Source organism: Accipiter gentilis, chromosome 14 (genome assembly GCF_929443795.1).
Source record: "Accipiter gentilis chromosome 14, bAccGen1.1, whole genome shotgun sequence".
NCBI classification, from domain to species: Eukaryota; Metazoa; Chordata; class Aves; order Accipitriformes; family Accipitridae; genus Astur; species Astur gentilis.
Window position 1 is genome coordinate 28,861,653 of NC_064893.1, and position 288,358 is coordinate 29,150,010.

The following is a 288,358-nucleotide window of genomic DNA, read 5'->3' on the forward strand; positions in this document are numbered from 1 at the left end:
GCATGAAATTGTAACTGCTTTCTGTACTATAGAATATAAAACATATTCAAGAGTGGAAAAAATAATGCTGTTACTGTATTTATAATTTTTTTTTTTTTTTAACCAAAGATTTTAGATTATTTTCCACAGTATCACTAAGCTAGCAAAGCAAATAGCACCAGTTCTTTGCCATGTTTTCTACACTGTCTGGGGCTGAAATTTGCTAACATAAGCTTCAGCCATCTGTATAACCAGCAGATATCTAGTGTTCAGACCTTTATCTCCTCCTGAAAGTTCTTGATTCAGTTGCAAGGACTGGATGGAAGATAAGTCTTAGTCTTCCAAGGTCAAATGAACACATCACCTCAGTTAACAACCTGCATGTACTTTGGCTGTACCTTGCTTGAAAACTATACTAACATGATAAAATACATTCTTAAGCTTCTTTCCAAATAGATGGAAGTTAATCTCCTCCTTAAAAAATGAAATAAGTCTATGCACATACATTATAAAGCCACATGTTAAATAGTGGGTTGTTATGATCCGTAGAAATACTGGTGCTTGGTTTCCTAAGGATTTGTGTCTTACTGGGGTGCAGCAGTACTCACGGGCAGCTTTTAAATTTCACAGAGAAATCCCCACTGCATCAATGTCAGCTCCCTTACCTTGTCTTCTACAGCTCTTGTCCTACTGCAGTTGCTTCAGCTTCTCACCACACGTCAGCAAGTAGCACTAGGTAAGTAAGGTATTAGCTAGGCTTCTGAACCATGGTTCAAACACCAAACAGTAGAGCCAAGCAGTGCAAAAATTGAGGGAGGCAAAAGATTTATCAAAATTTACACAAATGCAGTGGCACAGTCCACAATAGGACCCACATGTCCCGATTCCCAGTCCAGAGCATGAACTGAATATTACATTTACCTTGGTAAGAAATAAATCGTGAGAGTTCAGAAAGTGATTAAAATAGAATATAAACAAGTGAATATTAAGGAAGTGACATAGCTCTATTACTGCTATATGTGTATTATAGTTTGTTTCAGTAAGTTAATATTACATAGAAGATAAAGGTTACTGTCACTACCAAAGAGAGTAGTTAGGTGGATGAGTTTAAATAAATGATAAATAACATTAGAATTGTTTGTGAGCAGTTCAACGAGAAACGTATTTCTTCCCCAAATACCAAGGTTACAAGAGTAAAGTATGTCAACATGCATCAAGCAGTGTTTCTTAGACAGTAATTGAAGGACCAAGTGACTGAAACCACAGGGCTCACCACCAACTCGGCAAGACACTTCCTAAATATGAAATTTCCATTGTGTTCTTGGGCTGCTTTTATATTACCTAGTAAATGTCCTCATCTGAAAATCATTGCATTTCTTTCTCATCCCTGTGAAAGTGAAATCCTTAATATTTACAGTCTACTTTCAAAGGACCAACCTAAAATGATGACACTGAAGTATAATGGTAAATTATATAATTTCATCCAGAGATTAATACAACTTTAACTTCTTTCCACCTATACACTCAACATTTTCCTAGACTTTCTCCAGAATACATATGGTAATGAAGATAAGGAAGAAGATAGATTTGTCTACAAAATTCTGTATGTTTCTTCTGAAAAAACATGCACGTTACTCAAAGCCCTTCTTATCTCTTGGTCTAAAAGAAATTCCATTATTACTAGAACCATACTCCATTTTCACTGTCACCTTCTTCTACTCAAGGCAAAAGGACAGAACTATTACTATTTATCATGTCCCTCCACGTCTCTCAAAGAGAAAAGTAATTTTTCTCTCCTAAAAGGTAAGGAACAATTATTTTTCTTTATTCCACATGCTGGTCATTCTCTTTTAAGTGATTGCAACCTTATGTCACTCCCCTTGAGAGCCGATAATGAAATGACAAGAGATAAAGTTTTACTTTATGGAAGAGTATGTGCAATAGTTTACATTTTGTCAAAAAATGATTTAAAAAAAAGAACGAAAAGGAAGTCCATGTTCTTAAGAGGAGACTATATTCTTAAAACAATTTCACACAGCACCACTCTTGGCAAATAGCTAAACGTTTAAGTATTACAAGACATGTATTATACGTATACAGTATACACACTCAAGGCTAACTTTTAAGCTCAGCTGCCTAGATTTCCTAGATTACTTTAATTAGGGACAGTCAACACATCCAGGCTCAGCTACAAAGAAAGAACCTTGCAGAACATGTACCAGCATGTAACATGCAAGGTGTTCCCTCAAGACATGGGGAAATCCTTGCCATACTGAAATCAGGATGAACTTTATTTATTGACTCCAGCAGGGTCAGGATTTCAGTGCTCTATTTTCAGCAGCTCAATCTCTACTTCCTTCTCATTTGTGTAGAGGAGATAATGGAAGTATGATTCATTCCAGCATCATACCAAGTTATGGTACTATACAACTATATAGTTACTATAGGGAAGAAAACCCCCAAACTTGTGCCTGTAATATTCCCTCTCCCCCTGACTTGCCTGTTCAGTGGAAGGAGTAAGAAAGTACAAACTGTCTGAATATTTCTGCTCTCTGTGCAGCATCTGCTGGGCTAGTCTTTACAAAAAATCTAAGCCTCAGTGATTCATGGGAAGAATTTCAAAAAGTAATTAAGACCAATCAATACTGTAAATAAAGAGATCTCTACTTAAGGATGAAGAGTGAACATTCTTTTAGAAAAATGAAGTACTGGTATCATGAAAAATAAATACTTGCCAGTGCACTGATACATATGTGCATTTAAATAAGAAGAATATGCATCAATTACCCCAAAATAAAGCGAGTTTAATATTCCGAGATTCAATGGGAAAGGGCAGATTCATACAACACATTTGAAAACAGATCATTAGCCAATATAGATTACTGTAGTTTCACAACTGAAAAGTTATTTGATTTTTTTTTTTTTTTTTTTTTTTTTTTAATCCTTCAAGGCATTTATTTCTATGATAAAGCAGATGAACCAGTGACAGGCATACCTAGGAGGAAGCATCTGGAATATTTTCCTTTTCCTTTTGGGTTAAGATCCAACCTATAAGGCTTTCATAGCCAGAAAAAAAAAACCAAACCCCAAACAAAAAACCAACCACAAAAAAGAAGTAGTGTTTCTCAACTAAATAGAAAAAGTTATACTGCAGACATGAAAAATTATATGCTTTGAAAAAAGATGCAACAAAATAGGCTTAGACTCAGTTGGAAGGAACTAAGTAGAATAACATTGCAAGTATATAACTAGATAATAAATGAAAAAAAGGGTTAGGTAACCAGACCACGGTTAAATAACCCGTGTGGATTAATTCTTTAGTACTTGCTATAATTTTGCTAAATTTAAAGTACTACACAAAACAGTACTGACTTTGCTCATCTCTCTTTTCCAAGTGGGTGGAAAATAATCCTACTACTAATTCCAATACTATGCAAAAAAATCTTGTTTCATTCAAAAATAATTATGAACTTCACTGTTAATCTTGATATGGATTTTTATTTGTAGTTTTTTCCTATAAGAGTCAAAAACAAAAATATTTTCTTTCAAGAAAAGAATTTAAATTTGGAAGGGGTAGACTCATTTTGGAACAATATCAGTTTAAAAGACTTAAAACCTTTGAAAAACAGAATTTCCATTCTCTTCCAAAGTGGATTACTAATATCCCTGGAGACATGCAAGAACTCCAGCCAGAGGCAAGCCATGTCGGGACAGAGAGAACAGATATTAAAAAGGAATGCTGCCATCCCACTTCAAATAGAAAATTTTTTACAGTGAGAATTTTGTTTTAAGAAGAATAGACACAGACAGATCAGAACTGTGAACAACTAGACCACCAGTCAAGTAAGGAAATCTTATGGAGCAAGCCAGAAGACATGACTCAATGAAAAAATACAGAGAAGGAAAAATTCCACATGTATTGGAGGATAGAATCAGTTACAGACACCAAGGGAAGAAAGAACACTGAAAAACATTTCTTCTGAAAATATTTTCACTTTAGATAAGGGTGGTAACCAAGTTCATAACCTTGCCAATAGCAATTTACAAAACACAATCTAAAATGCCAGCTTTGTTTCACGGTAAAATCAAATTAAAAAGTGATGAACAGAAGCCTTCCTCATACAGTAATCTAAAGAGCTTGTGAAATAAACTGAAATGCCATGGCTATGTTAACTAGAACAATAGTCCCTTGCTGGCTTATATATCAATTATATTTGAGACATTTTCAAACACTTAAATTTCTTTCAAACCTAGTAATTACTTCCAATGCCTGTGAACAACACAGGCTGCAATTTAATTCTCTGATAGCATACCAAAAAAGTGCTCTCCTCCTCCCCACCCCCCAAACAGTGAAGTTGTCCACAAAGGAAACAAGAAATTATGTTACTGTCTCAGGATTTCTCTGAACATTTTTGAGTGAAATCTATTCCTCTGCAGTCAGGTTGACAGTCTTTCTTATCTAAATCTCTTGACTGTAAAGCAGAAGGAAACAAAAATGTGAAATTCTATAGATATTAGCTTAAAATGCTGAGACTATACTAGCATAATTGAGCGTGCAAAAAGCAGGAAAGCCAAGTTCTGAAAAACAATGAGCACAAAATTAAAATAAATAAACTAACACGTGGACATTAAGTTTCCATAAGATGCTATTCTCATTTGCAAAACAATTAATAGCACTTGCTTTAGATTCTGAAGAAATAAAGAACTTTTTAGAGGTCAGCCTATAACGAACAGCTTGTAACATTCCTTAAACCAATGGATATCTAAGCAATACCCGATTTCCAGAGTATTATGGTAATCTTTTAAATCCCTTTTTGATCTCAGCAATTGCTATATGCAGCTGCCTACAAAACCAATACTTAAGAAGCTCACATAAGTGTCAAGATATGTCAAAATAAAAACAGTTTTGGTAAAACTATATGACAGGACAAGGCCCTGAGGTACCCAAGCTAAATCTGAAGTTGAATATAACTTCCAAAGAGCTTTGAGCAGGGCTTTGGACCAGATGACCTCCAGAGGTCCCTTCCAACCTAAATTATTCTAAGATTCTATGTAAACTCAAAAATTATTCCCAGAAATTGTTTTTAAAGGATTACATTTCTGTATGGTGCCTACAGTGTTCAGAATATTTGAAAACCAGGCCACTTATTTAGTTGACTAAAGATGGTGTCAGAAATCTAGCTCCTCACATAATTATCTTGAAATATTGAGATAGCATGTATTTTTTCTATTTTGCTTCTGCCAGCCATTTACCAAGAACTGTTTCTTCACCAAAATAAACCAAGGTCTTAGGGAGTTCTTCTCATACAAACTACATGTCATTATTGGGTCATCTTCATATAAAAGCCACCAAATACAAAAAACTCTGAAGGAACTATCACTGGATTTCATAAACTTTCCCTAGTCAACAAGCAGCAAAGTAGAATATGGGCAACTTGTTTAATGTAGTTGAAGTAAATTCAGTTTTCACTACCATCAAGTGTACATTCAAATTCCTCATTTCATGTCGCAGTCCCTCTCACAACAAACAGTTCAAGACACTACATAGTTGGAAAAAAAAAAAAAAAGAGAAATAGCTTAACTTTGGACACTAACAGAGCACATTTTAAAGTATTTATAAATAGGAAGACTACATAACAGTAACAAATTTATTCTTTTAAGACTCCCAATCTGAAAAATATAAAAATATAGTAAGAAAGACTAACGGTCAGTAGTTACTCAACTGCACAATCTTTCCAGGAGAAATTTCAATACAATACATGCAAATGGACCTGAAGCATGAAATCTGCAATCTCATGCAGTCATTGGCTTATCCCACATCTCTAGGTACAAAAAAGCACAACTAATTGTGAAATTCAAAAGATTCATCCCCTAATTCCTAGGTTAAGGTTTTTCCTTATTTTAGTCCTAAAACTCAATTATCTAATCTGTTTTCTAGTACCACTGAATCATCACATTGATCCCAGGTACTGCCCCTTTCAAAAGGTCAGTGGATGCATTAAAGGGTAAAGAAGTTTGGCAGAAAATAAACCCCCTTGTGTTCCAGCTTATCTTCAGATGGATGCACTAATAGCCAGACTTAAGGATTTTGGTTGTTCTAGTAAAAAGTACAGTGTGCTATTAGTGCATTTGTAACTGTGATAGTTCAATATATTGAATGTGACCAGATTTACAGTGATGAATTGGGCATCACCCAGAATCTAAGCCTAGCTGCCCCCAGCCCCTCTGATATCCAAGGACAAGCTGGAATGCAAGGGACTTTATTTTCTGCCAAACTTCTTTATACTTTAACGCAACAGCTGGGGAGCAGGCTCACCTTGTGGCGTGCTTACAGAAGGGAAGCAATCTTGGTGTGCATGAACCATGCAAATGACAATTTTTCAGTCTCCCAGAAAAACAATAATAGTTCCAAAACAGTCACTTCCATGAAACTTCTCTTCAAAGATGCCAAATATAAAAAAAAAACCAAAACCACAAACCCTTGAGATTTGATTAAAACTAAAAGTCATTCCTGTCCTTTAGTAGGTAATATTAAAAATATAGCTTGAAAAATACAAACATAATCCTACAAATTTTAAATAGCCTTTCATCTTACATCTTTAGAAAGTCCAGCTAAACAGAATGACCTCTATTCTTGTGAGGATGATTCTGAAGAATCAGGAACAGAACAGAATGGCTTGAATAATTCTAAACTGTCAACAGTGTTTAGCTGCAACCAGCCACTTTAAAAAGACCCAGCAGCAGATGTAATTATTAGTTGCCTTAGAAAGACAATCTGATTTAGGCATGACTTCTGCTCCCTTTACTCTTTCAGTCATAGCAATGAAGACTTGAAAACGTAGACAGGAACAAATATAATAAGGCTAGATTAAAACAAACAACCTCCACAGTTCCTCCCATTTTTCTTCTAAATTTAACAGAATTTTCCACTATTCTACAAAGATGCACCTTTTAACAATAACTGGAAAAGACTGATTCTGTCAAATTGTGCTTCTGCATAGGTAGGTTGGTTTCTGGGCAGTCAACTTTACTATATTGAAGCTTCAAGATTACAATAAAGTGCTGAGAATTTATAATACAAAAAAATAAGGTTTCTTAAAGGAGCTGGATACATAGAAACAAAAAGAAAAACCCTGCTTTTTTCATTTTAAATCTTAACCAAGTTATTTACAATCATATAATTATTAATTTTCATTTGGTTCAAATAGAAACCAAACCCAGACAAACATAAAATAAACTTAAAGTGGAACAAAAAACCCACAAAGGCAGCAAACATTTAGATGCTTAATCATGCACATAATCAAAGGATGAGAGCAGAAACATCAAGCATGTTGAAGTCAAAACGTATTAAAAAAACATTACCATACCTCAAATTATTTTCCAGGCTTTGTATGCAGCTTAGTTGGCCCTCACATAAACTCACCCTGAAGCTTAGCTTTAAGAAAAAATACTTGATGGCAAGCACCAGGCCATCCCAAGAAGAGCCCTACTCTATGCAGGCTCTCTTGTCAGCAGAGCCATTGCACTTTCTCAGTTAGCATACTTATCTTACGTTTTTCACTAGCTCTTTCCAGAGTTCCTTTTCAACATACTTTCAAGTTCACTTTGCAGGACACTCTTTTAATTTCCTCCTCCTGTTTTTTCTCTACACATGTATCATATGCCCAGGAGCACAGTATGAAGACTTAATTGCTGGATCCAGGTGCCACTTGAACCAAATCAGAGAGCTGCTTACAGGAAGAAATACAGCTGGTCACATTCACAATGGAGTTAAAAACCAGTGAGATCCTCATTTAAAATCACACTGACAAATAATTCCAGCCCTATCTTAAATTTAATATTTCAAAATTTTTAGCATTTGGTGAAGCATTTAGATGAAATGATGGCATTCATACTTCTGTTTTCACAAAAATCACCCTAAACCCTTTATATTGTGAAAACAGTTTCGAGCTTGGCATGGAATCACTGCTGTAACACTGTATTATGAAGAAACTGCTTGTTCTCCCCCTCCCTGCCTTAAGAATTAGAAGCAGCCTTGCCATGGCAGGCTCAAACAAAACCTCTCCCTGCCAACTTGTTTTTCTGCCATAAGTTTGCCAGCTCCTCACCTTTTACAGCATGCATATAATCCTCTTGCCAGGAATGGCTGGGAGTATAGGAACAGTATCTCCTGTCTAAGACAGCAGACTGCTGACAACAAAACAGGTCTTGGAAGGGACTGTGTCGTACTTCACTTGTACTAGATTCCTGCAGAACCTGGATGTCATCTTTTGCCACTAAGGAAGGGGTCAGATCGTACTAGGTGGCAGTGACTGGGGATGGGGGGAAGAAAGAGAAGTAGCCCCCCCCCCCCCCCCCCCCTTTTTTTTTTTTCATTTTCACAATTTAGTCATGCTACCCAAGCAAGCCCCACCCTCCAGGGGTAATTAGTTATGCCCTCAGGCTTTGGATTGCAAAATTCACTTTTGCCTGCACAGCTGAAATTGTTTCCCTGCTACTATGCTAGAATGGGCACAAACAATAAAGGCCCTCTTTGTCCATAATACTCTTGAGGGATATTACTAAATCTACTTTGTACATAGGATGTGGATGGAAAAACTGGGAGAGAAAGGAAACTTCAGGAACTAGGTTTTCTGTAAGATCCGTGGATATGTTACATCAGTCTACACCAGTGAAAATTTACATTTCTTTAAAAGCAAGCCAGGCAATCAAGGAAGATTTATCCTTTTAGCACTTAGAAGTTTCCACTGACTGATTATCTGCTTTGTGCCTTCGCTCTTTTGCAAAAAAATAACCAATTGGGATCAGTGCAGAATGCTGACCAGGCTCTTCCACTGGTCTCCTCAGGAACATAATCCTCTTCTCCCTGGAAAACGTAGGGAAGAGGGAGAAATCTGAAAAGGCCCAGCCAGCTAAGACATGTTATGCATGCCCCTTTTGTCAGGCTGTCAGTGGTCAGGTGTAACATGAAATCTGAGCTGGTTAATAGCTCTAACCCACTGAAAACATGTTTTCCTGCCTTACTATGCAGACTCTGAAAGGATAAAAAATGACTAGCTAGAAGCTTAAATGCATTATCTCACCCAGGGAGGAAAAGATAACATGGTTCTGGTGGGACTATGCAGCCCATAAATTTCAGTGGTATCCAACATTACCAAGTTATTTTACTTTACATTTTAACTTACATTTACGTATATGCAAAATGTGTACTCAGTGCAGAAGCCTATTTTAATGCAGCAGCAAATTTTGAAAGTGCCAGGCATGGAATTTGTGCTCAAAAGATGTACTCATTTCCATGGATCAGACATGTGACTGGTCCTACTGCGTAGTAATACGCAGACCTAAAGGCTGTAGAGCTATACCAGGTTCAAGGCTAGTGACACTGAAGGGCAATGAATTCTAGCTGTTCTTTCCCCTTGATATAAATAGCGATGACTTCTTCTAATATCTTTCATTAAAATTTTCTCTAGAATTCAACCAAATGGCAGCATCAAACCAAGAAAGGCTCTGGGAGAACATAAATAAAGCAAATATCAATAAAGACACAGAAGGAGCTAGCTAGTTGGATGTATGTGGCTATACAAATTGCCTATGCCATTCTGTTTCGCACACAGAGTTTTGAAAGCCAGGCTGGCATTTTAGCAGTTGGAGAACTAGGCACCAAATAATATACAAAGCCTTTAATATTCAGCTTTCATACAGAATTAGAAGCCCAAATGCTTAGGTCATAATTTACATCTGTACTCTCTACTTTGTAAATAGTGTCTATGCTTGGGTTTGAATGTGCAAAAAGTATTTAGTCAACAAATATACTTCATAAAAGAAATCTCAAATTTTAAATAATGCATTTTTGCTCTCAAATGGAGAAACTGAAGGTGCAGTTCCATGATACCGCTGTGTCAACTGAACACCTAGTCTCAGCCAAAAGAACTAATCTTCACCTTCACGCCATCTGCACTCTAGCCATTTCTCTTGTATAAGATATGACTCTTATACTACAACAAGATAGTGTAGGGAGCTAAACCAGAAAAATAATCCTGCAACCCCCGCTGCTTTCATCTGAATTCCCTGAACTGGATAAGCATACAAACCAACACCTTCACCTGTTCAAGGAAAAGGGCAAGAGCAGAATCAGGATCACTTCAGATTGCTGGTTATTAAAATGGCTTAAGTTTATCAAAAAGGCTGAAGTGCAACCACTTTGGGGATGAAATTTTTCATCCAAAACATCTTTTCGTATGCAGGGTGCACACTCACAAATGAAATTAAATAGAATAGAATGAAATAAAATAAAGTCAGGTTCACTAAATTGTTGAAGAATCTCCATTCATTTGAGGAAATTGTGTAAGGGAAAAAATATTTTTAAAAGTGTTGCTGAAATATTTTTTTTTTAATTACCTTCAGAAGTTAATTAGCATAGCAACTTATGGGAAAAAATATAAGAGCCTTTAATGTGAGCAAACTGGAAACAAGGTACTTTTAATTTCTCATCTTTAAATTCAACTGTTGAACCAGAAAAAAAGGTTACTCCCACAGCTTTAGTTATAACAAACCAAGACTAGAAACAGGCCAACATAGTATGCTGTTCTGATTCCAAATCCATTGTCATATAATTTATATCTTATATGTAAAAAAGGAATTATTGCACCTATTCCACTTTTATCTGGAGATCTTATACTATTCTAACAGAACTATGAAAAACATTATTTCTTTATGCACACAAAGAAAGATGCAGAGAATAGGAATACACAAAGAAGTTTCTGGAGGGCAAGCAAGGGTATAAACTTGAAGAGCTCCAGTTATTTCATGAAAAATAGATACAGGCGCATCCTTATCCGAAAAAGTAATTATTTCAAAAGGGAATAAATTCTTGTCTTACCTCAAGAGGTAAATCTGAGGTGGTTTATCTTCTTGTCCTGGGGTAAGAACGTCTGTTTGGCAATACTGGCGAGAAGCTGATGTATTTCAAGTTCACACAGCAGTTTGCCCTGAAGTAACTTATTTACGTGTCCCTAATCAGAGAGACTTGCCCAAGATCAGTGACAAAGCCAAGACAGAATGGTGCATGCGACCTGTGCCCTGCAGCTAGCTGAATGTTTCTTCACTACATTGGGCCAAATTTTACAGTATTAAAAGCATTTTACACAGTTCATCAGTATTACCTGACCATTTATTTTTTAACAGCTTTCCCCCCCAAATAATGATGTAACTAACACTGGTTATTTTCAATTTGCTTTTAAGAAATTTTACAAAGTCAGTTCAGGACATTTCAGGAGTCCTCGTCATCACACTGGAGACCATTTTGCTATGGCATTATCTAGGGGTGTTGTTACAGCTTCATTAACAGATGCATCTCTTTATGCACACTGAAATGTTGCCAGAGGCTGTAAAACTTCCATCACTTTAGTCTTGGTCAATATATCTCAAACACATATGACCAAGAATTTTTGTGATATAAATCTTAATGCAATCAGAAATAATTATTTTTAGAACATGCCTGATTATCCTTAATTGATATTCCTAATTAATACATAATTAAAAAAAATATATTCTGCATATAAACCTACAAACTGAAATGCCAAAGATACTTTATGGGACAGACCAGCAGCACAGATGCGTAGTTAATGCAGCATCTGCCTTACTTAACATTTGTTATGGATAGAAAATTTTTGTAGGCCTTCAGTTTGGTTGCTATCAGATGCTTCCCATCTCTATTATTTTCTGTCTGCCATAAAAGATTATTAAGTAGGGTTCTTACAGAAAGGAACTAATATAGATGATATAAAAACTTCTGCTCTTGAGGTATTTGATCTCTTTTCCAATAGTTTCAACAGCTGGATGGAGAAAAGAACAAGGAAATATATAAAATGAGGGTGATGAGTATTATTAAAGTAAACAATTCAGCTTTGTGAAAAATAGGTTTAAATGACTTTGCTTCATCATCAAGTCTTACAAAAGGCCAAGTGAGTAATTGTCTATACTACTTATCATACAGATAAGTACTATAGACTATTTTGGCCCAAAGTCGTGTTAAGTTGTCTTAGGTCATAAGAAAAGTGTAAACTTTAATGTATTTCCCCTTACAAGACAAAAACTTCTGCTGCAGAATTTGGGCCCTGGCTACCATATTTGAAACAAAATGCAATACTGAAGTCACAGCTACCTGTTCGTTTGGAATTTTTTTCACAAGCTGTTTAAACCTCCATGTTTTACATCTTACTTCAGAGAGGACTGGAAAAGACCTAGTCATAGTTTGTCACCTTTTACTGAAGCAACCAAATCATATACTAGTATTAAAAAAGAAATAAAGTTTCTGCTCAGTTTTGTGTTTAAACTTGATATTTTCAGTGTCATTATAACCCCTCTTTTGTATGTATTCCTTGTGTTTCTACAGACACCATCATATCCTCTGACAGTTTCAGTTCAGTACACTAAGCACAAGACAAGGTCCTTTAAACCCTTACTGGAAAATGCTCCTTGATTCCTTCCTCATTGCAGTAAAACCACTGTAAAACCTTGCCAGCTACAAAGGTCACATGGTCCACACACTTTACATGCTAAAAAACTGTGAACAAACCAACTCTCAAACAGTAACTATATTAAATGCTTACAAATTACTTCAGTGCATCCAAAGGTAAATCCAAGCAAATGTAAACCAATCCAGCTTATTCAAGCTGGGTATCTGGACTTTTCCCTTCCAAGAAAAGAAGCTGTGAGCTCAGGTAGCACCATCAGTTCACCCAAAACCATAGCAATAATAGGACAATTTACATTGGATTATCCAAATATTTTCAAATTAATCAATTTGTGAATTAAAAATAAAAATCTTGAAGATGGCATCTTTTAACTTGAATCAGATGTGTGCTAAGAGATGGACATAAAACAGTCTTTCTCAAAACTAAAATGAGAAGAATGAGAGGATCATATTTTTTTAATCCATGATAAACCAAGTGTTTCCTTACATCAGTCAACTAAATATTTCTCTGACACAGAAATCATGATCCAGTTTCCAAATCACTCATTTCATATTTTGGGACAAGTTTTGGCATGCTTACAGGAAATTTGGAGCTCTTTTCTAGAAGATGTTCTGTTTGGCTACTGTACAGAAGAAATAATTGAAGATTCTATCAAGATTTTTCACTACCACGTTGCATAGCTTTAAAAATGTAATTTCCCTCCTTTATAATGAAAACTATTTTAAAAATACAGAGTTTGATATAATTTGAATTCTTAACTGTGTGTAACCTTTTCTCATTTCTGACTAAACGTTGTACTCAGTGTCATGAATTCAAAGACTGATAAATACTCTTTCAACACTGGCTCCAGGCAATAACAGGCCTTTAGTCCAATACCAGCAGGCCTACAGGAATCGCATTCTTCATTTTTCAGATGCATTTTGAAAGAGCATGATGTAGTCAGATGCAGGCAGATGATGAGAATACACTAAAAAATTCTTTCTTCAGTTACAGACAGAAGAAACTACTAGGTAGTTCTCATGAGACAGACTACAGTCCAGGTATGAAACTACTGAGCCACAAAGTTCTAAGCACAGTTTTTATTCCTTCTGTGTTCACAACCACCTCATGCAGTTTCCTCTGCCTGACAGCATACAAAAGTCCAACTCACAGCACAAAGCCCCCTTATTCCAGGTAATGGGCAAATGTAAACTTAGCCACTAGTCACTTATAAGTGACAAATTCCGTCCCAAAGAGTATTTTCCCAAGTGCATTATGAAAATCATCTGTGTTAGCTTTGAAGATGAAAAGTGTTCAACACTTATAAGGAAAGTGATGTTACAACAGATACTACAGAGCTCAGTCTAACAGCTGGACTGATCAGCAGCATGTTAATTGCAACATGAAATTCCCAGCACCATTAGTGTTTGGTTAAAAATTCCACATCAAAAAGAGTAGAGGACTATCCAATTTTAATATTCCCCCCTTTATAATATGTAGGCAGATATTTTTCTGTATTGTTTCTTGTAGAGGTTTTGCTTGGCCTTTTAGTTTAACTTGTTTATTTCAGGACATGTCCAACCAGCTCATACAAAGCAATGAATGAGAGTTCTAGAATCTTAATTTCCAGTTTGCTGCTAGATATTGCCTGGTTGCAGCAAGTAAAAGAGAAAACACTAGATGACAAAACAGGAAAAAAAGAACTAATTTTTAAATATTGTAACTTAGATCTTAACCTACCCAAATTTAGTTGCAAAAAGTTCAGTGAGATGAAACACCTGTTTGAAACATCTACTTCAGCAAACATGTGCTTTTCTGGGGAAAAAAAAAAATAATTATAAAAAAATTAAGATACCTGAGCTACGGGAAATGGATTGCTTTCACATGTCTTGTCTGAAGGTTTGTTTTTTCTGTCAGTAAAGATGTTATTTTAAGGTTATAATTGGAGCTGGCTCAAAAGAAGCTGTGAAAAGAAATGTGTTGACCAAATGAACTACAGTTTTTATGAAAGCCAGCCAGTTTGAGTAACATCATTTACAAGGATTATAAAGCCAGTATGATTTAGTTCTTATTTTTAAATCCTTCATGTTTCGGATTGTAGTCATTCCCTTGATGTAACACCCATTCAATGTAACATTACAACAGGAAGCACAGAGCGGTGGCTTCCTCTAAGTTGTCACACCAGTTTTGCAGTTCAAGCTCTTCTCAAATGCTGCTTGTTGCCTATTAATCTTATGTAACAATCATGAAAGAGGCATTTTGTAGTTTCCAAAGGATATGCTACACAGGCAGTTAAGCTGACTCCTTCATTCCCACAGTGCCTCAGTGATTATTTCTCCTCCTACAGGGCTTCTAATATGCAATTTTATTATCAGAATTAATCAAGAACAATGACTCATGCTTCGTGGGAAGTAAGGTAAGTCAACACGAGACTATGAACCAAAGATGCACAAGTCTTAAATTGAACTCACATTATGAAGCTTTAACATGGCTCACGTAGACTGTTCTCTCTGCTATCACTTTTGAAAATACAGTTCTATTCCAAGAGTCACAAAATAACAAATGGTTCCACACCTGCTTAGTTTGAATGATGGTATAGCAATGGGTGCTTTAGCTAGTCTCCTTAAACTTACGTAAAACATAGTGATGTGAAATGGAAGGAAGGAAAAGAGGAAACTGTAACCTTCTAATTTTGTTACTGAATCCTATATGTTCAAGCTACAGACCTACTAAATTATCTAATTCTTCATTTGCTGAGTATTTTTTATAGCATTTTATCTTGCAGTTCCATTTTAACTTTCTGTAGTGATTAATGCTAGTTACTTCACTTGCAGTTATACAGCATGACACATCTCAATGTCAGGAAACTTCTGCCCAAGATTGAGTTAAACAGTGGCTTTGAGAAATATCTGGTGTGTTGAACATGGCCAGCTGGTGTTAAAGTAGCACTAGCTGAGTTGTTTCACTGCCAGAGTCCCAAAGACAGGTGATGTCATTATTCTGTTCAGCATGGTGTCCCATGTGTATCAATTTTTTTCCTTCAAAGACTGGGAAGTGGCATAAGTCGGGGTTAGCCTTTGGTCTGTTCTGAGCAATAAGAGAAAAGGTATCTTATCTCAATAGATGATAATCTACTGATTATTATACTGGTAGTAGGTGCAAAGTATATTTATTGAATGCTAAGCTAAAAGCCAACAGTCTCATTCCATTAGGTATACGAGACATTTAAGTGCACTAACATTTCTCAAGCAGCAAAGGTATGGATGTGGGAGCCTTTATGATTATGGTCCACATAGTTTCAAACCCCAGTTCATATCCCACTTGGGAGGTAGATTTTTCCAGTTTTCAGCTGAGCTGTAGGAAGGACACATATGTAGTCATCCCGATTGGAAGACAATTGTACATCGAGGAGCTAGAGACCCACAGAACAGTTAGCTTCAGTAGGACCAGGCCTGTGCTGTGCTGTGCTATGCTGCATGTACAGTGTGGCTTTCAGGCATGTGCTGTGCTGCACAAATTCTCTGGCCACAGGATAAACTTAGTCAGCTGATGGTAACAGCAGAGCCTGCAGGCAGCTCCCGCTTAGCACTGGTGATTACACCACATGCATGGCCTTGCCTTTAACTAAAAGTGCAGCAAGAAGGTCTCATCCAAATAGCCTTTTGGTTTGACAGTAGAAATGATGAATAGAGTTGTTTTCTTGTAAGAAAATTCTGTAATAGCTTCAATGATCAAAATGGGAGAGCTTCTTCTATGGATGGTTTCTGCACAGCATGCAGTGGCTACAACACTCAGGATTCCTAGCATCTAAAGGGACCTAAGATTATCTGTACTACTCTTTCCTTATAGTGTTAGCTCTAATACCATTTTAAGTGATAGAGCAGCTGAGTGCCTTTCTTACTGGGATCATAAGGGAACAGCACCTCCTGGTGCAAACCACATGTATCTGTAGATTACACCTTGCTTAGTAAGAGACCTATGCAGAAGTCTGCGCATATTTATGAATTACATGGACAAACTCATTTTCCCTTATTTTTTGAGCTAAAAGAAAGCTATTATGATTAGAAATTTTCAGGTAGCTCTGACATATTCCATTGGTCAGATAAGACCACGCTGTCCCTGTGTCCTCTATGTCTTGAGCATTGTCCTTTTTCTCAGAAAAATGTAATCACTTCTACAACAGAACATTCTGGGAATGCCTTTCTCTCAACATGAATTTAGACCACAGAAGTTAACTCAGTATTGAGGAGAATAGCCATATGTCTTATACCAGTTTAAAACTCCAGTGCCCTAAATAAACATATTTCTTAAGTCCAGTTAAGGTTTTGGCTCCAAGTGTTTGGCAGAAGGAGAAAAGTAAGCATTTTATAACTTGCCTTTGCACGTATTACACAATATGAAGGACTTAATATATTAACTAATCAGGTCCACAGGAATTATTTCTCTAGTCCATAAATTTGGCATGCTGATACTTTCCTAATCCTGACACTTGACCTTAAAGGATGTATTACATGCCATATTATTATGCATTAACACTTAACAATGTTACTTTCTTCTTCCTGTCACTTACCTTGAAATATCTGCTCCTCTTTTCTCTGTGGCAAAACTGTCTCTCACTGGCAGAAGGACAGACTCACAAGGTCCTAAAGTCATTGTCTGTTATGTCACTGTATACAGTCTAACTCACTGCTGTGATCCTCCTCAGATGTGACTGCATTGCAGTAAGTAGAGTATTTCTATTAGTGTGAAGAGCGCTAACATTCACTGAAGTCAGTGGAAACTTACAGTCCCTTATGGGATGACTCTTCAGGAAGCTTTATACTTCCTTGCATCACTGGAAATCCCTGTGTATCTAGATCACTCTGGACAGATTCAAGAATTAGCAGTGATGTTCATTTCTCAGAACTTGTGTAGTTCTCTGAACAACAGGAAGAGCATCCTGCAGTTAACTCGTATCTTTCTTTCCTTGTCTGCTCATGTCCCTTTTTAGAAACTTCAAGCCCTTCAGACTCTGGCCCAGAGGAAAACCCTGTCCTGCTGTACCCTATGAATAGGCACAACACATTTTCTGATGTCTTATGTCCCACATTGATGAAAGGTGCTCTGTATTTATAGATGTTCTTTATGCAGGAATGGATAGCTCTTCAGTGGAGGGGGTGGCTCTTTGGTGGAAGAAGGTGGTGCTGCAGGGTTTACAGTTGAGTAAATTGATGGCTTTTTCCCCATCTAGTCACTCTTCTTTGTGGTTCAAGCAGTGAAAGAAGGTGCCAGGAGAATGAAATATTTTTCAGAGACTAGATTGATGTGCTTGTTTATGGAGGAGAGGGGAATGCTAACAGTGTGCAGCTTTAAAGGGGTGACAGCTACAATCAAATGCTTTCCAAATTCTATTAAAAATGCTGCTCTGAAGAGGATGTGGGGAAGAAGGCTTTGTGAGAGGGACACAAGAGTCAGAGAAAGGAAGGAACGCCAATTGCACTCAGGAAGGTTTTTTATTATCACTCCTGGGAGCAAGGTATAATGTAGTGAATTTTAAGAGAGAAAAACAAATAATTTTTGTGGTAACTGATTTTAAAACAGGAATTCAAGCACTTTGGGCAGAACGGGGTTTTTTGCAGAATGCCTACAGCTACTCAATTATGCACATGACGATGCTTATCTCTGATAGGAAAAAAAAAGTTAAAATCTATTTCTAGGCCTTGAAGCAAAATCAGGGCATATGGGACATGAGGAATTACTGCAGTTCCTGTAAGAATTTTTGCAGGCAATTCCTAGAAGGAGTCTAGATCCAAGATTTCCTTGAAAACCTGCAAAAATTCCTAGGAAGGTTCTAAATCTAGGAAGGGAAATTCCTAGAACAGAACAGGAAGTACCCCATGCTCTAGATCCAGGAATACCCATAAGAAGTGAGAAAATTCCAAGAAGGGTTGTAGGTCCAGTAAACCCTAGAAAAGGTCTCTGTCTAGGAATTCCTAGAAAGGTTATACATTCAGGAATACCTACAAAGGCCAGGGAAACTCCTATAAAAGATCTAGATCAATTAATTCCAGGAAAGTGCTAGGAAATTCTTTGAAAATTTCTCAATAAAGTAAATCATAGCATAGGTCTCGATCTAGGTATTCCTAGGAAGGTTCTTGATCCAGGATGTCCTAGAGAGGCCAGGAAAACTCCCAGAAAGCCCCAAATATTCCTAAAAATTTTGTAGGTCCCAGAATTTAAAAAAATACTTGGAGAATTCCTATAAAGCTTCAAAAACTCCTAGAAAAAAACTATGAAGATTCTTACAAAACCCCCAGAATTTCTAACAAGGCGTTTCAGACTGAGAAAACCCCTAGCAAGCTGCAGGAGTTCTTAGCAAAATTCTAGACATTCCCTTCCTCCAAATTCCTAGAATGTCCTAGAGAAGTCTACTATGTGACAGGAATTCATAGGAATGCTCTACATGCAGTAGGGCAGTTGCAGGAATTCCTAGAAATATATTGAACACTGGAGTATTTGGAACACCCCAGGGAATTCCCATAAAACTCCAGAATTTCCTCAAAATTTCAAAAGAGTGCAGGGAAACTTCCTAGAAAGTACATGAAAAATGCCTAGAGAGCATCAGAACATGCCCAGTCAACACCCCAAAAAAATACTAGAAAGCTCTGGGAAAATTTCTGGAACCTTCCTCAGGGGAATTCCTAGAAGGCACTTGGGGACATTTCTAAAACGCATAAGAGAAATTCCCAGAAAACATCATGGAAAATTCTCAGAGAGCCATCAGAAAAATTCATAGAAAGTACCTATGCTAAGTCCTGGAAAGCAGGTAGGAAAATTCATAGAAAGCAATCTAAATGCAATAAAAAATATTGCAGTTGACCATCCTTTCTTCCCCTAAGTCCACACCACAAAAATTTTAAAGATTTGGAGATAATTTAGGTTGAGAAAAGAAAACTCCAGAGTCCTCAGCAATTTTCAGAGGATGGGAAACTCTTTTCTGGCCCTATGAGTGGTAGAGCATCACCTATAAAGTCCATTAGACATCATTTTGGTAGCTACTTCCTCGCAAAATGAAGGGCAGCTTTTAATTTTCTTTTAAAGTTTTCTATATTAATGACTTTTCACATATTCGCTTGCACAGCTTAAAACATAAAAATCTCCATTAATTTCATTTATGTATTTTAAGATTCATAAAGATTCGTTAATTATAAATTCTGAAACAGATCACAATTTCAGCATTTTCAGCTCCTTCTGAGCATAAAAATGGTCCAACCCAAAAGCAGTAATGTGAAGTGTATAGGGACTGACTTTTTCCTACTGAAGCTAAGCCAGAAGAAAAAGAATGAATAGTTAAATACAAACTTTGGTTAATTTGCATGCAAGTCAATGCAAATGTACAAATCAATCACCTAAGTATACACTCTAATCACTAGGGAATATATAAATGCTCTCTTCTGAAGGTGTGACCCTCAAATCTTTGCAGATTTATTAGCTTCTATGAGACGTCATGGATTTTAATAAGTTGTTCACACTTCTTCAGTCATTTAGACTGTAACCTGAATGCTGTTTATTCTAAGTTGCTAAACAAATTGTTTGAGTAATTTTACATTTCATCACTTGATTTAAAGCCAGTAACACCTTCCATATGGTCAAATGAATTCCCAGCTAAGCAGTCTGGTACTGTAAAAGTAAATAGAAATATAGTCTCTCTTATGAATTTTCTTCATAACTGGTGAAGAACTACAAAAAAGAACAAATATACAGGGATACCTGTGATTTTCTTTTTTTTTTAATAGTTTGGTTCAACTGTCATAGAAATAATGAGGGCTTTGTCACCAAGGTCTTCAAACCAAACCTGCTAGTTAAGTTTTCAAGTTTAACACTGGCATAAACAGGCTGGCAAACTAAGTTGGGAATCTGCAACTCAAGGGAAGGTTTTGGTTTTTTTTTTAGTCTGGTCTATTTAAGTTCTTATGTGATGAATATCATTGTCATGGGTATGATCTTCCACATCACCATGTGTTCCATTTACACAGCTGGCCCTAACATTTAATCTCTTCAAAATTCAGTTTACTCCTCTGCAGCTGCTCTGACTCAATAATGCTGACAGAAGTAGTAAAATTTCACTTCAGTATAATAAGTGGCTCTGCCTCTCAGCACCAATTTATTAAGTAAGGAAACACCATTCTGCAACGATCCCTTTGCTGACCACAAGTGCACTAATCACTTGCTGTAAATAGAACTGCAGACCTGATGATAAGAACTTGGGACTTCTGGGCGGCTCTTTATCTTCTGAGAATATGTTTTCTTCTACAACTACTGCCAAGTTTTAAGCTACAGCCTTTCCACCTTCTGCTCATACAATAAGCCAAAAGATACCAATGACTTCAATGAGAAAGTCTTCCCCCAAAACACAGAAAAGCTTTAAAAGGACAATGTATAAACATATCAAGGTCTCTGACAGCTGGTTTTAGAAGGGAGTATGAAAAGAGAGGAAAAAAAACCACCTCAAGGCACAGGTACTTCAAAAGAAAAGAATAATGCAATTTTCTTTTCTGGGGGAATATGGGAAACGGGCCATATGAGATCTACAAAAAACCAGCATCGATCAGATAAGGAAGCATCAAATACTAGGATTGGGAAGAAAGGAGCAGATTCATTCATGCAGCATTTTCCCTTTGAATCACCACTTCTAAGAGTTTGCTTATGTATTTTACATAGATCCACCCCATTCATGGCTTGCTGAATCATAATGATTTGAAGGAAAAGTTTTTCCAAGAACTAAGCTAAAATGGAACTAGATTCACTAAAGGTTACCTATACAGCATACATCAAAGCTACATCATTCAGTCTTATGGTAAAAACAGCCCATACATTAATTACTATAGCGGACTTTTCCTGGCTACATTACAGATCCCTGTGAAAATCTACTGAACAAGAATTAAATGTTGATGAAATAAATCCTCACCAAGAGTAATAATTGTGTAAAATGAAATGCTAAAGGTGCTAAAAATCCTTGCTTAATATACTCTCTTTTGTGCAAAACACAAGGGGATTCTTTAAGAATGTAATGAAAAAAAGTCTTAATCATATTTAACTTCACATTGTAGTTCTCCATTTGGCTACCACGCCCTATTTTGGAAAAGCTACAATCGCATAGTGCCCTCTAGTGGCTATCAGTCAAAAAAACCTCTGCCGGCTGCAATCCCAGGTTTAAAAACACACAGAATAATCAAAATATTCAGCTGCCCATGTAGTCAGCCACAAGTCACTGAAAGAACAGCGCTTCTGACAAAGAGGATCAAACCTAGAACACACATATCCCTGCCTGTTTGCAACAGCTTGTAGAAATGGGCTTGAAACGCCTTTAGTTACAATTTTTACAATGTAGTTAATAGCTCACATTTTGAATGTGAATGAGAGAGTAAAAAATTTTCTGTTTAAATGAGAATAAATTCAGCATTTTAGTATGTCTCCAGACTCATTGATCTTACGTCTTTAACAACTCACTAAGGAGTAGATAGTGACTTAAGGCACAGATCCAGGTAACGCATGATGCAGAGAAAAAGGTAAGTAACAGTTACATTCCTTTTCTTCCCTTGCTGAGTGTGATCACATTCCTGCATGTTTAATAAATTGTTGTGAAGCTGTTTCAACAACAAACTTTATCACCTTGTTCAGATACACGAGCTGGTCTGTGGACCTGAAGAGAGTTGGGGTCAGAGTTTGTAAAATTATCTGTTAAGAAATGAATGTCTTGGGAGGGCGAAAGCACTTGTGTTTGCTTCAGCCTTCTGCACTGACCCAAGTGTTGTTCTTTCTTAAGGACTGAATTCTGTAACATATGTGCAAAAACATTGATGTGTTTGGAACTATACAGAAGAAAATTAACACATTTGGTGATGCTTTATTATACTAGGTGTCTCACTGGTTGGTATCAAAGCAGGGGACCTTCTGACTCTTTTAACAAACTCCAGTTGTGCCAGATTTCTTCCTCATTCTACAAATGGCAGTGTGAGGGGAAAACCATTCCCTTCTGCTCCACCTAGCCTTTCCAACTGAGACAACTGCATTGCAAAATAGGTGCCTATTTTGGGCTATTAAAACTGTACTATCTTACACAACTAATAAAACAGGCCTGGGACCATCAGTTTTCTCCCTCTCCTTGAGTTTCCACATAGGAGCTTCATGTGAAGACAGTTTAGAGCCCAGGGAAAATCCTGAGTTCTGTGAGGCTGAAGACAGAGGTGACGCATATGGACAGTTTTGGTTCACTGGGCTGACCCTCTTCAGGAAGTTCAGCTCAGCATACAGCCAGCAAATGCAGCTGTCTGGAACCTGCACATACCACACCCCAGCCAAAAACAAGACAAAAAGTAACTGTTAAAATTGCTTACTTGAATTTTTGTTTTATGTAGGGATTCCTTAAGAAAAATACATTTAGGTACATTTTCAAAACTGAATGGCCAAATATTTGTCTCTAAGAATTTCACAGTACATTTCTTGAGTGCAAAAAGTACAACAGGTCAGAATAACATAAGTGAAAGGCAAATTCTGGGAGCATCCAAGTCAACCATAATTTGCCTTAGTTTTGAAATATGAAGCATCCCAGACAACTAACCCACATTCCATTTCAGTGCCAAGTCAGAGTGGGAGTTCAGGGAAATGTACTCTGAAAAAAAATACCCTGAATTATTTTCAGAGTAGTGCAACACTAAAATATAAAAACACAGGACTTCTGCTGCTACCAGTGTTGAACTTAGCATTGTGACCAAGAAGAAAATAAAATTAAGGAGCACTTCAGTGTGATTTCTTTTTAATATATATAACTTTATTTTCTTAACCTTTCAGAAAGTTTCCTCTACAGCTTTTAAAAAATATGCTTTATTTCTACTTTTCCACCCACACTGTAGGATTTGTAACATAATTAAAAGATGTGAAAAATCCAATATGAATAGATATTCTTTAAATATTTTAAAGATTTAACTGAAAATTAGTTCTGGTTGTTGACTCACAAGTGTCTGTAGGAATAAAAAATTTATCCAACAAGCAGCTCTAGGAATAATAGCCCCACATCATGAACCTGATGAGAAAAAAAATCTGAAATGGATCATTCTAATAAAGATGAATGATGTATTTTAAAAAATATAAATGGGACAAATGGAAGAAAACTGTAGGAAACCACTTTAGTGATTAAAGTGTTAGTAAATGCAGATAAGATACTTGATTTGATATTATTTTCATGTTGATACTATTTAGAAAAATGGCTTCAGAGTATGCTCTCTTATAATCGTTACATATAATTATATATGTTCAAAACAACACTGAACATCTGATTTCTATAGGACTAAAAGTTGCAGTTCTTCCTGTGAGCTGTGCTGTAAAATTCCAGGAGTGGAAAGGATGGGGACAGCTACACGAATGTTTCAAAGTTGCTAAGCAAGACAGAGAGGAAAAAAAAATTCCACCCAAACCTACTTTGAAACTACAAACCACAGAGTTTTCTGTAATATGTTGCAAGATTTGCATCCTTGGCTGGAATAGCACCAAAGGATCCTGAAGAAAACCCCCACAAATTCCAACATAGCACACAAGCTGCAGTGGGAAGAACTATTCACATTATGTTAAGCACAGTATTTCCGTACGATCAAGGCCTAAAAACTTAGTCTGATAACTGCTAGTGATCCAGAATTAAAACAAAAAACCCAACCCAAACCAAAACAAAAAAAAACCCCCGGGGTTCTTTTGTACTCCCTTAAAGAGTAAAATAACCAAAACTGGTTAAGCTCTATCTTCCTTTGTTTCTTTTGCAGTAATAGGACATATGAACCACTGACACAGGCATGAATACACCCCCCCTTTATGGACTAATATATGAAGTATAAGTATATAGCAGCTGTTATTATTTAGTTTTTAGGAAAAGTGGGCAAGGAACGTAATTATCTGTCTCACTGAAGGTACACAAGTCAACATGGAGACAGTAATTTAAGAGCGTCTGTTCATTAAATAAAAGCAATGTGGTCAGAGTGGCATGAGTTGACCCTAGTAAAGGAATTAGGTTTTGAAGCAGAATCTACACATGGACAGCACAAATTTCTGAAAAACAGGACACAAAAGCTTTTATAAGCACAGCAAGAAGTTCATCAGTACGGTATGGATTTCAGTATAGATGGCATTGCTATGTATGGAAAAGCTTGAGACCGCAGTTGGAATGACAGAGTCTCAGGATGCACATTTAGCTTAGTTTCTGTACATTCTTCCTGTATCTCTATCCTTTACCTGCTACTTAAGTAAATCTGCATGCACCACACCTCTCCTACCTCTTCCAGACATAGCATTCACAGTTATCACCCCTTTTTCATTTTGGTGCCTTTTCCTTTTTGTTGGAATTGTTCAGTTCACTGGCCTCCAAGACCCAAACCACCTGTAATGCTTCCAGCATTTAAAACAAACTTTTCCAACCTCACAGCAGGAAGCCAAAAGATAAAAACTGAATCTATAGTGCTTGGAGTATCCAAAAATCTATGAAACTGGGGTCTTTAATATCTCACAAGACTGAGCCTGTAGTACAACTATTTGACTTATCTGTTCAGTTGGATAAGGACCAACTATGACTTACAAGAGCGGTTTAAAGCAGAAAGCTCCTTTATAGTACTTTCAGACCTAGATTTTCTTTTTAAGGTACTGATCAATGAAAGGAAAACACTGTATGATGGCTGCAGAGAACACTGAACTAATAACACACAACAAAGAAAGTCTATCAATATATCCATGGATTACATCATATAATTGCAGATACCTCTTCTCCTGGTAGCACTACTTCATTTCTTGCTGTCACCTTCAACATCCTTCACTTACTACTAAGTACTACTGATTACTCTTCCTAGCCTTCAACATCCTTCTTAGAACCAGAATATTTGATGAAATTATTATTTTGTCTAGTAACAGCTGTGCAGCTGCCAGGTATCAAGAGGTAATAGATCAATTGCTATCAGTGGGATGGTAAGTGGGTGTTTAAGTGCTTTTGTTGAACCCAGAAAATAATAGCTCTTTCACAATGGGTAGTGGGAAGATGGGTACATCTCTGAGAAGAATTCTCTAGATGGATCCCAAGGAAATAGTGCTCTTGAAAGAAAAAAACAAAACTTGCCCAATATCCCACAATATTGAAAGAAAACAAAAGGTTGTCTCTACAATATTTTATTCTACCCCTCATTTCTTATAATGCCTTTCTATTTGATTCCTATTGAACTCAACCTTAATTTAGCATAAACATAGAAATTTGCATTTAAATCTAGTTCTCAAGAAGGCAGGCTGGTGGTTATGATATTAGTCTGAAAAGGGGGCTCATTCCCCTGCTCACATGTTCCCAAATTGGGTACACATTCCTACAGAATGATGTAAAGAATCTCAAAATAATGAAATGGGATCTGTGTTGTCCCATATGCTCATAAATAACCTGGAAAAGTGAGTGAAGAAAGATGGGAGAAAATTTACAAATTATATACTAAATGATGCAGGATAACAAAAACAAGGACCAGTTGTGAAAAGTTTCAGAGAAACCGTTTGCAAGAGTTGACTGCACAATAACACGGCAGATGAAATTCAATGAAGATAAATGTCAAGCAACATATCTAGGAAAAAAAACAATTCTGATGGCACTCAGCAATCATTACCACTATAGAAACATGTGTTGTGACTGAGATGTAACTAGGAAAATGACAGCTCAGTGGCGAATAGTGGTTAAAAAACCAAACCATGAATTACTAAGAAAGGTACAGACATATTGTCATTCCATATACTCATGATTCACCGTCACCCTGAATATTGCGTGCAGCCGGACCTCCTCCTCTCAAAACAGAATGGAAAAAGGTGGAGAAAAAAAAAAGCAAAAGAGTAACACAGATGAACAAACCCAAAGTGTCTTCAAACAAAAGAAGTGTTAGAAGACAGTAAAGCTAGCGAAAACCGGGTTCAAAGCAAACATAAGGTGGTGGTCCTTCATGTAACAGGTGGCAAACCAACAGAACTCCTTGTCAGAGCATGTTGTGGATGCAGGAAATTCACAAGGGTTTAGCAGGAGGCCAGGCAAGAATTTGGGACAGATATACGACAAGATGTACACTGCCAGCACGGGAAGATTAAAATAGTTGGAGAAACATTAGGTAGAAATATCATATATGCCCATCCTTGGTATCTGCTTAATTTGCTAATGGCAGGACACTTAGGCTAGGAGGGTCTTTGTTCTGACTCAGCAGGGCTGTTCTTATAAATAGCCCAGTGCAAAAACAGGTGCTTCCACTCACTATTGCACTACAGAGGAAGAATATCATCTTTGGAAATTTCTGTTGCACTTCACTGCAGTCTTCTTGCATAATCTGCAACAGGAGCAGAAGGTTTCTAAACTCATTGGAATGCCTACAGATGAAGGCAGATTGCTATCTGGCTTTTAAAAATTACTATTCTAATCCAAAACATACTGTATAGGTAATTTAGGGTGTTCTGGTGGAGAAAACATCTATGTCTTTAGAATCTTACATAAAGCAAAAATTTGCTAAGTCTGCCAGTGCTTTTCAAACTCCATCATCACAATAATATAACCCCATAATAGTTTGGGAAATTCCTGGATACTAATGCAATGAAGAATTGCTTGTCATAGATGACTTTCTCAAGACCTCTGAAGTCCTGGTATATAACAGTCTGACAGGAGACTATTATCCTCTGCCCAGAGTAACTGACACACTTTTTTAACTATTGGCACGTTAACGCTGCTGTTGTAAAATGTCTTACTAAGTATAAATTATACTTTGATATTTGTTACTTCAGATCCACAAATAAAGGGTAGATGGCAAAATTACCCTTTAAAATAATTACATAAATCCCATGGCTCCCTGGTAGGCACACCAATAATTTCCTCTGTACAATAATGTTTCATCAATGTATTCTCTCAGCTCCATCAGATATTTATTCAGCCAAATAGAGCACAAATCGCTGAGCATAAAACCACTACCGAGTGCTTGCAGTATCATCCATTAGCTCCATGATTTCCTTGACAGCTCAAAGGATTGCAGACTGCCAATTATAATTAAATAGAGCTCCCTATGGTCTTAAGCAGAGCTTCTCATTGCACTGGATAGGAAAATGCAGGTTAAAACCCAAGAATAACCTAAAATGGACACAAACCTGGTCCTAGCAACTCTGTTTTACAGAACTGGAAATATCTCTGTAAACAATATTTATATGACATTTGCATTGGGCAGAATACACAAGCTGTGACATTCTTACGGTCAGCTGGTCTTCTATTCAGGAAATCCAGTAGGAGGCTCACATGAAAATTTAAGAAGTACATACTGTATCATTCAGATGCACATATATAACATCTTTACAAATGGAGAAAAAGATTAATTTTGACAGCTTCAGTTCATAATGCATTAAACAACAGAATTTTTGTAACAGCCACAAAGCCAATGGAGAAAGAATACAAAATGTTAAAGTAACTCATGACTTCTGAATGACTTTTGAAGGAGCAAACCTACTGGCATCTTACCTGACTGATCTAATGAGACTTATTTCCAACTTAATCTTTTTTGGGGGAGGGGTGGAGGATGGACACACACCAACACCAGCAAAAACCTCCTCTTTGCTAGTTCACTAAGCAAGGGTATAATTACCTAATTATAAATACCATGGGTCATACAGTCCTTAATTATATGGACATCTACCTCCAATACCTGTCCCTACAAATGACTAGCAAGATTTCCAAGAAGCCATGCATGTACATAATTATTTGCAAATTAAGCAAAAATTTGCATTCCAGATCTCTGTATTTCACATTGGGTCAGAATAAAATATTTTTAGAGTGCATGTTAATAATAAAAATCTAGTTCTGCAACCGGACCTTAAAAGTGGAAGGACATGGCCTTGCAGCAGTAATTCACAGGAGAGGCACCTAAAATATCGAGATGGTTCACAGATGATATTAAATTGATCTTGGGAATTCCTTTCCAATGCATTTATTTTATATCTAGCCCTAGAACTATACATTTGTATAACAATTAGAGGCACATATTAGGGACAACCTCTAAGTGAAAACAATGGGACTCTTTCTATTGACTTCAGAGGGGTTTGATCAAGCTTTAAAGCCCATTCCATACTCCAGCTTGCCCATGTCTCTGTTTTTAGTACCATTCCTGGTGTTGTTTCCTGTATAAATTGGCATGCTTTCCTATTTACCTAACACTGCACTTGCACTGTACTCAAATGGCTAAAACCTTCCAGTGCTTACAAACACATGACTGTCAGACAAGTGTCCGATAGTACATGGATTTTCCTTGTTGCTCTGGCTTCACATTAGATTATGCTAATAGCTTTGAAACATTGGAAGCAGCTGGGGCTGTTGACCTTGCAGTGTACAAGTTCAGAGCCACATCCAATGTCCTTCAAATACATGCAATACTTCCTTAAATCCACTCCTTGCTACAGCATTTCAGAGCGTTTCCCGAATTCGTTGGCGAGTGATGAGACTGCTTTGTTACAATGTTAGTTTTGGTGTAGTTATATGAGAAGAGGACTTTGCCAACAAAATCCCCGTAAATCATCCTTGCACAACACACCCTACTGAGCTCATAATTCGCAACCCTGTCAGTTGTGCTGATGCACCTCTTCATTTGACCATACAGAAAGTCTGATCACTGATTTAAGCCAGGTTAGAAGCAGCACTAACGGAGGGGGATAGGTTTTCAACCTTTATCTTTTTATTGATTCAGTTTATACCACAATCCCACAACTATGTTGGCACAACTGAAGGAGACAGCAAATGACAATGCACTGAACAAGCAGGTCAAAGCAGAACCTCTGAAACCAAATTACTGTTGAAGTCACCGTGTCATGTAACTGTACTCTGAGAGTCTTGTGTTTTAACAGATGCAGTAATCCTAGTGAAAAAAGACTCCTGCCTTTGAAATACTAATTAACTAACTCTTACATGCTCATAAATTCTATTTCAGAATTTGGCTCATTAATAAGTTTATCAGAAATAGCGTTTGTAAAATCCTACTTATTCCAGTGTGGCACTTGACCTAGAAAGGGGCTTTGTAACAACCATCTGAATTTTGACCTCACTGAAAGAGTATGACAGGTAAGATCTGCATTTTACTTGTTGGATAAAGATGTTAAAGGATTTGTTTCCAAAATACATGAAATCAAAGCTGCATAGTCTGAAGGTGTTCACCTGATTACAGTCTACTGCTGTTTGGAAGCAAGGCTGGCAAAGAGTGTATTGTACAACAGAACTGCAGTGCAGAAATTTCCATGATTAAATTGTTCTGACTTTGCTTATGATAATGCCATAGTCTCCAGCTTTGAAGTCATGGAACAGAAAATCTGTCTAATTCTGTCTTGGGCTAACTTTTCAGGTTAAAAGTTTACTGTTAAGACTTATCCTAGAAAAACAACCACCACCTCTGTCCATCAAATATGTTATGTTCAAATTGCTAAGAAGCCTGCCCTTCCAAAATTTGCAGCAAGATGGCATCTGCACCATTAAGAAACAGCATAGACTAGATGAGCAGATTGTTTTAAGCTTGCTTGCTGTCATGGCAACATACACAACTGTCAAAAAAATGATACTTAAAAAGTAAAAAAAGTTACCTCAGTTTTTGCTGAAGAATGGTTTCTCAAGAAGACTTACTACATCTGCAAAAGAGCAGAAGCACAACCTCTGCAGCAATAATCTTGCTGCACATCCATATTTTGCCTAAATAAGGATGCAAAACACTACATAAATCCTTACTTCATCTCTCTGAAAGCAGTAACTTTACTATGTAGGAACGTTATTCAGTCCTAGTTTTCTGTAAAATTAAACTAAAATTTCCTGGAATTTATTTATAGCTGTTCTGCTTCCCTTCTCAAGTCTTGTTTCAGGAACTGGTGAGCAGGAAATTGAATGCATGGAACCATCCCAAGGTTTACTCTATCCTAGACACATATAAACCTAGGTAACACACAGAAGCACTCAGAGAAGTAGGAACACGTACCATGGAGTGATCAATGCATTCCTCCCTGGGCAAGCTCAAACAGCAAGCTTAATTCCCTTAAATCAGTTCTGCACACTGCAGGTCCACTGACTCTTCTGTTACACTATGTAGCACATGAGTATGACAACTGGAACCAGTGGCTATGACTTCTGGGGAGCCATGCAAAGCACAACTTCAATCTCAAAACAGATACTCTTCTGCTATCCTGGACCTTGCTTGTCATGAGTTCTAATCAATTTGATCTTTCAGCCTCTTGCCTTCAGCTGCTGATCGACTCTAGACTTCCTGTATTTCCTCCCATGAAGACAAGCCCAATTTAGCTCCGAGTTATACGAGATTGTGTCTTCTGTGAGATGCTCATAAATCCTGATTATTATGGTCTTCAGTAGATTTCGGGTCACCAAGAACTGCAAACTGTGATCTACTGAAGGCAGCTCTGTCACTAGTTTCATGTGTCACTGGCCCCAAAAGTATTTTAACTCTCCAGCTGCCAAATTTCTTGTGTGTCATGGTCAGTGTGTGAAATACCAGCCAAAGTCCTGTGTTACACAAGAAATGAAACTGATATACAGATGACACCAAAATGCCATTGAAGTAAATGTTGAAACTTAGACTAACAAGAGTGGAATTAGAATTTTGTCCCGCAACTCTACAGCAAAGATTCCTCAGCTGTCATCTAATTAGCACGGAACACCAATTTTCCCTTTCTGCTTCTGCTGACAACTGAATGATCTTCACTATTTGAATTAATTTGAAAAAGTTATACATCAAAATTATTTCAGATTGGGTAACAGCAAGATGAGATCTGAATCAGAAGGTACTGTCTGAATACAATACATAATAAAAAGAAAGGACATCTCTGATAAGGGTACAAGTTATCCAAAAGTCATCCCTGAAAAAGTGAGCTATGTTGCTTCTAAAATACAAACACTTCCAACAGCAAAGTGTAAGCAAAACAAAGGTTTTTCTTTTCATATATATTTTATTTCCTAATGGAATTTAAGTGCTCAAAATAGTTATTAAAAAAGTCTACTTATTTTCTAAGCAATTTACTACTTTCAAGGAGAAAGAAAACGTACAATAATTACAATAAAAATACAATAAAACTACAATAATTACAATGTATTTGTCTCCCTTGCACTGTGGTCATGTATTGCTTACCCTCTGCGAGATGGAACCCATGATCCAATGATGTGAGTGAGATATACGGAAAGCATAGGAGCTGCAGCCACCTGCAAACTGTATATATTCTAGTAATACTGCATATGTTGATCTCATTGAAGCAAGCTGATAAAAAAAAAAAAAAAAAAAATCACATAATGTACTAAAAGTAGGGGTCTTATGGTGGTTATTAGTACTTGAAATACATGTGTACAAATACAATTTACTCAGCCGTTCATTGTTCCATACATCCTAAGGAGCCTCTGTTTCATAATAGAGAAAAGACAGAGTATTTTCTCTGGCCTAGACTGCAACTATGGATAAACCTAAGTGATGTGTTAATTTCTAGCACTAATGTAAACATGGTTTCATGCTTTCTCCAGTAGTACAGGGGATCACATTGCAGTTTAGAACAAAGCCTTCCACCTTCCTTCCAAACCACAATTCCTTCCCAGGCATGTGCCCACCTGTTCTTGGGACAAAATGATCACAATCTCTTAAATTGGACTTTCATAAGCAAGTGGCAAGCAGTCTTTTTTTTTATTTATTTATTTTTTATAATCCAAAAATCAATTAGTAGTAGATGCCAAGTTTTAGCCATTTGTGAACTTCCCCCACTTAGTATACTAAGTCAAGTAGCTTCCATCATTTTTTCTCTTCAATACATCCAAGTGATTTTGAAACCTAAATAATGGAAAGAAAATAATTTATATAAGAAAAGCTGACAGACATAATTGCTCAATGAAAGGGTTGTGTTAGTGAAGAGCTCACGTACTTCAGGCCTGGCATGCAAGATGACAACCGGTGAAGGAAAAAGCTTCTGAACATACTGCAGCCAGGCAGAATGAGGAAAGGAGTTAAAGAGAACAGCCTGATAGCAGCAAATCTGCCACAGCGCCTATTAATGCCCATAACACTTTCAGGATCACAGCCCTAGAAGCATGAAATAGAGCACAGTGATTTTCCTAACGAAGTCTCAATTGAATGCAAATTATTCCTCCTGTATTTCTTCTTTGCTGGACACATGAAGTGAGGAAGGTGACTAGCAAGCTTTCCACAACACTTTCTGACACTCGTTTCACGAATACTGCCGAGCCTGGACTTAAGAGTACTCAGGCAAGTTAAGACTGCCAGAAACCCTTCACTAGCATGTCTTGGCTATTTTTAGTGTGAAGAAAAGTCCTAGATTTTTACAAATTTCAGTTATGACAGAAATCAAACATTCACCTCTGGATTGTTAGCAAGCAAGGGTCTAAACATAAGCCACTGTTTCCAGCTGCTTGGAAATCATTGGGAAAGCAGCCATCCCTCCTTCCCTTAGTAAATCGGGGGGGGAAGTCTTTAAACAGTTGATATGATCAAACTATTAACCCACGATATTTATACAGTGTTATATGGGCCTAAAATGTTTTCATAAAGTGAGGTTCCCGATTCTACGCAGCCCAAGTTAAACTCCAGGGTCAAGTACCTGCCAAGTTGGGATAAACCCTGGTGAAACCCGTCAGCGTTTACACACGGGGCAGGACCGGGATTGTTGGGTAGAGGCTTTCCTCGGCCTCCGCCTAACAGGATGGACGGGGCAAAGCCCCGGCGAAGCGCCGGCCCTTGAGCAGGTTGTGTTAAACCCCGTTGAAAGCCTGACGGGAAAGCAGGGAAGAAATCCCACCCGTGGGGCGCGTACCTCTGGCGGAGCTTTCCCCTCAGCGCCAACCGTCCCCAGCTCCAGGAATGGTGCCGGGGGGGGGAGGGGGGGGCCCGCCGCTGTGAGGGGAGACGGCTCCTCGCGCGCGGGCGGCCGTTACCCGCTGTGACGTCTCCGCGGGCCGCGCGCCGCCTGCCGCGCGCGCCGCCACCTGCCGCTCGCGCCGCGCAGACGGGGCGGGCGCCGCTGGCGGGCCCCGCCGGGGAACCGGGGGTCGGTCCTCAGGCGAAAAGCGTTTTAACGGGGGAGGTCACACGCGTAGGGACAAGGTACCCCGCGGGGAAAGCGACGCTGAGGGTCAAGTGAAGTCAGCGGAAAGGATTGAGCCGTGACCTCGCACCTGTGAGGACGCCTCCAGGCCTAGAGGTTCGGGCCAGATCACACCATTAAAATGCAGATCAGGCGTCTTTTCTCGCCCTTGAATGTGAGAAAGGACAATTTAATGATTCCAGGTGCAATTTCCTAACTCCAGCGGCAAACTTGCTCTGGGATCTTAGGTTGCGCTTTTTGTATTTACAAACACGCACCAATTTCTTTAAGCTACTGCTATTATCCTGAGGTCTGGAACCTGTACCACTTATGTTACAATGTAACAAGAAATACTTCGCTGGGGTTTCCCATACTAATTAGTAGCGCTTGCAGGGTCTTGGCGACACGGGACATGGCTTTCAGACCTCCCATGTACACAGTTTTTCGTAGTTTTGGATACCTGAGACCATGGAATGCTTTCAGGATGAAAGTGAGAATAATAAGGACCTTCCAGCCGTATGTCTTCATAAGAACACTGTGCCTGTAAAAAAGAGAAAGATCTGTATACAAGAATGTTCATTCCCCAAAAGGCAATGCAGAAAGGAGGAAGATTGGACCTGCTATGGAAGTTGGATGTTATGCCCCTTTCCCTCAGACATATTGAAGTCTAAGGGGAACAAAAAAATGGAGAGGAAAATCAGATTCATCCCTTCAGGGTTCAAACCGGCACAAACAATACTTACACGGCACATCGCCTCTAGCCTCGTTGGCTTTGACAGCGCCGCAGGAGTCCTCTACTGTCTTCCACACACAGTTGCCTTTTCCTTGCTTCTTACACACGATTACTATGCACAGTAATCACATCCCTGTAACTCTCTGTTGGCCTTGGCATGTCACAGATACGAGTTCCCTCCCCATAAGCTGATATGTTGCTGTTACTAGTATAAGCTGCATAATTTGGAATAACTGACATAAGAGTAGATGTTCCTCTTCTCATTGTCATTGCACTGCTACCTAGAGGGACTTAAGTGAGTAGAGCTGTTTTGTCAAGAAGGCGGGCCGCTGAGCTGACTGTCTTCCTTTACATTTTTCCCTGCCTCTTCCTTTCCTGTTCCTTCACTTATGACCGAGCGCGCACCAGAGCTGTGCAAGAAAGCAAACATGAAAATCAGACGGGTGATTCCTAGAATAGCTCTTGAGTATCAGAGATGTTGAATGTGAATGTGTACATGAAGCCACCAATAAACAAGTCCCTGATCCTTTTTCACTTTTTATTTGCCTTCCATAGTAGCAACTACATCAGCATGCCTTGGAGAAGACATCTTTCAAGTCTTTGTACTTACAGAGTTGTGACTGCTGGATGATACTTACATCTCTTCTCAGTGACATGCATTTATCTTCTTGACAAATAAAGGCTCAAAATAGGCCCTATGTCCTCCTTACCGAGAAAGCATCTGAGGGGAAAAAAAACCAGCCACAAAATAAATAGAGACAAGAGCCTTTTAAGCATGGCAATGCTCATCTTTATCGTTACTGTGAGCATACTGAACTACAACAAGCTGGCATAAGATCTAAAAAACTAGGTTAAGAATCGTGAGCCACAGAACAAATGCTTTCTGTTGCTGTATCTAAGAAAACTGCTCTGAGCAAGGCTATTTGTCCCTTGGTCATCAAAACAATTTTAACATGAAAGCTGATACTGTCAATCCAAATATATCCTGAACTTATTTTTCTAAATAACAGCGCAGGAACATCAGAGTTATGCTCACAGATCACATGCAGGCTTCAGATTAATGAAAATGAGATTGTTTAATATTCTGCTGATTCAAGAAAAACAGCACTGACATGACTCACCTCTTTTCTTTCTCCTCAGAGAATCATTCCTTTCTAACACAAGTTAGAATTTCTCTTTATGTAACTAGGCCATGAAACAAGAGTTCAGCTGTCGATCAAACAGAAACCAAATTAATCAAATAATGCATACCATTTATATAATCGCATTTTAAATTTTTTTATCAAGGGAAGGCATATCAAATGGACATGTATTGGTTTGGTTGTGGAACATGCACCAAGCTAAATAAATTTTATTTTTTCTTTTGTGTCCTTGTGCGAATGTTTCATTTTAAGAAGTATTTTTCTGCAACTGAATGGATGCCAATTGCAGAAATATCTGCCACTTAGCTAGAAAAATCTCATCATAACTATTCATCATAAATATCAAAGGCTAGAAATCCTCTGAGAGAGAAATAAACATATCAGATCATTGTACTTTCTGGGAAAATGTTGCAAACTTGTTTACCGCAAGTCTGCTATAGTGAGAAAATAAACCAAATAAAAGGAGAATCATGTTTCTACTAATAGTCATTATGATCCTGCAAACATTTTTGTTTGTGACATTTATAGAATTGTATCAAGTAGTAAAAGGGAACTTAAGGACAATTTTTCAGGTGCTTAGTACCCACAGCTAGAACCAGGCTTAGTTTCATTCCGACTTCAGAGGTGTTTACAAATCAATATACTTACAATATATTGGTTGGTGCACGCCTCCATCGACTTCTGTTTACTTCTGTGAAAATGCTCCATTCCTTTTGGCATTGGTCCTTCAACGTGAAGAAAAGACTTTGCTTCACATTTATTTTTCCTCTCAAAATCCTTGCCCCCCAGAAGGAATGCAGAGCCTGCTTTAAGGTAAGGAAATGAAAAGCACAGATACGTCGTCATCATTATATGTGAAACTTCAAAGTAAAAGACATGCAGATAATCACACTTTTTACAGGAGACACATTATTCAGCAACACAGGTTTAAAGAATTTAATACAATTTTTTTTTTTTCTTGTACCCCCTCCCCCAAACATGATGATGGTTCATTTGGAAATAGCAAGGTGGCCTAGGGGCAGCTCCATCAGCTGGCACGCACAGCACCTAGGATTTATTCCGAGACTGAGTCTCTCGAAGCTTGGTTTGGCAGGAATGAGAGAAAATGAAATGTTTTAACCGAGTCAAAACAGCAAGGCAGATTCCAGCCTTGTTTGACTGATTTCTATCAGACAATATTTTAGGATCCAAAGGAACCCTATAAAGTGTTCTCTATGGAGGCAATCCATATGCGAGTTGGTTAAAAATACATCAGTCTTATCTTGTGTGCTTCTATAGGGTACTAAAGCTGTCTTGGAGATATTTTCTTGGGTTGAAAATACTTTCAATCTTGTATGAATGCTGAAATCTGATATGGAACTTTTCAACTATATATTTTATACAAGATATCAGTACCATTCTTCATTGCAGAAGGCAGGTATATCAATTAGTACAAACAGACTTTCACAGAATTCACTAGAAACCATCAGCATTTTCTAGCATGACCTAAAAGCTATATAGAGAAAAACCTCTCTTTTTAGGACTAAAACCAGATTTGGCTTATTATTTCATTATGAAGGGGAGATTTCTTGCTTGAAAACTGGGCCCAGTACCCATGTCAGACTGCGCTGTCTGTTCGCACAGAAAAATAAACTACCATAAGTAATTTTTAGAGTTCATGACTCCCTTTCAAAGTTGAGTCATGGCAACTCAAAAGCTTAGCTTGAGGGGGAAAGGAGTACAAAATTTATCCTGATCTCTTTAAAGCATCCCTTAAACACGTGTTTTGGATTTATTTGTTTGTTTGTTTCCTTGGGAATGTTTTATAGCATGATAGAAATGGTTCATTTAGCTGTCTTTTTGGAATTATGATGAGCTGTTTGACTTGCAAAGCTTAGAAGAAATTACAAAAACTGACACTGAAAATGTGTCAAGATAGCAATGTTAAGCTCTCAAAAACCCCCAACTTACAGAATGCCCTTGCTACCTTAATTTATTCCTTTGTATTATGATACAGCTTAGATTACACTACCACATGCTACTTTTTCCTTAGGATCTACCTTATACACAGCAAGAAGGGAGAGTACTCATTGAATGAGAAACTCTTTGATATTTTGCTTTAAACCCTTTGTTCAATTTCTGTTCTCGTGACAATGTTCAAACTCGCCGTTAGATGCAGCAGCTTACCCCAGCCATGGGCAGACATTACCGAACAGCCACACTCAGGCCTTGTTCAAATGGACTCTTTGAAGAATTTTCTTATCAAGCTCTACGGTAAATGCAGGCCCACAGACTTCTCTTTTTCAAAAGGCGACAAAGTTGACCAAACCTCGGGGAACACATAGCCCAAAGGTGACTCCCAGATGAGATGTGTGCAGGCGGTTAACGCTGAAACTCCTGCTTGAAGAAAAAAGACAAATACACCTCTCAGTGTGATGGATGTGATAAACCCCCCCAAAATGCAACAAAGACACAACCCCACAGAACTGGGTGGTTTGCCCATGCTTTCAGAAATGGCTAAAACACATTTGCTTTATATAAGATATGCAAAAGGTTTTTCATATATTTCTGTAAAAACAACCATGTACATGAACAAATGACTGCATTAATTGAAAGTTTTCTGACACAAAGTTTCTTCCCTAAAATCTGGCAAACTTACACCTGCCTTACGACAGGAACTCGGTCAGCTTCATGTATAACCATTGCTCCTGAGTCAGCCTAAGAAATCTGCTTGTAGGTACGTGCTAATTCCATACAAAGACAAAAGCCATGTTTAACACAGGCTCCTCATCAACGCCCCGCTATAACAAACGAGGAGAGAACCCACGCGATCCCAGCAACCGCTGGCTGAGCGTTCTGTGGGACTTTACTAGGAGAGCGATTAAAAAGCGTCCCTGGTTTTTACAGGTCAAAACTCCAAGAGGATACTACCCGGACCACCGGGTCCACACAAGCAGCCCCTCTGCTGACACCCACCGCAAGATGAGGAGGGGTCACCTTTCGTTTCAGGAAAAATTCCATGAGACTAGTTATTCCCTTTAAACGAACTCCCAAACCCAACTATTCGGCCCGCCTCGAAACGCCCTATTTCCCCGGGCTCACCGTGAGACACCTCCCTTCCCACACGACCACCCCCAGCCCAAAGGGCGGCACAGGCAGCGGACAGCCGCGACCCCCGCGCGTCCCGCCGCGGAGGAACCGGCACTTTCTGACGCGAGGGGACCCCCCCGCCCCCTCCCGCACAGGACACCCGCCCCCAGCCCCAGGCGGAGACACCCCACGGACACCGAGCCCCGCGGCGGCCGCGCCCCCCCACCCCATGCCGGAGGGTCGCGCCGCTTCCTCCCGCCGGGTGAAGCGCCCCGAATGCTGCGAGGGACGGGACCGGGACCGGGACCGGGACCGGGGAGGGGGGTCCCGTCCTCGCCCCGCATCCCGGGGGCGGGGCGGCCCCTCCCCACGCCCCCAGTCACGTGCTCCCGATGGGGGCGGAACCCCGAAGCCGCGCGCACCTGCGGCGGCCCCCGCCTTTGTGCAGTGCAGGTGCAGCGCCCGTCCTCCCCCCCCCCCCCCCCCCCTCCACCCTTCCCCGGCCCCCCCCCGCCGTGACGTCACACGGCCGCTCGCGGGGCACCATGGGAGAATCCCAATGTTTTCCAACGGATGCGCTCAGCACCGCGGCGGCTTGAGGCGACTCCGGGAGCGACGCTCGGGGGTGCGTCCCGGGAGGGGACGTCCCGGGAGGGGGCGGCGGGGGGCCGGGCCGGCGGTCCGCGCCCCGGCTCTTCCCCACCCCGCCAGGCAGCATGGCCCACCCTCCCTGAGGCGCCCGAAGCTGCCCGCTGAGTGCCCGGTGCCGGCGGAGCGCCCCGCCGCAGCCTGCCCACGGCGCCGGGGAAGATGCTGCCGCGGCTGGTCTTGCCCGGCTGACGCCCCTCCGCCGCCGCCGCCGCCGCCGCACCCCCGTCCCCATTGTCCCCCGGCCGCCTCCGGCTCCATGAGCGCCTCCTCCTCCCCCCGCCTCTGAGCTTCCCGCCCTCCACCTCATGGCTGCGTCGGAAGAAGGGACCGGCTGCTTTCTCCCCCGAGGCAGGTCGCAGAGTGACCCCAGCATCCTCACCGACCCCGCGGGCCCCGGCGCCGGGGAGCACCCAGGTAACGGCCCCGGCTCTCTCCCCGGCAGCTCCCGGGGCGGGGGGGCGGGCAGGGGCGCGCCGGGACCGTCGGCCGGTTTGTGTAGCCCGGCCGGGCGGGGAACCGGGATCGTGTTTTCCGCAGCCGGCGCTGAAACGATGCAGAGGTTTAGCATCCGACGAGGATGAAGAGCGGAGCTCTTCCCGCGGCTTCGCGATCGCAAACGTTCCTCCGCAAAGTGAGCGTGCGGGGGGCGCGGCTGGCGCCGGGCAACCGGCGGGGTCCCCGGGGCCGCCCGCGGGCGGGCGCTGCGCTCCGGCGGGGCAGCCGGTAACACGGCGGCCGAGGTTCGCTGCCGGCTAATGGGTGACTTTCCTGGGGTGGGGGGAAAGGAGGTCTGGTAAAGCAGGCTGTTTGCAGGGGATCACCATGGAGACAAGGGGAAGCAGAGTCGTAATTAAACGCTTTCTCCCCACAAGAAGGTAATTTTCACTTCGTAGGGAGAAGCGTAATCTTCTTATGAAGTGTAGGCACAGGGGGTGGTGCTGGGGGGACGCAGCCGAATCGCTAGTATATAAATAGAATATTGTGATTAGATTTTTTTTTTTTTCTTCTCCCCTTGAACAATGGCTAATGGTGTTTTCAGCTTAACTTCACTTTGAGGAATAATCCTAAACGTCTGTTGGTGGTGACTCAGTAATTTCAGATTGTCAGAATCTAAGCAATCGTGACCCCTGTAGAAAAAAAAAAAAAAAAAAAAAAAAAAAGGAAACAAATAACCACATCACTTTGATGTGATGTGATTGCACAGAAAGGCACAACAACAAGCTGGAAGCAAAGGCTAGGAGCCAGTTTACTCTCAGTTTATCTGAATAGATGGTCATACAAGAACTGGAACGTTTCTTTATGAGGAGTAATCAAAACAGCCTAAGACAATGAATGGGGTGTTGATCATCACTGCCCATTACACTGAATTCTAAACCTAGAAATGGGTTTGGGTTTTGGGTCAGGCACTATCCGCCTGAAAGAGACAGTCCCTGGACGCAATTTTGGATTGAACTTCAGTTCCAGCCTTTTTCAGATTACTGAGTGAATAAAATATTCCAGGCTATTTTCCTACACCTGCTATACTGCTTCCTTCTGCGCCAAGGAGGATATTAGTATTTGTAACTATTTCAAGTTCTTCTATTTATTTGTCTTATCAAGCAATTCTGAGCACCTTGCTCTGGAGTGAAATACAAATTAAATTAAGGCAAACAGTAGATGATTTATCTCTGATGCCCAAGTGTTCCGATACCCTAAGTGAAGGGAACAAAGGACGCTTCTAACATGAACTGCTCGACTCACTCCCAGAGGGGCAATCTTGACTGAAAAAGGAATGTATGTTTCTGCCATTTGATTTCTGGAAGCAGAAGTGACTAATGAAAGGAAGGCATATGCAATCTCAATTTTAATTCCTCTATATTATTTTCTGCTAATTAATTATTTCGGCCTTTGTGAAATGTACAACAAAGAAAGCACACAACGTGTCCGACAAATAGACAAAGATATAAACATTATTATGCTTTTTGTAAGGGGAAAGAACTATCAATACTAAGTAGCATTTTTTCCCCCCTAATACAGACTTCATCAGATAGGACAGTGTCCCACTGCATGGCAGAAGCTATACTAATATGCAAGAAAAGATGTCTTTTACCATACTGTGTTATACATACAATATGTGGAGAGAAACAAAAGGTGATAAATACATATGGTTTTTGTCCAGGTAGGTATAAATAGTTAGTAGTAGGGTTAGCACGTTTGGTAAGCTTTTCAGGTTTTAAATTTGTTTATCAAGTAGTATTGAACATCTGTATGCTGCAAAATGATAATAAAATAAACATAAATGACTTAATTTAAATAATATTTTACCCAACAGTGTTGTAAGCAATCACTTGCTATGAGCAATTTCATACAATCGGCTACTCAAAACCCTGAAATACAGTTTATATATTGTAAGAATTATGTATGCTAGATGACATAACTGTAATTTACCTTATTTTATTATTCTGGAAAATAACTTTATCATTATAATACCAACATAACTATCTATGGACTCTAAGTCAAAAGAAAGTCTTAGGAATGCTAAATGATATATACAAAGTTTGTGTTTACATCCCAACCCTGCTTGCAGACAAACCATGTAGAGAAGTAAGTTTGAACATGTAGGCATCTTTGTTAATTTAATAACTAAATTAATATTCATTAACATTTAAGTCATGCATTTAAATTATACAGACAAATAAGTCAATAACAAATATGGATATAACTGATCACTACAAAAACATTCCTGCTTTTATACGGCATTTGAATGATACTATATTCCTACTGGAGATGCACTCTTGTTTTGCAACATTTTCTTGAATGCATGATGTGGTCAAGGATTATTATGCACCAATTCATTTGGCTATGTCTAGTGTAGGGAAGTATCTCGAGGTAGAAAATGTGGTAAGAGATGAAGCCAGCCTATACTCTAAAGGTTTTTCTGGTGTTCATGTGGGTTTGTTTAAAGACATAATTTATATTCCTCTTCTTGACCTATACAATTACGGTATTTTTTTTTTTTTTAGCTCAGATTTACACAGGAAATTTCAGTGACATAGCTGAGAATGTAGAGGTGGCAGCATACAGCTTTTCATGTATTTACCTAAGAAAATTCTCTGATGCAGTGCTTCATTTTCCTCTCTCTCTTGAAACGCCAGCTTGACAGTAGTATTAACTGTACACAGCATGGTTACAAGACTTGCTGGCTGTCTTGCAGAAGTTCAGAATCTTCTATCACTGGACCATATAATCCCTTTTTAGCTGATACTAAGTAATGTAAACATCAGGTTCAAGGAACTCAGGATGAATAGACTGCAGATGGCGAGTGTTAGTTCACCTTCCTATTGCTTTCATTTGCAATTTTTTTGATGAACTATTGCTTGAAGTCAAATCTCAAAGGGAGTTTCCCACATGAGAACAAAGCTGAAGTTTGTTTTTTGGGTTTTTGTTTGTTTGTGGGTTTCTTGTTTGTTTGGCTTTTTTGTTTGTTTTTTAGAGAGGACTCCCTCTTCTTCCAGCAAGAGCACAGAATAACTAAGTAACTGGCTGATTCAAATAGCATTAGATGTTGATTTTTGAGAAGTTCTGGACACTCACAATCCTGACTGATGCCAGCAGAAGCTGCAATTACTCCAAGCCTTGAACAATCGGGGCTTCACGATAAAACTTCTTCTCTAGTGTGCTTTTCTTCACAAAGCATTCACTGTAGAAATGAAAAGATCTTTTATAACCTTGATTTACTAGAACAGATGTATTCTTTACAGACTACAGTGAATTTTATCACATGTAAAAAACTTAAAAAATAACACACGCCACTATGATCTTATTAAATGTTCCTGTAGTAAACAAGATAAACAAGGTGTTCAGTAAACTCGACTAGAGGCAGTTAATAGCTATTTATTCTAAAACAGGGATACAAATTCACTGATTTAGATCCTTCACATGCAACTTTAATTAAATAGCATCTCCTCACAGTGATCAATTAAGACGCCACAGTCATGGTCTGAGAAGAAAATATGGACTTCAGTTTTCTGTGCAGGCTCTACTGACAAATAGATAATTTCCCCCAGCATATAAATGGTCCATATAATTCCTAATGGTAATGTAGAGAATACTGGAAATAGTATAAGAAAGATAAGAAGGAATGAATGTTTCTCTATTTTAATTGAATCAGTTATTTTCTCTTTTTAGACAAAATAATGCATTTCAGCCTGTGATTTAAGTGAACTATTTTATGGCCACTGAGCAATATTTTATGAGGATTACTATAGTACAGCGAACACTGGACTTCGTATTTCAGTCTTTATTTAAGCACACTGTCACACTGAGTGAGCAAGCCTCAAAAAGAAATGCGTCCTGAATTTGAGAAACACATATCAAAATACTTAAGTCTTGCTTAACTATAGACTGTCTCTAGACTGTGTTGTTATTAAGAAATTGAATTTAATTATTATTGTGCTATGACTTCATGCCGGATTCACAGGAGAAGAATCACAATTAACAAAACTTTCATTTGGAAATCCTCATAGGAAAGAGTTCTAAAACCAGCAGTATCCTTCCCTGCTACCATTAATACGGCTGTTCAAAGTCCCATTGTTTTCACTGAGCTTGGGAGAAGGCCAGAATATCCAGTTGTATCAAATTTTGTATAAAACGAAACAAGTTAATCGATTGTAGATCTGGGGTTAGCTCTGAGCTGAAAAACTACTCTAAAAAGTACCACATTCTGCCATGACATCAAGGGGGATTTTTTGAGGCAGTTAAGAAAGTTTAAAAATTATAAAATGCTAGTTAAGTTCTAATTTAAAGAATTAAAAGGTGATGGAAGATGATTTAGATGGTAAAAGACAGCAGTCACTTAAGAAAACGTAATGCAAAGAGGGATTTCATTAGTTCCAAAGATCGTAGTTTTTTCCTTTCCCCTTTCTCTTTCCCTTCCTCCATTCTTCCAGGTAAGGATCAAGAGAGAAAGCAGAGTCTAAAGAGGGCAGGGGTATGAAATTCAGAACAGATTTCTGTATCACCATCTATTTGAGAGACAGTTGAAGGAAGCCAAAATATTGCTCTCATTATATCCTTCCAGCAGTCACAGGGCATAGAAAAGATTGACAATCTCATTTGATTTGTAGTCATAAAAGACAGGGCTCCACAGACTGAAGAAGAGCGCACCATGTCAAAACTCTGTATTACTTGAGGAGATACAGACAACCATGACAATGTGTGAAAATGTCACACACACACCCCCCTACCCCCCCTTAATTTTGGGATAATCCAGTTTGATTTGTGTAAGTATTCATCGGTGCCATCACGCTTTGCTCTCCATGCTGCTACTTTTCCTCCCTGGCACTGTGCAATTAAAGAATGCTTTTTCAAGATTGGTATTACTGAGTTCTTCAGCTGGACCTTGACAGAGGTCCACCATGTCTTCCTTCTCCTCCAATGTAGGATCTGCACCAAGGCGAGGAGCTGTTGTGGTGCAAGCAGTAGCGTTAGATGTTGTTAACAGCTATACTAACATAATTTCTTAGCATTCTCATTGGAAAAGACTGATGAAGGGGGCTTCTCAGCCTCTATGCTATTTGCTGTGGTGTGCTTCAAGATCTGACAAGTTAAAGCTACTTCAGAATAGTTGTTCCAGAGATGTACAACTATGTCGCTGCCAGACATTAATTCCCTTTTTATTTCTATTGATAACATGTGTAATCAGCAGCACTGTGCACTGAATTAACTCAAGGAGAGAACAACTGCATAAAATGTAAAGCTCCTTCATTATGTTTCTAGTTATCATAATTCAAAAGTTTTATAGCAGGAAACATTCTTGTAAGTGTTCTTCTAGGATGCTAAGAAGAGAATTGAAGTGTTACGTTCCTTTTATATTGTCTCTCTTTGGGCTGAAGGATGACCTGTAACCCAGCAGGGCCTCACAGGCAATATGAGGACATCAGCCATCTAAGTAATGCCTAGGGAAAGTTGTAATGCAATAAAACATCAAGTATAGGAATACTCTATACTAGGGCTTCCCCCCCTCCCCGCCCCCATTTTAAAGCTGTAACCTAGCCTGAATAGACTGTGCCACTCCCTTCATATGCCTATCATTGTTTTCTCATAATGTTTTAGGGTTGATTTATGCTGCTAAAGATTTTAATTAACACTTGTTGCTGACATATTTGTTCCTTCAACAAGTTTGCTCAGTTTGAGTCTTGTGCATAGTGTTAAGCTGCTTGTTAGCAATTGGAAAGCTATGCTTTTCCTCCTTAACCATCAGGACAATGGTAAACTGCATGATGTTGGAAGCTACTGGCAGGGGAGGTTTGAAAACTCAAAAGCATATTAAAAGTAAAGTATAGCAGGTTTGGGCTGCAAATGCTTGAATGGAACAAAGGGAAGGCAAAGAGAAACAGGGGTACAAGTGGAGCGCAGATAGATTGGTGCCACCTTTTGAATCTGCTCTAGTCACTTCTGCTGCAAATCTATTCATTCCAGGCCCATAATTCAGAAAATCTTGTAACCACGTGCTTAACTTAAAACAATGGCTTAAGACACAAGGAAATTGATAGCGGAGTGAGCACCAGAACAGAAAATGATGCTGTTGATGCCCTGCCTGTCAGTTGGCTGGTGCTCTCATCCCTTTGTGGCCATTTAGATCACTGCAACTTGCATCAGGGACTTGTAAGCTCATCTGTGATGTCTTTAGTTGCTGCATAAATTTTCAAATTTGATGCTAACACTTGAGCCAGGCCACGTGTTAAATGTTTTTTTTTTTTTTCCACCAGAAAGATTTTGGTTTCCATTTCATTTTCCCATATCAACAAGTCCGTTCTGTTAACAGAGTTTGTTTAGCCTGCATCGTATTTCTTTTGAAACAAGACGTATACGAGGTCTCCTACGTCCTTTCCCAACATTATTAATTTACGACCAAAATTAAATAAGCTATTCAGTGCTTTTGCTCCAGTTTATGGCTTAACCCTATGTTTCATATATATGAAGCTTTGTGATATTTTAAGTTCTCTCATTCAAAGTCAGAATGCTTCTGTTCAAATCCAATCAAAGGGCTCCCAGCAGAAACTTACTGTTCCACACATAATGGGGAATATACTCAGGAATACTCAGTAGGGACTAGAAACATGCAGGATGTTAATTTACTTAATATCCCATTTCCTTTTACATTGAAATCCAAATTTCATTCCTATAAGGCTCCCCAGAACATTTGCTATTTGTGGGAATGTAGAGCTAGAGGATTTTTGTGACACAGCATCAGAAAAATGATCACTGTATTACCAAGTACTGCAATGCGAGTTATACTTTAACAAATGGTCCATTGTGCTTTTGGGAAGGGCTTTTTCTTTCTCATCAAATCCCCAGTCCCTCACTGGTCTGATCTAATGGAACCCCAAGTCCCTGTGATACAGAGAAACTTTACTGGAAGCACAGAATTCCTTTTTTTCCCCTCTGTCCCTCAGTAGAGAATCTCCTCCTACCCCAGCAGCCTTGCTCCCTGGTGCGTGACTCATCTCATATGCATGGCAGTTCTTCAGCATTCTCCAGGAGGGGAGAGTAATCTCTCCATTTCTGGAGAGGAGAATGGGCACAGTGCACTTGGGCAAGCTGCATAGGTGGGACTTACTAGATTCTATTGCTCTGAATGTGTAATTTTGGTACTGCATATATTTAGATTTGTGACAATGGTGTGGTATCATCATGTTGCATATTACTCAACAAGATGCATGCTTAACACAAACTGCTTTATGCTGGTTGCCTGGGTATTTTACTTACTGAAACTCTAACTACTTCGTTTATTTTTGGGGATTCCAGAGAGAGCTTGGTGAAGTTACATTTTAATGCTACTTTTGCAGCAGTTAAATAAGATCAGTTAGTTAAGTATGCTATTAATGTTGAACATTGTTTTTAGGCTTTTCCAAGGTTAGACTGTTCCCAGTGTTTGGAGATTTGTATTTAGCCAAATATTAGAGTTCTGTAAATGAAATAGAGACCTTTAAAGGCGGGGGGGGGGGGGGGGGGGGGGGGGGGGAAGTGTTTTACAGTTCTCTTTTCTTCTAAATCCCAAGTTGGCAAGTAGTCTGAATGTTGCTGAAAAGATACTTAAAACATTTAAACATCTTAATCCAGGAAGTGGAAATACTGATTATACACCATCATAACCTAGACCAGATTTATGAGAGTGAGGTCATCATATCGGAAATACTTTACTTCTGCATCCTTGAGTAATAACTGAGGGTCCTGTTTTCCTCCCAGCTTTGCATTCATTGTGTTCTGAGCAGAAAGATTGGGGTTCTGAGCAGAAAGATTGGGCAGAATCTCACTTTGAAATGGAGAAGCCTAAGGGACCATCACACAGTGCAAATGTGCACTCTGCTCCCACATTAAAGAGACCCAATGCACTGCTATTCTGATATTCCAGATGCTTGTTGGTTCTCTTATTCTCAGTACTACTAGCAAAACCCTTGGGACGCATAAAGGATTAGGTCTAAAAACATCAGAGTTAGACTAGGTAGTCTATCACATGTCAGTGAAAAGCTTTTTCACTAGTTATCTGATCTAACAGTTTCTATTATCCCTTGTTGAATCAGAATTAATTTGTTAGTTCTAGAATGTCTTAAATACTATAGCTCCTCTAGTTCCTGGGAATCCTTTCTCATGCACCAGAAGGAACCTAGTTATGTACACACAAGTTCTTTCTTCACACTTACGTTTAGTTGCAGCAACTATACTCTGGCATAAAAAGCAGCAGGGGTGACATTGCACACTGACATCCTCCAAACAATGGAGGATTGATTTTTTAATTATTTTTATATTGATATCTAAATGCATTTGCATCTTATTGAAGAAATTTTTAGGTCTTAAGTATACAACCATCAAAGCAAGCTGTATGAGTGAAAAAGGGCTTTTTCAGAGTTACAGTATCTCATACATCACACAGAGAAGTATTACAGGTCTCTTGTATACTCTCTACAAAGGGCATTTCTATTTCCCTCCTTAACTCTTCAGATGTTTTCATGCATCACAAAAGAACTATCACAGATTACAAAAAAGGTTCAGGCTCAGATTCTCCAAACACAGATGTCTCATTTGAGAAATACCTATGGGCTATATTTGAAATAATGCATTATTTTTCCAGTTGCTGTGCAGCATATAAAGAGAAACTGTTCCTACTTAAAGTAGTTTGCAATGTAATTTGAAAAAGACAGAAAACATTGAAAAAACCCAAGTGTTTCTTATATTTTTTCATATGGGGAATTGAGCTATAATTAATTGCCTTCTCTGAGCTTCTGTAGGAAGCCATTGGCACAACTGGAAGTTGAGTCCAGATTTTGTAATGCTCAGTCTCATATCTTAACCACAGAAATCATACACAGCAGTACTACTGTTGTGATACATGCTGCTTATGTACCTAGGTGTTTCAGAGTCTGCTAGTCAACTCATTAAAAAAATTGGAAGGGAGAAGAAAAAATATTTTGTATGGAAGAGGAAATCCATTCATATTGTAAGGTTAGAGAACTATGGTTTTTTATTGTTTTATTTTTTTAAAATGTAGCTGCAGTTTCTTGTTCTATGGCTTCCAGTGTTTCATATTACTAATAATGGAGAAAACAGTTTAGGTAAGTACATGTAGGAAATTTGGTGAATTAAGGAAAAAAAAATTCTGAAACTCTGCTTTTCCCATAATGTTACACTGGGAAGGTTTATTTAAAATCACAGGCAAGTCTGGTCTCTCACTTGGAGATTTAGGACAAGAATTTTTCTGTGTTAAAAGTCTTCAGAGATTCAGTCTTTGTGCTGAATATTGTTTCACCTAGTAGGAAAAGAAGGGAAAGCATGGGCTTTTTGAAGAAATATGGACAGGGATTTATAATTACCTTTTAGTACTTCTCCTTCCTCTTTGCAATGAATTTACCTTCTAATGACTTTTTTGATATGAAGTAGAAGTAGTTGGGAACTTGACAGAGAAATGTTAAATCAGAAAATGTGTATTTGTCCACACTTTGCCACCCAGCTTTGGGCAGGTATACGTATACCAGTTTCAGTAAGGACAGAATTTCAAGTGAAAAAAAAAAAAAGAAAGAAGAGATCAGTAAACAAGCATCCATCTCCAAAGTTAGGCAGAATGGGCACTTGAACAGAATGTAAATGGTTCAGCCAATCAGCTAGTCTATGGACTACTGAAACCCTCTCTTATCTTTCTCTCTTTAATATTACAGGCTTTATTTTAAAACCAAAGTAAACTCCAAATATGATTGCATACATTAAGTACAAGTACTCAGACTTAATTTGCACACGTAATAAATTGTGCACACAATTATTTGCTTCTCTGTGCAAATGAGGTAAACTCATATGTCTGTGTCCTGGTTTCAGCTGGGATAGAGTTAGCTCTCTTCCTGGTAGCTGGTACAGTGCGATGTTTTGAGTTCAGTATGCGAAGAATGTTGATAACACACTGATGTTTTCAGTTGTTGTTAAGTAGCGTTTAGTCTAAAGTCAAAGATTTTTCAGCTTCTCATGCCCAGCCAGTAAGAAAGCTGGAGGGGCACAAGAAGTTGGCACAGGAAACAGCCAGGGCAGCTGACCCAAACTGGCCAACGGTGTATTCCATACCATGGGATGTCCCATATAGTATAGGAACTGGGAAGTGGGGATGGGGAATCGCGGCTTGGGGACTAGCGGGGTGTCGGTCGGCGGGTGGTGAGCAATTGCCCTGCACGTCATTTGTACATTCCAATCCTTTTCTTATTACTGTTGTCATTTTATTAGTGTTATCATTATCATTGTTAGTTTCTTCTTTTCTGTTCTATTAAACCATTCTTATCTCAACCCACAAGTTTTACTTCTTTTCCCGATTTTCTCCCCCATCCCATTGGGGGGTGGGGGAGGAGTGAGCGAGCGAGCGGCTGCATGGTGCTTAGTTGCTGGCTGGGGTTAAACCACGACAGTCTGTCAAATAATAAAAAACCTTCACACTTTAGCTATGAATAAAGATAGTTTAAGATTAGTCAGTCAATTAATGTCTGCACCACACTTTGAAAATGTAGTGAGTTATATAATGCTTGGGAGTCATGTTTATCCAGAAACTTAACTGTTTATTTTAGTGAGCAGTTAAGTAACAGTATTAATATTTCACAATCTTTAGTTTTGGAACTCTGTTTCAAGACTGCCCAATTCATGCTGTAATAAATGGGCTACACCATTTATTTATTTATAACATTATGGCATTTTTCAACCAAATTTGTGGCTTTGTATTTTTAAAATTTAATATGTAGAATTAATTACCCTGGCTTCTCTAAGCAGGTCAGATCTATAAATACTGAAGAGTAAGTAAAGCTAAATATGATACCTTCATTTTGCCTCTAAATGTAGCTAGAGTTTGTATGGTAATACAACGGTTTCTTTGTGCCCATTAAATCCCATGCTTTTGTTTGAAATTCAAGCTGATTTATGTTCGAATGTATACACAATTTATACATGCCCTAGAGAGCACATCATATAACTACTTGATGCAAGTCAATAGCTTTATGCTCGAGTCTGCATAAATATTTCAGTAAGATGATCTTAATCAAAGCGTATCTTAAGTTGCTCTCTGTAGTACAGTAACATCCTGTTATCATACATGGTTCATGCATGCAGACCTGTGATTATGACTAAAGGCATGTTCTTATGCATAAGCTCTTCATGATTGTTGTATACAATGAAGAGACAGTTCATGTGTTAACTTCCTTATTCTATATATTAATTTTTTTTAACATCCTCAAACTGTTCTGTTGCTGCATAACCAGCAACTGGACATAGATCACTGCATTACATCAAACCAGTGAAGCCTTCAGCCTTTTCTGAGGGGTGCTACATCCCTCAGGCCATGCAGTCTTCCCTATGCCTTGCCCATATTGATCTGTTGGGAATGTCGGTCACATTTCATTCCGTTGCTCACAGAAGTCTGCATCTTACCTCTTAACTAAACAGCCTGCACCAAGACTTGGTTTTTTTTATCCTTATAAGAACATAAGAAATGCTCTACTGGGTCAGAACTGTGGTCCACCCAGTCTAGGACCAATGTTCTTGACAGGGGCAGTAGAAGATGCTATTTAGGGAGACCATACATGCCTAGCCTTGAGACAGGCTGGAACAAAGCAAAGGTGGCTGAATGAACACATGTGAACACCAAATGAAATATTCAGGGTCAATCTTCTGTGTCTGACTTGAAATAACATATACAAGTGTTGATGCTTTAGGCAAGTTTGCTCAGCATCTAGAACCAGCCCTGCTTTCTCGGGGAGCTCGGACAAAACATTAGTAGAAATCAGTTTCCAAGAGAGTTTCTTGCCTCCTGCAAGTACTTTTTAATTCTTTCATCATGAATGATATGAATCTGTGTAGAATATTTAGATAGAGCAAACATTCTCAATAGAAAGGTTAGCCACTATTCCACAAAAGAATTATAGACTCTTCTCTATTTCCAGGTCTTGCCATGTAAGAGATGTGATGAGATTGCTTTGCAAGAAGTAACTGTCTAAGCCAGAACACCTCACCCTCCAGAGTTAAAATGCTTTCAGTTACGTATGATGGGCAGAATGGAGAAGATGACAGCGAGTTTAGCACTGGAGCCTGGAAAGTTTCCCACACAATACTTAAGTGTCATAACATTATTTCAGCTGGACTTGAGAAACTGTGGCGAGGGAACAGAGAAAGGAAATAGTTAAAAGGTTCTTCTTACCCAGCGCACATTATGGTCTGCTATATAACGGCCACTGCTGAACATCCACTTGAGGGATCACTGAGTTACTGTAAGCATTGCAATGATTTGTTCCCTGCATTTTGAATGAGCATGGCAGAGTGAGACAGGTGGACTGAGAACCTGAAATCTTGACCATCCCAAATTGTTTCAGCAGCAGAGAGGAAATGACAGTACAAGTGAAAAACACTCAACAGTGTGCCAGTCACCTCTAACAATGGCTCAGAGCAAGGGAGGATTTCACGAACTACTGCAGAAAAGGGGAGAAAAGTTGTACAGACTTTCACTGGCAGACCTTGGATATCACAGTTGTTGAGACTGTTTGGTAAATTCAGTTCTGTACGCTTGCCTTCTCTCCAGCTGCCTAAATCCTCAGCCCCTTTTGGGTTGCTCACAATGCATGATAGTGTATGTAACACTGACTTAACTGGATTTCTCTAAAGTTCATGCTTTGCAGATGGGACTTCTATAATTTTATAAGCTCTGCATTTATGATAGAAGAATTTTATTTATTTATTTATTTATTTATAATTATAGCAGCTATACGGACTGGGTAGCAGCTTTCTGGGATTGCAGAAGTTTCAAGGAGAAAAGCATCCTATTTTCAGATACAGCAGTTCAGCTTAGCTTCAGCTAAAATGTTTACTTCTGTAACAGTTGCTCATTTGGCTTTTCTCTATGTTACAATGCCTAGAAGCAGAGAATAAGTACTCATCTTAGAATACTAACTATGCGGAGAAAGCTCCAGAAAAAAGAAAATGGAGCTAATCCATCACTCATACAAGTTCTCCACTTGTTCACCATGAGTTTTAAGTGCCTAATTTCTTGTTTAACTCAAGAAAATTAATGGAAAAATCAGAACTGAGATAAACTACGTATATCACTTCAGATTTCACATATGAGATACTTAACCTAGCAATTTGTAACACTTCTTCCTGCAAGTGAGGAACATAAATGAACTTACAGTCATCTGGGAATCCCCTACATTTTGGAACATAACAGAGGTCCTGAAGAACATACTATTTTACTGTAAACTCCTGATACTAATTCAGAATTGAGTGGCGTGATACAAAAAAATTACATCCTCACTAAAACCATGACTCTGCTAGATCTGTAACAGGAGCAAATATCAGCCATTGCCTGAGGCTAGTTTACCTGAACCCTTGCAACGGTGGTTACCTTAACAGATGACATGATCAGATACGTATTTTCTTAAGGCAGACATAGGGTATGTGAACAACAGCTGTCAAGATAGATAGCAAATAGACTTCTTAGTGTTATGGTGTACACTTTCTGCTATAATTCAACCAGAAGTATAAACTGAAAGGAAGCCAAGTAAAAGAGATCATTTTAACACGTAAAAGTACAAAGAAGTATCCTTCAAAACTCCAGAATATAGTGCGTGAATGAAAACATTATAAGAAGGGGCCCTAACTTATAATAGAAATGTATCCTGTATCGCTTTTCTTTAGTCCAAGAAAGTATCTTTGAAAACAACACAGGCTGATCTGGAAAACTGGCTTTCCTCCTAACTCACTGGGTTGGTGCTTTCCTGCATTCTCTTGTTCTCTTGTGAAAGATTAGAGCTTGTTGCAACTTTTTTTTACTTTTCAGTCTGTTTTCTCTACAGTTTTTTCACTTTTCTGCCATCTAGTCTGAGTTCATTATGTTAGCTAGCACTTTTCTTCTGCCTTAGCAAATGCAGGAGCCCCCTGCTCCAGATGCCTTTCTCCCAAATTATTCTTCTGGAAATAGAATGGGTGTTACTACTGTAACAACAGAGAAGCCAACAAAGCTTGCTTTCCCATAGTTTCAGCATTTTCAGTCTTCAGTGTGATCTTAAACTGTCAAAAATCTCATTTATGACTTAAGACTGGATCCTCTGTTGTCTAATGAAGTGTCAGTCTGACTGAAAACTACTCTCTTAGGGCACTTACAGCATCTCCCCTGTGTGGATGCTTTGGTGCGTAAGCAAAACTGACCTCACACTGAGGCTTTCCCTACAGATAATACTCAATAGGGTCACTAATGTCTTCTTTTCATTAACTATATCCTTTGTTGAAAGTTGCAAGTAAGCTCCAGAGTTATTGTGGGTGACGAGATAAAAAATGATTAAATAATCCTTGTTTCTGAAAGAAGAACCTGGGAGCAAAAAATAAGAAGCTTTTTTCAGTAACTTTCTGTTCCATTTATATTTTTCTCACTCTTGCTCTCATAACACTACTTCTAGGATGTGTTTAGGCTTTATTCCAACACATCAAAGGTCTCTAGTTCTACCAACCTCTTCGAAAAAACCTGCTCTATGACCTGGGGTATTACTCATCTACTTTATTTGGGAGATGATGTTTTATGTAATCAGCTCTTTTGTGTCATGCACCTGCAGAAAATTCATTCCACTTCCCATCCTGGAATTTAATATTTATCTATTCCTCTATTTCATTGCCTGTTGAGCATTTTAGACATATTTTGCAGTAACTTATTAAAAAAAAAACCAACAAAAAACCTCCAACACCACCACCTCCCACCTGCCCAACCCAAACAAAAAACACACTGTCAAGAGCTTGTACATTGTGAGATCATGGTTTGTTTGGCCGCTCTAATGAAGTGATTTTAAAAGACTTAAGTTACTGAATATGCTCTTAGCAGCTTAGACATCATGAAAATATCAGCAGAGAAATACACCCTAAGTTTTTGAATAGGTATGTATGGGATGATGTTTTCACTCTATCCCAAAGGACAGATCTCTCAGAAGGAGAATACACCTTTATTTTCTTTTCCTTATCCTCTTAAAACAAATGGAAGGCTACTTCTGGTGGGTTTAATTAATTAATTTTTAATTCAAATTCCCCTCCCACCCTCCCTCAAGAAATTCCCCTGTGATTTGCCATCACAGCCTTGCAGAAATCTTTTTTAGATCTTGGTAGGTGATGTAAAGTTGTCTTAGAACAAAAACTACTTTTGAACAGATGAATCTAAATATATGCATCCAAGTAGGAAAAAATCGGCAGTATATACCCTAGATCTTCAAAACTGACTTTCATTTTAAGTATTCTTGAAGAAAGAGGAGAACCTCATGTAGGTCTTTTCAGAAATACTAATTTTTAAATACCAGAAAAATTTTTTTTCCTGCTTTATGTTAATGATCTGATTTTTAGCCTGATATTGTCTGTTAAAATGAAATCATACAGACTTAGGAGTATCTTTTCTGACAGAAAGAGACAAGTCTAAGCATAGGAGAGCCAATGGGAATGCGTGCGGTTTAGGAATTTTGTTGTTGTTATAGACCATAATATTCTCATAATACAAGGGAGATTACGGAAATATGGCATAGTCTTATTTTGTCTGACATTGTAAAGAAAGAAAGACTTAAAGGATTAGTCTTGGTAACTTAGCTGTTCCTTTGCAAAGTATTGTGATATAATAGAAAATAATGCAGTGCATATCCTGAACATGAAAGAGAGCCTCTGGTCAGAATCTCGTTAATGCCAGAAATGATTTAAAGCTAGCTAACAGTCTCAGTTTTCTGTCCCAGAAATGACAACACAAGATGTGACACCTCTTATTCTAATGCTATATAGGAGCATATCATGCATATGATTAAGATACCATTCAACATGACTAATTCCTCAAGATTCATTTCTTTTCATTGTTAGAAACCTGAGGACAGCACAAGAAAGCAGGATTAGGTTTTAGATGGAAGCTGCTACTTTGACAGGGAATGAAACTACCTAACTACTTTCTTTTCCAATGTCTGTTGAGAGGGATAGGCTAAGGAGTGAACTGTTTTCCACTGAAGTACGCTAAGCACCTGATTTACAAATTCATTGGGCACAAAGCTTCACTCACTGTACAAACAAATCACCATAATGAAGCATTTGCACACCCACACACATTTATACACATGCTGTTGCTCAGCTTGCACCTGCAATGGTGAATAGATGTGTAATTGCATATATAAGTTGTTGAAAGAACAGCTACTAGGCAAGGTCTATATAGCTATAGTAAGTGGCTGCTTTTTTTCTGCACATTGCTGTGGTTGGCAACTTTTTGGAAGATGTTTTACCACATAAATCTTGCTCTTCCATTATACAACTCTCAAAGACTTTTCCAAGAAGCCTGTATCAGCTTCACAGGTGTTGGTATTGAGTCATGAAAATGTTGGGTAACTGCTCCATGGGTTTGTGTCTCTTGCAGTCAGAGAGCTGTGAGTCTCCCAGATCCTGACTCTGATAAGCTCAGAGCAAGGGCAAGCGCTAGAAGACCAAAGATCAGGCATGCTCAGATCTTACTGCTAAAGGAAGTTGTGTAGAAGAAGTCAAAAACTGGTACCAGAAGATTCCCCTGAGAATAACAAATACTATGTTCTGAAATCTGCAAAAATTGTCTTGCATGTGTTGCTAATGGCAGTTTTGTATTTCCTGGTTTACAGCTTCCAAGGCAGATCTTATGGTCACTTGCTACCACAAATCAGTAATCCCATTTTCAGAGGGGCCACTAAAATGCTGAAGTCATACCACTTCATTAAACATCCAAGTCATGTTCCACACTTTAAAATATTTCCACACTTTAAAAATATTACTGTTATTGTCAAATTTTTAATTATACCTTCTCAAAATCAATTTTTTGTTCCCTTATTTCCCATGTAACATACATCTTGTGCACAAAACACAATCATTGATAACTCGGATGTTTTGTATCCTCCAGAAATAGCACTGAGATTCCTTTGTAGGCATTTTACCATTGCAACAAGCCTGACTGACCCAGTGCTCCTGCTCTCATCTTGTCATTTGAATAGCTTTCAGAAGGTATGACTTCAAAGCAACTGTTCCAAAATAGTGTGTCTGGAGTGGTTTTAAGTAGCTGCTTTATTTCATTGTTGTTCTGCCCATAACACACTCTGCCTTCTGAGATGTGAAGAAGGCTTCATCTATTCCACTACCATCTAAATCTACTTGAGGTGGCAACCTTGTTATTTAGGATTACTTCTCATGACAGGTGGGTTGTTTACAGCAATTGTTTCCCAAAGATGTACACAGTATCATTTTCAGAAATTGTCGGCAGCTTTGGGATCGCAAGTATCACAGTGTATTTGTTTAGTCTTATTCATTTATCTGCAAATTGGCGAATTCAAAGTTGCTCCAACATCAGATTCCAATAACAATGATGTTTGAATAGTAATTATATTATTCTTTTTAGAAATTTGTCTGAAATTTAACAGTTCTAACTACATCTTGTTAATGGACATTTCATGTCTGTGTGTGCTACCACTGTCCGTCAGTTTGACTGAGGATAATGGAAACTCACAGTTGCACATCTAAACTGGTGTGTCACTGCAAAACTATTTGCACTATTTAAATGCATGGACACTAAACTGTGATTCTCTCTCAGGTCTTGTGCTATCATATAAACCATATCCATCGAAAATTGATTTGTCGTGCATAATCACTGCTTAATTGTAATATCTCCTAAGAAGGCTATTTTATATAAGTGAAAATAATAGCATAGGACAAGTATATGGTTTTCTCTAATAAGCAAAGCTATTCTGATTACCCTGTCGTAATAGCATAATTGCATTCTGTATGGTCTCTCCACAGCAATAACTCTGGTAATTACAGTCTACATGTGGTCCAGGTCCTGATGGGAAAGGAAGGGGTTTGGGTTTGGGGTTTTGTTGTTGTTGATGTTGTTGCTTGAATCTGAATTTTAAAAGTATGTAGCTAGATTTTTTTGCACTGCAGCTATGGTCAAGGTCTAGGATAAACTCTAGGATAAGGGAAGGTAGCCCTTAGGTTTTATTAATTTTTCAGGTTTTACCACTGTTGCTGAAAAAATAATAATTGCAGCCCTTATTGGGGTGGGGGTGGGAAAAGGAGAGGTAAGGAGGTGGTGGGAGCTGTCATCTGTTTACCTTTATATTTTGGTGTGTTTTCCTGTCAACATATTAGGCGAAAAGCACAACCAAAAGGGTAGTCTGGATTTCCCACATTTCCTTTCTTCGTGGCTCTTGTTACTATAAATCCGTCAAGCCTGCAGTCACATTCTCAAACTAGCTCTAAGTGAGCTTTGGAGAGGCCAACTTAGAGTACCAATTTTGGCCCTAATATCCATACATAAGAGGTTGTGCAAACTTCAGCTATATTTAGAAATGAATTTCAGCTGACGAAGTACTACTATAAGAGCTGTTTCTCTAAAAAAATTCAGAATGCAGAGCCAAGGATGTTGCCATTTGGCCATTGTAAGAGCTGAGAACAAAGCTTTTAGATTCAAGAGCATTTAACTGTGGAACAGTCTTGCAGAAGTGCTTGGGCAAATCTAGTCTGATAGTCCTTGAGAAATATTACATAACCATCCTCATTTTCCTATTTTTCCAACAAAAACTACATTTACAGTTGTAACACCCATTCTGTTTCCAGAATATTCTTATCCTCCCCTCCCTGAAGACTTCAGAAAACCCAACCCCAACCAAAGTTTGGCCCTTCAAAAAAGAGAAGAGCCAGGCAATTATGTCTGTAAGTAACTAAGTTATTGCTAACAGTTTTATGCACAAAGTCCTCAAATACTCGGATCACAGACAGCATAAAAAAAAGGATATAACAGCCCTAACAGAACACCCAAGGTCTGAAGGGGCCCAGCTAACCCATCCTGATGATGTGACTAAGCCCTGATGGGAAAGACTGGAAGGACAATTACACTGCTATTGCGTGTGGAATTCTTGTTCTGTAAACAACAGAACCTCAGTTCTTCTGGGAATACTACAGTTACTTCAAGAAAAAGTATAGTTTGCAATTTGTTAGTCATGATATGCACGTTGTTTACGATACAATAAGAGATTTAATGAAATGGCTTGGGGACTGAAACAGAATTTTTCAGCTATTCCTAATTTTGTAGCTGATTTAACCATTCACATAGAATTGTGATGCAGAGCAAGTAACTGCACATATTAATGGCAATTACAATAACTAACAGGCATAATTAAGTGGTTTCCATATGCACTCATGGGATTTTTGTGCATACAAATCATTTGTGCATTTCGGCATCTGATTTTACAAATTTTATTCATTGTATGTAAAAGAACTCTCTTTTATATGTTGTTGCCATGCCTATTTCATTTTACACAATATATTATACTAAACGTTCAAAGCATTTAAGCACACAAGTATGACTGATACATATTTCAACCAAATGATTGTAACTGACTGACTGCTTAACTAGATTGGATGAATAATGCTTTTTTTTTTAATCAAAGACTGATTCTTATGTTTGTCTAGTTCTCTCACAGATCAAGGACTGTGTTATTTACTAGAAATACACAAATTTTAGAAACACGGGTTTGTAACTGAACTTTGAAAAATCCCTTTATGTGTCTTTGGGGCCTTTCTGGAGAGTCTACCTGTGGAAGAACCTACTTACTAAAGAATTGATAGCACAGAGGCCAGAATTTTCCAGACTGCTTTTCTTCCTTTGGTTTTATTTTATTACTTCAATGTTCCTTTTTTATATTATTTTTTTTTAAGACTGAATAAGTCATGCTTATGATTACTCCATCCCTTTTTAAGTTCTGTTTTCAGTTTCTCAACAGTCACTTTATTTAATCTTGCCACAATGGTTTTAAATTGTATTGGGTTTGCGTGGCAAGGTTTTGGTAGCAGGGAGGGCTACAGGGGTGGCTTCTGTGAGAAGCTGCTGGAAGCTTCCCCTGTGTCTGACAGAGACAATGCCAGCTGGCTCCAAGTTAGACCTGCCGCCGGCCAAGGCCGAGCCCATTAGCGATGGTGGTAGCACCTCTGGGATAACAGCTTTAAGAGGGGAAACCTGCAGTGGAGAGGGGAGTGTAATGTGAGAGAAACCCCTCTGCAGATACCGAGGTCAGTGAAGAAGGAGGGGAGGAGATGCTCCAGGCGCTGGAGCAGAGATTCCCCTGCAGCCCGTGGGGAAGACCACGGTGAGGCAGACTGTTCCTCTGCAGCCCAGGGGGGTCCACGGGGGAGCAGATCTCCACCTGCAGCCCGGGGAGGACCCCATGCCGGAGCAGGGGATGCCCGAAGGCAGCTGTGAGCCCGTGGGGGACCCACGCTGGAGCAGTCTGTTCCTGAAGGACTGCATGCTGTGGAAGGGATCCATGCTGGAGCAGTTCATGAAGAACTGCAGCCTGTGGGAAGGACTCAGACTGGAGAAGTTAATGGAGAACTGTCTCCTGTGGGAGGGACCCCATGCCAGAGCAGGGGGAGAGTGTAAGGAGTCCTTCCCTGAGGAGGAAGGAGCAGCAGAGACAACGTGTGATGAACTGACTGTAATCCCCATTCCCCATCCCTCTGCACTGCTGGGGGAGGAGGTAGAGAATCCAGGAGTGAAGTTGTGCCCGGGAAGAAAGGAGGGGTGGAGGGAAGGTGTTCTGAGATTTGGTTTTATTTCTCATTACCCTATTCTAGTTTGATTGGTAATAAATTACATTAATTTTCCCCAAGTCAAGTCTGTTTTGCCCATGACAGTAATTGGTGAATGATTTCTCCCTGTCTTTATCTCAACCATGAGCCTTTTGTTGTATTCTCTCCCTTGTCCAGTTGAGGAGGGGAGTGATAGAGGGGCTTTGGTGGGCACCTGGTCTCCAGCCTGGGTCAACCCACCACATAAATGTGGCAAATGCACTGGTTCTGAATTGGTAAATTGGTTAAGACAGGGAGTGCTTATTCTGGAGCTGCATACCTCTAGGGTGTGATCATCTCAGAAGCAGAAGAGAACAAAGTCTTCTTGTTCCCATTTACCAAGGGCCAAATTTTAGTTTGAGTGGCACCCAGGTTGTCTGATGAACCAGAAACACAGGAGCTGTCATTAAGCTTATCCGCTTTAACTTACTCCTGGTTTCTCCACGCCTAAGATGTGCCAGTTCCTTTCCAGAGTAAGCCTGGTAGAGTCCTCCAAGAGACCATAGCTGATGTGACTGTTTGGTAGGGTAAGGGTTTTTTCCTCTGTATACCTTTACTTTTGGAAAATTATGCTGAGATTAGCCTCGAGGTATCAAAACCTGTTTCATCATGAAATGGAAAAAAAAGAAATGGTAGAGTCCCCTGAATTCAGAGAACCAGCTTTTATAGAAGGACAATCCAGAAAGTTTTAGCTGTATCATTTATATGGTTTGGCAGGTTTAGAATGCAGCTAGACTTTTTTCAGGGAGTAGAATGACTCACTGCAGAAGAGACAGAGCTAATGATTGTTGAATAGTTCTAATGATGCCTTTTGTGTACAAACAAAGTACAAATCCATTATATTCTGCTTTCATTTTATTAATTAGTCATTCATTACCCAATGCACTATCAATTAAGCCTCTGTGAAGAAATTCTTAGTATCCTCCTGTTCCTTTTATTCATAATAAATATATTGGTCTCTGATTAAACTGAACAGGTTTAGAGGATACAACATAGCCTACCTCTGTACAGTATGACCCAAGGCTCCGATGACATAATTAAAGCATGCTCTGGTGGACAGACCAGCTAGCTACCCACAGTGTGCATCCTCAGTGGCCTTGTCCAAAGTCATAATGGTTATGGTTCAATCTAAAATCAATCTCCAGGAGTGTCTCAATATGCATATGTCTCAGAACACACTGACTCAGCCTGTGCTGGAATGAAGCATGCAGTAAAACCAGTAACAATCCATGTTTATTAAGATCACAAATTCCTATTTCTAAGCATTTGCAAATAGATACAATATTTAAATTCTCCCAAGCAAGGTACCAAATGGTCGTGTTCGTCTGGGAACACACTCAAACGGTTCAATCTATTCTAATTTGGCTAATTTCTACTAAAAGTTATAGTGGTCTTTCCCATTTAACAAAATTAGGCAACATCTGTACAAAGCAAGGTTTGAATAACCAAGCATATGTTTTGCACACATGCAAATAAACTTAATTAAGAGTCGCACTCAGTCATAGAGTGAACTGACATAAGGTATTGGACTAGAACTAAGCAATGCCACTTGTATTTGGCTGCTGAGCTCATACAATACATGTTTTGAAAACTGCAGAAATAATCTAGCAAGTACAAGTTGATGATAGTGTCAGGAAAACTGTAATACAATTAAAGGGAATATGCAGATAGAAAATAAGAAGGTGCAAATATACTACTCATCGGGAATTATTTGCTCAGCTATAGTGGATATCATTGCATCTAGCTAAAAGAGTAAGGGCTGTAAAACCAAATTTGGGGCACTCTGTAACCTTAATTAGGAACTACCAATCTTTCTAAACTTACTGCCTTCTCAACCAGTCAAAAACCCCCAGACTTTTGCCTCCAGTTCCCCAGATGACCTTCAATAACTTTCAGATTGCATTTTATTTAACTGATGCTGACTTGAAACATGAACAAGTTCTATCTTTCTCAAAAAATACAGAAATAGCTAAAAATTAGAATTGGAGAGAAAGCCCTCCTTATTTCTTTTTATAGTCACAGTTTGAATTTCATGCATGGCAGTAGCTCTAAGGCATTGAAGCTATTAGATCATTTTTAGCTCTACCTATTATGTGAGCTGGTCTAGAAGAGAGAAAAACCTACTCAAATATATTTAAAGATAAAAGCAAAACATGAAACACAGCATTTTGAACGTATGCCAGCATCTGCATCAATGACATTCATGAGCCAACTGCATTCTAAAACAATCACACAGAGCCTGAATTCACAGCCTGAACCATTACAGTAAAACCTGCCAGATTCAACGTATGCAGTTGTTTAATCTCCGTTGTAGTATTGAAAGATGGCAATCATACATCCCAGCCACAGTGCTTCATTTTGTCATTGGTTTACACCAGTTTTTACCAGTCACAACAGTCCAGTGCAAAGGGTGGCTTTATACTGAAATGAGGGAAAAGTTGTTGTGAGGGGAAGCCACTTAGTTACACGCAGTATGACTGGTACCAAACATACTTGACCACCTGTGATTTCTAATGGGCTGGATTTTCAGCTGGTGGAAAAATGGCTGTTTTCAGTGGAATGGGGATAGTTAACTCAAGCTGAGGAACTGGTATGTGCTCTTTTCTTATCTTTCACTTTCTCCCACATACACCCCCATTATCTTTAAAATGTTTTAACTGCATCTACTGGGCAGAGGAGGAGAAGAGAAGCAAGGTAGCTTCTTGTCAGGGTAATTGCCTTATTCTCTGTTTTAACTGAGATGATAGGCTTATGTACCCTCACATTTAGGAAAGCAATCTTGAATGGCTGTTGAAGAACCAGCCTGGAAAAGTCATCCAAATATAATGAAACGTAAACTGAATGGGGTGCATAAAAACTTCTCATCTATTGCCTTTGCAGAGGGCCATTAATTCTTAGAATGCAATCATGAATATTGTGTCCGCACCTTAGTTCGCAAGCATTGCAGTGCCTGCTGCACTTTCTGTGGAGGTCTGGGGTAATAGGACATCCTCCTGCACATAATGCTTGTTAGTATAAGCTCCTGGGCAGTGAGGAATATCCACATCAAATGAAAAAGTTGTCTAGCTGTTTCTTTTCTTCCCATATGCTAGAGGCAAATGTTTACCTAATGAAGAGGTAAAGAGACAGCCTGGGTTTTTTTCTGAAGTCTAACAGTATTTGAACCAGTTGTGTACCTTCTTCTATTCTATTTGTGCTTCCATTTATTTCAAATGGATTTGGGGGTGCTTAGTGCTTCACAATGGTTCAAACACAGTGTATAAGAGGAATGTGGAATTCAGACTTTGGAAACCACTCCTGCATAGAGTCTTGTGAAACTCAACCGGAGATGGTCTTAGTAATAACCACTGCGTATTAACATTCTACTAGAAGGACTGCTGGTGATCCAATATGCTATTTAGTTTTTTCTTATGCTTTCATAATCTGTGGGTATATGGGTTGTACGTATTTTATATACACTGACTACTATTTATAGCCAAAGGTATTTTTGTTTCAAGAAGCTCCCATAGCATTCTGATTGACCTTTTCCTCTGATCTGTTACAACCTCTGGGTTGACTTAGTGCACTGATGATGTCTTCCTGAGACACTTCCTTTATCTAAGTTACACAGTTGTGAAACAAGAAATTGAAATGTACAGGGACTCTAGTGAAGATCAAAAGAATCCATATCTTAAATTTCATCTTTCATTACTGCTATGCAAATGGGAATAGAAAAATATTTTTGCCTATCCTCTGCATCACGTGATTTTAGACACAAAGACCTTCATTCTGTAAATGTAGTAGAAAGATGCTAAATCAGATTTCTTGTTAAAAACTACCATTCGCTCTATTTTTCTAATACAAGAACATCTGTGTTTTCATGAACAGAAGTCACATGTTGCTAAAGTAAAAGCTGAAAAGATCTTTTAGTTTCCATTGAAGAAAACAGCTGAACTTCCATCTACTTCAGAGAATCTCTACATGTACTCCTGGCCATTTTAATGGTTTTCTCTAGTAAATCTGAAGGCTAGAAGATCAGTTGTCATGGGAACTGGCAACAGACGACTCAAGAAAACAAAATTAAATGTTGGCTTGATATCAACAGCTAATCTAGTGCCCTGCCAGCTGAAATCACAGTTAACACGAACCATGCCCAACAAGCTGTGATTTGAACAGAGTTGCAGCCAAAGATAGAGTTTCTCACCCCATGAACAGGAGAACATTTAAAAAATTGAAAGTAATGAGGGGACCCAACAAGTTTGGGAACAGTGAAACTTAAAAAAACATTGTTTATAATTGTTGAATTAGAGCCTTAACAGCTATATATCAGAGTTTCTTCTTTGACATCAAAATCATATCAAATTAATTACCATTTCAAGATCTGTCTTAGTGTTTTCAGAATCCATAAGATTGATTTGTGCTGGGACATAGTCCAAAAATTGTTTCAAATTGTAGTTTTAGCGCATCTGTTATCTAGAAAATCCAATTCTTATGCTATAAGGTATTTTGCAAAGGAACATCTTTAAGCATATAATTTTTAGACTTGGAATTTAAATAAATACTCTTTTTTCCCTAAAGAATCATATCTAGCTTCTTTTGTTCATCATTAGTAGACCTTAAGACCTGAAGGGCTATATTAAAGACTGTAATTCAGAGAATATATATAAAAATTGTCTTTTATATACAGTGATGGAAAATACAGTCTCAGTTAAGAACAATCTGCTAATACTTGGCTCCTCCTAGTGACTGTTAAATTAGCCCATATGGAGTGTAATAGAAAATAGAACAGTCTTGAAATAACATAAGAGTGTGTTTAGAGCTTGTTTACATAAACACGGACTATGAAAATCCATGCAGTTTAATTTATGAGAGTACAGTGGATTAACTAACTATTAAAATCTATGTGGACACTCATGTCGAGAATTAAAGTGAGGTCAATTTAATTTGGCTTTATTCTTTTCCAAAGTAAATGAACCTAAATTGAATTAAGATTACTTTAATTCTAAGAGAGAATATTCATGCAAATTTAGTGTGGTTTAATTAAACTACTCCAAGCACACACAGTTAGATAATTTGGATTAGATTTTGTTAGCATTGCCATGTAAAAAAGCCCCTTAGATTCACGTAAAGGATGACTTTTAGGCTGAAATGTCTTTGTGTGCAGTACTGTATCATCTGGTTACTTAAGTAAATGTACAGTGATTGACTTTCCTCTTTGTTTTGGGATTTCCCATATGCATTATTGCCATGTTCTCTCTAGTGATACTACATATTCCAGGCTACTGCATTGGGAACATTTTCTAACCTTACTGCTGTTTTAGTTTTTTGGACTATGTACCAGAATTGTCTACTACCACAACACATAATCTACACAACCACTTTGAATTTTTAGAAGTTTTATACTGTCAGTGTAGCTTTGTTGTCACTGGTGGATTGCCAAAGTCTTGTTCAGAACCTACGACAATTCATTCTCTAAAAATTAAAGCGCACTCTGGTTTGATTCATAATAAACCCTGTAGGACCTCATTTGCCCTTTTACATGTGTAAAATACCTAGAGGCCTTCTGAGTTAGCATTTCACATGCACATAGATCAGTTTAAGGTCAGGAATAGATTAATCTCAATCTATGCAATGCATCTCCATGTTGGAAGTCCACACTCAAAGGAAATATAAGTCAGCTAAACCTACACAAAAAGAATCTCTAGGTTTGTGAAAGACTACATACATCTGTTTAAGGGAGTGAAAATGTATGTCTGTCTCATGACAGTCTGGATATAAGGGGACATACATGCAGTCTGTTACCTATGACATTTTTCTTATCTGGAAGATGAAGTTGAGGAGTAGACAAGGAGAAGTGGGAAGAGAAGTAGACTTTTGTTGTAACAATGCAATGCCCTGGTTAGTGAGTGCATCTGAGACATTGCAGACATGCTGTAGACTGCTTCTGAAAAAGTTAATTTGTGCCTGGCCTATCATGAAGCAGAGAGGGAGTTGTGCTACATTATCTTGTCTTCTGAGATTGTGCAATTTATGATCTTTGTTCAAGACTGTGCCTAAAGGCACAATTTAGCCCATATTTTGTATATAGGCAATTCAAAGAAAAATAGATGCAAGTGCAATGCACAATTCATCTGGCTTTTCTTCCACCACACATACAGGCAGCTGCATTGTGCATTACTAAGAGTAAAGTTACAAACTGTATCTCACATCTAACCATTTACATTATATTCCACATAGAATGTACTATAAAGAATATAGTTAATGAGTAAAATTTAAGGTTTAGATTTTTTCCTATAAAATCTTCTCTATCAGGATTGCTTATTTCCAACAAGTGTTTTATTAATTCAAGAGTGCTCTATATTTTTGATGGGAGTTTTGACTTTCTAATGAATCAAGGTCCTTTTCCATTGGTTGTGTGTAGTCCTGAGCTGACCTTGGTGCTGAATGTTGGAATGGCTTTCTCTGGTACACATTAATGTATCGCTGGTACACCCAGTGCTAGAGATAGACGTATCTGTATGAGGATATATGTCATGTTGGTATATCTTACTCTTATTAGCTGATTAATGTAAAGCCAGTCTCAAATTCTTATAGCAATTTTTGAGGGAGGCTGATGAAGCAAGGCCCAAAACAGCAGTCCATGAAAGCATTATTAGACAAAAATTCAACAATTCATGACATGCCAATTTGGATCTACGTATATGCATAAAAACAATAGCCAGTTTTAGTCCTCAGAGCAATGAAAATACGGTTTCAAGGCTCTATGGCCTGTGCAATGGACAGTATGCTTATATTCAGTTGTTTAATGATTTATCGTGGATAGGGAGGACAGAAGTCTGTGTTTTCAGAACTGACTGCAAACAAAATACATACTTTTAGACAGTGTGCAAATTGCCTTCTCATTATTATACTCTAGAAAGTTCGTCACAATTTCAAATGAAAAGGCAAGAGAAATTGTGAAGTAAGGCTCATATAATGTGAGAAGCAATAGGAGAAATTCTTAAAGGGAATTGCAGTTCAGTGCTACTGCTTTTTGACATTGCTGTTTTCACTTTTTTTTAATGTTGGCTGGTGAAAAAATGGTCATCCATATTTCAAGTGATATGCTCTGCAGTGATGAATGTTAGAAGTTATTTTAACAGGTGAGAAGAGAAATACATATTGTGTGTGATATTAGGTAACATCTGTAAAGCTTGCCTCAAAAATCTATTTGGACCTCAAACCAGCAAGTTGTATTGCAAATACAAAAATTCATACCAAGAAGTTAAACAATACTAGCTGTTGGTTATCAACACTTGTTCCAGTTCCGCTGGTTGCATTTTTTATACTGAGCCAAAATGAACCTGACTTGCTATTTCTTGTTTTACAAAAGTTACTCTAGCAGTCTAGAGTAGTGGATAATTTATAGGCTTCTAAGCTTTTCCATCTTTGGTCAAGTGGAATTTTCTATTGTGCTTCAGCGTTTCTGCCTGAAGGTCAAAAACATACATTTAGGACATCTGTAAAAATATAGGTAAATAATTGATGGATGTGGACATGGATTTTATTTGTAAGGGTTACGTAAACAGATCATAGGACCATAGGGTAATTCAGGTTGGAAGTGATAACAGAAGATCACCTAGTCCAATATAAAGGTTCTTTGCAAGAAAGAGTTTCTAGTTTCTCAGAGGATGCTATGGTTGGAAAATAAACTGAATTATGAAGTTATATCTTGTGATTGCAGAAACAAGTGTATAGCATGATTACATTTCTTTATTCTGCAAATACCTTAAGATCAGCTCTTATTCCTGTGGAAATCAGTGCCAGTGAAATAAAAAATGCAATGTTAGGTCTTCCACTTCTTTTAGAGTAGTACTTACGTATAATCAGTTTAGAGTCAAATTATCCAGCTTTCATTCATAGAGTAATGCTTTGCTGTGTAGATAATCACAACAATGGTCAACAGAAATATGTATGATTTAGTGACGTGAGTGAGTAATACTGGCAGAATCTTCCCTTTGCATTAATTGCATCCTGATCCACACAGTCAGAATAGCTGTATATACTGTCACAGTAGCTAATAAGCTCTATCAATGACAGCTTTACCAATTGAAAATATTTCTTGTCCACTGTATTAATTTACAGGATTGTAATGAGTATTGATAGAAAGCCCTTGAGTTCTGACATTAGTGCAGTTGGAATACTGCATTTATCATTCTTCACCTACAATGTTAAGTCCAGGCTTAATTATTTTAATAATAGCTCAGCATTACACTGAATGGCTTCTGTTTGAAAAACTAACAATGAAATGGAGCTAGCAATGGCATACTCTTGAAATAATCATTTCAGACCTATGTAAAACAGATATGGTATTACACGTTCCCCATTGGTTAAATTATGACTCTAGAGCCTTGACTGTGCTAGGAATAGGCAGCAGCTATCTTATTCCTGATCTCTCAACATGAGGTACCTAATCCTCTTTTCCCTCTTACACTCACGGGGTAACAAAGAGAGTAGCTATACAAAATCACATATAAAAGTAATAAATACAAACAGAAAACATATTTAAATTCTGAGCCTTTCACCATTTCGCTGTTTCCCTCTTACAGTAATTTCTGGGCTGGGGCAGGATTTTATACAATTCAGTTGCATAACAACTTTTCAGTGAACCATTAAATTGCTTACACATACAACAAATTTTTATGACAGATGATAAAAATAAAAAATGACAAAAGGCCTTATTGAGAAAACAAAAGGAACTTATTGCCACATTTATAAAAAATAAAAAATATCCTAATTAGAGCTGATCAAGAGACAAAGGGAGAGTGGTATATTAATTTTGTAGCTTTTGGAAATACTTTTTAGGACATTTTAAAGCCACTTCCAGGAATATATTGGAATATCTGGTCTCTCTTTTTCTACTATAACATCAATTCCAAATCAGAAAAGGTTACAAATGTTGATTACTGAAGTAGTAACAAAAGCAATCCAAGCATATTAAGGGTATTCAAATGAAACAAGCTTTAAAATAAGAGGAATTTCGTCAGGCTCATGACAATAGAACAAATGTTTCATTCTACAGTCTTTCTAAATCTAATCTCAAAGTTTCTGGTTTAAAGACTAGTTTCCAATGTTTATGAATATGCCTCTTCTATAGGTATGCATTAAATCTGATAGAAGAAAGTCTCAAAATTGAGTCCAAACAAAATTTATGGGTATTTAAGAAATACTGAGTAAGTTATAGTCCTAATTTCACCTAATTTAAAACCTGTTTAAGAGGGGTTCCTAAATGCCAATTTTCTTCTTCAGTGTGTTTCAAAGAGTCTGCTGATTCTATCTGAAGAGTTCTAAAATTAGCACTCAGCATTCTGATACATAGACAAATTTTCACATGATCATCTTTTCTTGAAAAACAAGAATCAGAAGCAAACTACCTTGGATATTCAAGAGGTAACCTAGCCAATTCCGCTCCCCCCCTTCCTCAATGGGGAAATAAGCTTTTCAGTATCCATATAGGGTTTTGTATGCCAAGTTTGTGCTACATCAATTATTCAAGTCATTACCTGGTAACTTTGACTGGTAACTTAGTCTCTTTTTATTGAAAGACTTTTAAACAAACTGCACAATAAAACATTGGAAGATGGAATGTTGCCCAGCTTTAATGAAAGGGGTCACCATTTGATACTAGCAAAGAATATCTTATATTTTAGCTGTAATCCAAAGAAGATCTATGATCTCATAAATAAATGAATGTGCATTTTACTGACAGCTGAAAGGTAGAATATTATATCTAAGACTATTACCACATGCACACAATTTTACATGAAACTTTTAGGATGCTTTACAAAATTCACATACTTGAAGTATGTTTGCTAAGAAAAGCTTAACAAAAATTTAGTTCTCCAGTATATAGGGAACACCAAAGTGTATGAAGGGAGTTCAGATTCTTAAAGAGATACTTTAAAAAGGCATAAATTCACTGTAGATATTATTCATTCCTGCAGTGTATGTTGCCAGAGGCACTTCATATATGCAAGCGTAAAAATGAGACTTCTGAGTCTCATGCAAAAAGGTAAGATTAAAGTCTGGGTCCTGTTAAGGAGGAAAAGTTCTATTTTATTTATAGCAATGGAAAATCTGAATCTGAAGTTAAGTCATTCCAAGCTTTTGGGGAATTCTGCCCATCAGCAAGAGTACGAAACATCAACTTTCTCAGTACATTCATTCATTTGTAAGCTCAGTCCTGTATCAAAAGTTTCAACTTCCCTTGGTCGCTGGAGTCAGCCTCAGAAGCCCTCCAACATTTACCTGCTTGGCCATGACACAACTCCTCCATTGCTGATCAACCAGTTTGGTTGGCCTAAAGAGGAATGATTCATAGAAACTTCTAAACCTGACAAGATCTGTTTTATTTTCCAGCAAAACATTTAAGAAGCTTTTCCCAGATTTTCAAACTTGTGTGCCTAAATTTCAAGTATTTAGAAGCTTAGCAAACTTGGTTTTAAAACTCAAAGAAGCATGTTTGCGCATAAGGCATCTCACTGACAGAGGAATCCTATTAACCCTGTTAAGACTATGTGCTTAAATTTAAGCACATGTTTGGGAACTTTGCTGGGTTAGTCTCTTTAATTTTTGTCAGAGAATTTGCTTAATATTTTTTATATACATTTGAAAGTTAGGCCTTTGGTTGTCATAGCTTTTTCCAGAACTTCAGTAAGTAGAAGGCATGAATTCTGTACACAGAATGGTGAGATAGTAATTGCCTTTTTTTATTTTTTTAAATTAACTAAGGACTTCAATGCAAGCAAGGAAATATGCTTTTAGATATGGGGATGTTTGTCATTTTCCTTGTTTGAATTTATCTTACACTTTTCCCTACTTTACCCAGCTGTCTAGTATTCTGATCAGAGCCTTATTTACCTGCCCAATTTTAGCATTCCTCCATTCAGGAATCATTCAGAAAAGGCTAGTCTTGCCAGCAACAAGGTAAGAAGACTTACAAGATGACTCAACATCCTTCTTTCTCTTATGATACAACACAGAAAGATCATTAGACTTTAAAGCACATGCCTGAGAGATTATAATAGGAAGAACTTACTGAATAACAGTTAGATTAACGGCCAGGCACTGATTGATGGGTCAGGATAATGCTCACTAGCAAACTTCTACTAAATACTAAAAGAAAAAATGGGAATTTTTTTTTTTTTCATCTTGTCATTGCATTTAGTTCTCTAAGATATTTAATCTCTTGTCACATTACAGATATAATTACATAAAAACAATCAAGAAACCCAGATTTATCAAAACCCAAAGTTCCCAAATTTTTGGGCTGGCTCCCCTTCTAGAGAGAATCAGAAACTTATGAAATGCAAAAATTATACTCAGAAAATGTAAGGAAGTCCTTAGGTAGAACATATATATATATTTTATATATATATGTATACAAAATTTTTTACCTAAGTTATGCCACTGACATTACTGAAAAGACTCCCAGTGATGTTAATAGTCATTGAAACAGTACTTCATTCAACTTGTTCCTTAAAGTATCCCTCAGGGAATAAGTAACAGGCTGTCCATTGAAGTCTTGTTTATGATTGAAAGTCTGTCTCTGTTTTACATGTATTCATTGAATTAAAATGAATCAATCTTTATCCATATGATTAGTGCACTTTTTTCAGAACGAGCAATTTACCTGAGTTGCAATGGATTATCCAGTCACCAGCTAAACTGCTCTGGAAAATAAATGGGGGTGGTTGTAGAAGATGCATAAGAAGACTTAATTAGAGAAAGAAACTGTTAATATATATTTCACTGGGAAAAAAAGCCCTGTGATTTAGTTTAAATTCATAAGATTTTTTAAAAAATTGTTTAAATTTTCTCCCTGGATTTTGAAAGTTCACTAGCCATTTTAAGAGCAAGAGGTATGCTCAGAGCTCTGAAGTGCAATTGTTTGCCAGAACACAATTTCAAGAATTATATGACCTAATATCTACAGAAGCAGATAGTGCTTTGTTTATTTTAAAAATATTTTCCTTTAGAACTGAAAAATTATAACTTTGGAACATGGGTTTAATGTCCAACATTTCAATCTACTAGCAGATGTAAAATAATACTGCTCAATAGTAGGGACAAGATATTTCTGAGCAGTCAACAAAGAGCTGAAGCAGCTGCAGAATGAGATTTCAGCACAGAACTGTGGATAGTGATTGTATTTGAAAGTGTAGAAGAATTCCTATACCTGTGGTTTTGGCCAGTTCTGTACAGACACCTTGCAAGCAAAGATCTTCTCAGACAAGAACTGGTTTTCACTTTGATCTTATTTTCTGCATCATTGGCATAGAATACTTGAACAGAACATTCATTGTGGTTTTAAGTCTGCTTTTGCCTTCATGCAAGAAAGTCAGTGTTTTTAAATTTAGATGGTAATAATATGTTCCCAGTGACAAAATAATGTACAAAACCATTCTGAGATATAGCTCGCTTGAAGCTGAGAGCAATGCAGCTGTTCACTGAGAGTCCTCTCTTGTTTCTTTTAAATCTGGAGCATCTGCCTTTCCAAAACACTTCAATGTTAAGTCTCCCTAATGAAGGCATTTAGGATTGCAGGAAGGAAAGACTTTTCCTGAATTCTGGGAAGTATGGTTAAGACTGGGTGGGAAATAATATGAAATTTAAACATTCTAGAAAAAATAGTAAGGGAAAAGCCCAGAACAAGCTTTCACTACTATAATTTAAGCTGGAATCTTTTCAAACAGTGCCGAAGCAGTTTGCTGACAGTGCTATAAGTCAAAATTGCCTTGGGAGAAAGGAATCACAGGTTTGATGTGGTAGCAGACCGAAAGTTACAGTGGGGTTAGAGGCACTTTAATGACCAAAACATCTCCAATGTGTTTTTTTTCTGGTGTTAAACCAAGTCTAGAGGTCTCCTCCAGCATTTCTAATGAAAAATCTGTATTGGTTAAACAGTGACTTCTGGCTTCTTCTACAGGAGACAAAAAGAGAAACTTTTGCAACAAAGAGAAGTTGATTTGCAGATTTTCATCTGGTTCTTCATTTAGAAAACTGAGCCGAATTCTGAGCATTACGTGGGTTTTCACAGTTGCATACAGTATACTATTAATGATCCAGGCGCCTGTCAGTGAAGACATGATTTTCATGGTTAAAATAGGAAATGCATTCATCTGTTTTACATAATATAAACAGACCTGGATAGAGCCCAAAGGGTCTATCCTTGTATTCCTATGCAACTTGAAGAGAAAAAGTGAAGGAGTTTCAAGAGAGATCAGTAACAGAAGGTGAAAGGAAATAACCGTTTTCTTCCTCGGATTGAGCTGCTGTATTCTGTGTGCTCCAAGCAACAGCAGCACTCAGGGGTAAGTAGCAAGGAATAGAAGAAATAAATAGAAAAATTGATACTTACTTCTTGCTACTGATGCCTTATATTGTTAAACTGATCTATCATATTTACTTGGAGTTTTAACTGAGCTGAGTGGACACTATGTACCCTAAAGATTTGGGCATTTTTTAAATATTGCTGAGATCCTGTGTTGAGGATATGCAGCTAGCTTTTAACATTAAGGAATTGGGACTCCTATGATATTTTTCTTGTGATACAATATGCAAGAATGTGTTATCTCTGTGATCATTAGGAATATAGGAAAAAAAAATCCATTGGCTATCTTTTAGCTGAAAAAGTAGGATTGTTCTTTCATACTTTGTGCTCCAAAAATCATACATTTCATAACCATGAATATATTCCTCCAAAACTAGGAATAAGTGATGGTGCTGGCAGATTAATTGCATAACTATTACACGTGCTTCATTTCAATATTGATATATACAATTTTTCAGCAGAGAGAGGGATTTATGTCTACAGTTATGTTGCGGGGGGGGGGGGGGGGGGCAAGGAATGGGGAATTTTTCCTACTGCATGTCACAATGCTTTTCAGTTTAGACATGTATTGGATAGTTGGTCTCTTTCCTCCTGGCACTGATGAGAAAAAGAGTTTCTCTAAAAAGTCCAACAGTGTAAGAAAGTTTATTTCTGTGAAACCTTTAAATCTGCTCAGGTAATCTAACAGTTGTCCAGCATGTATATGATTGCATTTTGCTGTATAATTTGAAGCTGCAGAATGTTTTTATGCTACCTAGTATTTAAGACGCTGATGTATATTCATTTTCAACCTACAACTTAAAAAATCAGTTGAAAAGAAATGTATTTTTTTGTAAAATATGAACTTTTTCAATAATGTATAAAACAACATATTGAAGCATTCAGAAGGAGATCCTTTTTTTTTTTTATAATAAATTTGGATGTGCATTATGATTAAAATAAAGTGCCTGGTGAAACTAAATTCACATACTTAAAAAAAAAAAGCCATCAATTCCCTTCCTCTCTCACTCTTCCTACACATTATTCATCTGGTATGTGAAAAGCTGTTCAGTGGCTTCCACACAAAAGCAACATGAAAAGAAAGCCAAAGATGTTTTAGTTAAATAATGATTATTCTTCAGGAGCCTTTTAAAGCACAAACTAAAATGTTCTCCGGATACTGAGAAAACATCACATACGTAGTTTCAGATAATTACATGTTATATACCAGAAAGCCACTATATTAAGAGCACATTATTAAGATTTTAAAGGCAAGCACAAAAACTTAGGAAATGCCAGAATCATGGTTGCCTACGCAACCTTCATTTGGTTCCTTGTGCATATGCATTATGATGCAGCCTTTAAGTGCATGATCACACACATTTTTCTCCTGTAAACTATGAAGGCAGAAGTATTAATATATTCGGAAGTTTTTCTGTAGCGCCTATCACTACAGTACCTGCTCCACAAAAGCCCTAAGTAGTGTGGAGCTGGTGTGTCCACCTTACATAGTTGATGAGTGTGCAGAGCATCAGAGAGAGATTTAAAAATACTAATTTTGACTGCCTCACTTGAGACATGTATACTATGATTTTCCAGAACCGTTAGATAAAGCAGCATTTTATATGCTTAGAGAATAATGTCTACTAAATTCTGTTGTGGATTCTTACCTACCTGAAGTTTTGCATGTCAACTGTAGTTTCAAGATGAGCACCCTGTTTAAATAACTTATTCCTTTCCCCCTTGAGCAGTCCGGCAGGTGTAGGAGTGAGAACCTAGCTCTCCAAGGCCTTCTCCATCTACGTTTTCCCACAGTTCCCTGACCCATTCACAACTTTTGCAGCAAAGCCACCATACAGTGGTGATAATATTTCTCAGTGAATGACTACAGAATATTGCATTAAGATTATGTAACTAACAGCATGCATGTACGAGTTCTAGTAAAGACTTCAGGATCTAAATTAAAAGAGCCCCAGACCTTCTGCCACACAGATCAACATCACTGTTTCATCAGCAGTATTTCAGCCAGTAGATCTACTGCACAGAGTAACAGGGTAACTGAACTGAACCAGCAGATTGGAATGAGGATGAAACCTTTATCAGAACCCATCAGGTATTTTCCAATAGAGAAACAGTGGTCCAAAATCTTGGAATCTATTTGATGCTGTTGATGGTAGTATGCTTTGACTTTAACTTTTCTTTTTCCCTTTAAATCTCTCCAGCTGAGTTTTTTCTCTATTGAAATTTTGACTCCAGATCTTTCTTTCTTTCATATTGTAATCCTACACTTCACCATTCCCAGGCACAATTTTTCTTCTCTGAAATCTAAGCCTGGGACAAAATTTTAGGACATGTGCTTTGAACGTAAAGCCAATTAAGAAGTTGTTCTGCTTTTAGCTATTTATTTCCATTCCCACATGTAGTTCATCACCCTGCACTCAACTGCTTGTCCTTCATTTTTGCCCACTGAATGGTTTCTGAGGCAATGTTGTGAAGTGTAGCACTGAAATAACCCAGGTTAAGAGCTCCCTTTAAAAAAGAAGTGAAATTATACACATTAAAGGGCTAAGGAGACTTTCAGTGGCTCTTGGAGGTAACATCTTTTAAAGTAAACCTAGATAAAGTATTTTAATCTCCCTTTAAAAGATCAATATGGGTTTTGCCATTGGATTTATAGTGTTAGTCAATAGACTGAATCTATAATGTGTAATTCCTAGTAGCGCCAGTCCTCATACCTGTAATAATCTGTAGTGGCTATGTTGTAAGCATTAAATGTTATACACAAGAGCATGCCATGAATGCTATATTATTATTGATATTACAAGTTGATAAATTATACTTGATTAATTTATGGATCTCAAATGTGTGGAAATATTTTGTCCACCACCAATCCCTTGTTTCTGCTTGAAATCTGGCACTATTTTGCAATTATAAAGCAACCCTGAGTTGACAGAATTTGATTTGTGGAGTTTTTGGTGGATTGAAAAGGAGTTGATTTATAGTAGACCTCATATGGGTAGCGTCATGGGTAGCATTTACTTCAGCATGGCCTTGTCACAGTGAAAACTGCCCAGTACAACTTCAGATTTGTGTGACTGGAATACTTTTCCTTACTCTCCTTGTGGTGTTAGAGGTGTACAAATCTCCACTGAGAGTGGTTTAAAGATTTCCAATTTTGTGTTAGTGTTTTCCTGTTCTGTGGTTTTGACCTAAACACTTAACAGGCTCTTGTGATAGAGAACGGATTACAAAGCTGTTTGGAGGAAGAAATCTGCTAACCTGGGGAAATAGAAATGTTTTTCTTAGAGAATGGACATCATCTGAAATGTGATTAAGCACATAAGGTATGAAAATCCCAAAGGCCCATGTGGTGAACTGAATTAGATTGCTGTTTGCTTTGTAGCAGTCACTTTACCTTATTATTGCAGTTTGTTTTTTCTATTTCTAATCTCTGAAAGTGACATCTATGAGAGGTAACTTTGCAATGGTATGACATTTTCCATCCTTTTTTCCACTTCAGAATAAAGACTCAGTTTTCACTAAAGCAGCTGGTAAGTAACCTAATAGTGAAAATGCTTTAACTGAATTAGTCGAATGACTGCTCTGATTTAGACAACAGTTCCTACTGTGACCTGGGAAAATTTTCTCATTGTTTCCAAGAATTGAAAAATAAGGTTCTATTTTAACATAAAAATTTTGAAAATTATGGAATTTTTTATAGCACAAGAAATCCCTTTACTATCTATCTCTAATGTTTATGATAGTGCTTTCATTTGATGTATATTTTTTTACTTACTTATTTTTTAATGGACAGTCCTGTAGCAGATCCTCAGTTGATATATGCAGTTTTAGATCAACTGATTTCATAAGAGCTGTAATAATTTATAACACTGATTGTGAATCTGTCCTTGAAAAATTATTTTTGAGAGGACTTAGCTCTCTGTGGTAGGAAAAAGTTTTGTGGTTAGAATACTGGACTAAGGAAAGGATCTGTTCTATATCCAGTTGGTCAAAACTTTGGAAAAGTCTGTGGCACAGTCTGTCTTGTAAAGTTTGACTAACCTTTTTTTTTTGAATATTTAAATTGCAGTCTCTTCAGAAAGACACTTTTATTTATCAATTATTTTCTTGGTTGTTTTTACAGCTTGTATCTTGGAGTTGTTATATGGCTCCAAGAAAAAAAAAAAAAAATCTGCCTTGCAACTTTTACAACAATAATTTTTGAAATCTAAGAGGTAAGTTGCAAAAAAACCTGAACAACCAAAACCTCCTTATTTGGCATGATTAGAGCCAAACCTGAACCCTATACAACAGGGGCTGGTTTGCTGCAAGTAGTGATCACACAATAATCATGTTATGACAGAGATCTAGAACAAGAATGAAGATGTCAGAGCTACCTAGCAGCAAATGTAAATTTCATCTTAAGATAAAAGCATATCAAATATACCCAAGTGGCTTGTTGCCAGAGATGCTAATTAGAAAAAACTGTATTATGCACACAGGCATTTGTTCCAAATGGCTCTTCAGGGACCAGGTTAAGGAGGCGTTTCTCCTGTGTGGTTTGTTCTTGTTTACAGAGGTTATTAATATTTGCATAACCATCTCAGTGAAAAAATATGTTGAGCGAATAAAATACACTTAAATGTGACTCCGGAAATTTCAGTTTTCAGTGAAAAAGACTTCAGGAGCTGAAATGTTAAGGAAAAGATGTAAATTACAGACAAGTATCAATAGTAGAAGATTTCAACTCCCCTCATATAGCCTAGGTCACTGCCTCTTCAGGACATGATGTAGGGTTGAATAATTTTGGACACAGTAAATGACTGCTTCATCAAATGGCTAATCTTAGAACCCACAAGAAGAGGTACCATTCTGAATTTGATCTTGAGTGGTGCTCAGGACTCAGTTCATAAGGGTTTAAGTGGGTAACAGCCAAAATACAATTGTGGGGGGATAGGAGGCCCAGGGCATCCAGCATACAGATACTTAATTTCTAGAAAAGGTACTACATAAGAATGAGGTGATTAGGTAAAAAAGAAAACCCTGAAATAGTCCAAAAAGCAAGATGCCTACAGGATGCTTTTAAGTTGTTAAAAGCATACTATGTTTGAAACCCAGGTGAAATATATGCCCATAACTCCAGATAAAGCTGTCCTAAAATACCATGAATAGCAATGGGAAAGTTAAGGAGATACTGTAGGGAAAAGGTTGGCATTCAAAAATTAAAGTTTGCCCAAATGAGGAGAACAGGACCATCTCAGAAACTCTGTGCATCTTTCTCATTTCCCCCTCACTAGCACTGCATGATTCTAAAGCCATCAGTTTTCTCTTTGCCTAAAATGGCACTGAATAGCTCTTGTCACGGGGAAGGCACCCTCCTGCCAAAGCAACTGCCAGGAATGTCCTCTCTATTAAACAGACATCCATCTATTATCTTAAGAATCCAATGGACATTGCAAATGATAGTCATTCCTTCCACAGTAAATGAAATTACTTGTATCCTTTTTACTCAAAGTGGATAAATGAAGCCCAGAGGGAGGAAAGAGATTGCTCAAGGCCACCAGACAAGTCAGTGGCAGGACTGCACTAAGAAAAAAAAATCAACAGTACTCCCAGGTTTGGGATACCTTGGCCCATGCACATAGACAGTCTTTATGAAAAGTGAGTCAAGAAACGTAAATAGTGACCAATGTATGGATAATTGTCTGAAAAAATAACTACACTGAAGCACAAATACTGTAAACTTGGGGTAGAATCCTGAGCTGGCAACACTGGGTGTGTTAGAAGAATAATTAATCTTTCCTGATAAGGATTTACTGAAAAACAAGTGAGCTGCCCCTTAGCAACATTTTTTCCTGATATATCCACCAAAGCTAGTTCTGCTATGAACCACTCTCAGTCATAGCAACACCATAATTATTTTGCTAAGCATTTAGCAACTGTGTTGCCACATGTCATTACAAACAAATAATGCATCTTTGAAGTGACAAGTAAGAGAAGTGTGAATGAGGAGTTGTTAGAAGCATTTCACCTGGTCAGCAGGAGACCTAACCAGCACAAGGGTGCCGCAAGCTGTCATTGGGGACTGTCATAAACAGAGCAGCTTCCAGCCCAGAATGTGCCGAAAAGATTATTAACTTTGTCAGAGAGCTTTTGCTTATCAAAAGCCAAAGGAACAACACAAACCCGATAGTGTAACAGCAGCCAGCAAAGAAAAAAACTGTTAATTCCCCAATAAAATCATGAACCATAAATGTTAGTGGACCAAAAGCCCAAGGGAAGGCTCTGCACATCAGCAGAGAAAAACCTGACATTACCCAGCAGGAGAAGTGGGCAGGGCAGTACAGCCTACACAGGTCCCTGCCACACACTTACGATATCGGCTGCCTGCATTACAGATTTGTCTTCCCACAAGATCTCTCTGGCTTGCAACACTGCCCATTGGATAGCCGTGCTGCTTGGAGAGAAGCACGCTGTTTGTGAAAACTTCACCATAGCCATTCCCCACCCTAACTAGCTATTTCCCCACCAGCCACCGCCAAGCCATGTAGGTCATGGGAGCTATACTGCTGGCATTTGCTAGGATGAGAAGTTGCTGAAAGGTCAGGCGCAGTTTTACCACATCCTTTCTGCCTCTTATGCAGTGCAAAACCACTAAGCTCTGTGAAAGGGAATCCATGTGCCTTGTGTCATAGCAGCTCCTGGAAGCACCTCTTTGCTTTTGCCCTGTCGCTTGTGTTCTCCTGCTCAGTGTCACTCCGCTCCTAATGCGGCCAGAGCAGAGGAATTCTTGCTCTCCATTCTGCAATGTAGGTGCACGCGATGCTTCCTTATACCTATCATGGCTGCCTGTAATGTACTTGCTTTTACATATCCAGCTCCAGATTTACAGAGAAGCTGTGCAAGCAGATGCCTCAGTCCAGTTTACATATACAGCTGTGTATCTACCCCATGGGCACAGTTATTACAATTATACATGCAAGCTGGATAATGAAAAAACAAAAATATCTAATTAAACACGAATTTGCTATTATGCAGCAAGTAGAACTTTATGAGTTTGTAAGTAGTGTACATAGATCTCCCTTGCTGGATGACACGTGGGTTACTGCTGTGAAATTTTTGCAAACCTTTGAAATCCCTGCAAAATGAGGCATCATCAGGCAAGTACAGAAATAGATGAAAAAGAGAGGAGGAGCCTGAGTAGAGACAGTTGTGATAGAAATACGAGACTGGCCTTATTAACAGAAAGCTGAACTTTAACCTGCAAATACAGAAGAACTGCAAATGTTATCTCCCATTATTTAAATACATTGTATCACAATCCCTTCTCCAGCCGCACTACCTTCAAAGATGTTTCAATTGTCATAGATTATCTCACATTTAAAAATACAGGTGTGGAGAGAGTCGCTAATATATTTAGTCTGGGGAGCTTCATTTTGGTCATCTCTGTCACTAGCTTCCTCTTAAAACATTTAATAGCAGCTTCATTCCTCTTGGCTTCTATGAAGTGGGGATTTTAATTTATTTATGCTGATGAGGAACTTTTTGATATCCTCTTCCCTTCTTGTTGCCATTATAGAGAAGAGGGCAATGATTTTTTAAGGAAACTTTTTTACCTAGAACATGCAAAATTAAAAAGATACTGGTAAATGCAGCATAATTCAGGCTTGCAGAACTCTGGAGACCTAGTTAGAGAATACCTGTTAATGGAATTAATTTTTCATGCTCCATATATGCAGAGGAATGTATTTCAGGGAATATAACTGCCTACAGTATAAAATCAGGGTCAGTTTCAAAAGTAATGTAATGAAAAGCTAGAAACATGACCTGATGAAAGTACCGGTTTGTTTAAATATCCCATGACTTGTTAACTGTACAACAAACGCTCAACTTCACCCGTTGCGCAGTGGTTGAAGAGGAAAATGCCACATGTCACTAATCTGACAGTTACTTGTAATATTTAATGCAGCCAACCCCCTCTCAACCTTCTGCTTCTGGCTAATCTATTTATTTATAACTTTGCTGCCAAGTATTACTTAAAAACTAAAACAAAGGACAGGATTCAAATATGAAGCATGGGTTACTGCCATCCCATCTTCCCTTGAGGCTGCTTGTGATGGCTTTCTCAGACTTACTTCCCCAGTCCTTCCCTGTTCTTTAATTCTTTCTACAGCAAGTTCACCTCCCTCCCCAGAAAATCTTGAGATTTTCTTAGAAGTCAGGTAACTTAAATTAAACCATAGGTTATTGAGCCTTTATGACTCACTTTATCAAGCTCTTCTGAATAACCATGTGGGCCAGAAAATTAATTAATTTCTATTGTGTATTTGCAAAATCTATTAATGTTCTTCAAGAAGAAATAAGCTCTGTCACTCACAGAAAATTGAACTATCAGACCCTAACGTTATTTTTGCAGCACTATATTTTTCTCCAAAAGTAGATCTCAGCCTCTTGCAAGATTATCCAGGCATGATCACCAAGCACCATACTACCTAGGCAGTACTTTGGAAGATGAACAAATACATTCAAGTATCAGAAACTGATTTTCACTTTTGGAGAATAAGCCTTGAAAATTTCATCCACATGCGCCCTAATGGTTCAAAAATCAGACAGCCAAGGAAATCCCAGAATTTTCTTCCTTTCCCTTGTCCCTCTCCCACTGAAAAAAAAAAAAAAAAAAAAAAAAAAGGCGGGGGGGGGGGGGGTGGAATGCAATTTTCAAGGCAATGTTACAATTCAGACACCTAGCAACAGTAATACAGGCAAAGGACTCTTTCCCTCCCTATGTCAGCAAGCCGAAAGTCTTCTCCCTCATTTTCAGTGCCAGAGAAATAGGATGGGGCCTGTTCGTGTGGCACAGGCACAGTGCCCTTTGTTGACTGTAACTGTCATGTTACACCTGCGCTGCCACTGGAAGTCAGCTACAAACAGCTGCACAAAGTAGAGAAAAACATCGGGATCCTTTTGGTTCTCCCGTTATTCCCAGTTTTTCTTATTTCTCTCAGGAAGATGGAAGATAGGTGATAATTCCCTTTCAATACAGCATATAACAATCATCTGGAAGGTGATAAATGCTATACTCCAGAGAGACTGGCACAGTGAAACCCAATTGTATTAATAAAATGAGACAGCAACTGCAACAATCTGCAAATCCAGAGATCCTTGGAACTATGTGAATAACTGATATTTTACTATGCTGGCAGTTCTGAAAAAGTATTTTTAAAATTTCAGTTTGAAGGAAATGTTCAGCATTTCAACTTTTGATAAATTGAAGGAAGTTGAAAAAAATACCTTCATAACAAAAATATTAATAAGAGCATTTCTGGTGGTGAGAGGGTAAGGATACTCTTCCACTCAAAGGTGTCACTGAAAAATGTTATCCAGAATATATTCTCCAGCTCTAGCCTTTGCTGTCTCAAATGAACTGATGGCATAGTTCATAGCCTTTGGATCTGCAGAGCTGTCAACTAGTGTAATTTTATAGTGCGTATCGCATTTGGGATTTGGGATTATAAAATTCTGGAGCCAGGAAGTTGCAAAGAATCTTCAGTTTTCATGTAAAAAGCTGAACATTTTTTAATCTTCCTGGCTGCAGACAAGAAATGAGGAGGCAGCCATTAGGCTAGAACATCCTTGAAGGGAAAATAAAATCCAAAGTCAATCCATCAGTCAATCAATCTTGTGATTCTGGATCTCTGACTCATGATTTTAAATAGTTTGAGTCGAAGAAACTGGTTTTGGCCTTCGTTAATACAGACGTTTACTGTGGATACGCACTTCTGTGATTATTTGGAAGGCAATTTATGCCAAAAGACACACCATATGATTTTCTTCCAAGCATACAATAGCATGGCAACTAACCAAATGCCATTATGAATGCCAGTTACTGTTATGCGCACACATATCAAGATGCAAACATGTATCTGTCATTCCATAACTACTAAAACACAGTTTGATGTTCTTCCCACTGGGCTACTTTTTTTTGGAGTAGTTCATTATTCAGTATTCAGAATTCATAATAGAAGGCAACACATCCCTGAATAACATTTAGATTTTAGGGACCACCTGTAAACGAGGGGCCAATAAACATATATATTACCCACAGTGCAACTGTATTCTGGTCTATGTAGCTTTCACTTCTCTCTCAGTTAGGAATGGAGCTGGATTCATAAGCAAACCAAGAAACAACCCTTGTCCTTGTCCTGAAAGACAGAGGTCTGGTTGGGAGAGGAGAAAATCCCAGGAAAATTGCATTGCTTATCAATAAACAAATGAACATTGCTGAAGCTTCAAAATAGCATTTGGAAGATGCTTGTGAAGTTCTTTGAATGAAATACCGAACAGGAGTCTAAAAATGAACTCTTGTTATTCAAAGTAAACGGTGTAGAAAGAAAATTAGCATTACTGTAGAGGAGAAAGGAACTGTTTGTGTTTCTGGTCATTAAAAGTGTGATTAAATTGAAGAAGTCGAGATGAGACAGACCATGTGCCATGCATTTCCACTGAAGACAGCCAGGCAGCATCATATGTGACTTCAGAATAAATTCTCCTGTAGCTGTGTATCCTAGTAGGGCTTGATTTTATTAAATGTCATGCTAGAAACTATTACTTTGCTGTGTTTATATGAAGTAGCTACTGGTGCCATCCCATCTGTGCCTCAACCCTCATTAGCCTCTGCTCTCATTTTCTACAAAGATTAATCTATTTTGAGAAAAATCATGGCAAGAAATTATGCTTGTATAGCAAGGTCTCATTCTGCAAATTGTGAGAACTGTGAAGTTGTCCTTCTGTTTGCACTGAATCTAAGGCCACAATGTCAAAGACAGATGATTAAATGAGTCTGCAGAAAGGCGTATATTGGCAATCCTTGGTTTTGCTTGTGTAACTGAGCAGTTACATGTACATAGTCAGAACTGGCCAAGAACACAGCTATTATATGATTCATACATACAGCTGTGGCAACTATATATCAAATTAGGTCTAAATATGCACATACTACATGTAGAGCTGCACACTACAGTAATTGAAAATATTTTTCTGTGACTGTCAGTGCAGTCATTCTACACACCATTCACGTCTGTTTAAGAAAAACAGGTACATTATCCATTTGTGTACCTTCAGTTTGAACTCACTCCACATAGTGCTGACCACACAACTTCTGTATTCTTTCATGTTCATAGCAAGATAAGATATATCATGCCACCGGGCAACTCAGTGGAACTTCCTCGGCCTGTGGCTGCATTCAGAATTTGCTGGGCTGCAGAATTTAGCTAAAGAAGCTAAAAAGTAGAGTGCTGGACCAATCTTCAGAGGTGAAGGTTCTCTTTCCAGCACTGGTTCAACCTGAGACAGGTCACACTAGATTGTGTTTTAGCTTTCCTCCTTTGTAAAGCACTTGGGTATATACTTACAAAAAAGTATTATGTAAGACTCAGCTATTATATTAACATAACAATTGGAAAACATGATACAAATACATGATATTAGGTTATTTCTTGTGGGTTTTTAATAACTTTTAATGACCACAGATTATCCAGGTTAGTTTGTAGAGCAAAATACCAAGGACCACTTTACTGAAGAGTTTGTATGTCTCAAGTGGCTTTACAGTTGCCATGGTAAAATTTATTTGCTGAGTGCCAGAGTGCATTGTGGAGGAATAGAGTTGTTTTCCTTCTTAAATGGTCAAAACATAAGTTAAACCTGACTTTAGGCAGGCTCAGTGTACCCTGCAGCCACCCTGGAACATTTTCAACAAATAAAAGTTTGAAATTTGAAACAGGAACATTTTTTTTTTTTTCAGCCGGCTTTGCCAGTTTTGGCTAGGGAGATGCTTAACTGTCAAAGCTTTTCACATTTAATGTTGACTAAATACTAAGTAGCACTGCCCTTCTCCCTTTGCCCTTCTGCCAACTCCGGGGGGGGGGATGATGGGGGGGGGGGGGGGGTTAGAAAAAGAAAAAAAAGAGGAAAGACAAAAATCAGAGGAAAAAAAATCAAGGGAAAAAATACCAGGAGAGGTGAGGAAGGCTAAAGAAGCCTTTAATGGGAACTGCAGTTCAACTCTGTTCACAATCCTTTCACCGTGCATTTAGGCACTGGAGCGTTATAAATATGAACATTCAAGACAGCACTGTAATAGATGCCGAAATTTAACTTCTAACTTGTGCCTTACCTTGTTTTATTTCAAAGTCATCATACATGCTACTAGGATGAATTAGGTGCATTACTGAGAATGGGTTAGAAACAGCATGGCTGAGCTAGTCAAACTTTGCACTGGGTTCTGCTAGGGCACATTTGCTACGTAGCTTAGTTGGATTTACAAGATCTCTGATGCTGAGTATGCCACCCTAAAATCAAGCTCCCAAACCCTCTCTCACTCTGACCTAGATGAGAAATAGCTATTTTATAATCAAATCCATATTACCAGCAGACTCCTTGATTTTTTTATAGATTTTTTAATAAGTAGTTATGTAATATAATGTATTATATTGCATGCATACATATATACCATACAGATATACTATGTAGATACAGACACACTATAGAATATCTACCGAATTTGGAGAGGTTGGAACATGCATGCATTTGTAGTGCGTAAGCAAAAAGCCCAAAGCCAAAACCAAAGAAAAGCAAACATGAGGAAAAGAGTGGTCTATTTTGCTCTGAAAATGGAGCTTTTTCTGCTTCACCCTGCTGCATTGCTGGATGCAGCTGCACAGCATAGACTCATGCCCTGCGAAAATACTCTCCTTGCTGTTTGTGTAGCACGTAGCTGCTGTCGAAAGTTGAGGTCACTGAGCAGAAGTGATCTATACAGAGGCTAGAGCCACCATGTGATGTCTCATTTTGCTTCTTGCCACCCAGACCTCTGCGCTAGGGCGGCAGGCAGAGACATTCCATTAGTTTCACATCACCTTCTGGCACCGACAGGCTCTGCCATCGTACGAGAGGCTGATGTTAACACCAGATCTGTGCACGATTGTTTTTAACAGCAGTACAGCTTTCATTGAGATCAGGCATGGGCAAATGATCATATTTCTGTCAAATCAGCCAGAGCTGCGATACAGTGTTTATGCCAGCTCTGTGCTTTTATGCCAGATTGATGCCAACTGTGGGAAGACAGACAATGCTTGGTATGGTATAAAGTGCAAGTGGTGCAGACAAATGATACCTGATCCAGCAAAAAGCTTGCAGGAACAAAGTTGACTGATCAGCAATTTTTTAACACATTTGAGAGGGCAGAATGAATTTCTACCGGATCTGCGCTTTGTATCATTGTGACCATGATAGTTTTGATCTGATACTAAATGCCCTAAAACTAGATTTATTGGATACCAGCCCAAGACTTTGTAAACCAAGGCCTACTTGTTCGTGTCTGTGTCTTCTAAAGGTTTATCTACCTTGTGAGAAAAGTTGTGTTACAGAATCTGAGCTGCTGCATCTAATTCAATGCCATGCATAGATCATGGAAATATATAACTCCTCCCATTCAGCACCCTGCTAACTGGCAGTGCTTCTTAGCTTTCCATTTTAGAGCTCATAGCTATACAAATGCTGCAGTGGTATTTAGGCACCCTGGCTTGTTTGGGTTACTCAGAGATCCCTAGCACAATGCTTCACAGTACATTTTACAAACGTCTCTTGTTTCCATTTCCTTATTAAACAAAGAAAGAACAAAATCATAAGATGTATTTCATTTTCAGCTTTAAGCATTCTGTTCTGGTTTTGGTGGTTTTATTGTGAATCACATGTTTTAGGTAACATACCCATGTGCTTTTGCAAATATGATCTCTGAGTGATCCCACCAGGAATGCACAAGACACAAAACTCTCATAACTCGAGAGTAAATTGCTAGAACGGCACCTGGGCCGTGTGGTCAGCATGTGCACAAAACCACTGAGCACCAGCACATGTCAAAGAAGTAAAGCCTAATGGATCAGGTGCCTGGAAGCAGGATATGAGCTATTCTGTATAAAATGTCCTCTTTAAACTCCTGGGGAGGTATTCTGTTTGCTGATTTATTGTGACAGGAATTCTTAGTCCTGTGCCCACACGAAATGTCATCACAGCTAGTATCAATTTCATACCTCTGCAGGAAGATCATGGGGACAGACAAACACCTGCTCTGCTAATCACGGACCATTTAGGTCAGGGTCAGGCTTCGCTGATCAGCAGCATGGGGAAGTTATGCTGCTTCATTAGCTGTGCCTATTTCTGTGCATGAAGAAAAATCTGTGTTTTTCAGTGTTATCAATCTGGTATCCTCAGGTTTGCTTCCCTCAGCACTAAGGGACAAGCTGGGTGGGCTTCTAGCAAGCATGCAGCCACTGCATGCTACTGTGTGGAGAAAGGATGTCTTGTCGATCATCCTGCCTTATTTCCACATAAATGTACTTATTTTAGAGCCACTAGCTGAACTCATCATCCAAAGGCTATACCGATAGCCAGATGTCAGAATAATAATTTTTTGTTCTTTCAAGCTTTTCCCCAGTAGCTTTAAATAGAATAAATTTTCCACAGAGAAAGAATCTTCTATTAATAGCATTAGATCATTTCAGCACTTGAAAGGAAGAAATTAGTTGAGGTTTTTATGTTGGTTTTTTTTTTTTGATACTTTTAAAAATATTGTAAGTTCTTCTATTGTGCAGGCAAGAGTGTCCGCCTTCAGAGTTTTAATTACTGAAGAAAAAAAATTCTCTCTCTTTCTCTGACTTCAAAAAACAAAAATAGTGAATGAGACTATGTGAAATGGCTTAAAATAAACATCTTCAAACAATCTGGTCCTATGTGTCAGTTTTTTCTCATGCTTTGATAATCCCATCTTAGTTGTTGAAACAGACTTACACAGATTGCATAGGAAGCCTGAAGATGATTGAAGGGACTTCTGCTTATCTGGTGCAGTGAATTGTCAGCAAGAGGTGATGTTCTGAAGGGCAGTCTCAACAAATTTCCTACTATATTTTCTCAAAACGGAGCAAATTTGGCCAGTTACACTTCCATGATCTCACATTCTAAGATGTCTCCTCATTCATTTAAGAAAATGAGAGGAAAACAAGCCGTAGGCTTCTCTGCCTTTTCCAAATAAACTTTGTTATCCTCTTATGTAAAACAGCAAGTGGATATTCCAAGTGGCAAAGAGCTTTATACACAGCTTCACTTAAAAGCAAAAACATAAAACATGTTTTGTTCCGCAGTCACAGAGATTTCAGTCATTTATTGTAATGAATGGGCAATGTCAAAGGAACATATGGTATTTTTAGCTCTGCTTCATTACCCAATGTGGTAAACGAATCCTTGATACTTGTAACACATCTAGAAGCTTTCTCTGAGAAGGAAGGCTTTTCCTGCACAGTCTTGAGTAAAGTCAGACTCTTATTGTCCAGAGAATCAGTAAACTGTACTGAGCAGGAAGAGAAGGCTGCCTGCAGGATAAGTAGTCAGGTCTGTACAAATGGTGAAATGATAGCAAAAACCAGAATTAGGTGTAAAAGCAGCATGTGTACAGAGAAGAGGAAGGGTAGCCCAGTGAGGAAAGGGAATAGTCTCTGGTGGGGAAATGTAATTTTAGTGTGACAAACTCCTTGTCTGACCTTATGTTCAGGAATTTAGGACTGAAGCTCTCTGTTAGAGGCAGATAAGCTCAAGCTAACATGACTGAAACAGGGCAGTATAAGGCATAATAATATATGCCTATAAAGGCAATAGAGCTGACCGGCACATTTGATACCAATATCCTCTGTTAATGTGTTTCACAACATTTTTTTTACTGTTATGTTTGCCATATGAATCTATTTGACCTGCCAATGAATTTGGCTTATGCTTGAGTAAGATGACCTTTCTTTCTTTTTCCTCTCTTACTGCACAAGATCCTTGACTTGGTTTGATATGCTCTGCTCAGTCTAGACATGAGCCAAAGTATGAGGAATCTGGCTTATTCTAAACAAAGTTACGGGATTTCAGAATGAAGAATGGTTTTTTGCCATGAACTTCCCCTGTTGTTTTTAAATAGTTGTTTCTAAAGGTAGCTTCAAACAGAGATAGTTTGGATATAACTTATACTGTATAGGAAGGAACATGTTAGTTTGGAATAGCATGGATCAGTGCGGCAAGCACTGAACACCCTTCCAGTTCTCATAAAAGCCTGTGGATTTCAGGGTTTCTTGGAACATCACAAGGATCAAATCCAAATTATGCCTAGCCGAGTGAAATTCAATACCATCATTACACAAAACAATCCACAAAGTTAACGGCAGTCTGAAATCTCTGCAAATGCTGAAGAACAATGGCATAAATTTCAAGGCAGAGTGATATGGAAATCTTTAAATATCTTAGTTTTCATTACACTCATAAGTAATCAGTTTTCGCAGCTATGATATTGTCACTTCCTTTATTAGTTCTCATGTAGGTTTCTGGCACAAAGAAGCTTTCAGGAGATTTTTGTGGCTTTTTAGTGGTTCCTAAAGCAGGAAGCACATAGGCTTCCTCATGAGGAAGCAGTTATTATAATATTGTGGGGGGGGTCTTGTTTCCAGCTCTCCATGACTCATGCAAGCAGCTGAGAACACAGTTAAAATATGAAAGCTGAAAAGAAACTGAGAAGAGGGAGTAGTTATTCCACTTCTTCTCTTGGAAGAACTGAAAAATACATAAATTTAGGTCAGACAGGGTAAAAATATTCCATGCTGTTTTTCCTTCCATGCTATTTGGGCTTTGTGAGACTTAGAAAAACAGGCCTAGGATATGGTTGAAACGAACAAGACTATCATTTACTTGTTTAATAAAAACCTCATGCATTGAAACAGAAATTCAGTTCATATTCTATGGTGGTTTTAAAATTAAAGTTTTGTCACAGATTGGGTTATCCCCTTTGCATAAAAAAAATAATAAATAAAAATAATAATAAAAAAAAGAGATATAAACAAGAGGGAAAAGTCCAAATATTCTTGGTGATGAAAGGCAAATGCTCGAAAAACATTCATTAGGTGTTTCCTTCTCAAAAACCTGACCCAAATGAAAATCAAGAGCTGGAGACCAAAGAAATACCTGGGATTGTTAATCATAAAAAAAAAATATGTGAATTTAAAACCTGTTGCCAGTAAAATTAACAAAACTTGTCTATACAAAGACAGAGCCTCCTGACATGCTTTTAATTTTGAAAATGGTAGTTATTTTTTGTTCTTTTGCATAAGCACTGACCAGCAGCATAGAAGTGTAATCATGTGCTCCCTAGACACTTTGCAATATTGTAAAATCTTGGGGTTTTGTTTGTTGGGGTATTTTGTTTTGTTTTGTTTTTTAACAACATTACATCATAAACCAAGTCTGTAAATGTAGAACCGGAGCAATCTTACCTGTTCAGACAAAATGTGCAGAACTGGATTTTGATCAGCAATTTCTGTGTGTATGTGAAACACTGTGCAGAGAGGGTTTGTTATACCAAGGCAGATTTAAGCTGTTCCACATCCACCATGCTGGCCTCGACCACTAAGTTGCCTTAACAAAGCCATGGGAAAACTGATTAGTAGGAAAATCTTGTGCAACTCAGAGTTGCTACAGCCTCTTCTGCTTCACCTGCAGGCTGATCTAGGATGAGGAGGACAATGCCTGATGCATTAGCCACATGGTGACACTTACAGAATCCATCCAGGCACTTAAAGGCAGATGTGGGGAAACTTTACCAATGCTGCTATAGACTTTTAAATGCAGATGCTGCTAGTAGACTTTTAAAATATCAAAGAAACCATTTCTCAGCAGTTATCATTTACATTTTAGTTTAGCTCATGGCATTCTTTGTACCTACTTTGCATATGTTTGTATGCTACCTCCTTCCTCCTCTGTTTATTTCAGTTTAAGGTAGTTCTTTCCAAGCTGGTGTAAGCACTATAGTCATTAAACATCACACTTGTACCTATTATTGCCTAATATTCCTAGAGTTAGTAACCATCTGCAAACATATTGTTGAGGTTTACTATATGACCTTTGCAGTTGTTGTAAGCAGTACAACCTAACTAGCCCACAAAGTTTCTCCTTGAAAATAACATGAATATTAAAATGGTATTTTCTCCCCTTCTTTCAAACGTAACCATTTGAAGAAATTATTATGATGCATTTTCTGACTTGTTTTTAGCAACAATTGCCTAGTTTGTGTGGAAAGAATGTTTTATGAAGTCAAAAATCAATACAAAACTCAGTTCTTGCACTGAACTGCTTAAAGACTCACTCCAATTAATGAAATCAGTAGAACTTGGGTTAAATGCAAAGCCCTTTCTCCACTAAATTGAGTGCACTATAAACCTTAGAAAAGAACAAGCGAAAAGAAACTTGTCCATCTGTACATTAGAGTAAATTTGCTTTTTCTGTCACAACCATAGCATCATTCTAGCAAGTCTGAAATTGTCATTATATCCATTTTGTTAATTTATGCATAGCAATTTAATTGATGCTAAAATGTCTTGCTGAAGGGCTCTAGGAAGATATATGCCATTCTGGACATAGGGATATATAACAGACCAGTGTAGTATATGGACATTTCAGATCAGCTGTAATATAGGCTAAAACACAATACAAAGTAATTTTTACTTTACCAAAAATATAAGAGCTAAAGTCTTGATGAAAGTTAGTGACTTTCAGTACCAACAACTCATACAAATTTGCGTGTGTGTTTAGGGACTTCTGAATCTCGTAATTTAGTAAGAGAAATAATGATCTTTATCCTTCCTCTGGAAAGAAAATATCGGAATTCTTAGTTCATTTTTGGAAGGATGGTTGTTTAGTTTGGTTGGCATTTTTGTTTCAAAGAAGAATCTTGTTTTCTTTGCACTTTGTAAGGAAAGAGCTCGTTCTCTGTCAAGTTAGAGTCACAAGATCACACTACTTAAATACATGCCAGAATATGTTGAGTCCTCAGTGCCAGCTGTTCATAGACCACTTCTAATGGGCTGCATTACTTGCTAACGTAGACACAACCAATATATTACATTAGCAAAAGGAACAGCAGTTGTTTTCATAGTTGTTCTCCCTGCTTGGCTGCTGGGTGACATAGAGATTTAATGGACAGAGATCACTGTTCTCCTGCCAAATTCTCATTTTGTTGTTGCCATGTGGGACATTGTCTCTCTATTCTATTTCTTACACAGGGCAAGGATTACAACTCAGTAGTTTATTTTTCCTAGCTCCTACAATACAAGAAGAAAACAACCTGGAATGGAGTAATTCCAAGACCTGCAGAGGAGACAGTTTTATATATTTTGAGTAATTTCCATGTTCATTCCTCGCCCTGAAGATCCTGCCATTCCCATTAGGAATAGATTGTGGTCTTGTTTCAGACAAACAGGGATAATCACTGCAGTAAATCTGATATGCAATTATTTCTCTTGGCCCTCAACCAGTAAAGAATTTCATTTCAGAAGGCATATTGCTCTATTAGCACTTTAAAGACTGTTAACCAGAGCCCATCAATGTGGAAGCAGAATCTCAAATTTTAGCGTATGGACCTCCCAGAAACTCATTAATTTTTAAAGATACTCAGATCTCTACAGTTAAGCATGTTGGACTTTTGTTAGATCAGTGCTTTAAAGCCCTTCTCTGAGCCTTGAGATAGAGCCATGGTAAGGAGCAGACAATGTTAGCTTTAACACAAGATTTAACAGGTGAGAAGTGCTATTGCCCATGGGGACTTCGTACTGTCGGACTCTCCACTTTGTGTGTATGCACATACACGTGTGCCTTTTCAAGGATGCTGAGGACAACAGAGTATTTATGGTACCTTGTTGTCTTTTGAAGACTGCTGAGTATTTAGCATAACCGCCTCTTTGGAAAATGCTAGTAGACAGTGGGATACATGGATCTTTAAAAACAATGGTCCCCTCAACGTATTTCCTACATGACTCCTGTTTACAGAATGTTATGTGGAGCAGACCAAGCCATCTCTATAAAGTATTTAACCATACATTCAGGTGATAAGACGTCCTAAGAAGGGTTTCATCACAATTTACATACCAACTTAATGTAGAAATCACTAGTGGCTTTGTAACAGATTTACAAGGAGACAGATTGGATGCATAACCTTTACACAAAAGTTGAATTCAGTCACTGTGCCTGTTTTCTATCTACCTTTCTTTGTAGCTGTTCTGGTTTATGTCATATTTTTGTTGTCCAAGTATTTCTTCTTCCGCATCTTTGTCCTATTCTGTATAGCAGGCCTGGAGTATGCACCAGAGACTGTTCACTAATGTGTATTTGTTGCCAATGGCTGTAAGGAAAGTGAAAGTGCAAAGCAGCAGTAGTGATAAGGGGGGGGGGGAGGGGGGAAGGCAGATGCTCTTGCATTTCACAAAGCAGAACAAATGTTTTCTGTCTGCAGTAGTGTTATTGAACAGTGACAGAGCACCAACAGAGAGCTGTGATGCGTTCAAAGGAAGAAGGAAATTATGCATTAAATTACAAGGGCATAAAAGTGCATAGGACATGAGGATTTGATTATTTCTCTAATATACAAGTTTGGGATGGATATAAAGTGAGAGCTGACTATATGTCTGACAGACATAGACTCCCGTAGATGGGAGAAACTCTAAACAGGTCAATTCTGGGGCAGGAATCCCGAAAAAAAGTAATGCATAGTTCCCTGTTAGCAAGTACAGTGCTCTTACACCCATGACTTCCCTGGGTGTTACGTGTCCCTCTAAATGTGACTGCTATCAGGGATAAGGTGCAGTGAAATGGATTTGAAGGTGCCTCTTGGAGACAGCACAGGGTGTGTTTCAGTCTGCAGACTCCCTGAAGAAGCTATGAAAAACATCCTTTCAACAGGTTTGCAGCAAGGCTACAGCTAATTAAACAACTGCAGGTGATGAAACACTGGTCCTGCAGTGCAGACAACAGCTTTACTACTACAAGTGCATGGAAAGCCTAATTCAAGTCATTGCTGTGCTTCCTGGGGTTGGCCTCCTTGGGTCCTGCAGAACAGCATCTCTCCAAAGAGGCCTGGGGAAACTGTACAGTCCTGGGAATTTGTAACATGTCTGTGGTACACAACCCTTTGCAGATGCAGGATGGACAAGGCTTGGTGCACAGTCTGGCTCTTGGCCCTCCTCAGAGGCAGTGCTCATTTGACTTTATCTGAACAGATTTTTTGTGAATCTCAGGAGATGCTGCTCTGTCTGCTGCCTGAACAAGCTCTCACTGGGTGAGAGGCATGCAAATGTCAAGTTTCCCCTCTCAAAAGAAGATCTTGTACAGGCTCGGGTAACTGAATTAACTGTGATTCTACAACAATCCTTCATTAGTCTCATTTTCTTACTGTTATTTAGTTCTTCCTTATCCAGGTAAAACATGTTGTGAGTTCCTTTACGCAAACACTGAAAAACTTATTTTGTTAATGAATTGCTAATGTCACACTGTGCATTGTAAATCACAGGAAGTGCTATTGGGACTTGACACAATGATCCAAAAGCATGAAGCGTTCCTGATTAATTTCTTTGCACCTTGGCTCATATGGCGGTAATGCTGTTAGGTGATACGTCAACTTCCCGAAGGAACATTTTCTGGAAGAAATCACAAATCTCAAGCATATAAAGTGCATATTTATCTAAGAGATTTAGCTGGAGTTGCCACTTCCCTGCTCTCTTTCCTTTGATAAGTATAATCTGATTCCCCGTTCATTTTAGCTAAAGCTGGTTTTAAAATCCAAATACTTTGAAGGGAGGCTCAGCATGACAGAATGGAAAAAAACTTCCCTGGCAAGCACAGCCCCCTCCTACCACCCACAAATTATGGTGTTTTGGGGTTTTGTTTCCTCCTTCAATTAAAAAAAAAAAGTTAAATCATAATTTAACATAATAAAGAGCAGTCAAAATTATAGAACAAGGATAGGTGGCAAACATCTGAGTATGAAGTGAAAACGGAAGCTCAGACTCTGGAGACCACACGAAAGGTAGAAAGAAAGCACAGTAACTTGCATTTTCATGCAGGGAAGTATAAAAACCTAATCAAGATTCATACCACCTGGCTAAAAGAAAGGTGATACAGCCCAAGACCAGCCTGTACTCAGTGGAAACTAAACCCAGCTATGTTTTGGGTATGGTGCTCATAGAGGACTCTATTCCCCTTTGTCATTCTGCCACTTATCTTAGTATTTTCACCCTGCCTTCATGTATCTCCATGAGTCTGAATTTTGCACAAATTTACTGTGCCAGATTTTTCCCCCAAGGTAACTCGATGAATGACGTAGTTATGTGGATGAACCTGGCCCACTATCCATCTGCGTCCTTATGAGATTAAACTATTGGGTGAGATGAAATCCAAGGCAGGAAGTCATAAACATAAAGGGTTACAATTTTGAGAACAGAGATTAGAATTCGAGCCATTTATAGCTACACTGTTGGCTATACAAAACTTAAAAATTTGGATAGGTAAATGACTGAATTTGCACCTCAATCCTGTAATTTTCCCAAGTTTGTTTCAATATTTTTCTTGTGTAACAAATATGATATATCAGAGCAACAATCTGTGTCATGTCAGCATCTGTGCATCCAAAATTAGCTTATGATTATATTCAATAATGTACTACAGGTATCTTGCCTTTTCTAAATAACTAACCTGTTAGTAACTAGGTTTTCTGTTTTAAAAAGGATTCTGTGTAAATTTTTTCAAACCAAACCAAACCAATATTGAAACATTCACAGCTTCAAATACAAAGTCCTTCAAAATTTAAATAAATTTCAGGTTCATCAAAAGCTTTTTTCTCATTTCTAATTTTAATTTCTAATTGCTAATAGTCATTCAAAATTGGAAAAGTCAAAATACTATATGTTTAAAAAACTGAAATGGAAACTTCAAACTGGAACATTCCACTGCAGTTTTCTTTCAAAGACAGTCAAGAAAGAGAGCATGTCTGCAGAAATGCAGGTGACAGAAAACATTTTTAGAACAGGGAAGAGCTCCATCACAGGAAATATCTAACTAATGCAATAAAAAAGCTCTTCAGTTTGAATTCTGCTTCTCTGGAACATAACAAAAGTGTTCAAAGGCTCCTAGATGCAAACAATTTACCCTTATCCTGCAGATTCAATCAATGTGATCAGTTCTTCCTCTTTTAGGATGCTAAGCTAAGGAAAAAGGGGTCTGTTCCTGCCGCTAATTCTCTTTCCCAAAGCTCAGGATAGTCCTTACTCTAAAACCAAGACAACGTTTCTGCCTTATTTCCTCTGCAGGTTTCTCTCACTAGATAAAAAGTACCCTCTGTATAGAGCACCCTCTGTAGAGAAGTACTGTTTCTTGGCTAACCTCACAAACATCTGGCTTGCATGATTCGGGACCAACCAGTTGTAGACCTGAACCCTTTAAAAGCTCATCTCTCCCTGTGACGTTCTCCTTAACATCCTTTTTAGAGGTAGACACTAATTCTAGGCAGCACTGAAAGTTAGTACTGGTAAAGGCACCTCTATCCCAAAAGCTAAAAAGGTCATTTTGTTTCCATTCACTGTCTCTACCCTCTGGAGTGGACAAAAGGGAACCTTTTTTCCTTTTTTAACTCTGTATCTGAGTTGCAAAGACAGATGCAATGACAATAAAGGGGAAAACATGCAGAGCTGCATTACAAACAGATTCATCAGAAAACAGAGCACGCCTGCCTTACAAATTTGCCTGCAGCTCTTGTCTGCTGTGTTATTTTTAAACTGCCTGCAGGTTGCAGATTTTTCAGTGGTCCTTCTCCTACCACTGTACACAGAGGATTTAGCAAGGCACAACTTCCATTACCATGAATTTAAGTTACCAAAATTCCCAGCACATTAAAATTCAGCATCCTTCATCTTCCCATAAACTTCTTGCTGCAATCTGCGTATTCACAAGAGGGCATCCTACGTCTCTTACAGCCTCTCTCTTGTGGCAAGGTCAGTATAACTTGGCTCTGCATTCCTGATGTTCCCAACTCCCATACATCAGCCTGCAGAGTGCAGCCTGCAGTTGCTACAATCAGCCACCCAGGCATCAAGCTAGATTTGGCTCATCATGAAAAACCCAAAAAGGTAGACCCAACTGACTGAACCCAATGCTCAATTTCGCAACACTGTTATCACTCAAGACATGATCGTCTCAGCACCAAAACCATCTGCTGTACAAATGACGGCTAGGTGCAGGCATAGGGCGCTCTTCCATCACACACCCAGGACACAAACTTCACAGTGCTCCCAGCAAACCTGCCCCACTTCTGTGGGAAGCTGGATGGGATAGAGTCAAGACTTGACATCTGTAAATGGGAGAGCTTCTGTCCGCAGAAAAACTTCACGATCCATGCACAATTCCTACAGAGAATGGACTAACAGGAAGAACAGTCTATTTATGTCACCACAGTATTTTAAAGAAGAAAGCAATGGGGCATTTTTCAGAAACACTGATCATCACAACTGCTACTGATGTAAACAGAAGCTGTAGATGCTCAGACTTTCTGAGGGGTCAGACCCTGCAGCCAAATGTAATGAATATTATGGTTGGTTTCCTTCTTTGCTGCCTGGTTTATTCCGCAGCCCAGAGCAATATTGCAGAGCAATACTTGTCAGGTTAGAACCTCTCCCCTCATCTGATTTTGGATGTTTCAGACATCAAACCATTCACACTCTTGACCACTGTTAGGAGCTCTAGAAATTACCCCAGCTAGCACTGTAAGAAGCACTTGCCCAGTTTCATCAGCAGAGGCACAGCCACATTCATTTCCACCCCTTTGACACACACAGAGCAGATGACAACTGTGTGATATATGCAAAGTTTGTTTTGGATCTGGAGCTCCAGCACAGAAGCCTTTGCCCTCTGAGAGTACAGGAGGGACTTGAAAGTAATTTCAATATAAACAGAATCCTCTGGCCCCACAGGGCTGACGACTGTCTCCTTGTGGGACAGCGTGGGACCAATCAGTCTGTCTCAGCAGTGATGGCCAAGCAGAGCCTGGCCTCCCTGTGTCGGGTAGCGTTAGGTTCCCATGCTGTGGGTTAGGCTTGTGCTTGCTTCACCCTGTATAAAGACTGTCCCTCATCCTTCTGCATTACACAGCTAGTTAAGCTGTTGCTCATTTCTCCCTGCTGATTGGAGAGTCTTGATTTGGCTCTCGGCTGTTTATATTTTCCAGACATCCTCTATGTAATTGCATGGCCTGGCCCCAGGCTATCAGGCTCTGGGAGAAATAACCGCATTATTCCACAGAACAGTTAGCATAATTAAAATATTGACTGCAGATTAAAAAAAAGTGCTGAATATTTCACGGAGTGGTTGGAGGGTTGGCAAGTCTTGGCAGCATGTTGGCTGCAGGAACTGGCTGATATTTAGGCGCGCCTTCTCCTTCAGTATTCATTGCTGTACGTGGGAACTGCTTTTTGTGCTGTCAACTTCTTATCTCCCAAGCAGCCAACCCACAACCAAGAAAAAATGAACTGACTGGAAATGAGGAGCTCCAAGGGCTTTCTTGTGATTCTTATTGCCAGTGAGACCATTTCCTTGTTATTTATGACTTCAGGACATCTGCCTTGCTGTGTCTCCATCTATTTTTATTTGTGTCCATCTCTCCAAATACACAGTGTAGGAACTGCATATGGTGAAAATATACCAGGTGATAAAACCATTTGCTTAAGAACTGTCTGTACCATATGAGAAGCATTAATAAAGTTTAAAAGCCCACGAAAACCTCCACTGGAACATTTGTTTTAGCTACTATTCCTTCTTTGACATTTGATTTCTGTCTGTATTTTATCTGTAACCAAAGTCTAAGGCATAAAATAGTTACATTTCCACAACCAAGAGGGCAGAAGGGAATGGAAGAAACCCAGTTGACAGGGCGGCTGGTAGAAACTACAGAAGCACTGATCACTATAGGAAACTTGGGGAATTCTTAGTGCTTTTGCAATATCTCCCCATTCTCTTTCTTAGGGGAAATTCTGGAATAATAAGCATTTCTAGAGACACACAGGTTTGGGTTTGAATGACCTCCTGGTTCTGTCTACATCTACTGCTATCTAGCAAAAAAAGGTAAAATGATCTTATGCTACCAGTGTTAAACAAAAAATGGATGATGCCTAAACCACTTTGCAGACACCTACATCCTGAATGAAATGCAGTAGGTTAAGTAACTTGCCAAGGTATTGCTTTAAATCAGCTTCTTATTTAATCTTCACTTAATGCTTGAGAAATTCCTGGGATGGTAGGAAGTGTTTGAGCAGCAGTGCAGTCTTACAAGCAAGGACCAGGGACCGCTGAGCTGAGGCTGTCCTACTCCACTGTAGCTTCCAGGGACAAGGGTCTGATTTACAGTCTAATCTACAGCTCTTTTGAGATAAGCTAATTTTGTGAACATTTCCATTCCCACTCAAGGGATGTCACAAGAAATGGCCAAATGCTAATTTCTGAGGCTTCTATTACAGCTTTGAAGTAATCATACTAGCAAATTAATAGCAGATCTACCCTGCCATTTTCCATTGTCATTGCCATCTCTGTAATCAAGAGTAAGTCTGCTTCTTCAAAGCTTATTTCTGCGATACTCCCCATTTTTGAATATGCAGTTAGGAAAGGAGCATGATATTTTGGTGCTCTGGCTGTGGTCTATAGGCTACTGCTCTCCTTCTGTGCTAGGCTCATTGCTAGTTTCTGCTCTCAACTTAATATTGACCTCCAAACTGTAAATCATAAATATCACCTTGGGTAGTCACCATTCTTTCAAAAGCAAAAATACATTTTTACATACATTTTAAATCTCTTCTAAATTAAACTCCAAGATAAACTCTGGAATGAGACAAAAGATGCTCTAAATTCAGAACATAGAAAGAGAAATTCACTGGGCATGGACAATGGGGCGGGGGGGAAGGGGAACTGTTACAGCCTTTTCTCTGTTCTGATAGTTCATGTGGCCAAGTTTTTAGTTTGTCTCCACTGAATGATTCATCTCAATTACCAGTATTTTCAAAATTAAATGGAAGAGGAGAAATGTGTTCATTCGCCTGCTGTGTTTAATATTCTTCCAAAAACTGTTTCCTGTTTACTTGGAAATCCCCACCTCCATGCTGTGATTTAAGCATTTTCACCCTGTTAACTTAAAAACAAAGCCTAGAAGATGCTATATAGTTTTTATCTTGCAGTCATAAAGCAATTTATGATAAATGTTTTTGTTCCAGAGCGAAATTACCTGGAAATGTACATATGTTCATAGCTCCACATTGCTCATTGAAATCATAACCGATGGTTGAAAGAATAATACAAATTGTCATTTAGTTTTTATTCATGTAACATGTCTGATGACTGATGGCAGCTTCTCTTTTAACAATCACTGTATTGGGGCTCAAACACAAATCTCAGTAAAGACATCAATAACCCCATTTATGGAACTGTGCTACTTTCTTTCATGGTACGGGCTAGCACACAACTGTGAATAGTCAGTATGTATTGTTTCATGCAAGACTTGCCTATAAGCAAAACTTACAGTGTATTTTCAAGACAAAATTTTAAAAATACCTAAATTGCTTTTCCAGCTGAAGCATTATCTCTGAATTTCTGTGGCTTGGCTGGACAAAAGGGAAAGAATTTTCCCCTTAGCTTCCAAGGAATAAATTTGCACCATAGTTCTAAGATTTTACTTACGTAGCACGTATCAAACAAATTATTCTTATATAAAAGATTTGCATTAGCTCACACAAGTCAGTGTGTTCTGTGTTAGCTTACATGAAAAGAGTTCATTTAAAAGGCAGCAATATCCTGTGGTCTGAAAACAGAACTGGAAGCTGGAAATTCAGAAGGGACCTCAGCTTTCTCAGACTTCCTCTCAGCTTTTCATAAAGGTCTGAATTTTTCTAAATGAACATTACATTTACATGATTAACTGGAGGCCGCATGGACCTGATTTACAGACGTGTTAAATTTCTACTGCTCCTATTAAAGCTATTGGGAGGTCTCAGCTCTCCATGTTTCAGAAGGCTGCAATGCAGTTACACACAGCCCTTGGGAGGGAGAGTAACACCATTAGGCATGGGCAAAGGTAGGAAAGCCATGGAATAAAGCATAGAGTGTACAAATTCAGCACACACCCCTCTCTATGGGCCTAATAGCCCTGATAAATCCATGAGGGATGGCAGCAGTGGAGATACTGAAATATTTGGAATCCAGACAGGTACTGTGCAAGACCAGATTCAAGAGAGCAGCTGGTAGGAAGCACTGGGCTGGCACAGTGAGGTTGAATGCCTCTCTGGCTGGCGTCCCTCAGCCTGGCTGCCGGCTCCAGCAATGCAGAGACTTTCTTTCAAAGTCTTGCACTGCTTATCTTGGTGACTAGACTGAATGCTTGTTAGCTGGTGAGCCTCCATTTGCCTCCCCTTTTCATGTCTATGCTGAAGCTTTTTGTTTAACAGCTGGCTTTCCTCTTTTCCCCTCTCAGATGAGATGGAGCAGTCCCCTGCAATGCGTTCTGACTACTTGGTCTCAGGGATTCGAACTCCGCCAGTGAGGAGGAACAGCAAACTGGCAACACTGGGCAGGATCTTCAAACCATGGAAGTGGCGGAAAAAGAAAAACGAGAAGCTAAAGCAGACATCTGCAGGTAGGACGAGAACAAGAGAGTGATGCTGCACAGAGCAAAGTTTAGCCTGGGTGAAATTTGCTTACACAGAAAATGTTAATGGTGACCTGATCTAAACCTAATTCAAAGATTTCAGCATATTACACGTTAATAATGTTTAACGCTAGTCAGCCCATATAGGCTGACTTCCTATGTAATACAATATAGTACATTTAGAAGAAAAGGTCAAAATACGAGAGTGAAGGACAAGCCTCAACACAGACTGCTTTTCATGGGCTGTCCCTTCTCCAAAGTAGGCTACATTTATGGCCCCAAGTATCATCACCCCTTCTATTAGGGGTGAAGATTATATAGGTCACAGTAACATTATGAAAAGTGACAGGAGGGAGATACAGCCTGTAAAATGCCTTCCCTCAAGCAGCTGTCTCTGTGGTGAAGGAGCCCAGCACACAGTGCTGCACGCTCTCTCTAGTCTCCAGGGATGTCCCAGGAGATCAGTAAGGAGAAAAACTCACTTGCCTTTTCCTAGGATAGGATGGTGCAATTCCCTTCACTTGCCCCGATATCCTGTGGAGTGTCACAGTAAAGGACACTGCTTCCTAAGGCAGCTCCAACATGCTGCATAAAACAGCGTGAAGGCTTTAATATTCCCGTTACTCTGCACTCAGTGTGATCAGACAGTAGGTTAGATCATAAATCTCAGTTTTACCTGTAGGTGATTTTACAGCCATTTTAACAAAGGAAAAGGCACAAACAGGCTGACCAGTCCACGCTCCCCAAAACAAAATCTTTGCAGTTCTTTCCAAGCACAGAGCAGTTCAGACTAGAGGGAATTTCCACATTGCATCTTTCTTACTCCATTATATGAATACTCTGTTGTTAACTGGTGCTGTGTTATGCTACTACTTTGTCCAGTGCTGGAGAAGAAGATGACAGCACGGCAAGGTCGGGATGAACTCATTAAGAAAGGCCTTCTGGAGATGATGGAACAAGGTAAGTAAATATTCTTCACCTTTTTTATCAGAGCCTTTTTCAGGACAATAGGAAACACATAATTGGAAAAGAAGAAACCTAACAATCAAATGAATGAAAAAGAAAACCTTCAATTCTGAGAGGAAAATTCAGTATCTGAATTAAGCACGTCTTTCATCAAATTCCTCCCTGCTGCAATCAATCCATGCAGTTTCATTTTTGATGTTTTACTATCTTGAATGCAAGTCCATCTTCACTTGATTTATACATGGTGCAATCTGAGCTGGTACGTATGTTTTATGCAATTGCTCTAAACCTAGCTAAATCCTACCACCAAGAAAGTCAGCTAAAGCCCATATAAATATAAACTTAGACATACAGATGCATTCAGCTAACATGTACAACCCATGAATCCAAATCTCATAAAATGATACTAATCTGATGTTTTCAGCTGTCTTTCCGGTAAACCAAGTTTGTGACAAAACATATTACCATTCTGCCTGTTTTTCATTCACATGGAAAAGTGAAGCATTTGGTAGTGTCATTTTAAAGCTTTCCTGAGTACAAACCAGGTTCAGCAGAAGTCATTGACTGAAAGATGATAAAGTGTCACACACATGCACAAAGGACTGTGGTTCTGTATATCCCTGCTTTAAAGCCCTGACAGATGCTCAGGGGAGACAGAGATCTAGGTGACTATTCTGTGAGGTCAAGTGAGCTCCCAATGTTATGGACAACATCCCAATTGCCATTCCCACCTAAACAGAGATAAAAAAGGTAAATCCATCTTTACGTTGAAAACTTTACAGCAGAAAGTACTGTCATGAAGAACGACTGGCCTTTTGAGTTTGACCAATCTGATAGATAAAAATTATGTTCTTTGAAACTAATAATTGAGTTTCTTTGTGTAAAACAAATGCCATGCCTATAAATAGCCTGTGGGACAATACTCAGTGATGCTATGCTGGCGTGTAACTGAGCAACTGAAGAGTCAGAAAAAGAGCATTTTAAACAGGATTTTTTTTTTTTTTTCATTGCAATAAAGCAATTTTCATATTATTTTACTGGATTTATTTGAATATGAGTTTTATATTCAAGTTAAAAAAATAATCTATCAAACCATCAGCTTATTCTAAAATGGAGTTTTTAGAAAGCTCATTTTTAATTCCTGCCCATTGAACTCTTTGTGTCTCTCATAATTCTAGATGATTAATTGCCCTATTAGCATATTAGCACTATTGGCTAGAAAAATACACGCCATTTCTGCTAGCAGTATGAAAGTTGCCCATAATCCGTGAATTTGAAGACATATATATCTAAAGCTTTGCAAAAGAACAGTAAAATAAAACTTCTGTAGAGCACATTAAAAGGTAATAATAATAATGAATCAATAAACTTCTTGCATGTATAAAGAACTGGTTGGGAGGAAAACAGATGATGCTGAGTTGCAAGATCATTTTAACAAAATTAAAATAGTTTAAATAAATACATATAATCCGGTGAGGAGTGATGACAAGCTGTGCTTTTAAAAAGGCAGCTGCAGACTGCTTACCTGTCTGCAATAAAGTTGCATAGAGCTCCTATAAATATCAAACAAATTTTCAGTACCACCCTGCTGCCCAGAAAGGAAGGAACGGCTAACAGTCAGTTGAAGGACATTGCAGCCGCCTGCAAGTTATTTGTCTTTACAGAGTGTTGTGAATCTCCAGGGTTATTTTATTATATTATTAGTAGAAGCAGCTTATTAACTGGAATAAAAAATTGACCCAAATAATTCTCAGTAAATGATTAGTGCCCTACTTGGACTGAGCTGCAGTGGCAGCAGTTTCAAGGCTAAGTCCTCGTTTATGCAATAAGTTGCAACTGTCAAAGCAGCAATACTACGCTAAAAGAGTACAGTAAATCCTAAAATCCTTCTATTTCATCAGGCTCTACTCCACTTCCACAGACCTGATTCCTGCTCACTTTCATAAATAGCTCAAACTGGGATGAAGCTGTAGTCTGAGAAACCTCCAGATCCGCTTCATGCTTTTACAATAGCCCTGCCACACTCCAGTTTATAGCACAAGGTCTGTCAAGCAGCATTCTGAACTTGACTGTTTGGCTCTGAGCAAACCACAAAGCTAGCACAGAATCTGCATCAATCTGTGAGCAGCCCAGGGTGAAACTGCACTGTCCTTGCTTTTTGGTGATGAGTCATCCTAACAGGTTATGTCACCCTTTCTCCTCACACAACCCCAAAACCCAGCTGCCCAGACACACTGCACAGTTGCACAGCCTGGGCCCCCTTCTGTCCTTCCCTCCTCTCCAGGTCTGCTCGCACGGGGCAGATGCCAAACTGCTCCTTGAAAACTGAACCCAAAATACAGCTTCACTCCAGAGAACCAACTTGCACTCTGTAAGAAGTTACAGGGTGCAGGGTCTGGCATACAGTGGGATTCATTCCCAACAAAATTATAGCCCTACTTCATGTGATTACTTTGCAATACTCAAGACTCTGCTGCTTTCCTTACCAGTGGATCTAAGCTCTGCGCTTTCTCCTGTCCCCGGATGATCTCTAAAATACGGTGTTGTGACCCATTGCCAATCAAAGCAGCACACCCACTTTGATCTAAGCATGAGCGGATCATTTCTGACCAGGAGCATCACTGTTGTGTGTCTCAGACGCTCCTCAACAGAAATTCTTCAACAGGGCTGTCTTCTGGTTGTCATTACTTCATTACTCATTACACTTTCCATCGGCCGGGATCTGAAGGAACTCGTGTCTCTGACTGCAGTTGCATTGTGGCACAGCTGTCAGCAGTTTCCCTTTCCAAAGGATGTGAGGAACGTGCAACACAGAGTTACCTTGAAAACACTTAGGGAGCTTCCCCCAGTATTTCTCCCCACTGTGAGCACGGAATTGATCAGATGTAGCTGTACTTACAGCACTGAGAGTTAAGGGCTGCCTGTCAAGTAATGCAGGCAGTTGTTAATACACCGATGATTATGTATAGGCTGCCTTCACAATGAGCTGAAATGTAGGCAATGAACTTTTTCCCCCTCCCCTTCCCTGTATCATAGCAACTGTGCTACTGCAAGGGCTATTTTAAGAACAGTAACTTTTCACCAAACGTGATTATGAGGCAGACTGCGTGAGCTCAGCGTACAAAAATACTGCATCCCTTCTGCAGCATCTCTGGGCCAAAATCTGATACCCTTACCCAAAAGCACAATAAATTACTCTGCAGATTGTCCAAATAGTATTAAAAAGGGGTAGCTGTGGATGCTAGCTATTTTAAATCAATGTTCAAGAAACTTGTCATGATATCATTGCAAGAAAACATAGCCCTGTCAGGAGCTTCCAGAAAGGAGTGTCTAGGGCTGAGAAATACAAGTTAGGAGGTCAGGGGTGGACAGCAGACATGTCCGTCAGCATGGAGCGCTGGCTAGAGCAGGAAGTAATTGCTTTCCTTGGTTTGCAACAGCGATGTAGATCTTGTAAATTCTGAGAGAGTCGTGAAGTAAAAGGATAGTTTGTATTCTGAGGACTCTTGCCTGAATAGGAGAGTACTAGAAAAGCTTCAGTCATCAAGATGCGTACAGCTGCAGGGATCACTGGCACAAAAATCTTTCAGAGTAAGCAAAGGGAGCAGTTTCTAGGTCTGCATGAAGAGGGATTTGAATTTCTGATCAGCTCAATCACACAGAACACGCTTTTCAAAGCTGAGTAACTAAAACTATGCTCAAAACCTACAGCTCGGTAGGGAATATTAGCAGCCTTGTCTTCGGTAAGGCTCCGACATTACTGCTGGGGCAGCTGGATGGCAGTGTGTCATGCACGGAGCCTGACACAACTCAGACATGTCAGACCAACCCGTAAACACGCTGTACCATGATCTCTGCTTGTGCAAGGAATTCCCTTCACCCAGAGACCTCTGATTTCCCATGCTTGTGCTCATCTCCCACATAGCAGATGCTTCCAGGGTACAGGGGCCTTCCTGGACATGCACGATGGCCATTTGCCCAGGCTGCTGGATGCCCATGGGAAAAGGTGCCCCACTGAGAAGACTGGGTGGATATTAGTATCCAGATGGGCTGGTCTCCACAAGTTTTGCATTACAGATGCTTAACACTGTTAGAGATCAGGTGCTGCTCGAAGACAAATCTCAGTCCCATGAGGACTAGCAGCTATGAGACTCACTCTTCTCAAGAGGATAGCAGGGAGTGTCAGCTTTCGCTGCTCACGGTTTAGTTAAGTTTAAATGATTTGGTGTTCTAGATACCGAAGGCAAAGCCTGCACTGGTGACGATGCCACGAGAGCAACGCAGAGTGACCCTCCACCTCCTGTGTGCCAGGCACTTGCCTCAGAAGACGTGCAGCAAGAGAGTATAATAGCAGCCACAACGAATGTGACCTCGTTTGGTGAGGAGCTGCATTTGGAGGAGCTGAAAGAAGATGCAGGTATTGGATCTAAAATGTTTTCAAGAAATTAAAAAATGCTAAAAAAATATTTCTGCTAAGCTGCTTTATGAGGAGTGAAATATGTCAGTGCATTAAAGGGTCAGAGCACCTTGTTCAGGTCAGCCCGTACTAAGTTAGCAATCAGTACTTAAAAACAGTGATTTTTTGAGACTGCTACTGAACTGAGGGACCACACAAAGCTTGGCATAATGGGATTAGTTGGATTATGAGATGATCCAGTCTTGGCATGGTGCCCCTTTGGTATTAGCAGTGACTGCTGTGAAGATGAAACAAGTGTCTCCTAAAAACATTTCTTAAACTTCTGTGCCAAGCCTGAAATTGTTTGTCCTGGCTCTGGAGAGCAATGTCAATACACAGCCCACACTGTCCATATCACAACCCTGTCTACAACACGCTGCAAATACAAGTGAAGTTCAATACCAGGAGCACAGATAAGCTAAACCAAGCTCCTTTATGCAACTGTGCTCCAGCAGAGCTCATCCGGGAGAGCAGTTCCTTGGGACCAGAGCAGCCAGGCACAACCCAGGAGCTGAAGGGTTTCCATTCACTTCCTGACAACCAAGAAACGCAAAGCTGCAGAGATAATGCTTTATCTTAGTTCATGAGGACTGCCATGTAGTGATTACAGATCTTCCTGCCCTCTGGTCAATCTTTACCCCTTCTCCATCTGCCCTGGTTGCCTTTTGTTCTCCATCCCACCCCCCCATGCCCTGCTTTCTCTGGGGTTCCAGCTCCTGGCCACTTTCACCAAGCCCACCCCTACCTGCTGTGGTTTGCTGAGCAATGCTGCCTGCTTATGCCCTCAACCTGTTTTAGCAGGTTAGATGGAATGGAAATCATTCTCTGCAGTGTTTTCTGTTTCTTTGCTTTATCCTTTCCCACTTCCTTTTCCTCTGGTCCTTTCCATCCCCATGATTCATGTAATTTTGTTCCCCTTTTGCTGTTTTGCTTGTATATAATATTGTTTTTCTGGCCTATTTGTAGCTCCACTTCACTCTTAATTGCTTTGACAACAGAAACCTTTCTGTTTTCCAAAGAGTATCTCTCCTCATGTTTGCGCATCACAAGGATTTTTTTGTAAGCTTAACAACACCTTTCCATCACCCATCACCTTCTTCATTTCAAGTACATGTGTTATTTCATCAAGAAATATCCCAAAGCATTGTACGTAGGCTTCTAAAGATTTATCCTCTCTCTTTTTTGTCTCTATTTTGAGAGACGTAGTGGACACAAAGAGCCTCTATTAATACATGCCCTTAATGCTGTTTTCCTTTCTCTTCAAACTCTATCATTTATGGCTGTGTTTGGTTTTGTATCACCCTAAAAATTAATTGAGGCAAAACCCATTCATCTCCCTGTTCTTAGAACAACCAGATCAAGATCTTGACCAGAATCCTTCAGGTCTTTTTTTTACTCTTTTCTAGATTGTTTTATTCCATACCACTAAGGAAATTTCTCTCTGAACTTCTAATTCTTATCATTGGGAAAGGCTATCCTGGAAAGATGGCACTAATAATGTATCATGTATTTAACCTCATGGCTCCGCAAAACCTAGTACGATGATTTAAAAGTTACCTTACACTGTTTTCAAAATTGTGTATTGAGGCTTTCAAAATCATCCCAATTTCTTATGTCTCTTTCTCTAATCCTAGTTCCTTTTATTGTCTCCCTAGCACAACCTTTCTTCTCTTCTGTATTTCTTTTCCTTCATTTTTTGAGGTGTCATTTCTCCAGGTTCCAAAAACTAACAGTGGGATTACCTTCTCCTGTCTCCCTGGTCTGCGAGACTCCACTCCTATTTGTTGGAAATCTTCCCACCTCTTTCATCAGTGGCCTTTGGCTTTTAAAGTAATTATTGTCGATCTAGTCTTTATGTGCTAATTTATCCCTGTCTGTGCATTCTAGCATTCCCATCTCTACTGAGTTCACCTTAATGAATTCATGGGGTAAGAAAGCTCTTCAAAATTGTCAGACTGTATTGCTAAGTTTGTTATAATGTCGAGTTTATTACAATGTTTGTCCTTGGGCTCAATCCAGGCCCAGTGCAGTAGGTGTCTTTCCACAAATTCATATGAATATTTGACCAGCTAGAAACAAAATTAATATATTTGCTTTATAGCCAATATGTCTTATTTCATCCTGGGAATGTGGGATGAAGGCCAGGGAGGGAAAGAGAAGGAAGCAAAAGGAAATACACGTAGACTTCAAGTCTGGTTAATAGACAGAAAAAGAACAGCCTAAGCAGAAAAAGGGCAGTTTCTCCCACCTAAGCTAGCCAATGGGCTTAGGGGCAGTCCCAAGGGGAGGATTTCTACCTAGTAGTGAGATGGCATTTTGACAAGTGGCACTCCATGAATAATTAGCTACTCTGGCAAGGAGTCTAGTGTTGAGCGCTTGGAATATTTTCAGCAGGATAATATTCACTCTGCAGTATGAAATCTGTTAATAGGTTTGTGTACTCCAGACTCAGGTCTGCCTTCAGACTGAGTCAAACATGTGCTGTTGTTACCAGAAACAACCACAGAAAAAAACAGAAGCAAGCCATTCCTTGCAGGGAATGTAAAATGGATATTCTTTAGACAACACTGCACAATGCCAGTTTGTTTTCATGATACCACTCTCAGAACAGGGTGGAGTTCAGAAACAAAAAAGATATGTTTGAGGCCGAGTGTGGTTTGGATTCACCTTCTCTATAGGAAAGGTCCCATTCTGACTGCTCCTCTGCATTCGTGTCAAACAGCACTTTATGTCACAGGGAGGTCTACTGATTTCAGTGAAGTTACTGCCAGAAGAAAGTATCGCTCCACTCAGGGGAATGCACTCAAATCTGACTAATTTTCCTATCAAGCTACTAACATCTACTGGAGCTCTTGATCCTTCTGTAATGTAACCCATTAGTGACTTTATTTTTCTCTTTCTCTACTCCACATTTTGTTTTCTATGCAGTAGGGACAAAAATACAATGCATTTCCCTAGAAATATATTTAAAAGAAAATTATTTTCTTCTGTAATTCAGGCAACTACCACATATGGCAGCTTTCCTATCAAGCCAAATTTCACAAGAATTCCTGTTAACGATGCATATTTATTTGACTTTCCTGTCTTTTTTGAATGATAAATACTCATTCCTCCTCTTCTAGGCATACTTATTAATCTGTTTGTCAACAAATTAAATGCTATTATCTTGCCAATGCTATTGTTTCCAACTGCCTAAGTGCTCTGGTGCCTCCTCACACACTCTGAACATGAGGATGCTGAATGTTCATTAATACCGAGAGCTTGTATTCCAAACAAGACATAAAACTGAGCCAAGAAAAGATTTGTGACATGGCAGCTGTGGGTGCCCACTGCTGTGAGTTTTTAGGAGATGCCCTAGAATGGTTTGGAGGGAAATGTACTTTGTTTAGACAATCCAAAATGCTAAAAGGAGTGGGATTTGCCATTTATCCAGCCCAAGCAGCTTGGACCTCTCTCATGTTCTGCTCTGGTGAGACTCCACCTGGAGTACTGCATCCAGCTCTGGTCCTCAGCACAGCAAAGACATGGACCTGTTAGAGCGGGTCCAGAGGAGGGCCACAAAAATGATCAGAGGGCTGGAACAGCTCCCTGTGAAGACAGGGTGAGAGAGCTGGGGTTGTTCAGCATGGAGAAGAGAAGGCTCCGGGGAGACCTTACAGCAGCCTTTCAGTACTTAAAAGGGCCTTATAAGAAAGATGGGGACAAACTTTTTAGCAGGGCCTGTTGCAATAGGACAAAGGTTTTAAACTAAAAGAGGGTAGATTTAGACTAGATAAAAGGAAGAAACTTTTTACAATGAGGGTGGTGAAACACCGGAACAGGTTGGCCATGGTCCATCTCTGGAAATATTCAAGGTTGGACGGGGCTCTCAGCAACCTGATCTCATTGAAGATGTCCCTGCTCATTGCACAGGAGGTTGGGCTAGATGACTTTTAAAGGTCCCTTCCAACCCTAACTATTCTATGATTCTGTGCTGAGGAGATACTTAAACACTGATCTCCCCATTTGGATGAGTGCTTCACCTGCTAGGGTAGGAAAAATAACCCTCATGGCTACTACTGAGCCCATAGTGGCTGGAAAGGCAGTTTGGAGAGAGCCTGGCCGTGGCTGGGGTCCTGGATCAGAGTCAGCCTCAAGCCTCTCTGTGGGTCCCCACATATGCCAAGGCAGAGAGCAGGACATGTAACAGGGTGTGAAAGTCAAACAGTAAGGCACTGTGAGAGTTTAAACACTGCCAGAGTCAGCTGGTATCTGAGCAGGATTCAAGGATGTTAATTTTGGACTTCACCACTGAAATTTCACCTATGTCCTGCTTCATCTTTGTGCCTTTCTGGATCTATTCCCCTGTGCCCTCATCACAGCCAGGTCAATTTGATGAAATGCTCAGTGATTCAGCCTGCACTAACTTTAAGAGCTAAGTGCTTTTGCCATCTTTCATGAGATACTCCTGAAATGAGCACTGCTTCACCATCTCAAATTAAGGCTTTGGTGATTGGAGTTTTTCTTAAGTACTTCACTGATTCTCTGTTTTGCATGAGCTGCTGAGATCCAATGGCAAATCTTTTTTATGGCAGGCTTTTCCTGGTTATCAACTTTAACCTCAGGAAAGACTCAGCAGTTCTGGAGTCAGGCACAGGAACAGAAGACTTGGGATGCAAGTTGAAGTCATGTATTAAATAAGATAAAAATAAAATTGTGAAAATAAATGTGTACAACAAACAACTGGAAAGTCAGCTTTCATGTAATATTACTGGTTTGATACTCTTTGCCCTTTGGCTGTGTGTTCCTAGTACAGAAGAGTACTCACTCAGTAACTGTGCCACTGCAGGTGCATGCTGTAAGAAAATTCATTGCAGTTCTCAAAAGTTGCTTTGCCTTGCTGTATTCATTATTAATAAAGGAAAGGGGAAAAGGCTTTAGGGAAGTAAAGGATGCTCAGCAGTTTTCTCAGGAACATCAAAACTAACATTTCTTCAATATCGTCATACATTTTATTCTTTACCTGCCTTGGCTTGTTGGCTATTTCACACAACAATTATATTCACTATGGAAAAGAAGTGCTTCTAGCTGTGTGCCATGTGTTCTGTATTTCTGAATGTTCCTGGCATTGTCCCCTGGCCTATCATTATTATTAACTTCATGTTCCATTGATTTTACTCATCTTCCTACTAGCCAAGAAACCTTCAGCACCCACGGAAGAATTAGAAGATGCCAGCCTGCCAGCATCTGAAGACAGTCCACAAGCCTTACTTGTATGTGAATCCACAGATTCCCCCCAGAAACAGACAGAAAGAAACCCAGCACAGCTTCCCAGCCCTCCGTTGCTCCCAGCTCCACCACCTAAGGCAATCTCCAAAATCACAAAAAGTGTAACAGGTCAGTCATTACTGGTCAGTAAAGACTTTCCCATCTCTTATGTGTCGTTCGCCTATACAGCATAGTATATAATTTTTTTCTTACATCCTTTTTTAAGCCTATTGCTGCAAACTGCTGTGAGTCAGGCGAGTTATATTGAGTGAACAGAATGCTAATGATTTCCATGTGAACTGAGCGGTCCAGTTCCCTGATAACAATGCACTAATCATTGTACTTCACATTTTTATCTGAATCTCTCAGGGGATTATTTGTTGCAAGTCTGTTGCACTAAACACATGTAAAAAAAAAAAATCAAACCAACTGCAAACATCTGCCGAATCAAATGTTCATATCGATATGCCATAAAGCACAAGGAAGATTTAAATGTTTTCATTACCTAGACTGCCGCTGGATAACGGTACAACAGCCAAAATCAAGTTCAAGTCAATAGGTTCTGTAGAGGTTTCTGTCTGAAGGGTTTGCTCTCTAGGGTAGGTCTAAACTAGAGCTATGAAATCTGGTCTCGTTACACAGAACGCACAGAAGTGATACACCTGGCTCCCACAAAGCAATCCTCTGTGCCAGACTTCACTGAATGTTTCAAGAGCAATTCATCTGGACCTGGTTTTCTAATGTATTGCCAATGTTGTTACATTTTCCTACATTCTGGCACTGCAGAAAGGGTGTTAAAGTGAATATGATTTTAGTTTGTTCCAATTTAGGGCCCCTACATATGGTAAAAGCAGTTAAAAGGGCCTTATTGCAAATTAGAACCAAGTCCTGACATCTAAATGTCAGACCTGTTGGATATTTAGACTTTTAAATGACAGCCATTATCTCAGCCCAGATTTGCATCCACACTGATCTACTGGCACAATGAATAGGGTTTTCAAAGTCACCAGAAAACAAAATCTCAGAGGGGCATTGTGATGTGGCCACTGGGGTTCATAGAAAATATTGAGGTTTTCAGTCTTTTTGAGGAAAATTACAAGTATTTGTTTCCCATGGAAAATATCCATATTTTGTCCATGCTTAAAAGCCATAAGAGTTTAAGTGGGAGCTGGATTCAAAATGGTATCATAATGCTCCTTGGGAGCTGCTGTTCAGATTGCTTCAACATTCTGTGCTATGGGTCCAGCTCTAGCCTGCCCCTTCCACCTTGCAACATGAACAGGCACGACCAGGACACCCCTTTGACTTTGCTCAACTGATGATAAGGCCATGCTCTGCACGAGATGTAGGCTGTTTGGAAAACCTGACCCATAGAGGGTAACGACATCACAGCTCCACCAGGCACTTCACAGTATTTTGAGTCTAGATATTTTGGTGCTTAACCAAAGTATTTCCTGTAACATCTAAGATATTCTGAGTTTTGGTATTTCGTTCTCATCTAAATTATCCGCAAAGAACAACTCTTGGTTTTCTCAATTACTGCAATAACTATAGACCCTTTTTCAATAGTGATTATACATTTGTTTATTTTTGTGTGGACATGGAGGCAGTGGTAAGTTAAGACTAAACAAACACTATCAATGAGTGAAAGGGAATACAAACGTATGGGGAGAGAGAAAGAACGATTATGAAAGAAAAGGAAGATTAAGAAGTTGAAAAGCTCTTTTGTGTTTAGTTTCCCCCCCCTTAAAGATGTCAGAGATGCTGTTAGCAGAGGAGTGAGGAATAAGCCAAGCACAAATTAATCACAGAGAGGGGGAACAAGGCAAGGTGCCAAGACATCACTTTGCAAGATTATTCACTGAACAGCTGTCAATAGGACAAATAAGGTGTGATCTAAGGAAACTGTCAACTCTCAATATTGGCCCAAGCTGCAATGAGGACAAAATTGGCTCTTGACCTGTTCCAGGAATAAACAGGTATAAAGATGAAACAAAGCCTCCTCCCTTCCTGCTTTAGGGTTGAGCTGAACCCAGGGTTCTTGCTCTCAGAAAACACAGACACTCTCTCTCACTGTGCAGTGGCATGTAGTTGATAACCATTATGCAGGATGCTGGGTCTGAGAGGAAATATTTAATAACTGAAGTTAATATTCAAACCTACTTTTGTCCTCTCCAATTTTCCAATAAATTACCGTGCTAATAGGAACCAAGCGCTTTTTACATGGGTATTTCAGGATAATCCTGGCCTGAGCAGAAATTTTTCTCTGCTATGAACTGAGGGATTCATCTCACAAGTGAAAAAAAAGTAAAAATTATCTCTGAAAACAAGTTTGTTCAAAAGCCTTACAAGCTGTGTCAGTTTAAATTCCTGTTTAAAACACTAGGTGGCAACAAGAGAAAATAAATATTCTCTTGTATGAGGAACTCGTATTGCCTTTTTACACACAGACTGAGCTATTGGTGTAAACCACGCCATATGCCAGAGGCTTGGGACAGAGATATAGGGGAAAGGGGAAAGGCAAAGAGAACTGCAGAACAGAAAAACTAATCAGTATCTTTTTCAGGCCAGATGTTCAGTTATCTTAAGAGTGTGAAACTACCGAATTTCCAATCAGGGAAATGTCCACTGCGTTTTGGACTCAGGTGCTAGAGAAATGTATATATCAAAGTCTAATTTCCAACCAAATGCTTACAATGCATAAAAAATATCTGAATCCAGGGGTAAAAAAAGATTAGATTGTCCCAACCTTCTTGTTTCTTCTTAGTGTTCAATACCACATCTTTCATTTGGATTTGGCAAGTTTTGTTATGCAAACTTTATCCTCATATTATAATGATTTTGGCATTTCCTCAACTGGCATATGAAAGACAGAGGTCTAAGCTGTGAAGCAATCACAGAAGAGCAGATAATAGACACTGGTACATTTTGTCCAGACTGAGAACCACGGTGCATAAATTTTAATACAGCCTGCCAGAGTCCAGCAGAGAAAGCGCCAGATTGGAAAGCCACCACAGTGTAAGCCATTGGTGGTTAAGAGGATCAGTACTGGCAATCAAGAATGCATTGGTGGGCTGGGAAAAAGGAGAATCTGATACTGTGGGAAAGAGGGGAAACGGGGGAGGCATCTATTTTGCTAGATCAAGGATCTGGATCTGTGTAGCATGAGCCTTTTGAATTCAGACACTCAGCTTAACTAGTTACCTTCCAGCAAGAACAAAACATCACCATTTTCCTCTGTTCAACACAACAAATCAACTTCAGTGCAGACTCTGAGTGCAAAAAAATAAGACGCATTGCACAACCTCTTACCCTCTTGTGTTTTGACAGCAGGAAGTGAAATAGATGACCCAGCCATGAAATCTCCTCCTTCCACCATCCTGAAGAATTATGTCATTGTTGGTTCCTCTCAAATCTCAGGACAAGCTGCCCTCTTCCATCCCTCTGGCCAGAAAAGTTCAGATCCCCATGTCAGAGGACAGGTAACAACACCAACCGGTTCCCCTCACTTGGCTGCCGTCCACCTGCCTTTACCTCCCAGCAGAGTCATTGAAGAACTCCACAGGGCTCTGGCCACCAAACACCGGCAGGACAGGTACCTACAGCCTCTTGGCTATATGGGTGCATGAGAAGAGTCATTCCACTAAACCATTTCTCTTGGTAAATGTTCCTACCCTGTTATTAGCATTTTATTTATTCCTACAGCTTGGGTTTGCCTTCCTCTTGATGTCACTACTTTGAACATTCACCTCTGGTTAAGGTGCTTAAATCTGGCAGTTACTCCAAAGTATTTCTTCCTTTATAAGGAGGCTATTGTGACATGGAAGTAGGTTTTCAAACAGGTAGAATCATTTGATAATTGTTCACCTAGTGCAAAAGAAAATCCCCCCACAAGATGCCAAGTTAGAGTAGCTAAGGCATATCCTGCTCTAAATATCAGTACTCTACATATAAGAAATGCTACTATTTCAGTATATGTCTCTTGGCTTATACATGAGCATATACGGTATCCAGTTTTAATACAAATGTTTGTGTGGGAGTACATTGGGTGCTTTGTCTGGTTTTCATTATAAGCCATCCTGTGTTTTGGAGGAGGGCAGAGATAACCTTTTCCATCATACAGCTTTGGAGTTAAGTTGGTAACATTTCTCAATTCCATAACAGCTATTGTCATGGGGAATAGATTCATACGATATTATTTCCAGGCCCTGTTAAACCTTTGTCATGATCATAAAATATCAGAATGGTAATATTTCATGCCATGTATGTTTTACATTAGAAGGACGTGCTGTGTGTTTTTTTTTAATCAGTACAGTACAGCATGTGGCTATATATCAAAGAAACACATTCGTCACCACTCTTCCATACCTTATTTTTATGACGGAGATAGGAAAGTAGATCCACGTTAGTCATTCTCAACACAGTCTTGAGAATGCCATCCTGTGTTGTGCCATGTTGAACTCTCTGCCCTGGCCTTTATGAGCTACAAGACATTCTGCTCATTCTCATATAAAGATAAGCTCCTACTGTGGCAATAAAACAGTCTTTTGTAAAAACTGGGCTGTGCACCTTCCACCCACAGCTTCCATGGAAGAGAAAGCAAAGGCTCTCCAAAAAAAAGAGTGGATGTCCGTCCATCCAGAACATCTAGCATTGAGCGCAACAAAGAAAAGGAGAACTCACTGAGTTACAGCAGTGATTCAGAAAATAAGCGGAACTCAGTTAAAGAGTCGGATGAGAACAAAGAAAACATGATCATGAACTCAGAGCTCAAGGAAGACTCTGTTTTTTATCAGGATGAGGAAGTTTTGAATGACTCCGTTATTTCTGGTAAGGAAAGTCACTTACTATATTATAAACATATAATAGCCTAAAGGAATGCTCTAAACAAGGCAGCATGCAACAGAAAATATTGAGCAGTATGAATTCCTGTATTGTCACACCAACTTTTTCAAGGAATCCTGGTGAAAACCTAAAGTTCAATTTCAGTCATAGTGATTGTGATCATGTTTGTCTTGGTAGTTACTGCATACTAAGATGACGTTGAGAGTTATGTTGATAAGTCAATGTATCAGTATGCTTTACCCTTTCAGTTACTTATGTACCCTTTGCACTACTACATATGAATGGCAGCACTTGCAGACACATCTCAGTGTCAGTAGGCAAGGCTTTCTGTATACCTGGTGCCAATGCTGTGGATGTTTTGGAAGCATGCTATTTTAGGACTATTATTCCCGTGCAGTGATGGTACAGTGAAAAGTGGAAGAGACCAATGAATCTAGGAAGGACAAACATCCAGAGAAATTATCTTAAAGAAGAAAGTTGCTCTCCATTTGGTTTGTTTCCCCTTTCTTGACACACATGGGGAATGCATTGTATAATCCTGAGCAATTAAGTGGGCTTTGGCAAAATAATCAGCTCTCATTAGAAAATTTATTTTTCATTCAAGCTTTTAATGTTTTCCATGTTAGCAAGACAAAGACTCAGTCCGAAATGAATCTTTCAATCTCTTCATCAATACATTAAAAAAAGGGAGGCAGAGAAAAATTAATCAAAAATAATTGTTATAGCAGATCAAGGATTAATTTTAAAAGGTGCCTATTAGAAAGCATGAGCCAGCAGACAGGACACATGAGTTCTGTTCCTGTGTCTTAAGATGCCTAGTAACAGAATAGACTACTGAGATAAGGCAAAAGAAAAGAGAATCCCTTACATAATTGCCATGCATTTAAAAAATAAAAATCACCTTATAAGTTCTACCTATTTTTTTCTGACTATGTGTTGTTTCTGATTATAAAAGTGATGTCCTTTGTTATAAATTATAAGAGCTAGAGGCAGCCAGGCAAAAAATATGTTATCCCCTACTAGTAAAAACAAATCTGAATATTTTACTGTTGAAGATGAATACTCTATATATTTAACAAACAATTATTCACTGTCTATGAAGACAGAAATTATGATGATAGAAGGACATTGGTTATTGTACAAATTTCAGTGGTATGTAGAAGCAGCTCTTGGCTTTCCACAGTAAGTGTTAAAGTTCTGAAAAAATTCTGCTTAGTACAGTTGAATACTACAGTTGTATTGGTGATGACTTAAGAACAGTTTAAACACAGTAAGTTTTATAGGGCAATATTAGACCAACTGAGATGGTGAGAAAAACAGACCTCTTTCAAAGCTATTTTGGCTTTATTGTAACTGCAACAATACTGCTGCTCAGCATAGAAGATATTGAAATCTGCCATTTGAAATATTGGCTACACAACATGAAATAAAAAGAAATCAGACTAAACAGAAACCTTTTTCCCCTTAACTATATAATTTAAGAAAACATTATGTGTATGTATAAATCTTAGTTCACACAATGGCTTATGTATTGGGCATGACTGGTCATGTATTATGACTGGGTAGGGCATGCCTGCTATAAATTTTAAAAAATAATATCTGATAGTAGAAAAATTAATAAATACATTTTTTAATAATATGTGAGTACTACAAAGATGTAAAAGATGGATGGAAAAGCTTATAGGACTAATCGGTGAATATAATGAGGTGGGGCTGATACATTCTTGAATGTTTTAGTGAATAAGATTAACGGCCCAAATTTAAAATGTCAAGGCCCAGAACGACATACAGACTTGCTTCCCCAGTCCTCATGATGGTGTGCTAATAATAGAAGTGCATATCTAGATATGTCGACAGCCAGTTAGATCCCTTATCTGAAAGGCTGAAAACTCAAAGGTTTGTTATGAAATTAGGTAGTGGGGTGATTATATACAGATTAGTATTTACCTGCAGATGTACACCAAGGGCAAAAAGAGCAAACAAAGATTATTTATCATTTGATAAAGAGGACCCAGATAGGAATACAACCCGTTTTCCCATGCAAAACACCTTCCAACGTCAACAAAAATAATTTTTAGGAAAAATTTTCTCTCATTTCTTTCTTTGTAGCTACACAGCCTTCTTCCTCATAATTAAATTACCTCACTCTTTGGCATTCGAGTCTCTTCACACCTAATCTTCAGTCTCTGCATCAAGAAGCCCATTCCATATATGCCTAAAACTTACCCAAATCATCATAAGACTTGAGCTTTATGCATAAGATAATTTTATTTCAAATGGCTGAAGATCGTTGTTGATTGCCTTGTCCTTGCACGTTGTAAACATGCATTTACAAAAGACCTAACTTCTTGTACAACCTTGGTGCTTGCTCTGCTGGTGTTCAAGTTCAGGTACATTTTAGGGGCACAACAAAAGCCCAGGCCATGCAAAGTTTCAGCTGTTTGATGTCTAAGGAGGCTGCCATGGACAGGTACCAGGCAAGCTGGGCAACAGAGCAGCTTAAGCCACAGAAGTCCTGGTGTGGCGTGGTATAACCTCAGCCCCGAGGAGACAACAGCTTTGAGGATGTGAACACTGCCCATTCACTCAGTGCAAGCTGGGACAGAAGCAAAGCATTTCTGGTCTTGACACTGGGTGGCACTGCTTGTGCCAGGATTCATTCAAATGCACCCGTTTGCATTTCAGAGAGGAACAAGAGATGCAGTAATGCCAGGGATACCATCAGAATAATTCCCTGAAAAGCTCCAGAGTCTTTCTAGCTTAAAAAAGTCTGGGCTGGTTTGCAAGCCAGTAGTTAAAACTATCCATTAATCCAAAGTTGCTTTACAATTAGTGTACTGCCTTAGTACATCACCAACTTTGCCATTGCCACTGTGATGCAGAACAGTGCATCAGTGCAACAGCCCCATGATTACAGCGAGACTGGAACAGGTTACAGCCAACTCTGGAAGAAGTGAGGAATTGTACCTTGGCTTTCCATGAGCACTCTACTCAATAAATCATTCTCCAGAACCTCTAAAAACACAAGGCAAGACGATAGTCTTGTGCACGAGCTTAAAAAATAACATAACTAGCACACAGCCCACAACTAATAACTACTGCAAGCAAAGTCTTTCCATCAGCATGCGGTATTAGGATTTGCCTGTTGCTAGATAGAAAGAACAGTAAACATACAGGAAATTAAATGTCACGATTCAGCTGAATTAAAACAAGAACTTTTGTCAGAAATCTGCAGACCAAGCATGAAAAGGGTGTGAATTTTCAAAGCATTTATTGTTGACCCAGCTGAGCTGCCATAAATCATGAAACAAGCCACAGCCAAGATCCTGCCTACGATAGCTTGGTCATGGGGCAGACTAGCATTGAACATGCCTTATTGACCAGGAAAAATAACCTTTAGGAAGAAAATACTTAAAGAAGGGTATTAGAAGGTTCACTTTCTACTGAGATAGTGATCAGGAAGGAATTTACCTCAGGGTGCTGAAAATGGGTGTGGGGAAAACTAGTTTGGGGCTTTATTTCCTCTTTGTTCTCTGGGTTTGTTTCATTCATTTGTTTATGAATTCTGAAACATCAGATATGGGTTTCTGCAGCAGGGGGAATAACAGAACTGGCCGTCAGTGGGCTGGTCAAGGTGAAAACAGAAGAATTACACAGTGTTTTCTGGCATGTCTTCCTGAAGGGGGTAACATCATCTCCCTCTTTTCCCTTTGTTGGGCAGGTATTATTTTTCAGGAATTAACTCAATTGGTCAGGCATGGGGAACAGCTCCTTACACTCGCAGATCGGCTTAATCCAGATCTCTTGCGTTTTTATTTGGTGAAAGACCCTAAAGATTAATCAATGCCCAGTGCATATGGACCATGGGAGTGGCTATAGCATAAGCCTTTTAGAAATCCAGACATCTGGATGAAGTGAGTACAGATTATCCTGAGTGGGTTATAGGCTCTCCACTCCTCTAATACAACAGCAGGATTTGGGTTAAAGTTGAGATTTTCTAGATATGATTTGTGTTTTTAATTTCACAAAGTAGTAGACTCTTCCTCAGTGTGCAGCAGAGCAGCCTGGGAGCAGTCAAGGCCCTGAAGAACAGCTTCATTTTACTTTGTTTCAAGCAAAATATTGCATTGTTCTGTCTCACTTTGAAATACAAGCCTCTAGGGCATACACTGAGCTAGTTTAAGCCAATGTCTCCACATCAGCTTCAAAACCTGACTTCTTGAAAAAAAGTTCAGTCTTTTCACTGCAGAGCATTGGTTTCAGCTGTCCTTCAATGAGATGAGGGACAGCAGAAAATGAGCTCTGACCTCATCTGAGCTAGTTCTGTGATTCTAGTCCTTGTCCTCCCACAATTCAAAGATTAGGTAGAGTAGTTTTAGATTAGGCAAGCAGTTTTATAACAGCCTGAAGGGAGTAGGGATAGTCCTGCATGCTCTTACCTTAATTGTCACCAGTGAACAGGAGAATAACTGTTTACAGTGCATCTCCCCCCCCAAAAGTGTTTACTACACATGAGATCCCTTGTTTCCTTCTAAGCAGTTCTGGACAGAGACGTATGCATGTGCTGTATAGCATATACATATATTGCTTTCAGTGCACCCAAGATGCACTGAACTGCCTGCAAATGCACTACGCAGATGGCCAGCACATGGGCGGTACGTCTATCATGTTCTGGAGACACTGGGCTTAATGTGCATGTGCAGTCTCTCTGCAGCAATCTCCTGACATGACCAAATTCCTCTTACCACCTGTTTAAAATTTCCAGGTGAAAATGAGAACATATTCAGGGATACCTGGGAGTTTGCTAGCCCCAAATGTGCTTCACATTGTTTCCAGAAGGAATTCTGTTGGTTCCTGTGCTGTACGGATCAAGCACTGCAAACGCCCACTCTACACCCACTCCCAGGGTGGTGGAGGCTTGAAAAACCTTGACAGAGTCCCAAGTCTGTGGTTTTGTGAGCCAAATGTTTCTGATGGAGTCATATATTCAGTTAGCAGAAGGCTCTGCGTGGCATCAGCCAAATCATTTAACTTCTTTACCCATCTGTTAAATGTATACCTACTACATCACAGAGGGCTGTATGGTTTAATTTAATTAATGTTTGCAACAGACTTTGAAAGCATTAGGATGAAGGTGCTAAACAAGGGCACAGCTTTTAGGCTCTAAGTGAGTTTTTGAGCTGATTATGGTTTCTATAAAGTTTAATTTTAGACAACTGTAACTATCAAGAGACTTGTCCCTGCTCACACAGGGAGGCCATAACTACTCTCTGCCCCAATCTTCCCAACATGTATGTGTGGATGTGGTATAGACTCCTCCCCTCTGCATAAAGAAATTTTAGATCAATAGTGATAATAATAACTTGTTCCAGAGATCCTTAGCAAATAAAACCCCGATATTTGGGAACAAGAATCTATTTAGGATTTAGAATCTCGCCAACCCCCAGAGCATTCTTTAAAAAATAGACTATAATCCTATCTCAAATGCCAAACAAAAATACCAATTAAATGTCATTTTCTTTAAAAATGAGGTGACCTTTTCTAGAAAAGGTGAAGCACTAAATTAAAAAAACCACCTTTAAAATAAAAAGGAACCAAAACAAAATAACCTCCTCTTACACACCACACTCCCAAGATGAAACAAATGCAAAGATTTAACTGTAGTTTCTGCATGCTCTGACAATACTCTAAACCCCATCTGACTGGTGCTACTCTCTAATGATAATTTTTAGACTCCGCTGAAGCCCTGGACTGGACACCAGAAAAGCCAGTACAGCACAGCAGAGGCATGCAGGGATCTGGTGTAAATTTACTTACTTAAAACCCACCTGTGGCATCATTGCTGAAGACTGCAGTCCAACCAGTATAACTCACTGGTTTTAATAGCACTTCCCTCTTCTTTTCCCCCATCATAAGCAAGCTACCCCTCATTAGATATGGAGATCACCTCAGACTTTCAGTCTGCATTTGAAAATAAAGATGGCTTTCTACTTTACAGCCATTTTATTATGTACCTTTCCAAACACACGGCAAAATGGTTTTATAAGCTCAGGAGTCCAATTTTCATTTGTTTAGCCGGCTGAATTCTAAAAGATACAGAAACACCTAAGCTCAAACACAGTTCGCTCTAGTAAGAGTGAAAGGATGTTTCTAATGTCATCAGAGGGGCAGCATCAAGGACTCAACATCCAGCACACTGAAGAGCAGTAGACTCCCACTCAAAACAGTTGCTGCATGTTCTCCCATGAACAGTTCTTTTGTAATGGCAATGTTTTACATTGTCTGGTTTGATGGAAAACATGTGTTATCATGTTATTACAATAAGCACAACAGGTCACGCAGTCACAGTAAGTATTTGTGCCTCTTATTCCCTGAATGCCCAATTCAGTTGCAAGCATTCCGCAAATCATTATAAAACCTGGCCTTTTCTTTCATTCTTTGGAATATTTTCCCCCGCTCTCTTCAGAGGGAGAGACCTAATGTCAGCAGTATAGTATTGCTTGCTAAATGAAAGAAGTTATGACACACTGTCACACTGGACAGGATGTAGACATACTTAATGGCTTACATTTAGCTTTAGAGTTACATGTGGTGTCTGATCACAATTCTGATGTTCTAATTTCTAATGCCAGAAAACCAGAATGACATTTTATATATACATGTGTTTTTATATATATGTTTGGAGGGGTGTGTGCATATATACACACATGCCAAGCAACAGCTTCGATTGTTTCAGTTACCATTATCTATTCCTGGTTATACATGGTGACCCAGAGAAGAAGGTGTACATGTCCCTGCCACTCCTGCCACTGAGAGATCCAGCCTTCTGCAAAGGAACCACTAAACGGTTCAGGAAATAGGGATTGCTCTGGGTTATAGGGATGCTCAGAGGACTGAGGCAAGATGCACAGCCTTTGACTTCTAAATTAGTGACGTGAATCATGTCTCAGCTGCAAATAATTTTCACCTGAGACCACTGCTTACTTAACAAAGATAACAGAGGAATATAATCCTTCTGCATTTGTAAGCAATTTTGTGTCTGAGCCCTGCACAACTGTAGTGCTACTTACTTCTATTAATGTGTAATGCTCATTGCACACTAACATACAGACTGCTGTCACTCTGTAGGTTTCCCGCTCTTCATATGTTCATGTTTCATCTCCAGGAGCTGTCTTTCTAATAACTTTCTTTTCAATGCATGCCCCAGGTACTTTGCCAAGAAAATGCAAGAAAGAACTGCTGGCAGTAAAACTACGAAACAGACCAAGTAAGCAGGAGCTGGAAGACAGGAATATTTTCCCAAGGAGGACAGATGAGGAAAGACAGGAAATCCGGCAGCAAATTGAAATGAAACTCTCAAAGTAAGTCTATCTAAGAACAGGGAGGAACCTCCATTTACAATTAAGCGTCCTCTGAGTGCTGTCAGATGAGACAGTCACCCACCCCCAAGTCCATTTCCTGCAGTGAATCACACACAGACTAATACAGCACATTTTTAACTGTCAATCAGCCACATGAAAAAAAACTTAAACCCCTCTTCAGTCAAGATTCTCTTGATTTCAATAGAAAACGAGACAGAAGTCAATGTGGGAGACAAAATTCTGCCAAATCTACCTGCATCTCCACTGACGTAATCAAGATTTTTATGTCCTCCAGAAAGGATAGTGCTTTAAAAAAAAAAATCATATAATTATTTATTACCCTGATTTTATTTTGTCAGCACTAGCTGAATGTGAGGATAAAGGCAACTGTTATAGCCACATATTTACTCGAACAAGGGAAAGCTGCTGTATGCACTGGTGGCTGTATTTCTGCTTTAAGGAAGAAGGAAGCAAGTTCAGCAGCATTGCCCTCACATGGGTAAGGTGTTTGTGTAAGTCCAGCTGCAGGGAAGCAGGGATGGTCTGGTTTTGATCAGTAACCAGGGCAACAGGATAGAGCTATGAAAGAAATAGCATTACTGTGGTGTGTAGCCTAAAGCAAAGATTTAAGGTAACTGTGAGGCTCAGACTGCATCATTTGGTTTTTGTGTGTGTTTTTTTTAAGAGCTACATTTGGATATCTGCAAACATGAATATTTTAGATGAGACAAAGTGGATTGTTAAATAATCTGTGCTGCGCCTGCCCACACTGGGACAGTAAGCACTGCTTGCCGCCAAAATGCTTGGAATTAAATTGAGAAACATGAATAGAAGTTCATTTTCAAGGCTTATTAAATATTAAATATCTCAAGCCTCTCCTGAAAGAAACATTTATTGATATTTAGACTAGCTCATTCATGTGTGTGCATTTGATTAAACTTTACCTCAGGGGACAGGGAATGAGAAGCACGCATATGGATCAGAGCACAAGTCTTAATGGACCAGAGTTTATGGAGGAAAACATCACTGCCATCACCACACTTGCCCTCAGCTAAGAAATGAGCTGCTGAGTGAACATAGATGAGATTTTGGGTGCACTTCATGATGCCCCTGCAACGTTGAGGATGGAATAATCACCTTCCTTCAGTCTCAGTGATTGCTGTTTATTCTTTGTAGCATGGTAGCACTTAACACCCAAAGGAGAACAGTGCATTGTGCCAGTGGCTGCACAAGACAGATCAGATGACAGTCCCTGTCACAAAAAACAAGTACAAGCCATACAAGTAGAAAAAATTACATTACAATTTACATTAAGTTCCAAGGGTTACAAGCAGAGCAAATCATAGATGTGCCACATTAATACCCATCGTCTTAGGAAGGAAAGTGCCATGGACCTTGAGCATGGCCTTGATCATCTTGACCTTGCAAGCTGTGTATTAATTTCAGGGAAATATTTCAAGCTGCACTCTGATATTGTTAATTCCAGTATTTTGGTCAGTCAATTGCTCGTGAAATGTCTTCATAGGTCAGGAGCCTAATTCTATGGCTCTAAAATACACAAAAAATGCTTTCCATCCCACTGCATCCCTAAAACCAAGATCAACCATCACAGAGTATTCACTGAGTGAGATTATCTCATATCCAGCCACATCTCATGTTGCTGAAATGGGCAGCAATAGAGAAGGTCACATCTTTTTTCAATACAACCTGACTTCTCTTAATGTGAAAGGTCTAATGGAATTGAAGCTTCAGGTGGTGTAACTACAGGCTTTATCCCCTTCTTTTCATTTACTATTTAGCTTGCTTAATAATGAGCCTAAAGAATTATTTTAAAGGAGTCATACCTAAAGTGAAGTGCTAGCACAAGGACTTAAAAAGGAAACTGCTGTATTGGTGAAGAAAAGGGCTGGAAAGGGTGAAGAAAAGCTACTAGAAGCTGGAAAACGTCCTGTCTATAGCTAAATGCAGTGAAGGAAGCCTCCATACTGTCTGCTGTGGTCTTATGGAGCAAACTGTAGTGCAGGCCGTTAGTCTCATTGGTAATGTCTAAAGCATGGCTAAAAGCCATCTTTGTTCCAAGTGCTAGAAGACAGGCTTTCATTTAGCTCCTTCCTCCTGGAACGTGGAAGATTCAGCGCATCTCAGGGAACAGATGGTGCAGAGATTGCTGGAATAGCCAGGAATGGCAAAACAGATTCGAAGCAATCTCCCACACAACTTCCAGCACATATGTGCACTGGCAGAGCTCAGCTCAGCTCTTAACTCATCCACCAGAATAGAACATGACCATGCAAACAAACTCAGGTGATGGATGCATGCAGGAAAATATTTACACCAGAAAAAGCAAGTACATGTCCCCAAAAAATATACCTAATAAAAATGGGTCCTGGTAAAGGCCAAAGAGTCAAAGCCCTAGAGATACCCCTCTGTAGTTTCTAACTAGGTCTCACCCCACAAAACCCAGACCACCCCAGAGTCACTGCTCAGAGCACAACCTGGCAGTACTGTGGAAACATGACCACACTGGGAAGAGTGAAATTCTTAGATAAGATTTTGAGGTCTTTACGTTCATTCATTTTACTGGTACTTGTGCAGCACAGTCTCTTTGTGACAACTTGGAAGTATATAGCTAAGGAACATACTGCTAAGCGTTCAGGTATGAAGTACTGACTGGGAAATGGGATCCAATAGAAATGTCTGTTCTCTGTATGATTTTGCTACTGCCTATGCAGGTAAGAGCATATTGCTGCTGCTGCTGTACTAGTAACACACTGATAACAGCAACGGGACTTGCTAGCTCAGTTATAAATCCACATATACCATCAGGCTATAGACCTGTACTTTAGCACAAAAGAATAATGTATGGGCAGATTAGTGAGTAGTTATTCGATGGCTGGCTGCATAAGAATGGCAGGTAAAAGGCAGTTGTTTTCAAGATCAATATTTTTCAGCACATTTGTAGGGGTTTGAAACTCTATAGCTGGCTAGCAAATTGCCTCAGTCCCACAGCTAACACAGCCTGGCTCTGTACTCTGGAGGGAAAGCTGTGCTGACATACATAATATGCAAAATATACCAAATAATAGCGTCTATGTAACTTCAAAAACGGGGAGACAAAAGAATAACAGTTTCTCAAAACCACTTTATTTTTTAAATGGTTCTGGTTGTCATACGTTTCAACAGTAGCTGTGAACTTGCTGAGAAAACCAACTCTCTACTACCACGCTGATGAGTGTTTATTCAGTCAAAGCCAAAATCCCTATTTTTCTTCACTTTCCCACTCATTCCATCTTAAAAGAGAGATTGAGGAATTCTGTTATACCTTTTGGGCCAGATTCTACTTTTACAGCAGTGCAGGTACACTGACTTCAGCTTTATTATTGACTGACAGCAGAGTCAGTAGAGATTCAAATATTCATTTATGTGCATTGTTGCTTTTGAAAAGCCTATTTCCCATATTTCGTGCTCCCAGCCAATTTAGTCTACCACTTGTTGCCGTGGAAACATGCACTTCTCCCTCCTCCTCCATCCAAAATGGCAGTATTCCATTTTCCCCAGATTTCCCTTTACAATAGCGTTTCTCTTACTCATTCATGCATCCCCAGTGCCCCAGGCCATGGTGCGCACTTGCAATATTCTACTGTGCATTAGGCAGCAGGGCTCCCAACAGGTCTTGGTTCCTCCTTATTATGTGTTCGGAGTGCAGATAATAAGGCCTCAATGGAATTCAGTGAATTGAGAGCTCTTTGTGTCAAGAGGCAGAAAAGACATTTGCAAGTACGATTATTTGCAATAACTGCTTTCTGCCTTACAGACTCACTTTGTTCTAGACAGGGTTTAAGCTGAAACCTGGGGGAGTGAAATAGTTGCTAGACTGAAGAGTGATGCAGGAAAAGGTTGTTTAATTAAATTTGGTATATGACTGTTTAGAAAGTTAATGTTTGAACTGCCTGGGTGGCTGGTACTTCTCAAGTATGCCTTGTATAACCACAGTTAAAGACATTCCATTATTACTTAATGTTTCAATGAAAACATGAATTCCTGGAAAGATTATACTTGTAATTTTCACTTCATGTTCTGTTTCACCTCCGTGGATATTTGCATAAGTAGACGTGATGCATTAAGCAGCACTTAAAAGATTATGGAGACAGCAATTCAGATATAGAAATGTGGGCATCAAAGGAGTCAGGAAGAATAACTTTTTGTGGACACAGAGCGGAACCAAAAACTCGAGCACCTAAAACTGATCTTCACCACATTGAAAATCTTGGCATGTGGATCATGCTGAGGCAAGGTTTCTTGGCAATGTAAAGTGAAAAGGAGGTAGCTTTATTCAGTACTTCACCACATCTGGAAATCTGTAGTTCTAGTGCTGCCCTGAGGTTCTTGGAAAGGCATTTTCAAGTTGACTTGCCCAGAAACTGCAGACGTAGCTAAATGCACACCCAGATTAGACCCTGGTTTGTACCTCAGCCTCATGTAACAGAGCGTGAAGTTCACAGTGCTGCTGGAGACAGAACAATACCAAGCAAACAGCACTTCAGATTTTCAGCCTAAAAGCATAAAGCGTGACAGTTCAACACAGAGCAATCACAAAGGAAAATTTTATCTATTGATGAAAGAAAAGCTGTGCCCTGTTTCCCAAGAACAGCATGTGCAGTACCACTTCCTTGCAGAAATGTCTCAGTGCGGTTTTGCTCACTGAAAAGGCATTGGCAGTCCAGACCGAGAGATACAGTGGGAAACTGGGCAGAATCCACAGAACTTTGGGGAACATCTTATTTGAATTTGAAACAAAAAGGGGATGTGGGTGTGTGTGTACAAACTACTAGTAGCCCTAATGCAGAAATTAACTAGATAATGAACTGAGCCCAGTTAAGACACTAGCCTAAATTCACCTGGAGATTATCAAGGTTTTTTGATGAACCGTGCTCAAGCTCCCACTCCCTGAACTAGAAATCAGGTAACTGCCCTAATTTCAGAAGGCTGGGAAGACTTGACACAGATTTATTCCAGAGACAGAAAGGCAGTGGCAGGCACAAAGAAAAGATCAGCTGTCACTGCTAATTAGCTGTGTAAAATTTAATGCCTTTCATTCTTATTTGGCAAGAATCATCCAGGTAACCTTGTCACTGATGCTAAAAATAACCCCAGTGAGTGCAGCGTGGGCGTCTGTGAAAGCCTCAGCTCCTCACATGAGACAGGAGCTATATATAGAGCTACAATTTAAATCTGTGGGCGTGTGTGTAAGGCAAGGGAGTTTCTCCTTCTCCTTGCTCTGCACTAGACAGCAAGATAAGATGCTGGCAGCAGGGACCAGCTGGGGGGTTGCTGTTGGAGATTTGCACATGGCTGCAGTATTTTATTAACAGCTTGCACAGTGCCCGAGTGCTTTTTAAACCTGGTGCTGTGTGAGGATTTGGGATTTTTTTAATGTTTTGTCCCTTTTCCATTACAGGCTCAGCTTTTCAGGCCACAGAAAAGAAAAATATTGTGGGAGATAGAGGGGAAGGATTGCAAGAATGGGGGAGGTGCAAGTGATAGCTGAGATTTTTTGGAGCCGACTCCAGGATTTAGATGTCCGGATCCCATAGGCATTAATATTCCCTATGCCCTTCCTTGGTGTCAGGCAGTGACACACAGTTGGAAACCCTGTTATGTACCCACTGACAGACAGCACTGGCCTTACAGTCAAGGGGGCTAAGGTTTAGTGTCTGCTGCCAGAGTTACTCTGAGAGTCTTCAAGGATAAAAATCAGGAGGAAAGGGAGAAAGCTAAAGTTTTGTTAACGTCTCCAAGCAGTAGTCAGTTTAGCCTCCTGTTTACAGAGCTTTTCAGGTCCAAGGCAGCTGCAGTGCAGCACAAATATATGTATTAGAAGAGGTTCAAGTACATCTGTACATACCATACCTTGACTACCCTGTCCCTTTCTCTTAAGGACTGAAGAGCTCTTGAGAAAGGTAGCCTTTGCTCCCTTTCAGGTATTACTCTTGCAAAAAGAGAATGAACTTCACTAACATGAAACCCTGGTCAGCAAGTAACAAACCAAACTGCCCTGGGTGTGTGATCATAACAGACCTGCTGGGCTGAAGCTCTTTAACCAGAGGTACTTGCTTGCTTCAGGAATGAAGCACAGTGCATGCACAATTAATTATGGAGCACCCTATCAGCTCTGGGCAAGAGCCATGATCTGCAGCTGAACCAGAAAGAGCAATTTGCTGTCTCAGACGAGCCCACAGCATGTTTGGCAAGAATTTTTGCACACACTAATTCATTTATAAAGGGTTGCAACACAGAGGACTTAGTCCTGTGTATTAGTTTTTGATTTGAACAACATGCACATGACTCAAAGCTGCTCTCAGTGCAGGTTTGTATCACTAAGGTTTCAGCATGCACCTCCTGTTGAAAACGTTGGGTATTACTTTGTGCAAACATGGGGAAGTGTCATTGCAGAGGGCAGTTACTTTTGACCAGGGACAAGAAGTTTTCACAGGTCTGGGGCACAGCTGATGAGAGATTGTCTTCTGGGAAGACACTAATTCCTCACACTGCTCTATTCTACTTCCCTGGCTCCAGTGCTGGGAATTCATAATCAAACATGTTTTCCACAGCACAGTGAATGCAAGGGCAGCAGGTCACTGCACAGCAGGGAAGGGAAGAGCAGAGCAGCAGGTGTGAACACAGAGAGGAATATCCAGGACCTTTTCTGGGACACAGAGTCAATTCCTGGAATAGGTCTTCTGGCATAACTGGCACATGTGAAACTAGAAATAAAAAAAAATAAAATAAAAAAAAAATAAAAAAAAAATCAAGGTTCAGAAAGCTATAATGTATCATAAGGGAGCTTAATTATGTAAATAAACTTGCAGGAAAACTGCTAAAGCAAGTGTAATTAAATAAGGAAAAAACATTTTAAAGAAGAAAATAGTGCATTTGTTTTGCCCTGCCAAACTGCCTACAAATAGCATTGTGTGTTCAGGCTCAGATCCTCTCTTGGAAATTAGGCATCTACACACGCCTGAAGATCTGGGCCCTAGGCCTGTAAAGTGACAAGCAGTCATAAACCAAAATGGAAATCCGCAGAAAGCCAATAACGCTCTGTAATGCCTTACCTTACATTGGATTATGATTCAGGTCCTTAAGCTAGTTTGGCTCTGCAGCACAAGTAATTACAGAAAGAAATTACTTTAATTTAATTTGCAGAGCTTAATCGATACGGACCAAAGTAAGCTGCTCTGGTTGTCACAGCCATTTGTGCTGTTTTATGACAAAACCCTGACCAGAACAAGGTGCTGTAGCAGTTGCAAGCTACTGATAACTCAAGGGTTGAGCATGGATTCAGGCATGCGAGCTACTGATAACTCAAGAGTTGAGCATGGATTCAGGCATTCATGGTGGCAGCCCTCACCGTTTGTGGGGATGGTCGCTGTGTTACTGAGATTATTTAGGATTAGTTTTTTTGGTTTAGACCTGTTAATTAAATTCAGGAAAAAAGTTTTATGCACTTAAAGCCAAGCACTTACACACTGTCCATCCTATCTTGCTTCTGTTTCAACTACAGTGAAGTATCTGGAAGACTATGAACTGGTATAAGCAAAATCTCAGCCAGAAAGGGGTTTGGCTACATGTTTTTCCGTTTCAATGTACCAGTTTCAAACTTGCCATTGAAAGCATGTAAGAACCAAGGAGAGAGAGGGGTAGTTCTGGTGTTGTGTTGGTTCTCCTCCTCGTCCTCCTTTTAAACCTAACCAAATCTATATGCAGACTGGCTATAAATAAGTTTCACCATAACTGTTGCTGTGAATTGCCTGCAGAATACTTAAGTGGATAGAATTCACTTCTCCCACAAAATTTGTAGTGTGGCTTTTAGTTTGGGGAAGGGAAGAGACAAAGCTTTCCTACTGGTGGTGTCACATTTGCACACACCATACCTGGAGGGCATGTGGCTAGTACCACAGCAGTACATTATCACTGATTTATGGGGCAGTGTTGTCAGATGAGTCATCTGCACCTTTTAAACATGTTTTTGGACTCTCCTAAAAACTGGCTCACCACATGTGATCCAAGGAAACTGCAATTCATACAGTTACTACAGTTTCCTCCTCCTGCGGCTCTGAGCACAACTTCTATAACCTGGTTCATTCAAGATCTTAATTCCTCTCAGGAATCAGAAGCTTGGGCTTGCTGCTTTCATATAGAAAAACTGTCAGTCTAGCACAGTTTCCACCTTTTTGAAATAACCTTAGAGAAGATGAGAGGGGTGAAAAATGAAGGAAATAAATATTTAGAAACTTGGGGGGGGGGGGATGACACAGGTCAGAACAGAAGGTCATTGTTTTTAATCAAACACTATTTAATAAATATTGTACAGTCATATCATATCAATTATTAAAATCTAGTTCTAGCTAAATCTTTTTGATTCCATTGCCTGTGCCCACCTTGCAAGCTGCAGCTGTATAATCAGGTCTTGTGGGGGTTTTCCTGTTTGTTTGTGTAGCTTGGGAGTTACTTGGGTCAAACAGAGCACCACAAGTTTCCGCCAGTATCTGTTTTTCAGGATAATTAACTCATCCAAGTGGCCAGCACACTTCCTTGACCTCTCCAGACTCTGGAGAGGTTTTTTTTCCCCTGGAAAGCACTCTCATTTTCTATCTTTTTCTTTAGCTGTCACATGTAACATGCTAAAAGACAAAAAAGGAGCCCCAGATTTATCAATCCGTGCTCAAGTATTTGTCCTGTGATATGAAAAAGAAACAGATAACACCTTTGGAGGTTGAGGACCTTCTTCTCTTGAAAAGTCTACTTATGCAGAGAACTGTATCAAGGCAACTAGGAAACACACCTGCTCGAGGAACTGGCATGTTGGTAAAAATCTGATTCTTAAATCACATAAGAAACAGGTTACTTCAATCTAGTTAGTCCATTGCTGTACAAAAATGTGACAGTTATTTTGTTTTATTAAAATTACACAAAATACTACTTGGCCAAGAGACAAACACCAGAATAAAAACATGAGTGCCTCACTGTTGAAAAAAAAAGCCCTCAAAATCAGGACTACATGACTCACAGATGAACAACCATTGTCATTTGCTTGAGATGATCATATTCATTAAGCAAATTAAATTCTGAATGAATTAATACTTCATTAGTTTTTCAGAAAGCATGTAAAAAAATAAAAAGCCAGGATCTCACAACAGTCTCTCCAGATAGCAGCTGGTGTATTGCAAAGAGATCAGGCTAATTTGAGGGTTTCTGCAAAAGCCATATTCTGGCCAGGCTACACTGCAGCCTTATTATTATAATTATCACAGGGAGTGGCTACAGTACTTCCAAATACCACCCAATAGGGGAAAAACCCTCCTTCTCAAGAAAAGGTTAAACAAACCAGTACTAATGTGGTAAGGAAAGTTGTATTTATAGGCATCATGCAATTAAGTTTAAAGAAGTCTTTCTGCAGCCTGTTTACAACATAAAACTAAAAGGTAACAGAGAATGATAGGTATGGGGAAATACCAAGCTTAGATCTACAAGGACGATCGGAGCAGGAAGCTGAGGCTTAGCAGGGACTTTCTGGTGGACTAGAGGGCCAGCACTCAAGTGCAGCATTACCCGTGACTTGCTGTGCATCAGCTGCAAAGGAAAAAAAAACATACTACAAAAGCCTAGAAAACCAGTGTATGATGGCGGTCATTTGCTGAGAGTCAAGGCCTGTTCTAGCTTTGATGAAGTCACTGCCACCCTACATTGCTCTGCTTAGCTAACCCGTATCCTAGCAGTCCCTCAGACAGAAAGCAACTCTAAGGAGACAAAGACGTGGTAAAATTGAATCCTTTCCCAAGAACATGGAGACCTCGTAAAGGTTTGCTGTTACAGCCTTGCACTTTGACAGTAAAAGACAGTGTATGTTGTACCAGAACAAATCATAGCAGTAATGTCAAAACTTAAATGCTCAGGTCAATAGGAAATGTTACATAATTAAATTCTTACATTTTGTTCAATCAAGGAACCCAGATTTCCAAAGCCCAGAACTTTCTGTCCTGCCTGAAATTTGCCAGCAAACTCTATTTGGCTATACACCACCATAGCTAAACACAGGATCCTAAACAGAACTAAAAAGGGTCCCAAAAAGCTTTGGGGGATAGCAGACAGAATATGAGGATGACATTTTAAAATTCATATCCTCTCTGCATTTTCATGTTGGTTAGCCTGTCTGTAATGCTCAGTGTCACGCTTTGTGGCATCAAGTGACAAGTCATACTGCTCACACAGCCCAATTTAAAAACAAAGAAAAACAGAATCACTAAAATACCATTTCCAGTGGGAAGTGAATAAATCCCTGGAGGGTCTGCAAGTCTGGTTTTCCAGACAACACACTTTGGCACATTTTCCTATTCTATACAATAGAGATACCCATATAGACCAGCTTTGCAGAGCACTGCGAGATCTGCTGGTGAAATAACTACAAAATAGAAGATTATTCCTGTCCTCATGACCAGGGGACTCACACTCTGTAATTTACAGAGTGCTCAGGCCACATCTTTGAGTTTGCAGTGGAATTTCTCATTTCACTCTGCATGCTGGTAGCAGGAACACTCTGCACTGAAAATCAACAGCTAACCTCAAGAGAAATTTTGAAAAAAGCAAAAGATTAAAATAAAATAAATGGGAATGCAGTAAAGAGGCAGGAGTCAGAGCATGCTGTGGGCAAAGGCTGCGTGGCTCTGGCCAGCCTTGGTTAATAACAACACGAGGGCAAGCTGTTGGTCTAGCTCTGTGCTGAAAAATGCTGGGCTAACAATAGCGTGCACGAGAGAAACAGAAAATAGCACAACAGATGGTGATACGCTATCTGAAGGCAGGGATATCCCATCCTTTTGGAGATGCTGTGTGGGTGAGTGACAGGCGAGAATTAGAAAGTACTTGCATTGCCAGGGAGAGCGTTCCCAGAGAGATTCCTGCAATTTGATAGCAGGTGTGCAGTCATACATATGGTCCCAGCAGGGACTGTCTATCCCAGAAGCATTTGCAACTTTAGGAATCACTATCATTTAGGTTTTTTCTTTAGGGCAAAGCCAAGAGAGCACTGCATTTTCCTTGATTTACTTCAGTAATTAAGAAAGCTGTCCCTTGGCATAAAGCCTGACATTACCACCAGTTTGCAGAATGCAACAGCATGCCCTTTCCTGCTAGGGTTTGAAGCTGCTGGGTTAGTACGCTCACACAGCTTGATACCACCAGCTCTGGGGTAAATCTAAATCCTTGCTGTTGCTTTATGCAACACCTTGCAACGGCGAATATGCCTGCAGATGTTTATTGTCACTTCAGAGACTTTGCAGGTTGCCACCAAAGGGTCCTTCATATACAAATACAGGTTACAGGGAACAGAAACGTATATTCTCCAGAGCTCACATTGCATGAGGAAATTCTCAGCAGCTTGTATCCATGGCAAGAATGGCCATTCGCAAATCATTTTGCATTAAATGAGGGGGTGGAGGAGAATTTACATACAGTCAGCAGAGGCAGGCTGACAAGCTATGCATACCAATATTTCTTTGTCTGCTCTCTGCAAATCCAGCTGTGGTTTCTTCCAGTGACCCAAATCCCACAGTTGTACATTGCAGTGGCATCTGTTGGTAGGGGCAACTGTTTATAGGTTAAGCGGACAGTATTGCAGGATCTTAATGCTAGCTGTGCAACAGTGAGCATCCTAGCTGAATTCAGGACATTTTGGGACACTTCCATCCATGTACAATATTTCTACTTGATGGACTCTGAAACGTAGCTAGTGCAACAGTCCAGACTGACATGTCTTTCTGTCCTCCTGTCCCTGTTCCCTCTGACTGCAGTGGGCTGAAATTGCGTTCCTGGCTGCCCAGCAAGTTGAGTCATGAGCCTACAGACACTTCATATCTTGCAGGGCTCAGGGGTGGCCCAACCTTAGTCTCCCTGGAGGAGATTGATCACAAGCATTATATTAGGCATTGTTTATACAGTGAAGTTAAAACCTAACTTATTTTTTTCTTTTTGTACATATCATTACCTAGTAAGCACCCAATATGCAACTGTTTTACTAGGAGTATTGGGAAGTCTCTGTAAAGTGGCAGTCCCCACCACTGGAATAAGATTTGCTTCTGGTCTACTAGTGACTGACTTTCAGACTCCCTACTGTTGCTCAAGCAGTGGCAGATGTCTTTATTTAAATAATATAATGGTAATACACACATAATGGGATAGAACTAAAACCCTGGGATTTGTACGATTCCTTTTGTTTGCTTGTCCTGAAACATCAAACCCACAATGTTCTCAATTTGCCCAAATCTGAGATATAACATTGCTTTTTTTTTTTAATTCTGTGGGAACACAGGGCTCCAGGGTTTTACTCCTGCATTAAAAAAAAAATAAATCTATTGCTTTGCAATGAAACATTTTTCACCATTTTCAGTGACCTGCACAGTGTGACCCAGATCATAACCAGCATGTGGTTTCAGTTGGAAGACCCTTCAACATACATTTTAATACACAGCCTTGAGCCCTCATCAGCCTTCAGCAGAAGAGTTGCACTAGGAGTCTGCACCACTTGCACTGTTACTTGAAGAGCATGTTCTTTCAGCAGTTTTTCTTGCTGAGCTATTTTTAGCTTGAATGTATTCCCCAAACCAGTTCTTTGCCCAGCTGCGAGGCAAAGCAGAAGCAAGAGCAAGCAGTAGTGCTGCTCACGCTGACATCGCTACCAAAAGAAACACTCATCAAACTACAGACTCAGAGCATGTCTTTGGCTGAATAATCAGTTGTACTTTTGACACCCTAATGACTAAATACTGTAATTCTATTACAAACAGGACAGATCCACTATCTAGCAGTTCTGTTAAACCACAGAGTGGGGGAGCAGATGGAAGGGAGAGGAGAATGCTCCTGTTCCAAAATAAGCAGCTATTACATTTACACCCTAATGTAGGCACGTTAGTTCTTGTATATTAACTAATAGCTCACGTGAAAATGAAAACCTTATGTCATGTCAGTCCTGGAACGTGCCACAACATCCTTCAAGAGTCCTTAACTGCATGTTGAGAGAGGTATGAAAGCAAAAGCCTTCTGAAAGTGGTGGAAGGATACTCAGTATCTTCACTGAACTTTGCAGCAGGCCCTTGAACTGAGAGACAGGCTCTGGTTTCCAGCTGTGTCTGGCCTGTCTTCCTCACACATTGAGAAAACTATGAAACCAAAGGTCAAATGCAGTGAGGCTTTCACAGGTGGTGAAAGCAGTGATTACAGTAAAGCCTTCTCCATCTGAATCCTGTCACGTAATTAGATTCTGGCTCTGTTGGTCTATTTCAGCTCACATGGTGCTTATCACTAAGTGACACTATGCAATAGCAAACCTGTCACAAGGATGTAGGTTGTTCAGGGACAGTGGGTTATGACACAAGGGTCACGCTGGGCAAGTATGTAGTTTTTATTCCAATTGAAATCTGAACTCCTCATTGCAGGGCTTATATCATAGAAGTTATAATGATGGACAACTGTAATTGCCTGGGAGATGAGTGACAACACAATTAACTGAACTCTTGCTGATTTGCAGCCTTGAAAATCCAGACTGAACTGAAGGCCAAACAAATGAATAAGATATGCAATTAAGGCAACATATACAGCCTCTGCATTTATCCAGTATCATCTACTGGACACCCAAGGCAGTTTTCTTATTTGCATGCAAAAAGTAGTTTATGAAGGAACATAGACACAAATATTGGGCAATTTTAAAGCAGTAAAGTTTTTGCATGCAACTTGCAGAATCTGCCATACCAACTCACTGTTTTTGTACTACTCTTTAGCCTCCTAGTATCAGAGAAAAACAGCAGCTACTCTTACCCTGTTATGGGAAATGCTGGCATGTCACTCAGCCACCACTTTTTACATGCTCCAGAATTACCTTGGGGTAAAAACAAGTTTGTGTCTCAGTGTCTGCCTTCTAATTTTGTACAGACAGTAACAGGCAAGTCCCTCCTACCAAGGATTTACTACTACCCATAATTGTACATTGTAAGCGGTACTGCACTGCCACAGTGAAGTGCGTGGGCGACTCAAAGCCCTGGCACACATCTTCTTCACAGCTACTTATAGGAAGGATGAAAATAAACTTCTTCTTGAATTGAACATGATGTTCTGGGAATAGAGATGCCAATTTAAAAGGCAGAGCCTTTGCCTCCTGATGGGCAGCAGACACAAGCTGCTTTACGAGGACCAAGCACAGGGCACTCCCCTTTCTCCTCCCTTTGCCTGGACCTCTTCTCTGAGAGGGATCCTCCCCACCAACCCCCTTCCCAATTCTGTCTGCAAAACTACCTGTCACAAGAGACAATCAATACAATTGCTGCTGGCTACAGCTCACTTACTGAAGGCTGGATTGATTGCTTACTTGTCAGTACAGACTCCACAGGCACATGCACGTGTCCAATTCTACCCAGCCTACCCCTCCCTTTATAGAAGATTATCAGAATCACATGGATCTAACTAAGAGCAGAAACAGGATTCCAAAGTATGTCTTTTGGCTTGAGCTACAAATTCGAGAGAAATCCAGTTTTATGACAATCATACATGCAGATACTGTGCAACAGACTCTATGCAAAAATATATTTGGGAAACAAAGAAACACATTTTTGGGACAGATAAGAAACCCCATGAACCCAGAACGTGAGCTTTTTTGCATTGGACTCTGCTGAACACTTGCTAGGGTCTGCCAGGCAGGTGAGACTGCAGGCTAGTAAGAAGAGCTAGAAAGCAAGGACTGTCTGGGCTGTGGGAAGTCAGCATAGCCCCATACACATACAGATGGGTTGCACCTGCTCCAAATTTGTCTCTCATCAGCTATTCTGTGCCCCTACCTGCAAGCCTGTAGCTTGCTGTGGCTTTGCTGAGATGCAGTTCCCACAACGGACAAAGCAGACACTGCTAAGGTTAACTATGAGGACAGAGAACTTGGCAGCATCTCCTGCTTGTAGGACGTATTGATGCATTGCCATCTGACAGCAGACCCTGAGATCTTAGTGACACGCAAATCCTCAGACTGCTGAGGATTCAGTCACCTGTAACAGTCCAATACTGTCAACCTTGGTGTAATGCTGGTCCCAAGACATTAATTCCCATGAATGTGAAGGAGACAATCTGATTGTGTGAAGTAAATATCGATCTGTTGAACAGCAGTCACAGGCACATGTGAGAGTTGTTGGGCTCATGAACATGTGAGTTTGCTCCAGAGGGGACAAGCAATTAGTGGTTTTCCCCTTGAAGCCAACTCCAGCATCTGCACTTGTGCATGCATCGAACACATTAGTTAGCAGGACCTCAAACTGGACTCTCGTGGTGGAGAGCTGCAACCCACTCCACCAGACCAGCCAACAGAGACTTCCTCACCCACTGGGTGGGTAGGGGCAGTACTCATTATCTCCCTGGGCAGCCTGTTTTGCTACAATTATACAGTGCACATGTACATTAAGGGAAACAGCCAGACACGCACAGATTTATTGCCCCTCTCACAGCCAGCATGGAGCACTCATGACCATCACAGGATTCCCATGTGCACATTGCACAGAGAAAACAACTATCTTGAGGCCACGTGCAGACTCTCGGCACCCGAGGTACTTGGAGACCAAGAGCACACATGGCCATAACTGCAGGGTGTTCTTGGGGCATACCATTGGTGACTGGGCTAACCTGCAATGACCTGGTCCTCTCACCCTCAGGAGTAACACTGCAGAGGACATGGGAGCAGGCACAGTCTTTGGCTTCTAAGAGATGGCAATATATAAATTTATCCAAGTATCTTCCTGAGCCTAAATTACTGGAGAAAACATTCTAAAGGCAATCTGAAAACACCCCCAGAACACTCCCCAAACTTCAAACAGCTGAAGAACACCTGGTGCTTGAAGGTTTATGCTTGCTTTGAACAACAATAACACAAAAACTTTGGTATGTTTCTGAACTTAAGAAATAGTTCTCCATGTAGTGTTGTGTTATTCCCCCCTCCCCCCAACTTATGGTGACTGCTTTAGCATTATAAGAAAACAATCAGATTTTGGTCTCTATCTAAACTTGGAGCATCACTGACACATACACAGCAAACTCTATCTGAAATGCACCCAAACGTCATTTACAGAGAAGAAACACGGTGCCTCCAGGTCTGCTCAGTTTTCCTGAGGCAGCTGCAGTTGCCTCAACTGAGGCACTGCCAGTTCAGCTCCGCTTACTTCTGCTCTGGGCATCCTTTGGTTTAAGCTAATGAGGAAGCAAATACCTGGAGTAGATAGATGCTCTTAACATGAGACCATGGCAATATCAATGACAGTCAATGCATCTACATCACAGGGGATCTGGACAGAGATAAGACTTGCCTGCGAGTTACTTGAGAGATTTCAAGAAAGTTTCAAGACCCTTCCAAAAATGGCTGGCTTTGCAGAGCACTCCTGCCTGAGCAGACAATACAAAATTACCCAAACCTAGATTTTAATACCACCCAAGAACACAACAGCATTAATTGGATGCTTTTCCCCAAAGCAAGAAATAGATATCTAACTTTAAATCAACCAAAAAGAAACCATTACTGTGACAGAAATGGTGCACTATGTTAGTGCTTGCAGTAGAGCTTACAGTCATCTCACTGAGGTGAGTCCTATGTGGGGGCTGTAAGTCCCCAGGTGAAAAAAAACAACAGAAACAAAAAGCACAGGACTCACCCAGCCACATCCACGTCTGCATTGCAGCAATGCTGGAGCCTCATGCCCACCTCAGACTTTCAAATGGCTCCTACAACCAGAGCTACAGAGCAGCATGGCACCCAGGCTGGGTGCAGGCTGGCCCCAGGGTGGGGCCTGCAACCGCCCACACTCAGGTGCAGGAACTTTACTGAACCCACGGGAAACAAGCCAGGACTCGGCTTTGCTTCAAAATGGCCTGCAGCTCTGTAATACAAAATCCTCTCTGTGCAAAGCTTGTGGAGATCATCCACAGTCCACTGAGAGTTCAGTTTTTAGCCTTCACAAAGGCTCCTTCATGGCAAGCGCCTGCTTCATCCTCTGGGATCTCACACCAGCTCCCCTGCTGTGATGCAGTCTGCTGATAATCATAATTCAGCTGGAGTTTGTTTCCTTTAAACATAGGATATTTGAGCATCCCCTCTCTAGAATCTTAGTCTCTCAGTCCCTGCTTCCTGGCCTGCCCTCCCCAACAACAGTGTGAGGGGAGCCGGCCGCCATTTCCCCAGGCCAGGTTTCCCTGAGGCGTGGCGGCATTTCCGAGGCCATGGCGCTACCTCTCCACAGGGCCAGACAGCTGCCTTCTGAGGAAACACACCGAGCTCAATGCACAGGAGGTGTTTTCTGGCTCTGTCTGAGGCAGGATTTTGTATTTTAACAGCTTCAGAGGAAAACATGAAAAAATATCCAAAAATAGACCACTTGTTGCTCAGGAGAGCACACGGAGCCCCACAGTGCCCAGAGAACAGCTCACCCAAGCAGAGGCACAAGCTCATCTGAAACAGTTTCTTATTTAAAAACTCCCTTCAAGAGGGGACGTGCGTTTTTGACAGGGGTAACCTGCCGCTTCCCCTGCGCTATGCCGAGCCGCTGGCCTGACAGGAGCCCTCGGAATCGTGTGTGTCCGTATCTTGCTCTGAGCCCAGCTGCAGGCGAGTTTTGAGGGAAGTCGGCCCTATCAAGGGGGACTGCGAGTCTCCTTCTGAGGAAACAAAGTGCGTCTGGGGCTGTTTAGACCCTTATGGGGGCATGAAGCGTCCTCCCGAAGCAGCTGAGCAACTCAGGCGGGACGGGGCTCCACTCCGATGGGGCTCTGCTCCCGCAGTAAATACAGGCACAGCAGCAACTACTTTCCTGCAGCGAGGGATGATCAGGCAAGGCAGTGTGCTCTGCAAGCAGGCGTGCTCCTCTCCGGGCGTAGAAAAGACCCTCCTGCAGAAAGGGCCTCTCACATCCTGATTGACTCCAGCGCGGCTCAGCGGAGACGCGTGGCCCCCCCGGCTCTTGCTCGCGTGGCTTGGCCGTGCTCACAGCTGCTTCCCCTCATTACAATCAGCAGCCCTCGGTGGAGGCATCTGGAGTCCTTCACCTTCACCGACATGTGCCGTTTCCCCTTTGCCCGGAGTCCAGCCACCGTGCAGCGCAGCTCTCACAGCGGAGAAAGAAAACGGAAGGGGTTTCTGGGCAGAGAGAGGCTTCTCTGAACAGAAAAAAATAATAGATAGAAACAAAATGTCCCTACGCCTTGGTAGCAATGATGTCAGTAGTGTTGCCACTTGTTTGATCGTGACTCTTGCCGTATTGGGTGTTTTCACTCTATTCCCAGCTTCCCGAAATCCTGTTAGAATTTTATTTTGAACAAAAGTCCGCATCTAGTTTCGCGACTATGACAAAAAGCTTGGAAGTGCGGTCCATATCTCTGAAAAACTCAGGGGAAAAAATGCAATGCCCTCTCATGCGTATATACACGCCTGTGTATATCTGCACATTTTCCTTCTGTTGTGGGTAAAGCTGAGGGTGTGTACAGAAATATGTTGTTGTTTCTGGGCACCTACCATGTATTTATGAAAGCCAAAAGGGAAACAGGGTTTTAAATAATTAACCATCACACATAGTATAACTATGTATATATAAAAAATATACAGAGCATTCATATACATATGCATTCTCATACTGCTTTAATAATTTCTGTTATACTTTTAATCCCCCAGTTTAAAAGGGGCCTCTGGAATCTAATGTACAGATTCTGGGAGAATCTATAAATCTCGCTTGGAAGGGCTGTAATTAAGAATGGCTTGAGAGAGAGGCACGTGAGCAGCAGGTCGGGTGGACCTTTCATTTGCAGATAAGCTCTCTGAGTAAGTCATTCTTCCCTGATTTATATTATAAAATGCACATTAATCTCTTTCACACAAAACCTAGCCAGGGTTGTATCATTTCTGAGACCTATAGGGGAATGAGTGAGGAGGGAGTAGTCCAAGGGTAACAGGAATTAAAAGTACATGTTTAAAGCCTTTAGTAGGGCATTTCAGCATCATTCCTGTTTCAGTCTGGATTATTGCAACTTCCACTGCTGGAGTATCTAACTCATTACTCCAAAGAGAAATCCAGAGACCAGGAAAAAAAACCTTAGGTGACACAAAATGTTAGGTAGGAAGAACGAGAGTTAGGCTGTAGGTGTTTCTAAGCACAGGCGCTCATCATATAAGTTTTCTGTTGGTGTGGATCTGGTATAGTAGTTGGGATGCCTTTCTGTTGCCAAAGATGAGGGCTTTCCCAATGATCGCAGGGAGATTAATTAAAAAAGGATAAGGGGTTGCATTCATATTTTGGGCTGTTGGTTTGATAACATATCAATATGGAGTTGATTTTGAAGGTATTGTTGGTAAGGCTTACAAAACAAAGAGAAATTAGAATCAGGTACTTTTACCGGTTCTTTTACAGTCTGTTAACAGTTACTCCATTTTTTTTAATCTCTTGTGTATTTGATAAAATGTAGATCTTGTTATAGCATCACATTATAATCATTCCTTTATTTCCTATACACAGCAGAGGGATAACTACTGCAGCAGTGGTTTGCAGTGTGGTCCCTGCTCTCAGTATTTCTTTGTCTCTGTAACTTCATCTCTGGCTTGGCAACATCTGCTGGAGAGGAGACGATGAGAATCCTTAACGTTGCCAGAACACAGGCCAGAAAGCATCATAAACTCTTTCCGATCTGCTTGCTGGATTATTACTTGAAAGCTAGCAAATGCAGCATGTGTGTGTGTCTGCCTAGGGGAGGGGTTCAATTACCTGAGATTCTCTGCAGATATAAGCAGTGTCTCGTGGGGAAGTCTCATTTAGTATGCAGAATAAAATCACTATGGCACCGATCATATGATTTGAAGACTCAATCCTGAAGCAGCACTACTGAAAAGGGGAGGTGAAACTGCATAAGACACTCTGTTCAGACAGCATGAGGCTGTGAGCAGCACACGAATTTTATTCAGCAGGCAGGAGGAGAGCTGCTGGATTGGTCTGTTAGATGTGTAGTCGGGAAACCACAGGAAAGCTTTATTTCTGGCAAGTCTGCATTTTGTCAGGATGCACCACTGGTGTTACTAGAAAAAAGGAAGCCCGCTGCTATGTGAGATTAAAAGGTAGAGGCAGTGATAGCTACAGAAGATCACTGTGAAACTCATTTGATAACCACCTTAAATACCTCCTCAAGAGTGAATTTAACCGTTGGAGAGCACTGGTTCCAACTGACTGTCTGGAAAGTATGGTGAAAAGGATGTATGTTCTGAGGAAGCGTTTCACTGACAGCAGAGCAAACTAGAGGAGAACTTCTACCTGCATTGCTGACATTTGGGAAAAATAATACAAGAAAGCATTCTGGTGCCAGCGTTCTTGTATTTTTTTCTTCCTGAAGCCTGGAGAGGGATTGTGTAGTCCCTTCCCTGAGGAAAACACCAACCAGAACTCAGTATACTGCAGACTTTCCAAAGAACAGGCATGGTACAAAATGTGATTTTGGTGTTTTTCCGCAGGCGACTCAGCCAAAGACCTGCCGTTGAGGAGCTAGAAAGAAGAAATATACTTAAACGTGAGTATTTTTTTCTTAAGTATTTTATATGTGTTTGTTGAAACCAGTGATTGAATTTCTAGAGCATATTATTTTTAAATAGACAAAGTCATTCACAGGGATTATTTTCTGTACCTAAAAGTTTTAATTTTTCACATGTCCTGAGTTTCAAATACTGCAGGAATCACAATTTACAACTTGATAAAGGCATGCAATTTAGTACAGAAAAGAATGATTTGTTCCAATTTAGGCTTTCAAATAATTTTCATTCTGATTACACTGTTACGGATGTCTAAGAGGGGAATACAATCTTGGTGTCACACAGTGCAATGAGAATTGGACTGACATTTTTCAAAACATGGACTGTCATGGCAAACTGTGCACTGAATACCACCCAAGGCTAAAGTGGAAGGGAGAAAGCATCCTTGCAGAGGTGCGATTCTCATAGCAAGTATATTTGTTCATATCATTAGAGACCTTCCCAAAGACGAGCCAAAGAAAGATCATTCTGAGATACCAGAATTACTAGAGGGACAGTTCCAGCCCTGTTATAGGTGCTGCCACAGGGGAACGTTCTCAATATCTCTCAAATAAACACAAGGCATAAACTTGCAAGTCTTTTCCTAAAGATTGGTGTTCTGACCTGGGGATCAAACAAGTGATGAACATAAGCCCTTTCCTTACAAGTGATGGGAATCCTCTAAGTTAGGGGAAGGTGAGATAGAGCTTAGGAATTGTCTCCATTATGGGTCTCAGACAGGAGAGAGGGGGAGGCCATCTGCTTGAAGGAAAAGTATATTGCTTCTGTTATTTTCATGGTCTATTTAGTGTTGAAAGACAAAACCCAGAATTATGTGAACAATAGTGTGTTTCTCATTAAACAACCATAAAACAAAGCCACATAAGTTTATGTCATACAAGCAGTGCTGCCTATACTATTTAATTCACATTTAATTATTAATGTGATTGTAATTTGCTAGGGAAAAAAGTTATCTAGATTTTGTAACCTAAAACTTAATGTCTCAGAACTTTCTTAGTAGTTCATAGAAAAAACCTTATGCTTCTTCCATCGAAATTAGTGGGGATTTCATTTCAGTTTTAACAGAAAGGAATTCCACAATTGAGTTATATTTATCAGTATTTTCAGTATTGTTCCAATGCATACATCACACATGGTAAAGTTAGATGTATCTAAACACATAGCTAAATGAGAAAGAGGATGTATTCTTTGCAAATTTGAATGGATGAATTTGGCCTAACTTCACCTGTCATCTAGCACAAGAGACAAGAAAAAGCAGTAACCCAAGATTCTGAAATAAGTGGGGCCAGATTTTCAAGAGTCAGTACCTAAGATTTCTGAAAATCTGCTTCTTTTGGTTTTTTTCCTGGCTAAGAAAGAGCCTGTCTCTACTGAAAAAATCCATTCCTTTATGTTTACTTTTTGAAGTGTGCTGGTTACATCCTTAATCTGGGTTAAACTGACCAGCTTTAATAATAAAAAAAGTTTGAATACATTCAAATAATGAGCTTAGAGAGAGATAAAGCAGAAAGAAGATAAAGCAGAATTAAAGATATTTCCTGAATGCCAGCTAAACATACTGCTCTAGATTTGTATCTCATTTAAAGAGCTCCCAGCATGGAGCAAATTTATTGACTTCAGTTCAGTTGCTCAGGCTTTATACAGGTTCAGCGGAGATCAGAACCACTTCTATTTTATTTACGTCTTCCATTATATAAAAAGCTAGGTATCTTGTAAGGAGCTAAGGTCATCTCTTAGCTGTGTCAGTTGTTATCTTAAAAGGCTGGACAGATGCAACAACTCCAGTCTCAGTTTTGAGTGAATTTGGAAATTAGTTAAGTCTCCTTTTATTAATAGAGATACTGACATTCTTGTTATGGACTTTTAAAACACCTGGATTGAATCTGACATGCAAAACTGTAGCAGTATAAATGCCTTCAGTGAAATGACTGCAACCGCCTCCAGGTTGTAAGGGTTTGTACAGTTGCATTGCAAGTTTCCTAACTTCTTTGATGTTCATAATACATACTGCTAACGGAAGCAATGCTACCCCCAAAGCTGTTTTAAGGACTAGTAATTCACATTTGTACAACTCCGTCGAAATGAGAAGCATATTGCAAGTGCCTAAGTGCAACTACTATGTTATTTTAAAACAAATCTCAGTCAGATTAAAAAAAAGGGACTTCTTATCTCCCTTAGGGAGATGTTTCCAAGATAAAAATAATACTTAAAAAGCAAACTTAAAGCCAACACTTTCTTACAATTTTGTTGATCTTCTAAGTCCTTTATTTTATAGAAACATTGCTGGTTTACTATAAAGCATGAAAAGCATATGAACTAAAATCATGACCCATGTGTTCCAACTTGTTTTTTTCTGTAATCAACAGAAAGCTGACATTCACATTCAAGAAGGCAACATCTCTTAAATCACACTGTACAATCCCTGGTTCATTCTAACACCAGGAATTGTTTCAGTGTCACGCACAGCTAAGAGTTCCCTGGATAACTCACAGAGAAGCAACATGAATTACAGTACTGCACATGCCACTTCATAATTGGGAGCATCTCTCTACTGAGATTTATAAAACCAGCCCTCACTAATGAATGGATCTAAGTGTAGGCAGAATGATGCTGATGGAAAAAACCTCTCTGGTTTGTCTCTGTAATAACGCCTGAGTTTTATAATGCCTTTGCTAGCGTTTCCTATTAAATCTTGTTTTATTTTTTCTGAAAGAACTATTTATTTTATTTGTTGAAGCTGGGAATAAGCACTGAACCTGAGTAACTGTCTCACAGAAATGGGTTGCTATACTTTTACTATATTTGGAAAAGCATTTTTTGATCAGAAATGTGTATTTGTGGTTTTTCTTCAGGAATTCTCAGTGCATATCACAGTCATATCTTAAAAAGGCACTACGCCACAGAAAATTCTCTTTTAATAAAAATATACAGATAGGAGTATCTAGTCTAAAAGGGGTGAATTAAAACTGAATGAAGCATATTAGTAACTTCTTGCAGGTACCTGTACATCTTAGAATACGCTCTACTTTTTAAAGCTTGTTCTCTTTTTAAACATTCCAGACTTAAATAGCTGCTCACCCCTGACAAAGCACTAATTTTAGCTGTCCTATTCTCTTTTAAATTTGTGTGCCTTGCCACCAAATTGTAATGTAGTGCATTACAGCATTTTAGATTAATTTGATTTACATTTCTACTATAGCCAGTTGTAGCTATGCAGTACTATGTTATTTTAAATAGATACTTACAATTGCATTTCAGTGTAATCTAATGAGTGTAAAAATAAGGGAGAAGAATACTTCATTACTAGAAATATAATTTCAGAAACTCATCTGCAGGTCTAGTGTTTTTTGGAGGCATATTAAAAAAATCACGTGTGTGCTTTAACACTGGAAATACCTAATGCAAGTGGTATAATAAACTTAGTAGTATCTAGAGAATCTCTGAATGGTTAAACATTTTTCTCTAGGTCTTCAGCTTTGTTCAGGTCATAGGCTCACGCCTTAATTTAGTAACAGATAGTACTAGAAATAGAAAGGCCATTAACTTGTTTCCCAAGGCAAAGGATATATTTCACAGTGTGTTACAGCACTCTAGTCTATTTTTAGACCCAGTGTGTAGGAGTTATCACGGCTTGAATGTTAATAGGCACAACACACAAAAGCAAGCTGGCTTAGGTTAGAATGGAACACTACAAAAGAAAACCCCGTGAGGATAAAGAGGTTCTGTCAGTGGCATATCCTGAATAGCAGAGAAAAAAAGCAAGCAAGTCAAAGATAACTGCTGTGGCAGTGTGACCATCTAAAGATGTAGCCCAAGAATAAGGTTACACAGGAAAGAACGTACTTTCCCTGGAGCTGCTGCAGTCTTTTCGGCAGCTAACAGCAATGAATGGCTCCAGCAATATGGAGAATAAAAAATTATGATTAACTATGGACTATTTTGATTTTCCTTCTAAAGTTTATACAATTGGAGAGTTGGTGTGGCTGCTGTTGTTTTAAATCTCCTTGGAGGTCAGACCACAGGAGGAGCTGACATTGGCACCAGTATGTTGTCCTTACAGAGAACTAACTATATGTTCTAATAGAGAACCAGAGAGAGGCACTGAACTACAAAACACACAACTAAGAACCAGCTACTAGTTTTTCTGTGCTCTGCTTTTTATTGGCTGGAACTTTGGAAAACACCAATCCTCCTCATGAGGAAAATCATCTTTTTTTTTATATTCTCTGCAGAACGAAATGATCAAACAGAACAGGAAGAAAGAAGGGAAATCAAACAGAGACTGACAAGAAAGGTAAAATCTTGCAATACCTTCTATTAGTTTTTAGAAATTTAGCAAAGCTAATATAACATCAACCAGTCATAGAGGTCATTAGTACACAAAACCTCCCTTAATATACACCCTTCTCAGCAGTGTCTGAGATAGTGGTATCTCATAATACAAATTATAAAAATATCTACCTTATCTCAGCTACATGAAACTTAGTAGAATATTTATATATAAACTTTAAATCAGAACATGGATAGTTGCTTGCACGCTGCGTATTTTGCAACTGTATTGCTAGAAAAGGACTGCTTCATTCTTTGTAGCAAGCAGGAACAGAGCTGACTCCCAGCTGAGTACCAGGTGTACTCCCACAATAAATTTCTCTTTGCATTTAAGGCATTCTCAGAATCAGAACTAGATCTTGTTATTGTTCTGTTCCTAGGAATCCATACTGGAATTATAAGCCAAATATGTTGATAACTTGTTAAAACCAAATTGAAATTCTTATAATGTTTCCAGTCCTGAAAGCCTTACACAGGCAATTTGCCACTGACTTTCTACTTAAAGTAGAAAACCCCTACAGCATGTGATATTATACATTGATCATAATAAATTTGTTACAATTTCTTTATCTATTGTAAATGCATTTTATCAATATCCAGGTTAAAATATTTTCCTCTTTTGTCCATTAGAAAGCCACTGTGCTGTAGCGCAAAACTCCATTTAAACCATTATTACTCTTCTAACAATCCTCTGAAGGATTGAGTGTTTCCCTGGAATTTCCAAGGGTGGGGTTTTTTTTCCCATACACATACATGCAGACTGAGCTAAGATGGAAAGCAGAAAATGTTGCACATTTTACTGATATGTTTGTTATTAAAACTGGTTTTATTTCACAAAACTATTTAATACAGCTTAACCAGAGACCTACAGTTGATGAACTAAGAGACAGAAAAATCCTGATTCGATTCAGTGATTATGTGGAGGTGGCAAAAGCACAGGACTACGACAGGCGAGCAGATAAACCGTGGACAAGACTATCAGCAGCAGATAAGGTACTGCCCATAATGAAAATGACATATTACTACTTCCTACTTGCTTTGTCTATAGTGATACATAAGAGTCTGCAAAGACATTTAACCTCTGGGACACTTAATCTCTGTAAATGTTACCATTAATTTTTATGCTGAAACCACATTGACCAATGCATACTGTCATAAAAAAATGCTATTTCTAAAAATACCTCATTAGTACTATAAAGGCTTCTACTCAGCCCATCACCTAGGAGGAGGGGAAGAAAAAAAAAAAAAAAAAAAGTGGATAGAATCTTTCTTAATACTTTAGGGCTGCAACTCAAAACCATGACCAGCCAATGCAGTATTAACATTTATCCTCAGACTGGAAGTTTTGTCCCAAACATACAAATATTTCCTTTCCTGTTTCCTATTGAATGTTCAAGGAATCATTTGATCCTACATTTTCACAAGCATAAACAAACACTTGTTTTTGTTCCGTCACATACCTGCCACATTGCTGATTTACATCCTAATTTAACTTTCACATTTAGGTGCTTAAGTAGTAAGAAAACTAGTTCAGCATGATTCTAGACAGAACAGTTGCTGAGTAAGTTTTTTAAGTTTCAGGGCTACTGCAAGCAGAACGAGCAGGGATGCTGAGATATTACTGGGTAAAATGGCAAATACAGGACTGTTACTTACTGCTTTGTTCTGAGATGTGCAGATCAAACGCTTCATTCTCCATTCCAGTGTCTCCCCAGTAAAAAGTGTAGCAAATGGTTTTAGAGGACTCCTATAGAAAAGGAACAATGTATTTCTACTACAGTAGCTGTTTTCCTGAGCTCACTAAAATGGTGAATAAGCTGTTATACATTAATCAATGGAATAATGATTCTGTATTTTCCATGTATGTACTGGGTGTGTATTAAAATAAGGCCTTTCTTACTTTTACTGTTTTTATATTGCTAACTAGACAGGTTTATAAGCTAAAAAGGAAGTGACAGAGTTCAATTGAATATACTGGTGGCACACATCAGGAATTGAGGGTCAGGAGTTTGACCACTGCATTTGTGACTGAAAAACTTCTCTTTCAGAGTACACAAATACATTATTTTTCCTCGTTTTTCTTTTTATAAACCAAATCTCTGATATAAAACATGAACATGGGTACATAATTTTAGGTAGCTAAACTACAAAGTACCAAATATACAAGAATCTGTGAAAGCACCAGTACGTTCCAGTTCCCTCACTGTTGCCATTTAAACAAAAGAATGCTCTCACTTTTATAGTCTTGAATTTCATTATATTAAGCACCAAAAGAGAATGTTTTTCTTCACTTATGACTGCAATCTTATGGATACAGGTGATAACACAGTCTGGACTGGTATTTGCAAGTTGATAAGGCAAACAGTCTGATTTTTATTTTAAAAAATGACACATAAAATATCTTTTATTCCCATAAAAGTCAGTTAACCAGCTGATCAATTTCTCAGCAACTTCTCTTAATCTTTAATAAATTTAACTGGAATCTTACTAGATGTGCGACAATAAGCACTGTGGTTTTATTCACCTGTCAGAATTGCTTCTAGATAAGAAGTGACCCTGTTAGTAATGAATGCAGTATCACATCACCAATCCATATAACCTAAATACTCAGCATCTCTACTGGCATAGTATGCTTTGCTATACCCAATACCTATTATTTCTACTTTAGAAAACTTCTGTTCTACTCTGCAAGTCCAGTATTTTACAATGCTTATAGATACAAAATTATTAAACTTCTTCTATTTTCATTTCCTAGGCAGCAATTCGGAAAGAGCTAAATGAATACAAAAGTAATGAAATGGAGGTACATGCATCAAGCAAACATTTGACAAGGTCAGTTTTCCAGCTATTTATTTCCATTGCCTGCTAAAAAGAGTCTACTGAGTCCTGAATTTGTAGATTTTGCTCTTACATGCTGGATGTGGGAGAAGAATATGCAAAGAAAGCTTTATTTAAAAGAAAATGGAAATATTTCTCTCCCAGTTCAGAACTTGGCTTTTCTGATTTATTTTTTTTTTTTTGCTTTGATTAACATGCACTGAGAAGCCCCCAGTGCTTCAGAACATCACTCAGCTTGCATTCTTTGCACTGAAGATTCAAAAGCTATGACAAATTACATGTATGGTGTAACATAGAAAAAAATATGATTTTTTAAAAATTAAACGAACTTAATACACTATATAAAGGTTTTTGAATTAAATGTACTTGAGTGTGCAACCTTATTATCACAAACATTGCAACTTCCCTAAGAAATATAAAATTCTACATACCATAACAAGACATACATAATGCCCGTAGCGCATTTGTTGTAATTGGATTTGTTCTAATGGATTCGGCCTGTAGATTTCAGTATCCCTGGAAAGTCGGTCCAGTTGCTACTGGAAGGAGTGCAACCCCCCAAAGCACACTTAATGGCAGTCCAGCAGAATGGTCAGGAGAGATAACTGGACTCATGTCACCCTCTGAGCGGATGGGCCAGTGTGAACCTAGTCAATCTAGTGCTTGCTTCATGTGCTAGCACTGATGGCAGGCACTATGTTTAAACATGCATGAAAACATCCAATTCTCTTTTCTAAGTGGGAAAAAATGTGAGAGGCTGATTCCACAGCCATTATTACTTGCAAAAAGACCTTGTTAGTTAGAGAAAAATTGAAATGACAATCAGTTATTTCCTACAATTTCTGTCAGGTCTCTTGGGCAGGTCCAATTGCCCTTAACACAATTTTAGGGCTTGCTGGGAGCACAGTGTACTCTTGCCCTGTCTGTAAGCATTCTCAGGTGTGCTCTCTGCTAAAATAAGTTGCCTGACATCATACTAAGGAACTTGGTGTGCAGTCTTGCATTCTGGACGGCTCACTTCAGCAGTGCCTGGGCCCACATTTCCATGCTTATTTCTGAACTCGGAATGAATTCCAGCTTAACTGACTTTTAGATGCTCAGTGAAAAGATTGTCTAGGCAAATACACTTGAGCCATAAATGCAATGTACATTGATCTAAATGCTATATTTAGGTAATGTATGTGTAGACTGTTCATGCAATTGTTAGGGCCCTTTTACCATTACAGGACTCAGACTCAGTGTTTATGGCAAGACAGCGCTGCATTGATAGAATGAAATGGAGGGGGGGGGGGGGGGGGGGGGGTGGTGGAAGGGATGGCTGCAGTTTGAAAGTGAGATATATCTTCTCTAATTGAAGCTACCTGGGGAGTTTAAGTAGATTATAATGATACATTTTGAAATTTGTTCAGGATATTAGGAGTAAACAGGCTTACAATTTACAATTAGTGCTAAGGCATTAAAAAATGATTGAGACTTTAATTACATATCTCAGCCAAAAGAACAAGCCTACAGAGCAAGAGTATATTTATTCCAGACAGACTTTTAACCCTATTGTACATTAAACCAACAGTATGTCCTCATATATTCCGAAGCATCAGCTCAACGTTGCTTAACTCTTACAAAATAACAAGATCACTGCACAATAAAGAATATTTCTACCAATGACAACCTGTGGCTTAATTCCTAAAAGAAAAATAAAATCAACCTCACACCTATATTTGCACTTGCTCTCTCAAATAACTGTAAACTGGTTAGACTGGGCCCTTAGGACTGTAACAGCACTACAGTCAAGGGATATGTGTGGAAATGTGTTGTAAGACTTAAAGTTGCTAATATTCTTTAATACTGTTACTGTACATTTAAACAGAATGAATACTGGGGTTTTTTTTAGAAAAAAAACAATTTTTTTTGTTAATCTAACATAGAATTTTTTAAAAATTACATATATATATATATATACTTATTTCAAATATATTTTATCTCCTAGATTTCACAGGCCATAGAAATTTTCTTCTGAGAAGAATCTGTCTTTACTTTTTTGATATTGCTGCTGAACACACATCAGGGAATATATAAGTCTTTCCCTAAAGTTCAGTCCAGGGTACCTTGATGTTTATGTGAAAGAAGGACTCTGCAGATGAAGTCTCTGCAGCACTTCCGTACAGAAAGAAAAACCAGAAATGTACTTCGCTCTGAAGTCAGAAGAGTGGTGGCCTGTGGAGTGGGACGATCTGCTGAAAAAGACTGAAGTAAAGCTACTTGAAAGAACCTACTACTCTCCTTTAACACTCGTTTTAAACTGTTTTGCAGTCTATCTTGGAAAAGGAGATGTTGTGCATGTACAGGCTTTACCATTCCAAGGCCTCTGACATAAATGGACATGACACACTGTCATTCAGTATTATGTTGACAAGACATTTTGAACTTACCACAATTAGTTTGTAAAACACTTAAGTTCATGTTCTAAAAACTAATTTAATGTATTATAATTTCATTCTTTTTTATATAATGTCTAACAGAATCACAGCTGCAAGCATTTTTGATTCCTGTTACTTTTGTTCTTTAATTAAATGACTACTTATTGCAGGAAATGAACATGTTTCCTCAAGCTCTTTTTTTCCCCAGGGACAGTTGGGAAGGGAAGAGATTACAATTATTACGCACCAGATCATATTGTTTTCTTTATCAACACAGAGTCTTCAAAAGGATGATCTTAACTAAGGATTTCCATCTTATGGAATATCAATGTTTTGGACCAGATCCTAACCAGCATAACATGATTGTCATTCTACACTAGCTGAGGTTCTGGCCCTCTAAAGAATGACAATTAAGTTCACTGTTATTATCATTCAAAATTACTAAATTGGACAACCATAGACAGAAATGTAACAATGTACTTTGATGTCTAGCAAACAAATTATTTTAATGGTTTCTTGACAGTAAGAAGAAAAAAGTTACTAAATGCTAATAACAAAGCAAATAGAACTGGTTCAGAAAAACGTAGAGCCAGCCATTCTAGTAATGCTTGACATCTAGAAGCATCTGAGAATTGTGCTCAAAATACTACTAAAAGGAAAAACTTAGAAAAAAAAAATACACTGATAGCTGGAAAGCATGCCTGATGAAACAGCAACAAAATGGCACATACACTCACAAGACAAAAATTTCTCTGCAAGAGTCTTAAATGCTATCCTTTTAGGAAGTCATTCAATGTTAAAAACTTGAAAAAGGCACTCTCGATCTTGTAGCTTCATTGAGAGGATCTCCATGAAGCGTGAAAATAATAAAGAAAATACGGTATGTAAAATTGTTTGTATAGACTACTACTAAATTGCTGCAAGGTCATGAATAGAATTAATACAAACAGTGGATGGACTAACTTTCAATTCTCTTCTGCTGCTCAGTGTGGGTATGAAATAACATAAATACAGAGCTATTCTTTGGATAAACTAACATTTAAGAATGGAAGGTAAGACCATACAGCACAACACTTAAAATACATGTCAGTAAGGGCAATACTAGAAGAAATTGAGGAATCATGGGAGATGTGGTGCCCAGGACCAATGAAGCTTGCTAGCTTTGTTGTAGCTAGCTGTAGTTTTGTATAACTTTTTAATGCTTGACTTATGTGACTATCAGTTGAAGACTTGAATTACCCAATTACTTGATCCAAAGATTTTTTTTCTATTTATTGCAATTTTATAACTTGCTGGCTTTTCATGGGAGTATGTAACGTTATAACTAGCCTTTTAACATACTGTTAATTACATTTATCAATCATTTAAACTTTATTATTAATAAAATATTATTAATTCTAAATAACAATATAATGATAGTCCAGGTGTAATATGCAAAAAGGGTAAAGAGAAAGGAGAGAAAAGTTTCTTCATCAGAAGAACCATTTTTAGTTTAAGAACAGCAGATGACACCCTGTTAACTACAAACTTGGCTAATAATCCATGACAGTGACACCCCTATTTAGCAGTGATGCATACTTTCACTGATAATAAAAATACTGTATAAAACACATGAAAATTGTGTTGAAAAAGATAATAAACAGAAAAATATTTTAAGGGAACTTAGAGCAGCTTTTCAAATTTCAAACAATGCCTATGAGCTGTATTACTAATGTGACTTAACCATCTTGTAGTTATGCAGCAATATACTTTGCTTCTTCCCCATGTTCTCAACTGTCCTTCCATTGCAAGCATCCCAGCCTTTTTTCTGCTTTGGTCCGCAAGAGAAAGAACGCTGTGACTACATCAGAACCACACACAATCACTGTTGGCTAACTACTGTCAGCTTACTGCTGGGCAAGTCTATCTTGGAGACTGCATGCATTCACTGGGCCATGTATTCTGCTCAGTTATTGCTGGAACTTAGGATGGCATCCACTGAGGGCATGTTTAGCTTAGGGAGGTTATTCTCCGTATGCTGCTTCTAGCCAATGGAAAAAAGAAACAGGCCTGCAGTACACAAATCCTATCACTTCATTTAGGTGTCTGCTTTGAATAACCCCTGGGCTTTCCCATCCACAAACTAAAAGAAAAAGCAATCTCCCTGTCCTGAACTTAGCTGCTGTGAATACTCCCTGGTGATACAACAAATGTAAAAATGTGAAGCGTATTTCATTGTACCTGCTCAAAGGTTTTAGAAGTTAGTGGGGTGGGATAAAGACTGATAGGTGGACAGAAAAATATCATACTTCTATTTTATCATGAGTCCTCACTAAAATTAGCAATTGTATTATTTTTCCAATATGCACTCACCGTAAGAAAAAAATTTGGGCCTTGCAGTGCACTTTTTAAAACCTTGTACAATTAAGAGAAAAATGCTGTTTCATATACAGATAAAATTCGATTAGACCAGTAAAAAAAAATAAAATCAATTTAATATCTCATTAGGTCCATCTAGTGGAGATGACAGTGATCACAAGCTCAAAAAAACCCAAACCAAACAAAAATCAGGAGCTCAGAAAAATTAGAAAAGCATTAATTACACTTATGTAGATGGGATAAGTGGACCAAATTATTTACTGGCAATTTCAATATAATAATTTCCAGAGACAACACAGGCGTGTGTTTTTAAAATCAATTCGTAAGAAATATTTTTCATTTACAACTATTTCTGTTTACAATAAACTATTTCACATCAATTAAGTCTAAGAACACCAATTACTCTGCATTCTACTCTCAGTGCATATTAGGCAGAAATCTGTCACGTCCATTTCTGATCTAAGAAGTTGTTTTTTTAAAGATGGTATTTTCAATAAGGATAAAAGCAATCTTTTTCATAAAGTCATAGGTTAATTTAGGTTGGTAAGAACCTAGGTCTTTTCCCAAGGTCATTAGATCCCACCCCCTGCTCTGAGTGAGGCAAACTGAAATTACAGTAGGTTGCTTGGTGAGTGCTGAGTTCAGGCTACAGTCTTTGAGTATGGACTTTTCTTTTTTCTTTAATTTAAAGACAATATTAATATAAAGATTAAGAATTAATTTAAAAATCAATAGAGTTTCCCATTTTCTTTGAGGACCTCTGTCAAAGAGTTTTCTACCTTAACTTTACCTTAAAATTCAATTTTAAATCCTGCTGTTTTTTCCTCTGAAAATAAACTTTAGGAGATGGTTATTCTCAGAAATAATGAAGGATAACTCAAAGATATATGAAGGACCTGCAGGACAGACAGATTGTACAGGCAAGCCAACAAAAAGTTAATAAAAGGAAACTCGTTAAGTGTCACCAAAGATGCCGATAGTGGTAAGGTTCAGCAGGGAAATTCTACTGGATAAGTATTTTGAAAAAAATGATTGGTGGGTTTGAAGAAAGTCAAATCAACATGAGACCTAAATAACAGCCAACAACTTAGAATGAGGAAAGCCAGTCTATTAGACTTTTAAAAAAATATTAGACAATAGTAATAGCAATATAGCATAACAGCTGCATTCAGAACTAGCTGGAATGAACATAGGTAAGAGTTTGAGAGATACTGACTGAGTGGTTTCAGTAACGTATGAGAAAAAATATTAAAGAACACTACTGTAAGTAAAGGTCTCTGTGTTGATAATAAAAGCAGTATTAGGAATGTAGAAAGGAAACAGGAAAAACAGAAAAGTTCAGCAGGTAGAGGGGATAACAGAAGAAATGACAGAGAAGTGTATATGATGTTGAAGACAACCAAAGGGCAAAATAAGAAGTATAATGGCATATAAAATAAGGGCTATAAAGTAATTAACTTGTGAAGAGCTATTACCCCCAAATTGGCTAATATATTGAGACCTCTGTGGTCATAACATCAGCTACAGACAAGCATGTACCCTCTTCAGCCTTGCTTCAGAAGCTGTAAAGTTGTGTTAGTGCAGTGCTGAGTGAGCTCAGGCTCCTGAGATGCTGGAAGTGTTAATCTGGAGTCAGTTCCATGGCAAAGAGGCAGCTCTGTGGTAATGTAGACAAGCTCCAAACATGCATATTCTAGGAGTTACTCTCCACAACTGCTACTTCTTAATCAGCTGTAAGTTTTTAATCCCCATTTTTTACGAGAACTTAAATGAAAGATATTATTTTTCTGAGCCTGAAAAGTTTACAGTACATACATGCCGGATTGCAAGTTACAAAAGATTAAAAGGTTGCTAAGGAACTAGAAAATGCAAGGTAGTTTTTTGTTCAATTTAAAAGCAAATTTAAGAGAAATATTAGCTTAGAAGTTGCGCATCATAAATATTCAGAAGAAACCTTCTAGTTGATACATGGCAACAAAGGAGAAGTGTAAATTATACTGGTCATTTTCTTAGGAAATCTTCTGAAATCTAAGTATATGGAATAGATTGTATTAGTATGTAGAATGTACTTCTGAGCTGCAGATAGCAGACCCTCTTGCTATCTGTTGTCTTACACAAAATATTTGCGCAGCAGTAAGTTTTATTTGACTGACGTGCAAATACGTATTACCAATTTAAAACAAAATAGTAATTACACCATTTTGTAAAAACAAAACAAAACCAGACAATACATATTTTTCTTGAAATATTTAATACAACTATTTGCAACGTAGTTCAACCACAAGTGTTTAGAATTTTGTTTTCTCTTAGAAACTCCTATTGAAGTCTAACACCACAGACAAATAGGACTGAGATCAAAACAGGCAATTTGATCCCTAAATAAATTTCTCGCTGTATTCTGGATAAGACAGAAGGGGTATTCTGTACTCACAGACCCAAAACATAGATTCAAAGTGAAATTCAAGGTGATTTCTCTGAAAGTCAGTTAAATAACCTATAAAAATTGTTAAAGACTTCTTAAAAAAATAGCATGTGCTAAAAATCCAAAAATGTACATATTGCATTTTAGCAGATTCAGTAAAATAATTCCAAATATCACCTATAAAAGGAGAAGTCTTATCCACAAAGATTTTAATATTATTAATGAAAATATGCTTTCATTACACTAGTTTTCTTGAGTGTAAAAAAAAAAAAGTCATCAAATTTTATGTTATAAAAGAGTGTTTATATTCACCTTGAATTTCAGGAAGGTATCTGAAAATATTACTTCAGAATTCTATCTTCTGATTGAAACAATGTCTGCAGTCCTCTGCGAACATTATACAGTTCCTCTTCTTGCTGTGCAAAAAGCATTACATTTATCACATACTTTAAATATAATTTTCTTTTTTTTTTTTTCTTTTTTTTTTTTTTTTTAAGTATTGTAATTCTGGTGCATAGTGTATGCTGCTTTTAACATATCAAATATGATACTTTTCTTTTCCATGTCAATATTCAACATATTAAGACTCAGAACTAAAACAGTATATCCATATCTACCTGCTGCTTTTATCAACCAGATAAGGTTTAAAGTAAAACATGTCAGTGATACTTGGATTCTGACTCATTTTTATTTTTGATAGGGGACTAGAAATCAGAATTTTTAGTAATTTAGTGTTCAAACAGCTGTACTTACACAATAAATAGAAATAAGGACAAGATAACTTCATTTACCATTTCTTTAAGAAGTTTCTCTTGGAGTCCTTTTAAGTCTTCTTTCATCAGGTGCATCTATAAAAAGATACGGAATGCATCTTCTCTGCTCACAATTGGTAACCCGTTTTCAAGAAGACAATTACATCCCTAAACGGTTTATAACTGAGACACAGGTGCACATGCATCCACCTGCCTAAGGAAAGGGACACGTGTTTTAAATTTGTTCTTTCTTGGATGATTAACACTGGTAAACAAAGCCACAGAATACAGAACAAATCTTGCAGCAGTTTTCCCCATAATTGCACACACCTTCTAATGGGTGAAATCTAGGCCTATAACACTGAGTATTGTTACATTATAGGACATTTTATGACAATGAAAAACTATAAAAACACTTATGTGGCATTAATACAATGCTGAGGATAACTACTTTCTTCGGAAAAAAAGTCAATACTGATATCTGTTGGTAAAATTGAAAAATTATTAAAAACAAGAAAGAAACAGAAGTTCATCATACCTCTGAAGTAAAAATATGTTCTTCATAGTCAACAGTATGGTAGATGTTGTTTTCAAATGAAGTTTTAAGAATCTGAATTCTAAAGAAATAAAAGGCAGTTCAAATGGTTTTGCTATGTATGAACTTTCCACACACATCATTAATATATCCCATTATTTGTACTCTATTTGTACTTAAAAGCATGGATAAATATTACCATCATTGTTACTACTGGAATAGTCCCTCAGGTATGTGGAGAAATTTAGATGGAGAATAATTACATTTTTCCTCTAATGTAACATTTTAATCTCATTTTCTCATCTCATTTACTATCTCTATTTTATGGAAGACAGAAATTGCATAGAGAATATTAGTTAGCCTAACTTATACCTCAAATGAACAGAACACAAATCTCACCCCAGGATTAATGAAGCCTACTAACCTCTGTTGCTCATTTTTCATGTATGTACTAAAAGTATGTGTATGTTTTTTCCAAAAGGTCTGGAAAGAAAAATATTAATAAATGATAATCAGTAGGAAGTAATATTTTCTGAACTAAAACTGACTAATATCTAATATGAATAAAATAACCTACAATGACAGACTCAGCACAGAATGTGTAGGAGTTACAGTCACCACAAAAACTTGAAAGAAAGTATTAAGCTTAGCTGGCAGGATGAGGCACTTAAGGAATTCTGTTATCATGGAACCAGTTTCATCAAAAGTCTATTCTGCATAACAGTTTCAAAACTGTTATGAAAAAGAATACCCATAGCATTTTAACCAGACTTTCCATATAATTTAAGCCATACCTTCAGTGTAAAAGAAAAAAGGTGAATATAGTTTTGTGTTTACATGAATATTTGTTTATCGATTTTTACATTACAGCAAGTAGAAGACCCATAATGTCAACTGGCTCATCGTAGAACACACAGCAAATAAGGTTAAATACCTACATGCTGTTCTTGAAATACAGGCCAGCTGAAAAAAAAAGGCTCATGAAGTGGGGTAAACAGCCCATTAAAAGTAGTAATAGTAGTTTATTCTAGGAAGAAAAACATACAGCAGTGAGCTAGAAATTCTAAGAGCATAGCATTAGCCAATCCTAACACCTCAAATTCATTATTTGAAATTTGACCCAACTTTAAGCAAAATTATAACGGCTTTTTAAATCAGAATTAATGATCTAAAGTTAACGATTATATGAATAATCTATGGGTTCCATAAGAATTCACTTTTCTCCATGATCAAGCAATTAAAATACAAACCGAGAATTCTTTTTCCACGTTTTTCAGGGACTGAGAATCTTTTTCAAAATTCTCAAGTTCCTCAAGAAGAGCAAAATGAAATTTGTCCAGCTGCCTGATCCTACCAAAACAAAATGAGTTACTTTTAGAAGGTATTAATTGCATTTTAAGGGTGTTTTAAAAGAAATCTTTCATTACAGACCTGCATTCATGAAGCTGGTAAGTCATTGTTGTCAAATGCTCATGGGCAGCTCTTAATGATTGCTTAGTAAAATGATCCATTTTCCGTGAGCGGCTCTATAAGGTTGTTTTAACATGAAACTCAGATTACTTTCACCTTTGGAAAAAAAACCCTGTACTACATTTAGTACTGTAATTGCTTAGTATCACACAGATTATACTGAGCAAAAAACCTTTTTTTTTTAAATTATCTCTCTATCCTTTAACAATAAGCTTTCTGCTAATGAAATGTAAATAAACATGGGTTTATGTTTTTGATAAAATTCTACCTAACTTAATTAGAAGTATATTATTTGAAAAATATATTTCCTCAAAATAGAGAAAGTACACATGTAATGAATGATGTGTGCTTACAGCTGTCTTAGATGAACAAATGCATTATTCAGGCTCAAGTTTTCCTTTTTGCAAATAAATTTCACTCATGGGTTTGATAATTTGAAAAAATAAAAATGTCGTACAGTCTTTAGATACATAAGCTTGTTTTGAAAAAACAGACAGGATAAAAAATAAAACAGACCTGGGAAAGAAAATCATTGGAGAGTTAAGTACATAAAGGAATTGAAAAAGGCATAAAAGGAAACTTGAATTCCGTCATTTCTTGAAGTTCTATGCACATAGCCATTTTCATGTCCTTTTAAGCAAATTCTGTGGTGTAAGACAAGCTATCATTCTTATGCACGTGTACCCACACAGACAACTAATATTGTATATGAAATGTCTTGCCTCAATTTTCTTAGTAAATTCTTTTTGGAGATTCTGACATATACTGATAGTTGAACAACCAGGATCCCAGATTTTCCCATCGAAACCAGACAGATCATTTACAGATACAGTAGATACACTTTCAGACACTGAAGAGAAGTAGAAAAAGATAATGTCACAATTCAGTATGAAAAAATATCCCATTTGGAGTTGGAACAGGGCCTAGAACAGCAATTGTTATATATAGATTAATTTCACCTATTAGATGGCTGAGACAAGGTTCTATTTTCATATAAATTACCTGACTTTTTAAATGGATATAGTCTCTAAAGATTCAGCATTTCTTTTTATTTCTTTTTTTAAACATGTAAAATGCTTTTTAATGGATATTATATTTTCTTGTTAAAACTTTGATTCGTTATGTTATTTCAAACTTTCGCAAAACTATAGTCAACTTTCACTCCGTAACTAACCTCTGTAAGTAACAGCATCATCCGTTTTAAATAATTTTCTAGGCTGTAAATTTGTTCTTCTGTTTCTTTTTTTTCCCTCCTCTTTGCTTGTTTCTACTTGATCAGAATTGCTTTCTGTATCACTGTGGTACCTTCGTTTGAGAAATGTCTGTGTATTTGGCCCTTTAATCAACATGAAAGCAATGGTTAATTTTAGGTTTATTTAGAATAATGACATGGGAGGATAAAGAAGAGTATGAGAACTTGATGTAAATGACCAACAGGATTTCAACAGAACACAGAACTCTGACCCATGCAAGACTCACTCATTAAAGAGATTCATCGTAAGCCCTCTTTTCCTGATAATACCTTCATCCCCACTTTTTTTCCAGTGTCAGTGGGAATGCTGCTCTTTAAGAGTGGAACTAACTCTTTACAGTAACTGCATTTTGAAGCCCATTTTTTGTTGCTTTTCTGTTATTGGTTTTTGTTTGTTTGTTTGTTTTAGGGGGTAATTACAACAGCAGAGAAAAATGAGAAAAACAGTAAAAATGGAATAATACTGAAAATTTATAAAAGAAAACAAGATTTAAAAACTTGGGCCATATTTTTATGCCAAATAAACATTTTTCTTAACCTTTACAGAGACACAATGAAAGTCTTTTGCTTTACATTAAATATTTATACCTGACTCATGTGTGGGGCCATTAGGTTCCTCACTCCAAGACTGTACTTTACTTCCACTGGAAACAGACGTTAGAGATGGTGGTACACAATCCTAAAAGAAAAGTCACTGATTTATTAGCTTCCAAATTAAAGCACTTTCAGAAGTCTTCATCTGAAATCCACAATTATGTTGCTTTTCATTTAACTAGGGACATGAACACAACTACTAGGGAAAAAATAAATAAATAAAAAAATCACTGCATGAATTACTACTAGGTCTCACTAGATGAAAGAATAAACAAATTCTTCAAATTAATAATTATTGATAGCAATGAGTCAAATGACCAATAAGGTCTAACTGTTTCTTGCAATAGGACACAAACAAAATTTTTTCTTAAGGGAGTCACTAGTGCTTTTTTCACTAGAAAAAGTACTTACGAGAAGTGGTTTGAAGGTATACAGTAGTTTTTTTTTATTTGCCAATGTTACAATAGTTGTTAAGTAGTACATTAATGCTAAAACTATAAGAGCACTTTTTCACCTCAAGAATTTTTCCACGTAGATGTTGAATTCTTTAATTTGTAAACAATCATTTATTTTTTACTGCAAGTCAGGAAGAAAAGATTTACTCCCTGTTATTTTTTAAGGTGTTAATTATAACTGATCTGGGATACAGTTCTTTCCTTGTATCCATATGATAAACAATTTACTAATTTCTCTCAAATATTTAAAAATTAACTGGTAGGATTTTCCAAGCAGGTCACAAGTACACATTATATCTACTGTTTAACATTAAGAAAGATGCATTTCCCTTAAACCTCACCATCTGTAAAGTAGATAAAATAGATCCAAAGCTGCAGCTCTCTTCTGAAGAGCAAAAGGACTTAGGAACATACCTCTTCTTTACTTTTGGTGATAGATTTAGTGATATCTTGTAGCTTCCCATTAATAGAAATTGTGTCTGAAAAGTAATGTCTGAAACTTGAATCTTCATTATTATCACATGTTTCAGATCCCTTTGCATGTTTTCCACTGACAGTTTTGTATGTCTTTAAGCTGAGCTACACATTAACAAAAAAAAAAATCATTATTGAAAGGAGATGTACAGAAGCATAAAACAGTTGGCAGCTGAATGGAAGGATTTCAGTTAAAATAACTGTAGAGTAACTTTAATATTCTTACCAAAGATGCTTCAGTTAAAACTGGTGAGAAACTTTTACTTCCAAATGTTAACTTTTTAACAGTCATCTCAGGGGACTGATTTAGACATATACTTTCAATATTCTTTTTTTGTGGACAGAAATTATTGGGAGAGATTCCTTTCTCAAAGTTTAACATTTCCCTTTTTTCTGGTGTTGACTTCTGAAGCCCAGATGACCTTTCACTGTAAGTATGCTCTTGAGTAATATCTCCTTCTGATATCCTTTCAGCACCTAGAAAACAGTTACTTAACTGTCAGCATGAGGAATGAAAGTTAAAAAAGGTAAGTTAAAACCCCATATTGATAAGTCTTCCAACTCTAGGTATTTGCAAGTCTCAGATGTATGGAATTTTACTTTCAGTGTTGGCATATGACTTGCTACACTTGCACTTTTTGCACTCTCCACACTATTTTAGCGGTTACCAGATTCATTCTAACACTTATGTATTGCACTTCTGTATCATGCTGATGTCAAATAACTGCACCGGCCTATAAAACTGTTAGTAATGTATTAATACACTTCCTTAAATTATGTGGTACACACTAAATTAGGGGATATCTCTTATTTTAAGAGCATAAAATAAATGTAAAACTGTACTACTGTGATAATCCTCATTTAACCTCTGACTTTTGATACAGTATTGCTACAAGTTAAAAGTCAAAATACCTACATCTCATTGTCTCAAGAGATGCAGGACTCTCGGATGAAGATATTTCAACTTCCTGTTCTGCAGAATTCTTTGATTTAATAAATGCTTTAAGTACATAGTTAGCTACTCTCTGTGGCTCCATAGATAAAATATTCTGGAGTTCCTTTTGCTGATTATCATCCTTGTTTTCCCCATTCATATGTTTCTATTAAAATACAAAGTTTATATAAACATAATTTGTAAATATACAAAAGTGTATATATATACAGGTAAAGAGCATATTATCTATATGTACCGTTAAACAAGCAGAAGGTCCAAAAAGGAACATCATTGGAAGTACTTAAATTCATAAGGATATCAGGTGTTCTAATATCAATAAGCACTGAATTTAATTCAGCACCCAAATGTCTGTTCTTATGAACTTCTTAACTATTGGAAGCAATTACCGATGCTTCAGAATTTAATCAATGAAGTTTACAAACCTATTCATATACATTTAAATGTTATGCTGAAAGAATGAAAACATTTTAGCACCCAATGTCATTGCTTAATTTACTAAAAGTCCTATTTGGATATCCAGCAAATGTATTGACATACCCTCTATCAAGTCACCATTTTGTAGTGTACACAGAATAGGCATAGCATTATCAAAATTGCATTACCTAAAAGAACAAAATTTGGCTCACTAAAACCTCCCATCTAATAGACATATTCAAAATATCATTAAGTTTTTAAAATAAAGGACACAGTAGTTCTTTGCAGCAGAATAATTTTCATAAATAGAAACTGAAATACTATTATGACCGAGAAGATTATTTGGGACTGATTTTCTTAGCAGCTAAATACTCATATTAAAAAAGGGCACTACTATAAATAATAAATAAAATTAATTTCAACTTGCTTATGTCAGGCACTTAAAATTCAGGACTATTAAGTACAAAGCAGACCAGAGTTTATTTTGAAAAATATGGCAGAAGTGGATTTTTAAGAATAAAATGCAACTGTATACCTGTATTTTTGATTTCTCCTCCTTAGAGTTGCATGCTGAAGATTTCCTTTCACTCTCTGACTCTGAACTGGAAGGCTCTCTGTAATTTTTTGCTAACGCTGCCCTTCGAGGTAGTTTTTGCCTGGTGGTTTGTTCTATCATTTCATCAGTTCTTGAACTCTGTTTTTTACATTTGTTTATCTTTGGAAGAATAAACACATCTTCAGTATATATCAGACTGATTAATAAATAAATATATTAAATGGCAAGCAACTTGGTTTAATTACTTGAAATCCATTATTTCAAAACAACTAAAAGAGTTTAACTTTACCAAAGCTCAGAGAGTCCAACCATCAGTCTACTAAGCATTTTGGGAAGATAATTTTCACTGTAGATAGGGCACAGTGCAGCCAGGAATGTAAGAGTCAAAAAAGTAAAGAGGCAAAATAAATACCATTTTTGAACTACAGCAAAGGTGAAGTGGGTTTCCAAAGCTTGCTCTCTGAAATATGTGCACGTTTAAATTAGACTGTAACTGGTCTGAAATGGAACAAAACCAGAAGCCTGCATAGTGAGCAGGAACCAGCATCCTTGATCATCACCTCTGAACTGGTTACCTTAACCACTAAGACTAGAATCTATCTTCCTTTCTATTTGTCTTCCTTCTGCATTATAACTACTGCCACTTTCTCTACACAGCAGTCAACGTTCAGAAATAGAGCAAAGCATGTTCTCACTCAAAGTACCCCAGGGACCTGACATTAGAAGGGATGTAAAATGGAAGTGCAATGCCCCTCAGACTAGGGGAGATTAGCATTCTTGCCTCCTACTCTCTTGAAAAGTGATCTATGCAAAATGTATGCTTTCCTAGCTTCGCCATCTCCAGGGTAAAGTCTATTAGTGACTTCTTGGGCTTCAGATGCTCTCCATCTAAGTCTATGCAGTAGTGGAACCCTACCTCCTCAAAGCAGGCACTTTGAACTTGCTTGGGTAGATCTAGGGAAATTTCACTACTAAAAAAGGACACATTTTAGTAAGTAGACAGATTCAATATTGGGCAATTGAAGCCCTCTTCAGTTTGGATTTACATGGGCTAGATATCACCATCAATACCTGCATGTGGTGATCATATTTTCATATGCATGATTTACACTGAATGCATGTATGTAGCTTTAAGCTACTAACATTAAATAGATTTGAATAATTATGGTACATTCCAAGAGACCAAAGAGTAGTCTGAAGGGGACAGGGGAAGGTTTGGTGATTTTTTGGCACTTTGTTTTTAAACTCTGGCTTACAAACATCTACAAGCATCTGCCATTAACATGTTCATAATCACTTATAATGTACTATACTCCCAACGTTAATACATTTACAATATTTTGCAATTATTTTTCTTTCTGAACATCTATAACATTTTTGGTTTTGCAGTTTCACTATGTTATATATATTCATTTAAAGAAATTATAATCTCAAAAGTATTAAAATTAAATTAAGCACATTAGACACATGAAAACTCGTTGAAAAGCTAATGGCATATTCAATGGAGTAGATGGCTATTAAGTAGTAAATAGACATAATCAATTATTTTAAGTACTAAAACTTACAAAAGCATCAATATATAATAATCACTCTAACTCATAGCTAGTATTATGACTGAAATACTAGCTAAATACTATGTAAAAAGAATATATTACCTGAAAAGAACAAACCATATTTAACAAATGTTCTTGAAATAAGCATGGAGAAATGGCATATATTTATAAAAAAATATTTTAAAACAGTTTCTGTAGTGAGTTAAGATATTTTGAATATGTATTACAAGTCTAGTTGTAAATTTACATTTACCTTTTTCTTATTTGCATTTTTGCCTTTAGGTTTATCCACTTGGCAAGCAGGTTCAGAGAATTTATCTGCTGTTATAATACACAAAGTTATAAAAATCAGCAAAATATTAAAATGTTTTACGTTTAGAGTTTTAGCTGTAAAATCATACAATCACTTTTATGTCTGCCAACTTACTGCTTCAGTAAACTGCTTTCAGCACATTATTTTAAAAAGCCAAAGGTTTTTTGGTTGACAACAACCTCTGTCTGTCCCATCCTCCAATACTTTTACACATTAAAATACAGACTTTTGGGAAATTAACTTTTATATATTATTAGAACTAATTTGAAAATTCCTTATGCTTGGAAATAAGACAACAAAAACATATTGTATCTGCAACATAGCACATTACATGCTGTGCAGTTCATATCTATGGACAAACATTGTAGCATTCTTAAGGAATATGAAAAATGTTTCTTACTTTTGTTTGTGCTTATTGGTTTCCCTATTTTTTTGTTTTTACTGTAATCAATTAACTGGGCTTTAGATTTTCTATTCGATTCTTGTAGCCAACTAATGTCTGTCTTGCTGTCATCACCTCTGTATTCTGTGTCTGTGTCACTAAAGAGATGCTTCTTGTTCTGATTGTTTCTAGTCTACAAAAACCAAAAAATTTCTTAAGTTACTGATTTACTTTTAATACCTTTCAGTTACATGATCGGTATTTAAAGGTAGGAAGACAAGATACACTGATCCACAAAAATCTGAGCCTTACTTTTTTTCTTCCTTTCACTTCAGTGCTAGTTTTACTGTCATCTGTGTTCCTTAATTAGAAAAGAAAAAACACCTTTAAATGATACATTTAAAAATACCTGTTCTAAATCTTCCTACTGTTCATGCGATATGTGGATTAAGGATTTGAACAAATGTACCTACTTTTGTTTTCACATCCATTTTGGATATACCCGTTTACCTTAAACTCTAGTGGATGTGCTTATTTGCTAACGATCAGTAAGAACACACACTAACAATATGTCCCTTTGCAGGCTGATCATTAACAAAGAACTATCCCCCTCTATTCAGGAGTTTATACCCTCGTAGCATTCCATGAAGAGAACTAAAGCTGTTTTCTTCATGAAACACATTCTTTCCTTTTTTGTAAGCTTCCCAAAGGAAAATCATGAAACAGCCTAGGAGACCACTGCAGCTATGTTTATTGCTTGAAAGAACAACACAGTCAAGATATTATTGTCATGCATACATTCCCTGGATTTTCATAATGGAATGTTGGAGAATGCAGACAGTACTATTCTTGATAATCAGCAGACTAGGACACAATGTAACATCCCTACCCTTTTTTTTTTGGATCTGTATGAACACTCAGTTCAGTAACATGCAGTTCTTGGATCTAAAAATGTAAAAAAATAAGAAACAAATTAAGGTTTTAATTTGTTATACAATTTGAACAAAGTTAAACAGGCCACCAGACAGTAAAAGCTAAAGGCTTTTCTGCTCGGTTTTTATACTCAGCAATTAACTTACAATGATTAATTTCTATCTTAGAAATTATTTAAGAACAGAGCTGATAGGTAAAACCAACTGGAACTGACTGAAGCTTTCAGTATCTCAAACTAATACATTACTTTCCATCCACTTACTTCACTACCTTCACTAATTCAGCAGGCTCCTCTGAGCCATAAGAAGCAAAACTCTCTTTTGTTGTCTTTTGCTCTTATCTTAGCCAGATTTTCTTTTTACTCAAACAGCTGGGCAAAGATGTCTTTACAATGGGGACTGGAAGGATGGCAATAACACTTTCAGGATAATAGGATAATTTCACAACAATGATACTCCTAACAAACTGGTTTATTCTTAATTCAGGAAAACATCGTAACAGCTTTAAGTGGCCAGAACCTTAGGATAGAGTGTATCATTAAACATTTGAAAGTGATGGAGGTATTTACATGGCAAACTTTTTTCCCCACTTAGTTCAGTGATGTAATTTGAATTTTTAGATGTTAACTATACTTTCAGGAGACATAATTTAACTTGACTGAGCTCCTTTATATTCTATTCATAACATATCAATTTCAGTTATATTCTTACTCCAAGCTTTATTGTAGGCTCATCAAACCCACTGATGTTAAAGTTGTAGACATCATCCCTGTCAAACAGAGAAAGAGATCAGTTTTGTGACTGAATTAATGAACATTTCACAGAGTTAGGTATGGGCAATTATAAATTTTGTTTGAAAATGTTTTAACTACTTACACAATATGACCAGCAGATGTATTAAGAAAAGTAGTGGTTTTCAGGTTTCTATCCTGAACTTCTTCCTACACATAAATAAAAAGTTAACTCATATGTCAAATTTGGACTATGCATTTATACATACTGTCATCACAAAAAGCAAGTTCTTCATCATGAACATATGAAAAAACCTAGCAGCTGCTCAGACTTCCACTTGATTAGCAACAGTACAATATGGCAAAAGGGGACAAGAGCTAGCAGAAACCAAATCTTTTAGAATTTATCCTTTAAGGATATCAATAAAACCTCAGAATTTTTTTCCCCCTAAACATTAAGACTAATTCCCGTGTCCTGGCTATATCCCATTTAAGGATTCTATAATCTCATTTACTATAATATTTTTATTCTAAATATTTAGCATTGCCACATTCAAAAGGAACAGATTCAATTATATAATATATAAACAGAAATTAATTTGGGTTTCACTGGCTGATAGTTGCCTGCAAAAATATTATTCCACATAAGTAAATATATAAAAAGTGTTTTAAGTATATATAGTCAACACATAAATAACATTAATGTCTACAGATATTTAACATTCAACGATATTTGTGAACTTTCGCTTTACATCTACTCGCTACCACCATATATGTACATATATCTGTTCTGAAAAAATTTCCAATAAAAGCAATAATATGTTACCTTAGAGACACAGGATTTATTTAAATGCAGCCTAAAACATAAGGATACATTTTGTTAAATGCTAATTAGAATATATGGATTAGAATACTACTTATATAATTAAAGGCATTCTCAAACACAACAAATTTATTCAAGCATTTAAATACAAAACCAAGTGGATTAAAAGAGATCAGGCCCTTTCATTTTTGCACTCTAGAAAAATTCATTCCACATCACACAGCTAGCTATACTGCAGGTTCTGCTTGTCTTCCAAATCCCTATCCAAAAGGTTTAGAAGGTGACGTAGCCTAACTATTCCAGTCCTTTGTCACCCAGTTACAATCAAACACGGAGAGCATGTAATTACATGTAAAGTATATCTCCAAGCATCAGTTCCAGAAAGGTAAGACTAATTTTCTTATTTAAGAATTTGTTAAATTTAAACTGTCTAACAGTCAACTCTTTCAGGAAGAGAGAACTAGGAACTTTAGATGAACTGAATCCAAGTTTGACCCCCAAACTATGACGATAGGACGGTGCAATGCCCATGAACAGTCCCAGTTAATTTCTCTCCACAAAACATGTTGTGAGTGAATGAGTGAAAGACCACTGAATGAAGTTTCTAACAGCCTTTGTAGTTATTTCAACTACTAGAACTATTCAACTACTAGTCTCCTACTCCTCAGTACAATAGGGTTTATCAGAAGCGAACAAATGATTCAGATTAAAGCAGGATATGAAATAATTGTGGACAGAGGAGTAGATCACAGACAAAGCCACATGCACAAAAAGAATAAGCACAAAAGTAAATTGTTCACATCATACCTGTTAAAACCCAAGGAGTCTCTTGCTTTGCCTTTTTCATCAGTCTTTACTTTGTATCTGTCACTGATTTTACTAATTAGGGATTTTGTTGCCTCTGTTATTTCTTTAGGCTTTGTTTTCTACAAAAATAGAGTTTAAGACTCAACTTTGAACCTGTTCAACAGAAGGGCAAAGCTGCAAACAGAACTACAGGTTCCCAACAATCGCCTAAACTTCATTAAATGTCTTCTAGATGTACTAAATCACATTCCTTTGAAAACCATTTTCGCTTGCATTGCCCAACAGTGAGCAATAAAACATCAGTTTAGCAGATATTTTAAGTGTTGTGGTTTTGTGTACTATAACATTCAAAAGTGAATGAAGAAGTGCATGGAAAGCACAAGTTGGTGCTTATTTAGGGACTTTTTTAAAAAGATGACTTTTAAAAAGAAATACAGAGCAAACTAATCTTAAACAGGACACAGAGTAAACAGTGAAGCTGACATTAGTTAATTCACTTGGTCTTAGGGGAAAATCAATTAAAAATAAGTTTGTGACTAAATGAAAGTAAAACACAAATTTTGAGACACTGAAAATTTGACAGTTCTCTTAATTGCAAGTCAAAGAAATGAAGATAAGAAACTCACCATCTTTGGTTGTTTTGCATTTGCAGTCTCTTTTCTAAAGAGAACATCATGTTCCTCTTTTGTAAAATCAGAATGCAAAGATGTTTTCGACGCTTTAGCTGAAATAAATGTTTTAAATGATGTTTCAGTAGTAGTTTAAATATTTTTCCCTTCTGTACTTAACAGTTTCTGTTCCAAATGATTAACACTCTGACTGTCCACTAAGTATTTTGCAGTTCTCTTCCCTCACGGTATCAATTTAATTTTCTTCTCTTTTCTAATTTGTTTATCTGGAGATATACTTCAAAAAATTCAGTAAATGCTTTTTGTTTCACAGCTCTTTCACTAACAATAGAAACTAATACAGGAAAAAAAAGCACAACTGTAGGTTAAAAGTTCACCTTAAACTTTTTTTAACACTAACAGTTAACAAAGTGTGAACATGACCTGGATAGGACGTTGGATTTAGCTTTTGTTTGTCACCAGTTGTTATATTCTTCTCAGGAATAGAACATGCTCTTTTTTTCCATGTTTTGGTTTTATCAAAAGAACTCTCCAAAAGACCAGACAGCCTAACAAAAATAATACCATCTCATTACCAGTGAACTGCAGAAAGTGAGTCTTAATTATAATAAACATGCATCAAAAAATAGGAAAATAATAATATCTTGTAGGTATCAATGCATTTTACATTGGTACCTAAGCCTGCTACCATTGTTCAATTAACCAACACATTATAAAATGGCAAAGCTTCAGAAACAACATTTTTAAGTCAACTTCGAAAAGGCAACAATATCCTATGGCTACCATTAAACCTCGAACCTAGATAAATCTGTGGTGTGTCAAATCTTTTTATGGCACAGTTCACTTACGTAAACCCATATGTCACTTGTATTTTACCTTCTTATATCATCTGAAAGAATTACCCTCCTTGTTACTACTAAAGCTTACTTAAACTCCTACTCTGAATTTGTTCATGAGTACTATTTTCATAAACAGAATCACCAATTTGAAGTCTTTGATTAAGACAACAGAATACTATTGTTCATGAAGTAGTCTTAGCAAATACATATAAGACTGCTGTTTTGGTGCCATGAATTTCAGAATAAAAGAATAAGACGACATAATAAAAGTTACCTGACTTACATAGCCAACAGTTCTTAATGCAACTCTCAGGGAAGACAAGACACATTCTGGCATTTTCCAAAACTATGCAACAGAATTTCAATTCTGGCAATACTTGAAAATACTCCCTTCAAAGTGAGTGACAACAACAGTGACTTGGAATCCTTTCCCAATACTTACAAAGGTTTGTGGCTTCTCCCTACTGGCTGAGAATCAGGAACAATATCTAATGCTTCATCTAAATGAGAGATTAATTTGGTATCAATTATTATTACAAAAGAAATGCATAAAATTAAAATAATGTTAAAAGGACTATCAACACTTGTAAAATTACTTGCCTAACATTTGCTTTTGTGTGCCTTCATTTTCTGCCTCTTGTATCCTTTCTAAAACTTCTTCAGCACACATTCGCTATAGTGGGATAATGTCCAAAAGGAAATACTAGTGTAAGACTATAAACAGTATAACCTCATAACCTTGTACTTTCCCTAATAAAATATGAAATTATTTTTTCATTTCATGGAAGTGCTGATTCCAGTTACCTTTTCAGGTAGTTTTATCTCATTTCTAATATCCGACTTCATCTTCTGTTCTGTTTCACAAAATTCATTGTCGAGTGTACATCTTTGCCTACTCTAAAAAGCACAGTAAGTAATACTGACAATTGGGGGGGGGTGTGGGGGGGGCAAAAGAAGTAAAATTCCCCCAGAAAGTAATATTCTTAACTACATATTCTATATGTTAAAGCGGTTTTCTAAAGCATGGCTATATAAAAAATTGTTTCAGAATCCCATAGTGCAGGATTTGACCTGAATCTGACCAAGAAAGACACCTAGAACCAGAAATAAAATAAAAATGTTACTTTGAAGTCTTTGTTCAACTGGAACAGAAGCAAAAATACATATACTCAAACTGCAGTTCAGTGACACCTATGTAGTTTTGTTTGATTTTAGTGAATTCCTAATCAAAAATGCACTAAAACCAATGCAATAAATGCTATAACCTGAAGACATTAACATTTCATAATTACAGCTGAATGTATTATATGTTTTTAAGAGTATTTCAACACTGCATAATTAATTTGAGACTCTGTGTATACACCGTTCTCATATTACACACAAAGGAAGAATTGTGGTTCTAGTAAAAGCAAGTTAACTCTGGGGTCAGAATTGATGAGTGAATACAAATTTTAGCTAATTTTGTAAGAGTTCAGTCTGACTTCAGACATAATAAACCTGAAACCTAGAGGACAAGAAAACATTATGCAATAAAGTAAGACACACTATTTTCTAGAAGTGAGGTGCTGACTGCAAAATTCTAGCTCTTTAAAATATGAATTAGGAACAAATTAGAATAGAAATTAATGTTATTCTAAGTAAAAGACTTAGCTACAGATGACATGCATACTCCAGTAGGTTTTTGATAGAAATTCTTTTTTCTGGTCTCATTTATTGCATTATTGTTAGACCTTTCAGCAGAGCTCATCATTTCCAAAGGTAATTTAAATCGTCCTTTACAAGGAGTGGCTGAAAACAAACCAGAGACATGTTAGAATTCTACCATTTCTTCTAATTACTATGCTGTCTGTGACATCAATATGAAGAGTTCTGCCCATGATCACATCTATTCCATAAACTTTAAAAAAAGTTGGCTAGTATTTATATAAACTCATCATGCACCTTTTATAATTCCATTGATTTCAGTTGTTACATGGAGGTTAATGAGCCCATAGACACTGGATGTCTGGAGGCAAGCAATGCTTTTTACAGCTTGGCTCTGGTAGAAAATTGGTCACCTATTTAAAGATTTTACTGTAATATATTTTTGCTGGAATAGACTGTGTGGTTGAGTTCCAAATAAAAAAGTTACAGAAGTTCTCTGTCTTGTTCCATCCTAATCTGAAAATGCCATCTTTTCTAGCCTCTGTTACTCTTAATTTGTATGTGATACATGGATATATATAACTAAGGATACTGATGCACTTGAGACAGTTAAAGCAAGAAAATTGTTTGTTAGTCATGCTGTTCTGCCACTAGTTGCACCTCCAGCCTCTACTGGTCTTTGTCTTACAAATCTCTCCCTTGTAAAACATATTAAATATCTGTTACAGTAAGACTATTAGTAGGAAAGTGATGAGTCCTCTTCCTGATAAAGTCTTTTCCTTATCCTTTTCTCTGTAAGAAGCACTTCTGATGTAAGCATCAGTAGCACCGGACCTGTGACTCAACCTTGCACCGGATCCCACCTTGCTCACTAGTCATATAATCAACTGCCCCTTGAAGAAACACATGCAGTTTCTAGAGAAGAGTAAAATGCAAGCGAGATGTACACATTGGAGAAAGCTATTTTCCACCACAACTGCTATAAAAGCACTAACTGCTGAGAATTCTTTAAACCAAGAGCATATGAGGAGAGAGATGAAAATCACCCATGTTTTAGGTCTTCTAATTGATAGCTGACTTGTCAGCTTGCTCCAGCACAAACAGCTGACTGACAGCAGCAGTAAAAACGATAGGTGGCTTTCAGCTGCTAGGAATGCATGAGCAGCTACTATCCTGCATCATGTCTATGGACCAGTAGCAAGTGGCCTAGCTTAAAAATTTCTAGTTTAAAGCACTTGCTAAGGGAGATTCCATAAGGTCTACTTTTCATTTCCAGTTCTGCAAAGGATCACAGTTCATGCTTGTATTTCAAAGACAATTTATAGCATATTTTTACCCTGAAAGTACTTGTAAACTTACATGTGCTAGCAAATACCAGTGGACTCCTTGTGGAAAATCTTGTAGTTCCAGGAATAAGCACGGATGCTTCAGATACTTTCCTTTTACAAGATGTAGGTATCTTGAGGAATGAAAAAAACTTGACCGTAATACACAGATTTAAGGATGGCAACACAAGATTTTAGAAAAAAACCAAACAATAAACCAAACTAAAAATCTATTTCCAAGAGTCTTTTGACCCTTTCTATTATTGGAATATCAGTTGCTGTTGCTGCATACATCAAAGTAATGTGATTTTTATGCAGTTCCCTTTTTAGAGAAAGTTCACCAAAATACTTGATTTATATAATACTTAAAAACTAATGTTTTTAAACCGAGATCAGCGATTGTTGTTTTCTAAATTAATTCAATAAAGTACGGACAAATCCTGTCCCTTGTTAACAATCAAAGTAACCAAGATGATTCGCAGGAGTTCCTGCAAAGCTATCACATAAGCTGTAAACCAGCAGAACCTCAGGAACAGGCTTACTAGACCACCCCTAGAAACATATGCACTGTGTGTTTATTGCGCAATGAAGACATGGTAACACTGCTTCATCTTTTCCACCATCCCTAGCATATTTGTAGTTAGTCCTAGTATAACCATAATACGTTTATAACTTTAGAGTGATTGTGGGGCAAAAGAAACACCAGGCTCAATCTCAGTTTAAACCAGAGAATCAGCTACGCATAGGAGCAGTCCCATGAAATTGATTTGATTAACCACGATATAGGATTCATCTTGACAACCATGTGCTTTTTTGTAATCATCAGCCTTTGTGAATGCCAAGCCTATAGGACTTGTCTCTAATTACAGCTATTACCGATCATTAGTAAGTCTCCAGAGGCTATACGAGATTTTCATGTATTCTAAGAGATATCAGCATGGCATGTCTTGAAAACACTTTTTACAGAGAATTCTCAGAGTATAATGGTCTAAAGAATGTTAACAATTGTTTTTTTATTTTTGTCACATTGTTATAGTTTCAAAATACATAATAATGAGAAATTTTTTTGCAAAGGGATTTATATAGCTTAGTGTCAAGTCCTAAGAAAAACAATCAAACCCTATATTAATTATATTCCAACTGTAGAATAACAGGGTTTTTATATTACAAAATATGATAAATATTTAAATTGACTTGTATTATTTATGTACTCTTTTCTGTTTTGATAATCCTACTTACCTTGGAGGAACCACTTCTACATTTTTCTTGATGGTTATTTTTATTCAGAGTCCTCAAAGTTCCAGGAAGTTGCTGGGTACTGAGTTTCTCCTCCTCTTCAGATTTTTCTTCCAAACATGGTGACAACTGACTTTCTGGTACCAAAACCTATATAACATTTTGGATTTTTTAAATTTTTATACAATATTTGTATTTTATTATGTTTTATATTTATAGAACACACACAGAGCAACTTCTTTACCTTAAGTAACACATTCCTCAATGTAATTTTGATAAAGTTCAGAGCTTATATACTTTATAGTTTGACAAGCATCCAACCTAACTATTATTTTTGCTAACAAGGATGGGTTACCAAATCACAATTCACATAAAAGAACTTCCCCCGTGTATATTTGTCTGAAGTATTCTATGATTTGGATATTAATATTATCTCCCCAAATATACAATACATACTTACCAGAAATCACTTAACTAGTTTTACAGTTTTCTTTACTTATTGGCATTTTACAAGTCCTTGTTTTTATGGTGAATGATCACAAAATAGCTAAAAATCAGACTAAATATAAAAAAACCCAAGAAAACAACCAGCACAGCATACTGAAGTAAAATACCTGTGATCCACTTTCATCAAAGACGACATGTACAGTCGTTTTGGCAACTGATGCACACTGCTTCTTACTAAAGCCCTACAAAGTGAGTAACCATCCATGTAAAATATACACTTTGCTAACTTTTTTAAACAAGAAACATAAAATACTTAAGTCAGAGAGCACAAGTGTCTGAAATCAGGTTATAGGGGAAAATAGATTCTAGAAGCTCATTCCAGTTCCATTCCTCACAAGTTTCTCAGTCAGTCAGTGTTCAGGGCGAACAAGTTTGTTACAAGCAGTAAGGAATAAGCTATGGCTTGCTAAAATTGTTTTACTAAATGAGTAAATTTGTAAGAGTGGTAAGCATACTGCAAAACGGGCTAGCTAATAAATAATTTCTGAAAGACTTCCGAAGCTTAACATACTATGGGAGAAATGCTGTTCTGTAGTGGCGATTTTAATTAGAAACTCTTGGTATAAATAGATACCAATAATCACAGCTATGACAACATTTATATGGCAATGAGACATTTATTTTGAATCAATTAAAAACTATTTGAAAAGGTGTTTAAATCTTACCTTACATTTACTAAATCCATAAATTTTTCCAGTTACATCTTTGATTTCCAAGATAGAATCAAAATATAAAAAAAATTTCTCTCCTTCTTGATTACCCACATTCATTGGGCTTTTTAGGTCTATTGTTAGTAATTTCTTTGAACCTTTTTCTGGACAAAAACAAAATTTGAAAAGTAGCTTCATTACAATTTAACATCTCGTATAATGTTTGTAAATACATGAAACTTGTATTCTTTAGTTCAGCTACTAAGATGTACATTTTCTTTTAAATTCACTCTAACCTACAATAATTTTTTTTAGTGAAACAATTCAAGATTCAATCTTTTAGAAGTACTTATTCTGTATATTATCCTGTAGAATTTTCTTTAAAGGTTATTTACTATAGCTGCAGAGAAATTATAGATATTTACAAGACTACTCTAACTAGTTTAAAAGAAACATTATTAAACATCATTATCTTATGCCTTATTTTGCATTGAAATAACTATAAGACATTATTTTAATAAAATCACACCTGCATGCCTAAAATGCAAATGTGACTGCAATGCAATTTTATCCCTGATAAAAACAGTACCTATAATATTTTAAGTGGGAATTTTACTTTAATGAGAATGGAGTTGGTACTTTAGGATTAATCCATTTGAAAATCCAAGCTACTGTGTAACAAAAGGTCACATTTCTGAGTGCCAGTACCTTCAAGGCTGTACAGGTCTACCTCTTCTTCTGGTATAATGACTGTTTCCCACTGATGATCCTTATATGAAAAATACATATTTTTAAAGCTAGAAACCATTATATTACAATTAAATGAAGTGCAGTGATCAGAAAGTTATTCAGTGAGGACAAATCTTCCACTTTTTAAATCCTCTGTTACAAGGAATGACAATGAACATATGCTTCACTGGCAACAGTGAACAATGTTTCAGATGAGCTTTGGTAGAGACATTAATCTAAACAGTCGAGCCTTATCTACAAAAATTATAACTGCAATTTTGTACGTGGCTTCTTATTCATGTGTGCATATGTTAAACTGTTCACAAACAGTATTAGAAAGTCATTCCTTTGAAATTATTTGAACTAAATATGTACACCAAATCTAGATTATTTTTTTCCCCCTTCACACTACAGTTGCACACATAACTTCCACATGTTGATGTGGGGAAACAAATTTGATACAAATTTTTTTCAAGTGTATCTACTGCCTCAGAACAATCTAGTATGACAGACAAAAATTAGCTTACTGCATCATCTGCTGCCACATAGAAAGATATACTTCTGCTACCAACATTGAAATCTACCCAAAATGCTTCAAGATTTTCATCCAATGGTATCTGTAGCTAAAAGAAAAAAATCGAGATAAAAGAGTAAGAGCTGAGAGCAATGATTTATACCAGCTAACAGGCCTTGTGTTACAGTGTGACAAACTTTAAATACATGCACATCTGTACACTCCTGAAAAAAAAAAAATTCACTTGATCCTTACTTTTTTTTAGAAGGCAAAGAAATTATTCAGTTGCACAAATGAATATCTGTGGATATATGATTAAGCCCGTAACTTACCTCATATTTATCAAGAGCTGCTGATAAACACGGATATGTAAAAACCCTGTAAGAAAAGGGTATTTTGTCAAGTATCCTAAAATGCTGTAAATAAATTTTGCATATCTGAACACAGCAACTGGATTGTGTTTTCTGCACAAAACTTGTGTGCTTTAGAGACTAAGAGATCACAGCAATCAAAAGAGCAGTTACTTGCCTGCAGTTCTTTCCTAAAGGAGATAACATGAAATTTTATATATCCTCACAATTAAAGCAGTGATCTCAGACCTCTTGTCACTACGTTCACACTTCTAGCTTATCTGCTGGTATTTTAAGAATGGTATTCAAAATGAATATACACCTGATATAAAGACATACCAGACAATCTCTTTGCTGTCATGACATATAAAAGTAACATGCAGAGTATGTAATCACATAGATAAGAAAAATCTCCAATTTTCTCTTCCTTTTCATGTCCTATTTCGCTAGCAAATATTGATCATTATCTCAATGTAAATATCCTAAATCAATAAAGGAATATATACCAACAGATTACTAGCTATTGTTAGATTACATGTTTATTGAATTAACAAGCATCTCAGGATTTTGCAACAGAACTAAATAGATTACAAAAACTAGCTCCTTATAAACATTTATTAAAGGAAGTGTAGCATATGCTTCACATTATTTAAGAATCTTTCCAAATGAACATTCTTTATTTAGCAAAGTTTCTTCCAGCTGTTATCTAATAATCTGAAACATACATTATATTTGTCTTTTTTCCAAATATGGGAATTACATAAAATTAACATCTTGATAGAGAAGGCAGTATCAGTGACAACATGCCAAAAGATGCTATTATTAAATAGTAAAGAAATTGAGTATTTAAAAAATATCTTAGCTCTGCACGGTTCCCTGACTTTATACCACAGCAAAATTAGTCTTATTTGTTTGTATTATCTTTGTTTCCTAAAACCAGGGGGTTTTTTTGATACAAAGGTTACTCCCAATGAATGGTCATAAAATCCAAAAAAGACAATATATTAGCTTTAAAAAATTCAGTTTTACCTTCTTTTGTCTCCAAGCATGCCATTCACTTGGTTAAGAAATTTTCTGCAATCCTATTAAAACACAGAAATTTCTTAAAGAGTTGTAAAACGAAAGTTTACATCCCTGGAAATATTTTTCATATGACTTACTGTTTCAAACTCAGAATCTTTAATTCCTTTAAATGCATTGGACACAAACTCCATGGAAAACCACTGGCATGCCAGTTCTCCTCTTTGTTTCTGTGATATCATTCTGCATAAAGCTTCCGTAATGGCTACTTGCAGGTCATAATCTACAGAACAATATATTTTACAGGCGTAGTAGTTTTAAAGATACTACTGATATGAAAAAAACATTATTACATAGGAAACTGGTACAAGCAGTGCTGAACATTTCATATTACGTATCACATTATATCCAAATATGTAACCCATAAAGGACATATAAATAAAGAATTAAGGGAGTAAGGATGACTAAACAACTTATGTTTCAAAATGAAATTTCAACCAAACTTTCAACGAACGTCAGAGCAACACTAGGCATATAAGCAAGAGATAAGAATTTTTCAGCTTTCACCTGTCTGTACTGGGAAATTGTTGGATGCCAAACTGATCCCTGAGAGAAGTTACAGTACTACTATACATGGCTAGCAATTCACTATCCTCAAAGACACTTCATTATGAGCTTTTGCTATTTTAAAACTTATATTCTAGAGAAGGACTGAAAACTTCAAGGAGTTAGCCATGCACTGCATACATCAGAAACATTCCAATTTGCAGATTGTTTTCATGCAGCATTTGTATTTTTCAGAGGACTGTAATCGCAACACTGTACAGCTTCTAAATGCCTTCTCTGGATTTTTAAGTGGTCTGCATGTAATTTTTAAGAAGCTCAATACTAAATTGTTTATTAAGTCCCATGCTCACCTCCAGCATCCAAAATTCTCCTCCCCATGTCACTCCTGCCAAACAAAGTAATGTTTCATCAAAATATGACAGGAACACAAAGCATAGAAGAAAAGTTTCTTTAATTGCAAGCTTTCAATGTATGAGACAAAACCCTGATTCGACTAAACTTAAGACTTCAAAGGGTTATGCCTGTTATGCTAAGGATATACATCTGAAAGTACTACTGCCGAAGTGAATCACCTGATATATATAATTTTTATTCTATTTATTTTTTGAAAAGCTGTAAAAAAATTTCCTAACATGAACAGCTTATCCTTCAAGTGATTGATTCACTGTGCTTTACACACGTTCTTATAAATACCAGTTTAATTATTTTAAGACAACTGGGATAAGAAGAAGCCTAACCCATATCAGGAAAGTGGTAAATTTAGGCTTGCAATGGAGAATAACCCATGAGAATACCTGCCACTGGCAACACAACAGAGAATGCAAAAGTGAGTTAAAGAGGGACCAATGTGCGTTATAAACAGCCTTAGTAAAAACTGTCTTCCAAGCTATGCAAGTGATGTAATGATACAAAAATTATACTGAAGATTATTTACATGACAAGCAACATTTCCTTTGTAGAAAATATCTTTTTCCTGGCATCTCGAGGTATGTTGTCAAGCATTAAATTAAGTTTTCTTACTACCTAAGAAGAGTGGAAAAAAGGGAATAAGATTAAATATAAAATAAGTTAAGGTTTAAGTTCTTCTTATTTTAGGCCCTTGTAATGTATTTCATACCACTGAAGAAAATAACATGCTTAAACAATCGCAAAACAAGAAAAGACAATGAGTTCTGTCTTACCTTAAAAGGCATTTACCATAATATAACTACCTCAATTTCAATGAATTACATTAGCTTTAATGTGAACATCAGTTGTTAAAGGGTTGTGTTTCTTATTTGCAGGTTTAGATATAGAAAAAAACTTTCAAAGCTAGAGTTCTGTCTGCAGTTGATTGCTGAGCTAAAATGTACCTTAAATTTGCATTAAAAAGCCTTTTCTTTGGGGATGTAGCCTTTACAGAAGACTTTTTTTGTAACTTTCTCTCTCTTTAGAGAGGAAAAAAAAACCCTGGCAGCTTGAGGTTACTAAAATAAATAGGAGAAATTTGGAGTATACTAGAAGGTATACAAATTTCCTGCAAGTACCTAAAGAATTTACAACCAACGAACTTAATCCTATTTATAGCAGTTATAATAGAGCATATTATTTCCTATGCTTTTATACAGCTATCTCACCAGAAGCTTAATACCACTGTTTTGTAATTTACTGTCCAAAACAAAAATTATAGGTCAGTAATCTGAAAAAAAACCAAACAACAAACCAAAACAAAAAACCAAAACAAAACTCCAACATATAAACAACAACAAACATTCCCAGAGAAACATTAAATCATTCTTCTGATACTAGAGCACTACTATATTATCTTTTTTTTTTTTTTTGTAGCATCTATACAGTTAAACTACTATCTCCACAAAGTCTGTTAAATTGTTGCTTAGAAAGAAGAGTGTTTACCTCCTGCTGAACATAAATATTGATTCTTACATCAGCGATGAGGGTACATGTTCTCAGAACAAAATTTTCTAGTATTCGCATTTTACCTAATGAACAGGAAAACACTAAATTAAAGAGTTATCAAGAGCGTATTAGGGTGCCGCCTCACCAGCATTTGAAAAAAGATTAATTTTCATTTAGAAATAATAAATAGTATGCCTTCCTTTCCATACAGGATTACTGATATTTAAAAATAAGCATCTTAAGCTTCATGGTTAAATGCAAGACAGAATAGCTACTTCAATTTATAGTAAGTATGACTCTTTATGATGTTTCTATTCCTGTGCATCACTACATAAGTCCCTTGGGCTTAAGATCATTATTTTAAAAATCTAATCAGATCAATTCTATAACTTAGCTCTCTGAGATATAATTCAGACCCTGGAATTTATCTTCCCAGGGACAAGGAAATTAATCTTTCATTTTGACTGTGACAGCATAATGGTCTGTAGTGACGTTCTACCTAGTGCTATATTGAAAGGTAAGAGCAGCATGATATTCGTGATAACAAGGTCAATAAAGAAGGACTACTGTGCTATGCTAAGCTATGACAGTAGCTTAGAAACAATGTTCTTTTTAGGAAAAACTCAGTTCAGTTGCCATCTCTGAGGAGACTAGACTATCCTGCTTTCTTATTCCTGACATCAGCAAGTTACAAGGAAATCTGTCAGTAGGGAAACCGCAAATTAAACAATCAAAGTTACAGTTGACATTCAAGCTTTTTTTCACATGGATGAGAAATGTAGTCCTTTGTGCGCAGAACAACCCTCTTGCAGATAAGCTCTTTTCTGTTACGGTTTATTAGCTGAAGCATATAGATATGGTGGTATATTTACATTAGAACAAGAAACTTCGTACCACCCTCATTATATGTGTTCTTCTCAGAGCTACTTTGCCTCAAGGTATCTCCACAAGTAGTAAGAGTTATTTTAACACAGGTAACTTCAAAATGTCTCTTTCGGAGCACTTTAACTGTCATATCTAGTGTACACTTTTTTTAAGCTCACCTTCAGGTCTGCTATCACATATAACCTACAATAAAAAAACAAAACAAAACACATAATTTTGATACTGTAAATATTACAGCATAAAAATCAGGTAACATGTACAAGTAATCAAAAAGCATTTAAGATTTTAAAATTATTTCATCCTTAATGAAGAACGTAAGAGACTACTTCTAATACCACCTGTGGTTTCCCAAAATTATATTTCAGTTAAATTTATGGAAATTATTTCCCCAACGACAATAGAAAACTCACAGATCTTATAAACTTGGGGTCCTGGGATTAGCATACCAATAATTTATGTATTCAAAATTAGAGCAAGATGAAATTTTTTTGTTCATTAAACACTTACGTTGTTGTTTTTTAAATTTTATTTCATGACACTAATCATGAACAGAAAACAAGTATGAATACAGGCAAACTATTTATCCAGAAAGACTCAGAATCTGTTTCAGAAATGATTCTAACATTCACTTTAGAAGGATATTAAATAGAAACACATTTGAAAGTGAAAAGCTGTTCTTTTATGTCACAAATTGTCATTATTGATAACACCAATTTCGGTGCCTAGCGTAGACAGGAGTTACTGAGCTTAAGTTTGCTAAACACATTTTTATTGCTAAACTAGTAATAATTATATTGACAAATACACACAATGTATTTTACTATCAATATATTTTTACCAGCAACACGTTGAAGAAATCTTCAGCCAGACTTGTAAGCATTTCATTCTTTTCATTTCCTCTAAGGATCAAAATTCCTTTTACCTTTTCAAACCAATTAACCATGTAAAGGGAAAATAAAAGTAAATATTTTAATAGCATGAAAAAGGACAATAGTTTGTATTATAGTTCAGTAAAATTATACAAACTATATAAAAATTAAAACAACAGCAACAACATTACCAGTCTGCTAAGCATACTGTAGCCCCAGACTTAAACTTTTCACTCACACTAAACAAATGTAGGTGATTTCAAACTAGTGTAAGTAATTTCTGTAGCTGACTTTCTAACACAAAAACTAGAGATCTACTTTTACATGTCCCATCACAGACAAAAGAGCTGAAAATGGATAATGGCTGAATGAAAAAGTGTGTTAGTAGGTGTGAATATAAGCATGAAGTTACCACCACCTTTTTTTTTTTTTTAATTAAAGCAGTTGAGTAGGAAATTGAGTAACACTCATCTGACATTGCCATTAATTTTCTTCAGTGAAATCTCTGGTGAAAGCAATAAGGAAGTGGTGTCTATTTTTCAGTATGTTTATTATGTTGAGTTACAAATTATTAATGCATTTAACATGTGGGTTGAAATAACACAAAATAATAGCGCTATAGTGTTGAAATAGCACTATAATCTGTTGAAAGAATGGGTACGTTGCAAGTATTACCACAAAAATTATTAAATTGCACCAGGAATCCCCAATTCCTAACTCAAAAGCAGTATAGCAAGCTCATATAAAAGGTATCATCTTGTTGTAATTGCTGTAAGCATATCTAATTAATTATATTTTGCATAATTTGCAAAACCTTCACTGTGATGGAGCAGTATCACTTTATAAGGAGCTACTTGTCAAAGAACATTTAAACCTGAATAATGTTTGTTGCAAAGTTATGGGAAATTTTTAATTCAGAAACAATCAAGGACCAAATTGAATACTAAGCTGTTCAGCACTGAAGCATTACTTATGCATGCTTTATTAATTTTTATATATATATTTATTTTTTTTTAGAAGTTCACATATGCTTTATGGTTTTACTTATCCTTCCAATAAGACCGTATTTTATCATTGCTGGGAGCCCATCTTCTCCTGCTATGCTGATTTTTTTCCCACATTTCTGAATAGAATTTAGTAAAGTGGAAATGCTTTTGACTTCTTGTTTGTCAAGTTCCTGAAATTGAAATTATAAGATAAGCTTTAGTGTACAGTTCTAGAAGAACCTGTATTTAATTAACCAGATGCCTTTTTGTTCTTAAAACCCACTTTAATTGCAGCTTGAAGTAGAGATGTCATTCTTAAATTTTATTTCAGTTTTTCAAATGAACTGCTGGTATAAACCAAGCCAAATGAAAAAAGTATTTTTCGGACTATTACAATGACAGTAAAGATGATTCTGATGTTACAATTACATTACCCGACAGAGAAGCTTGTCTAATTTGTTGACAAACTGTTTGCTGCATTTGTGAGAGATGTTTTCACAGCCTTCTGCTGCCAGAAATTGTTCTAATAATTGGAAATCTTTTTTTCTTGTAGCTTCATCAATTAACTTTTCAAACTGTCAACAATCAAAGAAAACAGAGTAACTGTATTACTGTATGCTTAACACCGATACTGATTTAACAAGATTTAACTTGGGTTTTACGCAATCATCTGTTGCACTCTAAGCAAATATTCTGAATCACAAAATCATTAAATATAAAACCTAAAGTACAGAACACCGTATCTAATACATTAATCATGCAAATACTTAACTCACTGAGCTTTTAATTATTTGCCTGTTTTCCTTAACTTTCTTTCCTCATACTAGAAACAAATGCTTACGTAAGTGCTCATTGTGTTAATACCCCTTCCTTAGTACATTTAATATTTCGCATTTCTAAGTTATCTGTTAGTGACATTACAAGATATTAATATATTCGAGGACTACTGCCTTCCTCAACTATTTTGGCACTCTATTCTTTCTAAATCAATTACAACCAGATTTCAACATTTTGATCTTAAGTATCATCCCAACTGATTCACCTATGTCAAATGCATACGATTTATTTTAATCAATAACAATCTCCAATCCCTCTTGCTTTGTACCCAGCTACTTTGCACTAACCTACGTCAAAGAAAAATTTCTTCCTACCACATTCTTTGCCACACTGCAAATTTTACTTGTAATTAAACACCAGAAGGAGTGCTTTAAGCTAGTAATTAAAACAATCAATACTTATATTCTGTTCTATAAGCACATACCTGCATCTCATTCCTGGCTGCCATTTTTGCAATTCATCTACTCAGCTGCATAAGCAGGGAACAATCCTCACTTGACCAAAACACAATTCACTGACATAGACTTCAAAAAGATTTTGCAAACATGTCAGTAATCAGTCAAAATACATTACAAATTCTAAAATTTGTCTAATATAAACACTATTTAAGAAATTAAACTAAATGGGGACATAAGGAAACATCCTTACATGGATAAACAATTGCTTAAAATAAGAGTGGAAGGAATAATCAACTAGTCCTGCAGCAGTCTCTCAGTATTTCTCAGCAAGAAAAGAGCATGAAGGCGGCCAATCATACTGTCAAAACCATGTTATTCAGAATAGATAAGTCAACTGCAGAACTCCAGAAGAGCCTCATTAAAAAATGGTAGCTTAAATAATTTAAGAAAAATGTGATAAATGCATGCAGGGAAAAAGCCTTCTTAATTATACAGCGATGGGCTCCGAGATGACCATTACCACCAAAACCCAAGATCTCGAAATTCTAGTTTTCTCAAAACATTAATACTCAAGAGCAAAGTATTTCCTTTGAGAGTTTACATGTAAAAAACAACAAACCTTTTCGTGCTTTGCATGAATTAACCTACATCGACCAATCTACCATCTGTAGTTTTGGTCTCCCCATGCCAGAAATTACATAGAATTAGACAAAGGAAAGCAAAGGGAAATAATGATTAAAAATAGCAAATGACTTCTGTAGAATGAGCAACTGGGAACACACACTAGTCATTTCTGTACTCCTAAGTAATAAAGAAATAACAAATACAGAGGTGTTTTTTAATTATTTTTTTCCAATACAAGAACGCAACAGCCTACGTTGAAGACTTTGCTACCACCTCACAGATCTCCTGTCTCCTGCCTACTCAGACAAGCCAGAGAAGAAAATATAAACCCCCTTCCAGGTGCCTCCTTCTCAACGAGGGTGCGAGACCTCCACCCTCGACACACACGCAGTCACTGGCATCTCCCCCAACAGATCTGTTACTGAGAATAAAACTCCCCGAAGTGCCCCCTGCCACCTCAGCAACGGGGCAGGCGCCACCTGGAGAGCAGCGGGGCGGCAGAGAAGCCCCCCCACAGCCTGGCGACCCTCACCTCACCGCCCCAGCAGAGAGAAAAAAAAGCGCCATTTCCCGCCGGCCAATCACTCCCAGCGGCGGTAGTCTCCATCCAATCACCGCCCGGGAGGGCGGCACGCGGACCAATCGCCGTTCGAGGCGCGGGGCGGAAGGAGGGTTTTTTTCCTTACCGTGAGGCCGCCTCTCACAGAGGTTTCAGTTCAATCCGCCGCGGAGGAGGCGGCGCTTTGCCGAGGCTGCGCCGCGGCGCTGTGAGGAGCGGGCGGTGCCTCCGGCCGCCTCAGGCCCGGCGGGCGCCTCTCACTTGCCCGCTTGCTGGCGCCGGTGGGGAGCGGGGGTGCGGATTGGGGCCGCAGCCGCCCCAGCGGCTATAAATAACCCCGGTGGGCGCCTGCCCTTCTCGTCCGAGCGGGGCTGGCGGTCTGCTGGCCCGGCGCCCCTGGCTCCCGCCCCGGCTGGCCCGTCGTGAGGGAGGGCACGAAGCGTTTGCCGAGTGATGCCGGCAGCGGGAGCTGGTGACGGCGCCGGGGCGACTAGACAGCGGGAGGAAAGGGAAGGCCACTCCTGCGGGGGGGAAGGAGAGGTCTGCGGGGTGGTTTTGCTGGTGGGTGATGCAGTCCTCTTATCAAAGCAGCCCAGCTGCCTACAGAGGACCCCCGCTGTTCTTTTATGTTTACAAATTGTCTTTATTGATAACCAGTACCGAGAACGCTAATAGAAGTTAGCGTGAGTTTGCTAAATCAGTGTAATTCATTCATACGCTAAATGGGAAACATTTTCACTCCCATCAAGTGCCCGAGTAGGTGGGATGGGTACAGAGGCTCAGGGACAGACCTGTTGAGGATAAAGGGCTTCTGCTGACATTGCGCTTTTTGTTATACAGAGGGAACTGGGTAACATGTTTAAATGAAACCCAACAGTTCCAGAGTGGGACCTGTACTGGTGCGATATTGGTGGCTCTATCACCTGTGTCACAGGTGACCGATCACAAATACAAGTGACAAAACTTAGCATGAATCTTACATGATCCAGTGGAGTATCAGGAAGCATCTCCCTTCATACCTAGAATAAGCACCAACAGTGGAGTGTCTAGGAGAAGACTCACTTTTCACAGCAGATAAACCTGCAGCAATTGTAAATACAATAACACCACCGTCTCTCTAAAATAAAACAAATCAATGCTATAAAAGACAAAAAAAGCTATACAGAAAGCATTTCAAATACCACCAGATGTCACTGTAATTCAAGAAAATGAAAAGTGGTATGAGAATTGGAGTATCTCCACTGAGGAGTTGATCCCATAGGAGTGAGTAGTGCTGAGCATTTTGCAGGAGGCATGGTCGGCTAAAGGGATTAGCTGCAGCATTAGCTGCTGACATACTTGCTGTTGGGAGACTTTATTAGAAGGCAGTGGGTGATCTGAATTAGATTTGTAGTACAGCTTTACTGAGAAACCTACTAGGAACAAAACTTTGCATGAGGAACTTGGAGCATCAGAATTTTTCTATAAAAACTGAATTCTGAATTCTTTCATCATATGAAGCAGAAGTAATAAAAGCCAATTTGGATTCGATGCTTTCCCTTACCATTCACATTAGTATACACACAGGCGTAGACTATCCACAGATTTTCAAGTTTTGTAAAGAAAACAGCCTTACTCATTCCATAGCAAAAGAAAAGCGAGTTATAAAGTACAGAAGTGAGTGGATCATACCCTTTTCCTCCTGCACTAGGTACACTGATGTGACTGAGAGACTACTGTATGTTCATTTCTCATTCTCTAATGTCTATTTTGTTTGGTTTAGCAGAAGGGAGGTCAACAGAAAGCAGAATTTTCATGGTTATGCATTAAACAGATGGGAACAAACTGAAATTATTTGGGCCACAGATACAACAACTACACTTAAAAAATTCAGAGAAAATGGAAGCAAAACTGTCTTTAGGGTAGGGTAGCACTATGTACAGTGACTACTCTACTACAGCAGCAGAAATAATCTACCTTCATTACAGGTACTGGAAAACATTGTACTGGTCAATATAATCAATCTTTGGCACAGCTGCTGTTGTATGTAGAACTGAGAAGGGTCAGAAGCATTGATGCCAACAGTTTTAATATCAAGCGTCAGCTGAAATAGTTGCAGAACTGAGATCATAAGGAGAAAGCCAGATCAGGAAAGAAGTCAGTACTAACATTAGACTCATGTTGACAAATGACTAATCACTTAGACTTGCTGTTCTCTGTCTTTACCAGGCAATGCTGTAAAGTACATGTAACATTTTATTGAGCACTGATGATACGCTAAATTAAGTACTGTAGTTACAACTGACTGTTAGCATATTACTACATGCTGGAATTTCATTTTTTTTTCTTTGTAAGAGAAATACAAAGAAACTATGAATTTGAAACTAAATGGAAAAAATAAGACCTATGTTAAAAATAACACTAACTACCTGTAAAATAAACCTGATGTAAAATAAATCTACCTCTTTCAGTTTAAAGCCATTACCCCTTGCCCTATCGCTACATGCCCTTGTAAAAAGTCCCTCTCCAGCTTTCCTGCAGGCCCCCTTTAGGTACTGGCAGGCTGCTGGAAGGTCTCCCCGGAGCCTTCTCTTCTCCAGGCTGAACAACCCCAACTCTCTCAGCCTGCCTTCACAGGAGAGGTGCTCCAGCCCTCTGATCATCCTGGTGTGCCTCCTCTGGACTCGCTCCAACAGGTCCACGTCCTTCTTATGGTGGGGGCCCCCAGAGCTGAACGCAGTACTGCACGTGGGGTCTCACGAGAGCGGAGTAGAGGGGGAGAATCCCCTCCCTCGACCTGGGGAGGAAGCAAAGGATAGTGGTCTTTGGTTTTAACACATCACCTGAAAATAATGTGAATTTGTTTTGGCCTCAGGAGTGGTGGTGGGGATGTGCGTAAGAGTATATAATACGATTCTTTTGATGCAGCCCAGGATACAGTTGGCTTTCTGGGCTGCAAACGCACATTGACGGGTCACAAGCTTCTCATCAACACCCCCAAGTCCTTCTCCTCAGAGATGCTCTCAATCCACTCATTGCCCAGCCTGTATTTGTATTACTCTTACATGCATCCCAACCCCCACACCTGAGGCTAAAACAAATTCACATTGTTTTCAAGTGAGTTATTAAAATTAAATACCACTATCTTTATCCTTTGCAGTCTCCTGGCTAGCCTACACTGTGGTTGCCATATTTATTTCCAGGTGATGCTTAATACTCTATTTTAGTGGGTAAACTTATGACAATTAAGGTGGTACTGCTAGTTCTGCTTCAGATCACTAGTATAGGAAAATGGAAAAACAAAAGTTGTAAAGACAGGATATTATAAGACCATGCTTTCTAAAAGCACCCTCCTTTATGCAGCTACATGCATATAACACATAATCTGTATGCTTTGTAATAAAAAGTGACATTGACATTCTTAAACAACTTAGCATAATATAGATATTTTCCTGTACTTAAACTATGATTTGTAATAGTCATCTTTCCTCCAAGCAACTTTGACAATGCAGTATTGAAGTTTTTAACACTGATTAAAAAGTAACTGGTAATATATGTCTTCGTTAATGTCTCCATTTTGCTTTAGAAGAAACCTGGCAACAGATTATTCATATCTTGAAGTGTATCAAGTAAATGCTTGACACTGATGAAGATGCATTTCATATAAAGGATAAATCAGTTACTGCAGAGAGGGACACTGTTAACATACCATGTGTAGATACATTTTCAAGAAACCTGAGTGAAAAGAACGCGGTTTGAGAGGAAAGACTGCAGCCATGAAAACTGAAACAACAAAAGGAAGAAAGAATAACACAACTGTGACGCTCAGAAATTAATGTGTTAAGTACAGTCTAGCACACCTTTGGAAAGTGCTATTAGAAGAAAACCCCTCTCTCTTCTTTTCCATGAAACTGTATTAGAATGAACTGGCAGTGTGCCTTTTTTCAACATTAGATCTTAATCCTGCAGGTGCTGGATGCACAGAACTCTGAGGTGAAATAACAGCAAATTCCACATAAGAAGTGGCAGCCTGGTCATTTTTGCAGCTATATAGACTAATCACTGTATTTTTATCAAGTGCTGTTCATTTTTCAGCAACTCTTTCCCACCTTACTTTCGTGAGTATGTTGCTCTGTAAGTGACACCTCAGCACTAAGTTGCCTCATGAGTTTTCTTAACTGTTAACAGGAGTACCATTGACAAAAACAACATAAAAATGTGAAAAGCTTTTATTACAATCTTTTGTATTACAATAGCCATAGTTTTATTATTGTTTTTAAAATTAATTAAGCACTTTGCAGTTGTACAACTCTCCACTAAAACAAACTGACCTTTTGTCTAGCACATGTGCTTTATTGATATACTGTGTAATGTACTTTATTCTGGACAAGATGTTTAATCAGGAAAGACAACCCCTTTTCATTTACATGGATTCCATGTTTCTTTAAAAAACACACCTGAAAGAACCTTGAAACTGTGGACTACTAGATATTAAGTTATTGTATGACTATAATAAATACAGGTTTTTAAAAGTGCATGATATGGCAATAACCCTTGTGAAGAATTCACTTTTACAAAATCCTCATTATAAGGGAAGTGCTCAGTTTGAACACAGTGCAAGCAGTCAAGTTTTCCTGAGAATTTATAAAGGTGGTCATAAGTTTACCTTCACGACAGGTGCATATTACTGCTACTTAATGGCTTAATCCCTTTTTTATCAACTAGAATCCTTTTGATGTTCAGTACTGAATGTGACAGGAAAACATAAGTGCAAATTTCATCTTTCATGTGACAGGTGCCAGTACTCCTGTGAATGTTTAACAGCTTAACCCAGAGATCACTTTCAGTTCCATTATAAGGTCGGCCTGCTTAACTCTCCGTCAGCACAGACAGCTAACTGGTTTAGTAACAGCTACTGTTAATTCTTCTCCAGCAGTGCAAGACAAGCAGAGAGAAAAGGCAAACTTGGAATAATACTTTAGTATTCAAGATTTTGCACAGGTAAATACCCTGAGAGGTTGCAGAAGGAAGACAATACAAGCCAAACTCATATTGCCGAGACATTAATTTCTCACCTGTCTCCAACACTGTGGTATATATGACATTAACCTTTAAACTGCCAGCCTCAGCTTTACATAATCTGTCCCTGCCTGCAATAACACTCATATTTGACATTTGCTAGAACATGAAAGAGTCTCTCCCAGGAGACAGCAACAGCATCTTTCTGCCAGTAAGCCAAGTATTGCACTGGGCTCCAGCAACATCCATTGTAAACTGGTGTCAAATACCAGTCTCACAAGAGATGGAATTTTTATGGTGTACTGAGAGGCAATTCAGTGGTTTTGCTGATGGAAGAAATACAGTAATTTGGGAGGGGGAAAGAGTGAGGGGGAACAATACTTTAAAATAGTGCCTTTTATTCAGCACAGTGCTTCTGTGTGTGTGTGTGTGTTCGTTTTCTTCTTACTTTGCTGACAAGTACATAAAACTTTGCTTCTATGGACTTTAACAATACTGGATAAACTTTAATGGAATTCCTTAAGTGAGCAAGTTTCACCAAAGTAAGGGTATGCAATTTCAATTCATACCAAGAAAGATTCTTCTGCAGTCACTGAAGGTGTGTTTCAGCTCATCTAACTTGACATCTACAGACTCTGGCAGAATTTGGCACAATCTGCACTAATGCTGGGAATTTCAGTATGGCAGAACTAGTCCCGCAGTGTTCTCTCTCCACTCAGCAGAGATGATACAGTTTGTCACACCACAGGTAGTCTGCTAACGATAGCGAAAACATCTCCATTGACTATGAAGAGTATAGGTTGACTAGTTCAGATATATTATGTCCTATATTGTCATAATGTCATTTAGTCATATGAAGCCCACCATAGGAGGCAAAAAACCTTGCAGTTAGATAGCACCCCTTCTCACAGAGCTCTCATTTTTTGTGCCACCTGAGGACAACTAGACTTCCAGTTCCCTGCACTAATTTTTCTAGGAGACAGGAGTTGCTGCTGGATTGGTCATGGTCACTCCTCTAACCCAGATACAATAACGCAGGTGGATTGAAAGCAGGCAGCACTCTTTCCTCTCCGTAGCTGGCAATCACACCTCAGCCTCACCTACTCCTTCAAAACAATTTCAACTTAAACGTTCAGCTTCACAGTGCTCCAGTACAAAGTTAAAGCAGACAACACAGTCAATTCTCAATGGTTTCTAATAGGATTGAGTTTTCTCAGTACTCGGCAAGAGTTGCTCAGCAGCTCATAGAATCCTCATTCATGACTTCAGTCCCTTTGAAAGCCAAAGACTAATGGAACCAGGCAGCTTCTTCACTTGAAATCCTAGCTTTGCTAATTGGGTATCACAACTAAGGAGTAACATTAAGTTTCCAGACACATGAATTTTCTTGGGGTTTCTGCACTTCCAGAATTACTCAGTAGACTTTTTGGACTAATATATACTTGGCTGCGTGTTGCTTACAACAGTGATTTAAAAAACTTGTGATTTTCATGAATAAGCAGCAATCCAAAATAAAATGCCTGAATAAGTGGCCTGATTTTCATACTACAGTCCTAAAAAAGCAGCTCTTCTAATACCTCCATCCAGCCAGTCAGTTTTGAAAATTCATGCTACACATATAAAGCTAAACTTTCCATGCAGTTATGAATATGTATGAAAAAAATCATGGACAATCTTTTACTTACTAGATTTCAGCCTGTTGCCCATCTTAAATCACCTAAAACCACAGAATGAAAGTAGTAGAGCAAGAAACATGGGAAGACTGCATCTTAACAGTGTTACTGTGCTCTCCCTGCTGCAGAAGGGATTCTGTTTATGGGTCTATGCAAGTATACATTTACGAGTAAAATGAACATTTTGCTTTGAAGTTCCCGCTTTGTGTTGCAAACGATGCAGCATTGGAGATCAACTGGTTTATAATGAGAAGTAGTTGACTGAAGAATTCAAAATTACTACTGCAGTAGTACTGGGACACTGGGGAACAGAGAGCCAGGATTCAGGGTCCTGGTATGCTATTCTAAGGCTCTATAACCAGCTCCATGTATTGTCTATATTTTATTCCTTTTTTATATATCTCATATCTGTTTCTTGATTTATAAATTTACCAGTAATAGTGGTAAGATCATTAGCATTCATACAGTGCTTTGAGATCTTCAACTGCAATTGCAACCCAAGTGCAAAAATGCTCTCGTTTCCCTTAGTAAAAACAGGTGCACAAAGAAAGGACAATTCCTGCACCACTACCTAATGAAAAAAACTTGTGCCTCACCTGAAAAAGATGAGAACTTACACACACTTTGGTAACAATCATTCCTGCTGCTTACTGCAAACACTGGAGATAAAAAAAAAAAATTTTTTTTAAAAAAGGTGCCTTTTCTTAAGGGAAACAGAGGGGCTGATGGTACATTTTCACGTATGTTCTGCTCATAATAACATTTAATTTCCAGCCCAAATATTAATGGAAATATTTAACATGGTTACAGTCTTAATAATATATATATAAGTACTCCCCACAGTGTCTGCCATCCAAATTATGCATAAATGGAATAGTGCCCAGACTTGGTGAGATAATATAAACAAAATTAGAAACAAAACCAGTAAAGCCACACTGTCCATTTAAAAAACAAACAGTATAAAGTGGTAAAATAGATCAGTTAGAAATATTCTATGTAACTTAGAATATTACTAGCAACGTGAAATGCCTTGTTTTGCTTGCTGGTAGTCTGACAGCGTGTCCTGGAACCATTCTGCAATGACTCCTAAGCTAGAAGAAATGATCACACAGGCTTTCAGTGGATGTAACTCAATACACATTTTGGCCCTTTTTACTTTCTGAGAGGTGTAGAACAGTTTGTACGGGTCATTGGCTACTTCCCTGCCCTGGAGCACTTTGCCAGGTTTGGCAGGTTTCAAAAAGGAGACTGTTGCCATAGGAGCAGAGAGCCGGGCCAAGGAAAAGAGTGCCACCGAGACTACTGACAAGCTGCTCTGCATCCACTTCCTTTTTTCAGATGAAGTGGATCCAGCTCTCCTCACATTCTCTAGGCATCTTAAGGGGGTGAGACCGGCAGGTGAGACTGTAGTTTTTGCCTCTGTTGTTATCCCAGTACTCCTGGCCATTGACTTGGTACCTTGCTGCAAACTCGACTACAGAGGACAGCTGAAGGAGGAAAGGAGGCACAGGGAGAAAGAAAGTGAAAACATCGACCTGATCCTGCCCGTTTTTCTCAGGGATGCTACTGTGCCAATGAGCACACACTTCATGCAGGCTCTTCCACTGGTTGAAGGTGTATCGCACAGATACGCGCTTCTCGAAAGCAACATTGCGAACCTGTATGGTGCCATTGAGCCCCAGATCTGAGCTGGTCACTCGTTCAAGACACACCTGCTGCTCCTGAAGTCGGGACGAGAAATCCACACAGTCTGCAGGCTGCTGGAAGTCAGGGACCAAGCACTGCATAGTAAACTCCAAGTCTGAGCTGCTGTACCACAGGTCTGAATTTATGGAGAGCCTGGAAAGGACATGCAAGGGGATCGATGGATCCTCCCCAGTCTGGAAGACTTTCACTTCAGTGAGCTCCAAGCCCAAAGCATCAGCAAATCTCACCCTGTTCATACGACTCTGACATCCAGGAACTTGACACTGCACTGCTGCAAGCTTCCTTCTTTCGGTCGATGCAGGCAAAGATCTTGCTCGGCGGCGTATGATAGGCCGTAATGCTGGATCACAGCTGGAGGAAGTGCTGCTCTGAAGCTTATTTGGCTGAGGGCCCCCCTTGGCTGGGGTACTGCTCCGAAGAGTCAGGCTGCTACTTGTATGGACTGCTGGGGGCTGCTGCTGCCCTCGTCCCGGTGCTTCTCCAGCCCGTAACATGTTCTGATAGAGATCAGAGAGGTAGCTGGGATTCCTCCGAGGACCACGTACCTCCATTCTTAACCGATGACAAAAAATCAGTGTTAACACTGCAGTGTTAATAATGAGCAGTGCCTCTCCGAAGCACGTAACTTGGGAACGGCGGCCACGGACAGCAAGTATTTGAGTTTATTGCACCGGACGCAGCAAGAATCAACTGGAACAACGTAGCCTTCTGAACGAGGGGCAGAAACCTGGAAGCTCTCTCAGTAGGTGGAAGCGAACCAGAGGCTAGCACGTTGTACGGGGAGACGAAGGCGGTCTCACTGGCTGGTAAACTCGAGGCCGCTGTGCTGGCTGGTGGACCCGTTGCTCAGGCTGGAAAGGGATTCAAGGCTATCACCGTTGATGCTGGAGGACCCGAAGCTCTCACGCAGGCTGGAGACCGACTGGAGGCTGTCGTGCTGGACACCGAAGGACTCCAGGCTGTCGGAGAGGTCGCCGGATGCCCGGGGGTTGCCGTGGCGTGCCCCAAAACACCCTCGCCCGTTACACAGGGCCTGAGGGGCCTGCAGGCTGTCCTCGCAGACGCCGACCGAGCCCGCGCTCCTGCAGCAGCAGCAGCAGCAGCAGCAGCAGCAGCAGCAGCAGGGACACTCCAGGCTGTCACACTGGATGCTGGGCGACTCGCGAGGGCTGCCGAGGCTGGGGAAGGCTTGGAGGCTGTCGAGCGGGAGGGAGCCGGAGCCGAGGCCGGGGCTGCTGCAGAGGCTGGAGGGAGCTCGGGGGCTGTCGCGGCGGAGGCTGTCGGGCGGGGCCGCGGAGGCGGGCTCGGTACCGTGGCTGGAGGGGGAGGGATCCACGGTTGGGGACTTTGCAGCCCACATCAGCTGCACGGTCCTCCCTCCGCCCCGCGGCGAGGCGAGGCGAGGCGATGCCCGGCCTGCCCCTGGACCGGCGGCAGGCAGAGCGGCGGCAGCAGCAGCAGCCCCGGGACGGGACGGGACGGGACGGGACAGGACACCCGCCCCGCGGCACCGACCGCGACCGCGTCCTCTCCCCTCACGGGCGGCGCATGCGCGGACTCTCTCCCTCCCGGCCGCCCTGTGGAACCGACCGGCCTGTGCGCGCCTGCGCACTGCGCGCCGGACGCCGCTGCCCTCGACCTGCCCTTAGTTGCCGGCGGCGGCTGAGGCGAAGGCAGGTACCGGGCGGGCGAGTGGCGGTGCCGGGCCGGGGGCTGGAGGGGAAGGAAAGGAGAGAAGAGGAAAGAAAGACAGAAAGGCAGAAGGTGCGCGGAGGCGGTCCGTTAACGAACGAGCTGCCCTGCGGTCGCTGGCGTTAGGGAGCGCGGTGGCAGTTGGCGGCGGCAACGGCTGGTGCCTCCCCGGAGGGCTGGGAGCTCTGCGGCCGCTCTCGCCTTCCACCGGCTCTTCTTTGCTGGTGGGCTGCCCCGGTCCCGAAACCGCCGGGCCCCGGTCCGTCGGGATGCGGTAGGTGCTGGGGACAAACCCCGGCCCTGTCCTGCGCTCCCTCCTCGGCCGTGGCGGGGAGGCGAGCGGGAGGGAGGCACCGAGGAACTAGGACAGGATCGGGTGTAAATGCATAGAGAGAGGAATATAAGTACGTGGACAGCGCTGCGACCGAACCGACGGTGGGTCAGGAGAGGTATTTCGGTGCGGGGCATCTGCCGCCTTTTGCAGATCGTGTCTCTCTGCACCCCTGGTAGGGGGATGCGGTTTCTGGAAAGTAAAAGAACGCTACGAATTCTGCTGGCTGAGTATTTTTAGTAGGAGCTTGTGAGTGCCGAGAGATCTGTTGCGGAAAAAGAAAAAAATTAAGTATTTGGTACAAAATTTGCATATATGAATACAGGAAGAGCGCATTTTCTGACACAAAAAGGGCAACTCAGCATGCACGGAACGCAGGTGGTTGATCATCTGTTCTTGTTAAATTAAGAGCAGAAACACCCACCACCATTTGACTGTGATACTCTGCTCCAGTCAATACATGTAATGCTGCGCAGGAGGAACAAAATGATGATGAGCACGTTACACAATGAAAAGTAGGTCTTCTAACGCTGCTGTACCTCCAGATGTTTTCCTGTGTTTTACCGACAATCTTTCAGGGACAGGCTCGTAAACCTCCTGGCAGGAGCTCGGTGCTTTGCGGGACAGCTGGCCCAGCCTCCCTCGGTACTGATGCGGTACCGGGGCTGACGGACGGGCTGTGCCCGGTGGCTGCGGCAGCAGCAAGGGCTTCCCACAGCAAAGCCTGCGCCTGTCTCCCTTGGCTGGCTTTGGCCGCTGTGCTCTGCAGCTTTAGTGGCCAACCTGTGCCCCTGGGAGGGGGAGCAGGGCTGCCCTCGCCCCTCGGCTCTCCTCTGGGTGCCCAGGGTGATGGCAGCTCGGCGTGGATCGACAAGAGTTACGGCGAATGATGCTGGTTCCCATTAAGCGAGCGCTGGGGGGAGGGGACAGTGTTTTCCAGTACCGTTTGGTAGCTGATTATCTTATTGCTTTATAAATAAATCACGTTGGGAGGAATTGCATGGTGTTTGTTTACTGCATCTCTAGGACGTGGTGATGATGTTTGCATTTGATACGCTGTGTCTTACAAACCCAAAAGACTGGAGTCCTTTGAAGATTATGTAAAAATAAAGGAGCAGATACCCTTTAAAAAGAATAATAATGGGACCAGGCATTCAAGAATATCCCTTATTACTGCACAGAGAGACACAGAAAAAGGAAAGCCAAATCAATGAAAACCACAAAGGAATGGTAAAGTAAGGAAATTATTTTCTCTCTTTCTACAGAAACCTCTAAATACTGTAGATTAGTTAATAAGTGCATGGCTGTCCTGTTCAGATTGTCATCATCCTCTCCTCTGATCCACAGCAACAGAAACGATTGTGCAGTATGATCATGCAGGTCGTAAAGTGACAGAGTTGACTGCATCAATGCTGGAGCCACAAGACTTACTTTCATTCTTTTACAAGCTCTTGAACTGGTGAAATCATGTTTTTTAAAACAAAATCTGACTATACTGACAGAAAAACTGTGAACAAGATGTACAGCCTGACAAATTAACTGAACTGCAGTCAAACTAGATGAGACGGGGAGGGCACGGTTTGCTTATTCCTGTTCTAAAATGACATTTTAAAGCTTTCCTTTTAAAAATTAATAATATTTCTTGTTTGTTGAACAAACACTGTTTTCTGATTCTTACAAAATACACTGATTTAATGGTTCTGTGTGCTTATACAGAAATGTATCTGACTTAATTGAGGAAATATGTATTTTAGTTTTAACCTGTCCAGATCAGTAATGCCATTCCTTTTGCTTGCATATGAGTTTTTCTCTTGCTAATATTTCCACAATTCATCATAACATGAAATGGTGAATTTTGTTTATGCCTTTGTTGTGAAGTAGTTTATATTAATATCAGAATAGACTGTGTGCTCCCTGCTTACTTCCACTGCCAACTTCATAGGAATAATCCTTTAAATTTTGTTAAGAGTATGCAAATGAGAAAGGCAAGCAAGATTTGGCTTGCAGTGGCCTTCATATTGTACTTTAAAATTAATTTTGTTAAATTGCAGTAGGACCATGTACCAGGTACTATGGAAATCAGTAGTTAAACATGTAGTCTTTAATATTTACTATTTGTTATCCCCAAAGTAACTTTGGGATCCTCTGATAGAGGATTCTATATAAGGGCTAATTTCTATTATTATATCATCTGGTTGAATTATTCACTTTTGCATTAGTAGTATTAAAAATATAGTAGTGCATTAGTAGTATAAAAAATAAAAAGTGACCATAGCACAGTTCTGATGAACTGTAAGTCTAAGAATAGTTGCAATCAACTCTCTCCCTTTTTAAAACTGAATTGCACTCTAAACTTTTATTGTATGTCTGTTCTGATGATTGTATATGTTGCTATTTATATGTGATATTCTGTTTAATCCTTCCTAGCTACAGTAATGGAAAAAGCCATCCAAGCACCAAAGGACTAAATAAACCAGTTTCTCATGTGAAATCTTCTCCTGGAAGATTAGGCAAAAATGTATCAAGTGCCACTGAAAAGGTATATAATTCCATTTTTTTTGTTTACAGAAAAAGGGTACTTTGTTTATGTCAGCTGCTTAATAACATCACATACTTTTAATAAATCTTTCCAGATTTCCCATGACACTCAACATGGTAACCAACCAAGTATTTTTAAGAAGGGAAGAAACCAGCTGGATGACAATTCTCAGTCAAAAAGGTAGTTTTATGTTAAGATGGTGTGTTTAGTTTGTAGTCATTTCAAACTGGTATATAAAATGCTTCTGATGAAGTCATGGCTTCTGTTTTGCTTTTGACTTCACTGGCCCCAGAATTCAGCATTTATGAGTACAACAAATTTATCAGTATGGAAACTTACTATCCTGTCTTAGTGAGTTCTCAGGCAAAATCAGAATAAAATAAAACAAAAAAACAGTACTAGGCGGTGTTATCTCTGCCAGCAAATATTAATTTTACCTCATTACTAAATTTCCATGCCAATTTTAGCTTCATTCATGTAGATCCATGTCCCTGAAGGGGGTAGGAAGACCTTTGTAAACTGATGTTCCAAAGACATTAATCATTCTAACAGGATGTGATCTTTCTTTTTATTTAGGATCACGAGTGTTTGCACATCACTGCACAGAGTACAAGAACCAAAGAGGAGTCTCCCAGAAAGAAGGCAAAATGAATCTTTTCTGCACAGGATCCCTCCTAGCATAAAGGGCAGCACACAAGGTAGCTTCTGTAGGGTTAAAGATGTCCCAATGCAACATTTTTATTGCAGTAAAAAAGAACAGTTGGAAAAGAATCACGAAGAACATGTTGCTCAAGCTGGTCCATGCTCTTCTAAATGGCAAGAAGCATCTGTAGATGAAATGTTTCTTGATTTTGAATCAGTACAAATTATTAAAGAAGATGCTGAAGATGATAGTGCCAGTGATCTGTCTGATTCAGAAAGGATTCCCATTCCCCCGTCACCCTGCACACCACCAGAACTCATTCTCAGAGCTGAAGAAATTGATCCAGTTTGTTTGGAACGTGATTCTGATATGGGTTTTAAAGAATCAGAATATTACTACCCAGACTTCCTCCCACCCCCTTTCAACTCATGGAACTTGAAGCAATTAGCCATCTTTGTTAATGTAGAGGGTAAAACTGAATTTCGACCAAAGCCAACAGGACTTCTTGAGAAATACATTGATCGCCTTCTGCAGCTGGAATGGCTGCAAATGCAGACTGTACAGAACGAGAAAGGAAAGGCAGCCAAAGCCAGGCCACAGACTGCTCCCGGCTCCATCCGTACCCTAAAAAGTCCTGGCAAAGGCAAAGCATTGCTCAGCTCTTTGCCTAACAAGCAAGTGGTTCCCCAAGAAAGTGTTACAAAGCTGCCCAGAAGCTATGCAGGTCACAGGGGAGATTCATACTGTGAAGAAAGTCGCCAGTTATATTCTCATCCGGGTCACCTGAAATTTTCTGAGAGAGTGGGATGTGCAGTGTCTTCTCAGAGACAATCTGGTGAAGTAAGGAGTGAACAGATAAAAAAACCAGCTGCAAAGCAACAGCTTCTCAATATGCAGCCCCCTGAGAACAGTACTAAAATTCAAAGTGTTGGTAATATCAGGCCCCCTAAGCAAACCCCAGTATTTCATGGTTCAGCTGCTCCCATCAAAGGCTTAAAAACATACGCATGTACAAATCCAAAGAAAAATGGCAATGCCAATAATTATGTTCCTTCTAAAAAACCAACAGGGGACAGGAAAATAAAAACAAATGGCACGAAACAAACATCAGGCAAATTTAAATGAAGAAAAATTCATTAGTAAATTTTGATGGTTCTTGACTGCTTGAAAGCATTTGGCTGATGCAGAAGGGTCATGTTTTCTTCATAGGAAGATCCTGAGAAAATATGTTCTTGAAGCATGGTTCTAAGTCAGCACTGTTCATTTCAATACATTCGATCTTAAGCCAGCAAGGCCAGCAGGAAATCTTTTCCCTGAAGGCAAGTGTCTTCCATTGGTCTTTCTTCAAAAATATTTACAATTGCTCAATCAAGATAACAATAGCAGAGTATGAAAGTTGAGAGAAATGTGTAATTACAATGTGTCCTCCTATTTGCACCAGTTGAAGTCCATTGAAGTCTGTGGTGTTTCTAACGCTTGGTGTATTTGAGAGAAAAGGATCCATGCTCTTTTTCTTGAACAGTTGTGCTATTTTGTGACACAGGTTTGATGGTGGTGTTTTCTGATGGAAAAGGGCTGAAGTGTTTTTGTAAACTAATGGAGTGTGTTTATCTATGCAAAGTCAAACTAATTCTTCACAGAAGATGATGAAATTTTTTGATGAATTAGATTATTTTTTTTTAATAAGAAGAAGAATGCAGATAATGTTTTGAAATATTTTCATGCAGAAAGGATTCTTTTTAAGACAAAAAATGATTAGGGAGCAGACAGCTTCCATAGAGACAGATTAGGAAAATGGAATGCATATTTTTATACCCAGAAATCTTCACTGTGTTTACAGACAACTTCCCTTGAAGTTAATTTTCTAAGCCTTGATGCTTTTTGTCATTTTGAGGAAATGACCAAATTTCAAATTGCACATGGATATATATGACTAATGCAAAATGAAGGTATTGCCAGAGACTCTTGGGCCTAATTTGCAGAACTGGTAGCTTCTCAAAACCTAAAAAATAGACTCTTGGAGGATGAATTTAAAGGCTATTGTAAGTTCAAGTAAAGATATATTTTGGTACAAAAGATACTTGTTTTCAGTCACCCAAGATGACTATTATTTATCCCATGGTCCAGTCTACTTCAGTTAGCTTGGGTTCTTGTTTCAAGGTTTAGTGAAGTGACATGGGAAAATACCCTACAGAAAGAAATTGTACAACCAGGATCGGGTCCTGTCCTCGGACTCTCTGTTTTCTCTCGTGTCTGTGAGATACAAGAGAATATGAAGGATAGTTCAGTGAGTATTCAAGTGTCAGTCCATCTGTTACAATTTCAAATCAATCACAGCAGCTGGGGACACGATCATGTTAAAGATGAAATTCTAGAGGGTGTTTTATACCTTCATTTTAAAATTAAATACTGAGCAGCATTAACTTCATCCTTGGCCACCAGTCACAGGGAACTGTTTATGAGAAGTGAGCTGAGGTCTGATGGACCAGATTTTACAAGTAGATCCTTCACATTGTGATAGAAAATGAAAAAGTAGCAAATACTAAGAAGTACATTATGTATATAGTTAAATTGCACTTCTCTTGTTGATCTCATCTTGGTTTTAAGATGCTTAGCTGTTTCTATTCTTTCATTGTGCCTACCAGATCTTCAGCTTTGTAAAATTTCAAAGCATGGATTTATATGTAGTTTAAAACGTAAGAATATTAATAAATGTGGTAATAAACTAGAGTATTTTACAGTACATAAAAACGTTGCTCAGGAATAGTCTAAGAAATATTTTTAGTGGGTTTTTCGTAGTCTACTGGAGACCAAATGTGAAATTTTAAATTGATAAAGGAAGCGAATGTAATATACAGTATTATATTTCCAAATTCAGTATTTGTGAAGTTACAGTTAAAATGAATTGTAGTTGCATGTACATTCAGCTCTATGCAATGAAAGTGAAACTTAATCTGACATGCTCAAAAATCAAATAAATTGGCTGTGTCAGAGGTGTGGTGAAACTTAGAAGATGGCATTCAACACCAGCAACTGCAGAGGACCAGCATATTCTATTGTTGCTATTTCATCCTTTTGTTTTGTTCCAGATTCATGTATTTCAGCTTTTTTTTAGATGAAAGGTTCTTGCATCCAGTGCTAGAATTTCAAGCTCTGGCTGCATTCTGCAAGCCTTCATTAGTCAAGTTTTTTTCCTGACTCACATTAACAGTAGTGAAAGTCAGTAGGACTGCTCTTGCCAATAGGCACTACTATAGTGCACAATTTTAGTACACTGTTTTAGTGCAGTATTACAAGCACCAGAAGCAAGGTGAGCAGGATCAAGTCAATAGTCAGAATAGCAGTTTTTTTAAACAAATTCTGTTAGGTGCAGTAGTTAATTTAGCATGTTATTGTAGCACTGAATGTTAGTGTCTGCTAAATTTTCCTCTGAAATGTTACTCTGTATCGATGCTTTCCTAGGTTATAAGGAGGGCACGTGCATACAGGTACATTTTGCATGATCACTTCTTAAAGAATAAATAAATAGTGTTTCAGTTAGCTTTGACCAGAGCAACGGTGATTGGCACTGAGAAGTTTTTTCTCGCAGACCTAGGAAAGTTTTGTTTTAATGTAGTCCTTGTGATCTGATGGACATCAATCTGTTGTTGGAGACTAAATGGTTACGCAGGTGGAGATGGTGATGCCACTTAAAATAAGACTGAGTACTTGTTCATCATTAAGCTCTGGCTGCAATCTGGCCAAGTAAGTTTGTCTCACATGATAATCACAGAAGTCTAATTTTTGTTCATTGATTTCACACTTCTTACACAGTTGTCTTTGTTCACATACAGAATAGAAATTCTGTGTTTGCCTCAACAAACAGCTTTTAGGGTGGCAGACCTCCAAGGGGTTGGGTTTTATTCTGCAGCACTTTTGCTTCCATTTTAACTTGACTGTGTTCTGGGCCTATAGATAAAAAAAAGCTGCTTTTATGAAGAGGACTATGGTTTCCGTTTCCTTCATTTTGTGTTGATGGATATTGTCTTTAGAAGCACTTCTGAATACAGCAGAAAAGTTTATTCCATCAAATACATTCAGTTTGGAATTAAAATACTTCCACAGCACAGTGTTTGTGTAGCTATTTATATTTTTTCGCTATGTTTAGCGATATGGTCATATGCCTGCCTAAGCCTAGCATTGATGACGGTTCTTGAAGAACAAGTTTACTGTGATGTGAGATATTTAAACAGCGATTTATTTATTTTTTTCTAAATAATTTAAAGGTTTAATGTTCTGCAGTACTACCTGCAGAACAAATATGCTCAGGTTGCATTTTAAATAAATAGCCAGATTCTACTTCAGTTATGCTAGTATAAAGTTTGAACTCTGTTGTTTTCAGTGAAATTACCCTGTTACAAAGATGTGAAGAAACAGAATTTTACTCTAATATGTATAAGCTGTTTTCCTCAGTAATGCTAAACTGTATTTTTAATGCATAACATGAAGAATTTTAAAACAATATTGTTGTTTTCTTGATGTGTTTCTTTTTTTCTCCATTACTTGCACCTCTGCAGTGAAATACTGTGGTCAGTTAAAGTTTTACCTCCCGCACACCCCCTCACATCTTGTGGTAGCTTTCACTTACATACAGCAGTTCTGAAGTTTCTGCACGATGCCTCCAGATCCTTATTCTGTTAGCACAGCTTCTGCATTTACTCAGAATTTATGCTCCAAAGAAGGGTTATCATTGTGTGAGCAATGCACGCCATTCTGGGAAGAGGGGCTTCACATCTTCCTCAAGGGGAAGAGCCTCGCAAGGAAGATTCGATCCCTACTGCTGGTTCAGTATCCTAAATCATGGGGTCTCTCCTTGTTAAGGCTGATAAGATGGACTGTAATTTTCTTTCCAAATGAGAGATTACGTTTGCTGGTACAAATTCAGGGTAGTGGGGTGACAGTGCTTCTCACAGAGGCAAAAAGGCTCAGCAGTATTTGTTCTGAGAAAGTTGAGTTTAGAGCAAATGGGTCGCCAGAAGTAGGGAGCTCTCGCCTCCCACCGATGCCCCTCTCCCTGGATGCTGTGCCCGTAGCTCCCAGCTCTGCCGCCTGAGTGCTGCCCGTGCCCCTCTGCTTTTTGCTGCTGCCTTGTGCCCAAGGTGATGGGAGAGGGGTATAATGCTGCACGGGATGGTTATGCTTATTTCATGGGACTAAACTGTCTTGTTTGACTCCAGAGTGCTTAATTATGCTGTAATCCCATTATTGCCTGTGTCCTTTCTGTGTTTCATTTGTTGTTGTTTGAGTTAACTTTAATCTTGTATATGTTATTTAAAGGATCTTGTTAGAAGTTTGAGAGTATTTTGCCAGAGTTTTTTCAGTCAGTATGTGATACTTTTTTTGGAGCTGATATTATTGTTGAAATTTCTACAGTATGAAATGGCCTATAAAGAACTGTGGTTTTGCCTTGTTTTAAAGGTATTGAGCCTTTGTTGCTCCCATTGGCATTAGTGAGTTTTCTTCTGAAAAATAATTAAACAGACCACTCTATCTGGAAAGACTGGAACTCTATTAACTGAGAATTTGCAGCCCAGAATTTGATGTTGGTCATCATGTGTTCTTATTTATTTGAACTTTTGTGGATATTTTTGCTAGTAATTTCATTGGAAAGTGATCTTGTAATTCAAAGCTACTGTATATATACTATATTAAAAGTGAGATACTGCCTATTTGTTACTTAGTTGTATTTTTTTCATTATCCACAAGGTGGCACCTCTGAATTTTTCTTCTAGAGAATTTCTTTACTGCAGTGTAGGATAGAGCTTGTAGCTCAGCCCATCGCAGCTATGTTGCTGCTGATGGCCAAGCTAGGCTGTGTGATTATTTCTGCTCCATGTGGCAGTCAATTCTGTAATGGCTGTATTAAGCCATCATAATAGGTGAAAGAAACAGGAAAATCTTACTTCATCGTATTTATACCTTTCTTTTTTTTTAAATGCACTAAGCAATGAGTTTTGCATTCTCTGTTATAATCTCCAGGACACTTAGAACATGAGCCAAAGAACAGCAAAGACATGTGGCTAGATGCTTGCAGACAACCGCATTCTCCTGTTGCTAGTATACATGAATAAGTATGTTTAGTTTAATTTCACACAGCATGAAACGTTCAGCTGAGACTGATCAAGAGGAAAATGAAGGGAGAGAGATTCAAAGGGGAAAAAATAGCATTTCCTATTGCTGAAAATCTTTGTATTTGTAATCTTTATATTAAGCATTACAAAACTCTGTGAGATACCACACAAGAATTTTGCAGTCAGAATGTTCTGGCAATCTGAGGTTTTCCTGATGTCTACACTGGCCTATCCTGTGCTGCTATGTAAGCCTGTTACTGTTATTTTGTCCTGTTAATAGTGAATCTCAGAAGATCATCTGCCTGCCTTCCTCCCCACACTCACTGTTACTTAAAACATTGTGGCCTATTTGACGTGACGTATTGCTTTTCTTCTCCCCTGAACAGAAGGTCAGGTCTTCCCCAAGTCTTCCTTTCGCAACTTTCAGAACACTAAATTAATTATTTTCCGGTTCTAAAAAAGAATAAACCTCCTTATCCCAGTAAAAGCAATACAGGAGAATGGAAAATGCTGTAAAAGTTGTTTTCTTAGAAGCCAGGACCTTCCCCATACTCTCTGCCATTCAGTTTTCTATTTACACAGTTTTACAAGACTTAATTTTTTTTATTTCCTGCTTCTTTGTGTAGTTTTATTTGAAGTATTTCTCACAAGCTGGGTGGGAAGTTCAGCTTCAGGTATACAAGTTCACGCTCGATGGCTTTTGGGTTGAACAGGACAATCTAAGTGTTGTTTATATCAGCTTTCAAATAAGCTTTTACAGGACTTGTTCTTGGTTCATAGGCTGAAGTAATATAAAAGCAGCACTCTTGGGCATGGCAGATAAAAATAGTTCCCATGAAATACAAAGTTGTGTGTCTGCATTTTTGCAAACAACTGTGAAGTGATTAGGAAATGGCACTTCCAAGGAACTGTCAAGTAAAGCCACATGTTTTATTCTAGTTGTATAATGGTCATAAACCTGTAGTAATGGCACCCTTGTTTTGCGCAATACCGGACGTGGCGGTTGCCAACCAACTGAGAAAACTACTAAAGGAGGACTGAGCTTTGCTCGAAGTCATTTCAGTATTACAGAATCAACAGTTGGGGTTTTTTTTAATTTTGTGTGACGAGGCAGAAATATTTGCTTGTCCTCTGGGACAGCTCAAACGCCAGTGAAACCACAGGTAAGTACATCGTGAAAAAAACTGCGCCAGCAATAAGCCGCTGTACAAACTCCCAGGGAAAAAGCTCGGCTGCAACTGAGTGCGGGGACTGCTGCCACTGCCTCGAGCTCCCAGTGGGACCTTCCCAGGCTCCGCGTCCCTGCTCCGCGTCCCACATCCCATGGAGCTACTGGCTGTGCTGCTTCTCCTGCAGGTAAGTGGGCTGCGGGGGCTGCGGGCATGGAGCTCCCCTCCCGGCTCCGGCCGTACGGAGTGGGCATCGTTAGTCTTCTCATCTCCAAGGAGGAACGGCTCCTCTGAGCCCGGATAACGGGCTCAGAGTGTGGAAGCCATAAAATACACAAAGCTTCCAATATAATTAAAAGGGGCTACCTATACACAAACGGGAAAGCAGCTTGTTTGGGAGGTCCAGCAGAGCTGAACATGGAACAAGGCTAATAAATACTATGTACAAATGCCAGGTTAAAGCCTTGCTTGCTGTTTTTACATCACAGAGGTTTTTCCTTGGGTTATACAACAGCTTTACAGAGTAGCTCCGGGGCATTACTGGTGAACAACGATTGCTTCGCAAATTTATAACCTTGGCAACTTTATTTTCTTTCTTCAGAAAAAGGTTACGGGGTAAAGTCCCAACCTTTGCCCAAGTCTAGGCAGGAGGAGCTCTGTTTCATAGTTTAAATGCGACCGGAAACATTTGATGGAATGGGTCATAAAACCCTAAGCTTTCCAACGAAAGCGGTGAGAACTAGGAGGAATGTGTACAAGTTACCTGTGAGCTAATGGCAATAGTGTAATTTGAGTACTCTCGTACTCCTTTGTGGTGAAAGATTTCAAGTAAAAAGCAATGTCTGAAGCCAGTGCAGGAAACCTGTACTCCTAAAAGGGCAAATCCTGCCAATTAGGGTGGAGTTACCATTCTCAACAATTTATTTTACGCATCGGGATTAGAGACTTTGGGCCAGTGTTCATCTTCTGGTAAATCAGCTATGTTTGGAACACTTAGAGTCACATAACAGAGTCTCTGAGAACCTGAAATATTCCCCATACTTAACTTTTTTCCAGTAGCATGTTTATGTCCTGTCAATACCAGACAACTTCTAAAGAAGCACTAGACACAGAGAGACAGAGGTGAATGTTTTAAAAATTGGAGATACTTGGTTTGAGAAAAACCATAGAGATAATACTAGGGACTGTTAGATGCAGTGTCTGCATGTTTCTGGGACTGGCATCACCTGACCAGGGAAATTAGTATCCAAGCTCTCAATGCAAATTCATTTGGAATAAGATGGATTATTGTGGAGTTTCCAGGGTTAGATACAATTTAATGCAATGCTGTCAAAACTGGATCAATATGTTTCTGTGAAGGCAAATTGCTCCTAGACAGCATATCAATGGTTTCCAGTTAACCACACTTCCAATAATCATCTTTTTTTTTTTTTTTTTCCCCACAAGATTACTGCTGCGAACAGTTTTTCTCATGAAATTGAAAATTTCAGTTTAAGACAAGCCATCCGAAAGAAGAGTATTCAGGTTTGTTGTCAATATTATATAATAACAGATATACAACTGTTAATATGTAAACTGTGACACTAAATACACTTCTTTATCCAATAGTGGATAGATTCTTATCAGTTAGACAGTCTACGTCCTCTACAGCGTACAAAAAGGACCTGGGTTATCACCACCATTGACGTTCAAGAGGAGGACAAAGGACCATTCCCAAAATATGCTGGACAGGTACAAACAACGTTTTACTAAAAGTTCTTTCTGAACCTCAGTGCTCATCACAACAGATTGTAAAATAAAATACCAAAGGTAGGAGAGGCCAAGAATTGTGCACTGAACAGCAACTTTTAAAAAAACTTACTTGTTCAAAGTTGTCTTACTTACACAGGGTTGGGTAGAATTTTGTGGTGTGGGGGAATATACTGCTCCTTTCTATGGGCAGCTGTAGGCACACTCAGGGGAAAGAAGACTATAGAGTAGGAGAGATGAGAGAGTCATTGCACAGAGCTGTGTACCTGCGCATTGTGCAGAGTTGTGATGCTGCAACCCAGAAAGCTGTTGAGTTGGCTGAGACCAAGCCTGCGAGCAAGGCCCCATCTGCAAAAAGAAGGTGGGCAGGAAGAGAATTGGTCTGAAGTCTTTTTAGTTCTGTTCCATCTTCCCTACTCACACTGCATTGTGCTACTTCTCTTTTCAAAAGCTGTTCAATAACAAATCACTTAATACATCAGTAAAATATTTAATCAGTGGACCTGGAGTAGACGAATCTCCAGAGCTTGGACTCTTTTCTATAGAAGATGATGCAAATGGACAGTTGTATGTGCATCGTAGCATTGACAGAGAAAAGACCCCAACTTTTCAGGTAATGCACTTTAAAAAAATACTTAAAACTGTTTGCAAATTTTAATTGCTTTCTTATGGCTAAATGTTTCACAAGAATGAGACACACCTATAAGAATTTTAAGTGTCTATGTTTATGATCTCCTTATTTTGAACCTCTAAGTAAATGCTAAGATGATTGTCTCAGCAGAGACCCATAGGTAACTTCCACATCACTATTCATTATAAATCTTTGTGGCATGTTTGGATTTCCACAAATATCTATACACTTTTTTTTCTGTCTTCTTTTTGGTATTACCCTTGACCATAATCTAAAAAATGAAAAAACTCAAGAATCTATATCTCTATAATCAAGAGAATGGAAGCAAATAGTTATGCATTACAAAAAAATAGACAATACTGTATTACTGTAACTTTACGGAAGAGTAAGCATATGTTTCTCCTTAAAAAGCAGAAAAGTGCTCATAAGCAGTAAGTGTAGTGAAAGAAATGTGATAACTAGTGTATGAATGAAATATGTGAGTGTGGGTTTGTTTTCCTCTTGCTAAAAATCTTCAACTGTGGTCTCCTTATGTTTATTCTGTGATGATTTCTATTTGTGTCTCTGTAGATTAACTGTACCCAATTGATAGTTGCTGTTCCATGTGGCTTTCTGTGCAAGGTCTTGCCTTCCATAATGAAAAGATAAATTTTGGAGAGCTTCCTATTCCCCCTCACTGGACACATGGCTGTTCCGCAGCAGGCACTCTGGGCTTGGTTTTAAAGCAGAAATAAGTGTAGCAAAGGAGAATTCAGCATTCAGAATTGAATTCCCTGCACATTCATGGATATGGAGCCAAAACATCAAAGAAACGCAGCTAGAGAAAACTGAATGTACTACTTCAATAAATACTTTAGAATTGGGAAGCACATGTGAAAGCATTCTTTTTGTCTGGCCCCAAAGATAATTATGTATTTTATATTAGGCAGTCATTTCAAATAATCCAGATCTGTGACGGAGGATCCACAGGGGACATCACACACAGACCAATGTGATCAAGTGAAGCCCATTTACTACAATTTTTAGCACAGTTATATACCTTATGCGCTTATGCACGCGCCTTATACAATACTCTAATTGGTACAATACCCCGTTTCACGCGGCGCTATCTTATCCTCTATTGGCTGCTCAAGCTTCTTCATGAGGTGTCCAGCGGTTACTTATCTCATTCTTCGGCATCCAGGAGTTGTTTGTCAGGCTCTTCTTATCTTCCTTTTCCCAGCGTACAAGGACACAGCATCCTTGTCCGCTTCAGCACTTTGTAAACTTATGCTTCCTTCCCAGCTAAAGGCTGGATTGCTCACATGCCCTCGCTCAGGCAAGAAATCCTCAACACAGATCCAGGTACTGGTTTTTTCTAAAGTATTGTTTAATGCACAGGATGACCATTATCAATCTATTACCTTTGAAAGCTGAAATAATGACTTAGTGATGCAACTCAAAGCCAAATGCTAGCCAAATATGACTGAAGAAGCTTCAAAATTGAAAGTTTTTTCTTCCATTCCGATATCTAAATGATACCATTCATTCCATTCTGATATCTGTGTTGCTACTCATTTAGATACGTTTCGATATTGTGCATAGAAAAACTGGTGAACCATTGGACAACCCTTTATTTTTCAAGATAAAGGTTAAAGATATTAATGACAACGCACCTGAGTTTCTCAAGGAGGAATACAGCATTACAATAAGAGAGAACCACAATAAAGGTAAGTGCCATCCAAACAAGGGACACTACTGGTTTGTGTATGACTGTTCTCTTTTAATTCCATTGTCTTTCTTTTTCCTTCCTTACTACATTTTTTCTTCTCCCTGGCTTTTACTTAAACACTCAGGGGTTTAGGGACTATCTCCTGTGAAGGACTGTTTCCTACCTCTTGACTTCTTGTCTGATTCACCTCGACGTACATTAGCATAATGTTGGAGACGTTCTGGAAAAACTCCTAAGATATTTCTTAACTACAGGCCAAGACTTTAGCAGACTAATCTGAACTGTGGATCTGGAACCTGCACGTGCACACTGCTTCACAGTGGTCACAGAAGGTGGTCAGACACACTGTTTTAGAAACAAGACTTCATCTGGGTGTGTAGACACGTGGGCATGGTGCCCACTCCTCAGGAGCTGGCTGAGAGCTGGCATAATTAGTGAATGTTTTTGATAAAGTAAATTCAGAATTGTAGTAACTCTATCGTCTAACGGTACTTTAGGCAGATTTGCCACCCAAATGAGGTGGTGGCCAGAGTCTTTGCAGGGATAACCATAGCAACAGGAGAAGTTAAAGATTTTCTTAGGACTTGTGTGTTCAGGAGCCTGCAGACAGGCCTGAGAAACTCCATGTTGAGACTAAACACTTCTGTTAATGTCTCAATTCTTCATCCTAGATGAGCCAGTTTTCCAAGTTACTGCCTTGGACAAAGATGAAGATGGCACTGTGAATTCTCAGGTGTCCTATTCTCTAAGTACGCGAACGCCCCTTCCAGATGGATTCATGTTTAATATTGATCATACCACAGGATCAATACTTCTGTCAGGATGCCTGGATTATAAGGTGATGTACATATGGCAGCTTCTTATCATTTAATGCGTGATACATGTTCACTACACATTAACTAGGTATAAGGGAAAGGACAGTCTCACATCCAGCTTTGTAGCTGCGACTGGCAAAATACAGGAACCACTTCTGAACTGAGTTTGGAGCTTCCTTTCTTCTGTTTTTCAGACTGCCAACTCTTTCAAACTTCTGATTAAGGCCAGTGACCATGGAAAACCCCAGCTATCATCTACTGCAACAGTGAATGTAGTGGTTGAAGATGCAAACAACCACCTCCCTGTATTTACTAGCGATAATGTAAGGAAAACCATTATAACTTTACTGAGCCTTTCTAAATATAGTTCAGTCCTTCAAACTGCTAAATACACTCAGCAGTGGAAATGAGAACCCTCAGATGTGGAATCAGGCCAAAACATGTGCAAATGAGCTTTATGTGTTAGAAGAAATATGTCTTAAAAATGTGGACAGTAAGAAAATGCTTGACTATTGACAGTGATAAACTTTGTTAGTTTTCTGTGTACAGCACTAGGAGGTTTTCATCTCGCTATTAGTGTAAGGATGCTGACAGACTAGCTTATTCTAACCTCTGAGAAGCTAAGAAGGTGCTGATTACAATCTACTCCTGAAAGATCCTAGTTTTGATCCGTGAAGACCCCAATGGCCCTAAACCTGCCTGCCTGCAAACTCAGTACATCTTAATGGGGCAGTTAGGTGTGGTAGCAGTGCTTCTGCTGTCATATTCTGTGAGGCTGCTTGTAGGGCGTTTGCTGGGAGCGATTGAGCTTGCTGGCAGGAAGAGGGCTCTGAGGAGTTAAAAACTGTGAATGGGTAGACAGCTACACTTAATTCAGATAAGAGCTATCCATTTTCAGGCCCTGGTCCCATTAATAGCTCAGGTCCCAGAAAGACTGGTTTTGTAATTTGCATGTTGACACACTGTTGTGGTTTAACCCTGACTGGCAGCTAAACACCACACAGCCGCTGGCTCACTCCCCTGCAGTGGGGTGGGGGAGAGAATTGGAAAGGTAAAGATGAGAAAACTGGTGCGTTGAGATAAAGACAGTTTAATGGGTAAAGCAAAAGCCACAGATAATAGATAATCTGCCAAAACAGGTTTATACAGGAAATCTGTGCTTCATTATCATTAACTCCAGTCTAGTAAAATTCTGAGCCTTCTCACAGCTGTGATTTGTTCCCTCTATCTGAATACATGTATTATTCTTCACAGCATTTTTAAAAGCTGTGATGCAAGAACAGTATTGTTTACGTATTAGAAAGCAAGAGTCTGAATTTTCAGATCTCAACCAGGGACTGGTTTATTTTCCTACATGAGGAAAATAAACACAAACAAGTTGCATTTTATTACCATCTCATGTTTTAAGACATATTTCTGCCTTAGGTGATTTAATTGGCATTTCTTAGCCTGTCTTTGGAGTCCTGGTTAGGCATGCTGGTGACTACATCGCACCATCAAAAACTTAAACCACTGTGAAGAAATTACCTAAAATCTCACACATACTTGCTTTATACAAAGTCAGGTATGTAACATCTGCAGACTAGTTCTGGCCTAAGCCTGTATGCACCAATCTCTTCTACATGGCAGAAGACAATCCTGGACGAAAAGCCCTAGTGGCATTTATGGGCCTATTACTATAGTCAGTAGTAGGAGAGACAACTAGTCTCCTGGTTTTAGATGAAGATCAGGTTTAGTAATAAGTTCTTTATGAAGTCAGTGGGAATGTGTTGGAGGAAAGTTAGTTCTGTAACTCCCATAGGGGTTCTCTGTCACTGGATGGGGACGCATGAACCACTGCAGACAAATGACAGTGTGCGCAGAACGTAGCTCCACATGGCCCGGTGGTGGAGGTCTGGCTCAGAACTCTCTAACAAGCTTCTTCCTCTTGGAGAATAGAAATGGTCCTTACTTCTTTCCTTTCCCCTCCCAGTACCAGCTACAGGTTTCAGCAGGTCAAGAACATCCAGCTGTATTACGGCTCCAAGTGGAAGATAAAGACTCTCCCAACACTCCAGCTTGGAGAGCAAAATACAGAGTAATGAAAGGCAATGAGAAGGAACAGTTCACCATTGAGACGGATCCAGACACAAATGAAGGCATTTTGAGTGTTATCAAGGTAAGGAGCAGTAATAGCTGAGTTCCATGAACTCAGCTCACCTCTGAGTTCCAGGTATATAGATGTGACTGCCAAACCAAAGGTTATAACTGCTAATCAGACTTTTGTCTGGGGATTTCAGCCTCTCAGCTATGAAGATGGCTCTGAGATGAGACTTGTCATTTCTGTATCAAATGAAGAACCTTTCTTTTTGTGTAAAAATGGCACTGTGATGATCTCAGGCCTAGAATCCACGAATACAACTGTGAACATCAAGGTCTTAGAGTCACAACATGCTCCTAGGTTTCATCCTCCTACACTTATTGTCCAAAGAGAAGATTCAATGAAGCCTGGGAGAGTATTTAGAAGGTATCCTGCCACATATCCAGATGATGTGCCAAATAAGATAAAGTAAGTGGAGATGCTTCTAACTCTAGGAATAAGAAATAGCTTAGAAATATGAAGATGTTTTCGAGTTTAATTTGGTATATGTACATATATGAATATACATACACATATATATTTACAGTTATATGAACATATACATTAGAGGTGCAGGTTTACTATTGATGATACTGCAGATCCCCATAACTGGCTCTGTAAGATACAATTTAAAGGTGCAGTCAGTTCTTCGTTGCTCAATATTTCTGCTGTTTTCAAAACAGTTTTGCCTAAAATGAGGTTGCATTATTTATATTTTACTTTTGATGACAAAATTTTGATGCCATAGAAAGAACTAAGGTATGCTTGGCTGTAGGAATGATAATCTGTCATGGAAATAAGATACTTTCTTAGCCCCTAGGAACAGTTTTGATGGGCCTGTACAAGGTATAGGGACTTGTATGGGAAACTGTTTGCTGGCTGTGTTAAAACACACAGCTTGTCATAGAGTTAACAAAAGTAAGCATCACTAACAAGTAAAAATACCTACAGAGCTCAAAAGGACAAAGAAAGATGCAGTAGCAATTTTCTATTCTTCAAAATCCGTTCAAGATTGTAACTTGTAACTTTTACCTTTCTTTTGAAGATATGAACTAGCCCATGACCCAGATGGTTGGCTGAGGGTGGATGAGAATTCTGGAATTCTTACTGTGGCAAAAGAATTTGATCAAGAATCCCCTCATGTGAACAACAGCCTGTACACCATTATTGTTCATGCTATTGATCATGGTATGTAGCCAGTCAAAAAACAGTCAAGCAGTATTTGGACTGTTTGAGATGAGGTGCATGTTAGATATAAAATGATAGCAAGACTAAGGATCTAAGTGGAGAGTAGTAATGCAGAACACTCTAAGGTTTAAAACTTGTTATGTGTGACTAGTAGGATAAACCTGAGATCCTGCCAATGGACAGGCTTTGTGCCAATGGACTCACAACCCAGTTGTGAGTGTTTTTTTGTTTCTTTTGCTCCTATCTAGGTATTCCACCACAGACTGGTACTGGCACCATCCTGCTTTACTTGTCTGACATTAATGATCATATGCCAACATTAGTGGCTCCTTCTTTAGATGTGTGTGACAAAAAAGAAGGGATGCCTCTCATTATGAAAGCTAAGTCTGCTCCAGTCCATTCACATTCTGGGCCATTTACATTTGAGCTGGCTGAGGACTCTGAAGATGTGAAGCATAACTGGAAATTAGGAAGGAACTTTGGTGAGCTCTTCCTTTCATGTCTTTCATGAGAAGTTTATTGTCAGTTGTGTGCCCTCTAGTTATTTCACTGTCCGTTACCTTCATGGTTTGTTACTGATTAGTCTCAATGGAACTGAAGGGAAGTGGAAGGACAGTTTTCAAAATATAAAGTTACTGCAATTTGAAAAAAAGTTACATTGTTCTTCATCTCTGCTGAGGACAGGACCAGAAGCGATGTGCTCAAATTGCAGAAAGGGGGATAAGACAGCTGAGGAACCACTTCTGCATTTGATTAACTACCTAATGAATTCTAGGTGTTTTCAGTGTATCTATGCCAGAATGCAGCAAGACTGGGACAGATCTCTTTGCTCAGAAGGCTCAGCAAGGTCATAAAGTGGGATGTCATTTTGTCCTATTTACTATGGTGCATTAAGGCCGGAGAAAGTATTTGTAATTGGGGTGCAAACGAGTTTCCCCTTGATTATCAATAGAAGGGACTGTAGAATATCACACTTCTTTCTATGAGTCTTGAAATAATTTGCTTGTCTTCTTTTTAGGGGAGTCAGTTGAACTTTTAATGCTAAGAAGCATTCCACAAGGTAGCTACTTGGTGCCCGTCATTATTCAGGACAAGCAAGGATTTTCTACAAGGCAGAATCAGCATGTTAGGCTCTGCTTTTGCCCAGATGGACATACATGTAAAGATTCACCACTTCCACAAGCTGCAGTGAGATTTGGAGGTGGTGCCATTGCAATAATACTGATGGCTTTCTTATTACTACTGGGTAAGTAACCCCCTAACTTACGTGTGCAAGTTACCTGTCATCTGCCCATTGGATCTCATTGCAATTGCAGTTCATGAACGTGTGCTAAAATCTAGCAGCCTTAACAGGAAAGGCCATTGGCCTTTCAATGTGTTAGAGAGTAGTCAAGGGGCAAGCAGTTAACATTTGCACTCTTCATGGCGCTTCCATCCATATGTCATGGTCCATGACCCATTCTCTCTTCAAATTTTCGGAAGACCTTAGTTTTCCAACACAAGACATTGCCAGTTCCATCTAGTAACCGAAGAGACCTTTTTTTCGATAGCCAAGAAAACTTTCAAATTACTAAGCGCTATGATACAATGTGTAATGCGGAGGAAAGTGGTCTTCAAGGCTGACAACACAGGGTAAAAGACACTAGAAAGATCAGTGAAACTTACCTGCACTCATGCTTGGGATGTGAAAAGGTGAGGACTGTATTATAGAGAAGTGATAAAGGGAAGATAACATAGATGCATGGAATACTATTGTATGAACAACAATAAATACAAGTATGTAACCTAGGAAAAAAGAAAATATCTAAACTGAAAAAAACAGCAATGTACTGTTAACAGGTGGAATTTTTCAGCTTGTTACTTGTGAAAATCATGATTACATTATGGCTACAAGATGACTGGCAAATGTAAATGTGTTGTTAAGCTGAACTCTAGTGCAACAAAGTAAATATTCTTGATTGCATTGAATGAAATCGAATACTTCACTTCTTTGACATTAACCATGTACTGGATAACTGGAAGTTATTAATTTCTGCCATAGGGTTACACTACTCAGTAATTGCTTGTTATAAAGCTGCTTCCTCTGTAACAGCTCATGTTGGTTACTGCTGAAGAGATGAACTACTGATTGTTTATCCGAAGCAAAAATTAATAGATTATCTGACCACTGTTTCTCTGGTGACTTGTGAGTGATCTCGCATGTCTGCCTGCTCAGTGCAGTGCTCTGTGGAGATAACAGCTTGGCTTTCTAAAGCAGGCTAACCGCTCCAGGCCAAGCATTGTGTCTGCACAACTACATTGCTGGAGGTTTCCAAGTTAGCTCCTTTGGAACTAGGCTGGGTACCTCACCAACCCACCATACAGATCATACCTCACCAACCAGCCATACAGATCTATTCACAATGTCCATTTCACCATTCCCTTTCTTGTTTCAACAGTTTCCGGTATTCTACTTTGCCGGTTTAACATGCTGGGATCTAAAAGCAAAGCCATTGTTCCAGCTCAAGAAGGTGAACAGACTTTAATAAACTATAATGAAGAGAGCAGAATGTCTTTATCTCAAGTAAGTGCAAAAGCATATATTCCAATTACCCCACCAGTGTTGTGTGGCTGAATTTGGTACTAGTAATCTCTTTTATTATGTTTCCTCTATTTTTTGTATTGAGCAAAATAAAGCTTTTTTTTGCCATTAAGCATATCTGGGGAGTGGTGTTCTGCATGGACTGGATAATGCTACTCTGGGGACAGACTATTATCACTTCTACCATTTCTCAGTATCAGCAGGACCTTCCCAGGTGTCTCATCCTACTGATGAATCTAACAGATGAGGAGGCACATCATCTCTTGTCACGCTGCACATACTAGTGTTTTCAACAAAGAAGTAAATGAAAGTGAAAAAGGGAATAGTCTGCAAAAATGTCATACTTCACAGGCTAGTTCAGTTTCTTATTAATACCGTCCCTCTCCCTGTATGCAGGCTAAGCTGGATGTTACAGATCATGCTGCTCTACCACCTGTGTCTGTGGAGGCTGGAAAAGAAGTGATTGCCGAGGTAACTGCCGGCTTCCTTATGTAAATACCCTTTTTTATACCACAGAAATTGGTAATCCCAAGAATGAGATTTGGTATTAATAATAGTGGGAAGAATAATGCAATATACTTCAATTAGAAAATAAGTATCACTTGCTGGAGACTCAAGTGGTATTTAAAATACTATTGACAACTTATGTTTTTCTAACAGCTTTTGAGACTGGCACTTCTTTTCATTAGTTATTGTTCTAAATATCTGGAAGTGAAATTTCTCCCAAAATTCTTATGACAGTACCTGAATTGATATGCACAAGATTTTATTCAGTTCTTGGCATAACTGAAAGGGAACCATCATTATTCAGATACCTACCAAAACATGCTGGTCATCATCTTCTACTTAACATATCATAAAACTGTGGACAGGATTTATGAGCATTTTTATGACCAGAAGATGTACTTCTGGGGGTTTGAAGGCTTTTGAGTTTCTTCTGTGGATTTTTGTACTGCATTCTCTAACAGATGTCTATTTTTATTGTAAAGAATGCCTGAACGAAATTCTGGTCTACATCAGTAGGTGACTCCCATGTGTTCTGTTCATAAGTATGTACTGATCACCAAGAGACTCTAGGAACAATCTCTGTCTTACAGCAGGCAAAGAAAATGTAAAATAGTCTTTTTTATGCATGTGAGAACCCAGTTCCACAATCCTTAAGACCATAGTTAGGAGCTAGGATTACCTGTGTGGGTAGATTTTATAAAGTTCTGAGGTCATGTTTGGTGCCATTAATGAAAAGGAATCCAATAAATTTAGAGGAAGAAACATATTTAATTACTGGAGATTATTAAGAAAATCTACAGTTGGTGACTGCATGTACACATGGAGCATGTACTGATAAGAAGAAACAGTCCCTGAACCGGAGGAGACAGCACAAGAGAAATGGATGTAACAGAGAAAGATAATTGGAATTATTTGTATCAGAAAGAAATGTTAGTAGGTGACTTTATGCTGGTCAAACCTGAGATACTATGTCTGTCTTCCAGGATGGCCAAAGCACTAGTTACGAGACATTCCAAGTAAGACACCTTGATTGCATCACACAGACAGTGGACAAAATACTGGGTCAGGTAAGAAATGAATGTTGAATCCCTCCTTCGTCAAGTTGGCATGTAAGAATAGGAAAAAAGGCTTGCAAAACTGGAAAGCTGCTATGGCTTCAGCTACTGTCTCAGCCCACATCTAAGGAGCGTTACAGTTGAAGGCAAGGGATATATTTGATGGGGAAACATTCAAGACTCCTCCTTGTTGAAAATGCCTTGTCTCCTAGACTTCTTGCTGCCTCTGGCTGGTCACCCAGCAGTTACTGCAAGGCTGGGGTCTATCACCTGTGACAAATCCTTCAAGACGCTCAGGTGGGGGTAAAATGCTTTCTGTTGCTGTGCAGGGTTAAAGTTTGGTTGCCTGCTCTTTCACTTCCATGCTATCAAGGAAATCCTAGTTCCTTTTGCCATGTCCTGTCTGGCCACTGCGTATTGACTGGCCTGTCCTCCATGCCTCCTCGGGCCAGACTGCATGCCTCCACGCGGTCATGTTTACTTGATAGCTCTCTGGTCCAGGACAGATCAAACGCTCTTTTCTGTCTCATTTGTACTCTAGGGGAAGTTCAGGCTGTGGTGCTTATGCAGCTGAGAGTTTCAGTAAAACTTTTCCTTTTCAGTGCAAGACTCGTACTCATCATTGTAAACTCCTGGTTTACCTGCCTAATTTGCATACTATGAATTCCTTTAATTTCCAAAAGGGCAGTAGGATCTTCCATGACGATTTGCATTGTTTCTTCCCTTCTTTAGAAACTGTATTTCCAAAGCACACTGGAAGATTACAGGGCCATCGATGAACCTTGCAGATATGCTGAGGAAGGAGAACTAGAGCAAAGTAACTCCGTCTGCTCTGTCTCCATTGGCAGTGAGGACTTGCCTGTTGATTTTTTGGACACTCTGGGACCAAAGTTTTCTGCTCTGGAAGGAATCTGTCAGAAGCGATTTCCATCACTCAATTAATTTCAGAAGGTTGTGACTCCTTTATGGTGTTGCAAAGGCTTCTGGCAGAAGCACTGACAAATTCAGAAAAAAAAGAACCACCTGCACTTGAAAGTGTTGCTGTGTGTTTGAACCATGAGTACCTGGCCTTCTATTCTTCCTGCCTGCACCGCATGCCTGCAGCCAAGAACGTGATGTGTCTGGAAGGTCCACTCTACTCTGCAGAGATGATGGAGTGATTTTGGCATATTCTGTGCAGACTTATGCAAATAGAAGATCTGATATTAAGGATCCTCAATTTACTATGCAAAGGGGAAAAAACAGATCGACTAGGCTAGAAATTCCAGTCAAAGTTCCATATGGAAATAAGCCAGTTTTGAACAGAGAAGGCAATTACCAGCTAGGCCAGCGATACAGTCCTTTCTCCACTAAATCCAAGATTAACTTTAGTACGGTGCAATGTGGATCTGACTTGATGATCAGATCTTTTATTTCTATATGACTTTCTTTTCTATTTTCTATATGTTTTCAGTGAAACATCGAAGAGAAAGTGCACTTCTACTCTTAGTGTGACTGTAACCACATAATGACCTGAGAGATCTGCACCATCCTTGCCTTTTAGTGTAAAACAGGCAATGTAGTGCTTGCATGCTTATGCTGGCATCTGGTGTCTGTCAGTATTATTACACTATTGTAAATAATACTCTAAATGCTAAGAAATTGTTGACAGAGGACAAGGTATGGTTATTCCTTTCATTCAAATAACTACCTTCTCTAAATTAGCTACAAGTGACCATGATGAGGAAATTCATGGGTTTCCTCAAGCACCACTGATAAGACAGACGAAATAATAAAGAAAGTATGGTATCAAATTTCCCTATGTGGAAAGCACAGATACTTTATTTTTAAACGTTGTGGTTTGTACATGTCTGAATGTGTACAGTTGACCTATGCTCAGTTACAGCATGATGGTTATTGGTGTTACAATATATGAATGAGGAAAGTATTTTGCCATTAGGTAAGTTATACATTCAATAAGAGGTTGAATTAGTCACAAGTCTTACTTCTGTTCTATTACAATTCTGTGCTAAAAAAATTTGCTTTCCCTAAGGCAAGCACCAAGTCTGGTATCTAAGGCACTGTTCTTCTGTTTTAAAGTTTACTTAACAAATTATGCTTTTGCTCAGATGCTATTAACTGATAATTCAAGGCTGGAAACTTCAGTCAAGTGTGATTAAGAATCTGGCTGAATGGTAGGCAGCTAAGTTTTCCTAAATGCCAGCAGCAAGATCTGTTTACACAACAAATCACTACTCTGGTAAACTGTCCGTAACTTATAACTCCAGATAGAAGACTTCAGGCGAGGCCAGTGATTTAACAGCACTGCTAATAACCAAGATGACTTTTTTTATTGCAAACTATAACCGTATTGGTCAGATTAGAATTATGCTGTGTTTTTCTATTTCTTCTGAAAATTAAGCAAGATTAATAATGAAAGTATTCTGTGTGTTTACTGTTTGTGTAAACTTGTGTTGGGTCTATAGCACACTGTGCTTACCAACACGAAAACATTAAATGTGATCAGACCCACAGCTGCTAATGCCAGAAAAAGTTGTCTGTCTCTTGCATGGGAAAAAAAGAACTGTTTTAATGAAAAGCTGTGGTATAGCAAATCGGAACGTTCACTGGAGGTTCTTACAATCATATACAATGTGCCTATACGGCTAGAAACATTCATTATTTCAGTGCCTTCAAAGAGTTTCGAAGACTTATACACACTAAGCTAATACAGCTTCCCAGCATCATGGTGAGGTAAAAATGTAGTGTTTACACTTTAAAGAGCAGAAATTTAGGCTGAAAGAGCTCCTCCATTGACCATAGTCACACAGAGAGCTTGCAGCAAACAAAGGAATGGCATTTATCAATTGTGCTCCATGTGTATCTTGCCTTTCACCAATAATGTTGACCATTGCAGCAGCTTTTTACGCCATTCCTTTTGACCAGACCTGAGGAATATGCACTCTGCTTTGGTCGTATCAAAACAGTACAAAATCTCTAGTATATACAGTCTTGGAGCAAACAGTGATGGAAATAACAAATAATTAAAACCTTTATTTTACAGATAAGGGACTGATGCACAGAAATCCTGTCAGTTCCCATAATCAAAAAGAGACTTGCAGAATGGATCTAGATTTTCAGAATCCCCTTTTACAGTGTAATCACTGAAGTACCATTATATTAATAATTCCTGTCAAGCCCTGTCATTTATGCAATTACCTGGACAAAAAATATTCCTCCTTTTTCTCACTAAGCATTTGCAGTCACAAATTTAGTGATGTGACACTTGAACTCCTGTTAATGATCACATTGTTCGTTGATCTTTTTATCTAACTATGGTAGCTGTATGTACCATGTAAGTGCATAATGAGGTGTTCAGTTCATTTGAATGATTGTTCTAACATTTTACACCTCACTATGTGCCTTTAAATAGGAATGAGTACTTTTATGTAGGAATGACAAAGCATGCTACAAACACTTAAATAACCACTCAAACTGCTGAAAGTTATTACAATTCCTGCTGCCAAAATATGGACAATATTGGTCATGCATCAACTGGGGGTGTCTGGACAACAGCAAAACTCAACAGAGGATCCAGAAAGCCTAGTGTTGTAGGTCTGTGTCTCAGCTCCCTATGAAAATTACTTCTTTCTTCATCTGTGCATAATGTTTGAGTTGCTTTTTCTTCTCAAATGGGGCTGAAGAAAACCTAAATTAGTTTATTAATCTCCCATTGTCTTAGAAACTAGAAACATCTGCTTGAGACACCAGGAACATTTAGTGGAGTTTGGCAGAAGCGAGGCCTAGGCTGATGAGATATACCTCCACTACTAAATTACTACAATCAAAAAGGTTTATTTAGAGGCTTTCATGAGACACAATGATTAGTAAGTAGTGAAAATGAGGCATAAATCAGAGCATTGCTCACCTACGTCATATACTTGCATCAGTCACGTGTTTAAAAACACTATTGCAGGTAGGTAGTCAGTAAATGGCTCTAAACCCTGTAAGGCTGAGGTCTACAGCAGGAGACAGACAAAGAGGTAATTGTCTGGAGGCAGCACATTTACTTGTGCCACACAACACACTGAATATTACGATGATATCCCAATCAGGCTTTGGGCCTCAAAACTGCTGTTACCCTGTCTCCACTGAGGGTGATAGCGAACCATCAGACTCCCAGTCACTGAGGGAGCTTTCAAATGTTCACATGAAGGTTGACGCGAGGTCCCTGCCGGACACATATCCCTTCTCCGCCAGTGCCTCGCAGCAAACCTGGGCTGAGGGAGAGGACCTTTAGTCAGGGCAGGTTGCCACATTTCTTCCCAAGGCCCCTCTGCTTGTCCCTGGTGTCTTCCCCCCCCCCCGCAAAGCCAGGCAGACAGCTCATGCATCGCCCACAGAACCGGCCATTGCTCAGGGGACACCACCAGGACTGGTGTCAGAGTGGTGTCTACACAAGTATATATTATATATGTACATATATATATGCAAGTATATATTATGGGTGGCCTCGGCTTATGCTTTGCTCCTACATAATGGCAGAGGGAGTGTGTGAAGTCTCTGGTTTGTTCAGGGTCTGCTTTAAACTAAGTACCTTCATGGCTTGCTGTTTTGTAAATGCTGGTGATGGGCTATAGTGTTTCAATTACCTGTTCACAGCGAGAGGTCTAATCACGACGCCTGTGAATCCCCATTACTTCTGGCCCCTGCTGTGCCTAAGTCAGTAGGAGTCCCAGCAGCACAAATGTTTATCTCCGCACAATCTTCATCTCTGTCTTTGTTTTGCCTCATTTATAAAAATCTTACTTAAAAGTAAATGACACGCAATCAGTAAAGGGGAAATTAATCACACTGGAACCAAACTTCTGACACGGAGTTTTAAAGGAAAAAAGAGAGACTGATCATAGGATGGTCCTACAGAGAGTGGATGTCAGCATGTTAGCAATAAAATCTTTTTTGTCTCAGACAGAAAGCATTTCCCCTGTCTGCTATTTCCTCCACTCTGCTGAGCAATGGCAGATCTCCCGGGATCTTTAGGCTGCCACAGAAGGAGTATAAGTTTTAATCAAATCTTTCTGTGCCAGTTTGGGGTCATTTTCTCCCTTCTGAAGGATCCATTTGTCCTGATTATGGTATTACAAGAAGTCATTTAAAGGACAAATAAATGACAAGCGATTTTACAAGTGAAAGGTAAACCACGTGCCGTGTGGGCAATAATGAGTTCCTTCTATTAATGCCTTGGGTGTTGCTGTATTTCACAATCCTAATAATTAAACGCTTAGTAACAGAGTGTTGGATTAGTGTTTTAAAAAACCCTGTAGGCCAAGCTGGGGACTTTTCTCAAGGTTTTCTGAGAGCAAGCGGGGAACAGATATTGCAGCACTTGTGGTAGTGGCAAAGTTTCTCATATCAACTTCAAAGAAACTGAAAATGGGCTTTTTCTTTCTTAACATGTGCTGGTGCTGAAGAGAATTATGCCATTCCAATGTGGCTTTCCACTTTAGCCTGTAATTGCACGTGGATGGGAAAGCTGGTGACTGGGGAAAACTGAGGCAAGACATGTGCAAAACACAGGCAAGCAGATGCTGTACCATCACTTCCTTGTGCCATTTCTGCTCTTCACAGAAAACCAGTGAAATAATGGGAGTGTTATTTCACACTTTTCAAAAGTGATCAGAAGTCTTCAAAATGGAAACATCTACTCTCCTGTGCTAACCCTCTTAGTGAAACATGGCACATTGACCTGGATCTGACCAGGATACTCTACTCTAATTACTTAATCCTATCCTGAATGCACATTTCTTAGGGACTGGTATTTTTCCCAAGAAACAGAAGGCGCTTGAAAAATGTGAATATTTAATATTTCAGATGCCCACTTTGTTTTGCTTAGCACTTGTGGTAGGAGTCTACTATTTTCAATTACCCTGTGAGGTGTGAACTGAAACTCAAACTCACAAAACATTTTTTACTCTGAAGGATAAATCTCTACATTTCATCTGCTCTGCCTGTGCCACCTCTCTCCTGCTGAGGACGCTGCAGTAAACCCCAGTTTGCAAAAGATAACCATTCTATACTATGGAAAATGAAGCAAATTGAGGCTATAGAAGACAGTAGAGGCCCTTCAGCCTTTTTCCCTCCCCTCCAGACATATGTAATTACCCAATGTGGGATTTGGCAAGACTGATTAAATCAATAAATAGACTAGCAAAGCTAAAATTTCCAGAAGCTCGTACAACATCATCTGCTCTTTGCAGGTTCTTCTACCCCTTGCATCAAAATAGTAACAGAGTGTCACACAGCACAGTTATCTCCAGTAACATATTATGCAACAGGACTGAAATCTATTCCTTCTTTCTGACAATCCCCAAGAGATGAAAACCCAGTCTTTTGAGAAAACAGGGCTCTCATTAGTAAAATATCAGTATAAAAAAGTGGTTTTTTTGTAAAACATAACTTCACTAAATATATCAATATTGTTGGGACCACGCTTATAAAGATCTTTTTTGTACAATCTACCGATTATTCATAATAACTGAATATGATATGTTATTAATAATTCAGTAGGTTTTGGTTTGTTCTAATGTCTATAAAATAAGAACGAAAATTACTTCAGGGATTCAATTAGCAAATTATTTCAAGGCACTGATAATTATTAATGCTTGATAGAGGCCTTCCCTATGTAACAGCAGTTCTGCAATTCTCCAGAAGATGGCAAAGGTAGGCCAGTTATCGACCTTCCAGTACCAAGAAGTAAAGCTAAGGAAGGCTTACGAATACCCTATTTTAAAACAAATTTACTTATAAAAACGTGTATTTTGATATGGTCAGTGAAGAGGAGTTTTCTTTCTTAAGACATAGCCCTTCCCTTATCAGCATCATGCAAGTAAAATACCGCTTAATAGCTATGCAACACTACTGAGAAAAAGGAATGTAAGGAGGTTAATATGAAAATCTTAAGCAGATATTTATGAGTTTGGGGTTTTTTTTTGCATTAGGCTATGTCCATTATATAGAAGTCTTTCTATTTGCCCACTGTTTCTTTTGGTGAAGAGACAGCAACAACGACTGATAAGAAAGATATCTCTGTATTTTTGTATCTGTATTGTACTCTAACTCATTTCATTCTGTTTGCTTTTCCAAAGTTTTATTCAAATAATTTCTAAAAGTATAGGGCATATGGGAGAATCCATTTACACCAGCAAATGAACAATTCCGAGCACAAAAAGGGGATTTATGTTTGCAATTGGCCTTCAATATGTAACTTCCCACACGAGCAATTTACATATTCCAATATATATTTTCAGTATTCAAACCTATAAATCCCATAAACAGAAAAGATGCTCTGCACACTGCAGTAGTTGATACTTCAAAGAAGAAACAAAAATTAGGAGAGACCAGGTTTCCTCTATTCATTCAGTGTTTTTAAATGCCTAAACCATGGCTCAGGGAGACACCTGATAGTGCTGAACTTTAGTACGTCAGGCAACGTAAGTGTACTTGGGATTAGTACGAAATTTGGTAACTTGAAATCTGCTGTCACACTGAGGTTATTGTCCAGAAGTGAAACCATAGAGAAATGCAATTAAACAAGAAATGCTTCTTGGACCTTGGGTCAAATCCTGATTACGCAGATGCTGAAAGTGATCTTGATAAGACTCCGCATTCACATCTTTTTTTCTAGGTATTTGCCTAGTGCCACAGAATGTCATAGCCGAAGCCTTCCCTTATGAAAGGCCAAGAGCTGAGTTAGTAGAGTTGTAAATCAGCTCTGAGATGCAATAGTTTAGTTATGTAGGGAGATTTGTAAACAGCTGGCAAGGCAAGCGTCACATTTCTAAGTTCTGAATTAATTCCAAGGAAGTGATAAAGGTAGAATGTCTAGGATTAGAAGAGATGAGCATATTAATATAAGAGAAGAAAAAATATTAAACTTGCCAATTTCTTTCAGAGCTGTAGACCATCACTTCACCATCCTTCCTGATTTCCATCAAACATCAATGAATATTAGTCTACATATTGTATAGGCAAGAGTCACCTTTTATTCCTTGATAGAGCCTGAAACAAGGGATTTTAGTCCCTAATTAGGGCTCCAAGATGCTTCCACAATAAAAGCACTAACAGTCAGACACAGAACTACTGTTTGTGCTTTTGAATTTTTTTTCTAACATATTTTGCAAGGTATCTGTGAAAGGATATTTTTTATCTTGTAATATTTGCCTCCTGCCCAAAATAGCTTCTACATAACCAGTGATAGGACTCTCACTTTTTAAAAAAATCCATGTTTTTGTTTTCAAATATTTAGTTTAAGAATCATCAGCTATGGTCACGATTATCATAAAACCACAAAAACTCAGTCCAGTTCAGCTTGTCATGTGGCCAAGAATGCTGCATAGATTAATACAAACACCATCAACCTACTTAATTGAATTGCATTTAGAAGAGATATGGAAAAGAATAGAAGATGATTGTGGAAGCTGTACCAACAAATATTCCAAAGAACATGTTACAGATTTTTATATGAAAAAAAAGAATAACAAATGTATTACAACGCACTAGCACTCACAGCTGTTCCTAGCAAAAAGTCAACATAAAGAAATGGCTTTTAGTGTAGAAACTGGAGTGTATTCTGGATCTTAAAAAGCTGCTGACACAGGCTGTAACTGATGGAAAACCAACAGAACCTGTCATCTCTGTGTTACAGTACTGACAGTATAAAAGGTATTTTCATTTAGAAATCCCTTTGAAAGCAGTGGTGACAAGTAAATTCCTGTTTCCATCTACAGTGGAAAGAATTTCTCACTCCAGTGCCTGATCCTTCTTTCCGTTAGGGAAAATCAAGAATGATTCTAGTAAAGCCAGTGTGATCAAATTAAGCAAATGGAGAGGATGGGGGCCCATACATTTCTTGGTCAGAGTATCCAGGACACTCTACTTACAGATGCCAACATTACACAGGAAGATCCATACGTCTTGTTGAAGAGAAGACTTTTTGGGAAGTATGTATTCAAAAGGAGACAAACTGTGGAATTTGGAAAAACAAGGTAAACTTTCCCAATGATGTCAGAAGCTGAGAAAGCCTGCACTGTAGAATCTGGGCAACTTTTCTTCAGATATTCTTGGAAATCACAGTGTAAAACAGTATCTCTTCAAATCCAAACTGGAATGAACAAAAATAAAGAATTCTGGAGTGTCTCAACACTAAAGCTAAAACGGCTTAACATTGTTTGTTAGCAGAGCACTGTACTGGGAAGGGTGTAATGCAAACCTTGACATAATTGTACTAGAGAGGTGCTGTGTCTCTAGAGCAACTTCATACATGGAAGAATATTCAGACTGCAAAATCCATCTCCAGACACAGCGGTGTCTCTTCCCAAGAAAATCAGGACCTCAGGTGGAGGAGACAGTTTGTATTTGCATCCTGTTCCTACAGAACAGTAAAAGGTAACTGGAGTATGAACCCATCATAGGAGCTGGGAAGCACTACCGAGGCCAATAATAAAGACATAATCTAAGTTTTCTTGCTTGAAGATCCAGGTGGCTTACTCCAAAAGAGAGCCAGAGAGCAAGCTACCACTATGGTATGATGGGTAATGGGGAAGTTTTTGGCTCAAGTTGGAGGTGGAAACCTAAGCTAATACTGCTGTATACACCTAGTCATGGTACTCCCAAGTACCCTCAGCATAAGAGGAAAATCAGGAAGCTAGGTGTCCCAACATGCTGATTGCTGATCTGCAACTCTGAAAATCATGCTTCACGAGATTCCTCTGTGATCCTGGGTAAGTTACTTGCAGCCCGATTTTAATGAAGTATTCAGCATCTACCTCCACTGGAATTAGTGGAAATTAAATGTCATAAATCTGTCTGCTGCCTCTCTCCAGCTGTGAAATGGGAACAGTCCTTCCTGTCTCAAAGAAATACTTCCAAAGATTATGAAGGGTTTTGACAGGACAGTTAATAGGAAGCATGTAAGTATCATAAACAGAAATATGAAGTTTTCCTTAACTGATGCTATGCAGGATGTGCAGAATAAATGTTGTCTAGGTTTTTCGCAATATTCAGGTTTATGAGCCAAATGAAAGCCAGGCATGGATGATATTTTTAATGTGCTGAATAAATATTCATCAGGATATGCATTTTTTAAGCTAAAGATCCAATATTATTTGTAGTCTGTGCTTTCATGTAGAGGAGTTAGTGATATCATGAAATGAGGAGGAAAATTGACACCCTGCTACGAGGTTGCTGGATATTTGGTAAAAAGACTATGATAAGGGTGAAACAATCATGTCCTTGACTTGAATGGAGAGTGTGGGACTTCAACACCTCTGAAAAATTGAGATTTATTTCAGTGTCTTGTTGAACTTCAATGGTTAACTTTAGGCATTCAAATAGTTCATGTAAGATACTTGGCAAATATCACAGAGTGAGACATTGACAGGAACAGGCAAAAACCCCAAACAAACACATCTGCTGATTTAAAATCCCAAGATCTTCCAATGTAGGTGGTTTTAACTTGGCAGAGAAACATCATTATTGGGAATTTTATCTCACGCTCAAAATGCAGACTACATTCTTTGCACTTTCTGGATTAATGAGGGCTGGGGAAGGTGTGTTTGAACAGCAGTTTAAGTGGTTTCTCTGTTCTACTAGATGAAGGCAATTCCTACAATCAACAAGTGGCAATTCACAACAAAAGGAACAGCATAGTTCCCATTTTTCCTTTCAGCTGTCATTTGGGGAAAATTTTTAGAACTATATTCTGGGAATTAAGTATCCAGTCCCTTACTTAGATTGGAACACTTATAAAGTCCTCAGAAAGTGTACTTCCAGGTTTTGATTTCAGTTTATGAGGAAGGTTTATGTAAAGCCAATAGCAACAGTGTCTCTCCTTCCCCCATGACTACTCAGACACTGTTCTCAGAGTCTATGCAATTGTATATGTTCCATCTTTATGTGCCTCTAAAAATGAAAAATAGGTCAAGAAATTGCAAGGTGAATAAGTTAATACATAAACCATTATCATATTCAAGTGCTACACAACTGAATATCTTCTATTTAATTATGAGGCAGTAGAGTCAGTACAGTGTGGTGACATTAATCATTACAATACTGAAATTTTGTTACCATGGTGTGTTTTTTAAGAGGAAACTCTTTTAAGATGTAAATTAACTTTGTCTTAGAATTTCCCTCCTCACACCCTCAGTCAAGCAGTAATCACTGTTTATAGGCATTGTGTCAAAAGGATATGCTGAGCTGCTAGAGCAACTCAGAGGCCTTATTAAGTATTCCCATAATAGCTACCACCATCCTTATTTTGGCCCTATTGCAAAGGCATTCAATTTCCTCTCTGTCTCTTTGCACTTCTTAGCAGACATTTTAATAGTCAAGGAATGTTATGCAATGACAGCTATAAAGTTTAATATCCTTTATCTAACATGAAGAATTGTAAAACAGGCATTTGTCCCTGCCTTTTGCCAGCCCAACTATCAGGACAGCAGAATATGTCTCTAAGCCCTGTTGTCCTTTCTCCAGACCTCACACCAAGTGTAGTTCAGCTGCAGAGGGAGATCCCCTTTTGTGCAAATGCAGATATTTATTAGAATTTGCTCGTGCAAAATCTGCCTATAAAGACCACAAGATGAACGGGATCTTTACCTAACAGTCCAGATCCATCTCCATCACCCCTAACTTGTGGGTTTATGTCCTAACATGTAATTTAGACTCTTAGAGCTGGACAGCAGCAGTGAGACGATGGACTGGGGTGTTTTCTGGAATGAGACCAATTCCTGGGGAAAGAGAGCTGGGAATAAAGTCTGTGAGGCCTTGGATCACGCCCAGGTTAGAGATGCTGAAGAAGCATTTCTGGGCTGGGCTGAAGGTCTGCTGAATAGATGTGGTCAGGGAGCAACAAGAGGGAAAAGTTTTTCGGATGTGAGAAGCTGGAGCAGGCAATAACATCTTCTAGGCAGGACCGTGTGATTCTAAATCTATAGTAAAGTCAGCATGACCATGTACAGAAAGCTGAATTTTTCATTGAGGTATATTGTGTCAATTATCCTGATTTTGACCACAAAATAGTCCTTGGAAGACAGACTAGATTATTGTTATGGCTACAAAACAAAAATTCTCTTATTGTAAAGGGTAACCATTTTGTGCTTTCTGAACTGAAAGGCTATTGTCAATAAGTTACGGTTAGAATTCATAATAGAGCCTGAGGGAGTCAGACACTCAAATGCCATTGAACTTCATAAACAGCTGAGTGCTTACATCCTTCAGGCTCCTCTTGTAAATCCTTCCCTTAAATTACAAATCTGGCCTATAAACACAAAAATCTATTAGATTGAAAGAAAGGTTTGCAGTAAAGTATGGATCCATCCTAAATCCTTTGTTCATGAGATGTTGATCAATATGTATTAAATACACACAGCTCTATTGTGTTAGCTCATCACTTGTAAAATCTTTTGACCTTGAACTGTTCTACTTTTTAATTTCACTTTTTAAATTTTTTATTGCCAACTACCTGAATCAAAGCTCTCTGAAATATGAAAAATAATATTATTAATTCTATAGTCATTGGCTCAGATACTAAGCAAGGTATGTAAACCTGTATCTTTTTGCTTACAGGCAAATCCCTCTTGTAGAACAGTTGCAAAGTTTTCTGTGTAGTCATTTGAAGTACAGTTTCACTTCTAATCTCCCACTGGAATGAAATTCAAAGGACAATGGACTGACTAGAATTCCTTTCTTGAATTCGTTTTGATTTTAGTCAAACTTCAGCATTTCTGCCTTTTGATTGGAATCACTTTGTCCTGTCCCATCCATCAGAGAAGTCATGCCTATCTCCTTTTGGCAAGGAGATGCCATTTTGCTGCAAAAAATGAACTGCATGCAAACCACTGTGCATTTGCATAACCTCTTTGGTAACAGTTTGTCAAGAAACCCTCTCAGTATTATTTCCTGAGACAACAGTGCTCTTTCTAAGGACGCAAAATGATAGTTCTGTCTGGCATATTATAGAATCTTAAATACATTATTAAATCCAGTTTCTCCTAACAGTATTCTTCTACTATGTCTTCACACAGTCACTTAAGGGCTTGTTGAACCCCCCCCCCCCCCTCCCCCAAAGAACATTTTCTGAGAATTACCCATGAAGTTTCTCTTGGTAAGGGATTTTTGACAAGGTGCCTTGTAATCTCTTTTTCCTGCTGTGGTTCACTGAGATGATTATCAGAAATATAACCATGTTTTATTTTTCTAAATATCAGCACTGTCAACTACTTCAGTACTTTTACTTTCTGATCTTAATCAAGGTTTGACCACAGGATATCTATGGCACCTTTAGCAAAAAAACCAGTGCCTCGGTACTGGGAGGTATCATGGTCACAGCTTTTACATTCCCTGAAGCTCTTCACCTCTATTTATTAAAGCATTTGCATGACCATGTAGGACAGCTGATGGAAGAACCATTACTTACCAAATTTCCATACACTTGCATAGAAATTTCAGTCTATTTTCTATCTGTTCTATGAGATGATTTACATACTGTAGGTCAGAACTAAGACATTGGATCTGATGAAGAAGCACTTTTTTGTACTACTGCAGAGTATTCTCTTTGTTCAGGTACTCAGGTTATGAATTCTTGGCAGTTCTGAGGCAGTGAGTATACAGTAGGTGGCACTCACTGTCTTGAGGAGACAGACAGTATAAGTGCCTCTTTAATTAGAAAAAAGAAGGCAGCCTATCTTATCACTTGCAAAATTAACAGCTCAGAATAGGTAATCACTAACTGTGGATCAATTTAATTAGTGTCCTGTCAACGTGTGCAGTCACCCTTTTGATCTATATCCATATGCATGTATCTGACGTACCTATCTTACGGTTTACAAACTGGGCATTAAGAAAAGAAGAATCAGAATAGCTGGCTGAAGCCCTGACTGTGCTGGGATTAGGGGTCACCATTCATGTTAAATTTATTAAACATATATGCTATTGATGTTGTATTGCTCAAACATTAGAGTCGTTCTCTGTTACATGTCTCCCCTGTCAGAGATACTTGCAATAAATTTAGACAACACCAGAATATAAAAGGATAAAAGCCCTTTGTTCAATATAAAGTGGGTGCCGTTAAGCAACCATTACTTAACAACACGCTGTTGGAAACCTGTACAGACATTTAGCAGTGTATGTTACTTCCCAGTTTGAACCACTTTTGATTTAAGATACAAACACCTCTGTATCTTAGTAATCTTTGCCTGATAACTCGTAGAATTGTTGGAAAAACATATCAGAGACCAGTAACAAACTCCTGTTGCTCACACTTAGCTTGACTTTCCAGGAACCTAATAGAAAAACTAAATTGTATTTTGTTTGATAGATTAACTGATAAGCCTGGTGGGTGTGGGTGTGCACAGTTGTTTTGTACACAGTCATGACAGAAACTGATTTTATAAATCTTTCATACAGGGTTGGTCAGAATGAGAGTTTATACTGATATTGAAAAGCTAGTATCAATAAAAATAAAGATTAAATCAGTAGGCATAGTTTGATTTAAGAGCAATGTACATGAAGATAATATGATTTCTTTTTCCCAGAATGTCTTAATGAAAATGTGGATTTTCAAAAGGATTCAATTGCTCTGTGTATCAAAATTACTAAGACCTGAATTCTACCAGCTTTAACTGTGTTTAAGAATGCCACTAGAGCTGCTGGACATGCAGCATACTTGTCAGTGAAAAGAATGTTTTTCATGCACTGTAAATACAAAGCCTAATAACAGTGCAACAAACATTCTTTAAAATTCATACTAAAACCAGGAAAAAATTACTTGCCATATTATTTGTACACAGATATTGTTTTAACTTCCATCTTCTATTGTGGAGTGAACCAGCAGTGCAAACAAATGAGTTCTCAACAAACTCTTTAAGTAATTTCCTCACTGGCTCGTAGCCTTGTTCTTCTTGCTACTCACATGCAACTTATGACAGCTGAAGAAGGCAGCACATGGATTCTCTAAGCTCTCTCCTTTCCTAAAGAAAAGCTTCTGTGGTATTGGAAGACCTATTCCTCTCATTATTTATGACATGGGTTTTGAAATGGAAAGGTGGACCAAAGGTACAGTCTGGAGAATGGGATGAGATGAAGGAGCTGCAACCTGGTGATCGTACAGCACATATCTTCTCCGCAGGCATTTAGGAGCATTTTCTTCTGACTGAAAAAGCCCCCAGTTGTATTGTTAGGTGGGGAAAGAAATCCCCTTTGGAGAATATCCAAGTTCAATGTTTTGTACAAACCTGATTATACTGTCTGACATTATTGATGTTGACAGCAATTGTAAAGCGAATTTGGATAGATTAAGTGTATAGGGGTATTGTCTGTAATTTTTAATAATCCTCTACTCTCAGATTCTGAAGAAAAGGAACATGATTGTTGTGGATGTAGTAATGGAATCTGCCTGTCAAAATAATGAAATTGAAAAAGCTTTTATTGAGTATGTATATCAAAGAAATGTTAGCATTATATATGTCCCTTGTGCCAAATGTATTACCACAGCAATAAGTAGAGAAGCATCAACAGCAATACAGTATATAATGATGCTTCAAAATCCCACATATATTGACACTGATATAAAATTAACCAGGTCAATGAGCCACATTCCACCAAATAAGTTGTAACACTTTCTATTAGCATTTAATATTTATCTTCTTCTTTGTTTTAAGTACTATTCTAATAGGAAGTTATTAAGAATTCTGGAATGCAAATCCAAAGTCTTTCATGTCAGGTGTAGCATTACTGTACCAATTTCCTCCCCTTAGCAAACATGATCATGTGAGATATTACATATCATACAGCTTTTCAGTTTGAGGCTGAGATTTTCCCTGAATGATTGGCCAATCAGATACAAGACAAGTAAAAGATTATATCCACTCAAATAATTGCTAAGTATTGTAGTCAGAAAAGTATATACCAGGCATCATAATGTAGAGGGTTTGTGGGAGTCACAGTGGACCATAAACTATGTGGCAGCCAGTAGTGCCATGTTATTACAGAAAAATGTAAAATAAATACAATTTAGTTAGAATACAGGTAGTAATTATTTATTTCCAACTAGCAAAATGCTTCAGCTGAAGTATATTATCTCTGGATCTGAAATTCATGCTTTGGGAAGGCTGTTGATAAAATGAAGAGAAGCCAGAGGAAAGGGACAAAAATTGCAGTAGATGTGAACAAAACACCTGGACTGGTGCTGAAGTAAAGAGAAGACTGAAGGAGAGATGAGGACGACAACGTTTTTCAAATATGTTGCCACCGAATTGTTCTCCCTGTCTATGGAGACTAGGACAAGAAGTATATCATTTCACTTTCATTAAAGGAAAATGAAAAGGGTTCCCATTCTAATGTTAGTATGGGAACAGATTGCTTAAGGATACAGTGGAATCATCATCTTTGAATAATGTAAAACACATGTGGTTAGAATGGTCAACATATACGTGATCATCAGACAAGGAGAATGGACTAGATAACGGGTACCCAAACTGTTAGTTGCCTGTGATATGCAAGGCCACTACAAGTGGCTTAAAGGAAATATGGAATCCCAGAGCAAAGATGACTTTTTGATGTCCTTTAGTGCAAAGATTTTTTTCATTGGTAGTGGACTTCATACTGCTAGTTATAACACAGGTTAAATAAATGTTAGGAATCAGAAATTGTTGTAAGGACAGGAAACTGGCAATGGGGATTTTTTTTTCTTCAACTTTTTGAATGGATTTTTGCGAGCAGTGACTCAACTCTTTTCTGTGTTTTTAGTGTGCACACACATAAACCATATCATATATCTGCAGGAAATTTGCATGCCTGAAGATGAAGGATTGCATGTCAGTGTGAAACAGCATGTAATGTATGACAGCACCACCCTATCTTCAGAATTTATGTTCTAGTTAGGGAGTCTACGATCAGGAATTTCTAAACAATGTAGGAAGAAAGGAATGAGTCAGCCCCTAAATATCAGGTGAGTGAGTCAAAGTCAGTCTTGGTAAGGTAGGAGACACTTTTTTTCTCATTAGACACTTCTAAGAAAACGAAATCAAAAGTTTGTGCTGGAGCTGTAAATTGACAAGTTAAATAGTGCAATAGAGCTGCAGAAATGGAGAAGTAACATCTCTTTCGCAGCATATCATGCAGCCCAGAGGCTGCTTGGAACAAGAACCTGTGTGAAGCACTTAGCAGTGTTTGCCGGTGGGTTTGTTCAGAGACTCATTTATTTTTCTTTCCTTCCAAGAATGATTAATTTCTGTCTCTTATATGTGAAACAGCTGTTGCTCCTCTTTTTTAATGACCTGATGGCAGCAATCGGGCCCTGCAGTCTCTGTGGGCCAGACTGGCAGCGTGACTCCTCCTGCTACACAGCACTCTTCCTGCTGAACCCGAGGAGCTGTGAAAGTCACCGCAATGGAATTGTGCTTGACTGACTCTGGCTTCCAAGGAGGAGAGGATGCACAGACAAATCCTGAAGCTTTCCATTCAATTAGCGAACATCCCTGCCGCTGGCAACAGGAATGAACTACAGCTGGTACCAAAGAGCTAAACTCAGATGTCATTTTGCCATTCGTATACATGTATAGTGATTTCAGAAATGCCTAAACCACTTGAAACAGTTTTTCTGCCTCAGCTTCACTTCAGCTGCCGGCAACCATTAGACTGTTTGTCTCTTCTTTGTTGAACTGGCATTGCTGGGAGCAACACTACTGGCATGACAATGATTGACAGGAGATGCTGCATTGAGAGGCATTAATTGGGTGAAACAGGAGCAGCAGACCACAGCTCGCTGGGCAGTCTTCAGGAAAGGTGAAGGGACTTGTAAAGCGACCTGGACTCCCTGCTGATGGGGAAAGGGCAAGGCACGAGGGCTGAACAAGAAAGGAAGGAAATGCCTCTGCGAATCTGTGACCTGAGCGGTAGTACAAGCTCGTGTTATCAAGTCAGCTCTTTGCTGTGGAAGGAAATTATGTGACTATTCTTTTTGGATTAAAAAATGAGAATTACTGTGGTGCCTAAAAGCATGAGAGACTTATTTGCATGCCCTGCCATCTGGAACTTGTTACCTTCCTTTCCATCCTGGGTGCTGTCACATTTTTCATACCGTGGCTCAGTTCTTACTAGAAAACCTTCTGATGGACCAGTTATTTCTTTATTTTTCCTTGCATGGACTACATTTTCCCTTCTTCTTGGGAAGACACTGTTCAGATCTTTCTGGCAATTACAGCAGTTGCTTAAAAGCAGCCAAGAAGGTGGTACTTAAAATCCAGTTGTTTCAATTAAAAAATGGACTCTTCATTACCATGATGAATATGAATGCACAGAAACAAAGTAAAATAGTGCCATCATCAAGATCAAGGCTTTGAGAACTTCTGTACCACCTCTTTTTAAACATTAACCTAAATGCTAAGCTTGATGCCTGTTATTCTCTCTCAGTTCATTATAGAAACGTGGGCAGGCAGTTCGCCCTTGCTGTGGGAAGAGAGAGATGTGTGACACAGGAGAAACACTGTCGTTCTCCAGCACTTGCAACCTTCTGTGTGGACAAGCTTTCCTTTCACATTACCACCATAATTTCTTTACTGACTTCAGATGGTAAATGTTTTGCAGCTGATATTGCATCTTTGTATTTGCTAACAAGGTAGCAGGACAGATGGCACACCTAAAGCGTACCATGAGACATATGTTTTTATGTAAGTACTTGAAGATTTTCAGTACACAGGAATGTATACTTCTTTTTGTTAGTAAGAACTTTATATGAATATTGGTCAGGTGATGATCTTAAATTAAAATTAGCTACGCTACTCAGTAACAGGAAGTTGACAAGGTGATTGTGGTCTTGTGTTAATATTCAGAGCCATGCGATATGACTTGAACAATGAAAGATTCCTGTAAATAATGGGTGTATAGACAATGAAATAAGATATTTAGCCTTGCCAGTCAGATTTCAAATACCTCATGGGTAGCTGAAAAACACGAAGGGCAGAAATTCTGTAAAATGCATTTGTGGCTGAGGCTGAGATAGTAAGAGAGGGAAAAAAAATAAAATAAAACAAAAGCATAACATGCTTTTGGTTGGGGAGAAGATCAAAGGTAAAGGCAGTGCAACTGCTTTTGGAAATCTCTTCAGGAGCAGCATTTCATGCAGACACCTGCTGGGTGCCGTCTGCTGCTCTCTGCATTTGTATGGTCTATGCCAAGGAGACTTTCGGGTAATGTTTACAAAAATGTGCAAGTTGCTGATATACCACAAAGTGAAAAGTTTTGGGTTTTTTCTTTACACCAACCATTTCTTTGCATGGATCACATTTTCCTGTGTACTCACAGCACACCTAGCATATTGGAGTCTGAGCACTAGCAGAACCTCGGCGTGCTACTGCAGTACAAGTGATGACTGACTACAGGTTTTTGTTCACTGATTTTTAAAACGAAACTGATGCCTTTCAAAATGGCCTCAGTGATCTCTAGGCCCTTGATGGTTTACGAGTGGGATATACTACAAACAGTAGCTAGAGTCACTGGGTTTTCACAAAGCATGAATCTAGACTATTTTTAGGTATCTATCTTCCAAGCAGAAAACAGAAGCATCTGTGGAAAATCTTACTAACTTCTGACATGTGAAATATTTGACCTGGATGGCTTGCAATCAAAGCGGCAAAACTAATTTTTCTTATATTTTCCATGTGCCTAGTTTATCCTACTATTGAAATACACAGTTTTAAACTACAAATGGCTAATAAGAAATAGCTATTTAATTGTTCTTTATCAGTGTCCTGATTGTGACTATTACACAGTATTTTAAAGACAATGTGAGGTCTGGGAGCTATAAATTTTTTCAGCTCCTGGATGAAATAGAGACACTCTGCAGCAGGGATGCAATGCATGAATACAAAAGCTCTTTTAAATTATAAAACAAAAGCTGGCCAAGCAACCAAGCCTCCTTTTCATCTTCTTGTCAGTCCAGCTCAAGATGTAAATACCCTGAGTGAGTAATACATCCTTAGAGTGACAGCACTGGGCCATCACTCACTTGTAAAAGCCACACAAACTGTAGCTCTGATGGGCTGCAAGAGGAGATTGAAGCCCTGCACTTCTGCTGAAGGCAATGCAGCAAAATGCCATCTGAAGTATAGCGGAACAGATTCTCAAAACAGTGTTAAGTGTTTTGAGTCTTCATGTAGAATGCCAGTAGAAGGTGTGAGAGATGTCTAAATCCACTGAAAGGTCATGAGATGCTAGTGGTCTCTTTGGCTATTAGTCCTCATAACAGGAGGACTGTGTTACTGAAAGGTAGTATACAAAGAGGAAAAAAAAGGACCTTAATTAAAGACGAATGGTCTTTAGTGCAAGGTATTAGGGTTCAGGAAGAGATATGAAATTGTTTGGGGTTTCTTTAATACAATTGATTGTAAAAATGCACTGGGAGACCCAATGGACCTATCCATAGCCATTGGCTGCCATTAGGACCTATTTGATCACAGAATATAACATTGAGCACTCTGCCTGGTGCTGAAGGAACCTCTTATAGTAGTGATGGAAGTTTCTTCAAGGTGGTCCTTGTTAGAAAGATGTGACACATCATCTCACCATCACAGAAATATCAGGGTCTGCTGTGTAGTTTATGCTAGCCCTTTCAAAGCAGCAGAATAGACCCATTATGCCAAGGAAGATTCCCCTTTAATGACTTACACAAACAAAAGTTAGTCAGGGCCTAAAGGAACCCTTAGAAATAGATGAGAGCTATGATTGTTCTTTTGCAGGATTTGGCTCTACTTGCCCAACTGTCATTAAGCAAACACGCATCCAGATTCACGTTAACCAGCTGATGCAGACATCAGAATTGAAAGGCATTTACAGCTAGAATTCTTGTACACAGTTTTGGCATCTTAGATATTTTGCTATTTTTTCCTCTCTGAAGGGAGCATTATAGCTCTTCCAACAATCATGGGAGAATTATCTAAACAGCCACCTACAAACCTGTGAGGCCTCTGATACCTTTCCTTCCTTTTGCATAGGTCTGGCCTAGCCCCTCTGTCTCACACACTTCTAGGGTTTATGACACCTCCTTCCTGCTTCACTGAACGCTCTCACTATGCTCCTTTGCCAGCCTTGTGCTCCCATTCATCTTGCACGTTTTGGACCTCTTACCAGAGCAGACTAAGCAGAACAGCTGCCTCTACAGAAATCAGATTGATGCACATGATTACATGGACTGTTAACTTTGGTTTAAAAAAATTATTTACCTGCCAGCACTCACAGACACCTTCACAAACCACTTGCTGATGACACTTCTGTTCACCTTGGAAAGGACATGAAATGAAGAACACAGTGTGACGTTCTTAATTCATTGCCTAGAATTTGCTACAGTGCTCATACTGTATGACTCATGTCATGTCCAAGAAACACAACTTTTCTAAGAAACTGAAAAGATTTACTAAGGAAATAGAGTCTCTATATATGTATTATTAAAGAAATTAAACATCTTAATTTTATAGAGCTTCTCTCAATTCCATGTATAAAATATAAAAGTTTTAAAGAAGGTAGCAAAATATCTACTCCACAGTGCAAACCCACTTATGACTCAATTTTTCCACGCCTTGTACAATAGTTTTAAAAGGGAAATTTGGGCAACTAATGGGAAACTGTATATTATTATTTTATTATGATCTGTCAGTGCACACTTGTTTAAGTGGACAAAAACTCTCAGAAAATTCAGCAGAGAAAAAAAACCTAGCTGAAAGTTGGGGAAAGTATCCAGTAGTCTCCAAATCTGTTGAAGTACTCTTAACCAAGATAGAATCCACTGGCAATTCTGCCTGGCTTTGCTAGTGTTTCCTGACAGAGACCACCTATCTGATAGCTTCCCTATGCTCTCCCAACCTCCTGCCTAGTCTTAGTGGATTTCCGTGGACTTCATTCCTATTGCCTATCCCAAGCGTTACAAATTCCACAAGGAAGCAAAAAATGAGCTTTAAAAAATGAACTTCAGATACTCATTTTTTGATCATATGGACCATATTCTCAAGATTCTGAAACTGTGAAGACTAGAATACTTTTTTCATGAAAGCTGATAAACCCCCCGTTCACTTGACTCATGGGACTAGGGATAAAAAACCAACCCAGAAACAAAATCATGAGTTTCAGTCATAGTGAGAGTTGGTAACCCTGGCTATTCTTTTGAAGTGGAAGTGTAATTACTCACATGGAACTAATTTTGCATAAATAAATAAACACATGTAAATTAATAGATGTTCTGGAAGCCAATGGAGGGGAAAGCATCAATGGCTGTACAACCTTTGTTCTAGTAGGTAACTTAACAGAAGCTCAAAGATATTGCATGCTGAAATGGGAGCTTCTGCAAAGAACAGTTTCTACAAAACTGGAGTCAAACTTTCTAAAAAGGTGGAACTGATGTTTTCCAAATGCACTCCATTTTTAGCACTATTTTATTTTGATCTTGTAATGAACAGTTCTATTTATGGAAACTCAGTGATCTTCTAAAAATGGGATGCATTCATTCGCTATCTCAGATAAAATGTGCCATGTTGGAAGATAAATGTCTAGGATCTCTCTAAGAGAAAACAAACAAACAATTGTTTTGCCTTTTGAGAACACTGTTTCTTTGTCATAGAGAGATTGAGCTCTGTGGATCTTTATAATCCCCATGAAGAATTTTGCAAATATTTGCAAGACGTCAAAAATAATTAGACAAAAGCAGCTTCACTGTCTCTGGTATAAATAGTACATACATTGTAGAGATCAAAGAACTTCAGTTTCTCTCTTGTAAACCTAAAAAAAAAAGTTTCTTTGAAGAAAAAATAGGAAACAATAGTAAAGAAAAAAGAATGCGATACATTCGTCTATTAGAGTAACTGATTCTATTAAAACTGTGTCAGAAATAGGTCTGGATTAAAGGCAGTTGATCTCAAACATAATGAAGTGCTGAGCTCCTGCAGAGTTACTGTGTGCAGTAAGAGTTGCTGATTCTTGGCAAATATTTAGAATCACTCACGATTTGTCCACTGATTCATTTGTTCAGGGTTAATATCACATGATATTGTTTGAAATGATGCTTGCTGGTATGAAATATTTCAACAGAAACAGAAATTATTAAAACTGCAAATCTTTCAAAAAAATATTTCTGTTACGGTTACAAACAATATCTACCCTAAGTGAAATTGAAAAAGGGGAAACTATCTATTGTGCCTGTCAGCTGACTTTGTACCTTTGACAGCACTTTTGTGTATAGCCTGTCTCATGTTTATACTGTCCAGTCAGCCAGATTCCCTCTGTTTGTGTAGGTGCACTACATAGCATCACACGATATAACCCTATTTTAAACAAACAGCATCACATTGTTTATCATTGTGCAGCTAGGTACATACCATTAAAAGAGACAAAGAAAGTCCCAGGGTAGATAAGGTATCTGAAATCCCCTTTATACTCTTGTTTTTACCTCTTCAGCTCACTATCTCCTCCCTGGTCTACCAGTTTGCCATTGGATTCCACTTAAATTTACCAAAAACATGCTTTCTCCTCACCAAGACATGGCTGCTACAAAACCTCACAGTACATTTGCAGTCCTGTTTTCATAAATCAAGAAACTGAGTGAGACCACACAAAGAAGCAATTAAGAAACACACACCTTGCACAAACAAAATACAAAGAAAATTAATCTGAAAGGAAAAAATATTAACATACTGTCTGTCTCTGTCAGGGCATATTGTCTACTTAACATGTGTTGCATTCAGTGCACATATCAAGGAAAAAGAACCGCCCCCATTTCTTTTTCTCCCTGATCCATGTTCATATTTGTGGAAATCAAATGGAAGTAGTCCTCTGCTTAAAGTTAAGCTAGGTACATACCTAAATGTTTGCAGTAACTACTCTTCAGACTAGACAGAATAAGCAGCTCTTCCTTACAGTACATTCAACAGCCAAGCAACTCTTGTGTAAAAATATTCACTATCAAAAATATCTTGTTATAAAATATTGAACTGCAGTGTCTTTCTAGCATCTCTCTCTGCCACTAACACTTCGATGCTCATGGTCAGCATTGTGTATTTTCTTTGTCTCCCACGCATGGAAAATCTATCACTGTTTTTAATGGAACATCATCTCTCATGTTCTGAGCACTCTGACGATGTAAAGTGCAATTTAATTGCTAAGTATTACTACAAAATATAGAAGCTTCCAAGCGCCTACAGCACAATATGCTAATTCAGACACCACCCATTTAAGCAATGTTAATCATACACACATCTCTCAACTCATCTTCAGTACATGGGTGGAGATATGTCAAATCTGTCAGGATAGTAATTTATTACTACATCTGGTCTACTTATTTTCTGTTAACTCACCTATCACAGCAACCTTATCAAGACAGAACAGAATCAAAATATCCACTACTTCACTTTTTATTATCAGTAGCAAGTGAAGGACCCTTCAAAAGCTGTAGTTACTTGAGTAGCATGGGTCTAATGCTTCTGCTTTTAAAATACAAGAAAAGGTAACAGAAGTGAAGGGCAGAAGAGCAGTAGCAAATACAAACTGCATAGATCTCTAAAGCCTTAATGAAAGATGGTAAGAAAGACACTTCATTTTACAGGAGAGGTAACTGAGGCACATGATGGTCTGTTGGTGGAGCTACACGACAAACCACTAGGACCTCAAGGCTCTAACTCATCTTCCTCTCCTAAATGTTCACTTACCTGAAACCTTCAAATGTATTTTATTGCACTTTGACCATCATGCCTGCATGTACAACTGGGATATGAGGCTGTGTTTTAACTCTAGCTGGAAAATACCCAATTAAAAATGAAGAGATGAGCGAAAACAGATGAGTAAAAGAATGGATGGTAAAAATTGCTCAAAGTACTCCAAAGCTCTACAAACAACTGCTCCACAGTCTGAGAAGTGCAATTGCCAATGATTCTTTGGTACAAACTCTACCAGTCCAGTCCAAAGCCCAGTTAGCTCTGTATTCTGTTTCTTACAGTGAACAATAATAAGCAACTGAGGAAGAGGGTAAGAACAATGCAAGACTATTTTCTTAGCTTCCAACAAGTGATATTCCCAACCTTATTCCTCTGTCACACTCTGTTGAAATTGGACAATGGACTTAAAAGTTACTAGGGGTCATGAATTCACGTTACACAGGTACAATGTAGTTGCATTAGCTGTATTTCCTTCAGAATGCCTCACTAAACATGTAACTTTAGTAATGTGGGAAAATAACCACTTCTTGGTGCTTACTCTGTAAGAAGGGGGGGGAAAAGTGATGCTTTGGCAGGAACTGTGACAAAGTATCTGCCCAGATCTAGTATAATCATACCAGCTATGTTCTACCTGTAATTCAAAGAAAAGAAATGTCAATTTAACAACCTACACAGTATCTTAAGAACACAACAGGATTAAACAAAAGCAGGCATACTTGGCAACTACCTGCAACTACTTAGCAACGTTTACAAACATTTATGGAAAATTCTCACTAGGTGCATGTATGCTCATTTCAAGTCTATTTATTTATCCACACCAGGTTATGCCTCATGCTGCTCTACTGAATGAGTTTGGCTCAGGCATGACTGAGAAGTAGTACAATAATAGTAATTATCATGACTGTCACTACTGCCCTTAGCTCTGGCATCTTAATTTATCTCTACTTGGTGTATTTTTACATAGTCATGTAGACATCAATTTCCTATCTTGGCACACTATTAAAGCTATAATAGTTGGTACTCCCTGTCCTCCATTTTCCTCTTGGTTTTACTACCACTTCCCTCCTCCTCACATCCTTCTACCATTTAAGTGAAATACCCTTTCTGTTTACGAATGACATTTAAGTTTGAACTGAGGATGTGACCCTGCACTTATGAAGTCATTGGTTAGCTCCTGTGGCATAAATACTAAAAAGTTTGAAGTGCACATCAGCAAGTAGCTATCCAGAAGAAAAGGCAGAATACTGTGATTGTGTCATAATTTCTTCCACTTTTCTTCCTCCTGGGGAAAAGGTAAACTCTCAGTTCTTTAGCTAGTAAAGACTCCTGGGGTGTTCCAACCTTTGGATATAAAGCATGATGAGAGAAGGTTTTTTTTTTAGAGTCATTCTTACACTTAATGATGAGAAAAACTTCTGGAATTTCTTTCCTCTGTAATTTTCTTTTAAACAATCATGATTTTGTTTCATTTGAAACTTACATTATTATTTTTTTAATTATATGAAAATTGTTGATTCCAAAAGCTTGCTTACCCATTTTCTCAGTAGAAAGTAGGTAAACATGGCAAGTAACAGAGGGTTTTTTCTAAACCTTATTTTTCTAATTTCAACATCTGACAAAAAATGTTTCTGCAAAATATGTTTTTGTTAAAAGCAACCATTGTTCCCCTGAAATAAATTGACCAACTCTATACCTTTTATATTAATGAGACACTTTTCTAGGTGTTCATCCTGCTGGTACTGTTTTGCAGATTAGGCAGAGACAGCCTGAGACCTGCGTCTCACACTAGAAGATCGAGATCCATTTTTTTTTGCTTATTCACAGTAACCCAGGCCTATAGTGAAGTGATGGATCAATTATTAAAACAATCCACTTGAAAACTACGAACATTTGCCCATTATAGTTTCTGTGCAGTCAGGCATTACTGTACAGAAACATATGGCAGGACATTTAAAAAAATAAGTTGTTTTTAAATTATTGTAGTGAATTTCTTTTAGTTAAAATAACGAGAAACTGAATTGATGACCAGATGCTTTATTAAGTACTTACCAACCACCTGTAGCCTGGGTGGGTATCCGAAAATATCACTAGAGGTGTAGCAACTGCTTTTTGAAGTCACTTTAAATTAATAACTAACAGCTTGCTTTTTTTCTTTTTCTTTGCTTCACTGATTTCTAATCACTTATCACTAAGTTATGTGTCTTTGTTTTTTTCTGAATAGATGAATGCCCTATTTCAACCAAAATGTTTGCAGGTATTTGTTTGAGAATATGGGGCAACAACACAACTTGATCTGCTCTGAGTAATGGTGATGCACAGTTGCATGCTTCAGGAGCACATGAGACAAAAAAACAAGCCTTCTTGGAAGAGATGCAGTTACACCACAGAGAAAACTGCTTGTTACTCATATAGATTAGTATCAAGTGACTTTCCTGTCTAAATGAGTTTTCTAGTGCTGGGCTTTATATACTAGTGTCCTGTCTGGAGTTTGTCTCCAATGCTAAGTTAACTGAAACTATAACTCAGTTTATAGCTTCTTGTTTGGTTCCCCTCTGAACACAACGTGCCTCAGCCTAAGTGTTTTTGACTTGCGTTGATTGACCTAAGAAAGGTTATGAACTAAAGCCTCATTAAGCACAACTTCTCAGCAGCTTACCTAAGCATCAAGCAGACTAGACCTGGCCTAGCTGCATTCAAATGCAGCTAGTCTTCAGTACCTTTGCACAAGTCTCATTTGAGGAAGAAGAGGCACACTGCATCATGCAAACTTCCCTAGACAGGGAAGTAAAAGAGCATAGCAGAAGAAACAACCTTACCCATCCCTAACACATGTGAATAGAAGTAGAATCTCTGAGCTTTATATTCCAGATCACATAATATTTTATCATATATTACATGGAAGGCATTGTTTTATAAATTCAAAGAGAATACTTTCAAAAAGTGGCTACGAAATTCTAACCTCTTTCCATAGTGACATAGATTATCTAGGGTCTTTATTTGTACTAATTAAAAAAAAAGACGTAGTCCAGAAAGTGCTTCTCGAGCTACAAAAACTTTCCAAATACAGTATTTCTTCAGAAGTATGACAGAAACACGTATGTACTGAACATGATAAATATTATTAATAGAACAAACATGGGACAACACAAACATGCATTGGAAGTGGATACTGGAGTTTTGGCCCCTGGTAGCAAGAGTATGACTACCTGTGGAGTGAAGGGCATAAATCTTTTAGGTAGCAACTGTGGGAGGCTCTTTATCCTCTGTGCTGACCATCTGCCTGAAGGATTACAATCCTCTTCCTCAGCATGAGTACGGAAGATATTCTTCCCGCACCATCCCTTAACTTGTAAATTTTTCTTTTGCCCTTTGAACTTGTTTTGTAACAAAACCCCATACCATTAGCAACCTACTTTTTTTTTTTTTTTTTTTTTTTAAATTAACGGATTTGGTAAGTCAGCTAGTAACAGCGTTTGTTAGTACTCTTTTTCACTGATGTCCTATTACTGGAGCTTGTCTTTCCCTGTATGGTTATGACAGTCCTGAATCCTATACTTTTCACTGACACTGCAGGGAATTTCCAGCCAGGATTTGTAAATCCTGACTGAGGGAAGATGGTGCTCTGTTAAAGTAGCAGTCTCTAAAAGATTATGTTTCCATAGTGACATTACTGGTGTACTCTATTAAACCTTTTAAAGGTATCCTTTGGCTACTTGGGTAAGCAAAGAGAAAACTCAAGTGTGTCATGGTCACAATTGTTCAGACTGGGGATATTCCGCTCTGCTGAATACATCTATGATATAATTTGAGAGCTTTAATCAGAACTCCTATAGAGGTGGCTATGTAAATATTATGCAGCGTCAAACTAATCACAGAGTCAGATATGAACTCACACCATGGTGTTTGATCCTCCAGGGCACACTGCCCTTCCAGTATGATTTCATATCCTATAAAGGATCTTTGGTGTGAAAACAAGCTCTCTGGATTCTTTCCAGTCCTCCCTTACATATTACACTTGCTGTAGAACAACTGTAATTTAGCCAAGTCTTTATAGACTTTAAATGTCTTCAGAAACCATCTTGATTTTTGGCAATGAAAGAAAAAAACTGAAATTGCTTAACCATCTACTGATTGCAGCATTTGGAGCTGGCTTTAGTTCTCACTCTTTATTCAGTCGATATCTTAGCTGAGGCGAACACAAAATATAATTGTGTATGCTTTGTTAGAATTGCTAGCACAGGACTTGTCTGTGTGCAATGGTCTCTAGCAGCATGTGATTAACTCGGAACAGCTTTAAAGTTAACCTGTCACCACGGCACATTTAAACTGTACGTCAAGGCAAAGTGGGATGGTACAGAACTCGTCAGCACGAGAACAAGATGGAATAAAGTTTGCACTGTAATTAATATAGTTCATTTAATTGTTAGGGCTTATCACTAAAATTTCTAAAGATAGGGACAGTAATGACACAAATAATTTTAAACTATGCTATCTGCAATATTTTCTACCTACAAGTATCATTCACTGTAGAATTAATTAATTAAACCTCACAGGAACCTCAGTGAAAGAAGGGAAATGTGCTCAAGACCTTTACTGAAACACAGGGAGCTCATATGGTTAACATGATTATCTGAGAGCTTGGTGGCAAAAGCGAGAGCAGAAGCCAAAATCCATAGCTCCCAGTCCAACCTACCACTCCAATGAACAACGGCCATTTTATTCTAACTGCAGCGTTCGGTTTTCAAGAATCATCAGTGTGACTCTGCTGAATATTGTCTAAGAGATGAAATGCCAAAAGAGGTACATCTATTTGTTTGCACTGTAGTTTATTACTGTGGTTGAAAGATCGCTGTGTTAAGTAAGCCTTGCAGCTCTTCAGGGAAACAGAATTCTTTTACCATTTCCATCCCAGATCATGGGAAAATATTCTAAATAACCCAATGCCTCCGCAGGAATAATCAAATTCCTATCACAGTTTTATATAAGCAACATCCTCTGAATACTTCTAATGCTAGGTAAAATCTCACTAGTAATTAATACGTTAGAAGTTTCTATTTAAAAAAATAACGAGCTTCCTAATTTGATCATTTTAAAGCAACATTTAGTGATAACTCTATTTGCTGTCCTCCCATGAATAGTTACCATATGTTGGAGTTAATAGAAACATTGCATCATCTTTTATGGGTGCATCAACTTATCTGCAATTAAGTTTAGATTGTCTAATAAAATTCTGTGACATTTTAGCCTACAGTTTATTTCCCAGTAAAAGGCTCCTCTGAATGTTATTGCCATAAGAATTCATGTAATGACTAAAGATAAACCATTTTACTTCAGGCTGGACAGACGAATATGTCAGCAGAAAACAAAACAGGTAATAGATGAATATACCGTCAGTGAGGCAACTGAGACAAGGAAATCTCTGAATGAGGTTCAGTCAAAACTGCATGAACCAAAAAGCTCCCGAATTGTTTAATAATGAAGGAGAGAAATCTATGGAGTTCGCAGTTTTACCTTTGTTTTCTCCCAATCTCTGCAGAAGTGCTTACTGTATGTATATGAGAGAGAGACAATAAAGGACAAAGAATTTGCTGAAGAAAGCCTCAAATTCTCCTGGCAATCCAATAACTGTTGTGTCCACACCTTTAGTTGCAAGAAATGACAGGCTAAGACACTTAATTTAGAGCTCGATCTGAATTCCTATGCATTTGGAAGTTTGTTGTTACCCAGAATCGAGTTTGTTGGAAAGTCTTACCACAACCTACAAGATATAACCTACTTTGAGTTGGCGGCCCACTGAAGACTATAATTTGTTTTGGCTCCTACCCAACTCAGGAAAAAGTATGCATATAATGTTTTCTTTCCCCAACCAGAGCACTTAATGGGAATGGATAAATTCAGTGTTCCAGTCAATCCTTGGCCTTGTTGAAAGCATTCCCAAAATTGCTAATTAATGCTTGCGCAGACAAAATTGTATTTCTGGATATGGATATCAAACATGGCAAGACTTCTAATTTCCCTAAGGATATTTAGACTCTGAAAGCACAGACTGCTGTAACAGACCATTCCTCAGCACTGTTCACTCTCCAATTTAAAAATTCTTCCCCTTTGCTGTAAAATTTACATTAGTCTACCTTTTCATGAATGTCACACATTATTTATTTAATTTAAAACCCTTCTCTTCAAAAAGAAAAGGATAAGAGAGAAGGAAATTGGAGTTCTGGAAAGGTTGATAGACAAGGATGGATTGCAGCCAAAACCTAATTGAAGAAAATCTGTCAATTCTCCATTTAAAACTAAAAGTAACTTTCCAGCTGAGGATTCGTCTTCAAACAGGAGCCTAGTTCTTTAATGAAAAAGAGAGCAAAACACATTTTAAAGAACTGTCCTGAGAGACTTTCAAACACTTTGAATTTGTCACACCAAGCTAGATTAACAAATGTTATGGACGAACCTTTTGTTATAAGACAGAACATGTGCAAAATCCTCCATGATTTGGGGTTTTTGAAAATCTCTCAGAAGATATTTATGAAGCAAGTTCATACATAAAATATCCTCCTAGCCCTCCCTCAGTGGCATTTTTATTTTTACTTTAGACACCAGTCTAACTTGGAGGGAAGAAAAAAGAAGACAACCCATTACAAACAAACACTTTAGGATCAGTTTTGCTGTGTTATGTTCATCTAGAGCTCAATTAAAGTGAAAACAAAATTTCGACATCATGCTGGAAGTCTGCATGCAAAAAAAATTAAAGCAGATATGTGTGTGAACCTTCAAATCATGCCACTGTGTGTTCATTACTCTTTGGCTCTAGAAATTCAAATGGCCATGCTACACGTTATCTTTCTTTGAATCAGCAGAATAGACTTGAATGACCCTCTCAGATCACTTCATGTCATATTTTTTTTCAGAATCCTGTCAATTTCCCTGTTTTCAAGCAGAGCTTGAAGTAGCAAAATGAACAGTTTTGTCCGTAGACCTTGAGCTCCCCTATTTGAAATGCATTATTTGATGGCTGAAGCGCAAAATTTTTTCCACCTAAGACAGATCTATATACTAAGCATAGCTGGTATGTTGAGAAAACCACACGAAGATTAAGGTTTCCCTAGCTCTAGTAGAAAGCAGTGATTTAATGTTAGTAAATGATTCATAACAGAAATGCTGAATATACAGTTGTGTGAACTATGAACACATTTTGAAGATGGAAACTGTATTGATAGTTACCTAGTCCCTTTATATTATTTCACTGTAATGTCATTACACATCTAGCAATTCCTAGAAGCCAGTCATGTCAGTGCCACCACTGTTTGACTTAATTTACAAATACATAGAAATACTGCTCCATGGAAGAGAATAAAGCTACTCCAAGCTTATTAGAATAAGAGTAGTTAGAGGAAACAAAACAACAGCACAATAAAGCCAAAGAACCTTCTAGTGATTTGTGCGAAATTTTTTCTGCCATATCATGTCTGATTGATAGTTTTATGATTCCTCTTGAGACACTTCTCCAGAAATGATCTTAAACTTACAAAAAAATGGACAAAAATGGCTGGCATTAAACTTTCCCAATCCTCTCTCTCTGCTTTTCCATAGCACGGCTGAAGAATACTTCACTAGAGACTGCTCATTGATGCCTTCATCTGCCTTCAAGAATGAAATCACCCCCCCAAAACTTGGAGGAAAGTTACATTCCCAAGTAGTCTTTAAATGGAAAGTGAATGTAATTTTAAAATATCTATTACTTGAATGAAATGATGTATTATTATGAATCCTTGTAGGTAATTTAGTATGTTTACTTTAATAAGGCATAAGAGGTGTTTGAATCAGATATGCACTTTAATAATATTTGTTAACAAAAATGTTTACAAGGTGTAGCCATTTAAAGGGAAGATATATTAGCCATGAAATTAATAGACAGTCCCTTTCCTTTGCTTTATTCAATACAAGATGACAAAGAGAGCCTTCTTTTAGTTCTTTATCTGAAATACTCTGTTATTCAACTTGGAATAATGTATCCAAATGATTTTTACACAACAATGAGCTGCATAGGCCTAGCACTAATATTTAAAAGTGATGGATGTAAACGACCCATCCATATTTCATCCTCTTGCAATATTTATTCAGCAGAAAAGAGATGCGGGGTGGGAAATGAACTTTACAAAGTAATTACTTTTGATCTTGACAAAATCTATTCAAAGGCCTTCAGGTAAACATCAGCCTGATGGGTGGTTTGCAACAGTTATGTGTCATGCTTAATGGAATTGTGATGTATGTTAAAACTAACAGCTGGTGCAGGGAATTACAGAAAATATTTAGAAAAAATAATGACAACCACTTGTAGTCTATCCACTGGAAAATCAGCAGGAGTTGCTTTCTATTTGCTTTTATTTCTGTGAAAGTAAAGAGGATGACTTAAAACAACAGGAAAAAAAAAAGGCACCAATTCTGCTTCTAAATGCAACTAATAACATATAAGGAATATATCAATTAAAAAGACAATCAATGGTGGGACTAGATTCCACAACAAAGCAGTTACCATATCTAACACATGCCTGTACTTAGCCCCATTTTCTTCAAAAGGACTATTTATATGCTTGTATATAACATACGTTCAAATATTTTGAAAGACTTGGAGAAGTCCTCTAGAGTTACAGATATAATAGTTTTATAAACAGTAAGGAAACAATACGGCTTTTAATATCTCCCGAGTCCCTTCCTGAAGCAAAAAGAAATGCTGTTGATGTTCAGAATATGATCAGGTCTCAGCTCTTCTGGGCTGAGAAAAGTCCTTTTTTACCACAAGTCTTATTAATATTTCCATTAATTTCCATAGCTCTGCCTACTCATGTGAATATCTGATCTTGTATTAGGAAGAGTTTGCAAAACTTGTCAGCTAGATATGGCTATTAGAAAATCATGATTTTTATATAATAGCTTCAGAAGAACTCAATTTTTACAAAGATAAATGATAAATCTACATCAGTGTGACAGTTTTCTCCCTCAAAAAACTATCTTCATTCTACAAGAGAAACCAAAATACGATAAATATTACTTTTTCATAAGGCCACAAAGTGTATTCCTTTTCATCTGCCACTCCCCAGCCACGCTGGTACTGGAATTCTGCACTAGTATTGCTTGGAGTGGGATATCTGGATCATTGTGATTCTGAGAAGTGGACTTAAACTCCAAACCCACATATTTTATGATTCCATTGCAGCTGTGTCTCAGCATTCACTGTGCATTTACAGAAGATCTTGCAGCCAAAGGAGGGTAAAATCAATCTGTCTACTGGGGGCTCATCAGAAAAAGACAAGTGTGCTGTAGGAAGCAGTTCTGGTGATTTTTAGATAGGAATGTGACTGTCCAATTTCTGAAGCAGGTGCTAAAAAGGATACCTTGCTGCAGGTACTCTTCCAGGCAGACTGACATCAAACCCAGGCCAATCTAGCAGCTCTCTGCTCCCGACATGTAGAATGTGCTGCTTCCCCTCCCTTGGCTCCCAGCCACACAATCAGGCTTCTCTTGTCCTGGTGCAGTCCTTAAGTGACCTTTAGTGAGTTAACTCAGTTCCCTTAACCAACAGAAAATTATACTTCTTTTTTTTTTTCCTTTTGGATTGATTTTCTGGATTAGCTCCGTGAACCTGATTGGCTCACCAAAGGGGTAGATAGGCATCCCAGCCAATATAAAGGTAGCACTGCTGAAGTATGTGATTAGGAACAAAAAATCTATGATTAGTGAGGTTTCTGCTTTTCTTGGCAGTGATTTGTGGGAATTTAGTCCTTGCTGTGAAGTCACACCTTCAGTGCCATCACCACTGAAGACTTATTAGTAGTTCTATTAGAAAGGCATTCTCTTGGAAATTATGAGGTGCTATATCCATCCTACAAACATGCAATGATGTTGCTACTGGATACTCACTTTCAGTTTGAAACCATATGTGTAATACTGTTGGATGCTATCAAATAGTACAACAATTCACATGAAGTTGGCTGCATTCTTCATTTCTTTATATAGAAGTCTGAAAAGCGCATTTGAATCATCCAGAATGAAAGGCATTCTGTAAATGCAAGTGATTATAAATTGACGTTGTTGAATTTGAATAAAATTTACAGTGAACAACAGACTTTACATCTCTTTCACACATGCAAGCACATACACATGCAAAGAAAACTGAGCATAATGGAGCATTCTAAGGGGAATAATTAGTGTCAAATAGGACCACAAGATATTGAAAGCTCCATATTACAGTAAGCAACACTGGAGAAGTTAGTAGGAAATGTTTTATATGCATATTTTCCTTATTATACTTTAAGCACACAAAAAAAGTAAAGTAAATTTTGTTGCAGCAGTATACTTGGTATGGTAGTTGTTTTACTACTCTAATGATTTTATCTTCTCGTTTCTTCATAGATAAGCAGCAATAAAGAAAAAATGGTCAATAAAACATTACTCCTTCATTTTTTTGCATATGTTGCCTACTCTATGTTACATTCTCAGTGTTCCTAAATAAAAATCTTCTAATTTAATGATCTCTGTTATTGGTTGTTATGTGGGGAAACAGAGCTGAGAATTCAAGAATGAAGAGTCTTCCAGATGGAGCTTACACATTAACATTTAATATTTATGACATGGAAAGGCCACCATACAAAATTTTATACCAGCTGAATGAAAAGTAAATTTAGAAATTAGGACTAGCTGATGCTCAGTCCCTGCTGTGGTTGTTGCAGTACGGGAAGTGAAAAGTAAAATTTGGGTTTCAAGGAAACTGAAAGAGATTCACACCTAAAAATTTTGATAAAAATATTGTTTAACAATCTGTGCTGTCCTGGGGTAGGGACCCTTTCATGAGCTACAACATTATCACACTAGCTATTGTATAAGTGTAGAAAAACCACCTATGTCCAAGGAGTCTGCAATCTAAACAGTGGATAAAAGAAACAACTAGAGACAGGTAGACGGCAAAGTTCAAGGAAACAGTAAAACTGCTGATAAATAAGAAAAGTAGAAGACCAAGCTTACTAGCTATCTACATGTTCTCTCATATTTTGAATTCTTATTATACATACAGATGAGACCTAAAGCATTCCAGTGTAATGGTACTGAGTTCCAAGCAAGGTAGACCTGTCCTGGGCCAACACATTATGAACTTGCAAGAGGTGACAGACAGGAGTATAGACCTCAAATGGAGTGTCACTGAGATATTCCCATACAGAACTGAGAAGTGGAGTTTGAAGCGGATGTGTGTGGAGGAAAGATTCTTCTCAGTCTCACTTAAGCACTATGTTTTTCCTGATTTACTTGTTTCTCTCTACAAAAGAGAAAGGTAAAAGTGAGTGGGGAAGTGAGGAAGAACATCATGTTGGGAAATAGCAGTGTTTTGTTTAGGAGAATCTTTAAGTATTACTCAGGGTTAGTTAAAAGCAACAACATGCAGTATTCATGTACGCGATCACTGTGACTTACTCTCTGGACAAGTGAAGATTCCCCTTTAACACTACAGATGAGCCCTTGGGAAAGTCTTATCTGCTATGTAAAACACTAGATTGCAGATGACCCTGAAAGGACTTTTACAGTGTTGATCTTGACATATCTGTAATGGGACAATTGCTGATCTTTTGGTCTGTTTTGCTCTTACAGCTTGAGAAGTCTTCCCCCTCTGCCAGAATAAATAGGTATCAGTAAGATTTTGTCAGCTTCTCTGTATCAAAATCACAAATATGCAGTACTGCACATGAAACTTCTCACTTTCATGCTTTCTTCCCACCACAGCAACACAAAAGGGGCAGTGCCTGCAAATCACTGCAGGTGAAGCAGACGAGCCCCACAGGACGCACTATGCAGAAAGGTATGAGAATGAATGTCACAGCATGAGAAGAGCCTTTTGGTTGTTGTGAGAGCATTCTGGCTTAATATGTTTTTGGGATGCTGTGAAAAGGTGAAAAACACTGTGATAGTCTTTCCCAGCAAGCAGTAAATGTGCATGTTATCAAGTGCACAGGAACATGCAGATGACATATATAAACTTCTGATATGAATCATCTATGCACACAATAGGATGTGCCCTGTGAGGTTTGGGAACAATATTAGGGATCCTTTTTTGATCTAGAGGGAGAAGGGGTGTCTTGGAAGCTATCAGGATTGTAAGAGAGTCAGCAGTGGGAGGAAGGGAGAGAGAGAGGAAGAAAGGGAGGCAGAAAGGAAGGACTTTATTGTAAAATCACATAGGTTTGATATTAATTCACAATTCCAAAAACATGCAAATATTATTAGGTAAACACTACAAGGCCATGAATAGCAAGTCATTCTCAACTGTCATTTTTATGACTCGGATCAAACCAGGCCAGCTTGATAACCTGGCTTTCTCTGTTTGCTGGCTCAGAAATTTGCCTTTTCCATTTAGTATTCTCTTAAACCTGGTATTAAAAAGGAAGGACATATATGTTTCGCCTTTCAGCTAGATTCAGAACTGCTCAAACACGAAGGTAGAGTTTTCCCTACAGAGTCACTTTTTCAGAAGGGTAACACTTTGAAGGATAAAGAGGTTTTCCCTCTACTGGGGACGTAAGAGCCTGGCGGGTAGAAGCTGCAATGTGTATGTGATCAATCAAAGCATCCCCATGCTGGCCCCCAAACCAGTGCTACTTTAACCTCCCTCTGGTGGACTTTCTGTCTTGAATGGTGCTTTGTTCCAGTATCATCAAAATGAGAATATGGCCTTGTGGACATGTAATCCTCTGATAGAGGTGATTATGGTTATTGCCATTTTCACAATCTACACCAAAGGCCACAAATTTCTGATCAGCTGGTTAAAAGAAACTGTCTGGAAGCAAATTTTATATCATGAAGCAATTGCAGTGAGTGGAGATATCCTGCTATTGCCATTCTTTCTGTATTTAGACACCCTTAGAAAACAGCTTGCCATTACAACGGTTACATGGTATGACTATAGACCAGTTTTGGGCAATAAATCGCATCTAAAACTTGTCATACTTTGAACCTAAGATAATGAACTGAGTAAACTCAGAATTGGTTTCAAAATCATACAGCAAATCAATCAATAACTTGATTGCAGTCCTCTTTTTGAGGTTATACTGAAGTGCGTATAGCTCTGAGTACACGAAGAGCATCACTTTCAGCAACTACGGTAGCATAGTGGCTGGCATGTTAGAACACAGTATCAGCTCAGGTCCAGGATCAATACAGCAGCATTAGTAAGTTAATATAGATAACAAACTGCTATGATGTCCAAATATAAAGCAGCCTCATTTTAAGGTAACCCATACTTTTCAAAAGATAAAAATAATAACAAAATACAGAAAATAATAGTAAAATATTAAGCTGCAGTGCTGCTCCTTTGTGCAGCTCACGCTGAATCTTTATGTAGTCTTACAGGTCACCTACTCCCACTTACCTGCCTAGACTCACATTTCTTACCATTTCAACATCCTATTGACACGGTGCTTATCCCTCTTCTTGTCCACTTGTTAGTATCTTGCCACATGGTAAGCTCTGGAGTCAGAGTAGAGACTAAAGCACTGAAATTCTGGGCCCAAGCAGTGTTGAACAAACATTCATGGGTGGAAATAAAACTTTTTTTTTTCAATATTCCATGTTAACAAAAAAAGTTTTATTTAGGGTCAATCCAAGCAGAATTGATTTTCCCCTCAGTTTGGCAGCTGAACCAAAAAAATCAATTATTCACAGAGCCCTAAGAGCCTTGCTGTAGCCACCAGGGAACCGTGCTCCACTAACGATTTTTTGGAGTTATTTTGGTTTAATAGTAAAAAGGCTGCATCTGAGTTGAGCCAAGAGCCTTTTGTAAGGTTTGTGTGTCAGCATTACACGGCCTTTATTTTCTCTTCTCTAAAGTCAGATTGTTTGAAGCCTAATACTGTGATCATTTATTTACACATAGCCCAGAAGGAGGCAGTTCTGGTTGTTTAACATGCAATACAGATTTCTGCAAGTGATTGTCTGTGGGTTGCATTTTCCACATTAGACATATGCTGTAAGTTTATTATGCAGAAAAGGATGTTGTTTTCACCATGACATTATAATCTTGTAATGAACTAATTTTCATCGTAACCTACTCATGGATGATCTATTGGTAGTGAATATAACTGCCAGGCCTTTCTGGGCTTTTCTAGAGCTATCACAAGAGCGCTTTACAAGTACTGTGGCTGTTGTTTTCATGCAAACCATGCTAGCAGAAGAATGAATACTGGAAGAGGAATAATTCACATGTTACTTCCCAAGGGAAAAAAAAGGTCTTTTTAAGAACAGAATCATCTGAAGATACGAAACTGTAATGAAACATTTTTAAAAGGTATATGACCAATATTTTATCCAGTATATGCTGAAACCAATGGAGCTGTCTTGATTAAGTTTATATGCAGAACTGAACCCCAAAGTTACTACTCAGTTTGGATGAATAACACAGACCATGAGATGCTGCTGCCACTGACAAATACCAGCATTGTACAAACTAGTGGATGCAATTAAGTTCAGCTGCAGAAGATATCCTATTGATAACACAAAAGAACTCTTTGCAAGGACACATTTACCTGTATTTGATGTTTGCATTAATTAAGAGGAAAAAAGTCAGTGTAAAATTCAGTAGTTCTTTAGCCACTAAGTAACTGACTATTATGGAGTTGCATGCTTTCTCTGAATTTTGTGGTTGATGAGTTTGGTGTTTTTCTTTTTTTCTTTTTTTTTTTTTTTTTGCAAATGCAAAAATTAAGTTTCTAGCTCTGGTGAGGGTCACAGTTCAAGAGCAAGAGCAGAAGGATGGGTTACCAGGCAAGAAATAAAAAGCTGAGATCTGAACATTACCTCTTTGCCTGTGGACTGTTCTGGGCAGGACAGCAAGAATTCGGTGATGCATGGATTAAGTATCTCTGAGGATGCCCCCCATCTCTTCCCCTCCAATTTGCCAGGATAACAAAAAGAATCCGCAGCAAAGTGAGAATTCAAACTATGTAACTTTTACAGTTACTAAATAATTTTTATTTCTTCCTCTTCATTCTTTCCATACACAAGTTCAGTAGGTTCTATTTCAAAACATTGCCTTTTGAATTTATCCTTTCATAAGCCTACATGCATGTTGGGAGAGGGCAGTGTATTTTAAGAGAAATTACAGCCCAAAATTGCAGAATATCTTTCTCTGCAGCAAGGACTTTGTGAAGGTAGCTATGATAATTAAAATTATAAAGATGGTAAAGTAGGTCTATGCTAGTTTCGTGCATTGAAATCTGGTAGTCAAACAGTTAAGCCAGTCTGATTGTGCTGCTTTGGATTATACATATAAACTCTAGGAAACAAGGATTTCGCTAGTAAGTTAAGAATCTATCTTGACAGTAGCTGAAAAAATGGCTTTAAATTTTTGTACCGCATGTAGGGTAGTGACATAATGCAGGTTTTATTGCTGTATCATTGGTAAGATGTGCTAATTTATCTTGAATCTTTTATCCAGTGTACTTGTCTCGTGGTATTTCCAAATGCAAAAATTGTCATAGCTGATGCTTGCTAAATGCAAATTACACGCAAGCTGTTAAAACAGAGCCTTAAGGCATGCATCCGGGTGTTGAGAGTTGTACATGTTTCGTTTGGTTTGAAAGAAGGGAGCAATTATGTATGGGATTGATTCAATTTATATACTACACTTAATACAGCATAACTGACATTTTACCAGCTATTTCAAGAGTGCATCTCACTAGTGAAAACAATGTGAATTCTAATCCCAAACTTATCTGCTTTCACTGGAGTGCTGAGTAAATCCTCTGAAGAAGATTGTAAACTTCCTTTTTTTCTTGGTGGAGTTCAGCAGCCCTGTGCAAACTGGCACTCAGATAATTTGTCTAAGTAGCCTCCTACCACTGAGGTCACAGAAAGACTGTAATATTATGTATTTAAAAAACCCACCTTTGTTGTTTGCAGAAAGGAAGTGGAATTAATTAGCTGTTACAGGAGTGCTGTGGAAAAGAACTCTCTTTGCAGTTCTTTATCTTCATCTTGTGTATATAAGCACACTGGTCATGGACATGTAAGCCTATATAAGCATGCACACACATTTATTTTACATAATTATGTTATTTCTTGGTGAAATTATAACCTTCATAAACCATGAGAATTATGGTTTAACTCAGGAATAAGTCAACTCCTTGCTACATGTAACCAACTAATGTGTTTCCTAGATCTGCAGTGCTGGATGAATTTAATACACACAGTGTAACTGGTGATCTAACAAGAAAAGGATCAGGTTCACAAACCAGAAATCAAGTATTGGGACCATATTTTAAAATCTGCAGACCTTTTAGGAAAATGTTACAATACTGAGGTGAAGATCTAGGTTAGTCTATATCCATTCAGATGTTATGAGTGGCCATCTCTTGAGCAATCTTTTGCTAGTTCTGGTGCAAACTCACTATTCAGTTTCTGTTTAACCTTTTAAATTCCATCCTAGTTTCATTAAAACTACTGTTTTCCTCACTTTATTACCCAAGCCATGTTATCCCCTCCACCTCTTTTTTGCTCATGCCAAACAATTATTTTGACATATATCTGTTGAGGATCTGTTTCATTATCTGCTGAAGAACATCTTTTTCTCAAATGTCAAAACAAAAGTTAGTATGCTCAGCTGTTCTGCAGAAATTTGCAAACTAATGGACCTTTCACTCTAGAAATTAAGGACTGTAATTGCCTATTTTAATGTAGTTAGGAAGATGTGGAAGATGGATGAATGAAAGTGATATGTCTTTTACCAACAAAGAGTAATGTTGAAAGAATGTAGGGGGAAGTGCGTAATTAGTTTCCATTTTCTTCAGAGAAGATACTCAGGTTCCAGAAGGTCTGAACTAAAACAATTTGGGTATGTAATGTTTTGAAAAGAAATTTTTAATGCTCAGCTACTGCACAAGTGTGGTGAAAGATGGTTTCCACAACACATGTTAAAAGTACAACAAGTTGGATATATTTTTTTCAGACTTCTTTTACCTAAAATGTTTCTATTTTCTTCTAAGGGTAAATTATTTTAAATTATACTTAAGTGCATTCTTATCTAATGGCTTTCAGGAACAGCATCTTTCTAATTTCCCGCTTCAATAAGTCTTTGTCATGGGATCTCCTGCCCATGAAATGAATCATGTTGTATGCTGCTACCAGCGGGCTTGATGTATCATAGCAACAACCATTAATGTGGAAAATTCAAACAGAAAAAAACCACTTGACAAGCACTGAAGTGATATTCTAGAAGACCTCATAGGAAGTTCCTCAACTGTTTAAGTAAAATAAAATAAAATAAAATAAAATTCAAAACCAATTTCAGCTCCTACTTTCATAGAAATCTTATGTCCTAATTTTAAGCCAAACATCACTCTCTATACTGCAAGAATGTGAACACCAGGTACTTCACCTCAGTGTAGAATAGGGATGTGAGTGAACGAGGCTTCCCACAGTGGGAGAGCTGGCTACTTGTTGGATCCAATATGTGCACGAGCCGAATATCTCAATGATCAGATTACTTTTGGGGAACAGATAGCAGATAGCTACTTAAAATTTTATCTGTCCTTTCCACTGTTCTGACAACTATGCCCAAACTCTATGAAGTTCAAACAGTTTTTGAGTTTAAAAAACTTAATCCATATTTTTAGCTTATTTTTTGCATATCTTTATACTTCATTCTGAAATAAATTTGAGCACAGGTGTGTTGATGTACAGCCAAAAGGAGGATTTTTCTATGTTACTTCTCATCTATGAGGCTAAAATAATTTTCTTTAAAATTGTGATTTCTGCTACATATTTCTTAAAAAAATACCCCATGATTATTTGAACCCACTAGCATTCAAAGGACTTATCTTAACTAGTCGTGAGAAACTGGTAGAGGCAGAAATAGGAATCTTGTCTCCTGTAGTGCAAAATTCTAACCATTAAACCTCAGGCTTATCCATTTGTTTTTCTGACTCATTTTGTAGATTTTATATTCCTGATAATTTTGCAGCGATTCAGAATCCATCCAGCCATAAGAATGGTAGAAATGAAGGGAATTTGTGACTGATGCTGTCGCCTAAGACAGTAAGTAGAGAGAAACACAGTCTTTTTCCAAAAACCTTGCAGCCATGTCCCATGTCATAAGCGTTTCCATGACTGATTCACAGCAGTCCAGCAGTAACTAGACAGACTATAGACCACTGCTGCAAAATCCAAGAAAATGTAATGAGAGACCCTTCTCACCAGTGCACCATCTGTTCTTTCTGTGCAAGGATATAAAATTGTTTTGTTATTTACATTAAAAAAAAATCCAGCAATGATCCAAATGATGGTGATTTGTGTTTATTAAGATCTGATGTATCATCAGGGGGATTTTCAACATAACTAGAATGCAGGTGCTCAAAATGTACTTTAGAAAAAGAGAGCCCTATATGGGTCAGAAACATACTGCACAGAGTAGAAAGAGTCATTAATACATTTGGCTGGTTTTTCATTACAACATGCTGGTTAAATAAGCTTGTTTATGCTTCATTCCTTTTTAATTTAGCGGGGCTTCTTTCCCAATCACACAAATGCCTTACAGCTGATCTACCATGGGTCAATACTGTCAAGTGGCCAAAAGTATAATATGGGCATACTGGGACTCCTGTATTCCTCAGACCATTTTATCTAATTTTTACTCTCTCTAGCATCCTGTGATCCTAAGTCCTGAAAATGCCCTAAATACTAAAGAAAAGAGCTGCAGCTCTATTTCTTGGCTTAAGAATTCTGCATTAAAGAGCAGAATGAGTTTGTCCCTCATGCCATAGCAAAGTTTAATTTCTCATGCTACTACCATTCTGATAAAGAAAAACAAAAGTAGAATTTTGCTGTTTAAATCTTAAGTCTCAGGAAAGTTGTGGCAAATTGAAAGTGAATACAATTTGTTCGTTAACACCTAATGTTTTGAAATAATTTATCATATAAATATTTCCTGGAAAACAAAAGCCACTTATGTGCAGGCAACTTATAAAATGTTACTTGTTTATCTAATAAACTACCCTGGGGCCAAGAAGTACATTAGCATTGCACAAACTTTCTGACTTATTCATCATCACTATTTATTATTAAAACTTTATCTGTTTCAACTTAGTGAATAGCTGCCTTGGGATACACTGCTCAGAGCAGAAGCAACAAAATAAAGTTTACGCAATTTGCATAATATTGTACAACGGATATTAGCTTAGAACAATATGAATCCCCTGGATCATTTGCACAGCCCCTTTGGTGTTTAATGTTGGTAAATATTTAAATAACAGCAAGCCTATATAATTATGAAGATTCCTCTTCCTAATCCGCACATATTGTACAAAATGTTGTAAATCATGTCTATTACATGGTCTTAGCTAGACTAAGAACAGAGAGATGATTTAGATGAGATTGCTGCCTTTTCTGGGAGTTTTATGACCCACCATTCAACAACATGTTAGCTTATAAGCAGGTCATACACACAGCTGAGCAGTGCATAGTATGTACACCGCGTATGACTTAAGATGAATGATTACGGTGTACTTTAAAAGCTGAGGACTGTTTTATTCATCGCTCTGTTGTGCCTTTTTCATTACTACAAATCATATGTAAATCAATGCTATTCAGGTGTACGAGAGTTTTACACTCACTCTGTATTAATTTGGTACTGATGTACAAAGTTCTGGATAAAATGGAATAGGATGAGGTTTCTTCACGGAATTGTCATCACACTTGGAAGGGGATCTCACCATGCAGTGTAGGTTAAATTGTTTAGTACTGGGAAACTACTGTTAGCTTGTAGATACATATTTAAGGGTCTGATTCTCAAAACTGCAGAACACCTTGGGATTTGTGATGTTCTGAGGAATGGCAGAACTCTTGTAAATCTCAAGATCCTCCCTAAGACTCTGATTATGAAATTCATGGCCTTCATAAATCACTTGTTCGCACATTTACATCTTTTTATTTAACATTTCTTTCTATGTTATGTTCAGTTAAAGATCAGTTCCATCCATGACTGAGCAAAGGCAACTTCCACCAACATCAACAAATCTGGGACATTTTCTACATTACGTAAAATGCTTAGTACCAACAAGGGTTAAATTCAATTTTAAGGTTCCTCGGAAAGTGTGGTCTGGTGTGTGATGTACTGGATAAAGACACATGAGACCTGGGATCTACTTTTAACTCTGACACCAATCCACCTGTCAATCAAGTGTTCTTTACCTTCCCCATCTGTAGAATGAGACTAAAAGTTATAGTTTAAAATCTTCAGTGTAGTCAGGTATATGCATATTCTTTGGTCTACAGGTAGCTGAACACACCTCTATTATTGTAACAAACAAAATTACAATCAAATCAAGATAAAACCAAATAAATTCTTAGTGCATCAGTGGTTCTAAATTTACCTAGACCAACACAGCTAATTTCTAAACCAGTTCAGAAAATAGCCCAATATCACCATCATATTTTCATGAGTGGTACAAGATACAGATAACTATTTTTAAAACGCAGCTCCTCTTTTTCATGTCAGTCAGTGGTCCATCTCAACGGGCTTGTATTAGTTCAGTAGACAAACCTGGTTAGTCCACTGCTTCTATCATAGTGTTCAGGAAATAAAAAATAAAAGAAAAGGCAAAAGAGTTATTTTGATGAATCTAACCTATTTGTCATCCTTTGCCCTTAAAGACACAGACTGGAATTTAAACAGATATTCTTTTTGTTGTTGTTGTTTTAAATAGACTAAAGTGAATACCTGTGGAGTAAATAGAATATCTCACCCTTGAAGAGTGATTATGTTTCTTTCACTCATGAGAAAGGCCTTCATAATCCATTCATACCTGAGGGTCTTGTGACTTACAGGTCCTTCACACTTTTGAAAGAAACATAATACTGACCCTTCATGGATGACATCTCCTATATGAATTTCAATTGTAAAATTAAAGTGTTGAGATTTTGAAAGCATATTCTACACGTAAAACATTGTATGGGCTTTGTGTGGCAAGGTTCTGGTAGCTGGGGGGTGGGGGGGGTGTTACAGGGGTGGCTTCTGTAAGAAGCTGCTGGAAGCTTCCCCTGTGTGCGACAGAGGGAATACCAGCCGGCTCCAAGACGGACCCGCTGCCGGCCAAGGCCGAGCCCATCAGCAATAGTGGTAACACCTCTGTGATAACATTTTTAAGAAGGAAAAAAAGTTGCGGGACAGGAATGGCAGCCAGAGAGAGAGTCAGAACATGTAAGAGAAACAACCCTGAGACCCCCAGGTCAAGTGAAGAAGGAGGGGAGGAGATGCTCCAGGCGCCGGAGCAGAGATTCCCCTGCAGCCCGTGGGGAAGACCACGGTGAGGCAGGCTGTCCCCCTGCGGCCCAGGGAGGTCCACGGTGGAGCAGATCTCCACCTGCAGCCCGGGGAGGACCCCACGCCAGAGCAGGGGATGCCCGAAGGAGGCTGTGACCCTGTGGGAACCCTGCACTGGAGCAGACTCCTGGCAGGACCTGTGGATCTGTGGAGAGAGGAGCCCACAGAGCAGGTTTTCTGGCAGGACTTGTGACCCTGTGGGGGACCCACGCTGGAGCAGTGTGCTCCTGAAGGACTGCATGCCATGGAAGGGATCCATGCTGGAGCAGTTCATGAAGAGCTGCAGCCTATGGAAATGACCCACGTTGGAGAAGTTCGTGGAGGACTGTCTCCTGTGGGAGGGACCCCACGGTGGAGCAGGGGAAGAGTGTGATGAGTCCTGCCCCTGAGGAGGATGAAAAGGCAGAAATAACGTGTGATGAACTGACCATAAACCCCATTCCCCGTCACCCTGTGCCACGGAGGCGGGAGAGTAGGTAGAGAATCCAGGAGTGAAGTTGTGCCCGGGAAGAAAGGAGGGGTGGAGGGAAGGTGTTCTGAGATTTGGTTTTATTTCTCATTACCCTACTCTGGTTGATTTGTAATAAAATGAGTTAATTATCCCCAAGCCAAGTCTGTTTTGCCCGTGATGGTAATTGGTGAGTGATCTCTCCTGTCCTTATCTCAACCCACAAGCCCTTTGTTATATTTTCTCCCTCCTGTCCAGCTGAGGATGGGGGAGTGATAGAATGGCTTTGGCGGGCACCTGGCGTCGAGCCAGGGTCAACCCCCCCAAACATAAATGCAAGGGCAGAATGTTTCCTTCTCCTGTTTGAAGGGTCTGTGAGACCTTAGGAGAACATGACTATGAAATACTATGGTGGAAACCAACATAGCATGTGCTGTATGCAAGAAGAGAAGAAATAAGAAATTAAGTTTTGCATTCATCTGTGCCATCAGGATGCACTGTTATAGCTTTCTTTGCAATGATTTAGATGTATTTCTCTTGTACTTTCAAATTACTAGTAGAATATGAGAATTTCACCCAAGAGTATCAGCATCATGTCAGCAAAACCTCCTGATATTGAAGAAATATTTTAAGTACCAAAAAAGCTAGGAATTCATGTGTAGAGGAGAGTGAAAGGACATAACAGAGTAATAAGCACTACATAGACTTTGCAAATATTATACCAAAAATATCACATAGATGCCTCATTTTATTAAGATTTGAACACAGCTCATATTTTCTCTGTGTTCTACTTAACATCTACAATGAACTTCTAGTTAACTATCACATGTCACTATTTAGATGCTTAAATTGGTACACTGTCCTTCAAACTAATTCCTGAAAGCTCTTGTGGAAGAGGAAGATAATGAAAATATGCATTTTAAAAAGATCATCCCACAGATGCTACACAGACATGTCACCATCACTGCCTGCTTCTCCTGAGGGTTCAAGATTATGTGGATGTCAAAAGTATTTAAAAGTCATTGTTCATTGGTCCAGCCACTGCAACTGTTCCAGGAAAAACATAGACCATCCTGTCCACCAAATAGTTGTAAAGGTATGTATACCCAGTGAAGGTAGGCAATTCATTCTGCTGTGGTCTGAGTCTATGGTTTCATACAGATTGTCGTATGGGCAAACTCGACACTTCAGTGGGTTCCAGGCAAGGAGAAGGGCCAGACTGTGCAGAGTTCACTGCCTGAATCCCTCTGCATAGCCAGGAACCCTGTTATTTCATTAGCTCTTAACTTGTAATCTCATGTGACTTCATTACCCTGAACAGCTCCACTGATGTCAACTGACAGAAAAAATAAAATTCGCATGGCAATTAAGCACGCATGTAAGTATTTGGAGAGCTGTCCAAATAACATTTTACTGTCAATAACACATACAAATGTTTTCTTCAGATACAGCTTGACTGCTCATGCCCCTGTATGCATCACTAATTATTGTGATGCATATGAAAATACGGTATGTAACCAAGTGACAAATGAGCACTTAGACAGTTTGGAGTAAAAGATGAAGGAAAAATAAGGGGACAGATGTTGTGCAGAAACATTTTAAATAAATGGACAAAGTATCACAGTAGAAAGAGAACTGTAAGCTTACAAAGATACTAGATTATAGACAGAGATCAACCATGAGACTACCAAAGACACACATCGGTCAGTATCACATGGCTGGAAACATGCAGAAAGTCATAAAAGAATGGTGAAGTCTGGAAGGAATTCCAGTTCAGAAATGAAAAAAGGTAGAAGGAACAATTAACTCATCCATTTTGTGGAGAAATCTTGTCAGCACATAGCCCAAGTAACATTCAAATGGTAGTCAGCAGTGATTCTAATATATTAAGGCAGCATAGAATAATTCTGTTTTATTGAGCTCATTACTACACTTCTGTGTTCCCAACACTTTAATCTGTTACTGGCAGAAAATATTAATGTAATCCTTCAGACAGAGGAAATCAGCATTGTCCTTTTCTAATGCCCGTAAGTTCTCCAAGTTCTCTAGATCCACAATAAACTATAGGACCTGTATTAAGGTTTGGCTAAAGGCATAAGACAGAATGGGTCTGGGTAGTCTCAAGCTGTCACATATAGTTGTGGTCATAAGTCTGCATACCAGAGACCAGGACTCTGTACAACAAAATAACACTAAATTAAAGGCGGGGTGGGAGGAAGGAAAGAAAAGATGAGAACCCTGGTTAGATTCTGCTAGTGTTCTTCAGAAATGGAAGAGAGCAGCATAAGCTCTTTCTCCACCTCCTTAAGACCAGGCAGAAGAGAAAAGATTAAAATACTGTATTTTTTCTGCCTTTTCTTTCATTTATGGTGTTTTCAAACAAGAGATGAATCAATGAGGGTCTTCTCTTGGTGGTAAGATAGAGGCAGAACTAGATGGAACAGGAGTGGTGTCATAGAGATGAATTAACTCTCTGATCCAATAACCTGTTCCTTGGTATTGACCAGGAACAAATTGTATTCCCTTTGTATTGTATGGCAAAAAAAGAAAAAAAAAATAAAAGAGACTGTGACTCCAAGGCTCAGCAAAAAAGATAGTAAATGAAGACTAAATTAGTCTTCTTTGGTCCACTTGATTGGAGAAAATAAAAAGTCTTTTCACTGAAGAGAATACTAATAAAAGGAAGGAGGAGAAATAAAAGATTTTGAGGAGAAACCAGTATGCTTTAGTTTTCTCAGGGCAGGAGAAAGTTTAGATGAAGCAGAAACAAATCTTTCTTTTCTTCTTTCCAAGGAAAGAAAGGCTACAAGAATATTCCATAGTCCTTGTAGAGTTTAACTGGGGAATGACTTTGATGGACTGATGAGCTGAGATGATCAAGATCTTTTCTTTTTAAAAAGTGTTTAAAATGAAGGCAGATAGACTATGGTAGTATTCACTTTTAAACAGGAAGGCTTCCAAGTTTTGTAGAAAAGCTTATATAGGAAATTTATTTAATTTTTGAAATATTTACTTCTCAAATTAGCAGAGTTTTCTGTAAACAGGAGAAACATATATATTATATAAGCATATGTATATATCAAGACTATAGTGAGATGTTTTATACAACACTTAGTTTCCTGTTTCTTAAGACATTTTGCAGCTTAAGAGAACCTATGAAATAGTTGTTTGGTCTCACCTTTTGCTTCTTACTATATACTTTTTCTATACAGTCACTGAGTCAACACTCCTTTTGTCACTCTTTCTCTCATGCCGTTTCTTGAAATAAAAACAACAATATGATGTACTGTAAGGAATACTTATTATTCTTGGATATAGATTAGAGCAGGTAAAAAAAAGAGGAATTCCAGAAGAGGAGTCCATTTGGCACAATATTCTGTCTACAAAGCTGTCAGGAGCAACTCCTTCAGACACAAAGACAAGTAAGAAATTATCTTTCTTAAATATAATTTGCTCAAAGTTTGTTTCTTCCCAAATACATTAAATGAGAGGTTAATTGTATCATCTACCTTCTCTGTGGGAAAATTTGCCTAGATACAAATTATTCTCTTTTTGGCCCGTATACAGCATTTGTATTTTCAAGCAAGTAAGCCTTTTTAATGTGCAATGCAGGTGATACTGTAACCGTCCTACATTCTCGTAGCTTCCACAGCAAATGTGCTCTTTAGTACCATGGCAATCGAATTTTAAGAAAGTGGCTGCCTAGAATCAGTAATCTACACCATTTCTAAATAAAGCATATGGCAGGGCATTTCAAGAGTATACTTGAGGACATACATAGATAATAAGCATCAGAATTTTTAAAAATCTATGTCAGAAGTTCTGAAATAATGTGCACAGTGTAGGAAACAGAAAATTTGAACCTAACAGAGAATTAGTGCAGATATTTCCATCCATTGAATGATAAAGAAATGTAGAATTATGGATTCTTTCTTCTGTAATAGATTTTGTTTCATATATCAATTTCAAAATTATATTTCTTTGCAAACATATACTTAATAAAAATTATCATCACATAACTCTGAATTTTATTTTTAAATATTGCGTTTACTTTTGATAACACAGCTTATAAAAGAGCAAGGAAAATTAAAAATATACTACAAGAAAATGAAATGAAAGATTTCAAACAGAATTGATCAAATACTTTGGTGTTGTAATGCAGCCATTTTGCTTTTCTAATCAAACAAACAAAAATGCTGGTTGGAAAACCTAATGAAACCATTAAAGAACAGAGTTGGGATGGGAAGGATGTATAATCATGTCAGTCCAACAATATTTGTGGTGTTTTAGCTGTATCTGAATGTGAAAAATAAGCCTGGGCTTCCCTTTCACTGTCATCCATGGCTGCATTCTGAAACACTTGGAAGGATTTGCTCTGAAAACTGCAGGTCTGCTCTTACTGATTGAAAACACCCAGGGAATGCAAAGGGCTCACAAAGACTAAGAGGTCTGGGAAGCTAAGCTCAGATGAAACTTTGAACACTTTCATCAGACTTCAGAACAAGTGGGGAAAAAAACCCAACCCACATGAGCCTTTTTTTTGCAATCATCTTACTTTTCTGTAAAAGTGTAAGGGTGAATTCATATGCGTCCTCTATCATCTGTTACTGAACTTCCTTGACATATCCTACAATGAAAAGGATGTTGAGTCTGTCCTAGAGATGGCACTGTTGCATTTCTGTGATTACTGGTAGTTTGGTAATGGGAAAGTCCTAACTGGGGGGAGAAAGGAAATTAAACGATGCATCAAGTGTCATGTTACAGTATTTTTAACACTAAGTTGCTCCTACAGATCAAAATCCCCTCACCTTTTTTCCTGTCAGATAACTTTGTTGGTCTACCTAAACTAAGAAAAAAGGAAATTATTATATTTGACTGTGTAACAAACTATGGCATTTTGCTCTTTGAAAAGTAAATTTCTTCAAATAATTACCTTAAGTTTAATTTTTATATGAAAAAAACCCAACTTTGAAAGATGAATTTAAATACCAAGACTCTAGTTACATTTGTTCTACTGATTTAGACGTTACATTTTATTTTTATGCACGTGTGGGAGTGGGCATGTAAGTGTTACATACTGGGAGCAATACTGACTGAGCACACTAAATATGAGACACTGAGGAACACCAGGAGCTTAAGCTTCCCACCTTGGTGGTGTCATTTAGTGGCTGACCGAACAAGATGTAAAACAATGCAGAACCAAAACTTAAAACTTAAGCTCCTGAAACCCATAAATTGCAAGCTTAGTTTAGATTCTTGTACTGTGAGCTGCCCGTTCTTCAAAGTGGGAAACTCTCCGTTTGGAAGTAGGCACCTGCTTAACTGGTTACACAGCAAAGTCCTCGCTCTAACTGAGGTGATATCGAGGTATTCCCATCGAGTGCCTTGCTCTTACACCCAGCTCCTACTCGGAAGTCCTTCACAGGCAGGAACAGGCTGATTGATAAATTCAGCTAAGGGAACGTGCCAGAGTTAGAAACTAGTAGATAACAGAAACAGTGGGGGAAGTCCCCAAAATCAAGCTGATTTCTCAGAAAGAGGAAGGATCAAACCTGGACCTCTGCCTCTCGGTTTGCATGAATAAAAGTGACATAGCAAGCAACCAGAGCAGATCATGTGACATCTTGCTTTTGCCTGCTTCTCTGGAAAGAAACACTGGACTTTGTGGCTTGTCTGCTGGTTACCTTGGTAAAACTGAGTTTATTTGCCAAGTGGAAGAGACTATATTGCGAGCATGAATTGATCAGCTCAACTGTCTCAACTGAGCCAAGGTGTCTGCACAGGTACAGTTATTTCAAGAGCTTTCTTTAAATAAAATGTACCATTGTAGCCTTATATTTAAAAAGGAATTCAGTGACGAGGTGACCTTGTACAGCCAAGTCCAGGATATGACTCAGTTAAAAGTATTGAAATCCTTGGAGGACACACTTTTCCTTGCTTACATACGCTTACTTTTTTCCTAAATATGATTTAATGGGGCATTTACAGACTGATAGCAGCTCTTTGTCACAACTCAGTGTACAAAAATTAAATACCCGATTAACTGCTCTGCAGGACCAGATCCACAGTTTCATCCTATTTAAAAGAAATAACTCCTGTGGAGTAGAGACATTAATTGAAAGTTTTATCAAATTAAACTTATTAAGAATTTGCTTATAAAATCACTATGCTAGAATCAGACATGGTTTGCATAATTTTTAGCATACACCTATCCCATTAAACATATATAGTGTTTTAAAAGCAACAGCTTTGCCAAACAAGAAGTAGGGTGTTTTTTCCCAAAGAACTGAGAAAAATGATTGCATAAAAAAGTACAAATTTTTATATGACAGTAGGCTACTGTCATTAAAGCTGAAATGTATCATGGAGTAAGCAGGTATAGGAAAGCAATCTGTGTTTTTTGGCAGACAGATGTAACAGGTGATTCTTCTGTGGTTGGAAAGCAGCTGCATTGCAGCATCAAATGTGGATTCCTGAAGCCTTGGAAACAGACTGTTGGGCTCCAAAATGTAACCCTAACATCTTACTAAATATGTTTTGAACACCAAGGAGAAGATATGCTTCCATTATAACAAAGTTTGGAATAATAAGTTTGCAACATCTATCTGTAGTGTGTTCTCTCAGAAGTACGTAGAAGAACATGGTCCTGTACGAACAGCAATTCTATATGCCGTGAAAAATGATGCCTACATACTCTCCTTGTGCGTGGAACAGGGAACACATGCAAAAATATACTTTAGAAAGCTTTGTGCTCTTTCCTTCATATATACAGATCAATGAGTGTGAAGCTTGCATTTTAGGAGCACTTATAGCTGAAGTTTCTTAATGAATTGTGTAAGACACTGATGCTGAAAAGACATTATCTTTAAAGACAAAGGCAGATGAATAGCTACAAGGCATTCTGTCCCCTTTAACCTGTATGTCCCCTATTCTCCTTAACGCTGTAGGCTATTTTGTCCGTAACAGATAAATACAACTAACTTGTTAGTCCCAGGAAGCAAGCACAATTCAATATCGCACCTGTAAACAGTTATGCATTTCTATAGCAACTAATGTTAGCCAGTGTGACCAAAGAATTCCCTTTATTATAAAAAAACCAAACAGAACAGTAGGGGGAAAATCCATTACTGAAGAAATACCCAATTCTAGGTAGAAAGGTCAGAATTGCTCCTGGGTTCTCAACATCGGATGCACATACCTTCGGGCACCTCAGCAATCCACTGAAGTGCTCAAACTGCATTTTTTTATACCACCCACAGGCTTCTACTTGAAGAACAAAATTTTTCACAGTCTTACAAAGAATGACAGAGTAAAATCCGATGGACTGTAATCACCGTGTAATTCTTTTCCTCTCCTTAATGTTTCAGAGATTCTTGAAGGTGGTAAAAACAGAACCTTCATTAAAATGTGATGAGGTAGCCTGTGAATGTAAATTTTCGGGAAATAACTCTCTGAGAACCCCTCATGGCCCAAACCCTGACTACCTTGTTTGGACACAGTATAAACCGTTCTAGTTTGGTAGCACAAGTTATTAATTATGAGCCCCAGCACTTCAGCTGTTATCAATACGGTTTCCATGGAGTTTAACACAGTGCATACTCAAGTCCATGGAAAATACCAGGGGAGTTTTGTAGAAGCAGTGCAAAAGAAAAATAATAGGAGAGGTTTTCAAGTTGAGTTCAGAATTGGTACAGGTCCAGTAAGAAAACCATGATGCCACAACAGGTTACTCAGTATCTCCTTGCCTCATCTGTATCCGGGAAAAAATTGCAAAGTATATAAAACACAAAGCACAGGTCCTGCCAGTTCATGCTAATGATCTGTATTGCTGCTCCTCGCAGGGTAGGAAACAGCAATTCTATTATTCATAATTATGCCTTATCTATTTCCCACTCCTGTTTTACTTGGAAATAGTTTTAATTAATCTGGTTTCTTTCTTGCACCATACCTTTTAGTAGAATTGCTGGGCAGAGTTAAAATCATGTTACAAGTGTCTGTCTAGAGACTACTTATTTAGAAGGTATTGCATATAATGGATGTGAGTAATTTTCAGCACTTTTTGTATTCAGGATTCAGGTTAAAATGGTATTTGTTAGGAAAAAAAAATAGGACAAAAGTGTTTGCATTGTCACAATCTGGCAAAGAACTGTTGATAAATTAGCTGGGCAGCACTCCTCAGAATTGACTGACCCTTACAGGTTTGTGCATGGCTTGTGTCGTTCAGTCCCAGCGATCTTGGAATATGGAGGCAGAGGTCAGGACTGGTGCTGTATATTTGAACTGAAAGTAGATTCATTGCTGAACTAATGATGGTTGTTATAACACGCTGTATGCAGTTAAAAACACTACCTTGTGCGAGACCCCATGAAGTCTTACCTGATTTTAATAGGACTATGAACATACCTATGCCTTGCAGAATATTATGGTGTAGCTACAAAAGCAGTACAGTTAAGTCAGCATGGTGTCACTAGCAGGCTAATTTGTCTTATCAAAGTTGCCATCAAGTACCATGCTTCTGGTATTTGAGCTAATTTGGAGAACTGTAAGACAGAAATGCTTTGCACAATACAGCCAAATCCTACACTTCATAGTTCCATGTAATTTTGGAGCTATGAATCCAGAGAACAAAAGCATTTGCTTCAGTTTTCATGTTAACCACTGTCATGAATTTGTTCAGCAATCTAAATAGTGTACAGACATACACTGCAGTGACATAACTTTCCTGCTGTCATGCCGAACTCTCAGTGAATGCAGGTACAGTGCAGACTAGGAAAGGCAAAGCCTATAATTTCTGAGGTAACTAACTGTACAATGGGAATCAAAATCCAATGTACTACTTCATGTACTCAACTCTCTTCATATCTAAAAACTGGTGATAAAGATAAAATTCTCCACATGGACAAAGGTGTATAAAGTATTCTCAGTTAGCTGGGGCGAAGGATGAAACGTTGAACACTACATTTGAAATAGTTTATAAGTGGGCTATTTTTCAAATGCAGCCTGCAAGTGTTTCAGTAGCAAGTAGTCTGGCCCAGATTTTCGACAGTGCTCAACACTTTAAAATTCAAGTGATACTGAGTATGCTTTGCTAAAATTGATATTTGTACCAATTTTAGCATATGATAACTCCTTCACTAATACATTATGTTTCAAATCTAGAAACCTGAAATAACTCCAACCTAATTGAGAACAAGTTCAGGATTCCCTAACTTTATGGTAAGAAACCACATTACAAATAGCCAAGAGACGGAAAAAACCTCAAATCCTTCAGTGAAACAATACAGAAGTTGTACTCTTAAAAGGTGCTCCCATCGAGAACTACTTTGTCTCTAATACAGTGCAAATACCCAGCATCTGGATCCATATAAATTGCCATGAAGATTCATCATGCTCTCTTGAAACGTCCCTGTAAGAAACTGCAGTTGTACGAGTTGTCTGGTATGAGATACGGCTACAAATAAATCTGACAAGCAAACAGCTACAGCAAAATGGATTGCATCTGATAGAGTGTCATCTTGCTCAGTAATCTGTGGTCTTTTATGACTGAAAAGAACGAAAGAACAATTTTTGTGAAAGAGTAATACAGCTGATACAGTCAGTACTTAGGTACAACTATTTTAAAACACCCCCAAGTATCCAGTATATTCTTAACTGCCTGGTCACATAGTATGATCAGTGAATCCTAATAATATTGAGGTCTAAGGTTTAAGAGCAAACCTGATAGACCTAAATGTTAGTCTGTGTATCCTGAACTCTATTTTAGAGAATGCTCTAGAGATACAAAACCCCCACTGAATTATGCAAAGTGATACCTAGTGTTTTATTTGTAGTAACTTCCCAGGAATGGTAATTTGAAAATGTACTTTAAAATATTTATTAAAGTGATGAATGATCTCTGACCCTTGGATATTCTCTGTTTTGGAAAGATTAACCACTATTATATGTACAGCTGTACGTGTATGAGAACTGCCTTCTCTCCCTTTTTCCAGCGAAAAAATGGCTATTGGTTGATTGGTTTCTTTAATGAAATATTCCAAACTGAAAGAGATATTCCTATACTGGATTGAGTGTATCCACTCTGAAGTGTCCAATCGGTTTAATATAACTGCTGTAAAATCACATCTCACCTTCTTCTGAAATAACCTTCTTGTATACCTCAGGAATCTTCAGTTATCTTGTGATATTCAAACAGATTCCAAACCCCAACAAAGGATAGCGTATCAACTTTAAGGTATAATATTAAAGAAGCTTTTTAGACTCAATATTGTAATAATTTCATTTTCTGTCTTGCTATCGTTCCGTATTTTGCAAGCACAATAGGGAAATCTCTGCAGGTTTGAAGCTATTGCCCTGTTCACATGAGTAACAAAATGTTGAGCTGCATTTCAGAAATCATCAGTGCTGTCTGAACTACTCCTTTTCACAAACCTAGGTTGGCAATGCCCTGTGAAACTGTGTTTCCTTGTGACATTTCCAGTACTGTTAATTACAGCTGGGCAGAAAGGGTAGCAATGTTGTGACTTCTATGCTTTCATTTTTAGTTAATAGTGACAATGTAGAAATTAAAAAAAATAAATATTAAGAGACAGCATGAAATATTAAAGAAAGCTCTAGCATTAGATTCAGGAGAACTTAAATTTGCTTTGGGCTCGGTTATTACTGGCCTTCGCCCATGAGTGAAGGCAGCTGCCCTCTATTTCTTTTGACTACTTAGATTGTATGATGCTGTGAGCCTGATGTGTTTCTCATCATACCCTTGACCTTAGGATAGCAAGGCAATAATCTTGGGTTAATGATACCATACTATAAATAAATAATACTTAAATATTGACTCAAATTAACGAGTTTAAATTAACTAGTTTGAGCTCAGAAGAGCATTCCAATATTAGGGAAATGAGCAAATATTCAAACTAGCAATTTTTAAAGCTATCTTATTTTAAGTCTAAGTCCAAGGTCTAACACCAAGGAAAATAGTACATATAAAAGTGTCTTAAAATACATTATATAATAAATGTTGCACATTTTCATTTATGTGAAGAAAATATTATTGCGATAATAAAAGTATGAAATAGGCTGTTGGAATATATTGGACATTTAAGCAACACTTCTTACATCATGACTGTGTATTTGTTCCTGTGATTACTGTAATTATTTAAATATATGTTAGATCAATACAAAATGTTTAAAGAAAGATCAAGGAAATTCAAACATCAGAACCACTCTTAAAGAAGACTTGGAAACATATGTAACCTAACAGAAGATTACGAATTTAAAAATATAGCCTATAAAACCAATATAAATTCATAGCATAAGATTAAAAGTTTTGAGTGTACTTAATTCAAACTAGATCATAATTTAAATAGTTTCTTATTGTGTTCTAGCAGCCAAGTATTAATTCAATATGTGCCCATCTGCAGGACTATTTAACAAGAAGAAGGAGAAAAATAATTCAAATGACAGATAGTGTGTTTTAGTGAATATTTGTGTGTATAGTGTAACTGCGTGTGAAATAAACAAGTATTTCTGCTTTGGGGGAAAATATAGGTCCCGATTTCTAGTCACTGAAATTTATTCTAGATACACAATAATCTGGCCTTTTTTCACTTTGTGTCATAAACAGAAGCCTCTTGCACACAATGCACTTTGAAAGCAAAATGTACAATTCTTAAGTATTAGAAAATAACACACTTATTTCAGAGGCAGAACATCAGTCTCAAATATTGGCTATTTAACAAGGGGTCTTAAACATAAGCTTGATGAACTACTTTGTGTCATTTTTCCAAAGAAAAGGTACACTCTTTAGTAAACTGCATAAATCAGATTAAAGGAAATATATGAAGAAAGAAAAAATACAGTCCGATTTTACAGTCCAATTTTATATCATTACATAGCTTTTTATATTACAACATACATGCAAAAAGGCACTGTAGTGACTAACATTTGCACCTCAACTGAAAAAAAAGGTCACTTGCCTCCCATTTGCCCCTCTGGAATCAGAGGGATCACCCTATCTTTAAGAGTGCATTGCATACGAGGCAGGATGACGTATCTTCTCAGTTGCAAGACTGTGCAGACCAAGGTGTTTACCTGACTTTCCTGCAGTACTTCCCCATCCCTTCCCCCCTACCACCGCTAAGAATTATTCGCTCACAAGGGCTTTGTCTATACAACAAATAATTGGGTGCAAAAGGAAAGCATCAGCAGAATGAAGCTGTCAGTGTTAAGGTTCACTTGTTGAAACTGTACGTATTTTGGGGTTTTACTTTGGACTGAATTTAGTCTAATCTTTTGGATCCCTCTCACCATGCACATAGACTGAAGCTACGTAAAGGAGCAAGTGCTGGTGTGGACTTAGCATCCCCACCGATTGTTGGATGGCATGCAGTCCACTTCAGTAGCAGAAGTTCTGATTTATTTTTCTCAGAAAAGAATCTAGTTTGGACTTACCAAAACCATTCTGCAACTGAACCAACACATGGCAAGTGTGGACAATGAGAGCATTCATTTACAAACTGCACTCTGCTCTGAACGGATAGGCTAACAGAGACGTGGCCTGTTAGTGTGAAACAGGTAATTTTGGGGGAGGCTGGGAAAAAGCAGAATATATCTGAAATTACATGTTATATTCTCAACAGCGGGCAGTTCAATGAAGCAACATATATGGTGCAAGAATTGAAACCACTGGGGTATATTCCAGTTTTGGAAAGTAACAACAATGAATATGCTAGATTAAAGTAATGTCTTCATGTTAAAATGCTCGTGCCTCCAGCAATAAATAGGAGATACTTGGTGATTGAACAGCATTACGCTGTGGGCTTGAGACAAACATTTGGAAGCAGGTAAGGAGGAACTCCTTAAAATAGAATAAAAAACAATTGGGGAAGCATGTCTGAAAGATGTTACATATAAAGATTGTAGTATAATACGCATCTGAAGCATGTCCCGCTTTTATTTAATAATTTAAATCTGTGAATGTTTTCTTCTGGTTTCTGGTTTTGTTTGTTTGTTTGTTTTTTAAATTAATTTCTGTTTGTTTGATTCCATAGGCATTCCACACGTCTACCAGTATTAGGGTTAGCTTTGTGTCTTTGGTGCTGGTACAACAGATTTTCCATTTACAAGGTTAAATTTCCCTCTGTACAATAGAACAGGAATATAAAAGACTCTGGAAACATTAAGATTGCATTGAACTATGACAACTGTTCCTGCTAACTTTGCTGCTTACCAGTGCTGAGGCTTTCTACTGAGCAGAGAATTAACATCTGCTGTCACAAGCTGATTCCAGAAATGACAGTAAGTTGCAAACTGAAAAATGTTGGCACGATTTCTCTGTATCCCTTACACTGAAGAGAACTTACGGAATTCACTGACTATGTGCAAGGGAAGCAGTGTTCAGTAATTAATGGCATATTTAAAATCTGTGGCACACATTTGCATTTTTCTCTAGAGAAAGAATAAGATGACAGCATCTAGGTAAATACTAAGCAGAATTTCACACTTACAGGATTCTTCCGTCTCAGTAATCTGTAAGCTTGCTGCAACCAGCTGAAGATTATATTTGCCCCACTGGGAAAAAAATCATCTTTATTAAAAAGTTTTCTGGCAGTTTGTGCTATGCTTTTTTTTTTTTCTTTTTTTTTTTTTTTTTCCCTTTCAATTAATCAATTTTCAATTCAGGAAAACTATCTAAAAGAAGATTAGAACCCCAACCTCAATTTCCAGGGGATGGCATGAGATGGAGAACTGGCTGGTTCATCCTCTGTCACTTTTACTTCTTATTTTGAAATCTACTGTTGGTGAGAGGATACTATCAGTTGCCTGTGAAACTGTCTGGTTTTCAGAGGTCAATAAAGCCTTCACTTCTTTCCAGGTGAATACCTAATACAGAATGAGAAGTGACTGAAATGATCAGTGTTCAGAAGTAAGAGCCAAATTTGAAGAATGACATGTTTGTCTTACTACGTTTGGCTCATTGATGCAACATGACGGGATCTCTAGATAACATTAATAATTAAGTGAAGAGAGCATCTGTTCAGCTGTCTATAGGAAGTGAATCAGTAGTCTTGAGCCCAGCTATAAATGCTCAAAATACCTAGATAAAACTCCTGTTAAAGAAAATGAGCTAGCTGTAACCCCAAAAGGCTTCATGATTGTGTCAGGAACACACAGGTATCTCATACCAGTTATTCAGCTGACTTGGACCACAATGAAAGCAACACCCGTGAAAAACCTGACTAAGACTAAATCACATCTCTGCCAGTGTGGTATTCTCTTTGCTGCAGCTGTTTGAAGAACAATGTGGAGAAACATCCCAGTCACTCACATGGAAAAAAGAGGGAGGTCCAGCTTCATCTGTTTGCTCTCAGAAGACCCAGTGAAGCTGTCATTTCAAATCATATTTTAAATAAGTCTGTGTGTGAGTATGTGTGAGACGAGGAAAGATAAGAGAACTTACACTTATCTAAGACAAAGACAAGCTTTTCATACACGAAACCTATTCTTCTGTTGCTCCTGCTAATTCCGCCTCCTTCTCTCTGAAGTTTCCACTTCCTTTCACTTGTTAACATCTCCTACAGCCTCAGGTAATGCACTCTGGCAAAATGCTATGCTAACCAAGATCTAAACTTTAAGACACACAGAACACATCAGTAATTTCACACAGCAAAAACATATTCAGCAGGCAGCCTTCAACAATATGTAGCATTAAGTAACAACTTCTGAAATCTTCCTGATACAATAAAAAAAACCCCTGACTGACAATTCATTCCTCATAATATGGGAAGATTGATTGCCTTAGAAAGCCTATGAAATCACATTCACAGTGATATTATTTGAAGGCGCTGTATAATTCATCGACCACCCTGTCATGCATTGTGCATGTGATGTTACATTTTGGACACACTGGGAAGTATTAGATATAAAATTACTTTGTATGATGCAGCCCAGACGTAAAAAAGTGCATTGCTTGGGACTACATGATTCAGTGAGAAAATATAAATGGGAAATTACTGGAGCTGAAATTTTATTGCAAAGTTATTTATCTTTGTTATTACTTTCTGAATCCTTTTGTGCTTATTGTTTGCTACAAGAGATAGAGCAACTCTTACTTACACTTTAAGCTGAGGATTATGAAGGTGGAAGTAGTCACTGCATACCAAAAAAAGAGATTAATATGTCGTCCAAGTTGGTGTTTATTCTCCTAATGCCTGAAATCAAATTTTTTATATATAAGTAAATATGTTTATGCATACACACATACACTCTCACACATGCACATATCCATTCATTCTGACTAAACAGTTCCAGATTACACTGAATGTGAATAGTGATGTGCTATTTTAAGAGAGAAAGGTGTGAAGACTACCTGATTTTAAAGACAAGGAAGGGCCTTTTCATCACAAGAAAAAGAAATTATACACATATATAAATGCCCTGGCTCTCCATAGATTTCATAGTTAGCAATGCAAATGTTTATAAGAACAACATACCTACTCATAAAGGCAAATATATATATATATAGCTTCTAGTTCCATAAAACATTGTAAAACATAGAGCATGCTTTTAGCTTCCATCATTGTAATGGAAGCCTGTCTTAGGACTTCAGTCAATGTGCATCCCATGTACAATGTAGTTTGTCAAATTAATTTCATGTTCAGGCATGTCATTAGAGCACTTATGTGCCAAAATTTCACAAATGGGCTTTTATTTGCATTCTGTATGTAACCACTGATGGTCACGACTCTACTTGTAAATCAGTCATGTCCTGGCACTACATGACCAACTGTGCAACTGGATGCATGTGGATTTTAACTTTGGCCTGTGCTAACTTTAGTTTCTGACCATTTAAACTTCTGAATTGTCTTTTCATAAGACTCTGACAAATTACATGCAAGAAGCTTGAAGAAAACAAGTCATGAGAGAAATATACACACAGTTTGCAGTGAGAAAACAGTGAGGCATCAGCTGACTGCAGTATCCTACCATAAAACATCTTTGCATCACTAATTTCAAAGCCATCCTTATTTCTCTTATACAAAGGTTCCCAGCATGTGATCCATCCCTTTGGAAGAAGACGGAAAGGAAAAGGACATTCACATTTAAATATCATAATCGCCAACTGGATTTCACTACTGCTAAGAGTAAAGGGAATTAGGGATTTACAAAGGAGGCTTCAGCATGATATAAATCTCCAAAGACTTGCCCTTTGCTCCAGCTACTTCCCCAGTCGAAGCTGAGCAGACTATAACTCATGCTGGTTTAAAAGCATCTTCAACAAATATGAGAAAATGAATTAAAAACAGGACACGGAGAATCCCATATGATGGAGACAGCTGAGCTCTTTGCATTATTTCTTATTCTCTGTAGTCTGAAAGGATTACAATAATGCTAATTTTTGTGAAGCCACATCATGGCAAGTTGAGAAGGAAGTGTATACTTCATAGGTTTATGTGGCTATAACAGAACTTTCCATAGCTCATAAAAAGAACCTAAAATTCCATGAACTGCACAGCTGTTCATATACAGGACAGCAGCAGAAATCCTAAAATACGTAAGGAACCAGATTTACCAGAAAGTGGTAAATATCCTGGGCAATACAGGATCTGGTAAGCATGTAAAATGTGAATACAATTAGTGAAGAAATCATAGCTATATGTTTTAAAAAAGATACTTGCAAAGCCGTGAGTGCTTAGAGTTTCATAAATCAGAAACTTCCAGCTGGCAACTTTATTGTATATTAACCTTTGTTCAATGCATAGCTCTTAATTGTGGTAATATGACAATAATGTTAATTAAATGATCCTGTAATTTATCTCACATATAGGTATTTCTAAGTATCTATATACTAACATGGAAGTGCAACTGCATTCTTGATAGTGATGTCTCGGAATAAATCTAAAAATTGTATTAAATCCTTACAGAGGGATCTCTCAGCTTCAAGGAGTTTTGAGATGTTCAGAAATAGGAACTTTTTTTTTCAGGTGAAAAGGTCCAATATACTGATTCAGAGTAGTTAATGAACAACTAAACAGATTCTGCATGTAATCAGGGAATATGTATTTGGTGTGAGAGGGTATTTTGGAGCTAAAGGGTAGAGAAGGAGAGAATTTTTGATTTGAAGAAGGTAATACAATTTAGTGATAAAATAAAAAAAAATATTTCTAGCTTTTCCCTTGCCTGTCATTTTCCTGTGCATGTCAAGTTGTGTGCAAGCCTACATAAATCAAGTATAATAAAATCCAACTCACAGAAATGGTATCAAGTTATTTAATCATGCCCAATGAATGGAATGACAAATACTGCTTTTAACAAGGTAACACGTTCATATTGGCTATTTATTGGTGCAATTAATTTATAATTTTATTAAAAGGAAAACTTTACAACTGCCTTTTCATTGTCCCAAATTCAAGTGATATGTAAAAAGAGTAAGAAATGCCTATGATTGGTTAAGACATATAGTTTGCTCATCTCTTTAATCGAGTATTAAACCGCAATTTTTCACAATTCAGTGCCATGCTCATTTTTGTTCAAAAGCTCATCTCAAAAGTTTTAGTCCTGCATATATCTGCTGGAAAAATGCATTAGTATAACGTTTAATGAAAGGGAACTATTTTAACCTTTTGTAAAGTTAAGCCCATTTTCCAAAGGTTAATATTTAACATGGAATGAGTACTGAACAAACTAAGATTTCATCCCAACCACTATTAGCCGAGTGTTTAAAAACCACCTTTTCTGCATGAAAGGATGATTCTAAGTGACTAGACCCCAGGTATTCAGCTAGTTATTTAAGTAAATTCTTCCATCTATCTTTACTGAGCAAAGAACTGAAACATGCTTACACCTGAAGTCATTTTAATAGCAGACTGTTCACAGTGGTGGATTGCTGAATTGGGGCTTTTCCCACTCATCCCAAACTACACCTTTATGCTCTTGCTGATACAATTTTTATTTGAACTGAAAGAAAATACATCTCCAGAACAACTTAACTGTTTATTTTGTTACAACAAACTATGCATCTGTCTCCACAGGAAACAAAAGCTGGACCTACATGGAATTTCCAATACTGTAAATATTGATTGCTATGTAAGATTAATTTATTTTCTTTGCCTGTGCACACAGAGCCCTTCAAAGCCATTCAAGTGTCATGCAGCTAAAAAAAAAAATTAATTTCTCTTTACCCTTTCTCTTTTGACTTGGATTTATACTTTTTTTTTTTCCCCTAAAAAAAGACAGTTTTTAATTGGACTATCTCAGCATGTTTTTTTTTTCTCTATATCACTGCAGCCATGCAAGCGGTTGCCTTGTGAAAAATTGCCCTAGATTAGTCCAACCTGAGTTTGTGCCAAGTTCTTTTGTATCATGAGCTAGTCTGGCACCTTAACCTGAAGAGACATGTCCTCTAAATGTGTTCTTGCTGTTGATTTTTTTAAATACTACCCTGTACAGAGAGCTCGGTAACATACTCTTAAATCCCAT

At 38.4% G+C, this 288,358-nt stretch overlaps 5 protein-coding genes across 10 annotated transcripts; 3 read left to right on the forward strand and 2 right to left on the reverse strand.

Annotated features, from left to right (window-relative positions):
- Positions 1 to 39,179: 39,179 nt before the first annotated feature.
- On the forward strand, positions 39,180 to 155,755 carry PHACTR3 (phosphatase and actin regulator 3). 4 transcript variants are annotated; one of them, XM_049816544.1, is made up of 13 exons: positions 39,180 to 39,569; positions 102,029 to 102,190; positions 103,085 to 103,162; positions 107,403 to 107,585; positions 112,797 to 113,000; positions 116,202 to 116,466; positions 117,454 to 117,701; positions 124,924 to 125,077; positions 145,635 to 145,690; positions 149,942 to 150,003; positions 150,891 to 151,031; positions 152,794 to 152,870; positions 154,864 to 155,753. In XM_049816544.1, exons 1-13 carry the CDS (start codon positions 39,461 to 39,463, stop codon positions 154,877 to 154,879), a joined length of 1,755 nt encoding a protein of 584 aa, XP_049672501.1. In that variant the 5' UTR covers positions 39,180 to 39,460; the 3' UTR covers positions 154,880 to 155,753. The 4 variants fall into 4 exon arrangements, with proteins under 4 accessions (XP_049672501.1, XP_049672502.1, XP_049672504.1 ...); XM_049816545.1 differs by having other exon boundaries at positions 116,205 to 116,466; positions 154,864 to 155,749; XM_049816547.1 differs by lacking the exon at positions 39,180 to 39,569 and adding an exon at positions 73,522 to 73,624 and having other exon boundaries at positions 154,864 to 155,755.
- A 4,636-nt stretch (positions 155,756 to 160,391) lies between these two features.
- On the reverse strand, positions 160,392 to 186,747 carry SYCP2 (synaptonemal complex protein 2). Its single transcript, XM_049816556.1, has 40 exons — positions 186,701 to 186,747; positions 186,021 to 186,045; positions 184,016 to 184,104; positions 183,432 to 183,466; positions 182,655 to 182,797; positions 182,524 to 182,576; positions 181,477 to 181,522; positions 181,158 to 181,253; positions 180,610 to 180,670; positions 179,917 to 180,065; positions 179,359 to 179,433; positions 178,748 to 178,894; positions 177,543 to 177,642; positions 176,209 to 176,327; positions 175,344 to 175,436; positions 175,140 to 175,212; positions 174,982 to 175,039; positions 174,124 to 174,248; positions 173,698 to 173,795; positions 173,072 to 173,190; positions 172,268 to 172,298; positions 171,587 to 171,651; positions 171,422 to 171,479; positions 170,668 to 170,723; positions 170,091 to 170,139; positions 169,797 to 169,971; positions 169,337 to 169,404; positions 167,510 to 167,689; positions 166,522 to 166,705; positions 165,832 to 166,082; positions 165,546 to 165,710; positions 164,671 to 164,761; positions 164,005 to 164,166; positions 163,553 to 163,680; positions 162,792 to 162,886; positions 162,611 to 162,710; positions 161,785 to 161,843; positions 161,364 to 161,442; positions 160,865 to 160,921; positions 160,392 to 160,489 (listed from the first exon to the last, which is right to left on the reverse strand). The coding sequence occupies exons 1-40, from the start codon at positions 186,745 to 186,747 to the stop codon at positions 160,415 to 160,417; spliced, it is 3,879 nt and encodes a 1,292-aa protein (XP_049672513.1). The 3' UTR covers positions 160,392 to 160,414.
- A 7,582-nt stretch (positions 186,748 to 194,329) lies between these two features.
- On the reverse strand, positions 194,330 to 199,237 carry PPP1R3D (protein phosphatase 1 regulatory subunit 3D). The gene has a single exon (XM_049817045.1). The coding sequence runs from the start codon at positions 199,062 to 199,064 to the stop codon at positions 198,141 to 198,143; it is 924 nt and encodes a 307-aa protein (XP_049673002.1). The 5' UTR covers positions 199,065 to 199,237; the 3' UTR covers positions 194,330 to 198,140.
- Positions 199,238 to 200,136: 899 nt separating this feature from the next.
- FAM217B (family with sequence similarity 217 member B) lies at positions 200,137 to 206,444 on the forward strand. 3 transcript variants are annotated; one of them, XM_049817003.1, is made up of 5 exons: positions 200,137 to 200,190; positions 201,563 to 201,771; positions 202,964 to 203,075; positions 203,170 to 203,255; positions 203,652 to 206,444. In XM_049817003.1, exons 2-5 carry the CDS (start codon positions 201,677 to 201,679, stop codon positions 204,841 to 204,843), a joined length of 1,485 nt encoding a protein of 494 aa, XP_049672960.1. In that variant the 5' UTR covers positions 200,137 to 200,190; positions 201,563 to 201,676; the 3' UTR covers positions 204,844 to 206,444. The 3 variants fall into 3 exon arrangements, with proteins under 3 accessions (XP_049672960.1, XP_049672961.1, XP_049672959.1); XM_049817004.1 differs by lacking the exon at positions 200,137 to 200,190 and adding an exon at positions 200,753 to 201,051 and having other exon boundaries at positions 201,563 to 201,766; XM_049817002.1 differs by lacking the exon at positions 200,137 to 200,190 and adding an exon at positions 200,754 to 201,051.
- A 4,707-nt stretch (positions 206,445 to 211,151) lies between these two features.
- Positions 211,152 to 224,295, forward strand: CDH26 (cadherin 26). Its single transcript, XM_049816803.1, has 16 exons — positions 211,152 to 211,184; positions 212,444 to 212,521; positions 212,606 to 212,728; positions 213,198 to 213,359; positions 214,939 to 215,086; positions 215,760 to 215,926; positions 216,098 to 216,226; positions 217,876 to 218,061; positions 218,183 to 218,451; positions 219,068 to 219,210; positions 219,459 to 219,692; positions 220,229 to 220,456; positions 221,649 to 221,773; positions 222,188 to 222,262; positions 223,282 to 223,365; positions 224,086 to 224,295. Exons 1-16 carry the CDS (start codon positions 211,152 to 211,154, stop codon positions 224,293 to 224,295), a joined length of 2,394 nt encoding a protein of 797 aa, XP_049672760.1.
- Positions 224,296 to 288,358: the final 64,063 nt, after the last annotated feature.

Excerpts from the sequence above, each read along its gene's own strand:
- PHACTR3 (XM_049816544.1), top strand. The coding sequence starts at position 39,461 with ATGGCTGCGTCGGAAGAAGGGACCGGCTGCTTTCTCCCCCGAGGCAGG. Across the intron at positions 116,467-117,453 it reads ACCAAACACCGGCAGGACAG|CTTCCATGGAAGAGAAAGCA; the intron begins GTACCTACAGCC and ends TTCCACCCACAG. Across the intron at positions 150,004-150,890 it reads AACAGAGACTGACAAGAAAG|CTTAACCAGAGACCTACAGT; the intron begins GTAAAATCTTGC and ends TATTTAATACAG.
- SYCP2 (XM_049816556.1), bottom strand. The coding sequence starts at position 186,747 with ATGAAATGCTTACAAGTCTGGCTGAAGATTTCTTCAACGTGTTGCTG. Across the intron at positions 161,443-161,784 it reads ATGAAAAATGAGCAACAGAG|AATTCAGATTCTTAAAACTT; the intron begins GTTAGTAGGCTT and ends TTATTTCTTTAG. Across the intron at positions 160,922-161,363 it reads AACATATTTTTACTTCAGAG|ATGCACCTGATGAAAGAAGA; the intron begins GTATGATGAACT and ends ATCTTTTTATAG.
- PPP1R3D (XM_049817045.1), bottom strand. The coding sequence starts at position 199,064 with ATGGAGGTACGTGGTCCTCGGAGGAATCCCAGCTACCTCTCTGATCTC.
- FAM217B (XM_049817003.1), top strand. The coding sequence starts at position 201,677 with ATGGGACCAGGCATTCAAGAATATCCCTTATTACTGCACAGAGAGACA. Across the intron at positions 201,772-202,963 it reads AACCACAAAGGAATGGTAAA|CTACAGTAATGGAAAAAGCC; the intron begins GTAAGGAAATTA and ends AATCCTTCCTAG. Across the intron at positions 203,076-203,169 it reads TATCAAGTGCCACTGAAAAG|ATTTCCCATGACACTCAACA; the intron begins GTATATAATTCC and ends AAATCTTTCCAG.
- CDH26 (XM_049816803.1), top strand. The coding sequence starts at position 211,152 with ATGGAGCTACTGGCTGTGCTGCTTCTCCTGCAG. Across the intron at positions 212,729-213,197 it reads TCCCAAAATATGCTGGACAG|CTGTTCAATAACAAATCACT; the intron begins GTACAAACAACG and ends TCTTTTCAAAAG. Across the intron at positions 213,360-214,938 it reads AAAAGACCCCAACTTTTCAG|ATACGTTTCGATATTGTGCA; the intron begins GTAATGCACTTT and ends CTACTCATTTAG.